The 285225-nt window shown below is 45.9% G+C and overlaps 8 protein-coding genes, 1 long non-coding RNA gene and 1 pseudogene across 18 annotated transcripts; 2 read left to right on the top strand and 8 right to left on the bottom strand.

Moving 5' to 3' along the window:
• The first annotated feature begins 1694 nt into the window (after positions 1-1694).
• On the top strand, positions 1695-17677 carry NEK8 (NIMA related kinase 8). Of its 2 annotated transcripts, XM_055001992.1 has the most exons (15): positions 1695-1765; positions 4101-4306; positions 7426-7658; positions 8927-9058; positions 10207-10415; positions 10525-10601; positions 10786-10967; positions 11298-11448; positions 12775-12851; positions 13599-13716; positions 13909-14059; positions 14859-15022; positions 16055-16213; positions 16305-16463; positions 17560-17677. In XM_055001992.1, exons 1-15 carry the CDS (start codon positions 1719-1721, stop codon positions 17586-17588), a joined length of 2094 nt encoding a protein of 697 aa, XP_054857967.1. In that variant the 5' UTR covers positions 1695-1718; the 3' UTR covers positions 17589-17677. The 2 variants fall into 2 exon arrangements, with proteins under 2 accessions (XP_054857967.1, XP_054857965.1); XM_055001990.1 differs by lacking the exon at positions 17560-17677 and having other exon boundaries at positions 16305-16839.
• A 5996-nt stretch (positions 17678-23673) lies between these two features.
• Positions 23674-42189, top strand: TRAF4 (TNF receptor associated factor 4). 3 transcript variants are annotated; one of them, XR_008598400.1, is made up of 8 exons: positions 28694-30216; positions 31487-31538; positions 31790-31894; positions 32106-32267; positions 33283-33444; positions 34872-35027; positions 35941-36624; positions 40860-42189. XR_008598400.1 is itself a non-coding variant. In XM_055001199.1 (7 exons), exons 1-7 carry the CDS (start codon positions 23760-23762, stop codon positions 36571-36573), a joined length of 1413 nt encoding a protein of 470 aa, XP_054857174.1. In that variant the 5' UTR covers positions 23674-23759; the 3' UTR covers positions 36574-37620. The 3 variants fall into 3 exon arrangements, 2 of the variants coding, with proteins under 2 accessions (XP_054857174.1, XP_054857173.1); XM_055001199.1 differs by lacking the exons at positions 28694-30216; positions 40860-42189 and adding an exon at positions 23674-23902 and having other exon boundaries at positions 35941-37620; XM_055001198.1 differs by lacking the exon at positions 40860-42189 and having other exon boundaries at positions 35941-37620.
• Positions 42190-45474: 3285 nt separating this feature from the next.
• Positions 45475-69955, bottom strand: FAM222B (family with sequence similarity 222 member B). 3 transcript variants are annotated; one of them, XM_055001794.1, is made up of 3 exons: positions 69906-69955; positions 51348-51472; positions 45475-50147 (listed from the first exon to the last, which is right to left on the bottom strand). In XM_055001794.1, exons 2-3 carry the CDS (start codon positions 51427-51429, stop codon positions 48631-48633), a joined length of 1599 nt encoding a protein of 532 aa, XP_054857769.1. In that variant the 5' UTR covers positions 51430-51472; positions 69906-69955; the 3' UTR covers positions 45475-48630. The 3 variants fall into 3 exon arrangements, with proteins under 3 accessions (XP_054857769.1, XP_054857768.1, XP_054857770.1); XM_055001793.1 differs by lacking the exon at positions 69906-69955 and adding an exon at positions 69617-69704; XM_055001795.1 differs by lacking the exon at positions 69906-69955 and having other exon boundaries at positions 45475-50035; positions 51348-51367.
• Positions 69956-71730: 1775 nt separating this feature from the next.
• Positions 71731-85200, bottom strand: ERAL1 (Era like 12S mitochondrial rRNA chaperone 1). Of its 2 annotated transcripts, XM_055001569.1 has the most exons (11): positions 85026-85200; positions 84344-84502; positions 81571-81698; positions 81402-81479; positions 80584-80630; positions 80427-80488; positions 80102-80214; positions 79420-79800; positions 77004-77153; positions 76829-76909; positions 71731-75205 (listed from the first exon to the last, which is right to left on the bottom strand). In XM_055001569.1, exons 1-11 carry the CDS (start codon positions 85087-85089, stop codon positions 75083-75085), a joined length of 1386 nt encoding a protein of 461 aa, XP_054857544.1. In that variant the 5' UTR covers positions 85090-85200; the 3' UTR covers positions 71731-75082. The 2 variants fall into 2 exon arrangements, with proteins under 2 accessions (XP_054857544.1, XP_054857546.1); XM_055001571.1 differs by lacking the exon at positions 76829-76909.
• A 1249-nt stretch (positions 85201-86449) lies between these two features.
• Positions 86450-89327, bottom strand: LOC129344722 (uncharacterized). Its single transcript, XR_008598409.1, has 2 exons — positions 89290-89327; positions 86450-87125 (listed from the first exon to the last, which is right to left on the bottom strand). It is a non-coding gene; the product is annotated as an uncharacterized LOC129344722 (long non-coding RNA).
• Positions 89328-93509: 4182 nt separating this feature from the next.
• Positions 93510-126128, bottom strand: FLOT2 (flotillin 2). 4 transcript variants are annotated; one of them, XM_055002077.1, is made up of 11 exons: positions 125999-126128; positions 115289-115370; positions 103201-103291; positions 100251-100374; positions 99610-99728; positions 98058-98171; positions 97855-97974; positions 97130-97344; positions 96228-96411; positions 95977-96126; positions 93510-95550 (listed from the first exon to the last, which is right to left on the bottom strand). In XM_055002077.1, exons 1-11 carry the CDS (start codon positions 126045-126047, stop codon positions 95512-95514), a joined length of 1287 nt encoding a protein of 428 aa, XP_054858052.1. In that variant the 5' UTR covers positions 126048-126128; the 3' UTR covers positions 93510-95511. The 4 variants fall into 4 exon arrangements, with proteins under 4 accessions (XP_054858052.1, XP_054858053.1, XP_054858054.1 ...); XM_055002078.1 differs by lacking the exon at positions 103201-103291 and adding an exon at positions 112273-112363; XM_055002079.1 differs by lacking the exons at positions 103201-103291; positions 125999-126128 and having other exon boundaries at positions 115289-115363.
• An 11265-nt stretch (positions 126129-137393) lies between these two features.
• Positions 137394-159115, bottom strand: LOC129344928 (dehydrogenase/reductase SDR family member 13-like; annotated as a pseudogene).
• A 32287-nt stretch (positions 159116-191402) lies between these two features.
• On the bottom strand, positions 191403-194199 carry LOC129344930 (dehydrogenase/reductase SDR family member 13-like). The gene is made up of 4 exons (XM_055001845.1): positions 194092-194199; positions 193079-193202; positions 192550-192861; positions 191403-191665 (listed from the first exon to the last, which is right to left on the bottom strand). Exons 2-4 carry the CDS (start codon positions 193173-193175, stop codon positions 191403-191405), a joined length of 672 nt encoding a protein of 223 aa, XP_054857820.1. The 5' UTR covers positions 193176-193202; positions 194092-194199.
• A 13293-nt stretch (positions 194200-207492) lies between these two features.
• LOC129344931 (dehydrogenase/reductase SDR family member 13-like) lies at positions 207493-234648 on the bottom strand. The gene is made up of 5 exons (XM_055001846.1): positions 234516-234648; positions 214887-215005; positions 210502-210625; positions 209984-210295; positions 207493-208090 (listed from the first exon to the last, which is right to left on the bottom strand). The coding sequence occupies exons 1-5, from the start codon at positions 234646-234648 to the stop codon at positions 207828-207830; spliced, it is 951 nt and encodes a 316-aa protein (XP_054857821.1). The 3' UTR covers positions 207493-207827.
• A 33438-nt stretch (positions 234649-268086) lies between these two features.
• On the bottom strand, positions 268087-274287 carry LOC129344933 (dehydrogenase/reductase SDR family member 13-like). Its single transcript, XM_055001849.1, has 5 exons — positions 273714-274287; positions 271490-271608; positions 269924-270047; positions 269397-269708; positions 268087-268458 (listed from the first exon to the last, which is right to left on the bottom strand). Exons 1-5 carry the CDS (start codon positions 274285-274287, stop codon positions 268196-268198), a joined length of 1392 nt encoding a protein of 463 aa, XP_054857824.1. The 3' UTR covers positions 268087-268195.
• Positions 274288-285225: the final 10938 nt, after the last annotated feature.

Genomic DNA, 285225 nt, shown 5'->3' on the forward strand with positions numbered 1-285225 from the left:
TGCTTGCTCTTGTCATTAACCCGCAATTGTCTTTTACCTGCTATTATCATTCAGCATCTGAAATCACTCCATTCTCAAAGGTACAAGGACAGATGCACTCACATTCTAGCTGCATTTGAAGAAGTGAGCTGTGACTCATGAAAGCTCATACTCTACCACAAATTTTGTTAGTATTATAGGTGCTACTGGACTTTTGCTCTTTTCTATATGTATACACAGATACACTACAGCAATTTACAGTGCATATACATATACACACTATATGCAATATATATACACAGATACACAAACGTTAAAAACACACTAGTTTCAGATAAATGACAACAAATCACCTTATGCCCCGCTTTCTTTATACGCTCCACAACAACCCTCCCTGTTACACACTCTGCCTTGTTTGCATCGAAGTCACAACCAAAAAGCTGAACGCCACTTTCACAACCCAGCCCCAAGTGCAGCCAGGCACACTTCATCTCCTCTACCCTCCTTCACCAAGTTAACGAAGCGCCCAACTTCTCCAACCTGCTGACAGCCATAGCCGCGCCTCTAGCTGAGCTAGGCCTTTCATAGCAACTGGACTCAGAACCTTAGCAACGCCGACCCGGAAGTGCGAAGGCTCGCGATACAACTTGGGGGGGGGGAGAGAAGAGGGATTGTAAAAGGGTTACAGTCAATATTAGTTCCCTAGAAAGACTTTCGGTTCCGTATTGCAGTAGCTACCACTCCTCCGTTGTACCAGATAAAAGTGGAAATGCATGGAAATGAATTTTTCATTAGTTATCAATTTTATTTATAGTTATATATTATTTTACTTTATTTAATTTTAATTTATTTGGGGCCTCATTGGAAAGAGCCAGGATATATATATAGTTATATAAAAAGTATATATGTATATAAAAAGTATATAAAATATATATAAAATTTCAAAATATTATCTATTGACTTAATTTTTTTTACTTTATATATATCCTGGTTCTGTCCAACGCGGACCCAAAGCAACTTTCATCTTTGTCCTTTCCTCTATTTTGATCCTCACAGCAACAACCCTGTGAGGCAGGTTAGGCTGAGAGAGGGCAACTGGCCCAAGGTTACTCAGCAAGCTTCCACGGCAGAGTGGGGATTTGAACTCGGAGCCCCAGATGTTCGTCCAACACAATCACCAAATGTGAACGCCGTTCGCGCCCGCGCCTTCAGCATTGTTATTAGCCCACAGTAGACCTTTAGGTATGTTTTAGTGATCTCTATGTTTTCTTTCTTTTTTGTATACATACTGCTGTTTTGTTGTTTATTGTTACCATCTTTGTTTAATAATACGTTTATCGTTTCAACATATTATTTTAATCAGCTAATTTCCTCGTTCCCCTGCCTTTTCGACGAATGAGAGCAACAGGGCTTGCAATCGGTAAATCGCCTCGACCGCCAGACTGCGGTGGGCATAAAACTATCTTTAAATTAAACTCGCTCTTTGGCACCCTCACTTTTCCCCTTCTTATTTTATTAACGATTTATAGGTATTCTGTTGGTTTTTTATAATGATGTTTTAAGTCACCTCCGGAAACTGAAAATCAAAATAGAAACGCATTAGGAAGAACACTATCTAAAATGCACCTGGGTTCGCGCGAAGAATGACACTTGCCGGCAGCCGTAGCTGGTACCGGAAGCATCTCCATGGCGACGCGAGACAGCGGTGGCCGCGGCCTAGTCGAGGGAAAGCAAGCCTAATGGAGAAATACGAGCGTATCCGGGTGGTGGGGAGAGGGGCGTTCGGGTGAGCGTTACCTTCTATGTTGCCTCCATCTCTTAAACCGGGTTGGGGGGGGGGGTTGAAAATTGTACACAGAAATATTTGCATATAATTTGAATATGTAACACCCCATAATTAAGTAGCCGAAAGGCCGGGTTGGGGGGAAGTACTTCCAAGTAATTCAATGGAATGGCCGTCCGTTCTTTGCACAACATCCTTGGAAAAGAGCTCCACAGAGTTCAGAGGGGCTTTCCTCCCACGTGGAGATTTTTGTGCAACTTTCCTTAGCTATAAACTCTTGAACATAGTGGGGCTTTCTCTCGAGTAGGTTTTTATAGGATTACCCTGTAATGCTATTTCTTCAAGGCATACTTAAGGTTGATATGGAAGAGCAGTGGTGGAGAGTGCCCTGAAGTCATAGCTGACTTATGGCGACCCCTGGTGGAGTTTCATGGCAAGAGATTTACAGAGGTGGTTTGCCATTGCCTGCCTTTGCAAGCCTGGTCTTCTTTGGAGGTCTCCCATCCAATTACTAACCAAGACCAACCCAGCTTAAGGACAGGGGCACTTCCAATTTAAAACTGACTTTTGATTTCCTCCCACTTGTATGTGCAGCAGAAAACATATTGTTGGGAAATTTCTGGTGCTTTATTTTTCTTGTATTTCTAAAGATTGTTTCATAAAAATTAGTAACAATGAATGGGTGTCATTGCCGATACAATATCAGCCAAACTTGGCAGTTTATGTTTTTCAGGTGATTATCCCTTAGAATTGTGTGAAAGCAAGTGTATGCCCAGGATTTATTTTATTTGAAAATGAGGAGGGGGTGTAAAACCACTAATTCGAATAAAAGATCAAGTTATGAATTCATCTGATTAACTGTGCAGATCCCATAAAAAACAAAGTTAAAATTCTTAGTTTCCTCTCACATGGTAGAAGGGATGTTGTAATCCCGAGTCTGATATGGAACTAACAAATGATGCAAGTGATGAGATGGCCCACAGTGAATTCTGTGGAAGAGAGTTAAATTCTGCTGAACTAGATGGAAGACACCCATGCTCGTAGCATATGATGCACAGTTTTCTTGGTGTGCTACAACTAGCCTGTCCACAGTTTTTGGTGCTTTGGTTTTTTCCTTACATTTAATCAGTTAAGGGAAGTACATGCTATATATTGTCGAAGGCTTTCACGGCCGGAGAACGATGGTTGTTGGGGGTTTTCCGGGCTGTATTGCCGTGGTCTTGGCATTGTAGTTCCTGACGTTTCGCCAGCAGCTGTGGCTGGCATCTTCAGAGGTGTAGCACCAAAAGACAGAGATCTCTCAGTGTAGGAATAATGGTTCCAAGATGGAACAATTCCAAGATGGTTGTTGGGGGTTTTCCGGGCTGTATTGCCGTGGTCTTGGCATTGTAGTTCCTGACGTTTCGCCAGCAGCTGTGGCTGGCATCTTCAGAGGTGTAGCACCAAAAGACAGAGATCTCTCAGAGATCTCACTGAGAGATCTCTGTCTTTTGGTGCTACACCTCTGAAGATGCCAGCCACAGCTGCTGGCGAAACGTCAGGAACTACAATGCCAAGACCACGGCAATACAGCCCGGAAAACCCCCAACAACCATACATGCTATATAGTTTACATTTTACAGGTATTATTCCAATAACAATAATTTCCACATAAAGTTTGGCATTTATTTGAATGTAACAATTTTGTGCTTGATTTGATTTTCCTTCTAATCAAATATTTCAGTGCAAGTATTTTTCTCTTGGGATATAAAATTAACGGGGTACTTTTAACAAATTATTTCTTACTAAATATGTCAAAATAAATATGCTATACCAGATCCTGCTTTGTTTAGGGTATCAGAAAATGTTCCAGCTCAGTTTTCTCAAAAGCACATCAGTAAGTATAAGTAAATTTCTCAAATTCCAAACTGGAGTCTTGTGGCACCTGAAAGGTTACCACATTTTAAAAATTCTAGCGTAAGGATTTTCTTTAAGGTGCTGCTTAACTCCAGTTTGTTTTTTGCTGTAACAGACTCGCAAGAAGATACTCTGGAATTTCACACAAGTTACACTTCCCTGACAGTCAGGCGTCCTTAACATCTCTTTGTAAGCTTTGTTTGCCCTCTGAGGGAAGTCATCTTTACACAAGTGGGGAAACAGGGCTAAAGGGCAGTGATTTGCTCACCGTGTCCTTGGTATAGGTTTGGGAGGGCTCCTGTAAGCTGAGTTGTAAAATATCTCAAATTCTGTCTCCAGTTAAAGGATCTCGGATAGGGAGAAAGACCAATGGTCCGACTCTTTATAAGGCAGGCTTGTGAGCTCAGGTGCTATTGATCTGCTTTCTCTGTCCATCCCACAGGATTGTACACCTCTGCCTGCGCAAAATGGACCAGAAGCTGGTGATCTTGAAGCAGATCCCTGTGGAGCAGATGACCAAGGATGAGCGGCTGGCAGCACAGAATGAATGCCAGGTGCTGAAACTGCTCAACCACCCACATGTCATCGAGTACTACGAGAACTTCCTGGAGGACAAAGCCCTCATGATCGCCATGGAGTATGCCCCAGGTAAGGCGGTTTGCCCTCAGTGGAGGAAACCTAGTGTGTGTTAATGACTGCTAATGTGTTTCCTCAAGAGTGACAGGAAGGCACCTTTTGCTCATCTTGTGCAATTCCCACAATGAATTGTGTATTCTGAAGATCATAATCATGTTTAATATTTAATCTCCTAGCCTACAGGCTCTGTGCATAGACCAAGTAGTAAGATATGGTTCCTTACCTTCAGGTATTGACAATCAAAAATCAGTGTAAGAGAGGACACAGGGAATACAAAGGAGGGAGATGAGGCCAGGATGCTAGAATACTGTGACCTGCATAAAAGATGTATGTGGAAGAAGTCTGTATAGATTGCTTGCTAGTATTCAAGGGCTAGGGCAAGGGAATTATGGCAGGCCTTTGGCAACACTGAAAGCCCCTCTGTGGCTGCTGACATTTCACAGACTTGGTCTGCTTTCTCTCTTTTTTTTGCTTTTATTCAGTCAAAAAACACACTGTTTTGATAGGAGCATTTCCTTATAATAAGCAACAAAAGAAGCTTTTAGTGTGACCTTGAGGACAAGAAACATTTTTTTTGCTGAGCAATGATGATTATCACACATCAGCACTCTGTCAAAAAGCCAGGGAAGCAAGACAGTAGCACAGATCTTTTTGCTTGGCAGGATACCAGAAGCAGTTTGTTGAGCTGCTGTAGCATCTTGGGAGATACTGTAGCATAGTGGTTAAGTGGTTGGACTGTGAATCAGCACTCTGTTTGAATCCCACTACTGCCATGAGTTCAGCAGGTGGCCTTGGGTCAGGCACTCCTCTCAGCTCCCCAGTTGTACTGTGAGGATAATAACACTGTCTTTGTTCACCATTCTAAGTGGGGCACTAATCTGTCTAGAAGAGTGGTATATAAACAGTTGTTGTTGTTATTATTTATCATGTTTTAACAAGTGGTCTCTTGGTCAGCAGTTGTCTGAATTCACCTGCGATCATAATGCTGCGAGCTGCTTGGGTTCTTTTTTGTGATCTTTATCACCTTCCTCTATGGACTGCCCAGAGGGCTGTCTGTACATGCAGGCATGAATAGTAACTTTTCCTGAACTGTGCTAACCAGTTCCCCATCCCTTGACCACAAGGCCTGTGTTTATCAAGAGCTGCTACCTGCTGCCTCTCCTACTTCCTGCTCTGTGCCCTACACCCCCCTTCACATCAAAAGGCCTTCCCAGTCTGTGCTGCTTCCTAGCAACACCTGAGCTCCTTGTGATGGGAAAGAATGCCATTGTTCACAGGGCCTTGTGGGTGCAGCTGGGTCACTTCCAGGTTGGGCTAGTTTCTCTTTCCTTCACAGCAGTTTCCCATCTGCCCTTGATTGCAGCTGCAAAGGGGTTCTGGATTTTATTGCTAAGCAAGGAAGGAGTTGCTGATTAGAACTTGCTGACCTCTAGGTGGTTTGGAAACACACGCATGTTTGGGGGTGCTGAGTTGAAAGAGTTTCCCCAGACCACCAAGGCCTTAAGGCAGACTCCCCCTATCCCTGCAGAACAGGTTTGGCTTGTTTGCGTTGGAGCAAGCTGCCTCTTTTCCAGCAACCGAGAGTGTTAACCCCTTTATGGCCAACTGCTCTCCACCTGCGTGGGAAGTGTCAATATATACAACCTTTGGAAATTTTGTAGCTATGGGAATTTTTTCCTATTTAAAAACAAACACATTTTGAAATACTTACTTTCCTTGTAAATCTAAACTTATTTTATTGCTGTAAGAACATAAACAGTGCAATCCTAGGCAGAGTTACACCAGTCTAAGCCCATTGAAATCAGTGGGCTTAGACTGGAGTAACTCTGCATAGGATTGCACTGAAAATGCATAATTTATGACTTAGTGCATAAAATTGTACCATTTGGCATATTTATGAAATTTGAAACTATAAATGTTTTAGTTTACTACCAGTAAAATTGCAAATCTACCCCATACTTGAGAGACAGCCAGTACAGGTATCTTAATTTTTGCCATCTGAGAGGCAGGGGAAAAATAAAAAGTTGAAGGTAGAAAACAAAGTCTATAGTTAAAAAAGAGAAGGTTTATTATTTGGACAGAAACACTTAAATAGTCACATTAGGTAGGACTACCTGCATATTCGGATATCAAGTTAAAGTGTATAACACTGAAAACACTGAACTATACTATAATTAAATACACAGCAGCTTATTAATTATTGCCAAAATTATTCACATTTAAACAATAAACATACCCTTGAAAATATGTTGTATATTCTACAGTTTTCATGGAATTATCATTATCTAATGTTGTTGATTGTTTTCCATACAGATTTTTATACTACACGTTTTGTGAGTGTTCCCCTGAGTCCTCTGAAAAGAATTGCTCCTTTCCCCCCCAGTATATCACATCTGTAGGGGTATGTGGGTGCTGTGACTCCACAAAAGATTAGTTGCTCTCAAAATGAGGCCCTATTTGACCAGTTGCCGTACTGGAGGTCTGGAAGGGATTCCTCTCTCTCTCTTGGTCACATTGGTGTTTGCTTATAGTGGTATAATCCTGTCTTGCAGAATGGGTGCGATGAGTGGTTTATAAAGCTACAAAAGGTGTGAAGGACAGTGAAGGGAGAGAAATTATTCCCTGTCTTCCTCCAAAAGGTCTCAGATTTAGTGTTGTCCAGTTAAACTGACTATCACAGGTTTAGGGTGGATAACTGAAAGTATTGCAGTATGACACATAACTGATCAACAGAATTATTTGCAATGGGATGTCATGATGGTCTCTAAAATTGGGGTGGCTTTCAAAGTACCCTTTTAAAAGGACCTCTTACCTTGGTGGCTTTTAGTAAATGTTCTGAGTTGGGGTGCAGATAATGGCCACTGCAGTCATGGCTAACTTGTGGGGATTCCCAGAGGCATTTGGCTATCTAGTGTAGGGACACAGCGATGGGCCTGGAGCCGATCCTGCAAGGCTCCTCTTAGGTTCTTACAACCAGCTGGCCTTTTGTCTGCTGGGGCACTCTGCTGTGAGGCATCTGGAGTTTTTTTTTAAACATTCTTTGTTGCTCATTCCATTGCCACTTCGATGCAAGACAAATCAGGGTCAGCCTGCTTTGCTCTCCCAACCTTTCCCCTTCTTCTTGTCCCCAGGAGGAACCTTGGCAGAGTTTATCCACAAACGTGGCAACTCCCTCCTGGATGAGGAGACCATCCTACACTTCTTTGTGCAGATCCTGCTGGCCCTTCATCACGTCCACACGAAGCAGATCCTCCACCGGGACCTCAAAACTCAGAACATCCTGCTGGACAAGCACCACATGATCGTCAAGATTGGCGACTTCGGCATTTCCAAGATTCTCTGCAGCAAGAGCAAGGCCTATACGGTGGGCATTTCCCACTGCTTGAAGGGGTTGTGATGCAAGGGCCTTGTTGTCTTTTCTACACAATTGGCTGCCCACAAAGAGGAGAGAAAGACCCAAGCAAGATGGGTGGTTCGCTTAGACTTGTGCTTGTGGGGCGGCTCTGTTAGGCTGAGGTTGCCAAAATAACTAGGATTGCGATGCCTTAAAGGCTAAGTTCATTGTGCCCTAAACTTCCATGAGCCAGAGCCCACTTCATTGGATGCTCTGGGAAGACATTTGAAGGGCACCTGGGAGGTCTTTCTCAGGGGATTAGATCAAGTTTGTCAACTGCAATAGCTAAATGGAGACTTTGTGATGGTCGGATGCAGTAGAACTCTGATTACCATTTGCTAAAGTGGACGGTTGGGCTTAATGATGTAAAATTTCCAGACATTTTTACCTGTGTGTGTAAAACTAAATGTTGGAGGAAATTGAAGGATATGCAATAGTTACTTAACTAATCTAAAATTATCCTACTGCTTTAACAACAAAACATGCATAGTTTATGATGGGGTTAAATAAGACTGCACTACTTTTTACATTTTAGGAATTTAAAAGCATAAATGGAGTGCTGGTATAGTAATAGCAGCTTGCAACAAAGGAATGCTCTTGCCCCTTTTAGGGTGTCCCTGACTTAAGAGTGCTTCTGTTGGAGTACAGGTTGTGATCAGCCAGCCACTGCTTAGCTCACCTTTTCAGAGAGTTCATGGAAACCTGAGTCTTTTTCGTATGTGGTACAACTGCTGCTGCCCAGGCTAGCCCAATCTTATCATATCTCAGAAGCTAAGCAGGATTGGCCCTGGTTAGAACTTGGATGGGAGACCACCAGGATCACTATGCAGAAGTAGGCAATGGCAAAGCACTTGCCTTGAAAGCCTATGGGATTGTTACAAGTCGGCTGCAACTTGACTGCACTTTACACACACACACATCTGCTGCTAGGGTTGTGATCTTTCAAGGCAATAGGTTTCATGAGCAACTTACTTGAGTGATCTGGAGCTCTTGGGTCCAGAACTCCTTTCTACCGTATGATTGCTTCTCTGCTGGTAGATCCTGAATCTGGATTATGCTGGTAGAACATGCCATCAAGTTGCAGGCGACTTATGGAGGGGTCGGTAGTCTGTGGGGAGAGCCAGCCTTGCCTTTGGATAGTGGCTTTGCCTTGAGTGTCCTTTGCTACTTTCCACAGTGTTTTATACCCACCCCTTAATTTGCCCTGTGTTCTAATACCCCTTTACCTGTTGTCCTAGGTCGTGGGCACCCCATGCTACATCTCTCCGGAGCTGTGTGAGGGCAAACCATACAACCAGAAGAGTGACATCTGGGCCTTGGGCTGTGTGCTGTATGAACTTGCAAGTTTGAAGAGGGCATTTGAAGCCGCTGTAAGGAACAGGGCTGTGGGACGGGTTCGCCCAAGCATGCTGTCTGCAGTGCAATCCATAAGAATCCTATTTGCTGGCTCAGGCTCAGACCACGCAGTCTGGCCTTGACCCTGGCTACCTAGATGACCAGCTGAGGATTGTCAGGAAGCCTCTAACAGTAATGATTTTTTTGACAACTTCTAATTTTTAGGAGCCCCGTGGCGCAGAGTGGTAAGCTGCAGTACTGCAGCCCAAGCTCTGCTCACGACCTGAGTTCGATCCTGGCGGAAGCTGGGTTCAGGTAGCTGGCTCAAGGTTGACTCAGCCTTCCATCCTTCCAAGGTTGGTAAAATGAGTACCCAGTTTCCAGTAGGTAAAGTGTAGGTGACTGGGGAAGGCAATGACAAACCACCCCATAACAAAAAGTCTGCCAAGAAAACATTGTGATGCAACATCCCCCCATGGGTTAGTAATGACTTGGTGCTTGCACCTTTACCTTTATATGTACTTGAGCTCTCTGAATTCTGGCTTTTAGGATCTGGGTTGAGAAATGGGCCTTTGGTGTATGCTGACAAATAGTAAGTTTTGAGTCCAATAGCACCTTAAAAACCAACACGCTTTCCAGGGTATAAGCTTTCAAGAGTCAAGCTTCCTTTGTCAGATTCAAAATAGTATACATTAGTATCTGACGAAGGGAGCTTTGTCTCTTGAAAGCTTATAGTCTTGAAATCTCATTGACCTTTATGGTGCTACCGGACTCGAATCTTGCTCTTCTACTGCAGACCAACATGGCTGCCAACCTGAAACTACTGACAAATAGTGATATTGTTGCAATCATTTTAATCTCTGTTTTTGTAATGATAACATTGAGATGTTTTTGGCAAGAAATGGGCAAAAAAGAAATAAATACTGGAGGGTAGGGAATGATGGAAAATGGCAATTTGACTGCACGAGCTGGTCCTGACTGAATCTTTTCTCACTACAGGCCCTCCTCAGTGGCTTTGCTCATTTCTTTTCCTCCTTTTTTTTTAATAAGCTAAAAAGCATCCTCTTGTTCAGCTTCCCTGGCCCTTACAGGTCTCGTGGCTCCACTCTGTCAGAAGGGGGGTTTGGCAGTGGGGATTCTGCCCCATCTCCCTCTGTCCTGATTCTGCCTGGCTCTTGCCCAGAACCTGCCAGCCTTAGTGCTGAAGATCATGAGCGGGACCTTTGCCCCCATCTCAGACCGCTACAGCCCCGAGTTGCGGCAGCTCATCCTCGGCATGCTCAACCTGGACCCTTCCAAGCGCCCCCAGCTGAATGAGATCATGACGGAGGCCATCTGTGTCCGGCCCCTGCTGAACCTCTACACGGACGTGGGCAGTGTCAGGATGCGAAGGCAAGTGCCGTGGCTCTGTCTAGCCCCGCCCAGGGCCTGCCCTTTTGCTTTCTCTTGCTTCTCTCAACCTGCTCCACGGTCAGAGATCCTATATTATGTCTTTTCACAGGCCTGAGAAGCCGTTAGCAGTGCCGCCAGTGGCTCATGGCAGGGCTGGAGGGAGAGCTGCCAGCGCGAGAGTCAGGGGTAAGGCTGCGGGGGCTTGATAGGAGAGTGTGGCTGGGACCCTTGCCCTGGTTGTTCCAGCTGACCTGGCTTGGTGCGGGGGCCCCTGCCAGAGCTCAGAGGTCCTCCGCTTCCCACAAGGTGATTCTTTGTACATTTTTGGCACAGCTGACCTCCCATTAACAGCGCTTTCTCTTTGATTCAGGATCCCGGGCCAGGTCAGCCAGGCCCAGCATCCCTCCTGCCCCATCTTCAGTCTATACATGGGGGGGTGGGATCACCGCTCCTCTCCTCCTGCCTCTGCTGAACACGGAGGTGGTACAGGTGGCCACAGGCAGGACCCAGAAGGCAGGCGTGACCAAATCCGGGCGGCTTATCATGTGGGAGGTGAGAGGGCACCGAGGTCCCCTGTGCATGGAGTGGGGGTCCATTTGCTTCCCAGCTGGCAAGGTGTAGAAAGGGAAATGGCAGTTAACTCAATAGATCAGTGCTCAGGATCACAGCTTGCTGCCTGTGAGTCCTTCCTATTCTCTGGCATGTGGGAGCAGCCCGTGTGTAGCAAGATGATGTGCTTTCTGTGCATGCTTTCTCGTGCCGTCAGATATTTCACAGCTACGCCCTGGCTCTGAGGCCAGATCTGGCTCAAACTCAGTGCTCCTCACACTCTGGAAATCTGTCACGTGTGGCCCTGCTAGGAATGTCTCCCCCCTCTTTCAGCCTCCCCCACTTGGTGCTGCTCCAGGGCCCTCACTCCCTGGAGCCACAGAGCAGCTGCAACCCCAGCTTGTGTGCCGGTTCCTGGAGGGCCAGTCAGGAGTGACCATCAAACATGTGGCCTGCGGGGACCTTTTCACAGCGTGCTTGACAGGTATGACTGTGGTGAGGGGCAATTTGCTGCCGCTTGTCCACTCAGAGGGGTTTTCCGTGGGGGAGGGTTGAATGGAACCCCTGCTGGGTGTAGTCCCAGCATAGGTTGGGTTGGGTTGTGCATTTGCGTTCCCTTTGGGCACTGGGAGGGGTGTGTGTATCCCCACACTGTCCAAGCACTACACACAAAATGTGCTTTTTTAATGGGCATTTTGGCATCCTGAAAACAATACAGCTTTCCTTGCTTAAAAAGAGCGCAAGGTTTTAGTTCTCATTGCAAGGAAACTGAAAGTGCACCTTTTCCCTAGGACAGAATTTTTTGCTCCTGTTTTTAAATGAAAGGTATACGTAAGTCCAATTCTTTGAATTTGCCGTATTTGAGACTGAGCTTGGGATAGGTGGCTGCAGAATAAGGTTTCGTGTGGGAGAATACACCGAGCCTTGGGGTATTGCGAAGGACAGGAGGTGTCTCTGTGGAACCTGCTCCTGCGGTGGAAGAATGCTCTCTTGTGCGTTCCGAAGCAAGTGGCTTGTTTGTTGGTCTGGTGTTCCTGGAGCTATTCCTTTCCTTTCCTTTTCAAGCTCCTTTGATCCAATAATTTTGAGCAGCAGATAAGGAGACTTTTTTCCTTAAGGAAAATATGGTGGAGAGATACTTGGCCAAAGCCAGCGTGATCCTTGGGCCTCTATCCACCAGCAAATAAGGATCTATATTGCATTTTGATACGGTTGGAGATAGTGTAGTTAAAACAGAAGCAATCCACAGTTCATGATAAAAATTGTAATGAGAGCATTCCAATATCATATTGGACAAAGAGTCGACCTTTTCCGAGTCATATTAACAAAGTCTATCTGAGTAAGGTATATTGCAGTATCTCCCATGTAAAACTCCTGAAGGAGCAGCGTTCAGACGTGTGAGCATCAATACTCTGCAATAGTGAGGAACTGTTAAGAGTTTAATGTCGGCTGGGATTATTGGAGATGAAAAGATGCCAGAGAACTGGGTGGAGCATACTCTCTGAGCGCATATAACTAAGCTAACCTAGGTCTTTTATACATTTCTTTATAATTAATAAAACTTCACTTTCCCCAAGTCTCAGTATATCATCCTGGAGTTATACGTACCTGGCTGCGGCTTTTCCACCTCCCACAAAGTGCTTCCTTGTACCCCGAGCTCTGGGTTGTCAGCCCAACGGCTCCGTTGGGTGCTCAGGCTGCAGGTCTTTTGAATGCTGTGCTGTGTAGATCTCGGGGTGCGCACAGGAAGATGGCAGTCAGTAAACGGAGCTTGCCGAGAAGCCCCAGCTGCTCTCTTTTGTGCTCACAGACAGAGGGATTGTCCTGACCTTCGGCAGCGGTAGCAGCGGCTGTTTGGGGCATGAGACTTTTGTGGACGTGAGCCAGGTTTGTAGGGCCTGGAGGCCAGGCTTTGTGGGGTTTCTTCAAATGGAGAGAGGGTCTAACCTGCATGTGGTCTAGGAGAGAGCAGAGAGGGGCCCATAGCAAGGAGGAGGAAAGAGGGCCTGAGTTGTGCACTGAAAGCCAAGAGTCCAGATTCTGATGCCGCTGTTGCCTGGCACAGTTCTACCAGCTCTGCCAGCGGCTTCTTTCAGCAGTTTGGTGAAAGGGGCAGGGAGTGCTGGGCTTGGGCTGCTTTGTGGCTTCCTTTTGGCCACGGTTCAGGTCCTGCTGCTGCTTTGCTGGCAGTCCTAGCCTTGCAGCGGCTTCCATGCTTCACTGAGGAACGGGTTTCTGTTTCAAGAGGGTTGCCAACAACACCTTGCTAGCCAGCGGGACGTTGTACTCTGTTATGAGCCCTGAATATGCTGAAAGGGGACCTCAGCATGGGCCTCTGGGGTGGCAGCTTAGAACTCTCTGCTTGGCCCAGAACTGGTGTAGAGAAGGTGGGAGCTCTGCATCCATTGGAGGCAACGTCAGGGACCAGCTGGCTGCCCACACAAACCTGCGCGAGTTAATTTTAGGCTGCAAAAGTGTTTGTGGCCAGAGGAGCTCCATGCTCTCCGCTGGCCAGCTGGCCATCTAGTGACTGGGTCAGACTTGGATAATGGAAGCGGAGAAGGGGTCTTTTTTGTGTTATAAAGAATGAGCACAGCTGGAAAAGCATAGTAGCTGTTCCTGTTCTCTCTATAGCCCAAGATTGTGGAGGCCCTGCTGGGCTATGAGATCACACAGATTGCCTGTGGTGCATCACATGTCCTAGCCGTTTCCAATGAAGGGGAAGTCTTTGCCTGGGGCAGAGGGGAGAACGGTGAGTGACCCATTTCATGTGCAAGGAGGGTGGGTTTTATCCTCTCCACAAACATCTCTGGTGGGCTGTGGGCTGGACACTTCCTGCCTCATGCTCTGTGGCTATTTGGAGATTTCCAGGGTCTCTTTCTGCATGCGAAAGACCTGGGCTCTCTTCAGCTTGCTAAGGCCTCCTTTCCCTTCCCTCTTCCAGGACGCCTGGGGCTGGGGACACAGGAGTCCCACAATTCCCCACAACAGGTGTCCATCCCCACGGAGCACGAGGCACAGAAGGTCTTTTGTGGCATTGATTCCTCGATGATCCTGACGGCAAAGAACCAAATTCTCGCCTGTGGAAGCAATAGGTCAGGCACAAGAGTCATGGCTCCCTGTTGTGCCAAACGAGACACACAGCCAAGTCTCCTGCTAGGCTGTTAGGGACTTTTGACCTGAGCATTGCTGTAGGGATCTGAATTTTCCTAAGGGACAGGGGAGCTGCAGCTCAGGATTCCGGAGTTATGTCTGCAGTCTGGTGATGTCACAGCCTGAATTACAACAGGCAGCAGATCCTGTTCTGTTGACCGAGCAAGGGTAGAAAAGCCAGCCTTCTGATATTTACATCAGGGCCCAATGTGACCCATTTCTTGTTCCCTTGCATGGCTGGAAATCACTTGAAGCAAGCAGTCCCAAGTGACAGCCACCCAGATGGAACAGGCCATGAGGTTCCTGGTACAACTGTCCAAATTCCTGACAAAGGCCAGGCCTGTTCCCTCAACAGAGGCAGGGATAGGGTGGGCTTGGGGCTTGGTAGCGGCAGCAGCGTCCATGACCAAGCTTAAGGCAAGCATGGGGAGTTTCCCAAGTGATGCCTAGGGGAGTGAAGGCTTGGGCAGAGGCTGATTGAAACCAGGGTGGAGGGAGGCAGGGGAAACAGGAACAGTGGCCCTGTCTTGGGTTCTTACCCAAAAAACCAAGACAGGAGTCTGATGGGAGAGTGGATGGGGAGCCATTTGAGACTTGGCTGGTCCTATCAAAGGGCTGAAGTACTTTGAGCCCTTCACTTCTTTGCCTCTCCAGGCTGGCCCAAGTCTCTAAAGCTGTGACTCTGCCTTAGGGCTGTTGGCACTGTTAGCCCCTGAAATGTGCTCTCCCTTCCACCCCCAGGTACAACAAGCTGGCCTTGGACAGGATCTCATCTCAGAAGGAGTCCCTTGTGGAGGACCAGGTGGAGGAAGTCCATGTTTTCAGCTGTGCCCAGTCGGCCCCCTTGTGCGAAGAGGCCATTGTGTGGGCTGACATTGGAACGGCCCATTCCTCAGCTGTCACAGGTGTGACTGGGGAGCTAAACTTCTGAAGTCCACTGTGGCTGTGTTGACTCAAGGCCTTGTTTTGAGCAAAGATCCAGAATTGTAAAGGGAAGGGGTGGGTGAGGGGGGAGTTAAAAAGAGTGCTTCTGAGGATGTGCAAAGAGTTGTTCACTCACCACTGAGCAATCACAGCTTCCAGGCAAGCATCTAGTCTGCTGCACCCTAAAAGGTTAGGATAACTGTGAATATGCCACAAATATTCATTAAGCACCTTAAACATGCCACTAGAAAAACCCAGATCAAAATACATCACTTCCCTTCCCTCCCCAAACTCTCATCCAGCTTGACTATTACATGCTCCCCAAAACAATTAACAGGTCTTCTTTTCCTATATCTCTTTTTGTACCTCAAGTAGTTGCACCAGTTAATCAGCAAAAACCTTCAGTTGACTGACCTACCAATTTGAAAGTATACACATTTTTCACAGAACACATAATTAACTTGTGGAACTCACTGCCACACGATGTACTGATGACTACTATCTTAGCTGGCTTTGAAATGGGATTAGACAAAACCGTGAGGGAGGAGGGGTCCATCAGTGGCTATTAGTCACAGTGGCTAGATAAGACTTCCATGTTCAGAGGCAACGTACCTCTAAATAACTGCTGCTAATAGGTATCGATGGAAATGCTTGCCCATGGTGTCCCCTCGTGTGGCCTTCTAGGACACCTGCTCAGCCACTGTGAAAAGCCAAATGCTGGAATGGATGAACTTTTGGTCTGATCCAGCAGGGTTTTTCTGATGTTCTTATACTAAAACTTGATAAAATCTGCGGCTTGGCTTGAAAGATTTGCAGAAGATGTTTAGGATTGGGCATTGAGTACCCAAAGAGTAGAGTCCTGTACTGTCAGGACAGGTACCTGGCATCCATCTCCTGGTTGTTGGCATGGATGCTGGGGATACTCTTGGTAGAGCTGAGAAATGGCGACGGGGCAGGTGGTCCTCTCCCAGAGCAGCAGGGCTAACCCGCCTCTTCACCTGTCTCATCGGCAGCCTCTGGCCAGTGCTACACCATCGGCAGCAACCAGCATGGCCAGCTGGGCCCCATCCCCTGCCGGGCCAGCCGTGTGCCCTACCTGGTTGAGGGGCTCCAGGCCATTAAAGTCACTATGGTGGGCTGTGGCGATGCCTTCACTGTCATTGTGGGAGCAGGTGAGTGGAGGAGGGGGACTGAGGTGGGGCTCTTGGGCGACCCTCTCAAGGCTGCCAGCTGGAGTCATGCACGGCTGCCTCCCTCATGTAGATGGTGAGGTATGCACCTGGGGGAAGAGTGCAAGAGGGCGCCTAGGAAGGAAGGATGAAGAGACGCGGAACCCTGGTCCTGTGCAGCTGGAAGAGACCCATCCGTATATGGTGACGTCCGTCTCCTGCTGCCATGGAAACACTCTGCTGGCTGTAAAGCGTAAGTCAGTGGGATCCTGGAAGTGGGTTTTGGCAACCGGGGCGCGTGTGTTGAGGTGGCTCCCCATTCACTTGCAGGATTTGCTTGCCACCAATTGGCAAGTTGATGCAAAGCACTAATTCCATCCATCTTGCCATCCTCTTGCCCACATATAGGTGCCAGCTAACTGGCACTGGAGTTGGTGAGTGGAGGCAGGAATGTGATTCATAAGGCACTTGGTGGCATATCCCAGCCTACTTCCTCTGCTTGGAGTCAGCTTTCTTCAATAGCTGTGGGTCTGAGATGCCTCGTGTGTATCTATGGCCAAACAGCACATTGCCAGGAGGCCAAACCCTCTGCTGAGCTGTTGTCTGAAATGCGAGTGTAGCAGTGTGCAACAGGGCCTCTACAATGGCAAGCGACTTCTTCTGGCTTGAGGCAAGAAATACTGCAGCCAGCTTGAGTCAAGCTCATGGTGATGTGGATGGGACGGCTTCTTTGAAACCAGGTGGTTGCTTCCAGGCTCTTGGGTGCAGAACAGCCTGTATAATTTGGGGACTTTTCTGACTGGATGATGGTCTTCCTCTGCCGTCTGTGGCCTCCAAGCGCTTAGAAAAAAACGAGCAGCAGTTTCTCATTGCCTCCAAAGCCAATGTATTTCTCAGGTCACTTGCTCTTACATTTTCTTGTATCCTCCCCGCTTCCAGCTGTCTCCTCTTCCCCTAAATCTGGCCCCAAACTGGCTGGCAGTGCCCAAGGTAAGCCTCAGCCCAAGGCACTTCCACTGTGGAATCTTGCTTCTTGTTTTCTGGGTGATTAATGGAGAGTGAGAAGGCTGGAACCTGCCCAGTAACTTGGGGTGGTGGGGAGAGGGGAAGAAAGGGAGGAAAAAGCAACAAGCCCCTGAGAGCCTCCTCTTTCCAGCCCAAAGACAAAACCCTTCTGTGTTCATCCCCCCACTGCTCATGCCAACCACTGTGCTCGTGCCAGTCCCATTTCCGCTGTCCTGGGTCCCAATGAAGTATTTGTAAAAGAGGGATGGAACCCAGCAACAACAACTGCCCCTTTTGTCAGAATGTTCCCCCATGACTCCTGACCTCCGTCCTTTGTGTTTTAGCCGCAGTGGAGGAGCCCTGCCCGCCATAAAGGGAAGAAGCTGGGATGGGAAGCAGAGGCAGGAGGGCCACTGTGACTTCCCCAGCCCACAGCACAGTTTCTTCTCCATGAGGCCATTTCTTCCCTATTGCATGGATCCCTGGACACTACAGGAGCCTGGTGCCATTGCCCCAGGGGAAGGACCAAGCCCCCGTTTTCTGCCTTCCTTGCTTGGAGTGAAGCGGAAGAGGCCTTCTCGGGTCGTTGATGAGAGGAAAGTCTGCTGAGTGCCCTAGGAGAACAGTGCACCCTGGGAGACCGACCATCCCTGCCAATCATCCCACAACTTCCTCTCCTGCGTGACTTCAAGAGGGGAGCAACCAGTTCAGGTTTTATCTTTATGGCCTCCTCCCACTGACTCAGCCTCTGCTGTGTGGGCCTTCGCATGACTCCAGCAGAGGGTGTGGAGTGCCTTTTCTTACAGCCCCAGGCACTGCCAGGAGTGATTCAATGCCAAGCTTTGCTGAATGCCAGTTTTCCTGGCGTTTCTGATTTCACATTGCCAAATCCTCCCCAATTGGCAGAAATATCATCCTTGGCCCCTTGGGGTCTTTACTCCTTTCTTAAGAGTTTTCCAGACTGACAGGACTGCTGGGATGAATCCTGGCACTTTTCTCACTAATGTCTCTCCCCAGCAAAGGAAGAGGTGGGGTGCAAGGGACCCCTGACCCACAATCTCCAGTTCCCCAAGCCCATGCTTCTAGAGCACCTGTCTGCAGCTGACACCCGCACACAGCCACCCATTCGCAGAGCAGTATTGAGGTAGGGGGGAGGAAATGGATAGGATCCAACCAAGTTCACATGCTGCTTTTTTGCATAAATCAGTCTTAAAATGACAAAAAGAGCATTTGCCAGCTCTTTTCTTGCTTTTAATACCTCATCCTAACAGCTGCAGTATTATTGCTGCAGAACAAGTGCCTGCTTTTCTAACTAAAGTGAAAGAATCTGTGCCTTTGACATGAATCCTTTGCACATGGCTCCACTTAACTATTTATATCACAGCTGCTGAGAGGGTCCCCCCCCCCCGCAAGCTACCTTGTGTAGTGTCAGAGTATTGGTTTGCCCAGTATTGACGGGATGTAACTGGAGTGGACCTGGGGTGGTCTTCCTTGCAGATCAGGGGTGTCATGTTAGAGAGAGTGGCTTGCCCTCATGCTGAGAAGGCGCAGTTCCCAGCCCAATATGGGGAGGGATCATAGCTCAGTAGCTGAGCATCTGCTTGGTATGCAGAAGGTCTCTAGTTCAATCCCCAGCATCTCCAGGGAAGGACAAGGCAGTAGGTGATGTGAAAGATCTCTTCCCGAGACCTTAGAGAAGCTGTCTGAGTAGACAGTACTGACTTTTATATTCCATGTAGTAAGGAACAATGGGGAGAAGTCCCAGCCATGAGAAGTAAGATAACACTGAACATCATTTAGCATAAGTTCCAAGTTTAGGAAAAGGGGGACTGTGTGTTTCCACCTTTTCTTTGTTCCCTTGCTCAACCTGAATGCTTGAGCAGACCACGTGTATTCTTTTTACTCTTTTATTAAACTTTCTTACATTTTGAATGCTCTGGAAACACACCATGCCTATTCAGTCTTGCTATCTGAATTGTATTAATGGGGAAGGATGGCAGGTAAGCTTGCCCTTCTTGGAGCGCAATAGCTCGAAGCTGAAATAGATTGCCTCTGTGCTAGCTTTTAGGAGCGAAGTGGGAGGCATAGCAACTAGGCAGAGCCTCTAAACGTCAACACAGGTACAGACACACGGGCCCTTTCGCAGGAAATGCTCTGAGTCACTGGTGTAGGTGATTGTTACCTGGTTTGTTTTTAGTAACCCTGGGAGCGAAACGTTGCATTGCCACTTGGGACAACTGCAGGGTTTTCCAGCCTCCCACAGACCAATCCAAAGGAAGAGGAGGGGTTTGTGAGTCTGTTCTTTCGCAGCATGCATATATAGTAGCCTAGATGGGGTCGGTCTTATTGCCCCAACACTGCAGGTGACTGGAGAGGAAGGGCATTGGCCTCCAGTGAGGGCAGGCTGAAGCAGGTCTCTGGCCCCCACTAGAGTAGAACCTCTTTTCCTTTGCTCTCTAACATTCCACATATATTTGCCTTGTTCTGTAGCAAACAAGAATGATGGTGTTGTCTCAGATGACAAATGGTGAAGGAAGCATGGAGGAGAGAGGATATTCCCTGTGTTTCAGAACACCAGATCTGCCGGGGTGGGGTGGGGGTGTCATTCATTCCAATTGACAGGTAGGTTTGGGATGCATTAAAAGACGCATTTTATTAATGCAACAGGTAGTTGGTTTGTAGAGCTCATGACCACAAGAAATGCTGCTAAGCATCAGATCTTTTCCAAAGCAAGCTTTAGAATTTATTGAGGGGTGCAGGAATTAAAAAGGTACTCGAGCATAAGAACAGTGCAATTGCTGCGTTCAGAGGGACAAACATACGGAGAATTGTATGAAAGAAGAGAAAGTAAGAGGAAAACCAAGCCTCTGGCTGAGAGGGAATTCTGCTCCTGGGAATGGTCACAAGAGAGGAGGAGGAGAGAGGAGATTTTTCAAAGGAAAGGAGTGAACAGAGAAAGAGTTTACCTATCCTCAGTCTGCTGAGTTGTGCAGAGTATGTTGTCTGCTTTGATGGTCCAGAGGTGGAGAGAAGAGAACCTCAGGCCGGCTTCTGGAGGTCCCAAGGAAAAGGACAGCTAGTTCCGGAGCCAGCAGAGGCATTAGGCTGCCTGCCTTTGGCTAGCCAAACAGCAAGAGTCATAGGAGCCTGTACAGAAGAATATGAAAGAAATAATTGTCCAGGAATCCAAAGTGAGCCCTGGGTGCAAATCTATGTATTTCCTGCACTTGAATCAGCTAGGAAGGAGGTTTTCCCGAAAAATAACAAAAGGTGATTGCTTCTAGGTAAAGCAGATAAAAAGGATGCAAAAAGGGCTGGCAGGGTGGAGGCTTTGCTCAGGTCTGTAATAGGTTGATAGAAGACATAAAGGCAAGTAATCAAGCCCACTCAGATGGGCTTGATAATAATCAGATTTTGTGCTCAGGAAGACTTGTCCTTGCAGAGGCGATTACATTGATAGATCTAGGTGGGTGCAAGCCCCTGTGGCAATGGATAGGCATGCTGTCCCATCAGTGAATCTGTCTCCCACCCAATGTTATGGCCACTTATTAGCATAGCCTGAGGAGAGACTTGGCCTTTCCTTCTCCAAAGCATGGCATTGCTAGCTCTTGAAATGGCTGCCACAATGAAACTACCCAAGATGGAGTCAGACAGCACACATCTGAGAATGGGGTGCCTGATAACAAGACATCAGGGCTGTCCTGAGAGAAAAAGACGGTTGCTGTGTCAGAGGCAAGGCCTGGATTTAGGCCAGGGGTCCCCAGCCTTTCTGAGGGCGTGGGTACTTACGGAATTTTGACATAGGGTAGTGGGTGCAACCACAAAATGGCTGTTGCATAACTCTGATCATAGCTTTTCAGCATTTCATGCAGAAGCTCTGTTGAATGGTACGCCTTTTAACATAGTGTTTAAAAATATTTTTGAAGAGTAAAATTTGATGTATTTATTTTATTTATACCCAACCATTCTTTCCATTAGGGACCCAAAGTGTCTTACAGGGCAATCTCCTTGGTTTTATCCTCTCAAGAACCCTGTGGTTGAGTGTATGTGACTAGCCCAAGGTCTCCCAGTGAACTTCCATGGCAGAGTGAGGATTCGAACCTGGGGCTCTCAGATCTTAGTCTGACACTCTGCTACACAATTGTCAACTTCCACCTGAATTATAAAAATGTATTAAAACTGGGACGATCAGATGGTGTCAATAGAAATGTCAGTTAGGTGCACTGAGCATTTTAAACGTGCAATCCAATTATGTTTAGTCAGAATCAAGTTCTGCTGTGTTTTTAGAATAACTGTCTGCTATTTGACCAGGAAAGGCATCTGAGAGCCAAGCTACAAGTGACGCCTTACACAGGTTGGACACTTGTCAGCTTCCCTCAAGTTTTGATGGGAAATGTAGGCGTCCTGGTTTTACAGCTTGGCTCTCCATTACAGCTGCAAGACCAGGATGCCTACATTTCCCATCAAAACTTGAGGGAAGCTAAGTGTCCAACCTGAGTCAGGCGTCTCTTGTAGCTTAACTCTGAGAGAGGCCCACACGGTCCTGTTCACTTTCTAAAAACACTTGGTGGGCAGCAGGAAAAGTGTGATGTGGGTGCCACGGCACTCATGGGCACCACGTTGGGGACCTCTGGTTTAGGTTGACCATGTTCATTGAGCTGCACTAGCTCACTGAATCTTTTGGGGCAACCCCAAACTGATGCCATGTTGGCTCTCCCAGTGTGTGTCCTATCATAGACATCTTTGTAGTAAGGCCCTGGAGGGAAAGGTCCAGGGGCTTTAATCCCCACCCCCCAGGAGCAGCAGGGGCCTTTCCTGGAGGCAGTTGCTCTGCTCTAGGGCTGCCAGTTGGACCTGTCAATCAAGTTGCTTGAAAAAAAAAGGACTTCCACCTATCAGCTCCTCTAAAAGGAGGTGCTGCGCCTGGCATTTTGCACTTCAAAATCTGGAGGCGTTTTGACCTGAGGAAGTCATATTTCCCCATAACACGCTTTTGCAGTTCGCAAGCAGCCCTGTTTTTTCTCTGCTTGCCCTTTGTTGAGGCTCCAGTTTCTTTCTGATAACTTGGGCTGCCCTTATTACCTAATTGGAGAAAATGGGGGTTGTGTAGTTTGGCACACTCTGAAGCAATGGTTTGTGTGTGTGTGTGCTTGTGTGGAGATTGAAGCATCCTGCTATGCTTCTCTTTTGCCTGTGTCTTGGGGAGAAGTCCTGCTCATGAAGGCCAGGAATATACTATGAAAGGGGACATACAGCCCAAGTGAGGCACAAAACACCCAAGCAAGGGAGGTCAGGTTGGAGCTGCTGCCTCCTAAGCTGTGCTAAGCTGGGACCTGCTGAAGAAAAACACTGATCATGCTCAGATCAAGTTCTGGTTCCCAAATGGAATCTTTGGCAACATCTGTGAAAAATGAGGCATGTCCCAGAGGTTTGTTCTGCTGTACCAGTTGCACTGGAAAACTGCATATCCTTATGAACTTCTTGGTGGTCTCCTCTGGCCCTGGGGTGGGAGGAATGATGATCTAGTGGTTAGAGACTCACGTACAGCTGCAGAATCCACCTATGAAAACCACCCTGATGCAGAACGCACAGACTTCACCCCCTCCAAGGAGCCCGGGGTGGGAAGGCTGCAAAAAAGTCTTAAAATTCAAACTGAGTGGGAAACAGCTGGTCTCTCCCAAGTGGTGGAAACCCCACCTTGTTCTGCAGTGTGTGGTCATGAGAGGGGAAAGGTCTGGGTCCAGGGCAAATTGTCTTTGGGAAAGCTTGTGCATGTGGGGTGGAATTCTGGTGCCAATTTTTTCCAATTATTTCACAGCTTTCTCTCCTAGTAGCAGCACTTCTGCCTTTCTCTGGCTCCATTTGCCAATCCAGCCCCGAGTTGGGGGATCCACGGTTGTGATCGGGGGTGAGGTTGGCAGGCCACTTAGAAGGGCGGGGCTGCTTGAGGCGCCTGCCTCCACTCGCTCCCCTTTGCACTGGTGTCCAGCTATCCTCAGATGTATATTGTGAAGGTTAGATTCACACGATCAGCAGTTGCAGTTGGGGGTATGCTGGTGGAGGAAGGGGTGGACTCCTGCATGTGCGGTGCAGTGGTTGGACCACAACTCTGGAAACTCACCTAGTCAAGAAGTATAGGAGCCTACATGTTTGGTGGACAACGTTAGCGCCAGAACATCAGCGCCCCCAACTACACGCCTGAATGCGCCGGGTTCCCCTTTTTGAGAGCGGAGGAGCAAGTCGGGGGTGGTTTTTTCGCTCTCCTGCGCCCAGCGCGGCTGCTGGCAGCGCTGCTCTTAAAGGCACATGAGCACAACCGCCAAGGGTAGCAAGCACCGTTGGCAACCTTGCACTGGCTCTCCGCAGAAGGCCACGCACAAAGGGAAGGCGGAGCCGGAGGAGCGCTAGGACCTGGCGAGGCCGCCTTCGGGGTGGGGGAGGCGGAACGGAGGCGAGCGGCGCGCAGAGCCCGGGCACCAGCAGGAGCAGGCGGCGGGGCTGGAGCGCGAGCCCCGCGCCCGTCCCCGCGCCCTCGGGCTGGAAGATGCCGGGCTTCGACTACAAGTTCCTGGAGAAGCCCAAGCGGCGCCTGCTGTGCCCGCTGTGCGCCAAGGCCATGCGGGAGCCGGTGCGCGTCTCGACCTGCGGCCACCGCTTCTGCGACACCTGCCTCCAGGAATTCCTCAGGTCGGTGCCCGCCAGGAGGGCGCCGCGGCCCTTACCTTGCGGCGGCCGAAACTGGCGCAGCCCCGGTGGGGGTGGTGCAGCGGCCGCCTCTGAGCGCGTGCAGAGCGGTGCTGCGTGCGGATCGGGGCTGAGGGCGGGCCGGGTCGGGTCAGTGGAGGCTCCCGAGGGGAGCTGCTTCTCCCCAGCGCCTGCTGCAGCGCTTCGGCTCCTTCGCGGCTGGCCACCTGGGGGTGGGGCTGCTGCTTCCTGGGCGAGGGGGGTGCACGGATCTCCCCGGCGGTGCGGACTGGGAGTCGGGCTGGGGAGGGCAGGCGCCGCCTGGAGATCCATCCTCCTCTGGGCTGCCGAAGGGCATCTCCCTTCCCCCCCCCCGGGACTCTCGGGCAAAGTGTGGAGCGGAGGCTGGGGCCGTCTAGCCCACAAGCATGGGCAGAGCGGTTAGGGCTGGATGGTGGCTGCCGCCGTGATCGCCATGCAGGGCCCAGCCGGCTACTGGAAGGGGATCGTGGCGTCCGGGAAAGAAAGCCTCTTCCCAGCCCGGCCTCCCGAAAAGGCCTCGCTGGCTGCCGTTGCAAGTGGGAGCGATCGGTGGAACAATAGCCGGCAGCGAGGGGCGGGGGCTGGACGGCCCTCGCCGACGAGCTCTGCCTCGGGGCTGCGGTCTCGCATTCTCTAGGCGCCGCTTCGCTTCTGTGCGCCCTCCCCAAATAAGCACTGCCGAGAGGCGAGTGTGGGGATCGCCCTTGGGCGAACTTTGGCTTGCCGGCGACGAAGAGTCCTGGGCGAGCCGAGTTATGTGTACGCTGGAATGGGCAAACTGCAGGCAGAGCGAGCTGGGGGTGGGGAGTAGTAGCCTGTAGCGACTGGAATAACTGGCCTGGTAGATTGGGGATTCGAACTCAGGTTTCTTCCTAACCGATTTGCTAACCATTTGGTAACACTGCCTCTCTCGCAGTCGCGGACGCCATCAGAACGGCAGCTTCGCCAGTGTCTCCAGCCAAACCACCCATCCCACACCTTTGCTTTTGCTCCGGCCGCTGTGGCCCTTCATTGCTGTTCTCTTCCTCACCGTTCTTTCCTCGAACCTCCCCCCGTGAATGCATTGTGGGGCCTGATCCCCACCTTTAGTGCTGGGGGGCTTTTCTTGTTGGGTTGTGCTGCGGGTGTGTGCAGGGAGGTGGGGGGAGGCAAGAGGCCAAACACGTCCCGGCTTGCCCCAGCCAGAGGAACATAAAGCGTGCTTGTGTCTTTAGGAATGCAGGAAGAGGTATTTTTCGTTGCTGCCACTTCCTTCATTCCATGGGTGGGGGGCACAGACACAGGTGTTCAGGGCCAGTGTGGTGTAGTGGTTGGATTAGGGCTGAGGAGAGCAGGATCAAAGCCCCATTGTTCCTTGAAGCTTTGCTAAGTGAGCTTAGGGCCAGGCTGACGCTCAGCCTAGCCTACCTTACAGGGCTGCTAAGAGGGTAAAATGGAGGAGGGGAGAACCATACGCCACATACAAATACCCTAAATGTGTGTGGGGGGGAGAATGGGGCTGGAAGCTCAGCTGCTGCAGGGCTCCCAGAGCAAGTTGTATAGTCTCTGCTTAGCTAGAGTCCAGGGTTGCTTTGGGGGGCTGTTAACTGGGAATTGGACATGCACAAGGGGGGCACTTCCCATGCAGAATGGTGAGTTTTGGCCTCCACCTGGAGCCTGATTCTTATTTGACTGACAACCAGTTGAGGCATGACCCTGCTGAAGTTTGCCAGGACTGAAGCCCGGAGTCTTGTCTTTTTAGTGCAGAATGTGGTGAAGTTGCCGCAGAAGGTCTCTCTGGGCATGCATAGAGTGCCTTTCCCATTGCTCCGAGTTGCCATGACCAGCTCCCACCCCTGCTGAGACTCACTGTTCGTTTCCAGATGGACTTTGAGCCCCACCATGTGTTCGAAATGGATCCATTGCTACCGCTGGGCTTTGTGACCTTCGGGTTGTTGCTCTGTGCAGAAGGTTAAAGGCAGGGGCTGATTCTCCCCCCCCCCTCCCCCATGCACGCTGCTGCCTCAGCACATTCTCTGCCCAGCCAAGCATGATGGGTTGATCAGTCTTTAGTGGGAATTAATCCTGTGCATGCACCCCCAACCCAGACTTCTCAGCCTGTTTCATGCTCGCTCTCTAGCTTTTACCGCTTGGGGTCCAGAGAGACCCTGCTGCTCCAAGAATGCAATGCCTGTTTAATGCTGTGTGGATTAAACCACATTCAAAACATTTCACCACTTGGCTGGCCACAGTGGGAAATGGAGTGCTAGGCTGGACACACCCCTTGGTCTGATCCGATGGGGCTCTGCCTATATTTTTACTTGTGAAAGTTGGCTTGTCTTTCTGGAGCTACTGTACGGAGTTGAGAGAAGTTACCTAGGCCAAATTACCCCTTTTGAAAAAATACTCTGAAATACGGATGGTTTTATAGCTGCTTACGTACTTAAAGGCTCCAGTAAGGGGGTGAGGAGAAGACAAAAACTTTTTGGGAAAAGTTTTCCCCCAAAGATTTCTCCCCCCAGTTTTTCACAGTTGAAAAACTGGAAAATTTGGGGGGATACTGAAATAAATGCCTTGCAGTTGTTTTTCTTTTGGAATGAATGAAATTCTTTTTAAGATGAGATTTTAATCAATGTAGAGTGTGAAAAAATATGTTAAACAATCTAGCACGTTTAATAATGACAATTCCGATGCATATTTGTAGACATATAAATTAAGATTTTCAAAGATAAGTTTATTTAAATGTTTTGATAGCAATATGCTGGTATGTTCTATAATAGAGTTCCATGTTTTCAGTGTTATAAAATGTAGCTTGATAGCAAAACATGTTAGTAGTCCTACATATTGCAACTGCTTAAGATTGTTTCTGTCAAAATGCAGGGGTTTTTTATTACTACAACATTTGTTTTCTAATTTCGACTTTCCTTTTTTCCTATCTCTTACATGGCAAAAATTAAAATACATGTGATAGCATATCATAAGGTTCAGCATTTTGCAACTGTATATTGGCAGTTTTGCTTGAAGAAAACGAAAGCAGCTTACACTTATAAGAGTGCAATTCTAAGGAGAGTTACTCCAGTCTAAGCCCATGGAAACCAATGGGCTTAAACTGGAGTAACATTTCTCAGGATTGCACTGAAAATTCTATAAATATGCTATTTACTGACTTTTATATGTGATGCAAGTTACAAATGGTGCATTTTATGTTGTTAAAGCAGCAAAATAAATTCTGTTTTGATAGGAAGGTAAGCATTGCATCTTTTTCAGCCCCCCCCCCTAAATTCTGGGAGGGGGGGGCTTTTTTTAAAAAAAATCTGGCTACCAATTTTTTTTATGCCTGAAAGCTTGCTGCTTTCTTGCTGGGGAGGGGAGGGGAGGCAAAAGGAGCAGTAATTGAGAATCCCTTCCACGCACGCTCTTACTGGGCTGTGTTGCTCTGCGACTCTTCCACTGTCCCTTGGACAGCCTGCCTCTTGTATCCAGTACTCATAGGCCAGGGGTCCTGCTCTCTGCATGCGCTCAAGAAACACTCTTAATTCTGAAATCTCTTGGCATAGGAAGCAAGTTCTGCAGCTTATCTGGGGACTCTTCTGGTGCAAAGATCTCAGAGGTGCTGGTTGTTCCCAGGCAGACTTGTGCCCGGATCCTGTTTACATTGGCCTGAACAGATAAGCCTTTCTCCTCCCCCTCCTCTTCCCCGAGACAAAAGGAGGGCAGCAGTCCAAAGGAGAATCCCTCTGCCTCCTTCCCTTGCTACTGAGTAGAGGGAAGGTTTCCTTACCTTACCTTGCCGCTGAATAGAAGAGGACTGTCTCTGCAGTGGACAACCTGCTTACATTCTTGGCATGAGAACCATTAGGCATGCACGATAGCAAACAGCATCCCCAGGGCAAAGGCAGAATCTCCCACTGCTGCTGCCAGTCCCTGGGTTCTGCAGATCAGCTTGCCCAGTAGCAAACTGATGCCTACCCCTTTATGGCCAGAAGAGAGCCGAGGGGCACCGGCTTTTTCTCTAGGTTGCCTCATTTTACCCCAGCCCATGATCGTTCAGTAGGGCTGCCAATGCAGGCTTGGGAAATTCCTGGAGATTTGAGTGTAGTGCCTGGGGAGGGGCGGGAGTTCAGCGGGGATGTGATGCCTTAGAGTCCACCCTCTAAAGTTCCTCCAGGGGAGCTGATCTCTGGGAGAACTCCAGGCCCCAGCTGGAGGCTGGCAACCCTACCCTTCAATGGGGCAGCTGCTTGGAGCTCTTGAACACCTACTTGGTACCTAGGAGCAATGCCAGTTCACTGATCCTCAGCCCACACAAATGGGTTTTTTGCCTCCTGTGGGACTACACTTATGTGGGGACCTACAGCCCCCTCCCCATTGCTAACAGTTCCTGCCTTTGCCTTGGAGAGTCCTATGCAACCCCCGTGCCATGCCAATTCCTGCACCGTGTTTATGCCAACCTGCCAGTCCTCCCTTTGCACTTGAAGAACAAGCACCAGTTAGCAGGAAAGAGGAGAACATCTGTATGTGTTTTGTTCCTGGGTCATACTATGCCCGTGCGTTCCAGGCCCCAGTGCTGCTTTTTCTCCCCAGGGATCACAGCAGTTTGGCACAGGACTTTGGGCAGGCATGCCAAGAAAGGTCTATAGGTGGCAAGGGGATCACTTTCGCTGTGCTTTCTGGTGGGCATTGGGAGCCTTTAATGAGCTGCTCTTTAAATGAGAGCTTCTGGGCCTCACTAGTGACACCCCCCCCCCCCCGCCCGCCCAAAGAAGTTGTCTCCCTTTGGTCTGGAGTCCTAGGATATATACTGCAAGCGTCAAAGATGTCGGTGGCTGAGATCCAACTTCAACTTGATGCTGGCAGGCAAGAAGAGCTGCCCTTGGGTGCTCTGTGCCTGTTTCTGCACCGGAGGCATGTGAACAAAGCTGGCTCTGTGCTGCTGTGCATAGCAGCGTTGCATGTCTGAGATGCTGGCTGCAGCAGCATGGCATTTGAATTGCGCCCGAGTCAACTTTGTCTCATGGTGCTGGTGATGGAGGAGGGCCTTTGCATGGCTGCCTGCATGCTGATTTTGAGGTGAGGCTGCAGGAAGGGAGGGTGGATAGGGGAAGATTTGTCCTTTGCCATATTGCACAGGATGCGGGGGGGGGACACATGGATTTTCTGGGTTCTCCCACTCACAGGGCTGGCATCTGACTGTTCAGGGGACGCCCTCCACAAATACGCACTGTCTTGTGATGCAAATGGGCACCTGGCTGAGTCCTCGAAGAGGGGTATGTCATGCAGTGGTTGGGAGCTACACTGAAGGTGTCTTGCCTGGAGTCAGCTGGGAGTGCACATCTGTCTGTGAATGGAGAGCAGGGAGTTTTGTAGCTCCCTTTCCAACGGGAAAGTTGAAAGGCCATGACCCATTTGGAGGGCTAGCTTGGGAACTTCCAGGGCAGCCCCCTCTTTGGCCTCCTGCAGGCATCATCACCAGATGCCGGCAGAGCTGACCTCAAAGCCTCCCTGGACACCAAGTGCTCTTGGTGGCTTTGGGAGAAGAGATCTGCTTGTTTGGGATTTCCCCCTTCCCAGGCGTGGCCTCCTGGGCTGCTGTTTACCATTTAAAATTGGAGGCCTCTGGTCCAAGGTGGCTGTCTGGACAGAAGCAGGTCCCAAGCTGACCTTGGTCAGGGAAGGGGGGGTAGCTTGAGTGGGACTGCCTGGGCTGCCTTGCATTGGGGGAGCGGGGCGTTGTGCAGAATTTTTCAAGCTTGCTCAATGCTCACTGGAGGACACTTGACCTCTGCTTTGAAGAACAGGAAAATTGCTGGAAGAATAATGCTCTGCTTATTAAGGGGGCTAGTCCTAGCTTTCGGGGGGGGGGCACATCTTGAACAATTGCAGGTGGGAGGAAGCAGCAGTATAGCTGGTGAGGCACAAAAGGGAGGGGGCATGTGTACCCAAATCTACTTTCCCGCACATACAGATGACGGAGTAATCCTGTGTCTAGACTTGGCCACTTCAGATTGTGAGGGGCGGGGAGGGAGGGCGTGTTATGCTGTTGTATGCTCCTTCCTGCAAATAAAGGGGAACGCCCCTGCTCATTGGGAAAAAATGGCATGTTGGGGCAAGGGAGTCTGGCCGAGGTGGCTCTCTCGCCTACTTGTTTTCCATTTGTGCTTTCAGTGGCAGACATATCAGCCACATGGTCCCCACCTGTCATTGGCTTGGATGGTTAATGAGAGCTTTCTTGGTTTGGGGCTGGGACAGACTGCAGACAGGGGCTTCCAGCTGGGCCGCTGCACCAAGAGAGCCAGGTTGGTGGGCTTGGCTGTTGGATGATGGGCCCCTGAACAGCTCCTGAGCCTTGGCAGCTGGTGGCCTTGCCAGTGTTTTGGCTGTTCCTGCTTTCTTGTCAACCAGCAGAGTCTGTGAAAAGGACCAATGCATACAAGGAGTGCGTCCCATGAAGGAGGCTGGACCCCGGTTGGATCAGGCCCAAGGGCACCTTCTAATGAAGCTGAGTTTGGACCAGCTATGGCCACCTCCTTGGTATCCTGCCAGTGCCCAGCAGGCCTTGTGTGGCTTTGATGGGCACCCACTTGGAGGGAGGGAGGGAGGGAGGAGAGACTGCCAGGACAAGGAGATCTTGGCCCCTTTCCCAGCTGGGGCATGGGCTCTGCAGGAGGTTGCTGGGGAGTGAGGGTTGAGGCAGATGGAGGGGATTAAAGGGGGAGGTGGCTCCAAACTCTCCCAGATGGATGCCTGGGTTACGAGGCTGCCACAAGTCTATGGGAAGGGCATGGTGCTTCCGGAGCATCCTCTGGCTATGCTGGGGAAGGGGCTCCACTGGCTGCCATCCCTTCTGAGTTGGGGAGGGGGTTGTTGAATGGGCCCTGGCCCACCTGCTGTGTTTGCATTGGTCCTTATTCCTCATGGCTGGTGGGCAAGAGTCTTCTGCAATAATAGCTGATGACTGTGTAATTGTGGTGTGTGTGTGTATATGCCCTTGTCCGCTCAGCCAGGCAGGGCCCAGAGAAGCACTGCCAGCCACTGCTAGACCTACAGAGGTTGCAAATCCAAGCTTTTGGCTTATCTGGTAGCCTGGGGGGGGGGTAGCCTGCCTCAGTTCTCATTCTGTACAATGGAGATTACTGTGGTGTTTGTGGAGGCAAACATAGGACCAAAGCCCATGTGGCAAGGCAGAGGTGTTGCACACTTGACTGCAAAGAGCCAGGAAGGTTTCGTTTTGCAATTCCGCAGAGGCCTGGGAATAAATGTTGGTTGCAGAACTAAAGACGTGGCTGCCCTGGGGGTCTCTTTTTAAGGCAAGCTGTGTTGATGTCCAAGGCAGGTTTGGAAGTGTGTGGCTCCTGGCTTCTTAGCACCCAGAGGAGAGGCGGGGTTTCGAGCAGTGGTAGAAATGCTGCAAAAGGGGTGGGAAAGAAGCAGAAACGTGCTGAACAGGTGTCTGTTCTCAGTGCAGATTTTGTTGGCGGCAGCAGTGAGTTTAGTGCTGAGTACTGTCTTGTAGGGTGGGCTAGATGGATTTGTCTGGATTCTCACCCTTCTTATTGCTCTTTGCAGTGAAGGGGTCTTCAAGTGTCCAGAAGATCAGCTGCCCCTTGACTATGCCAAGGTGAGCCCCGGTTGATGTGGATGGCCGGGCTGTGATCGTGCTCCTCCGGTCCGGGTTATTCATCCCTGGGTTGAAAGTCCAGCTGCAAGCTCCTTGGGGCAGGGTGCTTGTCTCGGCACATCCCTCTGCAAAGCGGTTTGTGTGTTGGTGGCAGCCGTAGAACTGGGGGAGGGGATCTTATTGGTATTTGGTGATGTTTTGGTTCCGAGTCCCTACAGATCTAATCTCTTTTCCTCCTCCTCCCCTTCCAGATCTATCCAGACCCTGATCTGGAGGCTCAGGTGCTAAACCTGACCATTCGGTGCATACACAGTGAGGAGGGGTGTCGTTGGAGTGGCACGATCCGGCACTTGCAGGTGAGAGGCAAGATTGCATGTGCTTCATGCAGCGCCCTGATATTGCGCATGTTGAACTAGAGGAGGGTAGTTGGGCACTGCATCTGGTAACCGGGAAGAGAGGGGTGGGCTTGTCTGTTTTAACACCTAGGAGCAGGGGGAGGCTGGAGTGTCACAGCAGCCACTGAGGCCTTGCTCCTTTCTGTTCCCTGTCTTCTCCTGCCCTGCTCAGGCACACCTTGGCACATGCAGCTACAACGTGGTTCCATGCCCCAATCGCTGTGGTGTCAAGCTGAGCCGCCGTGACCTGCCGCCCCACTTACAGCATGACTGCCCACAGCGCCACCTCAAGTGCGAGTTCTGTGGCACCGACTTCACGGGGGAAGCCTATGAGGTGAGGCTGTGGGGTCAGATCCAGCCGCCTGAGGGAGGACTTGTTGGGGAAGACGATTGCTCCTGGGTTTATGAGGCTGGTCCCTCGTCCCCATTTGCCGCTGAACCAGGCCTCTATGCTTCTCAATTTAAAGCAGGCCTCGCCTCCAGGAAGCGGCCTCCTTATCAGGCCATAGTCCGAGGTTGGGCTTCTGAAATCTTCCGGTTTCTTGCTAGCTTGTGCAGCTCTTGTTTTGCTTAGAGAGACTTTGTCTCTCTCTATAGCTCTTGTCTGAGCTCCCATGCTGTCGTGCACGGTTCAGGAAGGGGGTAACTCTTCAGGAGGGAAGCTGTCACTGATCAAACGCGAGTAGGCAGTTTGGAGACTTCTTGCCAAAGAAGCAGGAGGTCGGTTTGGCTTGGAAAAAAATCTGCAGATGGGGCCTGAGGTTGGGAGGAGCTGTATGAAGGTGGTGGAAAGGGAGATGGCAGGGAAGAAGCAATGAAGGGTGGCTGGATCAAAGTGCCTGGTGTAGCACAAGGCGTGCTGTGTGTCAGGCTGGGGGCATTCTTCTCTGTTCTTTGGAATGCTGCCTTGGGCAGTTTGGGAAGGTGCATCTAAATAATGGAACACGAGAGGATTTTAAAAAAATGAATAAATAGGGTGAGGGGAGATGTTGAATTTTGGCTTCATCATTTGAAAGACCTTGCACAATTTTTTGGCTGTTGCATAGCATCTCTCCTGCCAGTTAAGCTTGAAGGAAGCAAGAGAGAATTCTGTGTACCGTCTACTGGATGTCAGGCCCTTTCTGAGGATGTGACCTTCGGGGGAAGGATGTGTGGGGAGCAGGTTGGATGAATTCATGCTGTTACTAGCTGTCTGGGAAAGGAAGGTGTATTTCCCTGGAGAGGTAGAGCAGATGTAGAATTTTGGAGGAAAGGGTTCCAGGCAGGTGTGACTTCAGGTAGCAGTCTGCTCATTCCTTTTGCGAATGAACCACTGATTTCCCCATCTGGTTTGTTGATTCTCTTCCCAGAACCACGAGGGCATCTGCCCCCAGGAGAGTGTTTACTGTGAGAACAAATGTGGGGCACGCATGATGCGCCGGCTGCTGTCACAGCACATGCTTGTGGAGTGCCCCAAGCGCACGCAGCCCTGCAGCTACTGTTCAAAGGACTTCCTGTATGATACCATCCAGGTGAGATGTGAGTTTGAGAAAAGAGACCTTGGGGCAGGGGGAGAGGTTTGGACATGCAAATTAGCTGAGGAGTGTAACGACCACTGGTGGACGAAAGGTTGAAGAAAGGAATTATGGGCTACTCCTTGGGGAGAAATTTTGAGGGGTGTATCAGGCTGGATTCCTATCCCTGGTACTAGCTTTTAAAATTTGTCATTTATATTCCACCTTTCTCGCTGAGACTCAAGGCGGATTACATAGTGTGAGATTAGTACAATCAGTAGCAAGGACAAGGGCAGGCATTAAAAGACAAAGGGAGACATATGTTGTGTTCTTGCTAGATTTTTCTTGCTCTGTCATATTAGTGCTCTGGGACACCCAATGAAACTGAGGGGTAAGAGGTTGAGGACCAAAAGAAACAGATGATGCATAACTTAATTAATGGTCATAGATGCAGAGGAGTTAGCCGTGTTAGTCTGTGGTAGCAAAATCAAAAAGAGTCCAGTAGCACCTTTAAGACTAACCAATTTTATTGTAGCATAAGCTTTCGAGAATCAAGTTCTCTTCGTCAGATGCATGGTACAGAAACTGGTCAAATATAGAAGAGGAGGGGAGGAGAGATCTGGTTGTTTTGCTGCTACAAACCAACACGACAGACTCCTTTGAAGCCTCACACAAGCCAATTAATCTCCATACCAAGAAGAGATGTTTACATTTACTAGCAAAGGAATGTTTTGGTTACATCCCTCTCCCCCCCCCTAATTGCATCTTCTCTCTCCTCCCCCCCTCCCCCCTCCTCTTCTATATTTGACCAATTTCTGTACCATGCATCTGACGAAGAGAACTTGGGAATAATAGTAACACTGTTCACCTCTCTGAGTGGGCACTGATCTGTCTAGAAGAGCGGCATATAAGCACACTGTTGTTATGATTATTATATGTGTGAAATTTGACTCTGCTTTGGGTTTCCTGAAATTATCTGGCTGCCACTATGAGAAGGATAACGTTAGGCAAAATAAGATGGCATGATCCGGCGCACAGACACCATCAATGAAGGTTACCTTAGCCCTGTTTCCTTCCTCACCCAGCAGGCTGAACGTCCCCTTCTGGTCAGGGAAGGGAAATGTCGGCAGGCCAGGCAAGCTCCAGGTCACGGCACTTAGTACACTGCTGTGGCTCCTGGGAAATTATTTTATTCCTAGACTTCATGGTTGTAAGCAAATGTCTTTGGAAATGTATGAAATCCCTAGATGTTTTGGCTGAAACTTTGAGTCTAATAGCAGATTATGTGCCCTGCAAATTCTGTGTCCCTTTGTACTATTCCAGGCTCACTGGTAGAAATAACTTCACATTCTGCAGAAATTGGGAGCTGTACGTTTAGAATACCTGTGGGGTATTATTTAAAAAATTGTGTCTTGGTGTTCCAGCAATGTTTCCTTTACCCCTAGAGTCATGAGTACCAGTGTCCACGGTACCCTGTCCCTTGCCCCAACCAGTGTGGGGTGCCCAATATTGCCAGAGAAGACCTGAGTGGGCACTTGAAAGAAAACTGCACGACTGCCTTGGCGCTCTGCCCCTTCAAGGAGGCTGGCTGCAAACACCGGGTAAGCCCCCAGGCCTCTGTTTCCCTCCCCTCTCTCTGAGCAGAGTTCCGGGGTGGTGCATCCAGCAGCCAGAGTGCTCCGATTACAGCTATTTAACCTCTTGCCAACTTCCTGCTGGCACTCCTTTGTTGGGTCGCTTGCTTCATCTTCATTCCCTTTGTGAATGGATGAGCAGTTGTCAATTTGCCCAGTTTATGGGTGACAATAAAACGGGAGGAGCTGCAAATGTTTAGGAAGACAAGCTAAAGAATTCTAGCTTGGAATTTGGAGAATTGTTTTCTGTCCTCGGAATCACATTCCAACAACACATTTTCTAGCTTTCAGCTGCTGCTCTTTGCTACACCTTTATCATTGGTGAGTAGTAATGCGGCAGCAGGAGCAGTTGTTCATTAATAAATATTGGATTTTGATAACTGTGTTAATGATTACATTGTTGCAAGGTCAGAATAGGCAGATGAAAATGCTGCTTCATACAACAGGCTCATGGAATTTACCCCCTCGAGATGTAGCAATGGCTTTTTAAATTAGATGATAAATTCATGGAGGATGATGGAGAAATAGAGGCAGTCTTGGAATGTTAGATGCTAGAGGTTTTTTGCCATCTGGGCATGGAGCAGGGGTCACTGGGGGTGTGGGGGGAGGTAGCTGTGAATTTCATGCACTTTGCAAGGGGTTGAACTAAATGACCTTAGAGGTCCCTTCCAACCCTATGATTCTATGCAGGGATGAACACCAGAAGGTTGCCTCATGCCCTGAAGCATGTAGCTGCTGACTCTTGGAGAGAGAACGCTGGGCTGGCTGGATCCGATCAAGCAGTATGGCTCTTGTGAGCCACCTGTAGTGGTGTTTTCTTCCAAATCACTGGATTTTTGACCAGGGGATCCTTATCACTGGATCTGTAATCTCTCCTCAGTGCCCAAAGCTGGCTATGAGCCGCCACCTGGATGAGAACACCAAGCTGCACCTGGGCCTGATGGGTGCGCTGGTGGCCCGGCAGCGGCAGGAACTGGTGGAGCTGCGCCGAGAGGTGGAGGAGCTGGCTGTGGGCAGTGATGGCGTGCTGATCTGGAAGATCTCCGACTACAGCCGCAAGCTGCAGGAGGCCAAGCTGCGCACCAACTACGAGTCCTTCAGCCCCCCGTTCTACACCCACCGGTACGGGTACAAGCTGCAGGTCTCGGCCTTCCTCAATGGGAACGGGAGCGGCGAGGGCAGCTTCCTCTCAGTCTACATCCGGGTGCTTCCTGGCCAGTACGACAACCTCTTGGAGTGGCCCTTCTCGTATCGGGTCACCTTCTCCCTGCTGGACCAAAGTGACCCTTCTCTCTCCAAGCCACAGCACATTACGGAGACCTTCCTTCCCGACCCCAACTGGAAGAACTTCCAGAAGCCTGGTCTGGGCCGTGCCTCCCTGGACGAGAGCTTGCTGGGGTTCGGCTACCCCAAATTCATCTCTCACGAGGACATCAAAAAGCGCAACTACGTGAAAGACAATGCGGTCTTCATCAAGGCCTCGGTGGAGATCCCACAGAAAATCATGCCCTGAGCAGCCCCCCTTGACTCCCTGGGGTTGGGCGGGGCCAAGGTCTCGCAGCAGGCAAGTGCATCACAAAGGCCACGCCTCTGGGTTAGTCGAGGGCTGGATTTGGGTATGCAGTGCCGCCCCTCCCTCAAAGCTGCTCCTGCCCAATTCCCAACCTTAGGCCTCAGCTGTGAACAGATTTTATTCCTCCCCTCTCATCCTGCCCATGGTGCTAAATGTTTCAGCCCAGCCTAGTTGGGGATCCCCCCCCCACTTTACCAAGAGCAGCTGGGCTGCCTCTGCTCCCCCTTCTCCATTTTTAGCCTTCCTTTGTGGGCATCCAGGCCTGGCCTTGCGCCATAACCCTTGTGAGCATGCCCGGTTTGGCAAAAGGCAGATCCAGGCCCCTGGTGCTGTGCCTTGAGCCCTTCTTTTCTTCCAGCAAGAGGCCAGGATTCCTGTGTGTAAGGGAGAATTCCCCCCCTTTTTTTTTCAAGGCCTGACAATCCCTCAAAGCTGGCTGGCTGGCATCTTTAGACCTCTGCTTCCCACTCTCCCGCTGGCTCTTGCAAATAATTCATCCAGTGCCTCAAGATCTCTCCAGCCTGAGCTGCCAGTGTCTCCTGGGATCAAGCACCACTTTCCCGGGGGGGGGGGCCTATTCTCCCTGCTCCAAAGAGCCATATTTTCTATTCGGAGTTCAGCTCCCCCTTCCCAAGTGTGGAGTGGGGCTAGTTCTTTCTCACTTACTTCCTGGAAGGGGGACACCGTCTTGATTTGGTTCTGTACTGAATCCCAGATCAGCTCTGACCTTCTCTCCCCCCCTCCTTGGTGTGTTTCTTCCTTTTATCTCTTTTTCTGTCTCTGTGTGTGTGTATTTTTTAAATAAATGATTTCTTGTATTTATTAACTGGGCTTGGTTGCTGCTGAAGGTGTTGGATGAGTACCTGACTTTCCGGCTGGTGAAAGTGGGTGGGCATTTGGCTAGTTGGTTCTTAAGCCCCCTCCTCAAGCTGTGCTGGTCTAAAGGGCCTCTGGGCACACCCCTTCTACTATGGGCACAGATGATCCCCCCTGATCCTGGCAAAGAACTGTGCCTCGCTTTGTGTCTTCGAGATGTGTGTGGGGGGGTGGGGGGGGGATGATATTGCGCAGCCTCTGCCAATCACAAGTTGCCAGGCCTAGCAGCTTGGGTGTTGCGATTTTGAAGTTGGAACAAGGTACAGAAAAGCCAAATCTCCTCTTGGTCCTCCCCGCACCCCCCTCCAGCCCCAAGTTCAGTTCCAGGACCTACTTTTTCATCAGAACATTAGCAAACTTCGGAGCCTGGGCCGTGTGCCTTCCTTTTGCTAGTGAGAAGCTGGTGAGGTCCACTGCATAGGAACTACAGAGTCCCAAATTGGCCCCTCTCACTCAAGACTGTCTCATCTGACTGACTGGCAGAGAAGGGTCTTTTTCAGCCCCTTTGTCTGAAGATATTGGGGGAATGGCCATGGGACCCTCCCTGTACCAAGGATGTGCTCCCTGAGTATCACATGGGTGGGGGGGAGATAGGGCAAGGCAGTCTTTACCTTCTAGTAACAATGCCTTGGGAGTGTTAGCTGAGGACCCCTTAGGCTTATGCTAGGGGAGGAATTGGGGGAGGGAAACCCCTACCCCCTTCCTAGACCCAGTTGGGTGTCATGGTTAAAAGTTAGCAGGACTCTAATCTGGAGAGCCAGGTTTTATTCCCCACTCCTCTGCCTGAAGCCAGCTGGGTGACCTTGGGTCCGTCACAGCTCTCAGCCCCACCCACCTCACAGGGGGATTGTCCTGAGGATAACAACATATTTTATAAACTGCTCTGAGTGGGTATTAAGTTGTCCTGAAGGGCGGTATATAAATCAAATGGTGCTACTAGTGTTATTTGAAAAATATTGGCTTGTTTGGTGGAGAGAACTTGCTTAAGTGACCTTGCGGCCACCGCTGCCTCCTGAAGCCCCAGTTTGTGATGGCCTGGTGTTGGGCAGAGTGAAAGATGATCCCAAGGCCATCTTCCTGTGGTTGGGCTGGTTACTCCTGCTGTGTCCAGAAATTTAAAAATAGCTGGTGCTGAACCTCCAGGGTTGCAATTTGCCTTCCCCCCATGGCCATGAAAAGGGTGTGCATGCAGGGCTGTAGTCATGAATGCCTTTGATCTGACAATAATTTCTTCTTTCCAAATATACATTCTGTTGTGTGACCGCAGTGAAAGCCACCAGTGTGACTTGGTAGCATGGATCTGTGGCAGTCAGCTTTGATTCTTTGTTCCTCGGCAAGCATGCATGCGCACACAGAAGTTTTTGGCTTTCCGTATTGTTTTGAGATTCTGTTTTCTAAATATTTTCTTGTTTTGCTCATCTTTGGCACTGGCTCCGGTAAATCTGTTTGGCACTGAATGCGAGTCTAACATGCCAGTGGAGACGTCAAATCTAACCTTTTCCAAGAACCCTAGAAGGTGGCTTTGGCAGCCCAGTCTCTCAACTATCAGTTACTCCATTAAAGGTGCATTGCTACTGACCCTACTCTATAGGGCTTTTGTGAGGATTACTGAGATACGGTATATCAAATGCTTTTAAGGCTGGGGGACAGTGCTTCCTAAATATAAAAGGCTATAATACTGTCCCTCTCTTCATATGCCAACTGAATCTTGAGTCTGGCATTTGTTCACTTGGTTCAAGAACCCCTTCCCAAATTAACACATTTTGGAAAATGTAATGGGAGTGTTCCTTCCAGGAGCGCTCTCTTTGAATGTTCTTGCTGCCGCCGTCCTGTTTTGGATGTCCGGTTATCCCCATCTTCTGATTCCTTAGCCACCAAGTGCCCTTACTGGTGATGAAAGATTTTAATTGCTTCATTCACAGACGTTGGAGTTTTCCTGTAACTTCATAATGATGTAAGCTACAAGGGTCCTCTTCCCCCTTTCACAAGCAGAAGGGGAAGGGGATTGGTGAAGGCTATTGGGGGCTTGAGAAGCCACTGGTGGCGTGTAGCATGAATAGCTTGTGAAAAGAATCGTGCAGAATTTCAGCCGCTAACCTCCACTATAGATTCATTCCTTCTGACTTGAGGCCAGCTCCTTGTGTGTGGAGTGTGTTTTAATCTCTATTTACTGGTGCTAAACAAGGGAGGATCTAGGAACTCTAGCCAGCTTGGGGGCTCTGCCTGTTTCTGTTGCCCAAGGTTGCCCCGCTGTTTTGGGCCCAGACTTCCCAAATACCAAATGCTTAATGTGAATCATGTGGAAAGCTGCCTTGAGGTCTGTTCCAAAAGGATGGGGCTTCGTTGGTGCCACTCCTGGTTTCCTATTTGGGCTCGCCTAACACATGACCTGGTGGGTCACTCTGGCCGTGTGCTTTAAAATGAAAATCGAGAAAAGCAGGATTCGTCTAAACAACCAAACTAAATTCTTTTCCAAACTGATTGTACTTCCTAGACTGAACAAATGATCCGGGTGTCCCTAGAGAGGCAAAAGTAGTTATCAAGGGAGATTTGAAACGTCTGTCAAAGAAAATAAGGGCAGCTGTTTCTTCAGAAGACAATATTAATATCCTTTAATGAGGATTCTGTACAAAGCATCTCCAATCCAGCTGCTATCAAAACCTTGAAGGCTTTCAAACATTTCCTTCTAACTCGTTTTTCTTGACGTTGGATTTGTGCACAGCACCGAATGGTAGAAAAACGGGGGGCAGGGGGGGGATTTGTCATAATACTTGGGATGGAGCATCTGGGCAAAAGGCAATGGATTTTGATAGCTGCTGAAATCTTCCCACCTGAATTTGGTATGGCTCCTGATAGCGCAAAAGAACAGCATGGGAACCTTTGTCCCCCCAGGAGGGTCTTGGGTGAGCTAACCGTTTAGCTTTGTTGCAACTGCAGATTCTTGGCTGAATAGCTGTCAGGACTAGTTGTCATTTTGTTTTCATGTTACTGAAATCATCCTGTAGACCATTTTATGGAAAAGACAAGTAGTTAAGGGTGTGATGCAGTCAAAACATTTAGTCTAGAATGATGGTATCAGATTTCTCCTTGAAAGCAAGGGTACTCCCAAGAGAGTTTGAGCCCTGTCTAAACAAAGGGGTAGGGTGAAGCTTGGGGGCGTGGGAGAGGATTGTGTAAAACAGGCATATTTTTGTCTCTCTTCTCCCCTTTCCCTCCTGAAGCCTAGACTCAGGGCAGGAACTGTGTGCCTTAATTGGTGACCCACATTTGGGCCTAGACGGACTTAGAGAAGGAGGCTGGTAATTCAATCGTTGCCTGAGGCTCAGTGTCTCTCTCTCTTCCCCTTCCAGGACTGGGGAAATTGTTCTTTGGAGACTTGGACAATCATTCAGCTGGGAAAGGAGGACAACAATCCCACACTTGAAAGATGAAATCGATTGGTCTTATTCCACAGAAAGTGAGGGGGTGTGAGCAATGTGAATTTTTATAGCATGTGCAGAATAATCCCAAACGTTCCTCCTAATGACAGAGCCTAGACACATTTGACATCTATCTGCACGCTAATTTGCCATAAACTGTTTTTTCTTCCTAAGCCATGCAAAAGCCACTTGTCCAGAAAACTTTGTACTAGCGGTCCCTGGGTTGTTGTTTTGTGTTGTTCTTAAGGGGAACAGGAAGCCACAACCATCCCCAAAGAGAGTTAGTAGTGTTTGTAGGTGCCAGAAAATGATATCCCAATGTTCTGCTGAAGCTGAGACTAGTGAGCAGCTGTTGGAAATCCTGATACCTAATTTGCTTGATCTGTAATTAAGGTGTGTTTTGCTTGTGGTTGGGGTGCCAATTCATGGGCGAGGAAGCGTGGGAGGGGGAATTGTCGGAAGAGTTCAGGTAGGGGAGGGCAGCATGGGAAGAGAAAACTGCAATTCTGCTCATAGCTTATCTAGATAAGGACAGGTGCTGCTTTGCCTGCCCACGAGATCAGCTGCTCCTGCCCTAACAAAGAGCAGGAGCCCCCTCCTGTTTACTCCCCCCCCACCATTTGTTTAAACAACTCAGCTTTTTGCTTCCCCCCAATTCCCTGCCCCCCCCATTGTTTTAGAGCTGTTCTAACCTAGAGTGATGATGCCTTTATTCTAGGGTCAAGGCTGTTTTGCTCAGCCCACCTCTCATCTTCAGGGCAAAGTGGCTGATCGGAGAAACTGCCCCAGTGAAGCCACACCTGAGCTCCAACCTCTAGTTGCTAGCCTAAGGGCTACTATTTCTGGGTGAGGTTACAGGGCTCAGCACCAGTGCCAACCTCCTTTACTACCTGCACAGCCAGCTGTTGCGTAGGGAAGGCAGCATCTCATTCTGTTAAGAAGGGGGGGGCTGTGGATTCAAACCCCCCCCCATTTGTTCCCTACCCCAGCCTACAGCAATAACGAGCTGCAGCCAAGTAGAATGAAGGATGCAGTTAAGGTCTCATGAACAGGGACATGCCCCACAGGGGGTGGTGTGAAGTGCAAAGCTAACCTGGGTGATTCTGTCCTGCGTATATTAAGCAGAGATCCTTCCACAGGGCCACCTTGCATGGTGTGTGTCTGTGTACACCCATTGGAGCTGAGTACAGCAAGTGTTCAGCATCTGCTGCTCTCAGAAATACCCCCAAATCCAACTTCCAAGTAAAGCCCCATTTGTGTTTCTGTTGTGGCTCATTGTGTTCTGCTTCTTCTAAGGAGGGTGGGGTGACACACAGGCTACTGAAGTCCCAGGTGGTTGAACACCCCGCTTGCAACAACTGCCACACTCATGCTACTGTCTCTTGTGCTTGAGACCAATGACTGCTGCTTTTCAGAAGACAACTTTCACAGATGCAAGGACTAGAATCTTGATTTCTTTGAAAATGAAGCTGCAATTGAGATTCTTGGTAGTTCTTTGCTCAGTACCGAACGCTTGAGTGCACAGTGTCATGAGCTGCATACAATGTTCCACTTAATCAGTGTTCTGCTAGCCTTGAAGTGGAAATGGAAATTGCATTTGATGAGACCGGTGCTAGATAATTGTGGTGACCTTGGGAAAGCTGTGCTAAGCAAGCCTCCCTTTTCATATATTTGGTGTCTTCCACACTTACAGATGTTGATACAGCTGCAGAACCCAACTGCTCCTGCCAGCTCCTCTTGCCTTGAGGCCCTCTGGGGGGGCCCTGCATCTTTTAACCGGTGATACTTGAAACTTGCAGAATTTCATCTCTGTTTCAGACTTCCATGCAGCAGCCTGTGGATTTTCATAGGGCAAATTCATTGGTTCCATCAGGGAGCACAGCTAGGCTTGTGTGTTCAGCACCTTGCACAGGCACATGAAAATCAAAGAATTCTGCTGGGGGGGGGGGCATTAAAATTTACACAATCATGCGCCCAACCCCTTGAAGCCTGCTGCTGCGACTCAGTCAGGCTTGGGTCCTGTTGGCTAGGGGCTCCCTCTTGTTACTGCTCAAATAGACATGGCTGCTGTGAAGGGTCTCTCTAGCAGGGGAGGGGTGGAGGGGTGCACCTATTCAACCCAATGCAGTAGAGAAGGGCTTGGGCTTTAATTGTAAAATCCATTCGGGTTTTATAAGCAAAAGGGGGGCTGCTGGGCAGCATCACAAGAGTAAAAAAAAAAAAGTCTCCATTAAATGAGCCTACCCTGCATCCCCTTAAGAGTTACTGATCGCGGAAGGTGCCATTTTTGCTTTATAATAGTCCCTTGGATGAGATCACAGGTGACACCACAAAAGGGTGTATTTTTGTTAGCGGTGCTCCAATTAGAAAAACCAAGTGTGAACACAGATGCCAAAATTACTTGTTCCAAAGGACTTTTTCCTATGCTACAGGAAGGGAGCAGGTGCCAGTTCTCCTCAGGTGCTAGGGGAAGTGTTGCCTCCTACAAAGGAAGAGAAGTGCTGCCTCCACTCTGCGCTACCAACAAGCAAATGTGTCCCTTTGCTTCCCACAGTGCCTGCTTCAGAGAGAAAACAGTAGTGACAGGGCATGAGTAGCTAGATAGCTGGCTTTAAGTGCACCATCAAACTCTGGTCAAGCCTAAAGCCAAGTCCACCTGCTGCTTTCTTTCATTCTTGAGGCTTCATTGTACAGATAAGGCTACCTAAGGCGGCCAGAGGATCCCTTCCCCACAGGAGGGGCAAAGAAACACAGCAAGCTCTGCTGTCAAGTTACCTATGAGCTCCATGGAAAACTGGACCAGCAAGGTCCCGGTCTGGGCACTTGCACTTGGGGCCAGAGCTCTGAGGCAAAGCAGCCAGGAAAACTGGACACTCCCCTTCCTTTGTGGCACAAAGGTTTGGGCAGACTTAAGATCAAAGCAAGCTGGCTGGCTCGAGGCTTGTCTAATCCCTGCCTGGAATCTTATTAGGCAGCAATTAGATTCTTACTACTTTAAGAAGCTCATATTAGCCCTTGTGTGTCTGGATAGGGCACACTCCTCACCCCCGCCCCCCCATTTCCAGTGTGTTTTCTTGCCACTCCCTTTCTGTGCTCCCAGTTGGCTTTCCCTGTGCCTTGCTTCCTCAACAGCCTGTGCTGGGAAAGAGAGGCCCTGGCTTGCAACCTGGGGGTGTTGCTTCTGGGAATTGATGAGCATCCTTCTTTGCAGAAAAGACATAGCACAGGAGCCTGGCAGGTGGAGTTGGTAGCATTGAATGTTCCCCCACAGCAGGAGCAGGAGGCAGGCGATGGTGGCAGCAACAGCCAGGGGCCTGGTGGAGGAGCTGGCAGAGATGAACTCTGAGCATTCCAGGGAAGGTGACCACATCTAGCCAAGGCTCTGCAGCTCTTGCCCGAGAGCACTGCTCTGCTAGAGTGGAGTGCCCTCTAGTGGGTAAGCTAAACCATCACAGGGCATGCCACGTACCAGCTTGACCTGCCTCAAGCCTGCCACCTAAGAGTCTCTCTACACAAGACATCTGACACGTGAAGAACACGTCAGGAAATGCAATGCGAGCCAGGAAGGGTAGTTTAAAAAGACAGAGCTGGTGGCAGAGCAAAGGGTTTGCTATACACTGGGGCTGTGAAATGCCAGAAGGGAAACTTCCGCCCATTATAACCTCTCCAGGTCTAAGCCCAGCTCTGGAAGGCAGCTCCAGCTCATTTCCATTCCTCGCTGCCCTCTGGTTGCGATCCCACATAGATTTAGACTGGAGAGGTAAAACTGACACAGCCTTCTGGAGGCGAAGATTAAACGAACACACCCCGAGGCATCTCGTGTAGAGTCTTCCTTGGAGTCTTTTTCTTCAAGATGCCTGCGGCCATCCACTAGATTTGTTAAGCTACAGCCTCCTCTTCTGGACTTCTCTGTTAGCCCCTGCTAAACAGCCTCATTGACCAAGGTGCCAAAGAACAACAATTCTACCCTATTCTGGAGATTAACTGCACAACACTCAGGCCGTGCTCGTAAGATGACAGACACCACAATAGTGCCAGAATTATGGGGACCAAGGTGCCAAGGAACAGGAAGAAGCTCTTGCCCCTTTCAGCAGTAGTGTGTGTGTGGTGAGGGGGAGGAGGCTGAGCTGCCTCTCGCCTGCTCTGCGAGTGTGTATGTGTAGGAGAGGGTAGGGGTGGGATTCCTAGTAATCAAGGACCAGCCACGCATGCACAGCAGGGTGGGGGGAAGAGGGTGCTCAGCTGTGCCCTCGTGGCCTCTATCCTACGCTCTGTTTAAAAAAGACTGAGGACAAAAGTCTCTGCTCCCCACAAGTAGGGGACCAAGTAGGAACAGTAAACTAACAATGGAACTTATCGCACTGATGCTTGCCCCTCCTCGTTCCCACCCCCCACCCCCTTTGGGCTGATTCACACAGACTGCATAAAAATAGAAGGGGGGAAAGAGAGCAGGGGTGGGAAATGGGGGTGTGTTTTTTTTTTGGCTTCACTTTTTATTGTTTTGATCCTGCAGACAAAAGAAAATTCTAGTTGGATACCCGTAGCACATGAGCAGCAGTGTGTATTAATAACAATAATAATTAGTGAGTGGTTTTAAGGAAAACACAGCAGCAAGTCAACCCCCACATGCAGCAATTCTTCTCTGCTCTTTCTTGTAAGGGAGGTCACTCTCCCACCCCACAGGAGGAGGACAGGAGAGAGAAACCAAGCTCACATCTTATGCTTCTGTTATGTCTGCTGGCTTGAGGCTTAAAAAGTGGCTCTTCCCCCCGCCCACCCTCTCCATTAAACTGTTTCTGGGCCCTACCGCCATTTTTACAGAATTTCTGCCCACATCTTGGATGGGGGGGCAGTTAGATACAGCCTAGATTCTGATTAGCATTTTCTTAAAAGAAAGCTTAAAAAGAGCACTCGAGAAGAAAAAAAATTAAGGAAACCAACCAGCTGTAGTAGGAAGCTGAACTACTCCTGAAACAGCACTGCCTCCGATGGCTCAGTCACTGCGAGCCAGACTGGGGTGGGTGAGTGTGGGAGGGAATCAAGGAGAAGTGCTAAGCTGCTGCAGGCCAGACCCCAAGCCTTCCTCCAGCCCCTGCCCTTTTCACTGGTGGAAAATCAGACCCACCCCTACACAGGTCTATGGTTAACTGCAAAGGAAATAGACCAGGCGAGACCAGCCTTGTAAAAAAAACAGCAGGTGCAAAAGAAAAGCATGGGGGGGAGTGGAAATCCATGACAGGGCTGGGGGGGGCGGTCTGTGCCTTCTTGCCCCTCCTTCCTCCCTCGCAAACTGGCTCCAAGCCAGTAACGTGGGTGAGGAAAAGGATCCTTTGCTGGGGAGAAGGGAGAGAGTCTTTCCTCCCCAAGAAAACTGTAAACAGCAAAATTCCTGTTGCACTGCCTCTCCCACGAAAAGGAAAATACAGCAACGCTCCCAAGCAGCGGTTACTTCCCCCTTCCGCGAGACAAACAGCAGGGGGTGGGCCAGAAGGTGCAACAGACTCTGGCACTGTTTGGGAATCAAAAGGGGAGGAGTCAATTGAGCATCCACTCAAGAACCTTGCTTGGTATGCACAGCAGGTGAGACAGGAAGGGGGTGGCAGCAAAGGTTTTATTGAGTCAACAGGTCCAACTATTGTACTATCTTACAGGTAATTTAAAGGCAAGAGCTTCTTTCCAGACCAAGAGATGGGGTTGGGCTTGCAGTGTTGCATGGGAAATATGTTGCAGAAAGGTAAATCACTGGGGTGGGGGGGGGGGAGAGACTACCTTTTTCTCATCAGCAGGAGTTGCCCCCTTTCCTCCAAAAGGGCTCAAGGTCCAGGTTTCTAAAACAATAAATTAGGACTTGTGTGAACCTAGAATTTGGTGTAACCGGCCAGGCATTAGCATGAGGCCACACAAGCAAATATATAATTTAAGCCTAGATTTGAAAAAAAATAAAATAAAACTCAAATCACTGGATTTAAAAAGAATTGGGGTGGTGGAAAGCATCCTACCCTGAGGGGAAGGGAGCCTGACGGCGCAGCAGCTAAGCCCTGCCTCCTCAGTATCTTTCCCACAGCCCAGAACTCTTTACCTAAAACCGAGAGAGAAAAAACCGTTTCTAGTGTGGATATCCCTTTCCCCGCTCCCACATTTATCGACATTTTCTAAGAACCACTAGCCAACAATGATGCTGCTTAATGCTTGTTAAAAGTTTCGGCGCTTGGTAAAAATTTAACCCCTGTTTGTTTGGGAGAGTCGGGGAAACAACAGCTTAAGGCTTTGATGGGGGGGGGGGTTTCCTCCCCCACTTTTTCCAGCTGCAGGGAGGAGCGGGTGGGCAGCGGCTTCACCCCCCACCACCACCCAGTGCTACTCAGACCCACGCTACCAGGTAACATTCACAAAGAAACATGACACGTCTGAGCTTACAGTGTACAGCAACCGTTTTAGCCAGTGTACAGAGGAAAAAAAAAAAGACAGTTGCTTTTTTCTCTTTTTAAAATTCCAAACTTGGCAGTGATCATTATATGCTCACGTTCACTCCCTGCTTCCTCACTGGTTACAGAGGGCAAACACCTGCGCTGAAATGAAGGGAGATTGGGAAACTGTGTGTCAATTTCGTTGCTGCCCTCTTCCCAAAAGCCCCCCCCCCCACCTCCTTCCCTCTTTTTCCATAGGGAACCCAGGGATACTGGCTAGCTGCAGCAGAAACAGGCAATTGGGGGGGGGGAGAACTGCCACAACTGGAAGAGGAAAAATTGGGAAGTTTCTGCCACAGCTTGCGCTAACTTGGTATAGCCAGCTCCACCCCTGCTAAGCCTCTCTGGGGCCCTGATCTGTAATTAGGGGCTTTCTTCTCTAGGGCAGGGAGCACAAGTAAGGCCAGGTGGGTGCAAGAAAGAATGTGTCTGGGAAGGGGGAGGGCTGAGCCTATTTACACTTTCAATCACTAGCAGTCATACATCCATGGGGGACGGGTGGGAGGGGGTGCACGTTTCTGGGACTAAGTGTTGGGCAGGCCAGACTGCTTGCAGCGGTCACAAGAGGCAGTTTCTACAGGACAACAGAGGGAAGTGGGCAAGAGGGTAAAAGCTTCACTTTCTGTGCTTCACAAAACTTGGCAGCCCTGGGCTGGTAGGGGTGGTGGTCCCCAAGATAAAATGGCAACAGTGTAAGCAGCAGCAAAGGCACCATTCACAACCCACCACTGCATAGCAGCATCGAAGCCCAGAACCTCCCATCGAGCCTTCTGCAAACATTAGAGGGAGGGAGCAGAAAAGGGGCTGTGGTGTATCTATCTATGGGGGCTTTGGAGCGGAAAAGCGGCACTCTTGCTGGCCGTGGCTCTCTCCTATTCCTTCGTGAAAGGGAGCATGACGTAAGTGGTTTGAGCGTCCTGCGGAAAAGCTGACGCCTGCAGCAACTTAACAGCAGCCCCTGCCAGTTGAAGAAAGCTCTGCTCAGGAAACAGCTGGAGGACTGGAGGGGGGCCAAACTAAGAGGGACACGTTATAGAACTAAGCAAGCCAGCAGCTCAGGGCAGCAGACAGACAGGAGATATTACACGCATACATGAATCTCTCGATAATCAACCTCCAGTCCAGCAATTCACAATAATGATCACCAAAGTTTGCAAGTTAAAAAGATGCCCCCCTTATTAATTCAAATTAAGACTAACCCTCTCACTTGGCCAGTGATATTAACCACCGTGGCCTTATCTATAGCCTGGGAGCTGAAGGCTTCGGCTATCGGTGGGCTCGGGAGCTCGGTTCATGGGAGCGCGGGAGGCTTTACCAAGCACAACCCCACTCTGCTCTCGAAGGCAGGAGTGCTGGAAGTCCCCGCTTAGGTATTCCATCGTCTGCATCATGGTACTCTGGCTAGGGGCGCCGGCCCCAGCTCTGTAATGAGGTCCAGCCGCGCACTCCAGGGCGGCCCCCATAGGCTGCCCCCCACCGTGGAAAGGCATGGCCAGGTCCTGGGAGCCTGAGCTGTCGCTGTTGGGGGTGGGCAGAAGGTTATTCCACAAGGGCTGGAAATAATGGCCGTTGGCATAGGGCATGGGACCGGGCAGGCCGTTGACAGGAGGTGAGGGGGTAGGCTTCTCCAGGGGGGGCTTCACGTTGAACGGCTGGCCCATGCACAGTTCCAGGGCGTAGCCTGGTGCTTTGCCAGGGAAACCTTGCCCGCCTAGCTCTCGGGCAGGGGGCTTGCCCATCAGCCCGGAGGGGCCAACTGCTTCACCGCACATCTGCTGCAGGTGAGCCAGCTGGTGCTGGTTCCACGCCGCCACCTGCTTCATTTCACTTTGGTACGCAGAAGAGCCCCTGCTCACGCTCCCCAGGGGGGCACCCATGGTGGCAGCAGCGGGTGGAATTGTGGCAGCGTGGGGGGCATGCTCACCGGGGTTCACCACGCAGGAAGGCAGGGGCGTGGGAACGTTGTGAGCAGACACCCTGGTGCTCGCGCTGATCAGGAGGTTGCGGCTGATGGGGCTGGGGTTGGCGATCTGTCCCTCGCACACTGAGGTAGCACTGATGCCCGCTCGTGCCTGGCAGAACTGGTTGATCTGGTGCACTATGCTGCTCAAGTCCGGGGGCTGGTTCTGCTGCAGTGTGGCAGCCATGGAGAGGGGGATGGTTGAGGTAGACACAGTCACATTCGGGGGGGCATCAGCATCTGGAACCTTCCTGCCCCCGTGCAAGCCTGCTGTTGGCGGGGGCTGCTGCTGCGGCGGCAGCAAGTGGTTGGCGGGGTGCTGCTGCAGGGCTGGGTGGGCCAGAGACTGCGGGTGCTGGATGGCTGTAGGGATCCCCTGAGGGTGCTGAGCCATGCTCTGGGCGTGCTGCAGAGCCTGCTGGCGTGCCAACACCTGTGGGTGGCTTAAAGTGCTTGGTGCCGCATAGGGGGTGGAAGGGGGGTTCATCATGGCTTCCGGCAGCAGGCGTGCACGAGTCCCGTCAAAGTCCTTGACCACACCTTTGGCCGGGGACCTGACTATGGCCAGCAGACCAGTTTTCACAGCAGCCTGAGAGGGTGGGTAAGGACTGTACCTCTGCCCAGAAGTGTCCAGTCCGTTCACAGTACGACGAATGTGTTTCCGTTGAGGAACCTTGACGCTGTTGGGGAAAATTTTGATAGTCAGAGGATGATTGGCCACCTTCTTAGCATACGCGTCCAACTCTGCTGGAGTAGGGTGCTGTGCGGCTCTCATTTTCTGTGTAGTGTCCCCTGGTGGGGAGAGGAAGTGGGGGGGGGAACAGAGTTAGAGAGAGAACCTATCAAGTGCCGACTTGACAGACCCACTGGTGCTGTGTTTTCAGAACACAAGAACTGCCCCGCTGGGCTACACCAAGGGGAGCCCATAAAGCCCAAGCTCCCATTTCCAGCAGCAGCCATCCAGGAACCTCTGGGACACTGACAAACGGGGCAAGAAGTCCATCTTGTCTTGCCTATTGCTCATCCCCAGACAACTGGCCGCCAAGCCTAGCCAGCACTGTAGCAGGTAAGTTCCAACTGCTTAGCATACTTGTTGATAATCCCCAATTTTATTCATTTGCCAGTTTCTTTTTCCCCCCCCAAAAGGTCATTTAATGAAGTGGTCATCAAAATAAAATTATTTAAACTTTCAATGGTTTTATCTTGTTTTATTCTGTGAACTTCCTTGACTAAGTCTCTGGAGAGGGGTTGCAGACGTTTTCTAAAGGAAATCTGTTTTGTGGTTGGGATTATCTGATCTCATGAAGTCAGCAGCCCCTTATGGGAGTGATGCTTTGGGAGAAACAGAGCTGCACGTCCGTGACTGACTGTCCTGTGGTGCTTCATAGAGCAACGCCAGGCCCCTGAACTGTTCCTGGAAGGCAGCACTGAGGCTTGGGCACAAGGGGCACTTGCTCTGCATCAGATTTGCCTCCCACCTGCCTGGGCCCTGCATTGGGAGGGGCACTACCCTGCAGCCAGATGCCTGGCTACTCAAAGGCTACTCAAAGGCATATTCTATGCTGCTATGGCAGACAAGCCAGCTGGCTGGCCGCCCAGGGCACCAGCAGCAGCAGCATCCATGGCAGGCAAGTCTGCTCTTCTTCCCTTCCCCCCTCTGTTGGAGGCAAGGGGTGCTACTCCCATCTCCCCTCTGCTGGGATCAGGGGGAGGGGTGCTACCACCATCTCCAACAGTGCCGATGCAAAAATGCAACCCAAGCCGAGGATGCGGAGAGCAGAGTCACAGCAAGAGCTCACCCCACCCATACAGAGCTGCGGCACTGGCCGAGGGGCCTGGAGGGGAAAGGAAGCAGCAGCTCTAGAGCACAGTCCCTCCCTTGTGAGCAGCAGCTTTACCTATGCAGGTGGGGAGGCATGCCTCCGAGTAATCCCGGGGTCCCGTTCTTGAATTTTGTCTAGACTGCCCCTGGCCAAGGGGAGAGCAACTCACATTTCTGAAGTCCAGCATTCATCTGCGGGAAGGAAAGAAGCTGGAAGGAGAGATCCCCTGGTCCCGACAGGCAGGCCAGCATGACAGACAGCCGTCAGCAGTTGGGGTCTTCAGACCTCTGCACGCTGCAATCACAGAGAAAGCTCGTCACTGAGATAGCCCATCAATCACTCGATTTTATGTTTAAGCTTCTTGAAAGATTTTACAATACATTCTCTGTTTTTCAACTAACATACATTACTTTTCAATAAATACACGTATTACCAAAGCCCCCAGAAGTCAGATACTGGAGGGAGTGCAATCCACAATTTAAATAAGCAAAGCTACCATTCACTGTTCAAATTTGACTATTTTTTCCATTCCATATTACTGCAACATACTAAATTCAAAGGAGCCTTACATTTTTTAAAGAGCTTGTTTTTCAACTACTGCCTTACTAATTAGTCAACTAAAACTTTAGCACAACCACAGAGAGCATTGCGAAGTTCCCTTAACACACTTTTCACCATACCTCAGAGCGGGACCACAAGTGACGCCTGACACAGGTTGGACACTTGCCAGCTTCCCTCAAGTTTTGATGGGAAATGTAGGCAGCTTGGTGGAATGTTGGACAAGTGACAGTTGAAAAGTCCATTGGACAGCAGTCAGAGAGTCAAGCTGCAAGACCAGGATGCCTACATTTCCCATCAAAACTTGAGGGAAGCTGACTAGTGTCCAACCTGTGTCAGGCGTCACTTGTGGTCCCGCTCTCAGATGTGCATTTTGAGCTACTAAAGATGGTAATCCACAATTTAGCATCCCATTTCAAAACCAGTAGCTATAAGAGGAAGAATCATGCCCAACTACATCTACAAAATGGAGCCAATGTACTGTGCGTGGTCCATGGCACCCTGTACCTTTCTGACAAAGGGGCTGAACTCTCTGCCCAGAGCATTTTTGCATGTTGCCATGTGTTCATTCTGCCCCTACTGTTTTCTTGTTTCTTAAAAGGGATGCACAAACCACTCTAATCGCAGGCCATTTGAACTCACAATCCACTGGAAGAAACGTGCTTGTTTAAATCTTAGCAGCCGAGACGCAAGACACCGTAAGGGCAGAAATGTTGCACATAAGGCTCAGAACAGTCAGGCTGTAAAATTTTGGTAGCCAATGTTTTTCCAATGGGCCATGACATGAGCCTGGGTTGAAATCCTATCTTCCCCACGATCAAGTCACTAACTTCCAGCCTGAGTTTCAGGTGAACCACAGGTACCTGCCTAACAGGGTTGTTGCAGAAATACATATTAGAGTGCACTTTGCAAATTAAAAGTGTTAAAAGCAGGGGACCTGCAAGGACTTGAGGGGGGCATCTCATTTCTCTCTCTCCCGCTATTTCCTCTTTCCTTTCCCCACAGCCTCCCCCCTTTTCCTACTTCCTTCTCTCCTTTCCAACCACCTTTATGTGCCCTCCTGTCTTCAGTTCTCCCTCCTTCCCACCCCCTGGCAACCTCTCCCCAGAAAAATGTTGGCCAAGTTGCACAATGCCAGCTGAGCCTGACCCAGCTGCATACTGGGAAACATGCAAAGACTTGTGGAGGGGGCCTCACTTTCTCCCATAATCCCTCCCTGCACTATATCCTCTTCACCTCTTCTTGGCAGCCCCCATACCTCCTCACCTTTCTCTGTACCCACCAACCAATCAACTATTTTATTCCTCCCCCTCTCTCGCCTATATTCTGGGCTTTTTTTCAGGGGGAACGCGGGGGAATGGAGTTCTGGCACCTCTTGAAAATACTCGGCAATAGTGCTTGAAAATAATATGATTTCAAAGAATCCCGTGTGTTTCTTCCTCATTTCCCTCTTGAGAGTTCCACCACCTCTTTTCCCAGAAAAAAACCCTGCCTATATTTATATTCCACTTTTCTCTACAGTGGGACCCAAAGCAGTTTACAGCATCCTCCTCTTCTTCACTTCATCCTCACAACAACAGATGGAGCACCAAGCCATCTTGCATAGTGAGAGCCACAATAGAGGAGGTTCAGGTATAGGCCGCTGTCCATCTTATTCCTTTGCAGGGTGGCACCTTCAGCAGGCTTTGCTCAGATGAGTAGAGCTGCTGGAGTAGAACATACTGGGAAGGGCAGTCTTGCAGATATGTGGGGCCCAGGCCATTAGGAGCTTCATTAGTAAGAACTAGAACCTTGAACTGAACCTGGGAACTAACTGGTAACCAATGAAGGGACTACAGGACAGGTATAATATATATACTCTCACTAGCTACCTATAGTAATCGAGTTGCAATATTTTGTATCAGGTGAAGTTACCTTCAAGGGCAGACCCATGTAGAAAGCAATATAACAGCCTAGCCTCAAGGTTACCATGGCATGAATTAATGTAACCAGATCGGCTGGGTCAAGGTAGAAGCTATCCTCCAGGCTAAATGAACATGGAAGAAAACTTTTTTTCAGCCGAAATAATGAGCTTTGCCAGCAATATTGATGGGTGTGGTATAAAGCCCAAGTTCTTAACTGAGTCAGCAAGGGTCCGTTGAAACCCAGCAAATATGGGAAGAATGATATCCTCTAAGACCTCAGCCTTCCTGACTAGCATCTCCTCTGGCATGTCAGAATTCAGTTTCAGCTTCTTCACCTTTAGCCATTTAGCCACAGAAACCAGGCACTGGCTCAGGGTTGCTACAGCAGTGCCAGGTGGCCTAGGCAAAGGTGTTGTTGGCATGCTGAAGACACCCAACTTCAAAAGCACAAATCATTTCTCCCAAGGGCTTTACTTGGAACCTGATGGCTCATTCCTATTGTCCTCCCCCAAATTTCTGCCAGTTATGAGTTTGCAGCCTCGTCTAACTTACACACAGAGAGAGCAGCCACAATGACTGAAACACTGGGGTGAATGGCATTTCTCCATACAGTGCAGCAATCTGCAACTTCCTCTTTCTCTAGTATTGGGCACATTACAATTTTATTGTTAAAAACAAGTTCAGGTTCGATAAGGAAGTTTTGTGTTAGTTTCCCCAAGTTTACACCAGACCTTGTGCCAGATTTACAGACAAAAGAATCTACCACATCTGTGCATCGAAAATGCTTTTATGATCTCAAATGACTACATGTGAGAAGAATCTGCTGTTAAACTGACTCTGACCACAGAAAAAAGTGGCGGGGGAGGAAACAGGGGAGTAGAAAGCTGACAAGATCCTTCTTTGAGCTCCAGGAAAATGAACTCTCAATTTTAAACACCAAAGATTAATTAGCAACAGACTACCAAAGCCTCATTTGTCCTGAAAACAGCAGCCTCCAGGCTCCCCAATCCCACCAGCTGTTTGACATTTCATTGGTCATGAAAGTAGGCACATTCTTTCATTCAGCATCTCTCTGCAGCTCCATCACTGTTAATTCTTTAATATAAAACCAAGTGCAGAAGCAGCTCACCCCAGCCTCTGTGATGACCTGGCCCTGCCAGCCAGCCCCCAACAACTGACTCAGTAGACTTCTTTTTCAGCCCTAACAATATGAAAGTCATTTGTGGCACTTTTGAGCATCTGAAAAGAAAGCTTCCATCTCCAGTTGCCTGGTGGCCCTTAGCCCCAAACAACACAGTTCCTTAACTACCAACAGCCCAGCAGCATGCCAGTCAGTTCCCATGCCCAGCAGTGCACTAACTAGCCCATAGAGGGGGTGTGCACATAGATTCATGTGCACAAGGGCACATGAATCTATACAGTCAAACCCACTTGCTCCAGAGTTTCCTGGATCCAGCAGACCACCAGTCGAATCTATTTGATGATAACCTCCAGAAGGAGTCGCAAGAATTTTAAAATTTACGAAGTGCCATGCTTCAGACCCTGGAACAACCACAGCCATAAAGTGCAAGAATGACTTGCATGTAATTACAATGCCTCTCAACGACAAGAGTTAACTGGATATAACTGAACTGATGCAAGTGATGTTTTGGCTGGCAGAGTGCCAGCATTCAAGCACAAAAAGCTTTCGGAAAGTGAGCATAGTCAAGTTTAAGACTCTGAGCAAAACAGCTTATTTTTCTATATACACATAAGTAATTTGTTTTCTACACAGCACCACTGAACATGCCGTTTTACAGAGCAGCATAAGCAAGAGCGAGATTCCCTGCTTCGTGGAGTGTATCATCTACACTCAGTGTCGGGGTGACAACTGTAGTTGCATACAGCACAGGGGTTTTAAAAGCCTCGAACGCAGTAAGAGTGAAAATGCTAAACCAAAGACTTCCTTATAACCCACCTCTCCCAGGAGGGATTGAGAAGGGGTTGGAGGGAGGCAGCCCTGCACAGGTGCTTTGGGGTGGAGTCTTAAGACCTGCGAGCACCTGAGGATGCTACAGCTGGATAAACAAAGATTACACTGGCACGAATATTATGGGAAGTGAGGTCCAAGACAGTACTGTGGGGAGGGGGGGGGGGCTTAAGAACAATGAGTGGGCACTGAAAGCAGAAGTGAGTGGGAAATCCAGGTAGGGATCTAAGTCCGGGTAGGGATCTAAGTCCAGGTAGGGATCTAACAACGGGAGTGTTCCAGAGGCCACCTACCAAGCCCACTCCCTTTCTTCCATCACTTGCAACAGGCTGCCACATGCCCTTACAATACTGCACATTGAATTCTGAATGGAATGCCACCCCAAGTACACAGGAGAGGTGAAAGCAGGGCAGAAGAGTGGTGTGTTTTAATACTGTTTCTGGTGAGTTGTTGTGTTGGTCTGTAGTAGAAGAACAAGATTCGGGTCCAGTGACACCTTAGATACCCACTAGATTTTCAGGTTATGAACTTCTAAGAGTCAAAGCACCCTTCATTAGATACATGGAGTGGAAAAAGGTGGGAGTCTTTGCAATCCAAGCAGAGGGTGAGCAGCGCTATTCAAACCCACCAGGCCCATCACTGCCCCATGTGAATGGAGGGTGGCAGCCTATAAGACGGCCAGCCACCCTGCCTGCAACTCTAGGGGCAAATGAGATGAAGGCGTGTGATCCTTCACACAGTGCACAATTTGCTTGTGGAACTCAACTACCACAGGCTCTAGAGATGACTTAGCCTGGATTGCTTTAAAAGGGGGAGTAGACCAACTCATGAAGGAGAGGTCTGTCAATGGCTATTAGCCTGGACAGCTGCCTCTGAATCTTTGAGGACAGTTGATGAGGGGTGGGAGAGGTGGTTTTTGTCCTTTAGGCCCCTGCTGTCAGCCCACTTGGGAAACGGGATGTGAGACCATGGTTTAGAGGCAGCAGGGCTCTCCTGACATTCTGCGCATGGGGCACGGACCTGCCTTTGTGTCATTACAGATCTTTAAGGAACCGCTCTTGAAGAACCTTCAGGATTCCCCAGAACAGTGTTCAAAAACCACTGGAAGGGGCACCAAAAATCCAGCCTTATCTCAAGGGGCAGGTCATAATCCAGTCAACAGCCATCTTGGCACTTTGCCCATCCGTCTCAAAAGGTCAAAGCGTGCTTACGGTGGACAGAAAGCTAAAAATAATGTTACCTGCCAGGAAGAAGTCTTGATCGCTTCCCCTTTCCCAGATGACACACTCTGATCTCCACAGAGCAGAGGCTGCTCATGCTTATTCTATCCAGGTGGCTTGGAAAGGGAACTTTCTGGCCCAATCCCTGCCGGCCGGCCTGCCTACAGCTTTGCTAATTAATGGACCAGAAAATGGTCTTTGATTTTTAATTAACACACAGTCCTTTCCACAGAGTTTCTCACACTAACATTTCAAAGCACACTGCAATCAGTCGGAATTCAAACCTGCTCCACAAAAGGGGGGTGGGGAAGAAATTGCAACGATTCCCCAAGAGCATAAAAGGAAAAGAATAAAACCAGAATGGCTGGGCCTCAGAATCCAAGCACTGGGACAGGAAAGGGCCCTTCAGATATCAACAGGGCTGCCTGCCCAGTCTTCAGCCTTGAACACGAGATAGCTGGCTTCTCTGCCTATCAGCTGGCAAACGTGATTTTGCAATATGGACTATGTCCACATAAAAGAGTGGCTCATTTTGTGTAATTTCACTTGCTTCTCCTAGCTGGCAGGGGAGGGGGAAAAGAAATGAGCTAACTGGAGCCCTGATCACCCCCCACTACTTGCCCCAGGTACTTATCACCAAAGCAGTCTGCAAATATAAATCTATCAAAGTTACAAGCCCGCAGGTGTTTTCCCTAGCCTGCCTGGCGACACACCACTGTAGACAATCATTTCTGGCACAATGGTGGCCAGTTTACACATGCACCACAAACCAAACAGGACAATGGCTATTTACGAGTTTGTATTAAAGAGCTGGAAGTGCATTGGTTAGTAATGCTGAAGGCAGAGTCTGCATGGGGAATCTGGATTTTACCCCAGCCTGCTAATTGGCAGTAGGCGCCCACTTGACTCTGCAAATGAGCTGGGCTTGAAGACATGCAATGAATGAGCCTCCTGGTAGGTTTCCATTCAGGTGCCTGCTTTCCTGTACAGTCCCAAAGAAAATGGAGTGTGTGTATGTGTGATAAAGTGCTTGCAGACACCACAAAGCCAACATATGCAAAATGCTCTTGAAGCCATGGAGGAAAATGTATTTTTATTTTAAATATTGGCATTCTCCAACTCTTTCAAGTCAGCACAATTGAAAGCTTAAACTCTCCTTGCCACAATGCAGAAAACTTCAGAAAACTTAAGAAGAACCTGGTCTCTGATTTGCAGGAAGACTTGAAATGATAAGAGTTCAAAATAACATCCCTAGAAGTTGTCAAGCAGGACAGGCAACCACTGCCTTCTAAACAGCTGACCCAGGTGACAAAGCTATATACAGTAGGTATCCTCTTCCCTGTGCAGACTGCCCCTCCCTCCCTCCCTCAAACTCAAGATTCTGGGGGCAACTGTTGAGAGTCAGGAGGCACTTACGTCTCAGCGCTTCTGGTTTGCAAGTGTGTCACCTCTTAACCTGGGCCCTAAGCTAATTTGGCCAATACCTTCCTCACGGAAGGTTGTAAAAATGTATATTTCCTTTAGCCTCATTATAAGCTGCTGTCCAAGAGAACAACTGCCTGTTCTGTCGATCCTGGGAGGAAAAAAGAAAGCCTAGTGAGCAAGGGCTATCTACTTGCCTAACCCCTGAAATGTCAGGAAGATGCTGACATGAGGATTCTGAAACTGGGACGCTCTGCATGCTAAACCCCGTCCTGCAGCTGCTTTGCTAGCAAAAGAACTGACCAGCAACCTTCAAGAAAGAGCCCATGCTCCCACACTTCCCTGCAGTAGGCAGATGTGTAAGTGACATCTCAAGGATTGAACTGATAGTTATGCAATTTGCCTAGCAACCTTTATAACAGTCCAGCATTCAGAAATCAGCCAGCAATCTATTCCAGCTCCTCTTTATTAGAGCAATGAACCATCTCTGCTGCTTTCTTGGCTTGGGCCTCTTCACAGGTTCTGGGACCTTCAGTTAATTTCCCTGAACAGCTTGATACACAGGCCATTTAATCTTCCTCAGCAGCAAGCTTTTCACTCAGCCAGTTAAGATTCTCCCCTCTGAATCCATTTCAAAAGATCACATCCCTTGTATCCTATGGCGATCAGTCTTAGCAACCCACTTACAACCTTCTGATGCTGATCTAAATCCCCACTTAACCCATAAGCATGCTTAGCAAAGCTCAGCAGCACGCTCAACACAGAAGAAGAGACCCCCCCCCCCATTCCAGCAACTCCAAGAAATAAATTCCAGGTAACCAAGCTAGGACTGACCTCTCAGTGGCCAAGACTCTGGGAGTCTGTGCCAGACAGCGTAGACAACCTGAATTACAGGGACGAACAGATGAGTAAGGTAGATTCATACATTCACTCTTCCGCATCTGATGGAGAGCATGACAGCGGTCAAACAAGGTAAAATTCATGTATATGAAAGAAATCTGATAAAAGACTGGACGGCATCTGACTTTTTAATGTTTCTATCCTGTACTTCTTCCATGGAAAGCAAGGTGCATAAGGCTCCAGATGGTCTCCCATCTCAGCACAAAACTCCAGAGAAGAGCCAGATTTGGTAGCAATTAAGGCAGCTGTCTCTGACACAGTGAGAGATTCTATTCAAAGCTTGTTCTCCGAGCTACCTGAGCAATCTCAGCTTCCTGGAGACAAAAGCAAAGAAACCTGGATCAACTTGCAGCAGAAGTTTGTGATACTATAATCTCACGTGTCAAAAAGTGATATGAATTTACTAAACATCTAGTAAGTGCAATATTGGTACAGAGCAGTTTGTTTGAAGCACATCAGATTCCCAGAACAAGCCCTAAGGAAGCAGCAAAGACCTACCCAATACTACAGAAAGACAAGCTGGAGACTTTCAAGAGCGCCAACACATCAGCGATGCTTCTATGCTACTGAACACACTTCTGGACAAGACCCTGGAAATGTGTTTTGCAGAAAAAGTCAAGTTACTAAGAATCATAGTGACCACTCAAATTTTCCTCCTAAAATTCTCTGTTTCTGCTTACCTCGTTTATTTGTTTGTAGAGGCAAAGAGATATTACCAAATCCCTCTGTGGCAATAATTCCCAAACTGTGTACAATAAGCAACATATTAAATAAAAAGCCCTTGTGAGTTCAAAGGCTTCCTGCTGAATAGGAATGAGATCTGACTCTGGCCCACACCTCTTCAGTCAGCCTTCGCTGATTCCAAAGCCGCAAAAAGAATCCAGACCCATTTCACAATCTGCCTTCCAATCTATTCAAAGGACTGAAGCCGTCTTTGGATAACTGGCACCAGCAGAGAGACCGGGGAATATGACCCTGCTGATTTGTCTGGACAGACCTCTCAGGTAATCTCAGACCACAGTATTCTTGTGAGTCACCTGTCTGCATTGGGGAGCTGGAGACACTATGGTCCCATTCACAAATGGCAGGAGAGGTCAATTCCAGAATGAAGTGCAAATTTGCACAGTGCGCCATGGCATTTATGTTACATAATCTTATTTGTCCCCTATTCTAAGAAACACTGGGAGACATTGTTCTGAAATTTAGGGGAAGACAACATTAATATCTGGATGACTTGTAGCTTTATTTCTCCTTTTCATCTAATCTAGCTAAGGTAGGAGAAGTTCTGAATAAGTGGCTTGTATCAGCAATGAGGTGGATAAGGTTTAATAAAATGAAGACAAACCCAGACAAGATGGAGGTGCTGTCGATGTGTAATTTACCTGATCATGGAGTGATGTTTAACTGATGGAGTTGCAGTCCCTTTTCAGGCTCCCTGGCTGGAGCTGTCACTGGATCCCACATGTGACCTAGAGCATGAAGCATCTTCCACAAATGTCACCACAAAGGGCCGTGGCACATTGATGGAGTGGGTGTGCTAGCCACAGCCTTCCTAAGAAAGGATAATTTTGCTACACTCATCCATGCTTTAGTAAGATCCGGGGTAGATGACTAATGCTTTACGCATGGGGCTGCCTTGAAAAGTCTTTTCTTTGCCATGTTCTAAACCATATGCAATCCCAAAGAGCTTCTTAACACACCTTTCTCTAGAGTTCAAAGATCTTCAGTGGCACTCAATTTGTTTCTGGTAGTACACATGTTGACGATAAAGCTGAAAGGCTCTGGGGACCAGGGTCTACCTGACGCCAAGGGAAAGAAAGGTGGCACAGGTTTTTTTAAAAAGATAAAACAAGCAGCCAGGCCCCAGAAGAAGTCTCTTGAATGACAACAGGCCACATGAGAAGACCCGAGCCCTACAGAAGTTTCCAGGCCAGGCTACTTTATGGTCTGAGCAATTAGGAGATTGGCTCTTGCTGCCTCTAGATCATTTTCCCTTTAGGCATGCTTACACAGAAGTCAGATCAAGTGTGAACTCCATGGTAACAGAGCAGAGGTTTTTGCCTCTGTAAACCCACTCGGTTTCAAGCTACAAAAAAAAAAGTGTGCACCTGGCCTCGCTTTAGCTTCTATGTGCCAGGAGTTCCAAGATGTACAGAACTCCCATCTGCACTGCAAATTAACCCACAACAACTTAGCACAATCCTGCTTTGAATCCTCTGCAGGTGTGTTTCACCTACATCAGAGTTCAGGAAAGTAAAGAAAAATCTTACAAAAAAGACCACCTCAGCAGCAGAAACAGAGCAAGTTTAGCAAAAGTATTATCAGCGATAAGTTGCTGAGTTAAACACAGCTTTAAGAATGTGCAAAAACAGCAAATAATAAAATTGTATTTAAACACACGTTATATGGCTTTCATAGCTGGGCTCACACCTCCCCTTCTCTGGGTTAATGCATTCCATTAATACACTGCGAGGCAGCTACTGCCATTTTACAGTCTACAAAGCAGCTCCACGTCAGAAGAACACTGACTTCGAGCGCTCTAAGCCCAAATGGTCCGTTCAAGAGATATTATTTCACTGCTCTGTGCTTTTGCATTCTGCGACCATCACAATTAGCAAAGCAGATGAGGCATTGCAGATTCTTCATTCTCCCCTCTGATCATTTCCCACTTAAAATAATCTCCCTCCAAGTCGTTTTTCAGCCAAAAGAAATATTCAAATTATTCACATAAACACCTCCCAACCTATCTGAAAATTCCTTTGTACTATTTTTGGGACTCCCTGTGAACATATAAAACTGTCTCATACAGAGGACGATGATTGGTCCATTCAAGCTCAGTAATGTCTACTCTGACTGGCAGTAGATTTCCAGGGTCTCAGCAGAGAAGGGCCTTTCCCGACACCTGAGGTGTCACTCATTGAACTTGGGACCTGTTTCATACAAAGCAGCTGCTTGCCAGTGAGCCGTGGCCCCTCCCTCAATAAGGACAAGAATTTGCATAGCACTTACAAGAATTCAAACAGCTTCACATACATTATCCTGTTGCAACTGTTATGTCCACATTTCAAGAGTGCAATGCCCAGGAGAGCAACGATTCCTTCCCTTTGTTTGTTTATTTAAAACATTTATAATCTGCCTTATCTGCTTAGACACAACACCACTAACCAAGCAGTAAGTTGCAAGCAAAGTTAAGGCCAACGTAACAGGCAAACCACAAGAAAAACAGCACTGCCAGACATTCTACCAAATGCCCTTTGAAATAACACCGTTACATGCGTCCTCGGCACCCAAGCTGGTAAACAATTCCAAAGGACAGGTCCTACCACAGAAAAAGCCAGACCCAATTGGCTAAACAGCCCTGAAAGGAGGCGTCTCAAGCAGAAGGCGGTCTGAGGAGCACAGCTGGTGCATGAGTGTAGGTGGATTTTAAATCCTGGAGGTAGATTTAAAGATAGGAACTGGGACTTTAAAAGGGGCAGGGAAGCAAACAGGTAACTGGTGTAAGTTGATGAAGAACTACATGTGGAGCTGACCACATCTGGTGCCAATGGAAGTCTCCAAGCCCCACATATGGTGTGTTACTGTAGTCCAATCTGGAGGTTGTAGTAGTACGGATAGGTCAGCAGGGACCAAAGGGGCCAACATGTAAGCTAGCTAAGCAAAACCTACCTGTTTGCTTAGCCACCAATAAGGCCAGTTTGGCCTTTTAATCTCAGTTTGTTCTTGTCCAAATCACGTGACGGTCTCACTTCTGACTCACAAGCCAGACAGTCACCAGTACTGATTAATTAGTGCACACTATTATGACTTCATCGAACTTTCCCAAATGTTCGTTTCTCTCTTTCTAAAGAAGGACTCACCTTATTACGTCATGGCAGCAAGAGTACAGGATACAGATTCAGAACCTAGATACTGATATTCAGCAAGCTTGAGGGTGGGGGGAAGACATCTGTACCCAATCTACCGAACATAAGCAAGCTGGGTATTGACAAGCAAAACTACTTATGATCTCCACGGCCTTCCTGTACACATAACTGATTCAGCTCCTTGCGAAAAGGAGGGATTGCACGGCAGAACGTAACATACAGTGCAGACTGGCACCACCCTAGGAATTTCCACTACCATTAAAGCTTCCAGCCCTGATGGGTTGGAAAGTAGGCTTCAAGATGTGCACAATCTCATGGAAGCCAAGACTTATACAGGTCAATGGGTGGACCACCAAAAGCCTATCTCCTTTGCCCGCTCACACACACTATGGGAAAAAATGTTTGCAAAAAATAAGCAATAAGCTAGGCAGAGAGCAAGCCCATGGCCCACTTCTGCTTCTTTAGCAAGGGGTCAAGTGAACAACCGTGTCACTAGCTGCCACTCCAGTACAATCTACATCAGATAGAAAATATTTGGTAAAGAGATTTAGAACAGGAACACTCAGGCCCAAGTAGAGGAGAAGCGAGGGCTCATCTGTACCCACCCCACACACCAAGACAGCAAATGTGGCCTGGAAGCAGAGCATGGTTATAGCATTTGCTATACATGCCCACTGTCTCAGGAAGACACATAACTTGACAGAAAAGAAAATATTTCTGAAGTCTCCATTCACTGGAACTTTTGCAAATCACATGATAGACACACACAGAAAGACTTTTTCTACTGGAGCCCCAGGCAGAGATCACAAGTTCTTTCATCCAAGAGAACAGTGTTTAAGTAATGCTGCATGTGGCTTAACATTTTGCCTTCCCGAGTCAAAATAAACTGGTATCAACTGATCTGCTTTGAACAACAGCTTCGAGAGGCAATAAGTTATTCCTTGTCAAAAACACCATTTGGTCAGTTCCCCAGATTATACTTCTTCAGATAGAAGACGGCACATTGATGCTAGTGATCCAGAATCCAACTGAGGCTGCACCTTCAAGCACTGCCTTTCCATTCTTTGTGAGAAGTCTGGGTTGTGAGCTTAGCAGGAATATCTCAATGGAAATGAAATTGTGGGAGGCAAGCCTGCTTCCCCAGAAGTCATGGGTTTTGCCCTCCCAGATGCAGCTTCCAAAGCACGTTGGGGTGTACACACACAGGTCCACACAGGGTTGAATGAGTTCCCTGGGCAATTCAGGTGCGATCCCTAGAATGCTACCGGAATCTTCTGTCAACATAAAAAGCACTCTTTGAAGGCAAGGTGTTTAAAAAACACTACTATTAACAGACCAACTTTTATTGATGCACAAGTAGGCAGACTTTAAAAGCCATGCAGAGTCTTTATCAGGAGGATGAAAGACTAGACTTCAGAAAAGCTTAGCAGATAGCACTGAAAAAAAATTATTTCTAGACTGCTCTTCAGTCAAACCAGTTCTCCAAGATTCCAAAATATTAAATGAATTGTGCAGTTAAAGCCATAAAGCAAACTAACTGACCAAAGAGACGTGCAGAGGTCTCACTAAAAGGGCTCACAGTCAGGCACCTGGTTACACTCACAGGGCCTGACATTTTCCCCTGGTCCCAACACCACAATGCTGGTACCTAGATTTTCTTCCGCATCTCTTGTTGCCAACTTGCTTTGCTTGCTACCTAACACAGACTTGATTCTCCCAAAATGAGTGTGACCAAGTACTGCAACTGCAACTGGAACAGAGAGGCACCCTTTCCCAATTCATCCTTTGTTCTGGAAAGGATGGTGCAAGTCCACATGTTACGATTACCTATCTACACTACCGCCAATCATACCTAAAAGAAACCATTTCCGTTTTCACAGATACCTTGCAGACAGAATTCCAGCAGCGCCTTTATGAGGCTCATAGAGGTTCACTGTGCTGTTAGATCCCAAAGCAAATAGTGCATTAATCAAAACCCCAATATCTCAACCAATGCTGTCAACACAGAATTCTAGCCTGCTGAATGCTACAGAAATCAGAATGGCAAAATTAGGTGGGGAGGGCAAAGGTGGGATGTGATGTGCTTCAAGCTTCACATAACCCCTGACAAGGCTTCTGAGCCAAGACCAACTAGGCCTTAGCAAATACCACATTCAACATAACTGAAATCGAGAGTCTTCCACTCCCACTAAAGAGGAAACAGGGCCCTACTAAAGAATCAACCTTCCGGATCAGATCAGTAGCCCAGCATCCCATGTCGCAAAGTGGCTCAATCAAATGCCTCTTGAAGTTCACAGCACTCTTTTTGATTCAAGAGAAGCACAATGATCACAGGGAGAGGGGGGGAAAAAACCTGGGGCACAGTTTTAATCCAAAATATTATTCCACAACACTGACACACTAATAAAGCAAACACATTTTAAAGAAATTAAATCAATATACTCTCCCACACAAGTAGGCAACTTACATCTATTCTAGCAATAAAGGACTAAATCCAGCACAAGCTCACCATGCTGTGCCAGCATCTCTTGCTAGCAGAACTTTATGTGAGTGGATTTATTGTGTTGAACTTAACAAAACATCACAGTGACAAGAAGCAACATACAAGCTTTGTGGACTCAGATTATTATTCACTATGAACACGTGAACCTGCCATCAATTCAGACCACTGGTCTGCAATGGTCCAGTACTGTCTGCTTTGGCTTGCAATGCCTCTCCAGGGTTTCAGGAAGAGAAAAGCTTTGTCAATGCCTGTTACTTGGAGAGAGATTTTTACAATGAACGCTGGGGATAGAACCGGAGTGGGTACTGCAGTCCAAGTATCTGTTCTGCCACTGAGCCACAGCCTCTCCTCACATTTAAAATTAAGTTTAAATGTTAGTCAGTCAGATTTGCCAATGAATACACAACTTCCTCAATTGCAAATTCTGACCAAATTTATTGGAATCAGATTTTCTCAGATGAAATGCAGCCTGACCCCATATTTATTCGGAAATAAATTCTACTGACTTCGACAGTGATTACTTGGCAAGGCTACACTCTGATGAACGCTCCCCATAGGAACAAGCCCCATAGAACTAAGTGAGATCTGCTTCCAAGCAAATAGGCAGAGGATTACGCTGTAGGGGTGCTTAGACCTGCAGTCTCCTAGAACCATTTTATATATGCTTTACATGGTCAAACGTTGTGCTTAATGATATGACCTCTTTAGTGAGCATGATTCAATAACTTGCACAACAGAGTAAGAACCGACTTCAAGCTCCTCACCTGGGACCATCCACAAAGTGTATCATGCATCAAAGAATGAAGAACAGAGAAGGAAAGCTGTGATAAAGGAAAGATGATATACTGAACTGAAATGGTGCGTGGGGGGAGGAACAGACAAGAAAACTCTTTGGAAATGTGACATACTTTCTAGACATTCCCCAGAGGTGACCTATTCTTGTTAAACCACCATTTCAGCTTTCAAAAACTGCAGGGTCTGTAATCTTAGGCTCAAGTATATTAAACAAAATTCCACTACCCAAAGTGTCATTTATTTCTGAGTTTTTATTAAGATATTTATGCTCAGCTTTTCTCTTACAGCATTGCTCTTTCCTGCTCCATTTTATCTTAACAACCCTGTGAGGTGGAGTAGGTTGAGACAGTGACTGGCCCAAGGTCACCCAATCAGCTTCCATAGCAGAGTGGGGATTCGAACCAGGATTTTCAAGATCATAGTCTCCAAGACCCTATCTACTACTCCATGCTATGTAAACATACACAGGATTGAAATGCAAAACGGAAAGGAGAGGAATGAATTCTCAGCGAAGTTAATCAGGCTTGTTAAATAAACCAGACTCAAGAGAGAGAAAATACACGTTTGTTGTTTTTGCAAGGGGAAGGGAGGGAGGGAACCAGATCATTTAGCTTGGATCCTACATTTTTTTCCTGTGATATTTACTGAAGCCAATTTCACCATTTATTATTTGCTTAAAACGAATGGTCATTTGATATTTATTATTTGCCTATCTCAGCCTACAGCCTCAAATGACGCCCTCACTTCAGAAGCATTCGGCCACAGTAGAAGCAACTCAGGCAAAGCCCAGGCAAGCCAAACAGTGTTCACCTTACAAATCGAAAACCTAGACATAGTGTTCTGGACTACTACCCACCGCAATCCCATGTACAATCCAAGTTTACATAGCCAATTGTCCCCACCCCGCAAAAAACGCATAGGTGCTTGACAAACCTTACAAAGCTGTTGTAATTTCTGCAAGATATTGCAGGCCTTTGCAACCCACCCCTGCTCTAAAACACACTGCTGCACAGAGTCAGGCAGTCGTCATACTCAACACAAAACTTTCTGAAAGTTATACTTCGGCCAAAGACCAGAAGAGAATCACGATTACCCAAAGCTTCTAAAATGCTGACAATGGAATGTAAAAATATTTTTCCTGGTGGATCATTGGGTAGATACCAGGCAGTATCCAAAGCGTTCACCTATATTCACAAGACATTGTAGCTACATGCACATTGTTAGGAAAGTAAGTTTACACCAAGGCACGCTTCCAGCAAATATGATCAAAAGAACTCCAGAGAGAATTGCAGTCATATGATGTGGGCTGGGGAGAGGGGGAGAATATCAGTTTCAAAGTGTGTCATGGATGCCCAAATGTGTGGACATCTTTCAGCACAGACGATCCTAAAAACGATTATGCTGTCTAAAAACTAGCCCTATGCACAATAATGCCAGACATGCCATGCAACTGATTGCTTGCCAGCTTGTAGTCTAGAAATTATCATGCAACCAACTGCGAACTCTGGGGTCTCACAGACAGTCTTTCAATGCAATCCTAAGAGTTACTCCAGTCTAAGCTCACTGATTTCAATACATTAGAATGGACTATTCTTAAGATTTCACTGTTTGTAATATATTTATCCAAGAAGGTCATGCTTAAGGTCCAGATTTCATTAGTAAAGACCACTAGACTGATATTTAACTTACTAATGACAGCTTTCAGATCCTTACTGCTCATGTTAAATGCCAATTACCAAGGACTCAACCTTCCAGTATCAAGAAAGGACTGGTGACTTTCTGTGACATTCTATGTCTTCCCAGCAATGCTCAATGGAGCATGTCCTCTGGCACTGAGCACCATGATAGTCCCTCCACCAATAAACCTGGAAAGCATCTGAAAGCCATCAAAAAACCACACATGCAGGGATAACTGTTACCCTTGGAAGGACTCATCCCACACACCTGGCTTAGAAGCATCTTGATTTGTCTACCCCATATTTTTAAGTGCTCAGAAAGTATTAGAATGACTGTGTAATAGAATGCAATGTCCAAGTGCCCAAGAGACCCAATTCTGAAAGTTTTCCAAGCCCTGGTGGAATACATGTAGTCTGAGACTTGGTGCAGAAAATAAGAGAATCTGAACGGGCTTTCCACAACAAAGGCAAAAAGACCAGCCAGCAAGGCCAAGAATGGAAGCAGCAGTTTGATTAGATCCCCCCTCAGGCAAGCAGCCATGGAATTCCACATGTTTCTATCTTAAAGAGTCTCCCTCCCTCTCTTAAACTTGTAGGTGGATAATTTGAACAGGAAAAAAGTATATTTTGGCCCTGCTGACTGAAGTGTAATCTCAGCCTCTTATCTGTGTTAGCTAAATTAGCCTTATGAAGAGTCATCAAGCCAGAAACAGGGTCATCAGATCATCCACTGAAATCTAGGGAAAGCAAAGCGGGAACGCATTTTTGCAAAATCAGCCATGGCTACTTTCTCAAGTTCAGGAAAGATACAGACCCTGTGGTCTTCGCAGCAAGTGGGCTTCTGCCCTGGAGAGCTTATACTAGAATAAGTCTGTTCGCATTTCAGGACACACCAGACTGTCTTCAGCTTCACAAGAGCCTCTGCAAAGTTCTCTTTTCAGCTCCAACCCAAACTCACAGCCCCAGGAACCCATCTTTGTGCTCAAAGGGACAAGCCAAGAGGAGTGTGCCAACTCAGGTAGACAAAGATGGGCGCCCTACCCAGGTGCATCGAATTCCAGCTTCCAGGCACGACCGGGGGCGGGGGGGGGGGCGTCGCTGAGAAAGCAGAGCAGGCTGGAAATGTTAGCACCTTCCTGAAAGTGCATTAAAGGAGATTTGGGGAGAGCATCTCTCACTCCTAGGAGGCTGGGGGTGGCCCACAGAGCTGAAATGTGGGGCGGAAGCGTCTTCCCTGGGTACACCCCAACACCCACAGATAAGAAACCCTGCAAGTTTCTTATCGGGGGTGGGCTCCAGTACCTAGCCGCATGGCCCGCTCCCCGACAACTGTCATCCTTCCAGGCTCCCCTCAGGAGCACTTTCGAGGGCGGGGGAGGGAACAGAGACAGCCCAGGCCCCACCAAAGGGGGCCAAGAATGGGGCCCCCAGGCTGGAGAGGGTGGAGGGAAAGGCCGCCCTCGCCGAGGCCTTTTGTGCCCCCCTCACGGTCCCCAGAAGCCCCTTCGCGGAGGCCCCCGGCCTTTCCTCTGACGCCCTGGATGCCCTGGGGCGTTTCCAGGCCCCTGTGTGGGGGCCCGCGGCTGCCCCCTCGCCTAGGATTAGGCGGTCCTGCGCTCGCTCACCGTGAGAGCCCCCGCCCGGCCCTCATGGCGCCGCCGCCGCCGCTCCGATTCCTTCCCTCTCCTCCGCCTTCCTTCAGAGCCGGCTGGACCGCTCCCCACCTCTGCGCATGCGCGGCGACGTTCCTCCCCTCTCTCGGCATAGCCCAGACTCTTCACAGGCACTTCCGGCTCCCTGTGGAAGAGCGCCAGGCGGAGGACAGCCTTATGCGGAAAAAGAAGAGCAGCGCGGGGAAGGGGAGGGAAAATCCCAAACGGGGGAGAAGATGCCAAAAGTGATGTTTGTACCTACCCGCCTTCGTGCTGTATTCTCCCCCCGTCCCCCATGTTGCAGCGACCCTACGGAGACCGGAAGTGGAGATTGTTTGCGACGTTCTCTTATCTCTTGCCTCTTTTGGCCTCGCCGGAGTTCCGAACGCCGCTGTGGATGACTCGTACTGCGCACGCGTGGTTCTTCGCCCCCCCCCCGCGCCGTTTCCAAACCATAGAACTGAGGCATTGCTAGAGTGGCCACTCCTTTGTCTGCAGCCCGGATTTCCTGTTTCCTCTCTTTCAACTTGGATGAACGGTGACGGTTCGCAGCCTGCAGAAATGCGAGCTCGTTACTGCAGTTACTGGGCAGAAGTCCTTCTTTTTAAAAAGGTAGATCCCCCAAACAAAAAGTTCGTAGTCAGGGCGTCTTAGCTTAATTTTCTTCTTAAATTTCGTCTTTGCAAACCCTGCCTACACTAGAGAGGTGAAAATAATGCCCGATATTACACCCCTCACGTAATGCAAAGGAGGAAAAGACTGAAGTGGGGTTGCACCATTCCCGCAGCCTTGTGCAATATCATTGTCCCCATGCCGCACGCTGGGCTGGGCCTCTTAGAACCACTTTAAAACTTCCACCTTTGAGCCGTAAGAGGGGGTGGCCAGGGCCGTTTGTTGCAACAAACGCAAACAGGAGCCCTATTGCACCTTCCAATAGGATTCATTTTAGTCTAGCACAAGTTCTTCTGAATCAGAGACAGTTAGCAGATCTATATTCAAACCCTTCCTCGAACTAGAATTGGTGGTGGAGAGTGCCCTCAAGTCATATCTGAGTTATGGCGACCCCTGGTGGGGATTTCATGGCAAGAGACTAACAGGTGGTTTGCCATTGCCTGCCTCTGCAACCCTGGTCTTTGTTGGAGGTCTCTCATCCAATTACTAACCAAGGCGGACATTGCTTAGCTTCTGAGATCTGACACCATCAGGCTCACTTGGGCTATCCAGGTCACAGCACTACTAGAATTAGCCACATTTAAATACGGCAAAGGAAACTGTACCACAATGCTCTAGAGCAGAAGCACAAATTATGCAGAAGAGTACTAGCTATTCCAGGTTTTCCTTGAAGCCTGCTGATTGAGATCAGTTAAACTGTTTAAACTCTTTATCTTGTTTGTAACCAGGCTAGTCAGAAATACTAGGTTTTCAATCACTGCTGAGGAGTGATGCAGATGATAAGCAGGTACGGGAGCAGCAGAAGCCTCTCTAAGTGAATGCAGAGATTAAGTTGGCCAGAATTGCAATCTTGAACCTGCAGCAAACACTACTCTTATTATCGTTGAAGTGACTCTCCTACCTATTCTTAAAATGAAACAGCCAGATAGGTTAGGCTGAATCCTGAAAAAATGTCATAAACAAGTCTGTCTATATAAGTAATCTCCACAAACTAGCCAATCTATCCTGAAATAACCTATTTCAGGGCCAGTTAACAAAAACAACTCTGCTGGGTCACCTGGAATAGTATTTGCATCTGTGTGGTGCTTTACAGTCTTCAAAGCACTTCACATACACTTTTACAATGACCTTAAAAGGTAGACCAGTGCTATTTTGCCCATATTTAAGATGGAGAGCTGGGGCTTGCCCAAGTCTACTTATGGACCCCCTCTAGGATGCCCTTCAGCTTGGGGATCACCTGGCACCTAGCTTACTCTCCTTTAGGTGCTAAGGCAAAACATATTTTTACCCAGACTTTTAACTAAGGTTTGGATCTTTTAAAATTGCTTTTAAAGCCTGCTTTGAGCCAGAGGGCTGTTTCATGAATATCATTTTAAACTGCTAAATTGTGCTTGATGCTGTTTTTATGTTCTGGCTTCTTACGATTTTATTGCACTGTTTTTATCTTGTGAAACACCTTGAGCAAGTCTTTACAAAGGTGGCACATACATTTCTTAAATAAGAGCAAAAATCAAGCCAGTAGCACCCCAAATAAATATATGAATTGGATAAGTTCTTCGCTCATGGCTACTATGCTACATAAAAGACTGCCATAAAAACAGGTAACTTACTACAAAGAAAGGAGTTGGCGGACTTATTTCCTGCTATGAGCTTTATCCCACCTCTATTCCATGAGCATCCTCAAAAGAACTGTTGATTTCATCTTCCCCTTCCCCTTTCCTAATGATTCAGGCAGGATGTAACCCCTGCCCCATCCTCCACACAAGTACTTTCCAAATTTATTCAATTAACATTTATTTTTTAAAAAATCAGTTTTATTCCACTTGAAAAACTACTCCCAGTTAGGGAAGGTGACTACTGTGATGTCATAAGGGATAGTCAATTAATACTGTGCAGAGTTAACTATCACTGCAAGTTAGAAGAACTCTCTGCTGAGGTCAGTCTTCCAAGGGCTGCACACAGAGCCAGCACAATTCTACAACTGCCTGCCTGCTCTAATTACATATGCCATTATCTAATCAGATAGATGCCTGTGCAGCAGGGGCAAAGGTCAGTGAGGACAAAGTGGAACCCCGGTGATAACAGCAAAGTACATCCACTGCACACTTCCACTCCAGCTGTGGCAGAATGGGCCAAAGCTTCTCAGGCACCAGTCCTCTCCTCCCTCCCTCCACAAGACCTTTCAGAGGCTCAAATCAGAAGCAGTTAAGATGAGCTCACTGGAAAGATGCAAGGAGGAAAGAGCACGTCAGGCAGAGTCAATGAGCAGTATGCAAAGCAGGGCTTCAGTCAAGAAATGGGAGTTCCTCCTGCTCTGCTAGCTGCTGTGTAGGATGCTAGAGCTTCCATTTCCCAACAAAACTGAACATTGGCACAAAGCACAGCAGTAGGTAGAGGAGCGTGGTTCGAACCAAAATTATACATGTTGACTAGATGTGCGTAAGTTCTCTTTGCATAACTCACCTCAGTTTTTCTATACTGGGGAAAGCAGTCAGCTACTAAGGACTCTGAAGTTTTCACACACACCCAGCTTGAAATTCTTATTCAACCACTTTGCTGGCATGTAAAGGCACTGCCTACATGCTTTCAAGACAACCATCAGGACTAGAAGTTTGATCTGCTTTTTCATGACTGATTTTGCCTCGGGAACAGGCTAGGCTGAAACAGCCCTGGCTAGGACAGAGGTACGCTAGGGCCGTATCTGAAGTACCAGCCTGAGACGATTGTCTGGATTTTGTCCTTTTAAACTGGTCTCAAACCAATTCTTTTGTCATGGCTTTTCTCCCACCCACCCCGGTAATTGTGTAAGCCAGTTCTTTGCTAGAGTCCACTGAGATGAGCTGTGGCCAGGCCAAGAGCCCAGACTAAGAACCTGCCTGAAGAGGAGAAAAACCTCAGCTGAAGCTACCTGGGCTTGCTGCCAGCAGACCAGCAGGATCTGCCTCACTTCCCCTCCTACACGAGGGCCACTCCTGTGTTCTCATTAAATTCAGTGGGAGGAGAAGGCAGCTCAGGAAACCTTCCAGCCCATAACAATTATTAGTAAGATGCTCATCAGGGGAGGGGCCACAGCTGCTTGGCATGCAAAGGTCCTGGGTTCAATCCCCGGCATGTCGAGTTTTAAAAGGAAAGATCTTGACTTGAGACCCCAGGGAAGCCACTATCTAAAAAGACAATGCTGATTCAGTATAAGACAGCTTTATGAGTATTCCTATCTGGAATTGTTCCTTGAATGACAGTCTCAAACTTAAACTGGACTGGCAGAATGCAGAAGTCTTCACTGCCTACTCAGAAGAATCTGGTGCTGTCAGGACCCTAACTGTCAAATTAAGGGATCAGCCCAGCAGCCCTCTAAAATACAGGCTCTAAAATAAAATAAATGCTGGTAATGCACTCTCCAACCACAGGCCTTGGCTAGCTTGAGCAGCTGGACAAACTGGCAGAGGGACTGGTTTACCAGAAGTGCCCATTCCCTCCCTCCCTCCCTGGACCACGGGCTCCAACATGCAACATTCATAGGGAGAGGTAAGCACTCTCTCCCAATTCCACCCCCAAAGTGCCGTGTGTATTGGACTGCCTCCAACATTCAGCAGATTTCAGCCTATAGGCCTTCATCTCCACAAAGGTGAGAAGAGGCCAGCGCTAAAGAAGCATCATGTCATTTTAAATAGTTTCAAGGCATCCATGAGTGATTGCGCCCTATTCATTCTCCAACAAGTTTAATTTTGTTTGTTTCTAGGACAGATAGAGTGGTATAGCAGTTAGTGTCAGGCTAGGATATGGGAGACCCAGCTTCAAATCACCACTCTATGTAACTCTCAGCCTAATCTACCTCATAGGGCTGTTGTGAGGATAAATTGGAAGAGAGGAGAATGACGCAAGCCACTTTGAGCCCCCTTTGGAGAAAAGACAGAATATAAATGAAATAAATAAGAAGCAAATAAACATGAACCCAGCCAACCTGAAAGCAAGAGAGGCAGGTATGAAAAGGGTGAAATAGAACATGGTAGCAAAATCCAGGTGGCAGAGAAAGGGGCAGGGAAGGGACTGCCTGAAATGCATCCTCACTCTGTGCACAGAAAGCCATGGAGGGACCAGGATACTTCATTTGATAAGAACAAATCAGTCCATCACTTTCAGACACTTCGATCAATGGCTCCCAAGCAGAAAACGCTGCCCTCGGGCATCTCCTTTCTTTTCACAACCCCCCAACAGAAATATCATGTGTCCTCGTGGCCTCCAGCGTTCTTTCATGATGGCTTCTTCTGGATATATAGCTCCCTGTGGAAGAAGCTGTAAAGCAGATACAACTGTTCCCTGTATAGAGAACTTGCTTATGTATCAATACTGCATCATACAAATGGGGAAGATGGAATGAGCTCACTGCACTAGCCACCGTCATATGATACCTGAGAAAACTATGGAGGACACAAAAACGTCCATCATTTCCCCCTCGTTTTAGCAGAAAGATACAGAAATTACATTGTCCTTTGAAGAACCACTATAATTTTGAGCCTGGCAGTAGCCTGAGAGGACCACTTCATGTCATAACTAGGGAGGGAAGACCAGGCCCCCCCCCCCCCCCGCATCTGCTACAATCTTTGTGGGAACAGAGATGCATCCAGAGAACCTTGCAGCACTACGGTTACTTCACAGTCTCCTGGCATGAAGAGGCCAGCTCCAGAGGGGGGGGGGGGGGAGGCTGATGGCAGTCCCCTCTGCATCTGCATGTTCAGTTCCTGCAGGAGTACCCGAAGTCCAAAGGACTCATTTCTTCAGCTTCACGTAGAGCTTCAAGTGGACATCACACAGGAAAGCATCCATCAGGTCACGACCGGCCTCGTTGGTAATCGTACTGATCACCTGGCCTTGTGGGCCAATCAGCATCTTCTGCAGGGGGGAACAAGGAGAAGGCATGTAAGCCAAGGGTTCTCTTCTGCTTAATCTGCATATTGACATCATGACTGTTCTGTAGCCTGATATCCCCAGCTGAAAACATGAGGGTGGATCAGTAGTAAGATAACCACATTCTTGGCCAACCGCCGGCACTGCATACAACAAAGAGCTCCCGGGGAGTCCCGTGGCCTCTGCAAGACAGGCAGGAACACTTAAATCGAAAAGGTGGTCATTCAAAGATGCCCAGGCTATTCTCCAATTTATTTTTCCAGTTGAAATGTATAGATAACCAAGAGCAGCCCAGCATGTAATTCACGCCAGACATTCATCCAGTTTTGACCTCCACATTCAGAGGCAGAAAACCTCTGAATATCAGTGCCAGGAGGCAACTTCAGAGGAAGGCATCAGCCTCTATGCCGTTGTTGGCTCTCCAGAGTTGGCCATTGTGTGAGACAGGATGCCAGACTAGATGGATCCAGCAGGGCTCTCATATGATGCTGTGCAAGATAGATGGGGTAGAAAGCTTCAAGACTGTGAAATGTCCAAACCACTCACTTCCAAATTATTTTAGGCTTCCAGTTTTGAATATTCTTTTTCCTGCTTTTGAATAAACTACAGCCCCCACCCTGTGTGCTCAACTCATTTTTAATCTTCAGCATGATTTGCAATTTCTAGCTATAACTATCTTGATGTTCATAATTAAGTCAGATAGAAATCTGTCTGACTTAAAGTGTCCCCCCCCCTGAAGTTCCAAGATGGGCGTGATGTTTATTTGGGGGTTTTCATCGTCACCTGCAGCTGTGCATTTTGAAAGTGCCTTTCTACAGGGCAGCTGCTTGTGGCACTCAGTGGTTTTGGAAGACCCTAACTTTGGGCCACACAGATTGGACCAATGCTCTTGCCATGGCAGCTTTGCTAATTCAAACCAGGCCTTCTGCCAATACCACCCTGCAGTTGGGCAAAACCAACAGCTGCCCATACATGTTCTTTCTCTGTGGTAGCCTCCACCTTATGGAATGTCCTCCCTGAGGAGGTCAGGAAAGCTCCCATTCCTTGCTTTCTACAAACTATGCAAAACTGAATTATTAAGAGGGCTTTTTTTTACTCGGGTAATAGGGATGTGCTGTAAGAAATGGCTCAGAAAGATGCCTTGGGACAGGGACTATATTCTGTTCTACTATGTAGATATGCTCCTACTGGGTAGTTTCCATATTGTTAAAGAAATCATGCTTAATTACTTAGGCTTTGTTTCAGCACTGTTTCATATCTGTGTTCGGATTTATGCTTGTTTTCACTTTTCTGCGACCCATACCCAATTGTATTTGTTCATTGAATGTCCAAGCTATTGTTCATACTAACTTGCGTTGCATAAACTGACAGGTTTGTTAGAAAGGCTGACAATCAATCAATCAATCCTGCCATCTTCAAGATGCTCTAGAATTTTGTGCTTAAGCTAAAGAGGCCCCCGTAATCTGCTTTAGAGGCTTCTGGGTCATACTACAGCATTGGTTGCCAATGGGCTATCTTAGCCCATGCTTCATTAGCAGCTTAATAGAACATAACAACATTCCAGGGTTCCCCCACTAGAGAAAAATACCCTTTGACCCCAGTATTCACCAAATGGGTCTCCTTCTGGACCACCAAGTTCTGCAGAATGACCAGCTCCCCGCTGGGTCCCTCCTCCCAAAGCTCTGTGCACTGCAAGGAAAACAGAGCCAAGAAGACCATAGTGAGCGACTGTGTGGCTTTACACATGGAAGTAACGCCCAGACCCTCCCACATCCACACACACCTGTTGCACAGTGTAGGGCACTTCCTCAGGCAAATACTCAAGGAGCTTCTCACGGATGATGTTGTCACAAATCTCTTGAGGCGACTGGCTAGTCAGAACCTCGCTATGAAACTCCCAGGGGCCTGGCTTGGCTTGCATCAGAAGGTACTTCTGTTGGCATAGAGAATCCAGATTGTGTCAGGAGGTACCCACCCAAGAGTTGCCCCATCCCAAAGGCAAGGAGAAAGGAACTGCAGGCAAGTCATACAGCCAAGGTGGCCGTATCTGCGATTAACCCCTTGCCTTCATACCAAATTTGGCCCAGATGCCTTTGCAGTATCCCACTTCCCTAAAATACCTTCTTTTTTTGACATCTACAGAATCGTCGCCCAAAGTAGATGAATCTTTACATGCCTATTTAAAACGTGATCACAAACCTGTAAGTGAGGAACTGCTGCAGAACTGGAATGTGCAATGCAATATCCAGATTCAGAAAACAATATGGCAAGAAATAACCATTAATTTAGACCTTAAAAGTTAAAACAAAACAAAGAAATCTTCTCTGAAATTATTGGACACCCAGTAGATCCCTGAAATTGGGATTATCAGACTCAAGACAGGTGTTGGAGATATAAGCAGCTAAAAGTAAATAAGGCACATATGTCATGGGTATATCCAATTATCAGGCCATTTTGGTTAAAAATTAATAGATTAATTTTACACTCAAAGGTTCACTGTATCTTAATCCACTTAATGCAGTATGAGGGTACATTCCTTCTTCCTGGAACTTTTCAAAAAAACAAAGGCTCTAGATCTTGTGAGCCTGGCAATAGCTATACAAATAGTTCTTTAAAAGTGGAAAGCAACAGCTACAGCACATATTGACATACAGACTGAAACAATGTTAGACCTTGCAGTCAAAGTAAGAGTTGCCTTTAAAAGACAAAATCAATTGGTTTGAATGTGTGGATTTATTCAGACTTTAACATGTGTGTGTATTAGGTTGCATACAGTATGTGATTAGCTGGTCACTTTAGAGCCAAGCAGGAATTATTTGGTGCTATCTCTAAATTGCTATGAAAAAGCCCTTCATACTGTATCAGGGTCCTTAAATAAGGTCTTAACTAAGAGGGCAGGTGTGAAGCCAGCAGCAGCGATGGCCAAGTACGGAGCCAGGATGGACCCACCCCAAGTTTTCGTAAGCCACTTCCTAGTAGCAACTTACAATCGAGTTAGAATGCTTCATTTGAACACAAAGCAAGTAAGTAAAGCCTGCATCTTTGATTACTTCTTCAAAAGTTTTTTAAAAATTAACGAGATGGGCAGGAAAACTTGGTGAGCACCCTGAGAATCTATTGATGAAAGGAGGTCACCTAAGCTTATTGGCAGTCCAGCCTGAGGGTGAGCAAAAATTAAAGACACATCCAAGACACATTTCCCACCACATCCAATTGTTCTGGCACAGGCTGGTTCTTGTCTCCTAAAAGGGAGCGGTACATTCCAGACAGGAGGTGCCCCAATGCTATCTCAACCTTCCCCTCCTCATTTCTACCACGCAGCTTCCCTGTACAGTGGCCTCCAGCAGCCCAATTCCAAAGACAGGCTTACTGGATCAGACCAACAGCCACTTAATCAAGCGTTCTGCTTCCACCCTTGTGGAACTGCTTGCCTGAGACCAGGAAGGCTTCCCCACTTGTATTATTCTGCGGACGGGGTAAAGCAGAATGGTTCATTTTAATAAATGGAATAAGGGCTGCTTTATAAAAGGAATAAGACAGTCTATTTCAAGGTTTATTACGTGTTGATGCTGCTTTTACTGCATTGTCTTCTACTTTTCATCACTGTTTATCATATATCTTGTCTAATACCTTTTCTTTTTCCATTGTGTTTCTAACTTTTTGTCATCCTAGTCCTGTTGTATTGTTTACAGAGTGTTTTGCAGTCTGATTATATTGTTTTATGTCGTGATCCGCCTTGCATTTCACTGAGAAAAATGCACAAACAAACAACAAAAACAAACAAGCAAAGCAATGAGAGATGATTACTTCCCTGTAGATTCTCTCCAGCATCTGGAATTCAGAGCCACACTGCTTCTGTGCCCAGAGGTTCTATCCAGCAATCACAGTAACCATCACTGCCTGCCCTTGAGGAATGTGTCTAATTATTTTTGAAAGCCATCTAGGCACTCCACTCACCAGTTCTGCTTTATGAAGGATTCTGAACATACAGTGCCAAGTTTTATGAGATGAAACAAAATGTCCTCATACCCCAAATCACTCATATTATGCAATCAGCTAAACTATAAAGCCCCATTTTCGTGGCCATGCTTACAAGATTCCACTTGGAATCAGGCCCTCTAATAAGGCATCCTTTGATCAGCTGAGTAATTTCCCTGGGAGGGCTGCTGAAGCTTACTTAAGCAGGACTTATGACTTGCCTTCAGTGTTTCCACCTCCTCTCTGTTAACTGCAGCCAGCATGAAGACATCCTGAAAGTGAGGCCAACCGTTCTTGGACACCTTCCTTTGTTTCTTCATGCTCTCTCCTGCAGAAGCCACCTCTTCCATAATGTTGTTGGCTTTGGGGCCTGAATCAGAGCCTGCTTGGGGACTGCTTGGTTCCACTGAGTCCCCAGACTTTATAGTTGTAACCTCACAGGTCACAGAATCCTGGGTGCTCTCATGAGAATTGCTATGAGTGGCAGTAGGGGAAAGTCTCTTTGACACAGATGTAGCTTGAACCTTCTTCCCATTGACAACTCCCTCAGTGAGTTCCATAACTATGTCCAGAAGAAGAAGTTTCTTCTTCAGCAAATCCACCTGAAACAGAGCAGCATGTTCAGAGGCTGTTCAGAGCAGGATTAAATGCAGCAGCAACCTTCCCATTAACAAGATCAGCAAAACTGGGGTTGGGTCATATTTCTATTATAGATCCACCTCCCCTTCGGACTGGAAGCTGCTTTGAGCCTTTTGAGCTTCTCCACCCCTGCTTTTAAAAAAAATTCAGCAAAATTTATTGAGAATTTGAAAATATTTACAAGAGCAGCATCTTGACTATATTTACTACTGATGGCCTTTGGGATTTTTTGTTTATATCGGTCAGTCTGGGGCCGCTGCTTACCTTGTTCAAGACAAGGATGCTGGGAACCTGTGAGAACTGGAAGAGGCACTTGCGCACCTGGGGGTGGAGCTGGTTCCGGGTAAAGTGATCTGCGACATCCACAAGTACCAGCACTTCAAAACAAAGAGGACACACATTCAGCTGGGGACAACCTCTGGCTCCCTAGCTCTGCATAAAGGACAGCAGGCAGAGCAGCAGCTCAAGGAAGAATGGCCATCTGAGCTGGCAGAGCATGCAGCTCACCCACCCATCTCTCCCTGCAACCAGGATGCCAGAGACACACAAGGGGAAGGGGAAGAAATGAGGAAACTATCAAGGCCTCCACCTAAGTCTGCAGTCTTCAAGCTCTTCCAAGGGTCCTGCAGTAGAGACTTTTCCAAATTGTGCCTGAAAGAGAAAATGCAAGGCACAGTAACACCTCCCATGCTCGTAGTCTGGCCCCTCTCCAACAAAGCCACGCTTCTCCCCAACTAGAACTGTACCTTTTGGCTTTGGCTAAAGTGGTGAGTCCAGGCGTATCTAACAGAACCTAGAGGAGAAAGAGCAAGACACCCCAATGAAAATCTGAAAACCAGAGACTGAACCCTGAAGAAGTAGTCTGTAAGAAGATAGTAATTTTGTTTTTGCCATAAATTCTTTACGTTTATTTATTCATTACAAACTTATTTGGAAAAAAATAGGAACCTGCTATAATAGAACAGAACAGAATATAGAGCCAGTGTGAACTGTGCTAATGTTTCAGCTGCCTGGACTATCATGTAAAAGTGTTACTGGTTATGTCATCGTAATTCCAGTGTGATAGCTGTGTTAGTCTGTTGTAGTCTACCATAGGAAAACAAATAGAAGTCCAGTGGCACCTTAAAGACTAACAACACTTATTCCAGTATGACTTTTGTGACAGAGATTACGTATCTAAAGACGTGAGCTCTGGGTCATGAAACGTCATACTGCAATAAATGTTATTCGTCTTTTAAGATGCCGCTGGACTTTTATTTTGTTTCTCTGCCATGGGCCATTTCATCTGCTATCCTTTTAGAATGCTAAAGAATTCTACATGAATGGACAGGCAGGCACAGATAGAAAATGAGCGCATATTCATGGATGAAGAATCCATCACCAGCTACTAGCCACAAAAACTAGGCATGGGAGTTCTATGTTCAGAGAGTCTATCGTCAACTGCCAGAGACTTGGAAACCCATAAGGAAAGGCTGCCTCTATTATGCCCTGGAAGCTTCTCAGGAAAAACTCCTCAAAGTAATCTGTGGACAGAGTGCTTTGGTCAGTTCTCATCAATACCCACCAGCTGGGTGTCCTCCTCTGTGATGATGGCCTGGGCACTACACCTCGTTGTGTGTACCTTCTTTGACACTGGCAAGACCTGCAAATACACACAAACACAAACACCTGAAGTTTTATTACAAAGAAGTTTTGAAGGCTCTCCTGCATTCATAGGAAATCTGAAATATTACCTTCCGGCCCAAGAGTTGATTTGACAGGGTTGATTTCCCAGCATTTGGAGCTCCAATAACGGCAACTCTCAGGACTTTGGGATTCTCTGGCTGATCTGGCTGGTGGCCCAGCAAATCATCTTGCTCAGCTGCAGAGAGAACACATTAATTTCCAGTATGATCTCAGGCCAAGTGTCAAGATGTCCTTCTTTTCCAAGCAAAATGCATTCAATAATTGAAGATGCCAGAGAGCCAGAAGTGCATTCAGGACAAATTGCAGTACCTGCTGTATTTCTGCATGAGTCACTGGTCTGGCCTGCCTCCTTCCCATCTGCTTCCAGCAAGGCTCAAATAATTTGGCATCAGATGTGACTGGAGCATTTCATCACTCTTAGTAGAGACGGGCAGCAGAATTTCCTGGCCTGAGGGGAGGCTGCCTGTTGCACCCCTTCATTTTTTATTTGCATAGAGCCACCACTACACAGAAGACTTTTACAGAGTAGAAAATGACAAGCAAATAATGAAAAGTTCTCCAAAGCAAGGTGGATAAAAATCAGTGATTTTTAAAAACTTGAATCAGAATGTTTTTGATTTAAATCTGATTTTGATAGAATGCTTTTTGAGGGAAAAAAATCTATCTAAAGATCGTTTTCTATTTAAGATACATTATAGCCCAAAGATTTCTCATCATGCAATAAGGATTAATTTTTAATTATGCAGTATGACTATATACTCTGTATATTAAAAAACAAAGTTGGGAAAGAGAACTCAGTCCGATGGTTGTTGGGGGTTTTCCGGGCTGTATTGCCGTGGTCTTGGCATTGTAGTTCCTGACGTTTCGCCAGCAGCTGTGGCTGGCATCTTCAGAGGTGTAGCACCAAAAGACAGAGATCTCTCAGTGTCACAGTGTGGAAAAGATGTAGGTCATTTGTATCTACTCAGGAGGGGTGGGGTTGAGCTGAGTCATTCTGTAAGAGTTTCCCAGGGTGTGGAATGCTAATGGCGGGAGGCTTCACTGTATCCTGAGGAGGTTCTTTTGCATATGGATTTCCGGCCGTGAAAGCCTTCGACAATACATAGAACTCAGTCCTATTGTTCCTCTGCAATCTATGGACACAGAATCAACCCCTTACCTCTTAAGTTTCAAGAAGTTAAATGAACAGAAGATTGTTTAGGGCAGAATAGGTCTGGATAAGGAGGAGATGTTAAGAACTAAGTGTGAGAAAGGAAGAGTAAGCAGTACAAATGAAAGTGAAACTTTTTGAGCAGAATACTGCAGAAGTCTTGAGATCTTTGTGAGTGTAGCCTAAGATTTATCATATTATTCTCTCTCTTGAAAAGAAAACCTCTAATGGCAGCAGGCAATAAAATAGTCCCAGTTCAGGAATATTTTTGTTTAACCACATTAGTTACAAATACAGATGTTTACGCAAATACAAGAATAGACATGCTATTTAATGTTATTGTTTTAGTTAAATAAAACAATTTAAATTGTTAATTATTATTTCTCCTTCCAATAAAGTACAGCAGAAAAGTTGTCCAATTATTAATGACTAACCTATTAAACTGCAGATAGTTCACTTCACAATGTTTTCTCAATTATCTATTTCAAATGGTAGATAACTAAACAATCTTTAGTTATCTGATGCAAGTGTAAAACTAATCTGAGAATTTATTTTACTAAAAATGAAACTTCATCTGGGTTGCAAACATTAAGGTTATATCATCCAGCAAGAATGAGCCTTTATGCAGAAAACCATGATTTAAATCAAGTTTTACTGATGACTGATCTAAATCAAATCCACCTTGCTCCAAAGATGTTACAACCCCAAACTGAAGATAAAGATGACAAAGTGAGAAGAAGAAGTTGGAGACGGGAACAATTGAGGGAAGGCTATGCATTCATTTCAGTTGCAGGTGTTATTGTTTCTCCAATTACAAGGAACAGTCACTCATGCAGAAGCAGAGTGGAAAAGCAACTTGGAGTTTATGTAATTTTACTCTTTTCCACTCCAACAGCAAACTGTGAGTCTTGAAATGTTAAGAATAAAGAATGTCTAGGATACACCCCTGCCCTGTTCTCACTGCAAAAAAGCAAAGTAGGAGTATGGGGTTCTTTTTAAAGAGTTCCCACTCTTGTCCTCCTGTGCAAGTCATCATTGCCTGAGTAAGGCCCACTAAAAACACTTCCATTTGATGCCTCCTGAGAAAGAAGAACACCAGCATAGCTTCACCTCCCCACCCCACAAAGGTCTGGAGGAATGCAACAGGAGGAAAGCAACAGGTTTTCTGATAATTAGGAAGAGCTCCAAGGAAATACTATTTTGCAAAATAATATAAAACCAGAAAAAATCTCGTATTAACTGAACATTTTCTAAATAAAACCTACCCGTCACTACTGTACAAAGTAAAAATAGTACACAGAGGCGAGTCCTCTTGAATGATCATACCAGAGAATGGTGAGTTACATGCTGCTGTTACCCCTCTCACACACAAAACCTAAGCAGGTCTGTCTCCACATACTCTGTATAAACTGCTTTGGGTTAAATCAGGTATTGGGGGGTTCAAAGACCTCTCTGAATATAACAGGAGGGGGAGACAGATTATTGAAGCTGTACATTTTAATCTTCTATGTGCATTCAGAGAGATCTCTACCCTCCCACAATTTTCTTTCCGCAAATTGCAACAAGCACTTCATCTGCCCCACTTGCTAGATACCTAGAGGAAGTTGCAAACTTTCCCTTTCAGCCTTTACTTCAGTAACCTTTTTACTAAAACAACTGATGTACCTCACCTTGAAAGGCATTCACAGGTGGAGGATGCTGGCCCACCAAACATTTTGCATCCTCTTTAGAAATCCCAAGGATGTGATCCAGGGCAGAACATCCATACAAGCAAACAGGGAAAATCCTGACCTGCTGAGCTCTGTTCTTCAGGAAAGAGATACTTGTTCCTAGCCGGAAGAGAGGGAAAACAGCAGTTCTGAAGAAATCCCACATGGCAGCGCTGCAGGAAAACCTCTGCTTTACAGGTGCACTTAACATCAAAGATCTCCAACTGCACTGTGCCTCACTAGAATCTAAAACCTGCTAAGCCCTGTATAACATAAAATACATTTTTGAAATCAATCCCACAGAATATCAGGAGCAGTATAAAACCGGTGGAAGCCTAAAAATGGGACACACATAACCATTCCGCTGAAATCAGCAACAATATTATGTGTAACTGTACAGTGTGTTTTAAATGCTGTTAAATCACCTCGCATTTTTTGTGCGGTGAAAAAAGCGGTATGTTTTTTTCCAAAATGCAAATAAACACATGAAACAGAACTAGACGTAACATCTTGTAGAAGCGAGTTCCACAAGCTAAGCTACACACCATACTGCCAACGAAGGCTCGCAGCTGAACTTTCCCAATAACGCCAGCCTAACTAAGGAACGACCCCGCCTGACCCTCCCACGGCCCGGAGACGCCACCTGAGACGGAGCCGCGAAGCGCATGCCAACCCTGACGGCCAACCAGGCCCAAGGTTCCTGCCATGGTAATCACAACCAGCTCTCAGAGGGTATCACGCACCGCGAGCGCCGCCATTTTGGGCTCGCTGCCTCGCGCAAGGCATTGTGGGGGGAGACAAGGGAACGGCATCTCCCATTGGCCAGCGGAGACCATAGAGATTTAAGGGACAGAGCGCCCAGCCGTCGTGGTGGCCTGTGGGGCTTTGTAGATACGGGCATAAAAAAAAGCTCCTGCTCTGAGTATACGCAGAGTGCCTTTTCATAGGGAAGACAAATACTATTTAAAAGCGGTGGAAATTATGAAACGGCAAAGAGCGGGAATAGAGTTTCCCTCCCTCTTTCTTTGGTTGCCAACCTCCAGGTGGTGGCTGGAAATACCCAGAATTGTAAGTGCTCTCCAGGCCTTAGATATCACTTCCCCTGGAGAAAATGGCTGCTTTGGAAGGCGGACTCTATGGCATTGTACACTGTTGAGGTTTCTCCCCTCCCCAAACCCTGGCCTCCCCAGCTTTCAGCTCCAAAGTCTCTGGGAATTTCCTAACCTAGAGTTGGCAACCTTATATCACTGGAGCTTGTGGTTGCTTAATACATTTTGATGAGGATTATGGTAAGGCCATTTACACGAGGTGTTCATGAAGCCTATAATGGGCTTATGATCCTCATTGCCACAAGATGCGTCATTAGCTTAGAGGATTTTAAAAAATGTATTAGTCAAATCCATGGAATAGTAACCTCCATGTTCAGAGGCAAGGGACGTGAGGAACAACCCTTGCTTTCATCATGCCCCTACATGGGAGTATCTAGCTGGCCATTATTGGATGCTAGATACTGGACTGCTGGGACCCTAGTTTGATCCAGCCAGGCTCTTCTGATGTTCTTTCTGCAAATCTGTCACGTTTAGAGACAGGCAAGTGTGTCTAAGCCCCATTTCAATCTGCCATTCAAATAGACATGTTTTAGGATTGCATCACTTTCTCTACTGCCTAGGGGCATTAAAATACGTATTCTTGCTACTCAGCCAACCGATCTACCCTGCTTGCTCTCTCCAGAGCTGTAGATACATTTTGGTTTACCAGTATTGAGGTGGGGCCTAAGTTCTCCAAGAATTGGTGATCTCCAGACTATGGCTATCAGTTCCCCCTAGGCTGCTTTGGACAGTGAACTGTATGACAGTATACCCCGCTGAGGCCCCCCCCTAAACCCCACCTACAAATGTCCAGGAATTTCCCAACCCAGAGCCAGCAACCCTAAATAACATCACCCCCACTGAGCTCCCTCCCATCCCCAAATTCTGCACCTCCAGACACCACCCCCAAATTTCCAAAGCCAGAGTTAGCAAGTGTAATCACACTTCACAAAGTAAATGGAAAACAGATACACAGAAGGTTCTGGAGCTATTTTTTATTTTTGACAGCCGCATAGGAGAGATATCTTCTGGAAAGGAGATGTCAAACTGGAGGATGGTGCTCCCCAACTTCTGGATGTGGGCTGGGGTGGCAGAATAACCATTACCATTACTAAACTCAGTAATGGTAACGGTTTTACCGACACACCACAAAGTTTGTCTCAAAGCAGGCTTGCCAGGTGGGGGTGGTTTGGTGTTTCATCTCAGCTGTTTTGACACTCTTCTAAGCCTTCTGTAGGCTACCCTGTTGCACAGAAATGCAGGGTTTACAGTAGGTGGGTGATCACCCAGGCTTAGCTTCTGAGCATCTTGGGAGTGCCAGAACTCAGCCCTGGAATCACTGCAGAATAAAGATGTTGCTGCTGAGTATGTATGCAGAGTTCCTTTGCACTTTCACCATCGCTGAGTAATCACAGACAGTTCTCACCTCTCTAGAACTAGATAGGATAGGCACTTTAAGATTAAGAAATGAACCTGTTCTCTATCTCCTACCCAATACTGCATCTGAGGGCTTTAAGATCTTGGTGGTCAGGTGGACAAGGAAATCAAGGTAGTACATCATCTATACTGTAGTGTCTGATTCCAACTTACAGTATACGATGATATCCAACCTGGAACCTTTGAAAGTCTTGGCAGCCGGTTCTGGAACTGGAAAGCTGGAGGAACAAGAAAGAGCCTAGTTAGGAGGATAATCTGTGCTTTTAAACTCATCTGAAATAAATGAGGGCAAAAATCACTCTTGAGCAAGTGCAAAGTGTGCTTTTCTTCAACACAACCCAAACCAGCAACACACCTGGAATTAGAAAACAAGAAGGCCTCAGCATTCTCCTCTCTTTTTCAGAAATTAACCACTGAGTAAGACAACCCTCTGGAAGTGGAGCTGAACTTAATTGGGGGAGGGGAGCAGTTAGATGCCTGCAGAGGCTGCACTTCTAGACTTGGGGTATGATGCATTTCACTGGCAATGTTCCTTTTGTCCCCCATCCCCTCCTTAGAGGATGCTGAGAAGCCTCCAGAAGAGCCCTTTCATCCTTCTTCACACTCTGAAGGTACCCAGGGAATGAGCGAGGTCCAAAAGCTGCAGCATCTTCGTGGCCTTAGACAGGAAAGGGGCTTCAGCTGACCAGCTTAATGCTTTTCAAACTACAGTAGGGTAAGCATATGGCAGACATTTCACTCCAGTGCAAATTTAAACCAGTTTTAAATCTGTTTAATAGCAATGATGCCCAGATTCAGGGAATGAAGTACTCTGCAGGGCTGAGTGCTCTCCAAAGGGGCGTTTGCATCCGGGCAGTGCTGCTTCCCAGCCATAGACTCAGCAACAAAATACTTCTGTGCTGACCGCACTGCCACTTTAAGGTGTGCTGACTGTGCAGACAATCCCGAAGGATGTTAAGGAAATGCCTGCTGAGCTAGGACATAGGTAAGAAGTCCCTTTCACAAAGAATTCCCACCCTCTTCTCAAAAGGTTATTTCCTTAGAGCCCATTGGAAGGAAACCACGACACCAGCAGTGCAATCCTAAAAAGAGTTACTCCAGTTGAAGCCCATTGATTTCAGTGGGCTTAGATTGGAGTATCTCTTCTTAGGATTGCACTGTTAAAGCGCTTTCAACCTGCCTCAGATGTGTGTTGTGGAGGGCCACCACATCCGTCATGACCGGATCAGCTGTTCAAATAATACAGCAGGGCAAACGCCATTGGTATAAACAAAGGAACAGGAATTTTACTCTTACCACCCCTTCTTTTCTAAGATTTTCTGTGTAAAAGGTGTAAAAGTCAATGTCGAAAGACATTGGGGTAGTTGCCAGGAAGTCTGCTCTGTGCTAGGATGAGCTCTGGTTTCCCAAGCTGAGCAACAGATAGGGTTGCCAGCCTCCAGGTGGTAGCTGGAGATCTCCCGGAATTATAATTGATCTCCGGGCCATAGAGCTCAGTTGCCCTGGAGAAAATGGCTGCTTTGGAGGGTGGGCGGTATGACACTATACCCTGCTGAGGTCCCTCCCCTCCCAATCCCCTGCCTTCTCCAGGCTCCACTCCCAAAATCTCCAGGAATTTCCCAACCTGGACCTGGCAACCCTAGCAACAGAACAAGAAAATCATGTATTGCATGATAAAAGCTAGGAAATCCACACATAGAGCCATAGAGCTCAGTTGCCCTGGAGAAAATGGCTGCTTTGGAGGGTGGGCGGTATGACACTATACCCTGCTGAGGTCCCTCCCCTCCCAATCCCCTGCCTTCTCCAGGAATCTCCAGGAATCTCCAGGAATTTCCCAACCTGGACCTGGCAACCCTAGCAACAGAACAAGAAAATCATGTATTGCATGATAAAAGCTAGGAAATCCACACAGAGGCAGACTCCTCTTGGAATTGCACATTTTAGATAATTGTGATCCCCCAATGTTTAACCATCAGTATTAAGGTTTATTCTATGTCAGGGGTATAGGAATAATGTTTTGATATGCTTTTTTATTTTAAAAAGCCTGTTAATGAAGATACAGGAAGAATGCATGAGAAACAATTTAGTTCTTCCCTCTGCCATCCCCCATGCCTCCCCCCAGCCTGGCTTCTCTTTATTGGGCCTTAGAAATAAGCAAAAAACAAATAGAAACAACCCTAACTGCTTTTACTCCAGAAGTTTCACTTTTGTCCCCACCTGAAGATTCTCATGTCTTTACATCTACTCCAGAGTATTGGGGAGGGGGAAGCAGCATCAAGGCACTCCCCACCCATAACTATTATACAAAGATAAAGAAGACAGCCTCAGCAATTGAGCAAGTCGATACCTGGGTTTTCACTTTACCCCGCCACAAATACTTACAGTTTCAGCCATGCTGGCTTCCTTAAAAATGGCATCATCTAGAGATGGGAAGTTCCAAAGGTGCTCTTTATATATCCTTGGCCTTATTAGCATACTGCATTTCTGCCACCCCCCTTTTAACTCTTCCTTGCCTGAACTTGGGGCTCAGCCAAAAGTCAGCAGTCCCCTCCCAGTATCAGAGACTTGCAAGAAATGGAAGTTCTCTGAGGATGACAAAATGGGATTCAGATTAGGTGGGAGATATTCCTTCTGCCCTCTCAAGCTGGAATTCATTTTTAAAAATTAAAAGTATCAGCAACTCGCCCTTGGGCTGGACGTGTTTGCAGAAAAGTCTCTGTGGACAATCACGGGTGCTTTTGTCTTGATTTAACAAAATCTAAGGTTGAGCTTTGCCGAGTCCTTCAAAATATGTTCTGGAGATCACAAGCCGTAGGGGATATCAGTGTGGAAGATCACAATCACAGGGTAGAAGATCACAATTAAGGATTCAGAAAAGAGGGACCTCAGCAGGAGGTGGGGTGTTGTCCAGCTACTTGCTCAGCAAAATGAAAATGCCATTCAGGGCAGATGTAAGAACTTGGTCTGACTGAGCCAAGCTCAAGCCGTCAGCATCTGGATCGGCCCCAGTGACTGTGCCTCTGATCTCAGGCAAAGAGAGTTGCCTTTGCTACAGCCAAACCTGATGCACCTGGAGTCAGTGGCTGGCCCTTCCTGCCCAGACGAACCAGGAAGCTACGAGCCCCGAGGAAAACAAGAGCACGTTTCAGCTTACGAAAAGGGGACCTAGCATGTGAACTTCAAGTTCTAGATGGGTGTAAGTCCCAGTATCTCTCATGTTTGAAATTAAAGGCTGCTCCCTATGCAATCGTTGCAAAGGTGTGCTATAACAGAAATGGCACTCTGTACACACATTTGTTCACACACACACAGGGCTGAGTAGAGGCATATGAAATACATCTCAGGGTATGAAACTGATCTCAAGGCAGAGGCCCCATTTTAAACACAAGCCATTGCCAGGAAATAATTCTGCATTCCTAGTTGCAGTACCTGGCTTCGCTGTTGCAATCCACACCTATGAAGGCTAAAGGTTTTCTGGAGCTTCGAGATAGGACATTTTGGGTTTCCTCCCCAGACTTGGGTAGCGTGTTTATCTGCAGCTTGTTTATCTGCAGAACTGTACTTCTAGGAAGCCCTTGTCTGTCAGATGCTGATAAGGGGGCTCCTTTCTGATATGCCTTATCAGGTGCCCAGCCCTGGCAGGAGAAGCTGGATGGGCCCTTCTGATCGGCCTTGTAGCTAGCATTGGGAGCCCGGGCAGAGGAGATTCTCCTTCTCTTTTTGTGTTACCTTCGAGATGCTCAGAGCAACAGATGATGGGGTGGGGGAGGAGAATCTGTGTTTTAGGGCAGGCTAAGGGATGGTACACAGGCTTCCTCTGTGGGTGCCCTTACCCTGTGTAACGGCCTGCCTGAGGAAGTCAGGAGAGGCCCCACTCTCCTGGCTTTCTGCAAACGATGCAGAATTATTCAAAAAGGCTTTTTACTCAGATAGGAGGGCTGTATTGTAGGGAGGGGGGTCTCAGATGCTTTGCTGAGTTAGGGACCATAGACTTCACCACTATGTTGCCTTACGTATTATCTGTTGCTTTAAATATGTACTCCTATTTACTATCTGTGCTTCATGTTGTCTAACGTCAGTCCTACAACTGAGTATGTTCTGTTTCAGCATTTATTCAACTCTGCATTGGATCCTTGCTAATGCTATGCCTTTGTAAACTTGTTTTTATTTAACCTATGTCACTGTTTATGGAAATATCTTTGATACCGATTGTACTAATCTCACACTATGTAATCCACCTTGAGACTCAGCAAGAAAGGCAGACTATAAATAAATAAATAAATCTCAACCATGAACAGGGTAAGGGCATGCCCCCCCCCCACCCAATCCAAGTCTGATGCCCAATTTACACAACCCCTTTCTTTAAACAGGTCTGGCAAAGTATTGGACTGGGCATTTGCAACGCACATCTTGACTTAAATTCTGCCCTGGTGAGAGCTTTTGGTCTGATAATGAAATACAGGCACTAATTTTCCTATCTCGTTTCGCACAGAATTACAGAGTTGGAAGGGGCCAAACAGACCTTCTAGTCCAACCCCCTGCCCAATGCAGGATGAGCCTAAAGCATCCCTGACTAATATTAATCCAGCCTCTTCTTGAAAACTGCTGGTGAAGGGGAGCTCACCACCTCCCTAGGCAGCTGATGAGAATACATTGCAGCCTTCCTCCTTTCAGTGATGGCTGTTCTATTGCTCCCCAAACTTCAATCCTTCGTGTTTTTTTAAAAAGCAAGTACTACCAATGCAGGCATAGTCACCCTTTCCTCTTGAATTTGCAGCTGGATATCTAGTTGCTTGCAAACATCTTTAATTTTTCCCATCTTAGGTTTTAGGGTGGAGGTTTGTAGGGATTCACTACACTAAGCAGTGCTGAAATTTCAGGTTTGCAGCCATAGCAGAGGGCTGCAGTAAAGGCAGAATAGGTAGGCACAACTCTTTATTTCCAGGACCACAGACAGATCCCCTTGCTAAATGTGTCCTTTCAAGTGCAATTTGCAACATCTTTTGATTCCTAAGGCCATCAATGCATGTCAGCTTCTCCGATCTCCACACCAGATTCCATGTTCTTAAAGTTATAAATCGGGCTACGTATCTATGCACTTCCATGGAGAAGTGCTCAGCCTAACCTGCCTTGCAGAGTTGTTGTGGGGATAAATGGCGAGAACAATGTAAACTGCTTCGGGAGGACCACTGGGGAGAAAGGTGGGGTATAAATGAAATTAAAAAAATAAAAATATACACCTGCCAAGTTGAATACAGAGACCAAACCCTTTTGGCTTTCAAAGGGAAGCATCAGGAATTGTACCTGGAAACAATTGTTTTTTGGGGAGGCTGTGGAATATCCCAGCAATAAAACACGAGGAAAAAAGGGTCTCTCAAGTCACACATCTGTGGCCAAATTCGGTGACTGAGAAAGCATCTCGCTTCAGATGGCTCTGCTGCACCATGCCTCCAGGAGAGAAGCCTGGTCCAGGTGCAGCTCTGTAGATACAAGTTCTCCTTTCTCTGCCTGCAAACCAGGAGGAGCCACACCCAGGCTTATCTTGAGCCCCACAGTTGCATCTGGGTCTCCAAGCGGTCTCCTCCCTCTCACAAACAAACAGTTCCAGCCTGTATCTGCTTCAAGCTAGAGCCGCACCTCATCATAATTATAGTACTCACGTTGAAAATACAGGAGAGCAGCAAGACCCACAACCCACAACCCCCGGGTGCCTGTTGGTCCAACCCCGCCCAGACTGATTCCTGCAGGATGCCCCTGCCATCCCCAGCCCCTGGCCCACCACTCCTGTATAGAGCCCAGCCTGTGCCCTTTTGCCCTATTCTGGGAGAAAAGCACCAGACAACCTACTATCCTTTATGTGCCCATACAGACTTCTTTCATGTCATGCCCCCTCCCCATTTTTTTTCTGGAGCTAAATGGATCTGTCTTCTTGAAGTTGGTCTTTGCATGCTTCACCTTCCAAGTTCCCCTTGGGGACTCTGTCCAGGGAGCAGCAACATTCAAACAAGCTCTCCTTCCTCTCCTCCTCCAGTTAGTCTACAGCCGTCTCAATCTTTAGTGCTAAATGTCAACAGCGGCCCCCCCCCAAGAACTATTGTACAAATTATTCATGGCCAAAGTCTCAGCTAGGGTTCATTAAAGGAAGGCAGGGCATGTCCAATGGGCTGCTAAAGGTTCAAGTCCACCCCATCCTCATCCCCTGACTTTGGGACAGCAATGGGGGGACGGGGACGGGACTAGTTTACATATCTCAAGCCTTTTCAAAAATGATTACGGTGGACTTCCCCGTAGTGAAGAGGTAAAGGGAAGTCTGGCAATAGAGACCAAGACAGGCCTTGGTCACATGGGAAAGAGCAGAAGACTGGAGGCTCCTGGGCCTCTCACAGCACACAAGCCACTCTGGCGCACTCCAGGAAGAAGAGCAGGCCGCTCTCTCCTCATGCTCTAGTCCTAGCCCAAGAAAGGAATCTGCAAGAGCAGCGATGTAGCCCACAGACCCTGGTTGGGGTAGTCAGCTTTTCCACCTCCTGCAGTTAAGCACCCACCCACCACACATGCAGCCTCCCCTTCTGGGATCAGCAGCAAAGACCAGAGGCAGCACAGCAAGGTCACCACAATTTTATTGTACATTGTTTCACACTTGGATAAACAACAGGTCCCTGGTGACCCATGGCACAGGCTGTCATGCACCATGTACATGCAGAGATATGTATGGCGGCCGTGGCAGGAGAACAATTGGGGGGAGAGGTAGAGGAAGAGGAGATGCAGGACTTGGCCCGAGAGGAGGGCAGACATCTCCCTCTCAGGCACCAGGTTTAATGCTACCCCTTTGAGCATGGAATGAAGGGGGGGGGGCTTCAGCCAAGCCCTCCAATGTCCCCGCAAACCCCTCAAGGAAAGTCACAGCTAATAATTCCTCCCCCACCCCACCAAAAGACCCTTCCACACAAGTGCCATAGAACTTTGCATGCCACCATTCTCCCCCCTTTGACCTTCACATTATTCATGGAGGGGGGACCAAGGACACTCCAAAAGCAGCCTGAGAAGGTGAACAGAATCCAATATATAACGCAGGACAACGTCCTTAGGATCCCATGCGCCACAAAGGGGTCGCAAGCAACTTTGGACAAAGCATGCATTTGCATGGCCGTGTTTAACAGGGGAAGAGGCACCGTGGGAGCTGCCTGGACCTCCTGGGGGAATCAGCACCCCTTCCCCCAGGTAAAAATCCTAGATGGCTCCACTGAACCACTTTTATATCTGAGGCAGATACAAGTGGCATGGAGGTGCTCAGCACAGAATAGGGGGGGAAAGGTCTACACCCCATGGCACAGAGCAGCAGGAAGGAAAAGATGGTTGCTTGTGGCAACTAGGCCAGGCACAGAGGAGGGGAGAGAAAAAACAGCCGCCTTCAACCTGGGCTGGCTCAGGCCGCTTAGCTTGGCTGCTGCCGTTTCCCACTCTGCCACCCTTCACACATGCTCATGCGTTAGCATGCCTTTAATGAAAGCAGGTATTCAGGGGCCAGGAGAACATGTGGGGAAACTCTCAGCTTAGGCAGGACCAAGACAGTAAGACTAGCCCTGGCAGTGGCCACCTCTTGTGCTGGCTCAGAGACACTTAAGCTGAGGATAGGAAAAGAGCTGGCTCCAGCACATGGACTGAACAGAGCCGGGGTGGGGTGGGGGGAGTTGCATCTTCAGCTCGTTGGTAGCACAGGGAAGCAGAATGCAGAAACACCAAGAGCCTCTGAGGAGTTTTCAGCTTCTGCCGTGGTGACATTGCAGATTAGACAATGTGGTAAGAACTTAGCATCAAAAAGGAGGCACAATCTGTATACTGATTAAACACCAAACATCAGGGAAGTAATACAAGTGTGTGTGTACACGTGGGGAGTGCAAGTGCAGATACAGAACGTGGCCTTGATTCAACTGAGCTCTTTGATCCCCACAGGTCATTTGGTGGGAGGCGCCACAAGGCTTACGAACAGGCTTACTGAGGCTGTGGCTACATACAGCAGCCTTCAAGGCTCAACTGGGTCCAACCCTGTCACCTCTCCTTCAGAGAACCAATGTCTGGACAGCACAGGACATTTGGCCTGATATGGCTCAAAAAGACCCAGCATACAGGTGGCACCTCTTTGCCTCTTCTCCCCTTCCTTAGAGGGGTGGCAGCAGCTGAGGCAAAATTATCTCAAACGTGTCCTTCACCACCAAGAGTGGAAGGCAACAACCCCAAATAGCGGATCCCATTTCTCTGTTCCAGGGGAGCTGTTCCAGTCCTTTCCATTTTGGGTCCATCCGTGCCCCAACAGCAGCAGCTGGGGGGGCAGTGGTTGGTCAAGGCACAGACTTTGTGAGACAGCAGACAAGAGAGGGGTTTGGCTAGCATGACACAGAACAGGAATTTTACAGAAGAGAAGCCTCTCTTTGAAATGAAGGACCAGTGGACCTGCTCCACTCTGGTCCTAAAAGGTATAAGGCACCCGAGCAAAGCCCCCACTATCTCCACTGATGAAAAGAGGAGGAGCCCCCCAATGTTCAAGGCAGTTGTTGGGGAGTGCATAAACGGGGTGAGGGGTGCTCTTCACCGACTCGCCTCATCTCAGGCCTGGGCTCCGGTTGCTTTCTGGATTAGGGGGATCTATGGGGGAGAAAAAAAGCAGCAGAATGCTGTTATTAAATGACACTTTGACAACAGGCTGTATAGGCAAAAACTCACTCATTTTTACCCTTAAAGATTACAGGTGCTTAGGAGTGTGTGGGGGAGGGGGGGAGGAAAGGTCTCCAGCCCCGGCCTAGCTTGATGTGCCTATTCTACAAAGGGTCACAACATCATCCTTGCAGCACGAGGACTGGTCTTGCCGACACTGCTGGCAAAAGCACCAACCTCTAGGCAAGCCATGCATCCCCAGACATATCAGCCACAATATCGGGTACCACAGCTGGACATTTCTAAATGCTCTGGGGTCCTAGGATCAGGATAATGGTCATGCATTCTAGAGAGCTGTTGCTGCCCACCCACCCCAGGACTGGTGAGCAGGCTAAGATTCTCCCCTGCACCCCTCACCTTGGATAGGTCCACCCCAGTGAGGGCGTGTACAGATGCAGGAATCTCAGCCAGCAATCGGGTCACATCTGATGTCAGTTTGTTGTTGTCCCCGCTGAGAATCACAATTTCATCTACTTTGGCCAATGGGGCAGATACCTTGGCAGCAATCTGAGGGCAAGACAGCAACTTATCAAGGCACAAGCCCCACAGAGAAACCCAGGAGAGCAGCCCCTGCTCCCCACCCCCACCAGACTTGCTCCAACTCTCACCTGGGGCAGCGCATCAAGCACCAAGGCCAACTTGGCTGCCTCCCCATACTGCTGGTAGGCCTCCGCCTTGAGCTTCATCTTCTCAGCCTCTGCTTTGCCGATGGCCTCGATGACAGAAGCCTCAGCCTCTCCAATTTTGCGGATCTTCTCAGCTTCGGCCTGAGCAATCAAGACTTGCTTCACCCTTTGAAGAAAAGGGAAACAGGCTCTCAGAAAGATCCTAGCAGTGAAAAAGTCCAACCCACCACCCTCAACAGGAACAGCACCATGTTAATGTAGCATCTGATGGAAAATTTCTGAGAGCACACTCCATTTTGTGTCTTTGCATCCCTTCATAGACCAAGGCATGGATTACTGCATGGAGCACTTCAAACTATGGTCAGAAATTACAGGGTGCTCTTTCAAGTCACTCTGACTTTCATACTTATTTACAGGTTTGTGCTTGTTTTTTGGGCATTAGCAACAATGGAAAGATGGCAGGGGGTGTGGGGCCTGTGACAACTGGAAGACTGACACATTCACTGTGGCAGAAGCTTTCAGGGGACACAGCCCTCTTCAGCAGATGCAACTAAATAAATACATTTTTTAAGTCCAAAGACGGTGGTGATGAAGCTGGGTAAACGATCAAGACAACTAGAGCCTGACACATAATAGAGGAAGTCAGGAGCCAGAGCGAAACAATCCCAGTGACGAAGTGAGAAGGGAACCACAAGGCTGAGGGTACATCTGGGAAAGCAGACCTCCACAAATCAAGCAGAGACTCAAGCCAGTCAGCCAAGCCACAGACTGCTACAGGTAAATGCCCATCATTGCTTTCCACCACCACCCCACACTCATTGCAGCAGTTTCTGATGCCCAAGAGGGAACGGGAATCTTCTCCCTCGCCAGATGGCAACACCCACTTCTCTCCTTCTGCAATCTCCTGCATGCGGTGTGCCTCAGCCTCTGCTGGCCTTCTGACGGTGCCAATGAGCTCCTTGTCCATACGAATGATCTCTTTCTCCTCAACATCAATCTGCTTTCGGCGCTGCACAACCTCAATCTCTATTTCCTCTTGGCGGATCTTTTGCTGCTCTTTTGCTCCTTGCAGTTCATATGCTAGCTGAGCTTCCGCTGTCTGCAGAAAGGAGGGGAGGAGGGAGAGGGGAAGTCACAACTTTTGGGCAAAAAGGGCTCTACATCCTCAGCCCCCTTACTAGTCACTCGGAATTTGCATAGCTGAGTTACGGAAGAGCCAAATATTTCCCACAACCCTTCCTACTTCACAACCCTGTATGAACTCTCCCCCCTTTTCATCACTCTCCTTCATCCCCCACTGCCCACTTTCTTCACTTTCTTTCCTCATTCTGCATTCTTCCCCTCACCAGAATGCAACCCCTTTGATACTTAAGCAAAATCTTTCCCAGCCAAAAAATAATGATGCCACCTTCCCCACATACACACCGCATTTCAGGTCCTCTCACTTGCTAACAACGCTCCCCGCCCCCGAGTAGCCAGAACATTCAAAAGATCATGACCAGGGCCTAAACATGCCAGACCAAGGTACCGGAAACACTGTGATGCAAGAGTACTCCTGCCAGCCCACACTCGTACTGAAGCTCAGTCCCCAGTGAATAAGGCCACACACCTTGACGTTAATCTCTTGGCTGAAAGCAGCTTTCTGCATTTCGAAGGCACGCTTGGAGTCAGCCACCTTTGTGTCCGCCATAAACTTGACATCCAGTGTTTCCTTTTTGCACTCGGCTTCCTGCCGGAGCAAATGGAGAGGCTCAGTTCAACTCAGCAACCAGTACAAGATTAGAGCACCAGAGGGGCCTCCAGCACACCTACCCGGATGCCAGCATCACGCTCAGCTTCAGCCACTCCAATATCTGCATCTCGCTGCACAGCTGCCGTCTGGGTCTTCCCCAGGGAACTCAGGTAGCTGACTTTGTCATAGACATCCTGCAAGGAGAGTGCAGGGAGTCACTTTTAGGGCATTAGGTGATCCAGGAAGTGAAAACAGTCCATGCATGCCAAGTTTCAGCTAGGCGTTCTCCGAATCACAACTTAGAACCCTTTAGAAACAGGGTCTTTCAGATAGTGGCACCTATGCTTTGGACCACCACCACCACACAGCCACCACCCCAGCCTGCACAGTTCGTAGAAAATTAGCAAAAGCATTATTTGGAAGGATTCTTACCTCCACTGCACAATGGGTTCATTCAAAAATGTGTTAGTACTACTGTAAGTGGCATTCAAGAGCTATGTGGGTGGAGGGGTGGGGTAATTGCATTGGTAAAAGGATAGGGACAGTACTACTGTGCATTTTCTGTTGCTGTAGTTAGGGTCCTACTGGGTGGTTTCTGCATTGTTTAATATGTCAGGTATGGAATTGCTTATGCTGTTTCAGCTCTCTTACCGATTTCTGCTTGCTTTCAAATCTCTACAAATGTGTATTTGCATACTCTATGGTATTGTTTATTGAATGTCCTTGCTGTTGATTGTATTGACTTATGCTGTGCCATCTGCCTTGAGTCTCAGTGAGACTATAAATAACAAATAAAAAGAAGGCACACAAGGACCAGATGGAAGCCAGGGCATGTAGGAAAGCAATGGAGGGTCCTCTATGGTCTCATTTGCCTGGCAGCATCTGCTCCCTTCCCCTATTGCCTTTAACATCAGGAACAGCCTGTTCTAAGGCTGCTTCCACATGGTTTTACACCAGTTTTGTGTCGAAGTTGCAGTGGATTATTTGGAAGCATTCACAACATGTCATCCCTCATGATGCACCTTCCATGTTTTCCTCTGCTTTGATGTGATCTTGCCTAAACCTGCTTCAGTACCTTTGCAGTCACAGTGCGATTGCATGCGGCATAGACAGGTAGCTGCTTATTTTTGTAGGCCCCACCCACAGCAGCACTATTTTCCTTGTCCCATGGCTGCCGTTCCCCACCCCCACATGCCACCAGAAAGCTTTAAAAAAAAATTCGATATTATGATGTAGCTTAAAACTATAGGGGCAATGGAAAATGATTGCCATTTTGATACAGCTTGAGATAACTCTGCAATGCTCTTTCCAGCAAAAGAATGTAGTCAATTGCATTGGTCAAAAAAAAATTCTAATAAAAGTCGTGTCATATTTCTGTGAGATTCTGCAAGCTGCAACATCTCTTTATTATGCACTACCCCTCCCCAATCTGGAGAGCTTGAAAGCTTGCTTGTTTTATGTGATTTAGGTAGGTCCTAATAAAAAACTATTGCACACATTTTTTGGAATGTTTCTTTCAAAACTGCCCTACTTTTCTGCTGCCTATATAACTAGTAACAATGGCTTTAGCACTCACAGGCCATTTTTGCCTAACTAGGACAGATGATATTCCCAGTGTGGCCCTGCCTGTACCTTGATAGTAAAGCTCAGGATTTCAATGCCCATCCGGCCCACGTCTGGGGCTGCCACCTCCCGCACCAACTTGGCAAACTGATCCCTGTCCTGGTAGATCTGCTCAACTGTCAAGGTCCCTGCAGAAGGGAAACAAAGGCAAAGGGTGGTTGGCATGTCCAAAAGGAAACTTCTGGAGATTAGTAAGTCCTGAGGCCTTTGGGAAAGAGAGAGGTGGGATGCCAGACAGAAGATCAACAGGTTTGCTTCTATAGCAGAGCATCACGTGGTCCAGCAATGCGAAGGCACTGCTCTTTAGACATTCTGTATCCTGAGTAAGTCCTGCAAGTTAAGAAAACTTGCCTATATTTGCAGATGTTCATTTCTGCTTCTGTGAGCCAAGGAACTATGCAGAACTTGGCTAGATGGAAGCCCTGTTGAGTCCATCAACACTGCAGCAGGTGTAGCTCATGCAGGTTTAAGTTTCTCTGCCGCTTCAATGGGTGGTGTGGCGGGTGAAGACCAAAAGTGTGTCTTGCTACAACCAAGGACTGAAACTTGCTTTCTCTGCTTTGGCCAAGGCTGCTTCAAGAGGGGGAAGGTCTATCTACAGGGTCCAAGGAGACACATTCCCATCAAGGGATCCCGCTACTCCCTCACACCTAAGATGGAGCGCAGATGCCCCTCCAGCGTCTGGAGGACCACGTTCTTAATATCATGGACATTCTTTCCCAGGAACTGTTCACAAGCCACTGCAAGAAGCTCCTTTTCAGTCATTATTTTCACCTGTGGACAAAAATGTAGAAGTTCCAGTGAGAAAAGGGACAGCTCAATAGGAGATGCTATTATCCATGACAGAAGCAGAGTACGTGCCACCTCTGGGCACGGGTTTTGCAAGCCACCCAACTCTCAGGAACAGTTCCAGCCTGCTTACACTCTCTGTTCTTCTGCCATAGCAAGAAAAGTCACCGGGGGACGATCTGGATGTATCCGAGGCAGACCCGTTTCTGACAAACATCCAAATCAATGCAGAAGAGCAAAAGAACAGAAAGTCACACAGGGAAAGACAGCTCCCATCAACCCAAGTCACACACAACAGGGATTTGGGGGACAGGATCCTGTCCCAGACACCCCCATGAACTGAGCACATATAGGCAGAGAACACTGATCCTTCATTTTGCTGAGAGGCAGTTTCCGGGGCAGGACAATGTAAAATGGAAATCCACCTACTGACACATGGAACAGGTTCTTGGGCTCTCCCCAGCCAGCCACATTTCAAATCCATCCAAGCGCACAAGTCATTTCACTTATAACTGACTGTTCTCATCTCTCTCAAACACAGACCAACAGCCCACATCTTGTGCTTTCCCATGTTTCCCCTTGCCAGAGCAATTAGGAGATGGAGTAGCTGGCATGGAACAGAAGAGCCTCCACCAAGCCCAGCTCCATTTCCACTGATTAAGCAGCTGGGGATGCAAAGGCTGCTTAGCATCAGCAGAAGAGAGAGCTGCTTCTTCCAAGCAGTGTCGGCCCAGCTGGTCCTGGACCCACAAGACACAGGAAGAACAAGAGGGGCTTGGGGGGTGTCACTGAGCAGTAGAAATGGTCTCTGGGGAAAGGCTACTCCTGTTCTTCTCAGGTCCCACGCCCCAATCTTGGAGCTGCCAGAGTTCAGCCTTTACAGTAAAGTCATCTTTCAAAAATATTAAAGAGTCCAGTAGCACCTTTAAGACTAACCAACTTTATTGTAGCATAAGCTTTCAAGAACCACAGCTCTCGAAAGCTTATGCTACAATAAAGTTGGTTAGTCTTAAAGGTGCTACTGGACTCTTTACTATTTTGCTACTACAGGCTACACAAAAAGACTACGCCTTCAGTTAATCTCCTGAACAACCCTGAAGCAAAAAACTGGATGGAACAGTCACCTTTGCAGACTCTCCTTGGATACAATCCACAAGGAACTTTTCCTGAACAAACCCTGCTGAAACTCATGGGCTGTGTTTCCAGCCTTTAGACACTTGTCTGCAGGAAAAATTCTAAACAGCATAGAGTTAAATAATGCGATGACGTATTTAGAGCTAAGAAGAAGTATTCGCACAACCCCCCAAATGCACATTGGCGCCACCTCATGCCCGACTGGTCCATGATTGAGGTGAGCAATTAAGACAAACTCTGCTCCTTCAGCTGGCACTGGAAAACCTCCTGTGTCTGGATTCCCCTCTGATCATTAAACAAATGAGAGGTCAGTTAGCAATTTATTAACCCACATACCAGAACTTGCAACAAAACTGGTAAAAATACAGGCTTGCCTGGCTGGCACCAGCCAGTGAAATTACCTCCACAGAAGTTTGAGCAGGATGAAATTTATTTATATTACCCTGCCCTTCCTCCAAGGAGCTCGTGGCAAGGGACATCAATCTCTCTGCTTCCATTTTATCATCACAAAAACCTTGTAAGGTAGGCTTGCCCCAAGTCACCCAGCAAATTTAATGCAGAGCAGAGACTGGGACCTAGGTCTCCCAAAACCTAGCTCAATGCTCTTACCTCTGCTCTGCACTGGATATAAGAATTGACCCATTCTGTCAAAGCGGCACAAGTGATTAATGCAGATATGCAAGAGGCTAAGAAAACTGGTGTGCTTATTTGGCAAGACTGTGTTAATGTCTCTTCTCTTTAAGAAGCTCTCCTCTGAAACTAACCTTTTAAATAAAAAGCCTCATTAAACCCTTGGTGGGGGGGCACATAGGAAGTTATCATGAAACAGAAATGGTCATTTCACATACCTGGAATTTCAGTTCAGAGTTGGGAAAGCCATCCATCCACTCACCAGCTCCCCTACACACCTAACCATGCAACACCCAGACCCCAAAAAGAGAGCAGGTGCCCCAGAACAGCTGCTGATTACTTGAACATATCCTGTTGAAGCGAAATAGGACTTTTTGTTTGTTTGTGTGGACTAGAGATCAGTCAAATCTAGACCACTTGGTCAACCCAATTGCCAACCCAGCTTCTGCAAACATTTCACGGAGAAAACAGCAGATATGATTATGAGACTTGCCAGCAACTCTCTCACTCTGAAGAGCGGCAGCAGCAATGGCTGGCACACCACTCCAAAGAGGCCTTTTCAGTCAAGTAACTTGCTCATCACCATTTTAGAGCAAAGTGGCTCCCACTGCAATCATGACTTTATATGAATACTAAAAGCCACACTACTGAACTCATTTGACAGCCAAAGTGCGCTCAAGACAAAAAAAGCTGTGTACAAATCAAAGCAGAGATGCAGATCGTTGTGTTGGAGTGGTGCTGGGTCTGGCTGTTAATAAGGTCAAAGTAGCAACAGCACCCTCTGCTGCCCAGGCAGGAGAGAAGCAACAACCTAGCAATGAAAAAGGGGGATGTGCCCTGCTTCTCTCCCAACACAGGTATTTGGTGTTATGTGAATCCAGGGTGGGATGCAGATTTTTAAAAAGCAGCTTTTTTGAACAAGGACAGTGTTTCTAGAGCAGCCAATGCCTTTCCCCTGGGCTAAGCAGCCTCCGGGGAGGGAGGAGAGGCCAGGAAGAAGGGTTAGAGGCATGCATTCCTGAAAGGAGGCATTTGGAGTTACTGTACCTGGGCCACACCTGTGACAGTTAAAGCTACCCCCTCCGCCGTCTCTACGTCCTCGCACCTGGGCTGTAACGTCATTATCTCTAGGGAAATCCTGCCAAAAAACGTAAAACATTGGCACGTTTCCAGGTAAAGGCTCAGCTCTTCCCCTTGGCTGAGGACCACCTGCTGCACATACTCCAGGTAATGCAGATACATTGCTTCTGCCAGTTGATCAAACATACAAAAATAAATGCTGGGTTGTTTTTGAAGCCACATGGATCGGGATCACAAAGTGCCATCAGTTAATTTCAGGATCTCAGAACTGGAAGGTTCATCATGAGGTCTTGCCTGATTTGCAGGCTTCAGAAGTACAGCCCTGACTGAGAGATAATCAGAGGTCACGTGCCATAAGCTTAGAGATGTAAAAGTCTGGCGAAAAGCCAGGAAAAAAAATCCATACACGCAAACCTGAACTTGGTGCTAGAAAAAAACCTATGAAATATTTTTACTTTGGGGATGAGCGAAATACTTTGCAAGACAAGGGTTACTCACTCAAAACGTGTTGTACCTCTTTTATGTAATGAAGAATCATGTGTATACTGTAGCCATGTGTAATGTTTTCAAGAACATGTTTGTTTAAACTGACTAATTTTGTCCACATTTACTATGTTGCACATATACACTATCAGAGGTCATTGTCAAAGCTTTTTGATAATCAAACGAGACTTTCTGTCCTAATAATTCAAAAGGTTTAGTAAGCGAAATAAAATGTGTTTCTCATTTTAAATATCTCTGACAAGAAGAACTAACGTGCATGTGTTATAGTTGCACAGGATGCAGCAGTCTTTGTCTCCGATATTGGGTATATTCATGTTGCTTGTAAAAATCGAAAACATTTATACTTTTAATTTCAATAACTTGCTACATTCTATGTTGTTAACACAGGAAAATAAATTTAAAGTTTGATAAGGAAGTACAGTATCTCTCTCAATCCCCCTCCCCGATTTTTTTTTCTTAACAAAACATCGGGTGTATAACTTTTTTCCTGGCTTCATATTCTAGAAATTTTACACCTCTACACTAGTTTGACATTAGAAGAGATCTTTGACAAACACAGTTCTGTTTAAAAGCACCTGGCCTTATAGACATCTTGTGACTCTGAGCCTTAAGGGCAAGGAGAAGACATTTACTGCCGATGATGATGACAACCAAGGCTAGAGTACTGCTGCATAGTATGCGGGTGGTACCCTTGGGAACTGTTCACAAATCATTGTTGCTTCTGCCCATCTGCCCCCTGATAAGAGAAGGAAGCATACAGCACAATGCTACTGCTTATTTTTATCGATTGTCTGTTTATACTCAAACTACCCTTGTTACCTTTATATTTGTGTACTGTAATGATAACTTGAGATATGCCAATAAAGGCTTTGTTGTTGTTGTTGCTTATTTTTATCATTCACTGTCATTTTGCAAAAGTGCTCTACATTGTTTCCACAACAACTCCATGAGATAGGGTCACTATTCCTCCCCGCACTCCCTGGCCCATTTAACAGATGGCTTTGAATCTGCTTAAATTTAAAGCAAAAGTAACCGCTATGGCTTCCCCCGGAAAATACTAGCAGACTAAGGAGCGAGAAGCAAAGTCCCGCCCGGGAGAAAACAATTAACATGGGTAGTCAAATAATCCACAAAGTTATATAATTGTAAAAATTATACACTAACATAAAACAATTTTCAATGTATAGGCTGCAAAATTGTTTTATGTTAGTGTATAATTTTTACAATTATATAACTTTGTGGATTATTTGACTACCCATGTTAATTGTTTTCTCCCGGGCGGGACTTTGCTTCCCGCTCCTTAGTCTGCTAAATTTAAAGCAAGGCTGCCCAGATGCAAGTTTAACTTCTTAGGTGACACCAGAACACTTGTGATGTATCATTCCATGGAGGACCTGCTGATTTGATACAGGGCAAAACAGGGTTAACATACCTGTAACTTATGTTCATCGAGTTCTTCTGTGCTGACACACATGGGACTGCGCAGGCGCAGGCCAGCCGCCGGAGAATTTTCTAGAGCTTCCATGGCTCCGAAGGGGCCGTTTGTCGCGCGCCTCAGCGACCGTTTTCCCGCCCAAACGGTCACGTGATCCTCCAGCGACCAACGGCCCCTTCCCTCAGTTCTCCCTTGCCGCCGCTTGACCAACACACTTCAGCCGTAACACCTTAAAAACACCAATATCCGTTACAGCCATCACAATACCGTGCATTGGAGTTCACAGCGGGGTAGGAGGGAGGGTTGTGTGTCAGCACAGAAGAACTCGATGAACATAAGTTACAGGTATGTTAACCCTGTTTTCATCTTCGTTCTTCTGTGCCTCCACACATGGGAGTGTACCAAGCTTCACACAATAAGGAAGGCGGGGGTGAAGTCCAACACAATTTTATTAAGCAAACAAGATCAACAATAAATAGATATGCATATATACATCTATGTAAAAATACTGTGTAAGGACACATAAATATTCAATATTTACATATATACACACCCCCAGGTACATATATACACACTTTCACTCAAGGGTACCCAACAGGTACGCCAAGAAAGTCATTCCAAAACTCCCTCAGGAAAAAAGGGAGTGTAAGACAGCCTTGGCCACAGATACATCCTGCTCCGCATTGACATCAACGGCGTAATGCCTGACAAAGGTGTCTGCAGAGGACCATGTGGCTGCTTTACAAATGTTAACCAGGGGCACCCCCCTGAGGAGTGCCGAAGAGGATGCTTGGGACCGCGTGGAGTGGGCTCTGACATGAAGCGGGCAAGCCACCCCTGCTAGGGAATAGGCCTTGCCAATGGCCGTCACAATCCACCTAGACAGGGTCTGTGAGGAAGCCCTGTTACCCTTGTCCTTGGCCCCAAAACATACAAACAGGTGAGGACAGGTGCGGAATCCCTTCGTCCTATCCAGGTAATAGGCTAGGGCCCTCTTCAAGTCTAGGGTATGGAGGGCCTTTTCCCCCTTAGAGGAGGGTTGAGGAAAGAATGCAGGCAGTGAGATATCCTGCGAGAGGTGGAAGGCGGACACCACCTTAGGCAGGAACCCAAGGCAGGGACGCAGGACCACCTTGTTGGGGTGAAACACAAGAAAGGGAGGGTCAGACCTCAGTGCAGACAGCTCACTGACCCTTCTGGCCGATGTGACGGCCACCAAGAATGCTACCTTATAGGATAGCATATCCAAGGGGCATGTAGCCATCGGTTCAAATGGAGGCAACATGAGACGTGAGAGCACCAAGGACAGCGACCACTGAGGCACTGGCGCTGACACAGGTGGGTAAAGATTGTACATGCCCTTAAGGAACTGGCGGGATTGTGGGTGAGAAAACACCGTAGCACCCTCAACTCGGGTGTGAGCAGCTGATATCGCTGCCAGGTGGACCTTGAGGGAGGAAGCCTTCAAGCCCAGGCCACGCAAGTGGCACAAATACTCGAACACAACCCCCAAGGGACTGTTGTCAGGCACCACCCCTCTGGCAAGTGCCCAGAGCTCAAACCTGCGCCACTTGGCCGCATAAGCGCGCCTAGTGGATGGTCGACGAGCATTCAGGAGGACCCTCTGCACCTCGTCAGTAAAGCCTACCGGGGAGGAATGATCCGCCACGCCGTTAGGTGCAGCTTCCTGGGATCGTGGTGGACTAGGCTCCCGTTTAGGAGAAGGTCTTGCCGAGGGGGCAGACTCACATATGTCCGTTGGGACATTCGCAGGAGCTTCGGGAACCAAACCTGCCGTGGCCAGAAGGGGGCCACCAGGATGCAGTCCGTCCCGTCCTCCTCTATCTTGCACAGGACCCTGGGAATCAAGGGGAACGGAGGAAACATGTAGTGCAAGCCCTGCGTCCACGTAAACTGGAAGGCATCCCCAATAGAGAGGGGGTCGCTCCCTGCCCTGGAACAGAACGTGTGGGCCTTGGTGGTCGCCGCAGTGGCGAACACATCTATCACTGGATGACCCCACATCTGGAAGATCGGCCCAACGCACTCTACGTTCAGTTCCCACTCGTGTTCCAGTAAAGGGACCCTGCTGAGGGCATCTGCCCGGGCATTGTCCGACCCAGCCACGTGTATAGCACGGAGCGACACGCCGTTCTTGATAGCCCACTGCCAAGTGAGTGTGGCTTCCCGGCACAGGGCCATGGACACTGTGCCCCCCTGCTGATTCACGTAGTACATGGCAGTCGTGTTGTCCGTCTGCACCAAGACATGACGATTTCTCAGCAGTGCTGTAAGAGACACAAGTGCGAAACGAATGGCCCTTAGTTCAAGCACATTGATATGGAGGGTCTTTTCCCTGTCAGACCAGACATCTTGCACCGACACATCACCACAGTAAGCCCCCCATCCCAACAGAGAGGCATCAGTGGTAACCGTGATGTCATGGTGTTGATACCCGAAAGGGGTCCCTCTAAACAAGTTGTCGTCAGACAGCCACCAGTCCAAGGAGGAGAGGATGACCCTCGGGATAGAGAATTTGAGGGACGGAGGGTGCAATAGAGCATCATACCTCCGCACAAACCAGTTCTGTAGAGGGCGCATACGCAGCCTAGCGAAAGGCACCACAGAGGTGGCCGCTGCCATATGCCCTAGTAAGCACTGGATAGTGCGCACAGACTGGAACCGGTTCTTTTTAAACATGGACACTAGACCCCTTAGGGACCGAGCCCTCTCCAAGGGGAGCAGGGCCTTACCCTCCACAGAGTCTAAAAGTGCACCAATGTAGGACACCTTGCAGCTGGGCACCAGCTTGGATTTCTCCAAGTTCACCAGGAGCCCCAGGCGTTGGCAAGTGCTAAGTACCAAGCCAATGTCCTGCACCAGCCTAGACTCTGATTCAGCCACGATGAGCCAGTCATCGAGGTACGGAAAGATGGTACAGCCTTCTTCCCGTAGGAAGGAAACCACAGGGGCCACACATTTAGTGAACACTCGTGGGGCAGTGGACAGGCCAAAGGGGAGCACCTTATACCGGAAAACCCGTTGCCGGTAAACAAAGCTCAGGTACTTCCTGTGCTCCTTCCGTATGCCCACGTGAAAGTATGCGTCTTTTAAGTCAAGAACCGCAAACCAATCCCCCTGTTTCAGCAAGGCGATCACAGCCGCCAACGTTACCATTTTGAATTTGGTCACCTTGAGGAAGGCATTAAGGCCCCTCAGATCCAAGATGGGACGTAAGCCCCCATCCTTCTTAGGGACCAGGAAGAACCTAGAGAAGAATCCCTTTACAGAGTCCTCATAGGGCAATTCCTCCACAGCACCTTTGGCCAAGAGCGACACGATCTCCGCATCCAGCTCGGCCATAGTGTTATTGACAGCTGTCAGGGGTGAACTGCATCTAGGCAGCTCAACGAACTCCAGCCCGTATCCCAGTTCAACAATAGTTAAGACCCATGAGTCAGATGTTATTGACTCCCACTCAGAGAGGAGTGGACTAAGTCTGTCCGAAAAGTTCGGGGATACGGCTGGCGTGACCCGTCAGTACTGCCTCCCGGTGCCCTGCTGATCCTTCTGCTGGGCCGGTTGTTGTGCCGGACGAGGCTTGAAGGGCCGACGCCTCCTCTGCTGTTGTGCGGGAGGGTAAGGCCGCTGTTGGTAGGCAGGATACTGCTGGTAGCCTGGCCGCTGTTGATGGTATCTGCCTTGGTAATGGTAAGGACCAGATCGGGGAGCGTACCGTGACCTGGAGGAGGGCTTGTCCGCTGGAGCCAGGCCCAAAGACCGCGCCGTCTGCCGGTCCTCTTTCTTTTTCTTCAGGGTCTCGTCGGTCGCTTTGGAAAAGAGCGAGTCCCCCTCAAATGGCATGCTCTCCACTCTGGAACGCACCTCTTGGGACAGGGCCGTAGACCGCAACCAGGAGTGGCGCCTGAGGACCACCGCCGAAGCCATTCCTCTAGCAGCAGTGTCAGCAGCGTGGCTTCCAGCGTTCATCTGCTGCTTAGACAGCCTCACAGCCTCTGTCTGCAGCAGGGACACCACAGCCTTCTGCTCAGGAGGGAGGTCTCGCGTATAGGATGCCAACTTCTCCCAGAGGTACAGCTGGTACCCTGCCATGATGGTCTGATAGTTGGCAATCCTCAGACCTAGGGAAGAAACAATGTATTGGCGCCTGCCCATGGCATGCAGTTTCTTGCCCTCCTTATCAGCAGGTACCGAGGAGTGACCCGATCGCCTGGGGTTGAACTCCTCTGTGACCAAGGAGGAAGGTGGAGGGTGTTTCACCAGCGCCGGCCAGGTACCCTGCTTGATCTTATAGAGCTGCTCAATCCTCTTGGATGTTGGAGGTTGATCGCAGGGCACCTGCCACACCTTCTCCACGATTTCCTCAAGACCCTCGAGCATGGGGAAGCCAACATATGCCGGGTTGTCTCCATAAATGCGCTTGAGGAGCTTGTCCTTGGTCTGGGGAACCGCCGAGGAGATGTCCATCTCGAGAGCCTTGGCCATCCTCGCCATCTGGTCGGCGTAGATGCGGAGGTCCTCGAATGGCGAGTCCGCAGATGGTACAAGCTCTTCAGCTGGCGATGGTTCGGACCAGGACTCCGACTGGTAGCCAAAGCTCTCCACATCCTCCTCATCGGAACCGAGCTGGGATTCCGGAACCTGGTGCGGAGGGGGAGCCCACGTCGACCTCGATGTCGAAGGCCTCGGTTCCGACACGGAGAAACCTGCAGGTGCCCCTTCCCACTGGCAATGGTATGGCGAGGGGAGGTAGGAGGCCTGTCGATGTCGGGACGCGGTGGACCGGACCGATCGGACACTGTCCCCAGACCGACGTCGCTCACGACCGGCAGCTGGTGGAGACGGACGGGCAGGCGACGGACGGCTCCGACGAGGAGACGGGCTCGGTTCCAGCCTCGGCGACCGAAGAGCAGGCGATGTTCGGATCCGACGGCGCGGGCTCGGCTCCGGTCCCGAAGAGAATTCTGCAGGCACCGTCTCGAAGGCCATCGGATCCGGCACCGGCACGGAGATGTCCTCTGGCTCCGGGGAATCCAGATGAGGGGAAGGCGTGTGAGGAAGCACGATGACCTCTTCCTGGGGAGCGGGATGTGGCGACCGGTGATGTTTGGTCTTCTTCTTCTTCTTCGCCGGTTCCGAAGAAGACCTCGGAACCGACGCGCTCCTCGCCTTCGAAGGGGACCTCTGCCTCGATCTCTTAGATTTTACCGGAATCGACCCGGTCGTCGGTTCCGATCGGGGACTCGGTAGACGGATCCTCGGTTCCGATGTCGGTCTCGGATCCGACCTGGTGGAAGATGCGCTACGGGGCGGCCGCACCGGTCCCTGCGCTGGAGAGGCCGTTCTCGACGCCGAGGCACTCGGGGGACGCGGTTTCGACCCCGACCTCGCGGAGGCCACTGAGCCAGCTCCGGAATGCCGTTCGGCAGAGGGGCTAGGGCCGGCCTTGGAGGAGGGCAACGGGGCGCCTCCGGACATGACCTTCTGCCACAGGGAGGAGTTAAGACGGGCCTTGCGCTCCTGTCGGGCCTTGCTGGTGAAGCCCTGGCAAATCTTACAGGCCGTTACATTATGGGTCTCCCCCAAACAGAACAGGCACAGTTCATGGCCATCGGTCTTGGCCATTTTAGTGTGGCATTGGAGGCAATGCTTGAAGAGAGCCTTTGAGGCCATCTTCAGGGGCACGCAAAAGGAAGGTCAACAAACAGTCCGAGTCAAATTACCGAGTCCACAACAAAGTCCAAACGAGATCCGAAGAATAGTCGAGGTCACGAAGTCCGAAGTCAAAAGCCAAGCAATCAGTCAGAATAAAGCACGAAGCACAAAAGCACAGAGCAACGAAGCTCACGTTCTCTCCAAGCGGCGGCAAGAAGAGAACTGAGGGAAGGGGCCGTTGGTCGCTGGAGGATCACGTGACCGTTTGGGCGGGAAAACGGTCGCTGAGGCGCGCGACAAACGGCCCCTTCGGAGCCATGGAAGCTCTAGAAAATTCTCCGGCGGCTGGCCTGCGCCTGCGCAGTCCCATGTGTGGAGGCACAGAAGAACGAAGATGAACAACGTCTTTTAATAGGACTGGCCCTCGAGAGCACCTGTTTTACCTATCCCTACTGGCATCTCTAAAAGAAACAAAGATGCGTCTTGGAGGAGCTGCCTCCAGAACTTAACAGATACATATATGAGCATCTTCTTGTTTGGCCTGACTTACACTGCTAGGGATTAAACTGGAAGAGAGGAAGAGATTTTAAGCATAAGTTTTACGTTAATATAATTTGAATGAGATGTTTTGTACTGTAAGGACATTTACTGAAATGCCCTAACCCTCCGATGCAGCAGCACGGAGAAAAGTTCCATGGTATGAGGGTGGTACCCATGGGTACCTGCAGCATCCAAGCAGGACTTGTACATTCTGAGAACAAGGGGAAGGCATGGACTAGATGAACCTTGATTTTATCCAGCAAGGCTATGTAAATAAACAGATCTGAGCTTGGCAGAAGCATATGCACCTGGAGGCTTCCATTGTGGCATGAACTTTCATGAACAGATGATCACTGGATGGAGCAGACTCTAGCCTATGAAAGAGCATGCCACAAGAAGCTTAAAGGGCCACAGGACTTTGCTCTTTTCAAAAGTAGCACACAGTTGTCAGGATTTGCCCTACAGTTCACCTGCACCCACAGACAACTACCCTGAAATGTTACCTTGTGCGGCCTTCCCTCCCCCACCCCCCTGAGTGAATGCACATAATAGCCTTCCTGGTTTCTGTGTGACACTTGTGAAGCAGGCTGAAGTGGCAATTGGGAAAGAGCGGGTGCCAGCAACGTTCCCACAGGGTCCAGAAGGGGGATCCTGAATTTGGAGTAGCTCAGCATGCGTCATTCTACATTACCGTGGAGTGCAACAGCAGGTAGCAAGAGCCAAACAAGGGGGCAAAGGAGAGAAAGTGCAGGTGCCAAGAATGGCCCACTAGAGAAAAAGGAGAATGCTTAAGTCCTCTTGCTGCCACTGTTGCTGCTGTGTGGGACAGAAGGGAGAGAAGGAGAAGGTTAGAGACAACACATTAGAAGTGGGTGAATCATTACCTGTGCGACCCCCGTTACGTACAGTGGGACCCCCTCCGACGTCTCAATATTCTCACAGCGACAAAGGATGGTCATAACCTCCAAAGACAGTCTGAGCAGCAATAAACAAGGGTAGGACAGCAAACACACAAGGTGGTTACCAGAGAGTAGCAGAACCCAGTTGCCAAGGGGAAGACGGGACTTTTTGGGTTTCCAAGCCACTCTGGGGTCCAAGTGATGCATGATGGGTTTGAAAGAAGAACATCAACCCAGGGCTTCTAACCAGAACTGTACTGTCACATACGAATCTGCTCTGCTCTGGACGGACACCAGGGACAGAATGCTACTTTTGGCATTCCTTGCCCAAACATGTTCCCTAGGTGCCAACTCAATGACGCTTTCTGTACTAGGTTAAACTTATCTGGATTCCCCAAGATCTTGATGGAATGTAATATGCAAACTATTATACCATTTTTAGCTGCTATCATACTTGCCATTGTGTCTGTATCTGGCTTACTTGTTTTTTTAAATTTCATTTTTAGTCTGTTTTTCTATTTTATCCTGGTCTTGTTTTTTAACATTTGTATATAAGACTCCTTGAACGCCAATTGTCAGAATGGCAGAGTAGACGCCTTCCGGAAGCCCCAGTCAGCAAAGCCACGCCCCCTACTTCTGACTTCCCCAAGAACTGCCTGCTGCAAATTCGCACACTTCATTGCTGCACAAATCTGTGCTTGAAAATTGCACAGGGACCCTGAGGATGCTGAATCCTGTGTCTTCAAGGGCAAGCCCATGGAAGCATGGAATGCATCAACCCAGCCTCCTTGCACATCTGGCCTTGTCAAACCAACCCTGCTTCTATTTTCACAGAATTTACCAACTGTTTTCCCCCTGTTTGTAAACTCTACTTCTACATTCACTTCAAATTAAACAGCTCATACTGGAACACTAGAATTCCTTCTGTGAGCTCCCTGCCAAAATAAATGCTAATAGCAGAGACCGCTCCCCCACCAGCAAAACCCCTTTCCCATGCAACCAGGGCCAATGCATGCAAACAGGAAAGCATGCCCACCCAAAAAAGACTTACTCCAAGCTCCTTATTTGTAAAATGAGGACAACCACTTCACAGGGATGTTTTCAGTTCTAATGGGTTGTAAAGGAATTTATAGAGCTGGCAGCTGGTGTAACATAGCAGCTGAGTGTATGAAATCCCCAGTTCAAATCTTGCCTGTCACAGACTCACTAGGTGACCCTAAGTTAAGTTTCAATCCCAGCCTCACAACATTCTGTAAAACTGGGGGGAGGTGGGGGTGTTTCTGCAACCACCAGTAAACTAATTAGGACTTGGGGGGGTACCCAATGATGTTGATACTTTTCATCTTTATACACTTTGGTAAAAAAGCTGGGGGGGGGGGGAGTCAGCAACTCACACTTTTTCTTCTGTCCCCTTTGACTGCCATAAGAGGGTGTTAGGCTCACCCATACATGGCCAGAGCTTGGGGTGCACGAAAGACAGCTGGAAAAGTGAAGGGCTCATAGCACAGACCTGGAATGTGGAGCATGCATAAATATTGTAATTTCCATACTAGAGGAAGTCTGGTGGCAGTTCCATTGCTAAAGACCCGACTAGCCAAACTGATCCAGTTAGCCAAGCACCCATTCAACTACCTCCTCTCTTCTACAGTTCCAGAGCTGGCAGAGCAAGTGGCACACATCACAGGCAGCAGTGTGGCAACTGGGGGAGAAGCCTTCAACCCGCCCCTCCACAAGGAGGCCAGGGAGAGGCACCGGCCTCTGTTCTCCACTTCTCCTGCTGCAAACCCAGAGAGTCTCGTCTTTCTCCTTTCCTTGTTAGTGCATCAGGAGGTGGAGGTACCTCCCACAGGGGGGTCATGACATGCTGTGAATCACACAGGAACCCTGTAGTTACACACTGGGCTTTAGGATAGCAACAGCAGCAGCACCATCACGCAAATGAGTTAGTCAAAGGATGCAAAGGAGAAGACACATAGCAAGCAACAGTCTGTTATGGCAGAAGAAGAAAGAAGTGGGGACTGAAAGGATGACAGAGGAATTTATTCCACCTCTAGGAATCTGAGCAACCCAGATGCAGAAGGCTGCTATGCCTATGATCATTGCTGTCCCACAACTATTCTCCTCTCAGCATCATTTGCTGGTCACAAAGCATGCTGCCCCCATAATGGCTAATCAGAGAGCAGGGCTGCTCTCCTGTCGGATTGTGGGTAAAAATAACGAGTTAAAGAATCACGTGTGTTATTTCCTAGTACATTGTCTCCCATACCTCCAATAACAGAGGGATACTTGCCTTTAGAATTAAAACAGAAGGCACACACCTCTCTTTATTTCAAAAAGAGCTTTCCTTCTGAATAAGAAAGGAAAGTCCACCTCCCATTCTCTGCATTTCTGCATGAATCACTGTTCTATACATGTGTCCAATTTGCAGGCAGCCTCTTCTGAAGACCGGAATTATTTGCTCTGGAAGGGACTGAGCAATCTAAACATCCCAGCAGAGGTTGATCCAAAGGAGGTAAAGCCCGATCAGTGATACATGCAGAGATGCAGCAGGCAACTTCCTCCATAGTTTGGTCTGTGGACCCACAGGACTCTAATTCATTTCTTGTAGGACCCAGCTCAGGTCTCCCCACCCCTGCCTTTTGATATAGCTAAGCTACAAAGTTAAAACACATATGAAATTACAGTTCCTAGGATTCTCTTTATGGGGAGAAAGGGAAGAGAGAGTTAAGGCAGCTCTCAAACTAGTTCACACTGTACATATGTTAACCTCTAATTTGAAACCCTAAAAAGAATGCTACTGCATCAGTGTGAGTTGATGGAGAAAGGGGGAGAGGGCGTCTCTATTTCATTCCCCTGATGACTGATGGAGGTAGGGCACTGACTTTGACATCCTTGTCTCTGCAGCACTAGTAGCATTTCTGGCAGCCGGATCAGAATCAGAGCAACATCTTAGCCACCCAAAGATGAGATCACATGCACATCAAAGGGCTTCCCTTCTTACCTCTGTGTGTCGGAAATACACCACCAGGCCCAAGCCCAGCCTCCGTCGACATACTGCTTACGGTCAGAGCCACAGCATCCACCTGTGGAGCAAATAGAGGCAGCTGGTATGATAGCTCCTGAGTTCAGTTCTCCAGCTTCCTCACTCTCCCCAACAGAAAAACAAGATTTTAAGAGCAGGGAGGGCAAAATGTAGCAAAGACCCCCCCTTTTCTGTCCTGTGTGTTCTTCTACATGATGCAATAAATAAACGTTGCAGGTTGTGGGATGGAAAAACAATACCATATGGATAAACCAGAAAAACAAACATTCATTTAAACTGCCAAGTCAGACCAAGTCTTTGTAGCCCAGTACTGTATCCTCTGACTAGAAGTGGCAGTCCAAGGTCTCTCAGAGAAAGAAGGCCTTTCATTTGAGGTCCTGCTCAAAAACAAAAATTTGGCGATGCCAAGAAATGAACCTGGGATTTTCCATGGAGCCATTCATAATAATGCTCAGCTTTTAGGTTCTGCATTCCACTGTTCAAAGCACTTTGCCAAGTATTATTCTCCCCACAGAGAGAAATGGCAACTTGCCTTACAGAATTTTGAACCGGGGATGAAAACTCATTATGCAATCACAGGCAAGTTAACTCAGAATAAAGTCTCACTGAATCCCATAGGACTGGGATTCATGTGCACTCTCAAGTAAGAGTGCACAGCATTTACGTTACACTAGCTAAACACTGCATTAAAGAACTCCCTCCTTACTCATTAGTCTGGGTTTGGGCTGACCAATTCGGAAGCATAAGGACTGTCAGACGATAATGTTCAAGTAACTGATAGTGGGTGCAGAAGGAAGTAGCTCCTGACAAACCATGCACATTCCCACAGGAATGAGATCAACCTGGGACCTAGCATGGCTCTTCTTGCCTTCATAATACTTATCAAGGAGGAACACAGTAATGGCTAAAATATAGCAGAAAATTATCTAACAGCAGCCTGTGATGAGTTCTAAAAAGATCTCTGCAAATCACACTAGCAGATTAGCAGAAGGAAGCACAATGAAAGTGAGGGCTCTCTAGGCACTGTTTCAGGATATACTACCAAAAAAATGTATAAACACAACACAAACTGAAGGTTCTCTAGGATGTACTTTCAGGATGTATATTTCAAAAATGTACATGTAAAATTCCTTTGCAAGGACCAAAGCTAGCATAATTGACTTTGCCTTAAAAAAATCAAATAAAGTTCTGGACCAAGATAATCCAAACTCCGTAACTAAAATTATGTATATTATTAGCTTATTTTGTGATGGTGTCAGCTTTTGCTGGTCACAAGAGGAGACAGGAGATTTGCAAGACATTACAACACACGTCTATGCAGCCACACTCCAATTGCCCTTAATTTGTTGCCTTCTGAGTCACAAAATTGATTCTCACTATAAAAGAATCTGTGCGCCAATACAAAATCCCAGAAGAATAGAATACACATCAAATTGGGCATTAGCTATTAACAGGCTGCTGGCAAGATTCCCTGCCATAGTGGTAGCATGCTCAATTAAGTTACAGTCACATAACTTTGGTGCTACCAGACTCAAGGTACACTGACACATGATATTAGAGAAGGGTAACCCAAATTTGCTAAGCCCATGAACATGTTTGGAATTTTGAGAAAGTACAGTGGGTGCCACCACAAAATGGTTGCCTTAGGGGAGGAAGTGGAAGATTATCTCTTTGTTTTAATGGAAAGAGATGCTGTTTGATTTCAGCTTTCCAAGAAAGGGGAGGGGGTTTGTCCCCTGCATGGCAATATGGAGAAGCTGCCAAGCCCAGAGAAATAAAGATACCATGGCTGTGACACACAAACAGGATGAATTCAGCACTTTACTGGTTAAAGCTGACAGGAAGTAAAATGAACCTTCCCCCCTGGCCTTCTGAGAACTCAAATGGGGTTGTCTGCAGGAGCTGCACTGGGGACTGCCACACTGAGGACGGGAAATGGCTCAATGTTACATTGTTTACAAATTGCTCAGCTTGGATGGGTTATCTCCCATTTTCAGACAGGATAAAGGAGGGCTGCTGGCTTAAAACTGTATGGTGACCATCACACTTAACTTCCAGCTCTAAGGCAGCTTCCTGTTGGTACTGTATATCTGAGGCTTTCCCCTCAGCTACGAGGGAGCAAGAGATCTCCGGTGACGAACTGATTTGGAGCAGTGCCATTCAGAGACACTTTTGAGAGTCAGGTAGTTCGGCCAGCTCCATGTTTGTGTGTGCAATCCATGTCTGTAACTCCCAACAGAAACATGCAACAATTGTGGCATACTACCCTAAGCAGACTGCTTCAAAGAACATGAGGTGCCATGCTGGATCAGACCACTGGTCCACCTAGACCAGCATCCTGTTTCACACACAATGGCCAACAAACAGGGTATAGAGGCCTTCTTCTCATGTTGTTTCCTAGCACAGGTATCGAAAGGTTTACTGCCTCTGAATATGGAGGTTTCCTTTAGTCACTACAGCTGGTAACCATTGATTGATCTTTCCCCCAGGACTCTGTCCAATCCCCTTTGAAAGCCATCCATAGTAGCTAGATTCTCTGGCAGTGAATTCCACAATTTATTAACTGAATAGAGAAGCACTTCCCTTTTGTCTGTCTTGAATCTATTGCCCATCAACTTCACTGAATACCTCCAAGTTCTAGTATTTTGGGAGAGGGAGAAGAAGTTTTCTACATCCACTTTCTCTGCCCCGTGTACAATTTTATAAACCTCTATCATGTCTCCCCATTAGTGATACCTGACTCTTCATCCTTTCCTCATAGGAAAAGTGCTCCAGCTTTTAATCAGCTTGGCTGCCCTCTTCTGCACTTTTTCCAGCATTGTGGTATCTTTTTTTTTTTGAGATACTGTGTACAGTTCCAGTTGCCATATTCCAAATGAAGCTACACTGTACAGCTACATGGGGTCATTACATTATTGGCCTTTTTATTTTCAATCCTTCCCAGAGTATAACTAGGATGCAGCATTTCAGAGCAAAATAAACTAGCAGCGCTTGCTAACTGTTGAATTCCTACTGGAGGTTCCAAACTTGCAGAGCTGTTTATAGCTTCTGTGGACAGGGAGGGTATCAGAGAAGATGGGAAACATATCAGCTTCTGCAAAGATTCAGTCCGATAGTACTTGTGGAGCTGACTCATGGGAATCACACACCTGAAGCTGCTATACCCTGCCATGGTAACAAGATGATTCAAAAGTGCCCACTGCTTCACTGCAGTAACTTCCAGGGACTGAAGGATCAAGAATACAGACACGAACACTGATCCTTAGGGATCAGCCAGAAACTACACAACATGCCTGCAAGCTCAGTTCTACTGCTCCTTTAATACTCACCCTACCTCTTTACAACTCCGAGGACTGCTAATTCACTAAACAGCTGCAGCCTCTTCCCAGAAACAGGAGCTCTGTTGCCAAATGCAGGCCAGCCGCACAGAGTTTTGCCTCCAAAGAAAATCGAGCTTACGCATGAAAAGTGACACAAACAAACACAAATCAGGAAACCCCATAAGACAAAAAGATGGTGGGTCGACTGAAAATTCAGCTGTGGTTGCTCAAAGAGAAAAGGAGGATAGTCAGGTCTGCTGATGCCATCTCTCTGCTGTTTTCTACATGCTCCCTATAGATATGCTTGGAGAAAGAGAAGACCTCCAGTATATAGACTCCACTAGAGCGCACACAGTAGGCCCCTGGCCTCGAGCACGAAGTTTTTGGGGTGGGGGGGGGGGGTGGTTAAAGGAAAAATTATTTAGTTTATTCTGATGTGTGTGTGTGTGTAATTTTGGAAGTAAAATTAAATGTGTCACTTATGTTAAGCTTAAAATATTTCCCAAACAGAACACAAAATACTTATACTAGTGTTTATTAGTTGAACCAGGAGCACTGTAGCACAGAGTGGTAAACTGCATTACTGCAGCCCAAGCTCTGCACACAACCTGAGTTCAATCCTGGCAGAAGCCGGCTAAAAACTGATTCAGCCTTCCATTCTTCCGAGGTAGGTAAAATGAGTACCCAGTTTCCTGGGGGTAAAGTGTACATGACTGGGAAAGGCAATGGCAAACCACCCCGTAAAAAGTCTGCCAAGAAAACATCGTGATGTGACGTCCCCCCCTGGGTCAGTAATGACTCGGTGCTTGCACAGGGGACTACCTTTACCTTATTAGTTGAACTCCTAGTAACTGAGCATGGGGGAAAACATCTAAAGACAGTCAAAAGTAGGCTGCTCTGCTTAAGAGCTACTAGAGGCATTTGGCTCACCACAACTGGAAATGGACTGGACAGACCTCCAGTTAGCAAGGTAATTCTAATCCTAACCCTGTTCTTATCTGAGGTTTTTTTTTATATATATATATATCCACTTATATATCCACTTTCCTAAAGTACCTTAAGTCTTGCAATCAAAGAAGAGGAAACAGAGTGTGATCTGCCCAGCAGACCCTTCCAATCTAATTCAAAGTTACAAAAGCATGGCCAAAGAAAAAAGCATATGCAGGGAAAAGGCTGCCCTTCCCTGCTTGTGACTCTTGGCAAAGGATTCCTCCAATTATTGAAATAATGATAGCAACTGTTGAGAAAAACAATGTCTCTGAAGGACCATTACACAACTCTCTCCACCACAACAGGCTGCCGCATTCCAGCAACACAACTGTTTCACATGACAGTTAGGATTAGGGGAGAAGCCCAACTGCAACAGTTGAACACACTAGTAACATCCACAGTGTTACTAGCCTGGAAAATGGCTTCTTATCTCGACATGGCTGACCTGGCCACCTGGATCCATGCTACGGTAACATCAAAACTTGACTATTGTGATGCATTATACATTGGTCTCCCATCTATGTTAACTAGGAGGCTCCAATTGGTGCAAAATGCTGCGGCTTGACTATTATCAGAAGCGAGCAGGAGCTTGAACATCACTCCCATCCTACAGTCACTCCACTGGCTACCTATCAGTTACCGAGCTCAGTTCAAGGTATTGGTTATTACATACAAAGCCCTTCACGGCATACCTATGGGACCGCCTCTCTCCCTATGTCCCTCCACAGCAGCTTCGCTCATCTGAACAGGGTCTCTTGCAGGTGCCAGCCTATAAATGGGCTAAATCAACAGCCGCCCATACACGGGCTTTCTCTGTGCTGGCCCCTACCCAATGGAATGGCCGGCCTGAGGAAGTCAGGAGAGCCCCCACCTTCCTGGCTTTCCACAAACAATGCAAAACTAAATTATTCAAAAAGGCCTTTTTCTCAGCTAAGAGGGCGGTATTGTAGGAAAGTGATCCCAGATGTTTCGCTAATGAGGTAGAAACCATAGATTTCACCATTATGTTGCCTTACATATTATCTGTTGCTTTAAATATGTACTCCTATATACTACCTGTGCTTTATGTTGTTCAATGTAAGTCCTAGAACTGATTATGTTCTCTTTCAGCAATTCCTCAACCTCATACTGGATCCTTGCTAATACTATATCTGTAAACTTATATTCTTTTACCCCATGACATTGTTTATGGAAATGTTCTTGACAGTGTATGGAAATGCCTGCCCTTGTCCTTGCCACTGATTGTACTAATCTCACACTATGTAATCCACCTTGAGTCTCAGTGAGAAAGGCGGAATATAAATGACATAAAACAAACAAGCAAGCAAGCAAGCAGTGTTTTATGGAAGGTGGCTGCTTGCATGCTGCTGTCAGTGCTAGCCGACGTTGGCAAAACAGCCATCCAAGGGCCTGGCAAAGATGTATGCGGAAACAGATCAGCAAAGTAAGAGCAGATTGCTTGTTTTGGCATCAATACAGAACAGGCCAGCACAACCCCCTCTGTTTACTACTGAGGCAGGTAGCTCAAGCTAGAAATGTACTCAGTCTCTGCTGGGCAGCTAAGCAGGGCTGGAGGGAAGGGTTCAGGTTATGCAGACTGTTCTGAAATGAACAGTCCTACTAATCATCTGAAAGACCACTGACCAGCTACAGCAAGGATCTGGTTTCACTATGGGCAGAGTCAGAGGACATTAACCACTGGACCTTAATCAAATTAAATTCATCATGTGGAAAATGGCACCAGAGGCCATTTCCTCTGTTGATGCCAACCATACATATGAAAACCTTTTTTAGATTTCTGTGCTATACCTGCAAGACTAAATTCAATGTTTTTTAAAAAAATAACTGAAAGATTAGATTTATGAATATAAAATGAATTATTTTTTAAAAGTGTTAATTGTAGTGTGTGTCTTAAAAATAGCTTGTTTTAAAATAACACTGAATTGTAATATCTATAAGACTAAAAGAATTTGTGGTAGGGTATAAGCTTTTGTGAGCCACAGATACTTCAGATGCAGAAGTGAGCTGTGGCTCATGAAAGGTCATACCCTACCACAAATTTTGTTAGTCTTATAGGTGCTACTGGACTCTTGCTTTTTTCTACTGAATTGTAACACAAACATATTAAACTTGACACTGGGCCTCTTCAAACAAAATCTTCCATCAAACACCGTAAGTTGAAGTCTGCTTGTCGATGGAACCAGGGACAAAAATGCAGCTTTTGAGATCAGGCATTGCAAATACACGTCAATATGCTAAGTACTGCATATTGTATTCTTTGTATTAAGAACAGTTTAGCAGTAGTCCATCTAGTCCAGTATCCTATTTCACACAGAGGCCAATCAATTACCCTGGTGGGCAAACAAACAGGGCACAGAGGTGAAAGCCCTCCTCATTATTAGAGAGGCTCCATTTAGTTGTAAATTGATACATTATAATTGGAGTAGTAACCAATTATATGCAAGCTTCTCCAGGAATGATGTCCCTTTTACCTGATGATTTAAATCAGTGGTTTAAGGCATCTTGATTTATAAATAATCCATGCTGGGCAATGCAACTACCTCCATGTACTGCAGAGACCTGAGCTATAAGGAAATTGCCAGTGTAGAGTGTTTAAAAGGGAGGGATTTGTTCCTCCTAGTTTAGAACAAAGCATTCTTTCCCAAGGTGCAGTTTCTATATATCTTCAGACAATGCCAATAACATGCTACATTAAAGTTCTTTGGAGTTCCTAGTCATTCCTATTAGTAGGATTTGGCAAAACCATGGTGTCTATAAATTTCATTGAGGTGAATAGTATTTTCAGCAATTATTTTGTTTAGCATCTCCTCAGCACTCCTTAGTGGATGTATGAAATCTATTTATCATTTCACATCAGAGTATGTATTTTTGTAGGACATAAAAATGCACAGGCATGTTCTTGTCATTGCTTGTTTGTATGTAAACTAAATGTTACACCATGAGGAATTCATTTCTTAAGCAGCTGTTTTATGTGCTGGATTCAATATCCAACAAAATGGAGCTTTATAGAGCAATAATGAAATTATTGGGAAGAAGTTAGGCCCTTGTTAGAGGGTAGGCTTTTGTTGTGATGACAACTAGGGTTACCCCCATAGCTTGAATAATATTATGAGAAACTGCAATTAGGTTTTGTGGCAGTATGCATTTTTTAAAATATGATTATTAAAATACAAAATGCTCAAAGCTGAAAAATTAGTCTGATGCCTACATTTGGGGGCTGGATTCCACAGCCCAAAAAAGCCTCACCAGGGGAAATCTGTAGAAAATAGAGCAGAAGGGCAGAATGACGTGTGTATGTTTATAAAATGGATGTTCTAGATATGTACTACTGACTGGAGTAAACAAACCAAATCCTGCTAAGGAGCCAGGACTGAGGCCTGGCTGCAAGCCACAGACTTCCACACATGAGCCACAGGTTCATCTGGAATCCATTAGCCCTGTGCTCACTAGACCCGGGCCTCCAAGCACCCTGGAATGCAATCTGCTTGGGCAACTCTTAAGGTACCAGGAGCTTTGCAAGTTCAGTCTCTAAGCAGACCAGAAAGTACGCTAGTTTCCCTTCACTAATGTTTTCTTTCCTTCCTTTTTCTAGGGTGGGCCTGCAACACCACTAACGATCCATCAAATTGAACACAGCCTGCAGACTTCATTAACTTTCTTCCTCCCTGCCTGAGATTACAGAAATGAAGACAGAGGCAGAGGGAAGAATGTTGATCAAGCACCTGCAGTCACAACTGGCTCAGGTCTTTGCCATAATGAGTAATTAAATTATGGAATTCACTGCCAATGGGCATAGTGATGGTCACGAGCATGGATGGCTTTAAAAGGGGATTAGGCAGATTCTCAGATGATAGCCCCATCAGTGACTACTAGCCATAATGACTAAAAAAACCCTTCATATTCAGAGGCAGTAAACCTTTCAATACCTGTGCTAGTAGGCAACATCAGGGGAAGGCCTCTGTGCCATACAGATCAACTGCCCGGTCACTGTGCGAAGTAGGATGCTGGACTAAATGGACCACTGATCTGATGCAACAGGGTACTTCTTATGTTCTTAAAAAACAGGTTTAATTACTTCTCCAGCAAACACATTAAGAATGTGGGTAAAAATAGTTACCATGGGATAAAAGCTTGCCCAAGAATGATACAAATTAGATTTTGATTTTTAGACATACTGGAAGACACAGGCCCACTCCTTTTTGTATACTGCAGCTGCCGCATAATTTTATGAGAACATTCCTAGGGCATGGTTCTTCCATTTTTTAAAAAAGATCACTTGAAGTACTGTCCTTCCCAATATAAATGAGTGGGCATTAATCATTTGTTTTAATACTGTGTTTTAATAATTTTTATCAACGATGATTGATTATTTAACCAATGTATTTATTGATGTTACCAGATCTGGGTCCTGAGTCTATCCGGTCAATAGCAGGGTATATACATTCCTCTAAATTATATTTTTATCATGCCTGGCTGAGGATCAAACATACAGCTTGTTGCTTGGTTTCACTTCTTTAAGTTAAAATCACATACATGCAAATTGCTACCCCCCACCCTGGGAAAAGGGAAAGAAAAGTAAACTGGTTTAAGATAACGTGTTATCCAGGCCCTGCCCCAAATTACATTTTTAGGGAAGTAGTTATTCATACAAATAGGGGTAGGACAGTGAGAAGCAGGGAAGAGCCCAAATCTCAACTCAACCAAAATGGTCTGTCTGGCCATTCTTAGCCCTCACAGAAATGTTCAGAAGGGCACATTTATAAAGAGACTAGGGCTGAAGTATAATGGAATAGTTCAGGAGGGTGCTTTTATAAGGGAAAAGATTTGTAGTCTATCATTATTGTATCATCATCTTGCTTTTACTGCACTGGTATGTCATATAAACTTATCCTTTGTTTGCATTGTTTTCTAATTGCATAATCCTGGTACTATAGCAATGTTTGCTGGATGTCTTATGCTGTTCAACTGATTTGTTTTTAGATTTTGTAATCCGCCTTGAGTCTCAGCAAGAAAGGGAAGCCATAAAATAAAATGTATGCTATGAGGATAATTATTCTGGTCTACCAATTTACAAAGTAGACAAACCATTTAGAACACTTGATACAGAATATAAATGCTAAAAGTCAATGCTGTTGATTCTCAGAGATTTTAGACGGAAAAATGGGAGGGGTATCAGGACATTAATGCAGATAAATCCCAGACCCAATCCCTGGCAGGTCCCATTTAAAAGATCACAGACTTAGATTTGTCATTAATGTACTTGTTATATATTACTATATATGCCAATCTGAACTTTAATCTTGGATTGTAATAATAAAACTGAACTGAAAGATCACAGACAATAAATAAACTGCGAAAAGCCATATAGAAGAGACCACAGAGAACTGCAGCCCATCAAGGAAGGCACTTTTTGACTAGATGGACTAGTGATCTGATCCAGTATAAGGTATAGGGCCATAAGTGGGTTACCATCTATGGTAACAGTAAAAGTTAAAATCTATAGGAGCCCAAAGCCCAGATATCTTGCCCACTATCAGAAATCACCCTCTCACAGCACACATTTTTGCAGGGAAGTATTAGATCAGCAGCCCAGCAGCTGCTTATTCTTTTCTAGCAAAGCCACAGCTAAAAGGCTAGCTCATTACCAAACAGAAGGCTACAGGGTGTGGCATTGGCATAGCACTACCATTTCCCTAGCGTTTCCTTCTAGATTCTGCAGTTAGCTGTAGCTACAAATAAGAATTGCCAAGGCCGCCTGCTTTTAAGAATGCCAATCAGCTCCTTGCCACTGTGGTGAAGGCAACCTGCATCTGTGCTTGTCTTTCTTCGGTAGTCCTCCCACCCAAACCTCAGCTATGGGGCTAAGATTGCTTGTTAGAGGCTTCAGCACCTTGCACATGCTCAGAGGCACGCTGCTTTATTACTGGGGCTCTACTCTGAATCCTGGTACTGAAAAATTCAAAGGGACTTCAGGTCCCGACAGAAAGACCTTTTAGGGGGCACTGATTTGTTACCCCCCTTCCTGATTCTCTCCTCATTGACCAAAAAGGGGGGAGGGGTTATAAATAGGCCCTGAAGGCTCAACCAACAGTTTGCAGGATCCTTATTACCATCTGGGGCCCACAAGGAATGGGAGATCAAAATAATAATTTAGCCACTCCTTGTCCGCGGTCGCACAAGAGCCGACCCTCCCTGAGGAAAAGGGCGTGCTCCCCCCGCAACCCCTCAGGAGGAAGTCAGCCCAGAAGGGAGGCGGCCTGCCGGCCCTGCCCCGCTATGTCTTCAGGGAAGGGAGCGGACGGGAGTCTGGTCTGGCCTGCGCCCCCTCCTCGCTTACCTGACACGACCAGCGCCTCGTTTGGGCCCACCGTGTGGCAGTTGCCCATGGCGAAGCCCTCCCAGCGCCGCGCCGCTTCGCCTCACTCCGGATCCGGATCGCGCTTCGGGCGAGGCGGCGGCGGCTCTTCCTCCCGCCCCTCCCTGGCCCTGCCTACCAGAAGCGCGTCAGAGGGCTGAGAGCGAAAGGGCGGGAAAAGGGTCGCCTCAGCAAGCCGCCATTTTAGGGGAGGGGGGAGGGGGGGATAAGGTGTGAGACGGTTGGGCAGGCCGAGAGAGGGGGCGGCTTTGTGGCGGACAGGCAGGGGGTGGGGGAGATAATTCGGTCTGGAGAGGCTTTCTGAGGAAACCGTTCGCGTCCCTCACAGATGGAGCGTCTAAGACCAGTTTTCCCATCCTCTTTTGAAAACACGAAAGGGTACGTTAAAATCTAAACACAGTTAAACGCACACCAAGAATGTGGGAGGCCCTAACATAATATACCCAAACCTATGTAAGTGCTGCATCCGCAGTGTTCTGAGGAATGCAGATTTTGCATGGGGGCTTGGGGACAGACTCGGTTGGAAGGGACCTCTAGAGTCATTTAGTCCAGCCCCCTGCACAAGGCAGGGAATTCACAACTACCCCCGCAGTTAAACGCACACCAAGAATATGGGAAGCCCTAACGTGTGTGTGTGGTTCGTGCCGTCAAGTCGCCTCCGATCTATGGCGACTCTGAAGGAAAGGCCTCCGAAACGTCCTAACATTAACAGACTTGCTCAGATCCTGCAAACAGGAGGACGTGGCTTCTTTTATGGAGTCTCATTTTCGGTCTTCCTCTTTTCCTACTACCTTCCACTTTCCCTAAATTATTGACTTTTCCAGAGAATCATGTCTTCTCATGATGTGACCAAAATAGGATAGCCTTTGTCTTGTCATTTTAGCTTCTAGGGAGAATTCAGGCTTGATTTGATCTAGTACCCACTTATTTGTCTTTTTGCCTGTTTATGGTAGCCGCAAAACATTACATACCCAACCCTATGTGTTGTGAGGAGTGCAGATTTTGCATGTGCACTTGGGGAAAGAATCCTAGGGCTGGAAGGGACCTCCAGGATTATGTAGTCCAACCCCTTGCACAGTGCAGGAAATTCACAACTACCTTCCCCCACCCACCCACCGTGACCCTTACTCCTTGCCCAGAAGATGGCAAAACACCGTCAGGATCCCTAGCTAAACTGGCTTGAGGAAAATTGCTACCTGACCCCAAGGTGCCGATCGGCCTTACTGTGGGCATGTAAGAAAAGGGGCCACGAGAACTAAGCACTGAGGTGCACATGAGCATAAATAGCAGATTAATTTTACCTTTAAAAAAAATTGAGCTCTTTTCCACTCCTGAAAGACAGTCTATTCTTTTAAAAAGAAAACATTTTAAACAGGTCAAATGAAGCTGGGAGGCCCAGACAATGCCCTCCCCTTCTATGCTGCAGTTGCTCTGCATGGTGAAGGGGGGCCAACTTGGAAAGGTGGGGCCATGCCAGTCCAAGCCAGAAGAAATAGTCCCTCACCAGGTACTGCCCCCATATCTCCAGGAATTTCCCAGACTAGAGTTGGCAACCCTATGTTTGGTGAGTTCCACGGCCTCTTCCTTTCTGCTCCTCAGGTCTTGCAAGTGCTTAGAAGTCTCCTTGACTGAAATTAGGTATCCTTGAAGTAAACATGTACGGTCATACTCAATCCCTTCTCTGGGGATGCCTCTGGGTTCACTCTGCAGACCAATTTTATGAACACTACCAGACTTTTGAATTGTGTATTGTGTGTGGAGGGGCTGTGTATACTCAACAACTGCGTGGCATCTCAAAGTCCTTCATTCAGCCATTTCCATGCCTCAGATGGTGTTTTCCATACAGGTAACATTCAGTTAACCATGTGCAGTGTTAGGACTGAAGAATGACAAAAGAGGTGCCAGACATCCTGGGACAACGACTGTTCCTACAGGTGCATGGAGAGGTGCTACTGGCTGCTGCACGAGATCCCAAAGGCAGCAGCCACCTTACAAAGGATTCAGCATTTCTCAGGTGTCCCTTTGTAACGAGCTTTTGCCCATGTCTGAAACTAAGCTTCTACTAGCCAAAAGAAAGATGTATCTTTCTCCTGGAAAGCTTTCAGCAATTAGTTCTCAGACCTGTCAAACAGATAAGTTCTTTGAACCACCTGTTTATCAGTACATTTATTTATATAGGGTTCAGTATTGCTTTGCAACTCTTCATCAAACACACAGACACCTGTCTAGAGTTTATTTCACTTTATTGAAAATACACCCTAGTTTTTTAATGAAGCAAGTAATCAAAATATAAATGGTTATTAATATAAATCCTATAAAACAGAACACAGAAAGGCAGTAAGAAATAAGTTTGCTAACATTTCTTAATAAATTCCAAGTTTAACATAATCAAAGTTTCTATGAAATGCATAGGTAAAAATAAGTTCTCAGCTAAATTCTCTCAAGAGATTTCTTCCATCAGAGCTCTGCCATTCTATCTGAGTTTGCAATTTTATAAGTCATCATATGCAAATATTTAAGGTCTATTCACATGATAGCACAAACAAACAATGATTGGTCTGATGCTTCACTGAATATTGATAGTTTCTATTGTATAACCTTCCAATTAGTAAAAAATTATGTTATACTCAAACTTACAAAACTGTAAATCTCTGAGAAGTGTCAGGAAAAGTTAAGTTGAGAGATCACCACTGGTTGAATCTCTGATAGAGGAACATTAATCTCGATAGAGTCCACTATTTTAATTAACTGTCAAAAGATTAAAGCACACCTGTTAGAATTACCTAACACATAGAAAAAAAAACACAGTTCATGCAAAGTCTGAAAATTCATCTAGAATACAAGTGCTTGGCCTAGTATTGCTCAGTATTGATTATTGTCATATGCTTTTATCTATATTGGAGCAACACCCTCCCTTGGTCGAGAAACTTAACTATTTCAGTAAATATAAAAGTGGTGCAAAAATATAAATGCTTAGCATAATGTGTGAATATACATTTGTAAGCCACATAAAACTTTATTGGGCTACAAAATTTCAAAGCATGAGTACTGAAAAAATCTTCTTTCACTGTGAGCGAAGCTTCATCTTCTTCTGTGAGGCCGTAGTAAGAAAACAAAACTGCATGCTGCTGCTTGGTAGAGATGTCATAAATCAGACAGAGTGTGGGTTCCCTCGAGGTTCAATTCCACTTTGGCCGGCTGGCTCTAGAATGACACGAGGTTGAACCACAGCTTCTCTCAAATCTGGTTAAGGCTCTGCATGAGGATTCAGAGCAAGTAGCGCTTCCAGGAGATGCCGCCCAGGCTGCAAACACATAGGCTCCTCAAAGGTGATGCTTTCCAACCAAGGCAGGAAATGAAGCGAACAGCAGACATCGAGGTGAGCCCTGATTAACGATGCACAGGCAGACCGCATCTGGGATCCAATGGCATCTCCGGATAAAGAGACATCTGAGAAAAATTCTTTCACTGCAGGAAAAGCATTTATAGACAGGTATAACTCTTCCATGATCTTGTAGAAAGAAAAAACGACCGAATGGATGAAGTTTTGTAAGGTTGTCACATCCCAAGAGACAAGCAAGATTAGCTCTGTATCTGGAAAGACTCCATCTTTCACGTAGCATCAGGGAGGACATCTTCTACAGACACAGATCAAAATTAATACAGCAGCCAGAAGGAGAAACGGCCAAAAATGACGCAGAGTTCCAGTAAAAAAGCCAAAAATTCCAGTTCCCAAATTCAGGATCTGTGAGGCTAAATGTGCTGGAAGAGAGAAAGTTGCCCAAAACTGTTCCAAAAGCAGCAAAATTACTGTGTTGGAATATAGAGTTCAACAGGTTAAATTCAGTAGTCACTGCTGCAGACAGGAACTGTGAAAGCCAATGAGCTGCAGAGTCAAAGCTTTCTGAAGGCTGTAACAAAATCACCTTTATATCTTTCAAGACAGAAATGATTGCACCTAAAAGTGGATATTTCAATTTTAATGAGTGCAGAAATGCATAATGGTTGTTTACTGAGAAAGAGGAGGATAAAAGACAAGATCATGACATATTGCCTTTACAGGTGTAGTTAAAATTAAAGTTCTGCCTTTTGGCATTGAACAAAAACTATCAGTGGATAACAAAGCATAAGATCCTGTAGGTAAACGTAACAAATTAGTAACTTTGTTGGAAACCTTAACTGCTTTGACACCAAAGTCAGTAAAATTTACAAGGTTAGAATAAGAAGAGTGGTAGACTTCCTCACAAAAAACAATTGGATGCTGAGTGCATTTTGCAGCTTGAATAAGTTCAAACTGATAAGCTTCATTCATACACAGGTGTGTGTATTTCAAATCTAGAGAGATATGTAGGGTTACATTATCATGGGTTTGAAAATGTCCCCAATTTAAAATCTCTTGACAAGATGTATATATCTTCCCATAAATTGGAACTTTGTAAAGAGTCTTAACAATCCATTTATTTCTTGGATAGACCCAAGGAAAATAATTAGCCTTTTTGCCATTTAGATCATAAACAGCTATAATACTCACTTGAGTATTCTGCTTTAAAGCAATCCTTTGCAATTGGGTTAAGTTCAATAACTTAAAAATCTCATTCCAATTAATATGTTCCCATACAGGTTTATTGAGTGGTAAAAATGTCAATTTCTCTTTGCACAGATTGGATCACTTCATCTGCAAAGAATTCAGTCTGAATCTCAGACAGATCATTTGTGATTATTTGCAAAGTGGCTATTAGCTGATCTCTGAGCTGATAAATAGCTTGCTTTGTGACCTGAAAATTACGCTGAGTAAATTCAAAACCAGTATTTACCTCTAGTAAGAACCATAAAACTTCAGACCATGTAAGCATGAAAGCATTTGCTTGCCTAGTTTTTCTGACCTTTTTGACAGGGAACAAATTCAAAAGGTCTATAACATTGGCATTATAAGTTTGATACCAATTACTGACAGGAATCCATTTATATAAATGATCCTGTACTTGCTTAAATGAATAACCATTTCTTAACCAATTGATACAATGTTTTCCCAGAGAATATATAACATTTTTCTTAGCAGTATACTTGGTATACAATTTAAGTGGTCCAGTGGATGAACCAAAAAAACTTTTATTACACAGATTTCTCTGAGTATCCCATTGAATTCTTTCACCTGTCTTATATCCAGGTCTTAAAGTACCATTAGCTAAGAGTTCCTTTTCCAAGGTTTCATTAACCTGCATTACATTTGCATGTAAAGATTTCCAAGGTTCACCAAATTCTTCATAATTTGAACCAAAACATGTAACTTCCCATATAGTTTCATTCAAAAATAAAAGTATTTCAGGATACCAGAATGCTAACTGCATGGAATCCTTGTTTCCAACTTTCCATATTTTATTTCCAGTTCCCATTCCCCCCCATGGAACAGAGATAGGAATTGCTCTGTTCCATGCCTGAAAACCTGCATCCCCTTTTGAAAAAGCTTGATTCCACCACTGAGGATTATAGAGGGATGTGCCCTCAAAAATCAAAAGATTCCTTGGGTTAATAGTGGAAAAATCACATGCCCCGGGATACTCGAGGATTCTGAAGGACCAGATGGGAAAACTCTGTTGCCTAGAAACAGAATCTTCAGGAAAGGGTACTGACCAATGTTCCCAATGAACATAGCTCAGGTAGGAATGAACTGGATCAAGGCTCACCGCATAAAGGTGACCAAAATGCAAAAAACATGTCTGTTCCTGCCACAAAGGTGAAGGGACAGGAGCATCTGACAAGACTGAGAAAGAAGTTAGTGGCAGAGGAGTTGAAAAAATTGTAGCTAGAGTCTTAACAGCTGACTGCATAGCTGGAATGTTGTTATAAAAAACATCATGAGGAAACAAAGTTTGTGTGTCATACACAAAAGTAACAGGAATTTCCAAAAAAGTGGCATTAGCAACAAAAATGTATGGTCTATTTAACAGTAAGAAACCACTAGGAATAACTGTGTAGTTAAGGCTAATTGCCTGCGGAATTTCTCTCCTATCTCGGCTGAGAGAGCGGCGTGACAAATTTACAACCTGAGTGTCAGGGTTGATGTGAGCAGGAGGGAGAAAACTGCCTTTGAAGACAAAAAACAGAAAAATGCTGAAAAAAATGAAAAACAAAAAGGTCAAAGCCAGAATGAAGAAAAAAATCTTTTTGTCAAGCGAAGTGATAGGAAAGGAAAAACAATTTTTTAGCCTGGTACCCCAAACAGAAACAGAAAAAGGGAGTTTGGAGCCCTGTGCTGCAGAACTTTGCAGATCAGAAGCAGGCTGAGGGTCAGCATTTTGACAAAACCTGGTTTCATGTACTGCTGTCTCCTGTGAAAAAGGAGAGGTCAGCATTCCTAGTCTGAAGGAACATTGAAAAAACGTGAAACAGGCTTTACATTGTCCACTGAAATAAATCTGGAGGACTGATTAGTTCCCAAGCCAGGAACTTCAATTACTCTGGAGGAAGGCACAGATAAAATTGGGACAGGAGGTCGAAACCTGGGTCCTAAAGAAGCAGAGTCAGGAATGCGTTCCAAAACGTAGTCCCCTGCTTGTGGCTGCCATCCAGAGGAGAGTTCTGTGGAAGGAATCTCAATGAGAGTTTGTAATTGTAGGCACATAGATTGTAATTCAGCTAAAATGTCTTCACGTGTATGTTCATTAGGACATACAGTCAAATCAGTGTGCATCGGAATACCAAACAGCATTTCATAGGAACTTTTCTGCAAAGGAGCCTTTAACATATTATTGATACCTCTCTGAACTATAGGAAGGACCTTGAACCAAGAGAGGGTTGTGGACAGCAAGAGCTTAGAGATACCCGACTTTATCACTTGAATGCACCTCTCAACGCAACCATTTGACGTGGGAGCGTTGGGGCAAGAGTGTGTGACCTGGAAGCGTAACTGATCAGCTAAGCTCCGAAATTCTGCTGAGGCAAAAGTTGGGCCGTGATCTGTATAGACGATCACAGGAGCATACGTTGAAGCAAATGGAGTAAACGTGGTAACCAAAGCACATGCTGTCAACTCCCGCTGAGGGTAGATGCATGTAAATTTAGTTAGAGAGTCCACAATGACTAAAGCACATTTAAAGCCATGTGATGGGGTTAAAGGACCTATGTGATCCAAATAGAGGATCTCAAAAGGCTGTGTGCCTCTTGGAATGGGTCTTTGTGAAGGTTTGGAAATGTTAGATGGATTAACAAGCAAGGCTTACAATTTGCTACTTAGTGAATAACTGTCACAGAATTAGTAGGATTGGCATTAAAAAGAGGACGTAAAGTCTCATTTAGAATCGTTTGCTGAGCTCCCGAATCCAGGAGAGCTTTCAGCCAAGTATTCTTGGACAGAATCCTGATTTGTGGCAGTGTCATGGTGCTTCACATTGGAATGCACCACAGCCTTTTTAAACTTAGAAAAAACTTTTTTCTGACCTTCACGGGGAGGTAAAGGCTGAATAGATGAAACAGGGCTGCGTTCTGCTGGCGGAAGAGAAGGGGCCCTATCTTTAGGCTGAAGCGAGTCTCTGGAAGAGTGTTTGTCCCTAAAGTAAGAGGGAGAGGGAACTTCAGAACGAGTAAAAGCTTTAGGATAGGAATCCTGCTTTGGAGTTTTATCTGAACTCACAAAAAACTGTTTGGATTTCTCTCTCTGAGAGGAAAAATCTTTAGATTTCTTCCTGCTCTGGGAGTTTTGCTTATCAGAATTATCTTTGGAAGATTTCTGACCCAATTTCTGCCCTAGGTAGAGACTTGACACATCCTTTACAGTGACAGAGAAGTGGGCTGCTCGTTCAGCATCAGATTGTAAGGCATCTAGCCGAGTCTGAATAGCAAATTTAGAAGTGTCTCCTTTAATATAAGACTTAAGAATCTCCCAAACAACAGGAAAATTATTCAAGATTCTCAGGCCCAAAGCCATTGCTGGGGCTGGACCCTGATCTCTAGAGATCTTCTGAAGAGTATAATTTAAAGAGGCTATAGAAGGAGTGCCAAAGACTGCACTATAGAGGTATGCAAAAATTGCATCCCGACTAGAACACTCATGCTGAGGAGGGATAAGCCCTTCAGGCAACAAGAGAGCTAAGATCCTGTGCCTCTGAGCATCATCAGAGTCAGGAAGAAAAGCCTGGAATGCTTGGATGTTAGAGGCTAACCAAAATGGAATTTTTCCCTTATCTATGGGAATTGGTCCTGCCACTGCTTTAATGTTCTGGGGTGTAGATACCACAGATGTGGAAGTTGAAGCTGTTAGAGTAGTGGAGCCAGTCATTGCTGCAAACATGATGGCATGACTACGAAGTCTGAGATAATGACTTCTAAGAATCCTCATCTCGACTCTAATGTCTGCTGAGGGAAAGGCAGCAATCTGAGTCCCAGTTAGAGGAAAATATGAAAGCCCTTGTGGCCATGAGAACGTTTCTGGGGCACCAAAAGGGCCAAGCCTAGAGACACCTGTAGGAATATGAATATTCCCCTCCCAGCCAAATTTGAATCTGGGCTTGGGTGAGTGGAATCTCTGTTTCTCTAAAGGCTTTATAATGAACGTTCGGACAAGAGGTCATACTCTCGATCTGTCCTTGAGCATTTAAAGCATCCAAGGTATAAAAAGAGTAGTGGACGCCACTGGCATCGTCTGCAACATTAATTACAAAGGTCACATTTGTGCCTGCTTGGCTTCCATAACGGGTGATATGATCTAAAAAGGCTTGTCTGGTGGGCCCTAAAATAGCTGTCTGCTGAGCCATAATTTAGCCAACTACGAGTGGGAACTTAAATCTCTTTTAAACTGAAGGCCTTCAAGAACTTTTGACTCAGGGTCAAAAGAGAGAAATGAATTAGGAGTCCGATAAGTTGAAAAGGAGTGTAAGCAAAAGGAACATGTTGGGCGCCAATTGTAACGAGCTTTTGCCCGTGTCTGAAACTAAGCTTCTACTAGCCAAAAGAAAGATGTATCTTTCTCCTGGAAAGCTTTCAGCAATTAGTTCTCAGACCTGTCAAACAGATAAGTTCTTTGAACCACCTGTTTATCAGTACATTTATTTATATAGGGTTCAATATTGCTTTGCAACTCTTCATCAAACACACAGACACCTGTCTAGAGTTTATTTCACTTTATTGAAAATACATCCTAGTTTTTTAATGAAGCAAGTAATCAAAATATAAATGGTTATTAATATAAATCCTATAAAACAGAACACAGAAAGGCAGTAAGAAATAAGTTTGCTAACATTTCTTAATAAATTCCAAGTTTAACATAATCAAAGTTTCTATGAAATGCATAGGTAAAAATAAGTTCTCAGCTAAATTCTCTCAAGAGATTTCTTCCATCAGAGCTCTGCCATTCTATCTGAGTTTGCAATTTTATAAGTCATCATATGCAAATATTTAAGGTCTGTTCACATGATAGCACAAACAAACAATGATTGGTCTGATGCTTCACTGAATATTGATAATTACTATTGCATAACCTTCCAATTAGTAAAAAATTATGTTATACTCAAACTTACAAAACTGTAAATCTCTGAGAAGTGTCAGGAAAAGTTAAGTTGAGAGATCACCATTGGTTGAATCTCTGATAGAGGAACATTAATCTCAATATTGTCCACTATTTTAATTAACTGTCAAAAGATTAAAGCACACCTGTTAGAATTACCTAACACAGAGAAAAAAACACACAGACGGTTCATGCAAAGTCTGAAAATTCATCTAGAATACAAGTGCTTGGCCTAGTATTGCTCAGTATTGATTATTGTCATGTGCTTTTATCTATATTGGTGCAACACTTTGGCAACATCAGATGGGATTCCTACAATGCCAAGAAGTCTGGAGCCAACCTCAGTATCAGAAAACGGTCCTTGAACTCTCTCTTTATGAACATGATGGCGACTGCACCATCAAACACTGAAGGCTCTTTCAAAACTCATGTTTCATTTGACCATCATGTTACATTTGATCGTTCCAATTCTGTTGAACTGGGTTGAGACATGGACAACTCTAAAACTTATTCCTATTCCTGTTATCCTGTCTTCTCCTGTCTAATCCCTTGGGAGTCTTACTGACAGAGAGAATATGATCTTTTTTTTTCCTTTTTTTTTGCAGCTGGTGGTTTTGGCATCTTTGCGACAAAACAAAAATTGGTAGTTTTACCAAATAACAACTCTAGATGAAATGTAGGACAAGCTACAGTTTCCCGCAAGGAACCAGTTTCCCGCAAGGAACACAATGAGCCAAACAAAAGTGCCAATTTTACCGACTTGAGAGTGGCCTCAAGTCACAATTGATTTGTGGCGATCCATGGTGGGGATTTCGTGGCAAGAGACTAACAGAGGTGGTTTGCCATTGCCTGCCTCTGCAACCCTGATCTTTTTTGGAGATCTCCCATCCAATTATTAACCAAGGCCAACCCTGCTTAGCTTCTGAGTTCTGATGAGAACAGGCTTACCTGGGTTATTCAGGTCAGGGTGGGCCCTATAGTACACTGAGGAAAAAGAACATTGATGGATAAGAATAAGATGGATAAAGACACAATTAGCAGGAAACTGTGTGAGAACTACTTGCTCTAATGTATCTTCTTCAGTGATAGTAAACTTTGACCAAGCATATATAATTAAAGACAAACAGCAATGGGATCATTGAACCTGTGGCTAAATTTCTTTGTTGTGCAATGAAGAGGAGAAGAATGGTTTAAGAGATGGGGCAAGGGATTTTTTGTTCTTCTTGTCTCCTCGCTGACTGTGCATATGTATGTCCTGTTATGCCAATAAAGGTATCCGATTCGACAAATGGCAATAAGCATACAAGCAGCATTTATTGCAGAGGGTGTCTCTCACTTGGGCACTGTTCTACACTCTGCCAAGGGTTCAGGAGTTGAGCCAGGCACCTCCAAACCCAGAGCAGGCTACCTCAGCAAAGGAAGACTCCTCTCAAGCAAAGGAAAACTAAGTAATCAACCTTAGATCCTCTGGATTGGCCAAGAAACATAGAGAGCCCCTCAGCTCTTGGTCAGCTGATATAGTAGCACCCTCTGCAAATTGCAGGTCAGGCCCACATCCTAGCATGGGAGCAAAACAGAAATTCCAATCAGGAATGTGTTGGAAAAGCAGAGAGAAACAGAGAACCCACCCCACCCCCCTTGGCTCTGGTAAATTTTATTAGGAAATGTATTCACTGCTGTTATTGCCAACTCGACATTTCACAGATTTTCAAGACTTCATAACCAATAAAATAGGGAGAATAGGTAGTGAGACCCCAGAGAAAGCAGCATGTGCCAAGAGGGAACTATCAGGATTTCAGGCCCAGCTCCAAAAGTGCTGAATATTTTGCCTCTGTTGGTCCAGTGCCATTTTCTCTTTCACAACCTCTTATCAATGTTCCACACATATCATAAAGTTCCCCTTCCCCAGTCCCTCCGATCCTATGGCAGATACACCTTCCAAGCACAAACAACTTTACTCAGCGATTCCCAGCATGCTCTCGGTGAACTCCCAAAGCTTCTTGGCAATGGTATCATCACAGGCTTTCGGAAAGGGCTTTTGTAACTTGCAGTCAGCAAAGTAGTGGCCACTAAACATCTCGATCCCCTTCTGAGTTACGCAGTAGATAGAAGTCTGAGCTCCATTCACAGGATTGCGTAAGAAGAGCCAGTGGATAGTGTCTATTACCAGCCTCAACCCAGTGGGAAACTGGCGAAAGACATCTGTCATAACGAACCCTGAAAGTCAAAGGAAGCCATAGTTTTGTTAAACCCAGATGGGCCAGGGAGGAGACCTGCCCCTGGGGAGGTGGAGTATCTCCCAACTGCTGCTAGTGCTCAGAAAGTGAAATGCAAGAGCAAGGGCGGGCCATTTCAGGAGATTGCTTTGAAAAGCATGCACCGTGGCCCTTAGCACGAGCAATGCTTCAAACTGAAGGCATGGGCTTCAAAGTTTGCTTACTCTCACCGAATTTCTTAATTGGTTCCAAGAAAGGTATTAGCTGCTTCTAGTAGGACTTTAGGCTGACCCCCTGGATAGTCCAGGTAAGCCCGATGCAATCAGATCTAGGAAGTTAAGCAGGGTTGGCCCTGGTTAGTACTTTGATGAGAGACAACCAAGGAAGTCCATGGTTGCTATGCTCAGGCAGCCAATGGCAAACCCCCTCAGAACGTCCCTTTCCTGGAAAGCCCTTCAAGGCAGCTTCATGTGTTCAAGTGCTCGAGAGAAACTTCCTATCAAGATGAAAGAAATTGTTCGATTACCCCGCCCCCCATATTTTACCTGCTTGTTTACAATACAGAGAAATATGTATTAACACTTGTGGTATCCCAAACCTTTTCCCATAACAAGGGCTCAGTTTAATTTCATACTTCCCATACCCTGATTTTAAATCGTGTTGATCGATGACAAGCAGTATGCAATCTCTGCTGACAGAAGGTACAAAATCACTGTACTCTGTATGCCGCTTCCAATGCAGTGTAGTCCCAACCCCCAGTCACCTTCACAGATGAACAGGAAGGTCACCAGAATGGGGCTCAGTCTCACATTTAGAAGCAAGATGAGACACCCACAGGCAGGAATCACAATTGAGATGTATTTGTGATCAATCTGCAAAAAGAATGCAATTTGCATTGCAAGGTGGTGAGAAAGAGGCCACACTGTGTGGACCTCTAGGGTTCCAGATCATTTCCCTCTTCACTTTGCAAGAGACAAGTTTACCCACCTGGGTGAACTGCATAGCAGGTAACGCTGGTCCCTTCCAGTCTCTTAGCCAGCTCTCGAGTATACAGGATATTGGCCAATTTGCTGTTGCAGTAGGCCTGGAAAGATTTCAGCAGCCCATCTACTGGCTTTTGAATGTTCTTGAAGTCGATCCTTCCAATAATATATCCTATGGATGCCAGCACCACCACACGGTAGGGGCACAATGCTTCAGCCGATCCAAGAGGAGGTGAGTCAGCAGGAAGTGACTCAGGTAGTTAACTTGGAAAGCCAAATTGAAGCCTTCGCCGCTTTTGCCCCCATACAAAACACCTGTTAGAGAATTCAGCAGCATTAAATAATTGCAACTGTCCTTTCCACCTCCCAAGCAACAAGCAGGGAACTGCTGTCCCACTTCAACAACCTGGTGGCTCTCCATCACTGTTGATCTGTTTTGGGCACTGAGCAAGAAGCTGCACCTCCCTGTTACCTCTGTCTCTACCTGGAGTCTCTGTACTCACCTGCATTGTTGATCAGAATGTCGAGGCGAGGCTCGGATCTCAAGAATGCATCTGCAAATGATCGCACTGAATTCAGGTTGGCCAGATCCAAACTCATGAAGAGAACCTCATTGTTTCCGCTTTCCTGACGGCAAAGAAGAGCGGGAGGAGAGCTCACTTTATTTGATTCTTCTGAATGTATCTGAAGAAGGGAGCTTTGACTCTCGAAACTCCATACCTGGAAATCTAGTTGATCTTTAAGGTGCTACTTGACCTGAATCTTCCACTTCTACTGCAGACCCAACATGGCCACCCACCTGAAACTATCTTTGTGGATTTGATGCCATAGAAACTGTAATTGAATAGCCCCACTGAGCCATGAGCACTTCCCCTTCCTGCCCTCTGGAGTGCCTGGGGATCACCAATGGCACTCCAAGTTTCTGCCTGGCACTTGCAAACCACAAGGTTCCCTCCCCCCCATTAGAGGGTCTTTTGCTCCTTTTCTCTTGCACCTGCTGCCACCTCCTGGCCTTTGAGGGAATTGCCTATGGGGAGGCCAAGACTCCCAACTCCCCTGGGCAGGCTTACCACTCTGAGACCTGCCTTGTGCCCAGTCTCCTGCTGCTCAGGACCTGGCTACCCCAGGGACTGCCTACTGCACCTGTGCACCACTGGTGGATCAGCCATTGCCCACAGACCACCCCCTTCCCGTGGCATCTAAAATAAGGTTGTGTGGTTGAGCAGTAAGAGTCTATGTGACACAGAGAACAACTACCAGCATTTATTAAAGAAAAGAAAAAAATCACACACATTTAAACACAGTTCAGAAGCGAACGAGGGAACTCAAACAGAAATGGGTAAAATGTACTTCCTCTGTCTCTTCTTCTGTACATGCCTAACATAGATCTTCTGTTTAGGCAGGCTCTCAGAAAGTTCCAGCTTATTGAGATATCCTCATACCTTTCATGTATCAGACTCCCAGCCCTGACATGATCAACAGCCACCACACTTGCAAGGAACTAGGTCTCAGCTCCTTTAGCGCTCAGCACAAATAGTCAAAGAGAGACCCTCCTTATGCAATGAGGTTTTATTCTCTCCCTTTGCCCACCCTCTGGGCAGGTCAAAGGTGCAGGTCAGAGAAGCTTTCCTGGAGGTGCCAGTAAAAAAATCTTTTTGGCATTTTAGCCCTCTGCCCCTCCATACACACATCTGGATGGGTAAACTAGCAGAAAGCCTTCTAGTCACATCTATATAACAAAAGTCTGAGGCTGGGTGTGGCTTAGAAAGCATCTGGTTTTCCTTCCCCATCTAACTTGTTCTCAAGAGACACTTTTTAAACAGGGTGGGAGGTGGTTGTGAAGGTTTTGACCAGTTGAAACCTACACATTAAAGAATTTCTCCCCTGAAACCACAGCAGATAAGTTTCTCTATACCCGGAACAGCAGTTGGAACTGGAATAAGGTTAAAATGGAAGCGAGAAGAAAACAGGAGGGCTGCACCAATCACAGAAGAATGAAAACAAGCAAAAGCCAATGATGCAAATTAAGAATATTTATTACCAAAGTAAAAAATTGCTACGCATTTCTATACAAAGGTACTTTTGGGAAATCTGAGAATCTTTTTTTCTTGCATCACAGTACTGTTTTGTGGAGTAAGAAAAAGACTCACAGATTCCCCACATGAAGCTTTCTAGTTAAATACATAGAGAATTTTTGCTTGAACAATAAATACCTTCCTTTATTTGCACCATTGGCTTTTACTGATTTTCATTCTACTAAAACTGAAACAACAAGGAGAACAGGTAGGTGTATGGAAGAGCTGCTCCCTGACAACCAGAGATAACTGCTGCTGCCATTTTCAGGGTAAATGCCTTAGTATGAACCTAGATTGGGGGAAAAGGCAGATGTATGAATTCATGTATCATGTTGCCATCCACAAAGCAGTTCTGCAGATGTGGAAAAGTATCTTCCTGGCTGCCTCCTAGTAATGTTTCCATCATGGAGTAACCTTCATACCCTAACCTGCCACCTGACAGGGATTGAAGATTCAAGGTGTGACACAGTGCCCTTTTGAGAAAGGCAGGAAGAGACCAGGGTGTACACATTTAGGAGACCAGAGTACACATTTAAGTAGCATCTTGACTTTAAAAAATTTAGCTCCTTTCAGCCAGGAAAATATTTCATAGGGGGGTTGTTTAGTGGTCCCCCAAAATTTCCATTTTTTTCCTGTTGGAAAAATTGAACAAAAAGTTGAAAAAAATTGCAGCATCTGAGGTGTAGGTTCTAATTTTTTCTGATTGGGGAGGGGGGGGGGTCACATTCCAGAAGCCACCCAGGACAAATAGTTGGGGGGTGATGATAGTATGCACTTGGAAGTAATCATGTAAACATCTCCTTTTGGTGTGGAGTCAGTTTGCCGCAGTGAAGGTATACAATTCCTATGTAGTATAAGCCCTCGATAACCACAGCTCTCCCTGCCAGCTGCATCTGACAAAGAGAACTGTGGTCCCCGAAAGCCCACACGCACTCAGGCTCACGCACAGGTACCAGGCCCTGCAACAGACCCAGATGCCAGCTCTGCCCCTATATCTACCCAGGGAATACAATTACAGGACCCAATGGCATCAACTACACTGTCTCTGGCTCTTACAGCTGCTCATCCTCCAATCTGATATATGCCCTCATGTGCCAACAATGTCCTTCTGCTCTGTACATTGGACAAACCAGCCAACCTCTATGCAAAAGAATAAATGGACACAAATCTGACATTAGAAATGGAAACGTCCAAAAACCAGTGGGAGAACACTTCAATCTACCAGGACATTCCACCAAAGACTTAAAAGTCGCTGTGGTTCAACAGAAACCCTTCAAAAACAAAATCCAACGGGAGGCTGCTGAATTGGAATTCATATGCAAATTTGACTCTGTCAAGCTGGGACTGAATAGAGACTATGAATGGTTATCACATTATCACAGGTAACAGATTTCCTTTACAGAGGCGTGGTCTGGGGGAGCCCAGAGACGCCTGGTGTGGGCTTTGTTTGTCAATTATCTCAGCCTGAGTGCGTGTGGGCTTTCGGGGACCACAGTTCTCTTTGTCAGATGCAGTTGGCAGGGAGAGCTGTGGTTATCGAGGGCTTATACTACATAGGAATTGTATACCTTCACTGCGGCAAACTGACTCCACACCAAAAGGAGATGTTTACATTTACAAGCAAAGGAATGTTTTGATTGCCTTCACACTAATTGCATCCTGTCTTCTTGTGATATATGTCCTGTTCTTTCCCCTCCCCTCCTCTTCTGTATTTGACCAGTTCGGATCAGGCATCTGATGAAGAGAACTTGATTCTCGAAAGCTTATGCTACAATAAAATAAAATTGGTTAGTCTTAAAGGTGCTACTGGACTCTTTTTGATTTTACAAATCCTGGATTGAATCCAAAATTGCTTCCCTCCAGACTGGGGTGGGGGGGGTAAGGAGGAGAACCCTCTAGCAAAGAAGTCAAGGCTTCAGAGATTCTTGCCAACCTTCTCAGTCCTATGTGTTCCCGCACCTTCAGCCCCACCTCTACCAACTGCTTCCAGCTTCTATCCAGTCCTCTGAGATGATCGGGATTGAAGTGGCCCTTCTCCTTCTCCTAACTTGGTTCCCTGACCAGATTGGAAAGACAAGGGTGGACCCATCTCCAGTTTTATCAATTGAAAGGATGCTGTCACTGGTCTAGCTCTTTTTGACCAAGGGTTCTAAAATTCTTTGCCTAAAACATCTAGTTTGACAGAAGTAAATAAATAAATTTGGTAGTTGGAGAAACAGTGAGGCTGAGAGTTCCTATCCCAAGGACAAAGATACATTTATTATTCTAACCCCATTTTTCTCTGGCTCAAGATGAATAATGAGATTTATAAAAATTTCTGCAAGTTTAGTCAACAGGGTGAATCACAACACATATCCAATCTGTAAACAAAGAATAAGAGACCAAAAGATGTAACTCTGTTTCAAGTATTAATTTTATTTTGCATTTTTTTCTTATTCTAGTTGCTTATCGTAAAAAGAAAAAGAAAATAATTGCATCATAATATCAAATACACTAACCTTTGTGTCTTTGAGTTTATCCTTTTTGTGTGGGAATAGGATCACCTCAAAGTTCTGCACACAGAGATGATCCAGTGTGAAAAATTTATACCTGAGTAGTAGAACTTGTGTCACATTGAGGCCAAGAGAATGGCAGCAATATAAGGCTGGAGGGATGGGTGAAACAGAGATAAGCCAGATGATACCAAAGGTATCAAAGGAGAATACTACTTCTTGTATATCTGCAAAAGAAGTGACGTGATTTTAAACGCTCCTGTTGGGGTCAATATTGGGTTTTATTTTTTTTTTTTGTAAAATTTTTATTGGGTTAGAACATTAATATTTTTACATTACATTGCATTCAATTATCCCCTAATTTTTCGTTTCTAACCCCCTCCCTTTCCCCCCCTTTTGTTGACTTCCAACAGCTTTCCCACCCTCTGTCCCTTTTCCCTTACTTCTATTAATTTCCTCTATCTAAAACAAATATATATTCTCCATTATATTAAGCAGTACATCTTTAACTCTTTTACTTACTAAACATCCAAACTATACTTCTTTAGATAAACAATTTATCCCATTTTCCAGTTTTGAATATTTCTGTATGTCATAAACCATAAAAATTTCCCACATTTAAATCAAACAATTTGATTTGTTCTCTCTATATTAATCATTTCTTCTTTTTATAGTATTTCTATATAACTCATCACATAGTCAGTCATTTTAACTCTTCTATACATTCAGTTTGGTGCATATAAGTCTTATCAAGTAAAAAAAAAATATTGTTAATTACTCAATCCTCATGTTTAAACCGTTAATTATTCTCTATCAATATTCTATCAATTAACCTTTACATATCTATATATATCTCAATCAATTAATTAATCTAACTGCTTATAAATTCACATTTCTCTTCCTCCCCCGGTAAAGTCACCCCTCTCTTTTATACTTTTATTGTACTTCAGTAGTTCTCAAACTGCCACAGTTTTCCTCCCACCTCCCACTTCTTCTCCAGATATTGTTTCAGCTTCTCCCAGTCTGTGTTAAACTGCCCTGAGTCCAGATCTCTCAGTTTTCTTGTCATCTTGTCCATTTCAGCCATATACAGCAATTTGTAGATCCAATCTTCAATAGTTGGCACTTCTTGTACTTTCCATTTCTGCGCATACAAAAGTCTAGCTGCTGCAGTCATATAAAATATCAACGTCCTATGGTGGGCTGGGATTCCCTCCATTCCCAAGTTTAGCAGCAGGAGTTCTGGGTTCTTATTTATTTGAAACTGTAAAATTTCACTCATTTCTCTTATTATTTCCCCCCAGAACTGCCTAGCTACCTCACACGACCACCACATATGATAGAGGGAGCCCTCATGCTTTCTACATTTCCAGCATTTATTAGAAGTGTTCAAGTTTCCTAGCGCAATCTTCTTTGGTGTCATGTACCAACGATAGATCATTTTGAAAATGTTCTCTTTAATATTAATACATGTCGTTGTCGACTTCCGGTTTGGGATTCATGGAGGTCTAACGCAGCTCCATTTGTGGAGCTGACCGGATTGCCGTTTTAACCGGCCGGAGGGGTGAAAATAACCCGCGGCCGACTGCTCTCAGGCGGGGAGCAGGCAAAGAACGCTCAAGACCCTAGGGTGAGTTAGATCTCGGACGAGGGGGGGCTCTACACAAGGAGTCTCCCCCCCGATCCTTGAGGTCCCACCTTGCGACGGGTCGGCTATAATCTCTGCGGCAATTGTGGGGCCAATTCGGCTGGCATAAGACCTACATACCCAAGCTTCGATCGGGGAGGGAAGTCGAGAGGAGAATTTAAGATCGAAACAGCGATTACAACCCGAGAAAGCTGGAGAGAAGGTAAAGATCGCTATCTCTTGAAACGGGACAGATTGACAAAAACAGAGAGGAAAGAAAGTAGACTTTTAAACTGCAACAGACTAGCGAAAAGGAGGTGAAGACTCGGCAGGAGTTGTATTTTAAAAGAGACTAAGTTTAAAGAAGTTATTACAAAAATCGGACTATTGTTTTGAATACCTGTGGTTTTGGAGCTGTGGGAAAAAGACACCATCGCGAGACCTGCTGTGGGAAGACGGGAGACAGGAAGTGCGTAACAACAATAGAGTGGCTGGAGGAAAGCGGCCCTTGCCAAAGGACAGGAAGTGGGGAATCGCCATCTTTGAAAGTGGAAGGGTCGTGGCTTCAGCGGAAGAGGAAGTAGGCCATCTTGGATTATAATAACATAGAGAAACCATAGAGAAAAGACGCCCGACATTTTGGATATAAAAAATTAATTTTGGCAAAGATTGGGACATTTAAAAAAAAGGAAAACGTTTAATTATACGCCACGGAGCTGAGGAAGAGAGCAGATTCGTGGGAGCGAGCTAAAGCAAGCCCCACGATGTCGAAAAAAGAGTGGCAATCGGCAATAGAAAACTTGGACAAAAAACTTATAGACATGATGAAAGAACTTAAGGACACGAAATTGGAGCTTATTAAAGAGGTCAAGGAAGTTACACAGACAGTAAAGTCGGAGCTGTCAGAAGTGAAAAAAGGTGTGGAAACGATTAGCAGTGAATTACAAGGAACGCAGCAGAGAGTTAAAACAGTAGAAGACGCGATGGAGAATTTAATAGACACGCAACAAACAGAGATGAGGCTTTTGAAGGGGAGGATGTCAGTTGCAGAAACTAAACACATGGAGAAGCAGCTTCGTTTTCGCGGTCTGCCAGAAGTGGAAGGGAAGTCAGCGCAAGAACAGATGACTGAGGTGTTGGCTGATTACCTGGGGAAGGAGGAGGAGGAAATTGTGGCTATCCTAGATGTGGCGTATCGTGTGAACTCGAGAATTGCAACCCAGAGGAAACTACCAAGGGATGTGATTGTGCAGTTTACAACTAGAAATATGAAAGAGAGGATTGTGACCAAACAATTTCAAGATCCATTGGAGATTGATGGCAAGACGATTATTATAATGAAGGAACTGCCCAGATCAGTGTTATTGGACAGGAAAAAATATAGAGTGCTAATTCAGACTTTGAAGGACATGAATATCAGATACAGATGGGAGTTACCGGAAGGAGTGTCCTTTGAGTTTGGAGGGGCAAAAAAACGCATCAGATCTGAGCGGGAGATGGAGAGATTTATCAAGGACAATGAAAAAGACTTACCAACAAAACCATGAATATGGAGTGTAAAGTATTATCTTGGAATGTAAATGGACTAAACTCACCGAATAAGAGAAAAAATATTTTTCATTGGCTACTAAAACAAAAATGTGATATTGTTTGTTTGCAGGAGACCCACATTAGAAAACAGGATGTAAAATATTTAAAATCTGGAAAATTGGGCAAAGAATTTGTAGCGGCTTCCAACAAGAAAAAAAGAGGAGTGGTGTTGTATATAAAAGAGGAGCTGCAGCCAAAATTTGTTATGAGAGATGTGGAAGCTAGATTTGTAGCAGTGGAATGTAATTGGAACTTAAAGAGAGTGTTGGTAGTCGGACTTTATGCACCTAACGGTGCAAAGGAAAGCTTCTTTGAGGACTTAAGGAAGCACCTAGACGATCTTGTATATGACCAGATAATTCTTGCTGGAGATTTCAATGGAGTGACAGATTTGGAATTAGACAAAAAGACTACAAAAGCACAAAAGAAAAGAGGACTATTGCCAAAGCTTTTTTTTGAGTTGATTCAACAAGAGACTCTCGAAGACGTATGGAGGAGAGAATATCCTAAAACCAAACAGTTTACTTTTTATTCTGCAAGGCATCTTACATTATCAAGAATTGATATGATCTGGGCCTCAAAGGACTTAGCGCTATGGACTAAGGAGGTAGAAATAATGCCGATGGTAGGCTCAGATCACAACCCAATTATGTGGAAATTTGGAAAAAGGAGAAAAAGGAAAGCCTGGAGAATAAATGAGGACCTGTTACAGGAAAGTGAGAATATGGAAACACTGAGAAGAGAGACTAAGTTTTTTATACAATACAACGTGAATAAAGAAGTACCAACCAGTAAAGTTTGGGACGCGTACAAGGCGGTTGTAAGGGGCATACTAATGGACTTAAATGGTAGAGCAAGGAAAAAGAAAGAGGAGAAAAGACAAGAGATTGAGGAGAAAATAAAGGCCAAAGAAGTACAGTTAAAAAAGAGACCAGGGAAAAAGAAAATACATCAGGAAATCAAAATTCTTCAAGAACAGTTAACAGCAATGAGTAACAAAGAATTGGAGTGGAACCTTAAAAGACTGAATCAAAAAGCTTTTGAGGGTGCTAATAAACCTGGGAAATATTTGGCATGGCAATTAAAGAAGAAAAGGGAAAAGAAAATAATAAATAAAATTTGTGAAGAAAACAAAACGTATTTGGAGCAGACTACCATTAGTAGAGCCTTTTATAAATTTTACGCTAAGCTGTATAATAAAAAAGAAGTAAACAAAGAATCAATAGCATCATATTTGGAGAAAACCAAACTTCCAGGGATCTCGGAAGCTTGGAGAAATAAGTTGAACAGTGAAGTAACTGATGAGGAAATAAATATGGCAATACAATCCGCAAATCTAGGAAAGGCGCCAGGGCCAGATGGACTTACGGCTAAATTTTATAAGATAATGGCCAATGAACTGGCACCATTCCTAAAAGAGGTGATGAACGGAGTTTTTAGGGATCAAAGAATTCCAGACACTTGGAGCGAAGCGAATATATCATTGATCCCAAAAGAGGGCCAAGATCTGACTAGCGTGAAAAATTATAGGCCTATATCACTACTCAATAATGACTATAAAATTTTTGCGAAGATATTGGCGGAGAGATTGAAGGGGTGGCTCTCGGAAGTCATAGAGGAGGAACAAGCAGGCTTTTTGCCAGACAGACAAATAAGAGACAACTTAAGGACAGTGATCAATGCTATTGAATACTACGACAAGCGTTGTGACAAAGAGGTTGGTTTCTTCTTTGTAGACGCTGAAAAAGCGTTTGACAATTTAAACTGGGACTTTATGTTTGCCACTATGGAAAAGCTACAACTGGGAGAAAGATTCGTCAGAGCAATCAAGGAAATCTATAGAGACCAGACTGCAGCAATTGTAGTGAATGATGAATTGACCAAAAAATTGACGATTAGTAAAGGAACAAGACAAGGTTGCCCGTTATCTCCATTGTTGTTCATTTTAGTATTGGAGATTCTGATGATACAAATTCGACAAGATGAGGAAATACGAGGAATAAAAATAAAGGACTATTCATATAAGGTCAGAGCATTTGCAGACGACATAATGTTAATTGTAGAAGACCCACTGGAGAACATGCCAAAAGTGATAGACAAGATCAAGGAGTTTGGAGATTTGGCAGGTTTCTTCATTAACAAAAAGAAGTCAAAGATATTATGCAAAAACATGACTAAGCAGAAACAACAATTGTTAATGGAAACAACGGATTGTGAAGTAACTAGTAAGGTGAAATACTTGGGAGTTGAGCTGACTGCAAAAAATATAGATTTGTTCAAGAATAATTATGAAAAATTATGGACTCAGATAGAGAGAGACTTGATCAAATGGAATAGATTGAACCTGTCATGGTTGGGCAGGATTGCAGCAGTTAAGATGAATGTGTTACCAAGAGTAATGTTTTTGTTACAGACAATACCAATCATCAGAGACTCTAAACAATTTGAAAAATGGCAGAGGAAAATATCAGATTTTGTTTGGGCAGGCAAGAAGCCTCGAGTGAAAGTAAAAGTTTTACAAGATGCAAAGGAGAGAGGCGGAATGCAACTGCCCAATCTGAGACTTTACCATGATGCAATCTGCCTAGTTTGGCTAAAAGAGTGGATGACATTAAAGAATAAGAAACTATTAGCCCTAGAGGGATATAAAAAAATTTTTGGATGGCACGCATACCTATGGCATGACAAAGTAAAGGTCAACTCGATGTTCCTGCATCATTTTGTAAGGAGAAGTCTATTTACAATCTGGAAGAAGTATAGAACTTACCTACAAGAAGGAACCCCCTTGTGGGTGGTTCCATATGAGGTGATAGATCCGAGAGCTGTGGATAATGAACAACAATGTTTAACGTACAAAGAAATAACTAAGATTGAAGTATCCAAACTTAGAATAAAGACGCAAGAGGAACTATCACCTAACTATGATTGGTTTCAGTATAGACAGATTAGAGACTTATACAACTCAGACTTTGCAAAAGGGGGCATACGAACAGAGAACTCGGAACTAGAGCAGACCCTTCTTAAAGAAGACAAGAAAAGAATATCCAAGGTATACCAAGTATTGCTGAAATGGTATACTGAGGATGAGATAGTTAAAACACAGATGGTGAAATGGGCTATAAATTTCAATAAAGAAATAACAATGGAGGCATGGGAATACTTGTGGAAAACTACAATGAAGACAACGACATGTATCAATATTAAAGAGAACATTTTCAAAATGATCTATCGTTGGTACATGACACCAAAGAAGATTGCGCTAGGGAATTTGAATACTTCTAATAAATGCTGGAAATGTAAGAAACATGAGGGCTCCCTCTATCATATGTGGTGGTCGTGTGAGGTAGCTAGGCAGTTCTGGGGGGAAATAATAAGAGAAATGAGTGAAATTTTACAGTTTCAAATAAATAAGAACCCAGAACTCCTGCTGCTAAACTTGGGAATGGAGGGAATTCCAGCCCATCATAGGACGTTGATTTTTTATATGACTGCAGCAGCTAGACTTTTGTATGCGCAGAAATGGAAAGTACAAGAAGTACCAACTATTGAAGATTGGATCTACAAATTGCTGTATATGGCTGAAATGGACAAGATGACAAGAAAACTGAGAGATCTGGACTCAGGGCAGTTCAACACAGACTGGGAGAAGCTGAAACAATACCTGGAGAAGAAATGGGAGGTGGGAGGAAAACTGTGGCAGTTTGAGAACTACTGAAATATAATAAAAGTATAAAAAAGAGGGGTGACTTTACCGGGGGAGGAAGAGAAATGTGAATTTATAAGCAGTTAGATTAATTGATTGAGATATATATAGATATGTATAGGTCAACTGATAGAGAATAATTAATGATAAGGTTTAAACATGAGGATTGACTAACTAACAATATTTTCTTTCTTTGACAAGATTTATATGCACCAAACTGAATGTATAGAAGAGTTAAATTGGTTGAGTATCTGAGGAGTTATATAGAATTACCATAAAAAGTTGAAATGAGTAATATATAGAGAATAAATCAAATTGTTTGATTTAAATGTGGGGAATTTTTATGGTTTATATATTTTTATAGGTTTATATAGAATTATTCAAAACTGGAAAATGGGATAAATTGTTTATCTAAAGACGTATAGTTTGGGTGTATAATAATTAAAGGAGTTAATGATGCACTGCTTAATATAATGGAGAATGTATATCTGTTTTAGACAGAGGAATTTAATAGAAGTAAGGGAAAAGGGACAGAGGGTGGGAAAGCTGTTGGAAGTCAACAAAAGGGGGGGAAAGGGAGGGGGTTAGAAACGAAAAATTAGGGGAAAATTGATTGTAATGTAAAAATAAAAATGTTCTAACCCAATAAAAAAATTTTCAAAAAAAAAAAATACATGTCGTTGTCTTCATTGTAGTTTTCCACAAGTATTCCCATGCCTTCATTGTTATTTCTTTATTAAAATTTATAGCCCATTTCACCATTTGTGTTTTAACTGTCTCATCCTCGGTATACCATTTCAACAGTACTTGGTATACCTTGGATATTCTTTTCTTGTCCTCTTTAAAAAGGGTCTGCTCTAGTTCTGAATTCTCTGTTCGTATACCTCCCTTTACAGAGTCCGAGTTATACAAATCTCTGATCTGTCTATACTGGAACCAATCGTAGTTCGGTGATAGTTCCTCTTGCGTCTTTATTCTAAGTTTAGACACTTCCGTTTTAGTTATTTCTTTGTACGTTAAACATTGTTGTTCATTATCAACAGCTCTCGGATCTATCACCTCGTATGGAACCACCCACAAAGGGGTTCCTTCTTGTAGGTAAATTCTGTACTTCTTCCAGATTGTATATAAACTTCTCCTTACAAAATGATGCAGGAACATCGAGTTGACCTTTACTTTGTCATGCCATAGGTATGCGTGCCATCCAAAAACTTTTTATATCCCTCTAGGGCTAATAGTTTCTTATTCTTTAATGTCATCCACTCTTTTAACCAAACTAGGCAGATTGCATCATGGTAAAGTCTCAGGTTGGGCAGTTGCATTCCGCCTCTTTCCTTTGCATCTTGTAGAACTTTTACTTTCACTCGAGGCTTCTTGCCTGCCCAAACAAAATCTGATATTTTCCTCTGCCATTTTTCAAATTGTTTAGAGTCTCTGATGATTGGTATTGTCTGTAGCAAAAACATTACTCTTGGTAACACATTCATCTTAACTGCTGCAATCCTGCCCAACCATGACAAATTCAGTCTATTCCATTTGATCAAGTCTCTCTCTATCTGAGTCCATAATTTTTCATAATTATTCTTAAACAAATCTATATTTTTTGCAGTCAGCTCAACTCCCAAATATTTCACCTTACTAGTTACTTCACAGTCCGTTGTTTCCATTAACAATTGTTGTTTCTGCTTAGTCATGTTTTTACATAATATCTTTGACTTCTTTTTGTTAATGAAGAAACCTGCCAAGTCACCAAACTCCTTGATCTTGTCTATCACTTTTGGCATGTTCTCCAATGGATCTTCTACAATTAACATTATGTCATCTGCAAATGCTCTAACCTTGTATGAATAGTCCTTTATTTTTATTCCTCGTATTTCCTCGTCTTGTCGTATTTGTATCATCAGAATCTCCAATACTAAAATGAACAACAATGGAGATAACGGGCAACCTTGTCTTGTTCCTTTACTAATCGTCAATTTCTTGGTCAGTTCATCATTCACTACAATTGCTGCAGTCTGGTCTCTATAAATTTCTTTAATTGCTCTGATGAATCTTTCTCCCAATTGTAGCTTTTCCATAGTGGCAAACAAAAAATCCCAGTTTAAATTGTCAAACGCTTTTTCAGCGTCTACAAAGAAGAAACCAACCTCTTTGTCACAACGCTTATCATAATATTCAATAGCATTGATCACTGTCCTTAAATTGTCTCTTATTTGTCTGTCTGGCAAAAAGCCTGCTTGTTCCTCCTCTATGACTTCCGAGAGCCACCCCTTCAGTCTCTCCGCCAATATCTTCGTAAAAATTTTATAATCATTGTTAAGTAGTGATATAGGTCTGTAATTTTTCACGTTAGTCAAATCTTGGCCCTCTTTTGGGATCAATGATATATTCGCTTCGCTCCAAGTGTCTGGAATTCTTTGATCCCTAAAAACTCCGTTCATCACCTCTTTTAGGAATGGTGCCAGTTCGTTGGCCATTGTCTTATAAAATTTAGCCGTAAGTCCATCTGGCCCTGGCGCCTTTCCTAGATTTGCAGATTGTATTGCCTTACTTATTTCCTCATCAGTTACTTCACTATTCAACTTATTTCTCCAAGCTTCCGAGATCTCTGGAAGTTTGGTTTTCTCCAAATATGATGCTATTGATTCTTTGGTTACTTCTTTTTTATTATACAGCTTAGCATAAAATTTATAAAAGGCTCTACTAATGGTAGTCTGCTCCAGGTACGTTTTATTTTCTTCACAGATTTTATTTATTATTTTCTTTTCCCTTTTCTTCTTCAATTGCCATGCCAAATATTTCCCAGGTTTATTAGCACCCTCAAAAGCTTTTTGATTCAGTCTTTTAAGGTTCCACTCCAATTCTTTATTACTCATTGCTGTTAACTGTTCTTGAAGAATTTTAATTTCCTGATGTATTTTCTTTTTCCCTGGTCTCTTTTTTAACTGTATTTCTTTGGCCTTTATTTTCTCCTCAATCTCTTGTCTTTTCTCCTCTTTCTTTTTCCTTGCTCTGCCATTTAAGTCCATTAGTATGCCCCTTACAACCGCCTTGTACGCGTCCCAAACTTTACTGGTTGGTACTTCTTTATTCACGTTATATTGTATAAAAAACTTTGTCTCTCTTCTCAATATTTCCATATTTTCACTTTCCTGTAGCAAGTCCTCATTTATTCTCCAGGCTTTCCTTTTTCTCCTTTTTCCAAATTTCCACATAATTGGATTGTGATCTGAGCCTACCATCGGCATTATTTCTACCTCCTTAGTCCATAACGCTAAGTCCTTTGAGGCCCAGATCATATCAATTCTTGATAATGTAAGATGCCTTGCAGAATAAAAAGTAAACTGTTTGGTTTTAGGATATTCTCTCCTCCATACATCTTCGAGAGTCTCTTGTTGAATCAACTCAAAAAAAAGCTTTGGCAATAGTCCTCTTTTCTTTTGTGCTGTTGTAGTCTTTTTATCTAGTTCCAAATCTGTCACTCCATTAAAATCTCCAGCAAGAATTATCTGGTCATATACAAGATCGTCTAAATGCTTCCTTAAATCCTCAAAGAAGCTTTCCTTTGCACCGTTAGGTGCATAAAGTCCGACTACCAACACTCTCTTTAAATTCCAATTACATTCCACCGCTACAAATCTAGCTTCCACATCTCTCATAACAAATTTTGGCTGCAGCTCCTCTTTTATGTACAACACCACTCCTCTTTTTTTCTTGTTAGAGGCCGCTACAAATTCTTTGCCCAATTTTCCAGATTTTAAATATTTTACATCCTGTTTTCTAATATGGGTCTCCTGCAAACAAACAATATCACATTTTTGTTTTAGTAGCCAATGAAAAATATTTTTCCTCTTATTCGGTGAGTTTAGTCCATTTACATTCCAAGATAATACATTACACTCCATATTCATGGTTTTGTTGGTAAGTCTTTTTCATTGTCCTTGATAAATCTCTCCATCTCCCGCTCAGATCTGATGCGTTTTTTTGCCCCTCCAAACTCAAAGGACACTCCTTCCGGTAACTCCCATCTGTATCTGATATTCATGTCCTTCAAAGTTTGAATTAGCACTCTATATTTTTTCCTATCCAGTAACACTGATCTGGGCAGTTCCTTCATTATGATAATCGTCTTGCCATCAATCTCCAATGGATCTTGAAATTGTTTTGTCACAATCCTCTCTTTCATGTTTCTAGTTGTAAACTGCACAATCACATCCCTTGGTAGTTTCCTCTGGGTTGCAATTCTCGAGTTCACACGGTACGCCACATCTAGGATAGCCACAATTTCCTCCTCCTCCTTCCCCAGGTAATCAGCCAACACCTCAGTCATCTGTTCTTGCGCTGACTTCCCTTCCACTTCTGGCAGACCACGAAAACGAAGCTGCTTCTCCATGTGTTTAGTTTCTGCAACTGACATCCTCCCCTTCACCAGTCTCATCTCTGTTTGTTGCGTTTCTATTAAATTCTCCATCGCGTCTTCTACTGTTTTAACTCTCTGCTGCGTTCCTTGTAATTCACTACTAATCGTTTCCACGCCTTTTTTCACTTCTGACAGCTCCGACTTTACTGTCTGTGTAACTTCTTTGACCTCTTTAATAAGCTCCAATTTCGTGTCCTTAAGTTCTTTCATCATGTCTATAAGCTTTTTGTCCAAATTTTCTATTGCCGATTGCCACTCTTTTTTCGACATCGTGGGGCTTGCTTTAGCTCGCTCCCACGAATCTGCTCTCTTCCTTAGCTCCGTGGCGTATGTTTAAACGTTTTCCTTTTTTTCAAATGTCCCAATCTTTGCCAAAATTAATTTTTTGTATCCAAAATGTCGGGCGTCTTTTCTCTATGGTTTCTCTATGTTATTGTAATCCAAGATGGCCTACTTCCTCTTCCGCTGAAGCCGCGACCCTTCCCTTTTCAAAAATGGCGATTCCCTACTTCCTGTCCGTCGGCAAGGGCCGCTTCCCTCCAGCCACTCTATTGTTGTTACGCACTTCCTGTCTCCCGTCTTCCCACAGCAGGTCTCGCGATGGTGTCTTTTTCCCACAGCTCCAAAACCACAGGTATTCAAAACAATAGTCCGATTTTTGCAATAACTTCTTTAAATTTAGTCTCTTTTAAAATACAACTCCTGCCGAGTCTTCACCTCCTTTTCACTAGTCTGTTGCAGTTTAAAAATCTACTTTCTTTCCTCTCTGTTTTTATCAATCTGTCCCGTTTCAAGAGATAGCGATCTTTACCTTCTCTTCAACTTTCTCGGGTTGTAATCGCTGTTTCGATCTTAAATTCTCCTCTCGACTTCCCTCCCCGATCGAAGCTTGGGTATGTAGGTCTTATGCCAGCCGAATTGGCCCCAGAACTGCCGCAGAGATTATAGCCGACCCGTCGCAAGGTGGGACCTCAAGGATTGGGGGGGAGACTCCTTGAGTAGAGCCCCCCCTCATCCGAGATCTAGCTCACCCTAGGGTCTTGAGCGTTCTTTGCCTGCTCCCCGCCTGAGAGCAGTCGGCCGCGGGTTATTTTCACCCCTCCGGCCGGTTAAAACGGCAGTCCGGTCAGCTCCGCAAATGGAGCTGCGTTAGACCTCCATGAATCCCAAACCGGAAGTCCCCGGGGTCAATATTGGGTTTTAGTTAAAGTACGTTAACTAAACAAACCACGCAGGAACTCTCATCCCAGTTAGAGAACCAATAACTATTTATCTAAAGAAATATATTTACATAATTTTAGTGGAGAGAAAAAACTAGTAACTGATCTAACTAGCTAGGATGGCTTTAATTGAAAGTAGGCCATCTCTCAGGAGGAGACACCATGCTGCCTCTCCTGGTGCATGCAGGGAAAAAAAGAGAAGGGAGAGAAGGGAAGGAAGGCCCTGGCAGGAAGGTGACTGATAGCAGCCTATCTATCTAACTGACTCTATGGTTGTTGCCTTCCTTCTTTGCTGACAGTCCTAAAGGACTGAGCAAGAGACATTGCCAGCCCCTTCTTCTAACGCCCCTTCTAGATGGATATTGGCTCAGTGTACCAGGCCCATCTTCATTTGGAGAGCTTTAAAACTTTCTCTCTGGAGAGGTTTAGTTAAAACATCAGCAATCATTTTGTTACTAGGACAGTAGACTAATTTAATAGTTCCATCTTTGTACAGATGCGTAACTATGTGGTACTTCAGGTCAATGTGTTTCGAAGATGTTTTGACGTCTTTGGTTTGTGGCATACGAATGCGTGTTTCATTGTCCTCGTACATGATGTCAGGTGTAGGTATTATTTAGGCCTAGAACTTCAGTTATTTTGAGTAGCCACTGGATTTCTCTGCATCCTAATGCTGCTGAAACATATTCAGCTTCTGCAGTAGATCCAGCAGTGATGGTCTGTTTCTTACTTGCCCAGCTTATGGCTCCACCACCATAGAAGATTATGTTGCCGCTTGTGGGCTTCCTGTCAGATTTGTCTCCAGTATGATCTGCATCCACATAAAGTGTCAATTTAGGCATATTGTCTGCTGGTAGCCAGTTTGCTTTAAATATCTTACTAAAGTCATTAGGGCTTTCCAGTCTTTCTTTGTGGGCTTGGTAAACTTTCTGCACAATAGTCTTACTGCTGAACTAATGTCTGGTCGTGTCAGGGTTGAAATGTATAAGATCTTACCCAAGATTTCATGATACCTGTTCTCTTTGGGTAGCTCTTCAGGCGCTTCATTTTGTTTGTTATAGTTAGGCTCCATTGGAATGTATTTGGGAGCACTGTCTTCCAATTTCAGGTCTTTCAATAAATCTGATCTTTTGTTCTTGTCTGAGAAGGAATCTTCCATTAGCTTCTCTCTGTATTTGAATGCCTAAATAGTTAGTCATGTTCCCCAGTTGTTTGATTATGACTTCTTTACTCAGATGATCTACAACTTCTTTGCCATCATTTGAGTCCTCATAGGCCAAAATTAGATCAACATAAACTAGAATGTAAGTCCATTGTTTATTTTTACATTGTGTGTATAGGCATGGGTTAGACTCACTTCTTTGGAAGCCTGCCTTTAGAAGGATGTCATTTAGTTTGTCATTCCAGCATTTTGCACTTTGTTTTAGGCTGTAGATTGGTTTCTGAAGTTTGCACACAAGATCTTCCTTGCCTTTTTTGATGAAACCTGGCAGTTGCTTCATATAAACTTCTTCTGTTAGATCACCGTGTAAGAAAGCAGTCTCAACATCTAGGTGCTTTACTTGCATCCTCTTGCATGCTGCAACACTAAGGAGCGTTCATCTCATAGTGTTTTACAACAGGTGAAAACGTCTCATTGTAATCCTTACCAAACCTTTGTGAGTAGCCTTTGGCAACAAGTCTGGCTTTGTAATGTTGGATTTTCCCTTATTGTCACATTTCAGTTTGAAAATCCACTTGCTCCCCAAAGCTTTCTTATTTCTAAGGAGTTCAATTAGTGTCCTTGTGTTGTTCTTGTACGTGGCATTTAACTCTGTTCTTGCAGCTTGCTTCCATTCCTGTGCTTGAGCAGGTGGCAAGCTTGAGATGTCTGTCCAGGATCTGGGCTCTAGTTCCTCCTCAGCCCTAATCATCAGGTTTAACTTTGGGGCCAGGATACCTTTGTTGGAGCGTTCTAACTGTCTCAGCATCTGTTGTGTGGCTTTTTCAGGTTCTCTCTGCTCTTCAGGTACTGTTTGTATATTTGGTAGAATGTCTTCACTTTCCCCCTCTGGTTCAGGCACTGCTTCTTGGGCAGCTTCATCTGTCAGGATTACATCCGGATTATCTGATTCCCTCTCGTCTCTTGTGTCTTGACCATTGGGAATGGCAGGATATTGGAGCTGCGTCTTGGCTTCTGTTGGGAATGGCAGGATATTGGAGCTGCATCTTGGCTTCCTCTGGAGTTGCCCCCCCTGAACCGGGAGGTTCTGTGTTCTCTTCTAAATGAACTGATCTGCTTACTATCACTTCCTTGGTTTGAAGATTCAGGATTTTGTAACCCTTGCAGCTGGTAGCATAACCTATGAATATGCCAGCCACTGCCCTATCATCTGGCTTGTGCCTATTTTTTTTGGAACGTGCATAAGCTCTACATCCAAAGACTCTTAAGTGCTCAACTGATGGCTTGTAGCCAAACCAAAGTTGTACGGTGTAACACCTGTGGCCTTAGTAGGTAGCCTATTTTGTGTGTAATTAGCTGTAAGGGCAGCCTGCCCCCAAAAGGTGTGTGGTAGGTATGAACTTTTAATCATGCATCTCACTGCATCCAGTAGATAGTGATTCTTCCTTTCAGCTATGCCATTTTGTTCTGGACATCTGGGGACGGTCCTTTGGTGAACAATGCCTTGGTCTTTCAGGAACTGTTGGAGCTCATTGGACATGTATTCTCTTCCGTTGTCTGAGCGTAGGACCTCGGGCTTTTTTCTAAATCTGTTGGACACCATCGCTATGTATTCTTTGAGCCTGCAAAACATTTGAGACTTTTCCTTTAAGATATAGCAAACATTATACCTGCTAAAATCATCTATAAAATTCAGAATGTATCTGTTTCCTCCCACTGTGGTTGGGACTGGTCCATATAAGTCTGTGTGAACCAGCTGGATTGGGGCATTTGTCTTCTCCTGGCTTCCATTTGGGAAAGGCTGCCGCACTGCCTTGCATTCTAAACAAGAAATACAGCTTTGGTTAATTTTGCAATCATTAATACACATATTTCTGACAAGCCCCTTTGTATGCATTTCCTTTATAGTTTCTAAGCTCCTGTGACAAAATCTTAGGTGACACAGGGTGGTACATTCTTTATGGTCGCAGGTTGTAGTAAAACTTACATGCTCTTCTCTATTTTTACAGAGAACTCTAGCTGCAACATATCAGCAATGTCTTTCTCTTCATCATCTTCCTCTATGTCTGATTCTTCTTGATATTTGTCCATGTAAAAATTATTTTGGACAGTCTCTGATATTTTGTCCAGTATATAAAGTCCACTTTTGGTACTGCCTGAGAGATACACCTTTCCATTCTTTGCAAATACAATGTTCTCTTTATCAAAGTGTCCCTCCAGGTTATGTTGTTCACAGATTTGCTTTATAGAAAGCACATTGCTTTGGAATTCAGCAGCATACTAAACATGTTGTATTTCTAGCTGTTCTTTGGAAGTGTCTCATGGAAGAGGAATGCTGATAGTTCCACATCTGATGGCAAGGATTTCATGTGAGTCAGCCGGTTTTAACTTGATGGGCTGTTCTAAGTCCTTTAATTCTTTGAAGAACTCTTTAGAGTGAAAGACTTATACAGATGCTCCACAATCTAATACTATGGTATTTGTTTTTGTAAGGCTGGTGCTGACTGAATTCAGACTAAACTTCTTTTACTGATCTGTCTTGTGTTTAAAATTACTTGCTTTCATGTTAGTAGAGGGAGGAGGAGCTCCCATTGCTCTGGGGGAAGAGCAGTCAATTTGCTTATGGCCTATACCCCCACAATTGTAACTTGTTAATTGTTTTGCCTTTGGAGTGGTTGCAAATGAGTTTTGCCGTTTCATACTGTGTTGCTGTAGTGAACTTTTGTTTGCTTAAGGATACTCTCTTTCTGGCCAACGTAGTCTCCTTAGGATGCTTGCCAATTTGATAGTTTGAGAAATGTCTTTCTCCAGGGCTGGAGGTGGCAACTTGCGTTTTTGCTCTTAGGGAGACATTATGAACAAACTGGTCAGGCAATTCTCATAAATTTAAGTTTAAAGCTTTACGTCTTGCAACTTCCTTTTCAATTTGTATGACTGCTTCTCGAAAATTTAATTTTCCCTTTATTTCAAGTTGGGAGATTACTGGCAGAAACGTGTGGTCTAGAGATTTAAACAAAGCTACAACCTTGGCAGAACCATCTTTTTCTTTCCCAGCTTGGGCATACTGAAAGAACAGGTCCTGTATTTTTCTCACGTGACTTTTAAAGCATTTTTTGTCTGAATATCTTAATGCTTGCAATTGATCTTGCAAAAGTGACCTGGTTGCCCAGTCATCTGTCACATGCTCTTTTAAGTATAAGGTCATACATCTGCTTAGCTGTTTCACAGTCCTGAATCAATTCTAGATAATTGGTAGAGACAGAACTTACAATGACTGCTTGTGCTATATCGTCTTCCTGATTCCACTTCACTCTCTCGTCGCCCTCAGCTGGTGGGCCTTCTGTGACATGTTTCTGCATGTGCTTTTTCTTGAGATTAAACTTCAGCCTTATTTTCCATTCAGCAAAGTTATCATCCTCAAGAACAAATACGTGTGTCTTGATCCTTTATAGTAGCAGCCATTATGCCTTATACTTTCCTTTTCTCTCTCCACAGTTTTGAGGTTCTACTTGGTTAATCAGAACTCAAATAGTATGTTCTGATAATTAACTTGGTGAGGCTGGGCCCATAACCAATATTAAGTTTCAGTTAAAGCATGATAACTAAACAAACTGCATGCAGAAAGCTCTCATCAAGTTAGAGAACCAATAACTGTTTATTTATCTAAAGAAATATATTTACATAAGTTTAGTGGAGAGAAAGAACTAGTAACTGATCTAACTAGCTAGGATGGCTTTACATAGAAAGTAGGCCATCTCTCAGGAGGAAATACCATGTTGCCTCTCCTGGTGCATGCAGGGGAGAGAGAGGAGGGGGTAGGGTTGCCAGGTGCCCTCAACCTCCCAGCGGGGGGATAGGGCCTGATACTTACCTTGGGGGAGGGGGGGTTGCACGCACACAAAGCGCGCACACTCCCCCTCCCACAAGCATGACGATGTCACTTTGGGAGTGATGTCATTGTGTGGCTCCTGGAAGAACGCCCATGCTCCTCAGGGGCTCAAAACAGGCCCAATCTGCGCCAAAACCAGCCCATTTTGAGGCACTGCGGAGCGCTCTTGTGCTCTGCAGCGCCCAAAAACCTGCCTGTTTTTCCACGGATTGGGCCCATTATGAGACACTGAGGAGTGCAGGAGCGCTCCTGTGCTCCACAGCACCTGAAAACGGGCCTGATTTGCCATGGATAAGGCCTGTTTTTAGGTGCTGTGGAGCACTGGAATGCTCCCACGCTCCGCAGCAGCTCCAATCTGGGCCAAAACGGGCCGATCGTGGTGGCTACTGTGCATGGGAGCGTGCCGTCCCATGGGGGAGCACACAGAGAAGGTGCGCCCCCCCCGCTGGTTAGGTAAGTGGGAGCAGAGTGTGGGGGTCTGGCATCCCTAGGAGGGGGAGAGAAGGGAAGGAAGTTCCTCTGGCAGGAAGGAGACTGGTAGCAGCCTATCTATCAAACTGACTCTATGGTTGTTGCCTTCCTTCTTCTCTGCTGGCAGTACTAAAGGCCTGAGCAAGAGACATCACCAGTTCCTTCTTCTAACAGTCAAGAGCCCTAGATGACGTCTCCTTTCTTCCCAGCACATAGGAGCATTAGCTTCTGAGTAACCCTGCAAGCAATCATGGCAGCACATCTAGGAATACATGTGGCCCTAAAGCTACAACGCTGGGGCCGATGTTTAGAGAACGAAGAGCACACAATAAGAACTTTGGTGATGACATATTTAGGGCAGCCACCAAACAAAGGAAAGATTAATACTGTGCTCAGAAACTCTTACAGGCTTGAGACCCAAACACCCTGCAGGAATTTCCACTAAATAAGGCATCTCATATTTATAATAAGGCATATTAAGAATTTATAATTTAAAAAATTATTTTTAAAAATTATAATTTAAAAAAGTAATTGTGGTTTATACAAACAATTTACAAATAATTGTTACAGAAGAATTAAAAGACTCTGACAGAAGATATATGATTTTGAAAATCAGGCTCCTGAAAGGTAAGATTTTACACTCTAGCAACAATATAGGCACCAAACAATGCAAGAGAAAATTTTTATGAAAATGTTTTCCAATCAATTTTTGATTTTCAAGATGATAATGATCTTTGGAGACCTGAATGGGGTTATGGATCTAAAAAAAAAAGATGTTTAAAAAAACAAAGGCAAACTTCCCAAAAATGTGTTTAATTATATGGAAATATTACAATTGGAAGATGCTTGGTGGATCAAAAATCTGACTACTATCCCACAGGATATGATGATAGAAATACAGAACAATTTGCAATCTATGCTACAAGCATCCATGGGTCAAATACAAAACACTCTAGGTCAAGTGGTGGACCAAATTAAGAATTTGAATACAGAAGTAGTGGAACTGGAAGGTAAAATGAATGATGTATTGTCGAAGGCTTTCACGGCCGGAGAACGATGGTTGTTGTGGGTTTTCCGGGCTGTATTGCCGTGGTCTTGGCATTGTAGTTCCTGACGTTTCGCCAGCAGCTGTGGCTGGCATCTTCAGAGGTGTAGCACCAAAAGACAGAGATCTCTCAGTGTCACAGTGTAGAAAAGATGTAGGTCATTTGTATCTACTCAGGAGGGGTGGGGTTGAGCTGAGTCATCCTGTAAGAGTTTCCCAGGGTGTGGAATGCTAATGGCGGGAGGCTTCACTGTATCCTGAGGAGGTTCTTTTGCATATGGATTGGTACTTGATGTGCTAATCTTCTCTGCAGGGCTATTGTCGGGGATAGAATGTTTTGTTAGCCTGGTGTTTTTCAGAACTGGAAACCATGCTCTGTTCATTCTTAAGGTTTCTTCTTTCCTGTTGAAGTTTTGCTTATGTTTGTGAATTTCAATGGCTTCCCTGTGCAGTCTGACAAAGTAGTTGGAAGTGTTGTCCAGTATTTTGGTGTCCTGGAATAAGATACTGTGCCCTGTTTGCGTTAGGCTATGTTCAGCCACTGCTGATTTTTCAGGTTGTCCAAGTCTGCAGTGTCTTTCATGTTCTTTTATTCTTGTTTGAATGCTACGCTTTGTGGTCCCGATGTAAACTTGTCCACAGCTGCAGGGTATACAGTATACTCCTGCAGAGGTGAGTGGGTCTGTACTGTCTTTTGCTGATCGTAGCATCTGTTGTATTTTTCGGGTGGGTCTGAATACTGCTTGAAGGTTATGCTTTTTCATAAGCTTTCCCATCTGATCAGTAATTCCTTTGATATATGGCAAAAACACTTTTCCTGTAGGAGACTGTTTTTCCTTGGTTGTTTGATTCATCCTGGGTTTGATTGCTCTTTGGATTTCATTTCTGGAGTAGCCATTTGCCTGAAGTGCGTGGTTTAGATGATTAATTTCCTCATTGAGAAAGTGCGGCTAACATATCCGTCTTGCACGATCCACTAATGTTTTCATTATGCCTCTTTTCTGTCGGGGGTGGTGATTGGAGTTTTTGTGTAAGTACCGATCAGTGTGAGTTGGTTTCCTGTAGACCTTGTGACCTAACTGAAAGTTTGCTTTGCGGATGACCAAGGTATCCAGGAATGGGAGTTTTCCCTCGATTTCTTTCTCCATTGTGAATTGTATGTTCAGATTGGATATGTGTTGTGATTCACCCTGTTGACTAAACTTGCAGAAATTTTTATAAATCTCATTATTCATCTTGAGCCAGAGAAAAATGGGGTTAGAATAATAAATGTATCTTTGTCCTTGGGATAGGAACTCTCAGCCTCACTGTTTCTCCAACTACCAAATTTATTTATTTACTTCTGTCAAACTAGATGTTTTAGGCAAAGAATTTTAGAACCCTTGGTCAAAAAGAGCTAGACCAGTGACAGCATCCTTTCAATTGATAAAACTGGAGATGGGTCCACCCTTGTCTTTCCAATCTGGTCAGGGAACCAAGTTAGGAGAAGGAGAAGGGCCACTTCAATCCCGATCATCTCAGAGGACTGGATAGAAGCTGGAAGCAGTTGGTAGAGGTGGGGCTGAAGGTGCGGGAACACATAGGACTGAGAAGGTTGGCAAGAATCTCTGAAGCCTTGACTTCTTTGCTAGAGGGTTCCCCTCCTTACCCCCCTACCCCAGTCTGGAGGGAAGCAATTTTGGATTCAATCCAGGATTTGGCAACTCATACCAGGAAAAACAGAGATCTTTCTGCTTTAGGTATCCAAAGGGGCTTGGATCCAGAGGAGTTAGCCATCTTAGTCTGTAGTAGCAAAATAAAAAAGAGTTCAGTAGCACCTTTAAGACTAACTAATTTTATTGTAGCATAAGCTTTCCGACGTTCACTTCGTCAGATGCATGGAGGGCAGAAGGAAACTCAGGATACAGTGAAGCCTCCCGCCATTAGCATTCCACACCCTGGGAAACTTTTACAGGATGACTCAGCTCAACCCCACCCCTCCTGAGTAGATACAAATGACCTACATCTTTTCCACACTGTAACACTGAGAGATCTCTGTCTTTTGGTGTTACACCTCTGAAGATGCCAGCCACAGCTGCTGGCGAAACGTCAGGAACTACAATGCCAAGACCACGGCAATACAGCCCGGAAAACCCACAACAACCATCATAAAATGAATGACTTTCAATCACAGTTGGTGGAAAGTAAGAAAGCAACACAAGATATGGTTGAACAAATAAAAGCTGCAGACTTAAAGGCAGAAGCTGCCACCCCAAAAATAGATATAATAGATCAACAACAAAGAGCTACTTGGAATTCATTAAGCATACTTGAGATGGAAAGATCAACTTATATTTTAAGATTTCAAAATGTGCAAGAAGAAAGAGGAGAAGATTTGAACAGGGTGATGTCAGAGCTCTTGGCAGAAGTGATGGAAGAAGGTGTTGATGAAATTATGAAAGAAATTAATTTGATATAGAGAGTCAACTCAGAATATGCAAAGAGGAATAACTTACCAAGGGAAGTTCACATTAAATTCACAAAACATTCAATTAGAGACCATCAAGGCTCATTTGGAGGCGGAATGCGCCAGAACAGTATTCTGGTAGCTCTGAAAAGACGTCATGTGGGTTTTGGCCCTGCCCACGTAATTCCTTTTCCTCCTCACTGTCCTTGCCTTTAGCAGCAGGCTCTACTGCTTTATTTTCATTTGTGACTCGAGGGAGAGAGAGAGAGAGAGAGAGAAAGAAAATGAGTGAATGAGTGCAAGCCGAGTGGGGCTGGGCTCCAAAGGAATGTAAGCTGCTTAGAATTCATTCTGCTCTGCTGCTTGCTTTATTTTTATTTGTGACTCATGGGGGGGGGAGATAGAGAATGAGTGCAAGCCAAGTGGGGCTGGGCTCCAAAGGAACGTAAGCTGCTTAGAATTCATTCTGCAATGCTGCTTGCTTTATTTTCATTTGTGACTCGTGAGGGGGGGGGAGAGAAAATGGGTGAATGAATCCAAACCAAGTGGGGCTGGACTCCAAAGGAACGTAAGCTGCTTAGAATTCATTCTGCAATGCTGCTTGCTTTATTTTCATTTGTGACTCGTGAGTGGGGGGAGAGAGAAAATGAGTGAATGAATCCAAGCCAAGTGGGGCTGGGCTCCAAAGGAATGTAAGCTGCTTAGAATTCATTCTGCTCTGCTGTTTGCTTTATTTTCATTTGTGACTCGTGAGTGGGGGGAGAGAGAAAATGAGTGAATGAATCCAAGCCAAGTGGGGCTGGGCTTCAAAGGAACGTAAGCTGCTTAGAATTCATTGTGTGCTACTGCTTGCTTTATTTTCAATTGTGACTCATGAGGTGGGGGGGAGAAAGAAAAAATGGGTGAATGAGTGCAAGCCGAGTGGGGCTGGGCTCGAAAGGAATGTAAGCTGCTTAGAATTCATTCTGCTCTGCTGCTTGCTTTATTTTCATTTGTGACTTGTGAGGGGTGGGGGGAGAAAATGAGTGAATGAGTGCAAGGCAAGTGGGGCTGGGCTTCAAAGGAACGTAAGCTGCTTTGAATTCATTCTGCTCTGCTGCTTGCTTTATTTTCATTTTGGACTCGTGAGTGGGGGGGGGGAGAGAAAATGAGTGAATGAGTGCAAGATGAGTGTGGCTGGGCTTCAAAGGAACGTAAGCTGCTTAGAATTCATTGTGTGCTACTGCTTGCTTTATTTTCATTTTGACTCATGAGGTGGGGGGGAGAGAGAAAAAATGGGTGAATGAGTGCAAGCCGAGTGGGGCTGGGCTCGAAAGGAATGTAAGCTGCTTAGAATTCATTCTGCTCTGCTGCATGCTTTATTTTCATTTGTGACTCGTGAGGGGGGGCAGAGAGAGAGAGAAAATATGTGAATGAGTGCAAGCCGAGAGGGGCTGGGCTCCAAAGGAATGTAAGCTGCTTAGAATTCATTCTGCTCTGCTGCTTGCTTTATTTTCATTTGTGACTCGTGAGGGGCGGGGGGAGAAAATGAGTGAATGAGTGCAAGCCAAGTGGGGCTAGGCTCCAAAGGAACGTAAGCTGCTTAGAATTCATTCTGCTCTGCTGCTTCCTATATTTTCATTTGTGACTCGTGAGGGGGGGGGGGAGAGAAAATGAGTGAATGAGTGCAAGCCGAGTGGGGCTGGGCTTCAAAGGAATGTAAGCTGCTTAGAATTCATTCTGCTCTGCTGCTTGCTTTATTTTCATTCGGGACTCCTGAGCGGAGTGGAGAGAGTGAATGAGCGCAAGCCAAGTGGGGCTGGGCTCCAAAGGAACGTAAGCTGCTTAGAATTCATTCTGCTCTGCTGCTTGCTTTATTTTCATTTGTGACTCGTGGGAGAGAGGGAGAGAAAATGAGTGAGTGAGTGCAAGCCGAGTGGGGCTAGACTCCAAAGGAGGGTAAGCTGCTTTGAATTCATTCTGCTGCTTTATTTTCATTTGTGACTTGCGAGAGAGCGAGTGAGTGTGTGCCTGCGTGCTAGCAAGCAGGGCTGGCTCTACAGAGGAGGGTAAGCTGCTTTGAGTTCATTCTGCTTTAAGGAAATACCTGGAGATTTTTGGGGAAAGGGGCTTGAGGGGTGGATGGTGCCTTCTGACACACTTCCGGTGATGTCAGGTGGTGTGGCATATGCTAATGAGATATGCTAATGAGTTCCTGCAGTTCTTTTTCTAGGAAATGACCCCTGGAAACCATATTTTAAAAAAGACAAGAGAAAACCCACCTAAGATGCAAGGAAGAGAGATTAGAATATTGAAAGATATTCCGTGGAAGGTAAGACAAAGAAGGAGAGAGTATGCATCCTTATCTCAAAGTCTTAAGCAGAATTCAGTCCCTTTTAGATAGTTAATTCCAGAAGGTGTCCTCTTTACCTTTGAAGGCCAGAGATATAAGATTGCTTCAGTTTTTAAAGCAGAAGAATTCATGGCAAGACATGGATCGAAACTGAGTGGGCAGGCTTGTAAGAAAAAGAAAGCCAAAACAGGTACCAGATTGGCTATAACAAGAGAATCTATTAGAAATTGAACAGGCAGGCTTTTCCCAAGGCCGTTCAACCATGGATCACTGCTTGGTACTGGATTACCTCATCCACAAACATGCAGTGTCTCCCAAGAGAAATTTATATGCAGCATTTATAGACCTTAAGGCTGCTTTTGATACCGTCTCTCGAGAAAGACTATGGGCTAAATTGGGAGATTCATCCCTTGATAAAAGATCGTTACACCTGATGATTAAGCTTCATGAGAGTAATGAACTCCAGATAAGGTACACACAAGATGGCAAACTATCTAAGAAAATCCCAGTCCAGAAGGGCATTAAATAAGGTTGCTTATTAGCACCCTTTTTATTCAACATCTATGTAAACACACTGATTCAATGTTTACATGAGACAGATGTCCATGCCCCCAGTCTTGCAGGAAGAAAGATACCAATTCTCATGTATGCTGACGATGCGGTCCTCCTGTCCCAAACAAAAATTGGTCTAACGTATGCCATGAAAAAATTTAGTGATCAATGCGATACTGAGCTTCTGACAATTAATTACTCGAAATCTAAAATTATGTGTTTTAGTAGACACTTAAAAAAACTAACTGGGAAATAAATGGGAATACTATAGATCAGGTTAAAAATTTTCAATATCTAGGAGTCATCTTTACATTCAATGCTAACTTTAAAGCCCACACAATTTCATCAGCAAATGCTGCAGAAAAGAGTGCTAATGCCATCCTTAGATTCTTCAGAAGAGAATAATAATAATAAGAAGAAGAATAACATTCAATTTATATACCGCCCTTCAGGACAACTTAATGCCCACTCAGAGTGGTTTACAAAGTATGCCATTATTATCCCCACAACAAAACACCCTGTGAGGTGGGTGGAGAAGGAGCAGGCTTTATACTCGCAGCCCTGAAACTGTTCCAAACAAAATCATTAGCGCATCTCTTATATGGATCACAAATGGGACTAACTGCTAATGTTAAGATCTTAGAGACGGTCCAATCTAAATTTCTTAGATCGCTATTTAATGTACCTAGATGTACTCATGTCATTCTTAGGCAAGAAGCTGGCTTGCCCAGAGTCGAATTAAAAATCTGGGAACATGCCATCTATTATTGGCTAAGAATTCATTTTGAGCCAAATGGCTTAATTCCCTTGTTGCTAGCTTCTGAACCTTACCCTTCATGATGCTCAAAGATATATGATAAAATTAAACTGATTGGCTTGGACCCGGTAGCCCTGTTTGATATGGGACTCAACAAAGCAAAAGCTTTAATAACCCAAAGATTAATTAATATAGGGTTCCAAAATGATGAGGCAATACTCCCTCTAAGTTATAAGAGCCTAAAAAAAGGACTGAGTTACACCACATCCCCATATCTTTCGGATTTTACAAATGAAAGATGTAGATGGGCCTTCTCTAGAGCCTGATTTGATGGTACTGCTCTCACCTGCCTTTGCAACAGTGTTGTTGTCCCTGTTAGCATAAAATAGTTGAAAATATCACACACATACTTTTGCACTGTGAATTCTATCAAGAAGATAGGATACAATGATTCAGTTTCGCTTTCTCAGCCATGCCGGACGCTCCTCTCGGCGGGTCCGGGAGGAAGCGACCGGGCACCCTGACCGGGCGGCTGATCTGCAAGGATTAGCCCCCAGGACTCCCAGGCAGGGAGGCAGGGTCCGGGACGCTGCGGGAAGAACCCCCCGAAATCAATGCGGGGGGGAATTGCCCGTTTGTCCCTATGGAGGCCGGCAGATGTGCGCGGCGCCTTGAGTGCCGCCGGGCAACGAGAAACGGCAAATGAAAGAAACAGGCGGAAGCCTGTAAACAAGCGAATCCCTTCTGTTTTACAAGCGTATGTGAAGGAGTGAAGGAGTGGAGGATCTGAAGAAGGCTCGCTCTTCCCCTTCGGTGAGTTCCAGAATTTGGTTGGCGCCCCCCCTCCCCCCTAAAATGGCAGCAAAGAAGCAAAGTCCCGCTCTTGGTAAGTCGATCTCGGCTACCTTGCAGAGGGGAGAGTCGCTCGAAGAACTGGTGCGCAGGGCGGTGGTGGAAGCCATAAAACCCTTTGTTGACAAGCTGAACGAAACTGATCAAAGGGTGGGCTCAATTGAAAGCGAAGTGAAAACCATTAAGGAAGCAGCGGGGGGGGGCAGAGAAGTCTGCTTTGGAAAGTGCGTCACTCGTGAAGGCTACGAAAAAAGAGCTGAAGTTGGTGGAGAACCAGCTGATCGGGCTACAGGTGGAACGAACGCAGAAAATTTTGCGTCTCCAAAACGTGAAAGAGGAGGAAAATGAGGATCTGTGGGATTTGGTCTCGGAACTACTGGCGATACCCGCGAGGACAACTAAAGAAGAGGTTAAAAGCGCCATTTTGGAGGTCCGTCGGGCTTCTTCAAAATATGCAACAAAGCGACAGCTGCCTCGCGAGATCATTATTGACTTTTCATTTAAAAAGATTCGGGACACTATCCTATATAACTCATACAAGGCGGATTTGGACTTTATGGGTTTGAAAGTCAAGATTTTGAAGGACGTTCCATTTCTAGTCCGGAAAAGACGTTTTAAGTATAAAAAGTTCGCAGCTCTTCTGAGGGACCATGGAATAAAGTATAAATAGTTACTTCCGGAAGGAATATGGTTTAGACATAAAGATCAAGCCTATAAGATACTATCAGAAGATCAACTAAAGGATTTTGAGGATAAAAACCCGGAATTCCAGTGCACCATGAATGAAGAAAAGGAGAAGCCTGGGGGGGGGGGGAGACGAGCACCGCAGCGGCGGCTGCTCAGAGAGAACTGCGTCCGGGACCCAGAAGGGGGAGGAAAGTTTAATTTGAATTTGAAATGTGTATTCTGTATGATTAACCACTCCATCATTATCCTATTGAGCTATTTTTGTATTATGGCAGTATGAAGGGAAAACGTTGAAGTGTAGTGTTTAGTGTTTGTAGGTTACCCCCCCCTTTTCTTTTCCCATTCCCTCCGCCCCTTCTCTTTTCCCCTTTCCTTGTGATAGTCTTGTGTAGTGTTGTGTAGTGTTTTTGTAGTTTGAAAAAAAAATTATAAAAAAAAAAAGAAGATAGGATACAATTAATCAGGGCTCATTTTGAGGGGGAACGCTCAGGAATGCAGTCCCGGTAGTTCTCCAAAGAGGTCACATGTCAGGTGGCCCCACCCATCTGATTTTTGGCCATTTTGGACCCATTTTGGCCTGGATTGGGCCCAAAATGGCCAGGATAAGGCCTAAAACAGCCAGGATTGGTCCCAAAACAGCCAGGATCGGGCCTCTGACAGGTGATGGATCACTCTTCCGTTCAGCAGCTGCCCAATTCTGACCATTTTGGGCCCCTTTTCAGCCATTTTCAGCCCCTTTTTGCCATTTTGAGCCCAATTTTGGCCCTGAATGGCCAGGATTGGGTCCAAAACAGCCAGGATAGGTGAGGTCAGGGGGTGTGGAATATGCAAATCAGTTATGCTAATGACACACTTCCAGTGCTGGCAAGGGGCATGACATATGCTAATGAGTTATGCTAATGAGTTGTGCTAATGAGTTCCTGCAGCTCTTTTTCTACGAAATAACCCCTGCAATTAATTATCCCACTACTTTATAGATTCAAATCATTACAGTATTATATGGATTTTAGTCCTGAAACCCTTTGGGTATATCTTTTAGAGGGTAGTCACAGAACTGTATCTTATGCAGTTGCAAAATTCTGTGTGACAGTACTCAGGAAGCGGAATCACTTAACGAAGGAAATGTCAATTGCTGGGAAGTGAATTAATGAAGTGAGTTTTATAGTTAGATGTATATATATTATCATCTTTTATGTATTAGTCCATTTTAAGTATTTAAAAACCATTTTTTTATCTGTACTTAACTTGGATGGTCTTGCAACCGTAATAAATGATTGATAGATTGGTACCAGATTGGAAAAAGAAACCTCTACTCAAGATTACTCCATGGCATCAGAAGAAGAACTGGAAAGTGAACCAACAAAAGCATCAACAAGTGGACTGAAGACATTGAAAATGCCGAGAAAGGATAAAGAAGGTAGTAAGAAGGGACGTCCATAATGGAGGGAAAGACTATACAATTTTTCTCAACTAATATCAATGTTTTAAATTCGGCTGAGAAGAGGAGGAAAACTTTTAAACAATTAAAAATCTTAAACGCAGTTGTTATTTGTCTACAAGAAACACATATAAGGAGGAAGGACCAGCATTATTTGATATGTAAAAAATTAGATCAGATGTTTGCATCAATGGACTTGGTTAAGAAAAGAGGTATCGTGGCTTACATAAGAACAGAATTGGAACCCAATTTAGTTCATTCAGCTGATGATGGCAGATACTTATTGACTGTGATTTCTATAGGAGGAAAGTAGAAAAGAGTCCAGTAGCACCTTTAAGACTAACCTACTTGACTAAAGCATAAGCTTTCGAGAATCACAGTTCTCTTCTTCAGATGCATGGAGGGTAAGAAGAAACTGGCCAGATATAAGGTGGAGAGGGGAGTGGGGAGGAGATGCAATCAGTAGCTTCTGATAATGGGATCAGTTTGCTTCTGATAATGAAATCAGTTACTTCTGATAATGAGATAACCATTCATAGTCCCTATTCAAGCCAAGCCTGACTGAGTCAAATTTACATATGAATTCCAATTCAGCAGCTTCCCGTTGGATTCTGTTTTTGAAAGGTTTCTGTTGAACTACAGTGACCTTTAAGTCCTTGATGAAATGTCCTGATTGAAGTGTTCTCCCACTGGTTTCTGGATGTTGCCATTTTTAATGTCAGATTTGTGTCCATTCTTTTGTGCAGAGGTTGGCTGGTTTGCCCAATGTACGGAGCAGATGGACATAGTTGGCACATGAGGGCATATATCACGTTGGAGGATGAGCAGCTGTAAGAGCCAGAGATAGTATAGTTGGTGCCATTGGGTCCTGTAATTGTATTTCCTGGGTAGATATGAGGGCAGAGCTGACACCTGGGTTTGTTGCAGGGTCCGGTACCTGTGTAGGTGACTCTGCTAGCCAATTCATGGTTGTAAGTGAGAAATCGTTTAAGATTGGGGGGGGTGTCTGTAGGCAAGAAGAGGTCTTCCCCCCCAGGGCTTGTGAGAGAGAGGCATCATTTTCCAGGATGGGTTGTAGATCACTGATGATACGTTGGATGGGCTTGAGCTGGGAACTATAGGTGACAACCAGTGGTGTTCTGTTGTTAGTTCCTTTAGGTTTGTCCTGAAGCAGGCTGTTTCTGGGTACTAGTCCGAACCTGTTGATTTGTTTCCTTACTTCATTTGGTGGGTACTGTAGCCCCCAAAATGCTTGTTGTATATCTCTTAAATGGGAGTCCAGATCAAGAGCCATTGGAGCAGATACGATTGTAACGTAAGGCTTGGCTGTAGACAATCGACCGAGTGGTATGTTTAGGGTGGTAGCTGGAGGCATGTAGATATGAGTATCGGTTGGTGGGTTTCCGGTATAAGGTGGTATTTATCTGTCCATTATGTAGTTGTACAGTGGTGTCCAGGAAGCGTTCCTGTTGTATAGAGTGGTTCAGGCTCAGGTTGATAGTAGAGTGAAAGTTGTTGAAGTCCTGATGCAATCTCTCAAGGGCTTCCTTCCCATGGGTCCAAATGATGAAGATGTCATCGAAGAACGATGGTTGTTGTGGGTTTTCCGGGCTGTATTGCCGTGGTCTTGGCATTGTAGTTCCTGACGTTTCGCCAGCAGCTGTGGCTGGCATCTTCAGAGGTGTAGCACCAAAAGACAGAGATCTCTCAGTGTCACAGTGTGTCTCAGTGTGACACTGGGAGATCTCTGTCTTTTGGTGCTACACCTCTGAAGATGCCAGCCACAGCTGCTGGCGAAACGTCAGGAACTACAATGCCAAGACCACGGCAATACAGCCCGGAAAACCCACAACAACCATCATTCTCCGGCCGTGAAAGCCTTCGACAATACATCATCGAAGAACCTTAAGTACAGGAGCGGTTTCAGCAGATGGGAACTGAGGAAGCATTGCTCCAAGCCCGCCATGAATATGTTAGCATATTGTGGTGCCATGTGTGTGCCCATGGGTGTGCCATTAACCTGTAGATATAAGCTGTCACCAAATTTGAAGCAATTGTGAGTGAGTATGAAGTGGCAAAGTTCAGTGGTGAGGTGTGCTATGGTTTTGTCTGGGATAATATTCCTGATGGCTTGCAGTCCATCTGCATGTGGGATATTGGATATTGCAACCATGGATGTGGAGGCTCTGTACACCAAGAAACAAAAATATCAAGAAATTATAGATAACCTGGAGAAAAATGAGAAAGGCTTGAAAAGTGTGGAGGCTCTGTACACCAAGAAACAAAAATATCAAGAAATTATAGATAACCTGGAGAAAAATGAGGAAGGCTTGAAAAGTGATCCCTCAAATTTGAATTTAAAATCTAATATGATATTACAAAATCAAATAAATCTGTTACTAACTGAAGAAATAGCCAAAAATGTTAAATTTGCCAAAGAAAATTATTTTGAATATGCAAATAAACCAGGAAGATGGCTTGCCTATAAACTTAGAAAGGAAAGAGGAAAGAGATTAATATATGGACTATATGATGATAAGAAGGTAGAGAAGACACAAAAGGAAGACTTGAAAAAAATAGTGGAGCTTTTCTATAGACATTTATATGGAAAAGTGGAGATACCCATAGAAGATCAAAAACATTTTATATACAAGCAAGACCTCCCTAAACTTTCAGAGGAAAATAAGAGAATTCTTAATGATCCTATAACAGTGATGGAAGTAACAGAGGCTGTACATAAGCAGAATATGGGGAAAGCTCCTGGACCAGATGGATTACCAGCAGAATACTAAAAAGAGGTGGAAGATGTTATTTTATTACCTTATAAGAATACAATTGTTACTGTGATTGAAGAAGGGATTATACCGAAATCATGGATGGATGCCACTATTTTGTTGATTCATAAAGAAAGAACAGATGCAAAATAAATTAAGAATTATCGTCCTATATCTCTACTGAACTGTGACTATAAAATATTTTCTTCAATATTAGCTATGAGGCTCAAAAAAATACTACAGGAAATAATACATCAAGACCAAGCTTGATTTCTTCCTAAAAGACAACTGAGGAACAACATCAGAAGTACTTTAAATGTATTGGAATACTATGAAGCACATCCGGAAAAAGCGATAGCCATGATATTTTTGGATGCCGAAGAAGCCTTTGATAAAGTTAGTTGGCAATTCTTCATAGAGCAAATGAAAGAGATGGACTTTGGAGTAAATTTTATAAGAGCAATAGAGAAGCTATATATAAAAAACAAAAGGCTAAAATAATTATCAATAATGATTTCATGGATACAGGGACAAGACAGAGGTGTCCACTTTCAACTTTGATTTTTATACTGACTTTGGAAGTATTGATGAGCTATCAGTAAAGATCCTACAGTTCAGGGAGCAACAGTTAAGGGACATAAATATAAACTACAGGCATTTGCTGATGATTTAATGTTCATATTAGAAGACCCATTGGAATCTATAAAACAACTAATGCATCATACTAAAGAGTACGGTGCAATGGCAGGACTGAAGGTGAACTATCAAAAGACAAAAGTTATTACAAAAAATATGATTCCAACACAAGAAGTGGAACTAATTAACCTGACAGGATTCCAGCTAGAAAAGAAAGTAAAATACTTAGGAGTATATATGTCTGCAAAGTGTAGTTCCCTGATGAAAGTCAATTATGTGAAATTACAACAAGAGATCAAGGAAGATTTAGAGAGATGGGAACATTTTCAGTTATCGTTTATGGGAAGAATTGCAGCTATTAAAATGAATATTTTGCCACCCCTTATGTTCTTATTCCAAACTATTCCCATTTATATTAACCAATCCTTTTTTAAGGAGTTGAACAAGTTAATCTCAAAATTTATATGGCAAGGGAAAAAACCTAGAATTAAATTGAAAGCGCTTCAAGAGTGTAAAGAAAATGCAGGTTTTTCACTTCCAGATTGGCAAATGTATTATACAGCATGTTGTTTAGTTTGGATGAGAAACTGGATTATGTTTGATAACCCAAGGATGTTGGCAACGATCTAAAGTTGGGTTGGCATGCTTTTGTCTGATATGGTAAAGCTACTGTTCATAAATATTTCAAGAATCAAATGATAAGAAAATTGATTCTTTTGATATGGGGAAAAGTTATACCATTAATATACGTTAAAACTCCACAATGGATTTCACCTTTGGAAGCTTTTACACAACCGAATGTATTTTTGATAGATAAGATAGTTAGATATAAAGAACTATTGGACGAGAAAGGGGTTTTAAAAACAAAAGAAGAGCTATTAAAGCAAAATATTAATTTAGATTGGTGGTCAAGGACACAGATTGAGTCTAGTACCATAAAGACAAAAAGCTGGGAGGGTTCTACAAAGAACAAACTAAATTTAAAAAACTGCTATGTGACTGATGAAAAATTGATTTAAAAAAAAGATTCAGCATTTATAAATGGTTATTTATTTTGCCGTTGTTACCCTTTTAATTGTCTTTGTACTAATGTACAGAAGCTATCAGTCAATTAGAAATAGACTTTGTTGGAAAAGAAACAACTTGCTAGTAAAGTTGCTGAACTGATTGAAGACAAATGTAAAGTACTAGAAAAGCTCAGCATGTGCAAAAAAGAGTATAAAGAGTTAGGAAACTCCTTGAAGGATGCTAGCCTTCTAAATGAGTCAACCGGTGCATCAAACATGAAGACAGTGTGTAAATAACTGAGCAGCTCAAATTCTGTTCTCAAGAAGGAAATAGACTGTTTAGAAAATAACAGAATATTGATAGAGAAATGACCAGAAGAAGCAAACAACAACCCAGTAGAGAAGGCCAAAGCCAAGATGACCTCAGCCCAGCAGTGGAACATCCCAGAGAGAGAGATGACCTCAGCCCAGCAGTGGAACATCCCAGAGAGTAAGATGACACCCCAGCAGAGGAGGAATGCAGGTTAAAGAAACCCAAGACTTTAAAACAAAAACCACAGAAGAGTGAAAAATGGACTTAACAGGAACTGCAGAGACAATAAAACACTTAGTCAGACGAAGCTGCACACAACTTTTCTGAAAAAGGTGTGTTCTGCTTAAGGACAAGGGGGGTGGGATTTGTAATGATTTCAAGTAAATGTGTGCATGTTTTTTTAAATAATTGGTGTGCTATAGGTGAAGAGTGGGGGTGAAAGAGAGGGATGAGTGAGTGATATGATTGGTTGATGACTGAGAGTGTGGGCGGAGTGAATTCAGTTCAGACTGAGTGGTGGAGAGAAAAGAGGGAGTCAGAAGAAAGCAGGCAAGCTGTGTGCTGCCTGAGCAATTTAAGCATTTCTGTGAAAAACATTCCTGTGAGGAAAAGAGGCTAGCTGTGTGCTGCCTGAGTAACTTTAAGCACGTCTGTGGGAAATATTGAGTCAGAGAAAGAGGCTAACTGTGTGTGAAGCCTTAGAAGAGACCTGTGTGAATGAGTTTAAATGAAGTAACTTTAAGAACTGAGAACTACTTTTATGAAACCAATACGTTTCTTGAAAAAATAAAAGTTTATTTTGTTTTTGTTTTAAAAAATTGATTAAAAAGATGTATGTATTTTTAATGCAAATGGAGAAGGAAAATGAAGTGGTAAAAATTGTAAGATTAAATGGTCACAAAATTTGGAACAGGAAATTGAAGTAAAACACTGGAATAAAATATGGAAGGTTAACATGAAAATAACTAAATCAATTAATTCTAAAGAAAATTTGTATAAAATGTTTTATAGATGGTACTTAACTCCGGATAGACTGGCCAAAATGTATAAGAATACACCAGATAGATGCTGGAAATGCAAAGAATGTACAGGAACTTTTAATCACATGTGGTAGACCTACAAAGTCGTACGTAGATTTTGGATAAGGACACATACACTACTTCATACAATCTTACAAATACCAATACCTTTCAAGTCAGAACTGTTTCTACGGAACTACATTCCACATGAATTTAATAAGGATCAAAAACACTTTATAATACATGCAGTGACAGCAGCCGGAATTTTATTAGCATTTTATTGGAAACAACAAACAACACCAACCCAAGAAGAACTTGTGGGAAAGATTATGAAAACAGCGGAAATGGACAAACTGACAATGACATTAAAAGGGAAAATGGAAGAAGAATTTGCCGGACCTTGGACACCATTTTGTAATTGGATTACAAATAAGCATAAAGACTTGAACTTGCCAAGAATATAAAAGGACTTAAACATGTTCTTCAAAGCTATAGTGTTGTAAGTGGACCATAATAGATATGTTTACTTTTCTTTGCTCTGTTGCTTTCCTTAGCTTTTTTTCTTTTCCCCTTGTTCCCTTGTCCTTTTCATTTCTTTTCAATTAGTTATCTAAGTGAAAAAGCCTAATAAAAAATAAATTTTAAAAAGATCTGACTACTGGAGACTATACTTTCTTTTCTGACAGATACACAAGGATTGATATGTGCTGGATATAAAAAAAAAACCCTGAGTTATTGTTTATTATATTATGTTTACTTTTTCTTTTCTTTTGATGTAATTATAACTGTGCTATTGTTTTTATTTTCTTTTTTCTATTCTGCTTATAATTATAAAAATAAATTTTAAATAAATTAAATAAATAAATTTTAAAGATTTTATACTTCCTTAAAATACCTATGGCTATGGCCCACACTAAGTAGCTTAGTCGTTAATCCTGTCTGGCTCCACCCACTTTCAATGTAGCAACATTAGTGACCATTAGTTTGTTCTATACACATGGTATGTATATCTGTAGATCTTAAAGTGACTATCCTAACAGTGAATTTCAAAAACAGGACACAGCAGGAGACGGATGAGATAGCACTATAACCACTGGCCAATTCCCACCTTTTCCTAGGTTTAGCCCAGCCCAGGAGCATTGTTAGGGGAGTCCCCATGGATGCCTGGGTTCTCCTAAATTTGTGGGGAGCCCCTCCCTAAATCCCCCATGGCCCCACCTCCATATATGGGTGGGAATAGAAACCCCTCCCTGTGATGTCATTGGCTTCTCCCTATGATGTCACTGGGGCCCGGTTCTTTTAAGGACCTGATATAGCAATGCCTCTGACCCAGCCCTGCTCACCCCCACCCCCGGGAAATTGGAAAGTCTATGCCCCTGCCTCTGGGTTCACTGTGCAGGCCAATATTGTGATAACTACTTGACTTTTGAATTGTGCATTGTGTGTGGAGGGGTTGTATATACTCAACTGGGTGGCAAAGTCCTGCATTTAGCCATTCCCAAGCCTTGGCTGGTGTCTCCTATACAGGAAATATTCAGGTAACTGTGGGTAGTCTTGGGACTGAAGAATGATACAAGAACTGCCAGAGATCTTGGGACAAAGAAAAGTAAGGGGCACCGCAGAACTCACAAAACAAGGGAAGATCAACGACCTTCCACGGGGGAAATTGACAAGTAATAAATGTTTAGCAATTAAAGTGTACCGTGCAAAATTCTACTACATGACAGTAAATTCAAGTAATCAGACAAAGTGCATGGTGCTCAATTATCAATAAATAGAACAATAAATAGACAATAAATAGAATAATTTACACAAAATCAGTAGCTATACAAAGTCAATTCCACATCAATATGTATCAGAGACTGACCCAACTCATCAGTCACACCACTGGAGAAGAGCCTCCTGAAGCTGTTTGCCAAGCCTCTAAATACTGTCCATAGTCCAAAAAAGCTCAACAGGTTGCTAGGTATGTTCCTGTTTTAAGAGGATGTTTTTCAAGAGAGTAAATAAACAGTGATTGTCTCCGATTCGGCAATCATATTTTCACTCATTCCCAGTATTCTCTTAGATGGATACCCAAATGCACAGCAAAGGTGCATTTTACGCTCTTGAAAAAGATCACCACAAAACAGGAACATAGCTAGCCATCTGTTGAGTGTTTTTTGGACTATGGGGACAGTATTTAGAGGCTCGTCAAACAGCTTTAGGAGGCTTCTTTCCAGTAGAGTGACTGACGAGTTGGGTCTTCCTTTGAACAAAGGTTTTTACCTTGGGAAAGAGTGAGAACAAAGATCAGTATAAGAAACTCACTCACAAGCATCTTGCTTTGATAAGACTTACCTTGCATTCCAGAGACTCCTGCAAAAAGCTGTAAATGCCTCCAGCATTTACATAAGGTTCATAAATGTAGTGAAAGCGGGAAACAGAGAAGCATCCCCTGAAAAGCATGTCCTCTTATGTACTTTTAAATTTGATGACCAATTGTTTTGGATCCAAACTATGTATGTCTACTGACTGGATACTTTGATAATGATGTAGAATTGACTTTGTATTGCTACTGATTTTGTGTAAATTATTCTATTTATTGTTCTATTTATTGATAATTGAGCACCATGCACTTTGTCTGATTACTTGAATTTACTATCAGGCACTTGTGCCTCTGAATATTGTGCCTCTGTTCAGGACCAGCTGCAAAAGTACCTGAATATTGTGCCTCTGTTGAGATCCAGCTGCAAAAGTACCTGAATATTGTGCCTCTGTTGAGGTCCAGCTGCAAGAGTGCCTGAATATTAGGCCTCTGTTGAGGACCAGCTGCAAAAGTACCTGAATATTGCGCCTCAGAATATTGGGCCTCTGTTGAGGACCAGCTGCAAAAGTACCTGAATATTGTGCCTCTGTTGAGGTCCAGCTCCAAGAGTGCCTGAATATTGGTCCTCTGAATATTGGGCCTCTGTTGAGGACCAGCTGCAAACGTACCTGAATATTGGGCCTCTGTTGAGGTCCAGCTCCAAGAGTGCCTGAATATTGGGCCTCTGTTGAGGACCAGCTGCAAAAGTACCTGAATTTTGTGCCTCTGAATATTGGGCCTTTGTTCAGGTCCAGCTGCAAAAGTACCTGAATATTGTGCCTCAGAATATTGTGCCTCTGTTGAGGTCCAGCTGCAAAAGTACATGAATGTTGTGCCTCTGAATATTGTGCCTCTGTTGAGGTCCAGCTGCAAAAGTACCTGAATATTGTGCCTCAGAATATTGTGCCTCTGTTGAGGACCAGCTGCAAAAGTACCTGAATATTGTGCCTCAGAATATTGGGCCTCTGTTGAGGACCAGTTGCAAAAGTACCTGAATATTGGGCCTCTGAATATTGGGCCTCTGTTGAGGTCCAGCTGCAAAAGTACATGAATTTTGTGCCTCTGAATATTGGGCGTCTGTTGAGGATTAGCTGCAAAAGTACCTGAATATTGTGGCTCTGAATATTGGGCCTCTGTTCAGGTCTAGCTGCAAAAGTACCTGAATTTTGTGCCTCTGAATATTGGGCCTTTGTTCAGGTCCAGCTGCAAAAGTACCTGAATATTGGGCCTCTTTTGTGGACCAGCTGCAAAAGTACCTGAATTTTGGGCCTCTGAATATTGGGTGTCTGTTGATTAGCTGCAAAAGTACTTGAATATTGTGGCTCTGAATATTGGGCCTCTGTTCAGGTCTAGCTGCAAAAGTACCTGAATTTTGTGCCTCTGAATATTGGGCCTCTGTTGAGGAGCAGCTATACTTCACAGGGTGTTTTGTTGTGGGGATAGTAATAACATACTCTGTGAACTGCTCTGAGTGGGTGTTAAGTCATCTTGAAGGTAAGTATATAAATCTAATATTATTATATGTTATTAAAAGTACCTGAATATTGCGCCATTTTCTCTTTCCCAATACCTTATTGCAATTCCATACATACCATAAAGCTCCCCCACCCCAGTCCCTCTGATGGAATTCCAGATACACCTTTCAAGCATAAACAAGTTTACTCCGCAAGTCCCACCATTCTCTCAGTGAGCTCTTAAAGATTCTTGGCGACATCATCATCAGGGGCGTTGCAATAGGGCTCTTGCAGCTTGCAGTTGGCAAAATCATGACCACTAAACATTTCTATCCTCTTCTGAGTGGAACAATAGGCAGAAGACTGAGCTGCAGTCACAGGATCTTATAGGAACAACCAGGCTCACCCAGATGGGAAACTGGCAAAAGACGTCTGTCTTAAAGAGTCCTGAAAGTCAAAGGAGACCATTGTTGGGCAAGTGCTTGGGAAACCCCAATGGTCCAGGGAGGAGACCTGCCCCTGGGAGGTGGAATATCTCCCAACTGCTGCTAGTGCTCATGAAGTGAAATGTAAGAACAAGGGCAGGCCATTTCAAGAGATTGCTTTGAGAAGCATCCATCACAGCCCTTAGCCCAGGCAATGGTTTGGACTGAAGGCATGGGCTTCAAAGCCTGCTTACTTTCACAGAATTTCTTAGTTGGTCCCAAGAAAGCTATTAGCTGCTCCAAGTAGGACCTGGGTAGTCCAGGCAAGCCCAATGCAATCAGATCTAGGAAGTTAAGCAGGGTTGGCTCTGATTAGTACTTTGATGAGAGACCATCAAGGAAGTCCATGGTCACTATGGAGGAGCAGACAATGGCAAATCCCCTCTGAACATCTCTTGCCTTGAAAACCCTTTGGACTCCCCATAAATCAGCTCTGATGGCTCTCTACACATACGCACACTGGGACCTCAGAAGACCCAGAAGGTTTAACTGCCAGCAGATGGCACAATCATTATCTGCCTATTGGGATGGGAAGAGTCAGAGAGAGATGTTAGAGAAATTAGAGAACAGCACACCATGTATTGCAGAGGAAAACCCACAGAAACACCCACACGGAAGTGCATAATGCTGTTATGTAATATAATGCATGTAATGAGTTGTTCTAATGTTAAATTGCAGGGTGAGAGGGATGGCCACTGATGAAAGCCTACCACAGCCTACACCTCAAGGTCCTGAGCCAATGAGGGTAGCTGCAGAGAGTGGTTTTCCTAAAAGTACACTTCACTCTCACTTTCTGCTTAAGGCCAAGTGGGACCCATCTTATGCAGCTGTGCTTGCTTGCTGTTGCTTTGTGCATGTGGCTGTGTACTGCTTGGATCTCTTCTGTGGTGTTCTTCCACTGGCTGAACTCAGTGCCTGGCTCATGTGAACGATGCTGGTTCTGTTGAGCTAACTTGCAACAGTGTCCCTTGCTTCAGTTTGGTTTGGATGGAATAGATGTGATTCTCTGGTGTGATGTTAGTCCTCTTGCTTCACTTTGGTTCTGAGGGATTCCATCCCCGTGCTTCAGTTTGCTTCTAGTTGCAAAACTGTCCCTTGCTTCATTTTGTTTTGGGTGGAATAGTTGTGACTCTCTGGTGTGAAGTTGGTCATCTTAGGGAACAATGGAGAGTAGCTGGGCATCCTGCTCAAGAGGCACACGAGTATTTTTTTTAGGGGGCATCTGTTTGGTTCTATTGGGTTTCCCCAGGGATGAGCTTGCATTTGGGAGTGTGCCTTGGCTGTGGCATTCTTGCCTTGGGTCTATGTGCTCCAAGACCCAGCTAGGAAAATTTATCATCATTGGGAAGAATGGAGAGTGGTGGAGAGCTTGTTCAGGGATACGGGTAGGGGGCTTCATTTTGGTTCTGTTGGACTTTCTGTGTATGGAGTTTGCAGTTGGGAGTGTGTCTTTGGCCATGGCAATCTTGGTCCATGTGTTTATGCTGTGGGACTTTCCCCCCACAATAGGAACCAATGGAGTATCTGGAGGTACCTTGTTCACGGGCCGACAAAACTGGACCACGAGGTCCAGTCATCCAGAAACTTGGGGGGAGGGGTCTTTAGAGGACAGTCAGTAATTTTCATAAAAATTTATTGGATTTTGCTTGCAAAATGCCACCCCTGCTCCCTGGATAGCCCCCGGATAGTTTTCCCCATAGGGAATAATGGAAAGTGGCTGGGGGCACCTTGTTCAGGGGCCCTCAGAAATGGACCCCGGGGTTCCTATTCCCTGTAACTTAACAGCCTACAAGCCATACATTGGAGTATTTTATGAGTGATTTATAACTGCACAAATAAATATGGCTAAATCTCATGTGCAGGTTTTTTTTATCTTGGCTGTCAGTAGGCTCTTTAGTTTTTGCTGTTCTGAAATGTTCTGTAGCTAGTCAGTCCAGGGAGTAATCTATTTGTAACAAAGTAAAATATAACGGGGGCAAATAAAAAGGATATGGGCAGTTGAGTCAACTTGATCTTTACAATAAGTACACTAGCATTTTTCAAGGGGGGGGGGTGTTCTCCTAAACTGACTATCTCAGCAGAAGGTAACGCATTACATCTGAGTAACAGGAAAGAGTGATGATACTTTGTAACTGTTTGATAAAATGGTATCTAGACAGCTCAAACATTTTCTGATAAGATAAATGCAAGTAAATAGGGGAACATTTCTGATCTGCTTAAAGTTTTAACAAAGCCTAATCTTTTTAAAGTAATCAATTTGTGCAGTTAACAGGATTTTTTCCCGTGAGCCCCTGAAATTCAACATTAGAGTTAGTGTAGCAAGCTTTGAATCAATTGGGCTGGTCCAAGGTTCCAGCTATGAGTCAGCTGTTACTAATTGCAGCAAGGATGGTAGAGCATTGGATTCACAAAGTGATAATCTGATCCAAAGGAGACCCAATCCCCCCAAGAGCACCTGAGCACATTTTCTGTATTTTAAGAAAGGGCCCCAGAGCTGCCATTTCATGGACAAATGGAACCACCAGACAAAGATCTCAAATCCTAGTGACCTCTTATGAGTATTGGGATGCTAATCATGTTTGCCATTTCAAAGAGTTTCGGCAGAACCGTAAGACCAATGTACCTAAAGCAGAATGACATCATTTTTTTTCTGGTATGAGTTGCCAAATTGTAGACGGAATCCAAAATTTCTTCCCTCGGGACTCGGGGGGGAAACCCCCCCCCCAAACCCTCATTTTAAAATTTCAAGGCCTCAGAGATTCTTGCCAGCCTTTTCAGTCCTATATGCTTCCTTCAACTTCACCTCCACCTCTACCGACTGCTTCCAGCTTCTGTCCAGTCCTCTGAGATGATCCGGATCAAAGCCGCTCTCCTCCTTATCCCAACTTGGTTTCCCAACCAGATTGGAAGGACGAGGGTGGACCCCTCTCCAGGTTTGTCAATAAAAAGGATGCTGTCATTGGTCTAGCTCTTTTTGACCAGGGGTTCCAAAATTCTTTGCCTAAAACATCTAGTTTGTCAGAAGTAAATAAATAAATTTGGCAGCGCTTGCAGCAGCAAAAGCATCCCCTGGGCTGGAGTTACCTACAAGAGAAGGGTTAACAGCATGAAAATTTCCCCATAAACTCCAACACTTAACCAGCTTGACGCTGGACTCTGCCACTGGCATTCCTTGGTTGATGTATAACAGACAGAACGTTGCTTGAAGTCTCTAAAGGCAGAACTGCATACGGATATTGGATTCCATGTGGTTGTGATACTGACTGGAAATTACTTATTGTAGTTTTTATTGTACCATTTATATAATTTATGCTTGAGGTTGCACTTTTCTATGCACTTGTATGAATATAGGAATTCTGTATAAGGACTGGTTGTATTTGTTGACTGCATTCCTTTGTGGGGGGGCGGTTGTTGGTCAGGCTTTATCGAGATAGCTTGTGACATTATAAATGCATGGTTAATCAACAGGGTAAACCGCAACACACATCCAAGTTGTAAACAAAGAATAAGAGACCAAAAGATGTAACTCTGTTCCATGTATGAATTTTATTTTGCCGTATTTCTTATTTCTTCTAGTTACTTATTATAAAAAGAAAATAATTGCATAATAATATCAAATAGACTAACCCTGTCTTTAACTTATTCTCTTTGTGTGGGAATAGGATCACATCAAAGTTCTACTGCACACAGAGATGTCCCAGTGTGAAAAAATTTATTCCAGAGTAGTAGTACTTGTGCCATTTTGAGGCCAGTGTTGGTGGAGCACCTATGCCAAGAGAGTGGCAGCACTGAAAGGCAGAAGGGGGTGGAGGGGTGGGTGAAACAGCTAAGCCAGGATGCTATCCTTGATCAGAGGAGGCTCCTTCTTCCTGCATAGAATATCTGCAAAAGAAGTAATGTGATTTTAAATGCTCCTGTTGGGGTCAAGAGCCCTAGATCAGGGCCGTATTAACCCATGGCTGGGCCCCTAGGCTTTCAGGTATTTGGGGCCCGCTCTAGCACTTTGATCTTTCACCCCACTGCAGCTGACAGCCTGACCCTGGTACGGTAGATACTAGACCGCAGTACATAGCCCTATATCCATTTTGAGGGTCTCCTGAAGAATTCTGTTCACATTTTTTAAAAATTTTTATTGCGCGAGTCGAACTCTTCAGGAAAGCACATTTTGGGGGTATAATTGTTCAATACTGTAATATTTTGAAATGAATATAATTCTTATTATCTATAAAAATATGTATAGTTTATGGGTAATTGTTTTAATATAAGAGAATTTGTTTCACTTCAATAAGGACGCTCCTTGACCTGGATAGCCCTGGTGAGCCTGATCTCATCAGATCTCAGGGTCTTGGTTAATAATTGGATGGGAGACATCCAAGGAAGACCAGGGCTACAGAGGCAGGCAATGGCAAACCACCTCTGTTAGCCTCTTGCCACAAAACCCCCACCAGGGGTCGCCATAAGTCAGATGTGACTTGAGGGTACTCTTCACTGTCACCAATAAGGAAGCAGTTAATTATCTTATTAATAGAGGTTATTTAAGAGAATCAATTAATTGTAATTTATGTGGGGGTGTAAAAATGGATGGGCCCCTAGTTCCTGCAGGGCCCCTAGGCCTCAGCCTAGTTAGCCTTATGGATAATATGGCTCTGCCCTAGATGACGTCTCTCTTCCTAGCACATAGGAGCATAAGCTTCTTTTTTTTTATATATATATAAATTTTTTATTTTTCATAACTACAAAACACTACACAAGACTATCACAAGGAAAGGGGAGAGGGAAGGGACAAAGGGGGGTGGAAAAAGAAAAGGGGAGGGAATGAACTACAAACACTAAACACTACACTTCAATGTTTCCCTTCATACTGTCATAATACAAAAATAGCTCCATAGGATAATGATGGAGTGGTTAATCATACAGAGAATAAACATTTCAAATTCTGATTAAACTTTCCTCCCCCTTCTAGGTCCCGGACTCAGTTCTCTCTGTGCAACTGCTGTTGCAGTGCTCTCCTCCTCCTCCCCCCCCTCCGGCTCCTCCTTTTCTTCGTTCTCGGTGCAGCAGAGTTCTGGGTTTTTATTCTCAAAATCCTTTAGTTGATCTTCTGATAATATCTTATAGGCCTGATCTTTATATCTGAACCATATTCCTTCCGGGAATAACCATTTGTACTTTATTCCATGGTCCCTCAGAAGAGCTGCAAACTTTTTATATTTAAAACGCCGTTTCCGGACTAGAAATGGAACGTCCTTCAAAATCTTGACTTTCAAACCCATAAAGTCCAAATCCGCATTGTATGAGTTATATAGGATGGTGTCCCGAATCTTTTTAGATGAAAAGTCAATAATGATCTCACGAGGCAACTGTCGCTTTGTTGCATATTTTGAAGAAGCCTGACGGACCTCCAAAATGGCGCTTTTAACCTCTTCTTTAGTCGTCCTCGCGGGTATCGCCAATAGTTCCGAGACCACCTCCCACAGATCCTCTTTTTCCTCCTCTTTCACGTTTTGGAGACGCAAAATTGTCTGCGTTCGTTCCACCTGTAGCCCGATCAGCTGGTTCTCCACCAACTTCAGCTCCTTTTTTGTAGCCTTCACAAGTGACGCACTTTCCAGAGCAGACTTTTCTGCCCCCCCCCGCTGCTGCCTTAATGGTTTTCACCTCGCTTTCAATTAAGCCCACCCTTTGATCAGTTTCGTTCAGCTTGTCAACAAAGGGTTTTATAGCTTCCACCACCGCCCTGCGCACCAACTCTTCGAGCGACTCCCCCTTCTGCAAGGTAGCCGAGATTGACTTACCGAGAGCGGGACTTTGCTTCTTTGCTGCCATTTTGGGGGGGGGGGGCGCACCAACAAAATTCTGGAACTCAACGAAGGGGAAGAGCGAGTCTTCTTCAGATCAACCTCTCCTTCACAAACGCTTGTAGAACAGAAGGGATTCGCTTGTTTACAGGCTTCCGCCTGTTTCTTTTACTTGCCGTTTCTCGTTGCCCGGCGGCACTCGAGGCGCCGCGCACGTCTGCCGGCCTCCATAGGGACAAACGGGCAATTCCCCCCCCCCCGCATTGATTTCGGGGAGTTCTTCCCGCCGCGTCCCGGACCCTGGCTCCCTCCCTGGGAGTCCTGGGGGCTAATCCTTGCGGATCAGCCGCCCGGTCAGGGTGCCCGGTCGTTTCCTCCCGGACCAGCCGAGAGGAGCGTCCGGCATGGCTGAGAAAACGAAAACGAATCCAGGAGCATAAGCTTCTGAGTAACCCTGCAACCAATCCCAGCAGCACATCTAGGAATACATGTGGCCATGAGGCTACATTGCTGGGCTCCATGTCTAGAGAACTAGGAGCACACAAAAAGGACTTTGGTGATGGCATATTTAGGGCAGCCACCAGACAGCAAAAGCAACGGTCAAGGGCAGATGAACACTGTGCTCAGAAACCTTTCCAGAGCTTGAGACAGAAAAGCCCTGCAGGAATTTCCACTGAATAAGGCACCTCATACTCATAAGCAACAGGCAGCAGACTGTCTCATGATTGAGACCTCCAGCACCACCTCCCTTCCTCCCCCCAGGAACAGAGAATTATACAGAGCACACAAAGATCTATAGCCATACTCTCTCTCCCACCCAGCGCTATAGTCAGAGGACCCAAGGTAGTGGTGGTGGTGGTAGTAGTAGTAGTAGTAGTAGTAGTAGTAGTAGTAGTAGTAGTAGTAGTAGTAGTAGTAGTAACAACAACAACAACAACAACAACAACAACAACAACAACAACATTTGATTTATGTACTGCCCTTCAGGATGACTTAACACCCACTCAGAGCAGTTTACAAAGTACGTCATTATTATTATCCCCACAACAAAACACCCTGTGAGGTAGGTGAGGCTGAGAGAGCTCCAAGAAGCTGTGACTGACCCAAGGTCACCCAGCTGGTTTCAAGTGGAGGAGTGGGGAATCAAACCCAGTTCTCCAGATTAGAGTCCCACACTCTTATCCACTACACCAAACTGGGTCTCCAGTTTGATAGGCATGCAGTTTTAATGAAGTGCCCCCGGTGGCTTACACGTTCCCCCATGTATGGAAATTCCCACCATGTAGACAGAAACGATCTGTATAGAAGTAGTAGACCATACTAAGATATAGTAGTTAGAATGTATAGGGAGACCACTTGTTTTGACCTTTAGTTGATCTAAAATTGAATATTGTGTAGGTAAAAGATCATATTTCGTTTGAGAAAACACACAGGAGTTGGAATAGGAGATATGTAGTAACGACATGAGACCGAGATCTGGATGCAAAGTCTGTCCCTCCAAGATGGAGGCGAGAGTTTTATTGAGAAAGCTTTTCAGGAACCCGGAAAAGAGCAATGCCCATATATGTCTATAGCAACAGTTACAACAATAGTAGCGCGTTCTAAACTAGTTCTGAACCAGTTACAGGCCACTGGACAGATATGCTGTGATCAGCCTTCTGTCTTATCTATCAGGCATAGCGAAAGGTACAAAGTGAGCCATGAAGTGTGTGAGAATATTACTTAGAGTGTATGGGAGTATTATGCTCTGTGAAGGATGAGAGAACAAGATAAAACATGTTACAACTACTCCCTGATTCCTGTTGTGGTGTGCCAACTGACCAGAAATTAGGAATGTAAAGAGTTGCCAAGGCAAACTGGGTGGTGTGCCAACTCCAGCTAACCTACAGAGATATAATATTGATGAACTCTGATTAAGGTATGTTCTGTGTACTCTGTATTTTATTATTACAACTCTTGTAGTGCAAAATCTTAATGTTCCTCTGATCCTGTTATTCCCTTTTCTTCTTTTGTACCCCTCTTTGTTCTGAAAATAAAACAAAATTTAAAAAAGAAATTCACACCATGCACCAACAGAAGTAATGGGGGACTCAATCCCTTTTCTAGAGATCCCTATATTCACTGTGCAGGCCAATATTTGGATAACTACTGGACTTTTGAATTGTGTATTGTGTGTGGAGAGGTTGTGTATACTCAACTGGGTGGCATCTCAAAGTCCTGCATTCAGCCGTTTCTGAGCCTTGGGTGGTGTTGATGACACACACATCTAGAAATGTTGGACACTTTATACCAGGTTTGTTTATAGGTTTGAATGTTCTTAGGTTTAAATGTTCATTTATATAAAATTTAGTTCATAATATAAAATTTAGTTCATATATAATTTTTGCTTTATAGATTGGTTTGCCTGCTCGTTTGTGGAGGTGCCCGGGTTTTGCTAGCGTTATAGATTATAACATCAATGAAGAGTTTTGTGTGAGTGCAGTTACCCTGTGAAGGGATCCACGGCCTGCTTTATAAATGTACATCATACAACACAATATATGAGGTAAAAATGGTTCTGTATTTGTCTGCAAAAAAAAAAATTAAAAAATTAATTCTTATAACGATTAGTTTTTCCTTCTTTTTTCCATTTATATCACCAGAGAACAACATTTGGTCAGAATTGATATATATTAGTTTCTGGTATGTGGGTTTGTTTTTTGTAAAGTAGTGTATTGTGGACCACTGTGGAAGACCCCTGAGGCTGAAACACGTATGGTCTTGTCTTGGTCATTTGACATGTTCATCCTGGGACAACAGCTATTGCTAGGAGTTGTGGTGGTGTTACTGGCTGCTGCATCAGATCCCGAAGGTAGCTGCCACCTTGCTTAGGATCCAGCATTTCTCAGAAGGTGCTTTCTGGCAAAACTGGATGGGTTTCCCACAGAACCAAGAAGTTTGGAGCCAACTTCAGTATCAGAAAATGGTCCTTGAACTCTCACTTTATGAACATGATGGAGAATACAACACCAGACAACGAAGGCCATTTCAAAACTCATGTTTCATTTGACCATTTCAATTTTGTTGAACTGGACTGAGACACGGACATCTCTGAAACCTATTCCTATTATCCTGTCTTCTACTCTCTAATCCTTTGGGAGCTTTTTCAACAGAGACAACTTGATTATTCCTGTGACTGGCAGTTTGGGAAATCTTGCTACAGAAAACAAAAATTGGCAGTTTTACCACATACCAACTCCAGGTGAAATGCAAGACAAGCTAACCAGTTTTGAGCACGGAACACAACGAGCCAAACTAAGTGCCAGTTTGGTCTCTATAGTACACTGTGGGATAAGAATAAGATGGATAAAGACACAATTAGCAGGAAACGTTGTGGAAGACTTACTCTAACGTGTATCTTCTTCAGTGGTAGTAAACTTTGACCGAGCATATATAATTAAAGACAAACAGTAAGAAGCGTACATGCAGCATTTATTGGAGAGGGTGTGTCTCACTTGGGCACTGTCCTACACTCTGCCAGGGATTCCAGGAGTCGAGCCAGGCATCTCCTAATCCAGACGTGACTACCTGAGATCTGAGAGTCCACTCAAGCAAAGGGAAATGAAGTAATCAACCTCAGATCCTCCGGATTGGCCAAGAAACATGTAGAGCCCTTCAGCTCTTGGCCAGCCAACATGGTAACACACATGGCAAATTGTAACCCTTGAGCAAAACACAAAAGAAATTCCACTCAAGAGTGTTTTTGAAAAGCAGAGAGAAAGAGAGAACAAGAGTAAATTTTATTAGAAAATGTATTCATTGCTGTTATTGCCAGCTCACATTCCACAGAATTCCAAGGCCTTGGAACCGATAAATCAGAGGAAGCAGTAGTGAGACCCCAGAAAAAAGCATGTACCAAGAGGGAACTGTCAGGACTTCAGGTCCAACTCCAAAAGAGCATGAATATTGTGCCTCTGTTGGTCCAATGCCATTTTCTCTTTCACAACCCCTTATTGGTGTTACACACATATCATAAACCTCCACCTGCCCAGTCACTCCGATCCTATGGCAGAGACGCCTTCCAAGAACCAACAAGTTTACTCCGTGAGTCCCAACATTTTCTCCGTGAACTCCCAAAGCCTCTTGGCAAGGGCATCATCACGGGCATTGGGATAGGGTTCTTGAAGCTGGCAGTTGGCAAAATAGTGGCCAGTAAACACCTCAATCCCCTCCTGAGTGGCACAATAGACAGAAGTCTGAGCTCCATTCATAGGATCACGGAAGAAGAGCGAGCTTCCAGCCTGCAGTACTAGCCTCAGCCAGATGGGACTGTGGTGAATGATATATGTGTGAACAAACCCTGAAAGTGGAAGGAAGCCATATTTCTTGTTAGATGCAGATGAGCCAGGGAAGAGGAGAGGAGCCCTGCCCCTGGGAGGTGGAATATCACTCAACTTTTGCTATTAGTCTGAAAACAAATTGCAAGAGCATGGGTGGGCCATTTCAGGAGTTTGCCTTTAGAAGCATCCACCATGGCTCAGTGGAAGAGCCTCTGCAATGTATGCAAAGGGTCCCAGGTTCAGTCCCTGGCATCTCCACATGAAAAGACCACCTAGTAGGTGATGTGAAAGACCTCAGCTTGAGACCCTGGAGAGCTGCTGCCAATATTGATCTTGATGGACTGATGGTCTGAGTCAGTATAAAGAAGCTTCATTTGTTCATATGCTCTAGAGAAACTTCTTATGAACATGAAACAAGTTGTTTGATTACCCCCCCCCCAATATTTTACCTGCCATGTTTACAATATGGAGGAAAATCCATCATTTTCATCTCAAACTTTTCTCCATAACAAGAGAGGCATCTCAAACTTTTCTCCATAACAAGAGCTTTATTTCTTTTCTTAGTTTCCTCAAACTGATTTTAAATAGTGTTGATTGATGACAAGCAGTATGCAGTCTCTGCTGACAGAAGGTACAGAATCACCGTACTCTGTGTGCCCCTTCCAATGCAACCCCTGTCACCTTCAGAGATGAACAGGAAGTTTACCAGAATGGGGCTCAGCCTCACATTTAGAAGCAAGACTAGACACCCACGGGCAGGAATCAGAATAGAGATGCCTTTGTGACCAATCTGCAAAAGGATGCACTTTGCATTGCAGGGTGGTAAGAAAGAAGCCACACTCTATGGACCTCTAGGGTTCCAGATCAATCCCCTCTTCCATTTTCAAGAGCCAAGTTTACCCACCTGGGTGAACTGCATAGCAGGTAACGCTGGTCCCTTCCAGTCTCTTAGCCAACTCTCGAGTGTACAAAAAATTGGCCAATTTGCTGTTGCAGTAGGCCTGGAAAAACTTCCACTGCCCATCTACCGGCTTGTGAATGTTCTGGAAGTCAATCTTTCCCATTCTGTGTACTATAGATGCCAGCACCACCACACGGCTAGGAGCACAGCGCTTCAACCGATCCAAGAGGAGGTGAGTGAGCAGGAAGTGACTTAGGTGGTTAACCTGGAAAGCCAAATTGAAGCCTTCGGCGCTTGTGCCCCCATACTCAACACCTGTTAGGGAATTCAGCAGCATTAAACAACTGCAGCTGAACACTTTTCTAGTTCCCACACCACAAGCAGGGAGCAATAGAGGAATCTCTTGGGAACGGTTGTCCCACTTCAACAACCTGGTGGCTCTCATGCCATCACTGTTGATCTGTTTTGTGCATTGAGCAGAAAGCTGCACCTCCCTGTTACCTCTGTCTCTACCTGGAGGCTCTGTACTTACCCGCATTGTTGATCAGAATGTCGAGGCGCGGCTCAGATCTCAAGAATGCATCTGCAAATGATCGCACTGAACTCAGGTTGGCCAGATCCAGCCTCATGAAGAGGACCTCCTTGTTTCCACTTTCCTGAGGGCAGAGAAAAGCAGGAGGAGAGCTCACTGGATTTGATTTTTCTAAATATATCTGAAGACAGGAGCTTTGACTATTAAAACCTCATGCCTGGAAATCTAGTTGGTCTTTAAGGTGCTACTGGAACCGAATATTGCTCTTCTATTGCAGATTAACATAGTCTATTCTCCTGAATAACTTAGTAGATTTGATGGCACAGAAACCACAGCAGATGTTTCCCTATACTTGGAACAGCAGTTGGTAGTAGAATGAGACTAAAATGGAAGCAAGAAGAAAACAGGAGAACCAAACCAGTCACAGAAGAATGAAAATAGCTTAAAGCCAACAGTGCAAATGAAGGGTATTTGTTATCCAAGCAGAAATTCACTATGCATTTTGGTACAAAGGTACGTCTGGGGTGCTGTTTTCTGGTGTAAGAAAAAAGAATGACTTGCAGATTCTCCTGACAAAGCTTTGTAGTGAAATTCATAGAGAATTTTTACTTGAATAATACTTTCTTAATTTGCACCATTGGCTTTTGCCAATTTTCATTCTACTAAAAAAGAGCAAAGAAGAGCAAGGTGCACGGGGGAGCTTCTCTTTGACTGTCGGAGTTAATGGTTGCTTCCATTTGCAGGTTTTCACAGTATTTTCTAGCCCAAAGCCAGGGTACTCTAAATTGTGCCAGTAAATGCCTTAGTATGAACCTAGATTGAAAAAAAAGGCTGATCTCCTATGAATTAGTGTGTCATGTTGCCATTCACAAAGCCCTTCTGCAGATGTGGAAAAGTATCTTCCTGGCTGCCTCCTAGTAACCTTCCAATCCCAAAATAACCTCCCACCTGCCAGGGACTGGAGATTCAAGGTGTGACACAACCCCCTTTTGAGGAAGGCAGAGAGTTCTCACCCTCTGGATGTCATAGACAGCTGATTCTGCTCGTTCTTTGTTGCGGCACGCCAGAATAACACGAGCTCCTCTCCGGGCCAACTCCAGCGCTGTCGCTTTCCCAATTCCTGTGTTTCCACCTGGAAAAGCCCAGCAGAGAGATCAAGTTGAGGGACAGGACCTAATGCAGCCCAGCCTCTGCAATGGGAGCAAGCACAAGTCTCCCTTATTTCCCAGTGTCCTTCTATAGCCTGTGTGTGAAAACAAGATCAAGTGAGCAGGAATGAATTGCCAGGGTGATGAAGAACAATATTCCTTTTTTACAATTTACTACACACTTATTAAGAAGCAGCTGAAAACTGATAAGGAATCTAAATTAGGAAAGCACACTGGATACATATCAATACGACTGTTGAGTGCAAGAAAAGTTATTAAGAATCTCCCACCTATACACCTCTCTAGGAAGGCCTGGAAGAGGAAAAGTAACCATTTCTCCCCCAGTTCTTTTTAGTTAAATTTCCCCTTCCCAGTCACCTGGAAGCAATTCCTGGGGATGGGCACAAGAGACCAGTTACTTCCAAGTCCATACTATCATCATCACCCCCCAACTATTTGTCCTGAGTGGCTTCTAGAGATGTGACCCCCCACACAAACACACACCAGAAAAATTTAAAACCTACAACCCAGGTTTTCCCGTTTTTTCAATGAATACTTTTTGTTCAAGTTTTCCAACAGAAAAAGTGGAAATTTTGGAGATCACTAAACTAATCTATGAAATATTTTCCTGTTTGAATGCTTTTTAAGACAAGGTGCTACTCTGGAGATCTTTTGTGTATGACAGGCTACAGCATTAGGGAACCAGGATTCCATTGTATACTGTATACATATATGTAGATTTCAATGAGTTACATATAACTTAAAAGTGACAAATTTTTCCAACAATTAATATGCAATAATTGTGTATGATAATACATTATTAAAATGTTCAGAGTTTTCAAACTTATAAAGTTTCTCAGTGCTCAAATACATTAGGAAGACTGGATGAGATGGTTTCTATTCAAAGAACACACTTTCTTTTCTACTTTACTAAATCTGTATTTTCTATTTTCAACTTTAGTATTTTTCTTACCTCACAGATAGCAAAAGCTAAGATTCATCTGCTAAAGTAGCAGCAGTTTACAGCTCACTCACTCTCTGTGTATTGGGCATAGCCAGAAGGTTGCTTGGAGAAAACTAAGGCATTTATCATGCATTATATCAGATTCTCAGCATGGCCCTAGATATGGATACTTAAATACATTGATTAGGATCATGAAGAGACAAGACAGATCATTCTACAAATCTGAAAAAAGCTCAGGGTTTGAAGCAAAATCTGAAGTCTGAAAAAACCAAAAGAAACACTGGGGATGTTGATCCTCCTTAAATACTAGGAAGTACCACTTGCAATTTTAAGAAATGAATGCCCTCTGAGATCTCTGTGGCCACATTTGTGTTGCTAGGCAACCACAAGAATATTGCCAGCTTGCTCTTGCTTTCTGTCAGTAAAAGGCAGTGGGAGGGCCCTCTCCAAGGCTATTTTGGCTTGTCCGTACACCCTTCCTCCTTTCCCTCTGTCCTTGTAGGACACTGGGCCAAGCCCAGCAACAACCACAGGGGACTTGCTACCACAGAACCTGCATGACTTACCTAGATCTAGCAGTGACCACGTGGTGACCTGCTACTATGTAACAGCAGCCAGCAGACAACTCTCCTGGACAATGTGCTACTGTGAAATTTGCGTAACTTGCCCAGGTCTGGCAGTAGCTACTGGATGACTTGAAAACATACAACTTGCCTGTCAACAACTGCACAGTTCACATGATTTGGCCATGCCTGGTGATGTTCACTCCGCAACTCAACTGAGTGCCTTCCTATTATCCAGTTTTTGAAACTTGTCTGGACCTTTCCCAGGGAAGGGCTGCTAGATGGAGGCAAGGAGGGAAAGATGAAATCCAGTGTGGTGTCATGGTTACAGTATAGGATTAACGTCAGGGAGACCCAGGTATGAATTCCCACTCTGCCATGGAAGTTTTCTGGCTGACTTTATCCAGTCACTCTCTCTCCATCTAACCTACCTCACAGAGTAGTTGTGAAGACAAAATGGAGGAGAGGAGAACAACGTCAGGTGCTTTGGGTGCCCAATAGAAAGAACAGGCAAGGTATGAATGCAGCAAATAATAAAGCTGAAGGCTGGGAGACAGATAAAAGGTAGGGCTGGTGGGTGGCAAGAAGAGAAAGAAGCAGGGAAAGGAGAGGATATGATATGGGGTGGCAGGAGGAGGAAAAGAACAGTGTTGGGGGAGAGGTAAACAAGCTGCTTGTCATGCATCTAGTTCTGAAAAATGGCCGAGAACATAGACAGAAAAATATGCCAAATAAGGCCATGTTTTGATAGATGGGATATTTCTGCAAACCTGGGAGAAACCACAAGTTTGCAAAATTATCTAAGAGCCAAAACACACGTTTAGAAAAACCTAGGTTCAGCACGTGTTCTCTTACCTCAAGGTTTGCTGGGATCTGTAGGCGTCCTGGAAGCTTAAAGTTTAGCATTTACAGAGCAGCAAAAAGGGAAAGGGAAATACAGGTGCCTGTATTTTAAGCTTTAAGCTTCCAGGACGCCTTTAAGCTTCCAGGACGCTTACAGATCCTTTAAGCTTCCAGGACTTTAAGCTTCCAGGACCCCTACAGATCTTTAAGCTTCCAGGACTCCTACAGATCCCGGCAAACCTTGAGGTAAGAGAACACGTGCTGAACCTAGGTTTTTCTTAACGTGTGTTTTGGCTCTAAGAACTAGAAAAAATTGATGACAAAAATCTTGCAACAGTAAAATCACAGGTGTCATTTTGGGAATTGCCAAGCAATCCCCAAGATGCTTTGGCATGGGGGATGGGAGGGAGAGGGAAGATCGCCAGAAAGGAAAAAAATAAAGATGGCAGATGCTGAGTGTGGGCAGCTTTTGGGCTACCCTCTGTCCTATCTTTCCCATATCTCCTGCCCCTCCTTCCTGCCTCTATGAAGGAAAGAGGAGAGTGGCCAGGGAAGGTGGGAGTTGGGCACCTAAGGTGCATGGACTTCTGCTGCCCTCCTCTTCCTCTGCCCCTTCCTTCTAGTTGCTAGGAAGAAAAGAAGGTGGCCAGAGAGATGCTGTTCAGCAATGATGCCTGGAGTCTGGGAGTCTTGGCCACCTAGCTCCCACTCAGTTCCAGCATTGCCAGCGCTCAGCACCTACCTCTGCCCCCTTTTTATCTCCTGGCAGAAGGGAGGAACTTCTGTGCAAGAGTCTTTCAGGTCTCCACTTGTATTTTTAAATTTCATACAAATGCCAAATAGCACAATTTAATATGCTAAGTTATTAAATTATTAAAAGGTATATTTTAAGTTATTAAAGAAGTAAAATAAGTGAAGGCTTTAAAAGGAAGTAAACACTGCATGTATTTTAATTCCCTAAGAAATTTCTATTTTTTTGCTTGGGGGAAACATTTTACTCCCTCTCCATCCATGCAACTTGTATATCTCTTGCTTCTTCATGATAGCACGTTTAAGAAATGGGGCTCTTTGTGATTTGAGGGATGAGAAGAGCTCTCCATAGTCAAAATAGGTATTTGGATGCAAAATCATAATGGCTTTACCTTTGCTTTGATAACTGTTAATCCACTTTGGCTGATTAAAAACCAACAAAGAAGAATACCCTATTTCTCTTTCCTCTGAAAATTGCATTCCTAAAATCCCAAGGAGAATCCTGCCCCTCTCCAGGACAGAACTAATTATGAGGCTTTCCATGGGTCAAACAAGCAAAAGTCACTAGACAAAATCCCCGTGAATGAACAGTCAAATTATCAATGTCTCCTACAATTTATCAGTTTTAAAGTGCACAGTGCATGTTACAGTGAAACACAATATCAATGTTAATATCAATACTGTAACTCAGAAACCACCAACACACAATTCAACATTCTTTCTCAGTACATCAATAAATCCAGAGTTCTAATACAATATTCTATAAATATCGCAATAAATATTCCAATAATCAATAAATACCAAATTAAATTTTTCCATCAATAAATAGTATACCAAGCTTATACTACAGGTCCTTGGGCAGAAATAATATGCAACCTCCATCCATCCATTCCCACGCTGTAATGGGATGCTGATTTGTCTCCACCGTTGTTGCAAAGTGGGTGGACAAGTCCACATCTGTTGCAAAGAGATTCAAGTTTATTCCTGTTGTGATCCTTCTGTTATTTTCTTTATTTCAGGCTTGTATAGAAATTCCACTTCTTAGCTTTGCTGTTGTCGTCCCCCACAGGGGTAATGGAACAGGGTGCCGTATGTTGTTCCCAAAAAATGTCCCAACAGGGTGCTAGCTTAGCTTCTGTTCCATATAAACTTTTTCAAGGCGCTATTATAGTTCCTGAAGTAAATGAGTAATTTACTATCAACATATATTATGTACTAATACAGTAATATGTTAAAATAGAATTATTTACTCACAAGTCATAGGTCTGCTTTTTTCTCCAGTATTACCTCCTCCTTGTTCAAAGGCACAATGGCCAGCATCCACTGCCAATTGTTTAAAACTAACTGTTTTAAACAACAGGCTAACAGTCCTTTAAACATGGGTCAAACAAGCAAAACTGCCCTTTCTACTACTACCAATTAAAGGTACATGCTTCCTTGAATCTTCCATCTGCTAACCATCCTCATAAATAACATGAATAATCGATTGTTTCGTTCAGCCCCTGTGATGAAATGCTGTTCAACGTGTATCCAAAAGGCTTCTCTTTTTAGTAACTCTCTCTGAATATCCTTGAATCTGTCCCCCTTAATAACCTGCAATACAGAGAATCTAAACTGCCTTGCATTCCCATGGTGTTCCAAAAAAATGTTGTGTTAGGGGTGCCTCCAGCACTTTGTTATTGATTCTGGAGATGTGTTCCTGTATACGGACCCTGTATTACGGATCCTTTGAGTGCTGCCGACATAAATTAAAGGGCACGTACACTCAATAATATAAATAACTCCCATGGTACTGCATGTAGAAAAATGTCTCAATTTGATAAATCTGCCTGTATTGGTAATTTTAAATTCTTTCCCACTAGCCACCAAATCACAGATGTTTCACGTCCTGCATCTATAATGACCCAAAGGGCCAGTTGCTTCAGCTATCGTTGTACAAAGATCAGAATGCATCAACATGTCTTTAAAAGTGCAGGTGCAGCAAAACCCTATAGCTGGTGTGTGTGTGTGTGTGCAGCCTGGGATATGTTAGACAAAGTGCCAGTGTTTCTTAATAATTTTACTTATCCTAGTGGCCAATCCCATTGTTATGATGACCTTTACTTTCTTTGGGGTAGATTTTGCCTTTAATCTTTCCCTTACACCCTCTGGGTAGTTTGCTGCCACCAGGAATATATTATTCCAAGATATTTTATTTAAATTTTCCCTTTTGGTAACGTTCCTAAGCGTCAGGCTCCTTCATGGTTCTATGTGGCCCTGAGGATAGGAATGGGATATAGCAATGACAGCTACTCTGGGATATAACAAAACAAAATGAACTTTTATTTAGTCAAGAAGCGTATCGGTTTCATAAACGTAGTTCTCGGTTCTTAAAGTTACTTCCTATAAATTCATTCACACAGATCTCTTCTAAGGCTTCACACTCAGTCAGTCTCTTTCACTAGACTCAATATTTATCTCACAAATACTTCAATATACCCAGGCAGCACACAGCCAGCCTGCTTTCTTCTCACTCCTATTCACAGAAATATTAAAGCTGCTCAGGCAGCACACAGCTGGCCTCTCTTTCCCTGACTGAGTGTCCTTTCACAAACATGCTCAGTTCAGGTTCCACACAGGTTATATTTCTCTCATAAATACTTCAATATACTCAGGCAGCACACAGCTAGCCTGCTTTCTTCTGACTGAACCTTTGCTCTCTCCCCTGTCAGTCTCAAACTGCATTCACTCCGCCCACACTCTCAGTCATCAACCAATCATATCACTCACTCATCCCTCTCTTTCACCCCCACTCTTCGCCTATCTCACCAAGCACTTAATAATAATAATAATAATAATAATAATAATAATAACAACAACAACAACAACAACATTCGATTTATATACCACCCTTCAGGACAACTTAATGCCCACTCAGAGCGGTTTACAAAGTGTTATTATTACCCCACAACAATCACCCTGTGAGGTGGGTGGGGCTAAGAGAGCTCAAGAGAACTGTGACTCGCCCAAGGTCACCCAGCTGGCTTTGTGGAGGAGTGGGGAATCAAACCCAGCTCTCCAGATTAGAGTCCCGTGCTCTTAACCACTACACCAAACTGGCTCTTAAAGACACATGCACACATTTACTTGAAATCATTACACCCATATAATCTATTGCCCATCTAAGAGTGTTTGTCTCACTCTGTTTTCTCCTCTTCTTAGCTGCTCTGTCAACTGCATTCTCAATCACCTTGTGTGGGTAACCCCTATGATGAAATTTTTTAGTCAACTGATCCCTTTCTCTGTTATAAATCCCCTTCTATTGCTGAATTACGTTTCAAACATAAATATTGTCCATATGGTATATTTCTCCTAAGGTGATGTGGATGGTGGAAAGAAAAATGTAAGTAAGAGTTTCTATTGGTTGTTTTTTTAAAATAGTCTAATACCTACTGTGTTGCTCACAGTTCTAAAGGTGACCACATCTAAAGAAGCTAACTGTTCCTACTATATTGCCAAGTGAAAGAAATATGGGGGTCAAGGGAATTCATCCAGTTGATGAATCTGTCTGCCGATTCTACCTCATCATAAATTAAATAAGCGTCATCTATGAATCATGGTTGTTGTGGATTTTCTGGGCTGTATTGCCGTGGTCTTGGCATTGTAGTTCCTGACGTTTCGCCAGCAGCTGTGACTGGCATCTTCAGAGGTGTAGCACCGAAAGACAGAGTGTCAAACACTGAGAGATCTCTATCTTTTGGTGCTACACCTCTGAAGATGCCAGTCACAGCTGCTGGCGAAACGTCAGGAACTACAATGCCAAGACCACGCCGATACAGCCCGGAAAATCCACAACAACCATCATTCTCCGGCCGTGAAAACCTTCGACAATACATCTATGAATCTTCTGAAAAAAACAGCATGAGAATGAAAAGGATTCACCACTGGATCCCATATAGCTCGTTCCTCCATCCTAGACATATATAGATTGGCAGTCTATATATAAATATATAGACAGATATATAGGCAGTCTTTATATAGATATATAGACTGGATGCCATCTGGGTGGCCCAGATGGCACCCAGTCTTTCTGCCTCATGTGCTTCCCCTGCAAAGCCAGAGGGACCTTGGCTCTCACGACAGCCCCCCTTTCCTTGTGGCTGTGCCCGTTCTCCCTTGGAAGAGAGGAAAGCATTAAAACTCCTGAGCTGAGAGAACAGCACAACGGACACCAAATGCATTGAACTCTGAAACAGTTCCTAACCAAGCAGGAAACATTCGACAGCATCTAGACAAAGCTCGCCTGGATGCTGTCGAGATGCAAACGGGCCACGTTTGAGGCTTTGCTCCACTCCAGAGGGTCCCGGGAAATTGACTGAATATCTGGGAGCCAAGTCAATGTTACAAACTGTTGAGAAAGGAGCAAAAGCCAGATCAGCTGGAAGGGAAAGTGCTCCAGGGAAGAGGCTTTCAAGCAACACTACCCGAGAGAAGAAATTGTCATTATTAGCAAAGTTCTTAATGGGCCGGTTCTTGTTAATGTTCACTGAAGTCCCATAACTCCGTTGGCGAAGAAGCCAGCCAGAGCCGTTGTATAACTCTGGATAAGCAGGTGCTACTTTCTCTCCCTCTTTTCCGAGCCTACCCTCCAGGGTTGTTGTGAACAGTCCAGTACAATGACATGGCGTGCATAGAGCAGAGCTGCGTGGAAAAAAACCGCTTTCCCTTTCTAGCCCCGCTCACTTCTTTTTTCTGTGAACCGGACACCACGCAACGTTCCTTGTTACTATGTACACGCAGCCTGAACTCGCTCCGTGTTACCTTACTGGCCCACCCAAAGGTTCCCACCAGCCTGGGAGAAAATGTTACGGGAAGCTTTAAGTCAGGTCCACAAAGCTGAAGATAGAATAAAGGCGTGTTAGAGCCTCAAGAGTCGGGCAAGTCCTGTTCATTTCTGCCCGCCTGCAACAGACGAGCAACTTTAGCAGTGGATGCCCGCAGGGCGGCCGGGCTCCCGAGCAGGAGAGCTCTCACAGCCGGAGGCGACGGGGCCTTCTCCGCAGCGGCCCCGGCACCGCCGCAGGGGCTCATTTCCGCTCCTCTCGCGCGCACCCCTGCCCTGCCCTGCCCTGCCCTGCCCGCGCTCACCCGTGAGCACCACCGTCTTGCCGCGCAGGCTCGTCTCGTTGGGGCACTTGGGGCCGCGCAAGCACCAGCGCAGCCACACGCAGAGCCCCGCCAGTAGCGCCAGTCCGAGCAGTAGCGCCGCCACAGCCATGCCTGACTCGCTTGCTGTCCGCGCCGTCTACGCCTCCGCGTACTCGCCCCGGGCCAGCAATATGCAGGCTGCGCCGCCCCCGCCCAGCCTCGCCCTCCGCTCCCGGGCGCGGGACAGTCCGAGGGGCGCTCGAAAACGGGACCTCTCCAAAGCCCCGTCGCTCAGCAAAGGCGCATCGAAGCCACTTGGGGAGCCCGGAGGAGCAGAGCAGGGGAAAGCCCGGAGGGCGCCAGAAGTGCAATGATGCCATCGAGGAAACCCAAAGCTCAATCGCCGCGCCTGGTGGGAGAGCCGCGAAGCAAGCCCGGGACCCTCGTCTCTTCCTGCCTTGGGGGCTGCGGGCTTAAGAGGAGCCCGAGAAAGAGCTGCAAGGGACGCCCGAGCTGACTTGTGGGGTCTTAAGGAAGCCCTAACGGAGGAAATGTCCCACTCTTGGATCCCCCCTCCCAACTGTGGGTAAACTGTGCGTAAAAGGGAGCCAACTGTGGGAGCCAGCCCTTACCCAACTCTGCGTAAAAGGCCAACAGTTACCCAACTGTGGGTAAAAAAGGGAGTCCCCTCCTGGGCAGAGGCAGGAAGGCCCTGAGCATCAAATGCTGCAGGCCCCTTTGGATATCTCCTGCCTACTTGACTGAAGAGTGCAAATGGGGAAAAAATATCGCTGACAAGAATGGGAAACTATTACTGCTGACTGGGATGCGAAAGTGTTCTGCCTGTATGTCTCCGAAGTAAAGTGGACTCTGTACGCTTTCTCTGCAACAATGTTTAGATAAGTGCCCTCAAGCAGCTCTCTAAAGATTCATGGGTCTCTTCCCTCCGGAGAGCTAGCTTCTTGCTACCCTCAGTGTGCCCTTAAGAAACTGAACTGGGTGTTCTGAATTTCTTTGCCTGCAAAGTTTACTTTAACTGTTGAGACATTCCTGACTGAGATCCCTAGAAGGGCCCCCTTACCCACCAGCAGGGCTTTTTTTCAGGGGGAACGCGGGGGAATGGAGTTCCGGAACCTCTTGAAAATGGTCACATGCCCAGAATTGTTGCTACTGAACTTGGGGATGGAAGATGTTCCAGTGCAGTATAGAACATTGCTATTTTACATGACTGCTGCGGCAAGACTTTTGTACGCGCAGAAGTGGAAAGTACAAGAAATACCAACCGTAGAAGACTGGATTTATAAATTTCTGTACATGGCAGAAATGGACAAAATGGCAAGGAAACTTAAAGATCTTGACCTAGGACAATATATTGCTGATTGGGGGAAACTGAAACAATATTTTGAGAAAAAATGGGATGTGAAAGGAGAACTGTGGCAGTTTGAGAATTTTTAAAGGGCGGTGTTGTAAATGGAGGAGAGAAGTGACTTTACCATTAAGGGGGAAATTTAACTATAATAATCTAAGCTAATTTTATGGATATATTAGAAAAGTTATACTATACACCATAGATAATATACTAGGGTGTATGGCGCTAGTATACTATACTACATACTATATTGGGATGTTATGATAAATTTTATTATAATGCATGCTACGTTATATTGTACGAAATAGTATATAACAAATACTATATTGATAGTATATTTGATAGAGAATATGTATAAAAGAACTAGAATATGTTTAGAGTAAGAGATAGTATGATCTATGTGTTGCAGATAAATATATGTTATGTTATATTACAATGCATGCTATGCCATATTGTATGGTATAGTATATAATAGATACTATATTGATAGTATATTCAATAGAGTATATGTTTAAAAGAATTAGAATATGCTTAGAGTAAGAGATATTATGATCTATGTGTTGTAGAAAAACATAAGCGAAATAGAATTAAGTAAAAATAGGGGGTAAGGGTTGGAAAGCTGTTGGAAGTCAATAGGGAGGGGGGAGGAAAAGGGTGGGGAACAGAACTAATTAGATCTGAAGGGAATGTATGTATTAAATTTGGGTATTTAAACTCACCAATAAAAATTTTTAAAAAAAGAAAGATTTTTTAAAAAATTTTTAAAAAAAGATTGCCATGAGGGCAATCTAAACTCCCCTCTGTCTGGAGATCAGGGGGTGGGGCCACAAGCCATGTGACCATTTTCTCTGAGGGCAACTCACTGAGTTCCACCACCTCTTTTCCCAGAAAAAAAGCCCTGCCCACCAGCATGGCAAGGTGAGGTCAGGAATGCTGTTGTGCAGGCATGGTAAGGCCCTTGACCTTCCCAGGAGTTACCTAAGGGATTGAACTTGTTGGTTCACACTCCGTTCCACGTCTGGTAAGCAATTGCTCTAATTTTCATTTGGCGTAGTGGTTAAGAGCAGCGGGACTCTAATCTGGCGAGTCAGGTTTGTTTCCCCACTCCTCCGCTTGAAGCCAGCTGGGTGACTGTGGGTCAGTCACAGCTCTCTCAGAGCTCTCTCCCCCACCCACCTCACAGGATGATTGTTGTGAGGATAATAATAACACACTTTGTAAATTGCTCTGTGTGTGGCATTAAGTTCTCCTGTAGGGGAGTATATAAATTGAATGTTGTTGTTGTTGTTGTTATGGTCTGGCTGAGGATTGTCTTGTGTATCTGTCCTGTCTGTGATGTGAATGGGAGACATCCCTGCAGAGGGACTGGCCGACCGAGGAGCTCCAAATCCCCAGTATCTGTGCAAGGAATCTGCAATGATTACAGCCACACCACCTCTCAGGACATGAACACAAGGGTGATTATGACCAATGGGCAGTGGCCCTCTTTTCTGTGTTTCCCCAGGCATCACCCTGATGAATTCATTTCCTCTTGTGTGACTGTGTGGAGAGAAGCCCTGCAGGATGGGCAAGATGTCATCCAAAGGAGACCCGATTCTCCTAAGAGCACCTGAGCACATTTCCTGAATTTTAAGAAAGGGCCCCAGACCTGCAGTTTCATGGACAAATGGAACCACCAGACAAAGAACGTCTCACATCCCAGTGGCCTCTTATGGGTTCTTGGGGTGCTAATCATCTTAGCCATTTCAAAGAGTATCTGCAGAACTGTAAGAACACGGTACTGAAAGCGGAATGATGTGTATTTTTCCTGGGGAAAAACCTCACTCAAAAATGTCAGGTCTCAGAGATTCTTGGCAATGTTCTCAGTCCTATATGCTCCACACACCTTCAGCTCCACCTCTACCAACTGCTTCCAGCTTCTATCCAGTCCTCTGAAATGATCTGGATCGAAGCAGCCCTTCTCCTTATCCCAACTTAGTTCCCTGACCAGATTGGAAGGACAATGGAGGACCCCTCTACAGTTTTGTCAATTGAAAGGATGCTGTCACTGGTCTAGCTCTTTCTGACCAAGGGTTCTAAAATTTTTTGCCTAAAACATCTACTTTGACAGAAGTAAATAAATGAATTTGGCAGATGGAGAAACACTGAGGCTGAGAGTTCCTATCCAAAGGGCAAAGATATATTAATTTACTTTTCTAACCCTATTTATCTCCAGCTCAGGATGGATATTGACATTTATAAAAAATGTCTGCAAGGTCAGTCAACAGGGTGAATTGCAACACACATCCAATACGATACAATACTGACGCAGAGGACCCAGGGTAGGTAAGCAGTTTTAAGGAAGCCCCCCCCCCCCCGTGGCTTCCCAGCAACCCCATGCATGAAAGGTCCCACCATGCACCAACAGAGGTACAATAAGAGTCTCAATCCCTTCTCCAGGGATGTCTCTGAGTTCACTCTGCACGGCAACTTTGGGAACACTAGCAGACGTTTGAATTGTGCATTGTGTATGGAGGGGCTGCGTATACGCAACTGTGTGGCATCACAAAGTCCTGCATTCAGCCATTTTCAAGCCTTGGCTGGTGTCTTCCTGTACAGGTAACGTTCAGGTAACCACGTGCAGTGCTGGGACTGAAGAATGACGCAAAAGCTGCCAGAGCTCCTGGGACGACAGCTGTTGCTAAGAGTTGTGATGATGCTACTGGCTGCTATATCAGCTCCCAAAGGCAGCAGCCACCTTGCATAGGATTCAGCATTTCTCAGAAAGTGCCTTTTGGCAAAACTAGATGGATTTCCCACGCAACCAGGAAGTCTGAATCGAGCCTCAGCATCAGAACATGGTGTTGGAACTCCATTTATGAACATGAGAGAGACCACACCATCGGACAATGAAGGCCCTTTCAAAACTCATGTTTCATTTGACCATTTCAGTTTTGTTGAACTGGACTGAGACATGTACATCTCTGAAACCTATTCCTATTATCCTGTCTTCTGCTGGGAGCCTTTTCAACAGAGACTTGATTATTCCTGTGACTGGCGGTTTTGGCAATCTTGCTATAGAAAACAAAAATTGGCAGTTTTACCACATACCAACTCTAGATGAAACTCAGGACAAGCTAATCAGTTTCTAGTGAGGAACATGATGAGCCAAACAAAGTGCCCGTTTTTACTCACTACTGGTCTCTATAGTACACTGTTGGATAAGATCACTGATGGATAAGAATAAGATGGATAATTAAAGACACAATTAGCAAGAAACTTTGTGGAAGACTTACTTGCTTTAACTTGTATCTTCTTCAGTGGTAGTAAACTTTGACCGAGCATATAGAATTGAAGACAAACCATAAGAAGTGTACATCCAGCATTTATTGCAGGGGGTGTGATTCACTTGGGCACTGTCCTACACTCTGCCAGGGATTCCAGGAGTTGAGCCAGGCACCTCCTAACCCTGACTCAACTGCTCAGATATCAGAGTCCACTCAAGAAAAGGAAAACTAAGTAATCAACCTCAGATCCTCCAGGATGGCCAGGAAACATGCAGATCTCCTCACCTCTTGGCCAGCCAATATAGTACCACCCTCTGCAAATCACAGGTCATCCTAGCACGGGAGCAAATCACAAAAGAAAGTCCACTCAGGAACGTGTTTCAAAAGCAGGAAAAAAGAGCGAATTCTCCCCAGTACATTTTATTATAAAATATGTTCATTGCTTTTCTTGCCAGCTTGACATTCCACAGAATTCCAAGGCCTCGTAACCGATAAAGCAGGGAAAATAGTAGAGGGACCCCCAGAAAAAAGCATGTGCCAAGAGGGAACTGTCAGGACTTCAGGTCCAACTCCAAAAGAACCTGAATATTGTGTCTCTGTTAGTCCAATGCCTTTTTCTCTTTTACAACCCCTTATTGCTGTTACACACATATCATAAACCTCCACCTGCCCAGTCACTCTGATCCTATTCTAGAGACACCTTCCAAGCACAAACAAGTTTACTCCGTGAGTCCCAACATTCTCTCGGTGAACTCCCAAAGCTTCTTGGCAAGGGCATCATCACAGGCTTTCGGAAAGGGTTGTCGTAGCTTGCAGTCGGCAAAATAGTGGCCACTAAACCTCTCGATCCCCTTCTGAGTGGCGCAATAGATAGAAGTCTGAGCTGCAGTCATAGGATCGCGTAAGACGAGCCAACCGATATTGTCCGTTACCAGCCTCATCCACATGGGAAATTGGCGAATGACGTTTGTCTTAACAAACCCTGCAAGTCAAAGGAGGCCACAGTACTTGTTAAACCCAGATGGGCCAGGGAGGAGACCTTAGCACTGAGAGCCAAGCTACAAGTGACGAATGACACTTGAATGGCAAGTGAACAGACTCACGTATATTCCTCCCTGTTCACTTGCCCTCCACTTGCTCTCCACTCGATCACGTGTGATTGAGTGGAGGGCAAGTGAACAGGGAGGAATAACCGTGAGTCTGTTCACTTGCCATTCAAGTGTCATTTGTCACTTATAGCTTGCCTCTCAGTATCTCCCAATTGCTGCTACAGCCCAGATAGTGAAATGCAAGAGGCAATTTCAGAGGATTGCTTTGAGAAGCATCCACCACAGCCCTTAGCACAAGCAACGTTTTGGACTGAAGGCATGGGCTTCAAAGCTTGCTTACTGTCTCAGAATTTCTTAGTTGGTTCCAAGAATTGTATTAGCTGGTTTGGTCCTGGCTCCCACCTGGTGGAACGCTCTGTCTGCTGAGATCAGGGCCCAGCAGGACCTACTATCTTTCTGCCGGGCCTGCAAGACAGAGTTGTTCTGCCAGGCACATGGCTGAGGCTGGGCCTCCACCGACCTGAAAAAGGGGTGTATAAAATTCTAACCCTCCCCGTGAAGGCTGTCCACCATCCTGTTTTTAAATTTGTAAGTCTGCTTGCTGCCGCTGTATGAATAGAAATATGCAGCTGTTTTAATGTGGATGGAATTTTTAGTGTGTTTTAATAGATTGTTATCTGCTCCGAGCCTGCCCATGGGGAGGGCGGAATAGAAATGTGAAATAAATAAAATAAAAACAAATAAATAGTAGGACTTCAGGCTGACCTAGATAATGCAGACAAGCCCAGTGCAATCAGATATCCTCTAGGATATTAAGCAGGATGTTGGCCCTGGTTAGTACTGGGATGAGAGACCACCATGGAAGTCCATGGTCACTCCTAACCCCACCCGACTGCTCAGATATCAGAGTCCACTCAAGCAAAGGAAATTAATACATTTCCTTTAATATTTAAATACATTATTTAAATTAATGAATAATTAATAAATAGTTTAATAAATGAACACTATGCAGGGCCCGGCAATGGAAAACTCCTCTCTGAACGTCTCTTACCTTGAAAACCCTTTGGACTCACCATAAATCAGATCTGACAACTCTCTACGAGCGGAACTACAAGTGACAAAAGGCACAGATTGGACACTTGTCAGCTTCCCTCAAGTTTTGATGGGAAATGTAGGCATCCTGGTCTTGCAGCTCGGCTCTTTCTGCTGTTCAATTGACTTTTCAACTGTCACCTGTCCAACATTCCGCCATGCTGCCTACATTTCCCATCAAAACTTGAGGGAAGCTGACAAGTGTCTAATCTGTGCCTTTTGTCACTTGTAGTTCCGCTATACACACACTGGGACCTCAGAAGGCCCAGAAGGTTCAACTGTCAGCAGATGGCACTATCAACATCACCATCCTATTCTTATCATGATACCTTGAACTGCCAGAGCTCCACCCAATCTCAGCTCTAGGTCCAAGTCCACTGGACCTGAGGTGGTGCCATGGATCAGTGGAGAAGAGCCTCTGCTATGCATGCAGAAGGTCCCCGGTTCAATTCCCAGTATCTCTAGATGCCCCCAACTCTTGCAATGCAATGCAGTCCCAACCCCCAGTCACTTTCACAGATGAACAGGAACGTCACCAGAATGGGGCTCAGCCTCATATTTAGAAGCAAGATGAGACACCCACAGGCAGGAATCAGAATAGAGATGCATGTGTGACCAATCTGCAAAAAGATGCAGTTTGCATTCCTGGGTAGTGGAAGAGAGGCCACACTGTATGGAATTCTAGAGTTTCCGATCAATTCCCTCTTCACTTTGCAAGAGCCAAGTTCACTCACCTGGGTGAACTGCATAGCAGGTAACGCTGGTCCCTTCCAGTCTCTTAGCCAGCTCTCGAGTATACAGGACATTGGCCAATTTGCTGTTGCAGTAGGCCTGGAAAGATTTCAGCACCCCATCTACTGGCTTTTGAATGTTCTGGAGGTCGATTCTTCCCATGATATATACTATAGACCCCAGCACCACCACACGGGTAGGGGCACAATGCTTCAGCCGATCCAAGAGGAGGTGAGTCAGCAGGAAGTGACTCAGGTAGTTAACTTGGAAAGCCAAATTGAAGCCTTCGCCGCTTTTGCCCCCATACAAAACACCTGTTAGAGAATTCAGCAGCATTAAACAATTTCAACTGTCCACCAAGGCCTTTCCATTTCCCAAACCAGAAGCAGGGAACAGTAAAGGAATCCCTTGGGAACGGTCCTCCAACAACCTGTCCATCACTGTTGACCTGTTTTGTGCATTGAGCAAGAAGCTGCACCTCCCTGTTACCTCTGTCTCTACCTGGAGTCTCTGTACTCACCTGCATTGTTGATCAGAATGTCGAGGCGCGGCTCGGATCTCAAGAATGCATCTGCAAATGATCGCACTGAATTCAGGTTGGCCAGATCCAAACTCATGAAGAGAACCTCATTGTTTCCGCTTTCCTGAGGGCAAAGAAGAGCAGGAGGAGAGCCCACTGGATTTGATTCTTCTGAATGTATCTGAAGAAGGGAGTTTTGACTCTCGAAACTCCATACCTGGAAATCTAGTTGGTCTTTAAGGTGCTACTTGACCTGAATCTTCCACTTCTACTGCAGACCAACATGGCCACCCAGTTGAAACTATCTTTGTGGATTTGAAGCCATAGAAACTGTAATTGAACAGCCCCACTGACCTGTGAGCACTTCCTGCCCTCTGCGGTGCCCATGGATCACCAGTGGCACTCCAAGTTTCTGCCTGGCACTTGCAAACCACAAGGTCCCCCCCCCAACCATCAGAGGGTCTTTTGCTCCTTTTCTCTTGCACCTGCTGCCACCACCTGGCCTTTGAGGGAATTGCCTATGGGGGACCCAGGACTCTCATCTCCCCTGGGCAGGCTTACCACTCTGAGACCTGCCTTGTGCCCAGTCTCCTGCTACTCAGGACCTGGCTACCCCAGGGACTGCCTACTGCACCTGTGCACCACTGGTGGATCAGCCATTGCCCACAGACCACCCCCTTCCCGTGGCATCTAAAATAAGGTTGTGTGGTTGAGCAGTAAGAGTCTATGCGGTACAGAGAACAACTACCAGCATTTAAGAATTTAGAAAGCATTTATTAAAGGAAAGATTAAAAAAATCTTCACACACTTTTAAACAGAGTTCAAAAGGAAACGAGGGAACTCAAAAAGAAATGGGTGAAATGCACTTCCTCTGTCCCTCCTTCCATACATGTCTAACATAGATCTTATGTTTAAGCAGGCTCTCTGTATTAGAAAGTTCCAGTTTATTGAGATATCCTCATACTTTTCTCATACATCAGGCATTTCTCATACTTTTCTCATACATCATACATTTCTCATATATACTTTTCTCATACATGCTTTTCTCATACATCAGGCTCTCAGTCCCGACATGATCAACAGCTATCACACTTGCAAGGAACTAGGTCTCAGCTCCTTTAGCGCTCAGCACAAATAGTCAAAGAGAGACCCTCCTTGTGCCATAAGGTTTTATTCTCTCCTTTTGCCCACCCTCTGGGCAGGTCAAAGGTGCAGGTCAGAGAAGCTTTCCTGGAAGTTCCAGCAAAAAATCTTTTTGGCATCTCAGCCCTCCAAGCCTCTGACCCACCCACCCCCATACACACACCTGGACAGGTAAGCTTCTAGCAGAAAGCCTTCTGGCCACATCAGCTGAACTAAAGCCTGACTAGAAAACAAATTATACTGTGATAATCTAACTACACTGATTGAGTCCTAAGTCAGTTATATAAACGTATAATTCAATATTTGAAATTAATGTTATCAGCATACCTTTCTTAAACTGCACAGTGCTCCAAGTATACAGTTATTAATTGCAGAAAAGTCCAAGGTTAGTCATTCCAAAGTTTTGCTAAACATGTCCTTTGTTGCACTGTGCAGTTTCAGAAAGGTATACTGTACTAGAGCACTGTGAACTTTAAAAACTGTATGCTGATAACTGATTTTTGATGTACCACCTGATTACATTACTGTGATAAGATTCTTTGATGGTACATTTGGTACTTACCTGCTTGATATTTGATTTTCTGATGGTAGTTAGATAACTATGGTTCAATTTGCTTTCTAGTTAGGATTGTGTTCCATGTTTCTCCTTAGTACTTGCTAGGGCCCTTTCACACTTGGTCTTTTAATCGTCTCAGTACCTGTTTCACGTCCCATGTTTGCAGGGGTTTCACACTAGCAATGTAGTCACGGGACGCAGCTCCGTTCTTTGTCCATGGCATCCTCAATTTTTCTCTCTGTGCACATACCGCAACTTTTTTTTTTAATCAGCTGCCAAGTTGTGCTTGGCCCAATTAATATCAGTATGAATGCTTCTTTTTCCTTTTTGCTTCTCTTCTCCCCCCTCTTCCTCGGTTGTTTATTGGTCAGTGCAGATCTGGCACCCTGCACACATTTCCTGCAATTGTGTGGGACTGGGTGATTACATTTGGGCTGCTTGCTTCTCAGCATCCCGCTCTCCTTTTATTGGAGCTGATTAGTCTGTGGATCTAATAACAGCCACGCTCCTCACCACCCCATATGCTTTTCCTGTAAAAAATTTTTGGGGGGTTCTCTATAGAACAGTAACATTTCGGCATAGTGAATCTTTGCATAACTGCAACAGAAGGTACTGTTAATAGTAATCCGTTTGCTTCACCTCACCACACACTCCTCAGATTTCTTTTCCACTATTTTTTTCAGTAAAGTGAGGTAAAGTTCACAAGGCTGCTTCTCTGTTGGCTTCCTTCCTCCTGGTATGCACGCACCCTCTTATTCCCCCCTCCAAGTCAGTAATAATACCTATCCTTGCTGCTCATTCTCTGTTGGCTTTAAAAGCCAGGAAAGGGTTAAATGGATGCTTCCCCCCCCCCTTTTTTTAAAGCCAGGAATGATTTGTAAAGTTGCTGTGTTGAAACGATACTCTGTATTCCCTCTTGGCTTTAAAAGGCAGGGAAGGGTTAAATGGTTGCTTCCCCCTTCCTTCCTCAGTGGTATGAGAACACTCTTTTTTTTCAAAGCCAAAAAAGTATTGTAATGTTTCTCCTAATTTCTGCTGGCTTTGAAAGCCAGGTAAGGGTTAAATGGCTGTTTTTCTCTCTCCCTGTATCTTTTGCTAATGTTGCAAATCAAAACAGCAGTGAGGTAAAGCAGCAGCATTTTAAACCTTTCCTGGTTTGGCTTTTAAAAAAATAAATGAGAGTGGTACATGTTTTCCCCCAGAACTCTGTCACCAATTGCCTCTCCAGTGGGCAGGGGACAGCCCAATCAGCAAAAGGTGTGTGTGTGGGGGGGAATGGGTTCCAACATTGCAACACTACGCATGCTCAAAGTTTTTTTTTTAAAGAAGTGTGATGTGGCCGAAGCCATTGCGATTGTGGCGACTGCTCAGAAATGGTGCTTTAATGGTGCAAAAGGGGTCCTACTTTCTGGTAGGGTAACTAAGCCTGAGGCTGGGTGTGGCTTAGAAAGCATCTTTCTTTCCTTTCCCCCAGGGTTGCCAGCCTCCAGGTGGTAGCTGGAGATCTCCCAGAATTACAACTGACCTCCAGGCCACAGAGACCAGTTCACCTGGAGAAAACGGCTGCTTTGAAGGGTGAACTCTCTGGCATTATAGCCCACTGAGGCCTCTCCCCTCCTCAAACCCCACCCTTTCCAGGCTCCGCCTCCAAAATCTCCAAGAATTTCCCAACCTGGACCTGGTAATCCTATTCCCCCCTCCTACCTGTTCTCAACTAAGAGACACTTTTAAAACTGGTTGTGAAGGTGTTGACCCTGTCCAAACCTACAAATAAAAGCATTTCTCCCCAGAAACCACAGCAGATAAGTTTCTCTATACCTGGAACAGCAGTTGGACTGGAATAAGGTTAAAATGGAAGCACAAAAAAAACCAGGAGGGCCACACAAATCACAGAAAGATGAAATTAGGCAAAAGCCAATGGGGAAAATGAAGAAGAGTATTTATTGTCCAAGTAAAAAATTCCTACACATTTTTCTAGAAAGCTACCTCAGAGAACTCTGAGGATTTTTCTTTTTTTTCTTACAGCACAATGCTGTTTTTTGGTGTAAGAAAAAAGAAAGGCTCGCAGATTCTCCTGATGAAACTCCGTAGCGAAATGCACAGAGAATTTTTACTTGGACAATACATAACAACAGCAGCAATCAATTTATATACCGCAACTTAACACTCCTTCAGGACAACTTAACACCCCTCCAAGTGGTAAAGGAAATACCTTCCTTTATTTGCACTGTTGGCTGTTGCAGAATTTCATTTGTTTATTTTATTTATTTAATTCGATTTCTATTCCGCCCTCCCTGCAATAGCAGGCTCATTCTACTAAACTGGAAGCACAAAGAATAGCAAGGCACATGGGAGAGCTTCCTCTTGACCGCCAGAGTTAACGGTTGCTGCCATGTGTAGGGTCTCAACAGTATTTTCCAGCCCAAAGCCATGGTACTCCCAGTTATGCCAGTAAATGACCTGATAGGAATGTAGACTGAAAAAAGAAGGGAAGTTTTTTGTGCATTCATGTGTCATATTGCTACTCACAGAACCCTTCTGCAGATGTGGAAAAGTATCCTCCTGGCTGCCTCCTAGTAATGTTTCCATCATGGAGTAACCTTGATACCCTAACCTGCCACCTGACAGGGATTGAAGATTCAAGGTGTGACACAGTGCCCTTTTGAGAAAGGCAGGGAGCTCTCACCCTCCGGATGTCATAGACAGCTGATTCTGCTTGTTCTTTGTTGCGGCACGCCAGAATAACACGAGCTCCTCTCCGGGCCAACTCCAGCGCTGTCGCTTTTCCAATTCCCGAGTTTCCCCCTGGAAAAGCCCAGCAGAGAGATTAAGTTGAGGAACAGTGTCAGACTGTGGCTTGCTAAAAATTGCAACTCAGCCTGCCTCTTGCAAGAAGACAAAAGTCCTTTGGTTTCAAAAGGCTTTACTGGAGATAAACAACCATTAGAGTACACATTCCAAGATACACGGATCTTAGCTGAACTAGGAAATTATTACGAATGCCAAGCAAAGGATGAGGTACAGAATAAGCAGTTCCCTGCAGGCCCCATCCTCCCCCACAGTTCTCAAAACAACCGGCCCGAGGGTGAAAAAGTGAAAGTTTCTCAAGGGTGTCAGGAAGGCAAATGTATGTAGACACAACAATCCTCCTCTCTCTGTAAAGCTTCCAGCCGTAGGCTTTCCACCTGCAAAAGAAACACTTAATACACTGACAAGATTAAAATGGAGTCTCTTTGGCTTAACACAATCAGAACCTGACATTCTGCCCCGTCTAAAATGCTCCTCGCCGAGGTTTATGAGGATATTGAGTATGGAAAGCTTTCATTAATTTGGGGGCACGGATATGGATAGATTCTACCCATTCGTTATGCCCAGGTTCAAAGTCCTTCCATCTGATAAGGTAAAACACTTTATTGTGCCGGATCTTGGAATCCAGAATTTCTTCCACTTCATAATGAATCTGGTCATCAATTAGAGTAGGTATTGGTGGATTTGTGGCATGCCATTGATTTGGAGGGGGAACCTTTTTTAATAAGCTAATGTGGAATGTAGGATGGACTTGACGTAAATTCTTTGGTAAGTCAAGTGCTACAGTCACTTTATTGATTACTTTACAGACAGGAAAAGGTCCCAGAAATTTGAGAGCTAGTTTACAGCTTGTTTAAGCAAATCTCAAGTTTTTTGTTGAAAGATAAACAAGATAGCTGCCGGAAATTAGTAACATAGTCTCTGGCCGACAGATTGCCTTGCCTAATTGTTTGCAATTCCGTTTGGGCTCTATCTTCTTCTAACGGGTCCTCATATTGCACTCGGAGAGCCGCTCCCAAGCCTTGCAAGGTATCTAACTCCGGGGCCCCCAATTCATACGAAGTTACATACCATTCTGCCGCTTTTCCTTGCAGTCGGGATCCTAGGTGCTCGATTTGACTAGCTTCGTCTTTGAACAAGTGTCCCCAACGGTTGAAAAACTGAAGAGCTTGTACTAAGAAGAATCCTAGTTTTGAAGGATCTCCGTCGAACGTAGCTTCCAACTTTACCCACCCCATCGGTAACTCGTGAGGTCTAGCAACTGGGGCTGGTGCTGGTAATGGGTAGTACTGTAAGGGCACTGGCCTCGGTCTGGGCTGTGCATCCTGTTGCCTCGGGATAGGTTGTGCTGGCGGTTGTTGGGGTCTCGGCTGCGGAGGACATAGTGGACCCGGAGGTACTTGACGTGGACGGAATGGTTGTGGTGCTGGACCTCTTGGGAGGGGATGACAAGGCTGTTGCTCTCGCGGTGGCGGGAGTCTCAGAGGTTGCTCTTGTGGTTGAGGTTGTAAGGGAGGAGGCTGCTCTCGAGGCCTCTCCTGGTCCCTGTCTCCCGGGGGTCCTGGCGGGTGACGATTATCATCTTGAGGAGGTGGAGGAGGCCCCTGTGGGAGGTCATCTGGCAATATGTCCGGTGGTCCTTGTGGAGGGTCAAGCGGCGTTGCCGCTGGTCTTTGTTGATCATCCTCCGGTGCTATCGGTAGTTCTATGATTTGTGGGGGAACCTGACCCTGTGCCGGCGTTATAACTGGGAGATCCCTCTGGACGGGCACCGACTGTTGTTGCATTAACTGCTGTAGGGCTGCTACACCTCGGCTCATTGAAGCTCTAGGATGCTCCCCAGCCCCTTGTTGCGGCCCCTCACCTCTCCTTTCCATAACTAGCACCGATAGCAGATGCACTGCGTGGGCCAAGCTCTCCTCCATGGTACCAATCTTATCCTCCAGTCTCTGTACGTGAATTGGCACCGAGGTATCGACATCCTCATATGGCATTTCCTGGGGCATTTCAGTCGGGAATTGTACTGTATCCACATAGTCCTCAGAGGAGGTGGTAGCACGGGACCAAGGTAAAATTTCACCCATTCCGGTGGCTCCGGTTGTCTCACCTTCCTCCGATATTCCAGCAAGGATTCCTTTTGCTAGTCCCATTACTGCTGAAATTCCTGCATCTACAGCTTGAGTTCGGCCCTGTAGTTGCTGCCAGCTTTGATTAGTTGGCTTGCGCTGCCCCATCCACATAGCCACTTTGGCGTAATCCCAGCTCATTAAGTCATGACGGGTGGTCTCCCAGTCCTGGGTATTCTCAGTACCCCTAGGATCCCATTCCTCCAGTTGATCGGATTCTTTATTCCACATAAACCATGGTTGGTTACTAGTCCGCGCCTCGATCAGCGTTCAGGATTGTTTGGGTAGCTCCCAAATGATGCTAGGTCCTTCTTCCATTGACAAACCGACCGTCCATCTCACGTCGATGAGCGACCTGGAGAACATCGTGCTTGCTCTCCTCTCCCTTGTTTCTCTAGGCCTGGAGCCCCACTGCCTCAGTGTAGGCAGAGATATCAGGGGTTCCGCCGCCGCCCGCGGTCGAGCTCCCAAGTCCCTCTGGACGTCCTGGGTGCCAGCTCTCTCGGGTACGAGGGGATACACTGTAGCAGGACCGGACTCCGTTCCCCCCGGAACAGGTTGATTTGTTGTAGTAGGTTCCACTCCTTCCGTACTGGAGACATATGGATCAAACAAAGGGTCCCTGTCGGGCTCGGCCTTGGTATCCGTCTCCTCCGGCCAAAGCATTGGAATAGAGGTGATTCGTAACAAAATGTCAGACTGTGGCTTGCTAAAAGTTGCAACTCAGCCTGCCTCTTGCAATAAGACAAAAGTCCTTTGGTTTCAAAAGGCTTAACTGATAAACAACCATTAGAGTACACATTCCAAGATACACGGATCTTAGCTGAACTAGGAAATTGTTACGAATGCCAAGCAAAGGATGAGGTACAGAATAAGCAGTTCCCTGCAGGCCCCATCCTCCCCCACAGTTCTCAAAACAACCGGCCCGAGGGTGAGAAAGTGAAAGTTTCTCAAGGGTGTCAGGAAGGCAAATGTATGTAGACACAACAATCCTCCTCTCTCTGTAAAGCTTCCAGCCGTAGTCTTCCCACCTGCAAAAGAAACACTTAATACACTGACAAGATTAAAATGGAGTCTCTTTGGCTTAAACACAATCAGAACCTGACCTAGCTCAGCCTCTGCAACAGGAGCAAGCACAAGTTCATCTTCGTTCTTCTGTGCCTCCACACATGGGGACTGCGTAGGCGCAGGCCAGCCGCCGGAGAATTTTCTAGAGCTTCCATGGCTCCGAAGGGGCCGTTTGTCGCGCGCCTCAGCGACCGTTTTCCCGCCCAAACGGTCACGTGATCCTCCAGCGACCAACGGCCCCTTCCCTCAGTTCTCTTCTTGCCGCCGCTTGGAGAGAACGTGAGCTTTGTGCTCTGTGCTTTTTGTGCTTCGTGCTTCTACTGACTGATCTTTGGACTCTTGACTTCGGACTTCGGACCTCGACCATTCTTCGGATCTTGACTTGGACTTGACGTGGACTCGGTATTTACGACTCGGACTGTTTTTGACCCTTCTCTCGCGTGCCCCTGAAGATGGCCTCTACGGCTCTCTTCAAGCATTGCCTGCAATGCCACACTAAAATGGCCAAATCCGATGGCCATGATCTGTGCCTTTTTTGCTTGGGGGAGACCCACAATGTCTCGGCCTGTAGGATCTGCCAGGGTTTCACCAGCAAGGCCCGGCAGGATCGCAAGGCCCGACTAAATTCCTCGCTGTGGCAGAAGGTCATGTCTGAGGGAACCCCGTTACCTCCGTCCAAGGCCGGCCCTAGCCCCTCTGCCGAACGGCAATCAAGAGCTGGCTCAGTGGCCTCCGCGAGGTCGGGGTTGAAACCGCGTCCCCCGAGTGCCTCGGCGTCGAGAGCGGCCTCTCCAGCGCAGGGTTCGGCACGGCCGCCCCGGAGCGCGTCATCTACCAGGTCGGATCCGAGACCAGCGTCGGAACCGAGAATCCTGGTACCGAGTCCCCGGTCGGAACCGACGGCCGGTTCGATCCCGATCAAGGTGAAGCGGCCGAAACCGAGGTCCCCTTCGAAATCGAGGAGCGCGTCGGCTCCGGAGTCTTCTTCTTTGGAACCAGCCAAAAAGAAAAAGAAGACCAAGCATCGCCGATCGCCGCGTCCCTCTCCGCAGGAGGAGGTCATCGTGCTCCCACACACGCCCTCTCCTCATCTGGGTTCCCCCGAACCAGGGGAGGTGTCCGAACCGGTGCCGGATCTGACGGCCTTCGAGACTGTACAGGCAGAATTCTCCTCTGGCCCGGAGCCGAGCCCGAGGTCCCGTCGGAGTCGACCATCGCCTGCCCGTCGGTCGCCAGGGTCGGAACCGAGCCCGTCTCCTCGTCGGAGCCGTCCATCTCCTACGCCTCCTGTCAGTCGCGAGAGGCATCGGTCCGAAGACAGTGTCCGTTCCGTCCGGTCCACCGCATCCCGACATCGCCAGGCCTCCTACCTTCCCCCGTCGTACCACTGTCAGTGGGAAGGAGCGCCTACGGCTTTCTCCGCATCGGAACCGAGGCCTTCAACATCACGGCAAGCTTGGTTTCCGCCTCCGGTCCACGGTGAGGGGTCCCAGCTCGGTTCCGAGGAGGGCGATGTGGAGAGCCTCGGCGACTACCAGTCGGAGTCCTGGTCCGAGCCGTCGCCGGCTGAGGATCTAGTGCCATCTACGGGCTCACCATTCGAGGACCTCCGCATCTACTCCGACCAGATGGCAAGGATGGCTCAGGCTCTCGAGATGGATATCTCTTCGGCAGTCCCCCAGACCAAGGACAAGCTCCTCAAGCGGATCTACGGGGATAATCCGGCGTCCGTTGGCTTCCCCATGCTCGAGGGTATTGAGGAGATCGTGGAGAAGGTGTGGAAGGTGCCCTGTGACCAGCCTCCAACATCTAAGAGGATTGAGCAGCTTTACAAAATCAAGCAGGGCACCTGGCCGGCGTTGGTGAAGCACCCTCCACCTTCCTCCTTGGTCACGGAGGAATTTAACCCCCGGCGGTCGGGTCACTCCTCGGTGCCTGCCGATAAAGAGGGCAAGAAGCTTGATGCCATGGGCAGGCGCCAGTACATTGTCGCTTCGCTGGGTCTGAGGATCGCCAACTACCAGACCATCATGGCTGGGTACCAGCTGTACCTCTGGGAGAAGTTGGCATCCTATACTCGAGACCTCCCACCTGAGCAAAAGGCTGTGGTGTCTTTGCTGCAAACCGAGGCTGTCAGGCTGTCCAAACAGCAAATGAATGCTGGGAGCCACGCTGCCGACACTGCTGCTAGAGGGATGGCTTCAGCGGTAGTTCTCCGGCGCCACTCCTGGTTGCGGTCTACAGCCCTGTCCCAAGAGGTGCGTTCCAGGGTGGAGAGCATGCCCTTTGAGGGGGACTCGTTGTTCTCCAAGTCCACCGACGAGACCCTGAAGAAAAAGAAGGAGGACCGGCAGACGGCGCGGTCCTTGGGTCTGGCTCCAGCGGACAAGCCCGCCTCCAGGCCACGGTACGCTTCCCGGTCCGGCCCTTACCACTACCAGGGCAGATACCAGCAGCAGCGGCCGGGCTACCAGCAGTATCCTGCCTACCAGCAGCGGCCTTACCCTCCCGCGCAACAGCAAAGGAGGCGTCGGCCCTTCAAGCCTCGTCCGGCACAACAACCGGCCCAGCAGAGAGATCAGCAGGGCGCCGGGAGGCAGTACTGACGGGTCACGCCAGCCGTATCCCCGAACTTCTCGGACAGACTGAGTCCACTCCTCTCTGAGCGGGAGTCAATAACATCTGACTCATGGGTCTTAACAATTGTTGAAATGGGATACAGGCTGGAGTTCGTTGAGTTGCCTAAGTGCAGTTCACCCCTGACAGCTGTCAATAACACTATGGCCGAGCTGGATGCGGAGATCGTGTCGCTCTTGGCCAAGGGTGCTGTGGAAGAATTGCCCTATGAGGACTCTGTAAAGGGGTTCTTCTCTAGGTTCTTCCTGGTCCCCAAGAAGGATGGGGGCTTACGTCCCATTTTAGATCTGAGGGGCCTTAATGCCTTCCTCAAGGTGACCAAATTCAAAATGGTTACATTGGCGGCTGTGATCGCCTTGCTGAAACAAGGGGATTGGTTTGCGGTTCTTGACTTAAAGGACGCATATTTTCACGTGGGAATACGGGAGCAGCACAGGAAATACCTGAGCTTCGTTTACCGGCAACGGGTTTTCCGGTATAAGGTGCTCCCCTTTGGCCTGTCCACTGCCCCACGAGTGTTCACGAAATGTGTGGCCCCTGTGGTTTCCTTCCTGCGGGAAGAAGGCTGTACCATTTTTCCGTACCTCGATGACTGGCTCGTCGTGGCTGAATCAGAGTCTAGGCTGGTGCAGGACATTGGCTTGGTACTTAGCACTTGCCAACGCCTGGGGCTCCTGGTGAACTTTGAGAAATCCAAACTGGTGCCCAGCTGCAAGGTGTCCTACATTGGTGCACTGTTAGACTCTGTGGAGGGTAAGGCTCTGCTCCCCTTGGAGAGAGCTAGGTCCCTGAGGGGTCTGGTGTCCATGTTTAAAAGGAACAGATTCCAGTCCGTGCGCACTATCCAGTGCTTATTAGGGCATATGGCAGCGGCCACCTCTGTGGTGCCCTTTGCTAGGCTGCGTATGCGCCCTCTCCAGAACTGGTTTGTGCGGAGGTACGATGCTCTGCTGCACCCTCCGTCCCTCAAATTCTCTATCCCGAGGGTCATCCTCTCCTCCTTGGACTGGTGGCTGTCTGATGACAACTTGTTTAAAGGGACCCCCTTTGGGTATCAGCACCATGACGTCACGGTTACCACTGATGCCTCTCTGTTGGGGTGGGGGGCTTACTGTGGTGACGTGTCTGTGCAAGATGTCTGGTCTGAGAGGGAAAAGACCCTCCATATCAATGTGCTTGAACTAAGGGCCATTCGTTTCGCACTTGTGTCTCTTACAGCACTGCTGAGAAATCGTCAGGTGTTGGTGCAGACGGACAACACGACTGCCATGTACTACGTGAATCAGCAGGGGGGCACAGTGTCCATGGCCCTGTGCCGGGAAGCCACGCTCACTTGGCAGTGGGCTATCAGGAACGGCGTGTCGCTCCGTGCTATACACGTGGCTGGGTCAGACAATGCCCGGGCAGATGCCCTCAGCAGGGTCCCTTTGCTGGACCACGAGTGGGAACTGAACGTAGAGTGCATTGGGCCGATCTTTCAGATGTGGGGTCATCCAGTGATAGACGTGTTCACCACTGCGGCAACCACCAAGGCCCACACGTTCTGTTCCAGGGCAGGGAGCGACCCCCTCTCTATTGGGGATGCCTTCCAGTTTACGTGGACGCAGGGCTTGCACTACATGTTTCCTCCGTTCCCCTTGATCCCCAGGGTCCTGTGCAAGATAGAGGAAGACAGGACGGACTGCATCCTGGTGGCCCCCTTTTGGCCACGGCAGGTTTGGTTCCCAAAGCTCCTACAGATGTCCCAACGGACATATGTGAGTCTGCCCCCTCGGCAGGACCTTCTCCTGAACGGGAGCCTAGTCCACCACGATCCCGGGAAGCTGCACCTGACGGCTTGGCGGATCGTTCCTCCCCTGTAGGCTTTACTGACGAGGTACAAAGGGTCCTCCTGAACGCTCGTCGGCCATCCACTAGGCGCGCTTATGCGGCCAAGTGGCGCAGATTTGAACTTTGGGCACTTGCCAAAGGAGTGGTGCCCGAAGGCAGTCCCTTGGGGGTTGTGTTCGAGTATTTGTGCCACTTGCGTGGCCTGGGCTTGAAGGTTTCCTCCCTCAAGGTCCACCTGGCAGCGATATCAGCTGCTCACACCCGAATTGAGGGTGCTACGGTGTTTTCTCACCCACAATCCCGCCAGTTCCTTAAGGGCATGTATAATCTTTACCCACCTGTGTCGGCACCAGTGCCTCAGTGGTCGCTGTCCTTGGTACTCTCACGTCTCATGTTGCCTCCTTTTGAACCTATGGCTACCTGCCCCGTGGATATGCTATCCTACAAGGTAGCATTCTTGGTGGCCGTGACGTCAGCCAGAAGGGTCAGTGAGCTGTCTGCGCTGCGGTCTGACCCTCCCTTTCTTGTGTTTCATCCCAACAAGGTGGTCCTGCGTCCCTGCCTCGGGTTCCTGCCCAAGGTGGTGTCCGCCTTCCACCTCTCGCAGGATATCTCACTGCCTGCGTTCTTTCCTCAACCTTCCTCTAAGGGGGAGAAGGCCCTTCATTCCCTAGACTTGAAGAGGGCCCTAGCCTATTACCTGGATAGGACGAAGGGATTCCGCTCCAGTCCTCACCTTTTTGTATGTTTTGGGGCCAAGGACAAGGGTAATGGGGCTTCCTCACAGACCCTGTCTAGGTGGATTGTGACGGCCATTAGCAAGGCCTATTCCCTGGCAGGGGTGGCTTGCCCGCTTCATGTCAGAGCCCACTCCACGCGGTCCCAAGCATCCTCTTCGGCACTCCTCAGGGGGGTGCCCCTGGTTAACATTTGTAAAGCAGCCACATGGTCCTCTGCAGACACTTTTGTCAGGCATTACGCCGTTGATGTCAATGCAGAGCAGGATGTATCTGTGGCTAAGGCTGTCCTACACTCCCTTTTTTCCTGAGGGAGTCTTGGGAAGACTTTCTTGGCGTACCTGTTAGGTACCCTTGAGTGAAAGAGTGTATATATGTACCTTGGGGTGTATACATGTGTAAATATTGAGTATTTGTGTGTCCTTACACAGTGTTTTTACATAGATGTATATATACATATCTATTTGTTGTTGTTCTTGTTTGTTCAATAAAATTGTGTTGGACTTCACCCCCGCCTTCCTTATTGTGTGAAGCTTGGTACACTCCCATGTGTGGAGGCACAGAAGAACGAAGATGAAAACAGGGTTAACATACCTGTAACTTATGTTCATCGAGTTCTTCTGTGCTGACACACAACCCTCCCTCCTACCCCGCTGTGAACTCCAATGCACAATAATGTGATGGCTGTAACGGAAATTGGTGTTTTTAAGGTGTTATGGCTGAAGTGTGTTGGTCAAGCGGCGGCAAGGGAGAACTGAGGGAAGGGGCCGTTGGTCGCTGGAGGATCACGTGACCGTTTGGGCGGGAAAACGGTCGCTGAGGCGCGCGACAAACGGCCCCTTCGGAGCCATGGAAGCTCTAGAAAATTCTCCGGCGGCTGGCCTGCGCCTGCGCAGTCCCCATGTGTGTCAGCACAGAAGAACTCGATGAACATAAGTTACAGGTATGTTAACCCTGTTTTGTCCTTGTTTCCCAATGTGCTTCTCCAAGTTGTGAGTGAAAACTTCTTTGCACATCACATCAGAGCAGGGGTCATTTCCTAGAAAAAGAACTGCAGGAACTCATTAGCATAACTTATTAGAATATGCCACACACCCTGACATCACCGGAAGTGTGTCAGAAGGCAACATCCACCCCTCAGGCCCCTTTCAGCAAAAGTCTCCAGGTATTTCTTTAAAGGAAAATTAACTCAAAGCAGCCTACCCTCCTCTGGAGAGCCAGCCCTGCTTGCAGCCACTCACTCACTCTCTCAAGTCACAAATGAAAATAAAGCAGCATGAATTCCAACCAGCTTGCGTTAGTTTGGAGCTCAGCACCACTTGGCTTGCACTCACTCACTCATTTTCTCTCCCCGCCCCAGTCACAAATGAAACTAAAGGAGCAGAGCAGAATGAATGCAAGCACCTTGCCTTCCTTTAGAGCTCAGCACCACTCAGCATTCATGCTTTTTCTCTCTCCACCCCCCCACCCCTGCCCAGTCAGAAATGAACGTAAAAGAGCAGAGCAGAATGAATGCAAGCACCTTGCCCTCCTTTGCAGCCCAGCAGCACTCAGCATTCATGCTTTTTCTCTCTTCCCCACCCCCCAACAAATGAAAGTAAAAGGGCAGAGCAGAATGAATGAAAGCACCCTTGCAGCCCAGCAGCACTCGGCTCCCAGGAAAGAGAATCACGTGGGCGGGGCCAAAACCCATGTGACCTCTTTTTAGAGCTACCGGAACGCCGTTCCTGTGCGTTCCGGCTCCAAATGAGCCCTGCATCAGAGTATTCAACCAGCTGAGCTGGTACAGAGGGGGATGGAAGACTAAGTAAGCAGGAGTGATATGCTGGGCTGATCGAGAACAATCTTCCTTTCTTACGACTATTATTAAGAATTAGCCACAAACTGATAAGGAACCTAAATTAGGAAAGCACACGGAGAACATATCAGCAAGGCTGTTGCGTGCAAGAAAAGTTATTAATTGCTCAATCCCGGGGAGGGGGGTGCAGAAAACACTCAAGGAGCAGACTAAGGGTTATTCTGGCATATCCTGTACTTACACCAGCGTAACTCCCCCCCAACAGCACTCAGCCATAGTGCCATTCCGCCATTACTTCCCGCTGGCGTGCAGGTAGAAGTGTGGCGTGCAGGTAGAAGCTCCCACACCAGCATTTGGGGGGCAGAGCATGAGGCAGTTGCTCCCTAAACTGCTCTAGGCCTTGGAACGCTGACCCCTGCAGCAGCAGAAAGTTACTCTACAAAAAATGGTGGTGGAGCTCATTGGTGCCAGGACAGGAAAAACCTGAATGCCCCACCAACACTTGGCTCTGTCCAAGCAGCTTAGCACCGCAGGATGCTGACCACCACGGAGACCAACCCACTAGTGCGCCTGCAGCAGCCAAGCCACCTCCCCAGCAGCCAATTAGTCCCCCCCACACCCTACATAACCCCTGGCTGGGTCGGCCGTGTCCTCAGGTAAATGGGGGTGTGGCCAGAGACCCTGCCCAAGGGCACCCTGCCATGGGGACTTTGTGCATGAGCAGAGGGCACACAAAGTGGTGGGGCGGGGGTGTGCACTGTTGGGGGGGGACCTTGTGAAATTTGAGGCTTGCATCACACACAAAAATGGGAGAAGAGCCATGTCCAGTGTCCCTGAGTACCTGATACACCCCCATGGGTTCCCCAAACCCTGTCTGGGAGAGGGGTGAGGGTGCCCTGAAGGGTAAAATGGAGCTGGGGAGGTAGCTTGCCCTGCTCACTAATGCTTGCCAGCCCCTTCTCCGCTGGGCTATCTGCCCCTGCAGACTATGCCATGGATGACATGGGCCCAGGACATGGGTGTGGGATGTGCCAGTGAGGAATATGGATTTGAAGAAAGGGATTTTATATACCACTTCTGTGCCTTTCAGTATTCTGTGCCTTTCAGTGTTACATGCCTTGCACTTTTTCTATGCTCAGGAGCCAATGTAGTATTTGTAATGCAACCTGTAAGAATATGACACTTGAAATAAGAAGACCAAAAAAGAATGTATGCTGAAACTCTGTAAGAACTGAGGACTAAACAATATACTGCTTATAGAGATGCACCTATAAAAATATTACACATATGTTATATTATCCTATATTCCAATAGGATTCCAATAGGAATCAATACAAGAGAGCCTTTTGTAGAAACTGATTTATGCAGCAAGCTGGGTTGGCCACCTGTGGCATTATCTCCCTCAAGGCTGCAAAAAAGGGAGAGAGTGCAGAAGTGGGGGAACATTCCTTTCTGCCCACAGACCTCAGTTATCTGAAGGCCCCAAGGCTGCCAAGATGAGACTCCATGGCGCCGTTGAAGGTAACAGTAGCAAAAGGGAAGTGGGCAAAGTGGAGGCAGAAGATGTCCTTCCAAGGGGAACAAGCGCAAGGACGAGATAAGGGGCTGCAAAATTTGGAATTCCCCCAAGTAGGTAGCCGACCCAGAATTGCGTCTTCCAATCAAACTAACCCTAGACACCTGTGTCAAAGACTACGAGCCAATAAGATAACAAATATTAGAATATTGTAATATTATTATAATTAACCTGAGGATATTAATTGCTTTGCACTTCTATTGTAGCTTTGATGAGCACTGGGCACGAGGGAATCCCTTTACTTCCCGTGTAAGGGGGAGCTCATCCATTGTTTAATTAAACAATCTATTTTGCTTCAATTCAACAGGACTCCGGGAGTATTTAATTTTACTGTGATTGGCTAAGAGAGAGAGAAAGATACCACAAAGGCACAGTTTGTGCATAACACCAGCAGTCTCCCAACCCTGCGGGGAGGCGTCTCAGGTCACTTCTGGTGGCTGACCGCTGCTGGCTCACTCTCACCTCCACAGGCCCAGCAGGTGAGCATGGAGGAGGACAGCTAGTGCCAGAATTGGGCTGCCCAGCACCTGGTCATGAACGGGTTGGTGAGCACCCTGGAGCTTGAGGCAGTGGCAGCAGCATAGCTGCCGCTACCACTGGAGGAGCTGTACTCAGGCTGGGTGGAGAAGGCCTGGCGATTCCAGGCATGGCTGGACTGCATCGCCAGGGAGGTGGGGGAGATCATGGAAGGCCTGGCTGGCAGTAAGGGAGATGGCAACAGGGTGGGGGGTCACGACAAGGGGGAGTAGGTCTGTGAGGGCAGCTCCCCATGCCACACCTGGAGCGCCACCCACTTCACCTGGAGTACTGCCCCATCCGCAAACCCCACCTACAACCCTCATGTGCCTTCTGCCGCCTCACAGCCCCATGCACCCTCGGTGGTCAATGTGTCTTCTCCACCAGGAGGGCCTTTGGAATACTAGAGCCTTGTGCTGGAGAGGGTCCATGACCAGGTGATGGTGGCATGTGAGGTTCAGTGGGGTGTGTCCTTCTGATGTATGGCCAGAGCAGGCCAGGTCACTCTGCAGGGAGTCAGCCATTCCTTCCGTGACTGGCTCCTCACTGGGTCCTTGGGGGGGGGGGGTCCCCTGCAGCCTGCCCTCCCTGGCCGCATACACAGGGGCAGTGATAAGATTGGCTTTCCAGCCAGTGATAAGATTGGCTTTCCAATGATACAGAGGGTGGCGACCTCCCGGACAGCAGCTTCATGTCTCCAGGAAAGTAATGAAGGCTGTTGATGGGGCCAACCTTCCAGGAGTTCCTGAGCAGTGTTAGCGGCTCTGTGCCATCCCCCAACACCATCATGAAGGGCAAGGATGTACCACCAATTTGGGGGATCGGACCAGCGGGAGACATCTCTCAGGGAGCCACGGCTGAGGACTCCACTCCATGAGTGCCTCCAACCCTCTCCCCCATCCCCAATAAATCCGCTTTAATTGTCTCTGTGTATCACATGTTGCCATGTGTGTGTAACCTCCTCACACATGGGGCAACCCAGGTGAGTCCTGCACCATCATGGTGTCCCAAGGTACCTCCATAGCCCATACCCCCTGGGTGTATTTCCGTGCTGTGTGGCCACACCTGCACTGCCAGCTGCCTGGAACTTGGCAGGGGATGTGCCCTCTCAAGGTTGCCCAAACCCGGCGGGGTGGGGGTTGGTCCGGGGCAAGGCCCAGCAGGACCACCGAGGGGGCGGAGGTATGGCAAAAGGGTGCCCCAACCAGGCTGTTGGAGGGGAACACGGCGGAATCAGTCTCCTGGCATGCAGTCCGCAGTCCGGGCCAAATCAGGGTCTGGGCCTTTGCCACAGTCTGGAACACGGATCCCTGCTCAGTGGCCCTTATAGCATAGACACTTATGCACCCACTCACGAGCCTCCATGGCTGTGTCCTCCCGTGCCCCTGCTGGCTTGGCGATGTCAAGACTGGCCACTCCTTCCCAGGAGTCCTTGGCCAGGTTCTCCATCGAGAACATGGGGAGCTGCTGGTGAGTGGCCGTCATTTGGGCAATTGTGCCCCTCGCCATCATGGGGGGCCTTGGCATTGAGGTCCTTGCCAATGGTTCCAGGGCTGGGGCTAGTTGTGCAGCCCCCAGGAAGCAGAGCATTTGGAGCCAGCCCCAAGTCCCCCGCCAGCTGCTGTTGTGGCCACTTCTGTGTTTCAGGTGGACCCAATGGGGCCGATGCTGCTCCTGAGGAAATGGTTGGCACAGGTGAGGGCACTGCTGGCCGTGAAGCCACCCCACCGTTGGAACCTGTCCCCCCCATTTGTCAAGGGCTGCCATGCTCACCCACCTCCTCTCCCTCAGGGGCCTGCATGGTGGCATTCTCCACAGAGACGCTGGCAGAACCATGGGCGATGACCTCAACGCGCCAGGCTGCAGCAGCAGGGATGGCCATCCCCAGACACTCGGTCTTGGCTGGTCCCTGGACCCAGCAAACAAGAGGGGCCCAACTCCACAGGCGGACTACACACTCTCTGAGGGAATGGGGGGGGGGGGCACCAGAGAGGTAGTTGGTGTTGATCTGCAGACTGGCAGGGCAGGAGGGGTGGGAGAGCCACCTCGGACTCGGAGGTGGGCAGGGAAGATGAGGGAGCTGTCCTGAGGGGCATGAGCATGAGGCCCACAGGTGGGCTACACATTTCCTCCACCCAGGCCACCATGTGGGTGACAATCAAGAGGGACTGGCAGGAGGCTGTAGACTAGTGCCATGCCCACCTGGCTGGCAGCAGCAACTTCAAACAAAAACTCCCTCTGAGATCAGAGCAAGCATTTGGCCTACGTGGAGGGCCTGCTGGGGGAGTTTGTAATAGCGGCCCGCCCACCCCATTCAGTCCCCCCTCCCTCCCATGGGAACGGCCTGGGACACAGTGAGGGCCCCAGTGAGGTGCCTGGTGGTCCACAAGGCCTCCCCACCGGTGAGGGCTGCTGTGGCCTCAGCTAGCCGAGGACCGGACCTTGGTCCTGGGAGGAGAGGTTGCTGCCATGCCCGGGAGATCATTGCCTCCATGCCAACAGTCATCTGGGTGACCTGTATGTGCCCTGTGGATGAATAAAGTTTGTTTTGAACAAGTGCCTCCCAGCATGCTTCCTCACCTGCCAATACGAGCTGTCTCTCATCACTCCCCCAGGGAGCTACCCCATGAGATGTCTTATGGCTGGCCTCAGTCCAGCCCTGAGGAGTGGGCGTGACCCATGGCGGAACAGGATGCCAGTGGGTGGGTCCTGCCTGGTGCTGCCTGGGCTACTGGGATGCACCCTGTCATTGGGGTGCCTCACTAGCCCTACCCCATGCCCTGCCCCATGCCCCATGCCCGGCTGCACCTCCAACCCTGTAGCTTCTAGAAATGTGACCCTCCCAATCAGAAAAATTTAGAACCTACACCCCAGATTTTCCTATTTTTTCAATGAACACCTTTTGTTAATTTTTTCCTAACAGAAAAAATTGGCATTTTTGGATCACTAAAGAAACCTATGAAATATTTTCTTGTTTGTATGCTTTTTAAGACAAGGGGCTACTTAAAATTAAATTAGGACCATGAAAAGACAAGACAGATATTTCTACAAATCTGAGAAAAGTTCAAGGTTTGAAGCAAAATCTGGAGTCTAAAAAAACCAAAAGAAACATTGGGGAGGTTGACCCCCCCTCAAATACTAGAAAACAGCTCCTGTAACTTTAAGAAATGAATGCCCTCTGAGTTCTCAGTGGCCACTATATGGGTTGCTAGGTAACCACAAGAATATTTCCAGCTTTCAACCCTTACATTCGGACAGTTGAAACGCAGTGGGAGGGCCATCTCCAAGGCTTTTTTGGCCTGTTCATCCACCTCTCCTCCTTTTCTCCCCTGCCCTGGAAGGACGACTCATTGGGCCAAGCCCAGCAGCAACCACAAGGAATGTACTACCGCAGAACTTGTGAAACTCACCCAGGCCCAGTCACAACTATCTGGCTACTTGCTACTATGTGACAACAGCCACTGCACAATTCTCCTAGATAATTTTCATGATTTACCCAGGAAGCTACTGGATGACTGGATGCCACACAAGTTGCCTGTCAACCACTGCACAACTCACATGACTTGGTAATGCCTGGTGGTGTTCACTACACAACTCAGCTGAGTGACTTTCTAGAACCTAATTTTTGCAACTTGCCTGGACTTTTCCCAGAGAGAGGCTGCCAGATGGAGGCAAGTAGGGAAAGCTGAGAGCCAGTGTGGTGTAGTGGTTACAGTGTTGGATCAAGAAGATCCAGGTGATCCGGGTGATTTTATCCAGTCACTCTCTCTCCACCTAACCTACCTCACAGAGTCGTTGTAAAGACAAAATGGAGGAGGGGAGAACAAAGTCAGCTGTGTTGGGTGCTCTATGGGAAGACTGGCAGGGTATGAATACAGCAAATAATAAAGCTGAAGACTGGGAGACAGATAAAAGGCAGGGTGAATGGTGGGTGGCAAGGAGAGAATGAAGTAGGGAAAGGGGAGAGGATATGATATGGGGTGGCAGGAGGAGGAAAAGAGCAGTATTGAGGAGGGGTAAATAAGCTGCTTGTCATGCATCTAATTCTGAACAATGGCTGAGAACATAGACAGAAAAATATGCCAAATAAGACCATGTTTTGATAGTGTAGATGACTGGGGAAGGCAATGGCAAACCACTCTGTAAGAAAAAGTCTGCCAAGAAAACAATGTGATGCAACGTTCCCCACCCCCTCCCCGGATCAGTAATGACTCGGTGCTTGCACAGGGAACTACCTTTACCTTTTTGATAGGCAAGGCACATTTTGAGCAGGAACGTGCCGTAATGTCATTCCGGCAGTTCTCCAAAGAAGTTACATGTCTGGTGGCCACGCCCAACAGATTTTCGGCCATTCTGGGCCAGTTTCGACCTGGATTGGGGCCGAAATGGCCTGGATGGGAGCCAAAACAGCCCAGATTGGGTCGGTGCTGGGCGAGGGAACCCTCCCATCATCCTGGTCCGAGCTGTTTCGGTCCCAATCTGTGCCTAAAATGGGTATTTTTGGCCATTTGGGGCTGAAATGGCCTGGATCGGGTTGGTGCTGGGAAAGGGAGGGTTCTCCTGCCCAGCACCAACCTGATCCCGGCCATTTTGGCCCTGATCCTGGTGGAAATGTGCCCCAAATGGCTGAAAGTGGCCATTTTGGGTCCTTTTGGGCCTGGATTGGGTCAGTACCGGGTGGAGGAAGCCTCCTTTGCCCAGCACCGACCCAATCCTGGTCGTTTCAGCCCTGATCCCAGCAGAAATGGGCCCAAAATGGCTGAAAGTGGTCATTTTGGGTTCTTTCGGGCCTGGATCGTGGCTGAAATAGCCCAGATCGGGTCGGTGCCAGGTGGAGGAAGCCTCCTTTGCCCAGCACCAACCTGATCCTGGCTGTTTTGGCCCTGATCTGGGTCAAAACGGGCCCAAAATTGCCATTTTGGGCCCATTTCCGCCTGGATAAGGGCCAAAACTGCCTGGACTGGGTTGGTGCTGGTTGGGGGACCCCTTCCCCTCCTGGCACCAACCTTATCTGGGCCTTTTTGGGCACGATCCAGGCCAAAACATGACCAAAATGGCCATTTTGAACCATTTTGGGCCCATTTTGGCCTGGATCAGGCAGTTTCATCCCGAATTGGTGCCAAAACGGCCCTGATCAGGCCACTGCCAGGTGGGGGAACACTCCCTCGTCTGGCAGCAGCCAAATCCTGGCCCTTTTTGGGCCTGATCCTGGCCATTTTGGGCCCCTTTCAGCTATTTTGGGCCCAATTCGGGCCCCAAATGGCCAGGATCATACCCAAAACAGCCAGGATTGGTCCCGAAATGGCCAGGATCAGGCCTCTGATGGGTGGTGGATCACTCTCCTGCTCAGCAGCAGCCCAATCCTTTTGGGCCCCTTTTTGCCATTTTGGGCCCAATTTTGGCCCTGAATGGCCAGGATTGGGTCCAAAACAGCCAGGGTAGGTGATGTAAGGGGATGTGGCATATGCAAATTAGTTATGCTAATGACACACTTCCGGGGATGGCAAGGGGTGCGGCATATGCTAATGAGCTATGCTAATGCGTTCCTGCAGCTCTTTTTCTACAAAATGACCCCTGTTGATAGGTGGGATATTTTTGCAAACCTGGGAGAAACCAGAAGTTTGCAGAATTGTTTAAGTGCTGGAAAAAAAATTGATGAGCATTTAATGGTCCCGATACTTTAAACAAAGATCTTGCAACAGTAAAATCAGAGGTGTCATTTTGGGAGTTCCCAAGCAATCCCCAAGATGTTTTGGTGTAGTGGGGGAGGGGAGAAAGAAGGAAGATTGCCAGAGAGGAAAAAATAAAGGAGGCAGGTGCTGTGTGCTGGCAGCATGTGGGTGGCCCTCTGTAATCTCCTTCCAATATCTCCTCCCCCTCCTTCCTGCCTCTATGAAGGAAAGAGGAGGGTGGCCAGGTAAGGTGGGAGTTGGGCACCTAAGGCGCATGGGCTTCTGCTGCCCTCCCCTTCCTCTGCCCCTTCCTTCTCCTAGCTGCCAGGAAGAAAAGAAGGTGGCCAGAGATGGTGCCCAGCATCCATCCATCCAACTTTTGCATCTTTTGTTTCTACATGATAGCAAGTCTAAAGATGAGGGATCTTTTGTGATTCTGAGGTATGGGGAGAAGAGCTCTCTATAGTCAAAATAAGTATTTGGATACAAAATCATAATGGCTTGATAACTATTAATCCAATTTGTCTGTTTAAAAACAAAGACGAAAACCCCACTAATCTTTCCTCTGGAAACACATTCCTAAATTCCCAAGGAGAACTCTGCTCCTCTCCAGGACAGAGCAAAGAACAAAATTAAAGCAGTTCTCCTTGAGAGGTCTCCTTAAGACTGGCCAAGTTACCCTCTAGAACGATTTTTAGTGTTTCATCTTTGCCTAGGGATGAGGTAGACCTTTCCTGTTCACGGGCACGGTCAGTCCACAAGTCTTGGCGCACTCTTAGGAGCCCAGCAAACTGGCTGAACTGGAATGCAGCACGTCTGTGGGCTGCCTGTCAGTGTTACAAGCTGGTGTAAAAGTAGCAACAGCCAGATCAGCTGGAAGGCAAGATGCTGCAATGGTCCAGGGGAAATGCCTGGACTGGACTGAATGAATGCTCATTGTTAGTGAGTCTTTAATGAGCCGGTTCTTGGAAGTGCTCACTGAAGCGCCACAATTGTGCTGGTGGAGTACATTACTTCTTTGCATTACTCTCTGGATAAACTGGTTCTACTCTCTCTCTCTCTGTCTTTCCTAGCCTACCTTCCAGGCTTGTTGTAAACAGTCCAGTACAATAAGATGACGTGAACAGAGCAGGGCTGCGTGAAAAAACGCTTTCTGTTTCTGGCCTCACTCGCTTCTCTTCTTTTTCTCTGAATCTTTCAACACACACGGCAAGTCTAAACCCGCTCCGTGTTATCTTACTGGTCTACCCAAAGGTTTCCGCCAGCCTGGGAGAAAATGTGAGGGGAAGCTTTAAGACAAGTCCACAAAGCTGGGGTTAGAATAAAAGCAGGTTAGTGTCTGAAGAGCCGAGCAAGTGCAGCTCAGTTCTGCCCGCCTGCAACAGACTAGTAATTTCGGCGGTGGATGCCCGCCGGTCGGCCGGACTCCCGTCCTGGGATGATCTCGCAGCCGGAGGCGACGGGGCCTTCTCCGCAGCGGCCCCGGCACCGCCGCAGGGGCTCATTTCCGCTCCTCGCGCGCGCACCCCAGCCCTCCCCGCGCTCACCCGTGAGCACCACCGTCTTGCCGCGCAGGCTCCTCTCGTTGGGGCACTTGGGGCCGCGCACGAAGTTGTAGTAGTACCACAGGTAGAGCCCCGCCAGTAGCGCCAGCCCGACCAGCGCCGCCGCCGCTGCCATGCCTGCCTGCCTGGCTCGCTGTCCGTGCCGTCTCCGGGCCAGCAATATGCAGGCTGCGCCGCCCCCGCCCGGCCTCGCCCTCGCTCCCGGGCGCGGGACAGGCCGAGAGACGCCCGGAAACGGGGGACGTCTCCAAAGCCCCGTCGCCCAGCAAAGGGCGCAGCGAAGCCGCTTGGAGCTGAGCAAGGGAAAGCCCGGAGGGCGCCAGAAGTGCGATGATGCCATCGAGGAAGCCCAAAGCCCAATCGCCGTGCCTGGTGGGAGAGCCGCGGAGCAAGCCCGGGACTCTCGTCTCTTCCTGCCTTGGGGGCTGCGGGTGTTAAGAGGAGCCTGAGAAAGAGTTGCAAGGGACGCCCGAGCTGGCGCTCTGCTTGTGGGGTCTTAAGGGAGAAAATGTCCCACTCTGGGATCCCCCCTCCCCACGGGAGGTTCAGACAGGAAAACTCTTCCTGGCCTTTTTGAGAGCGCAGCCAAAAGAGCATTCGATGAATGAGAGTTGCCACCTGTGGGTAAAAGGGAGCCCCCTCCTGGGCAGAGGTGGGCAGATTCTGAGCATCAAATGCTGCAAGCCCCGTTGGGTATCTCCTGCTCCACCCTTCATCCCTCTTCTTTTCAGAGATTCCCCCAATGTCTGGGGGAACTGATGGCACAACACATCTTCTAGGTACAAATACGGGAATTCCAAACGATGCATGATACACACAAGTTTATTCCTTGGCACTTTTAGGAACGTGAAAATCAGAAGTAGGTTACTTTGGCTTCGGGCCAGAAGCATGACCCCCCCCACCCCCCCACCCCCAATACCCTAACATAGGGCTGACAGAGAAAAGCCAGGAAACACCGTCTTTCTATCAGGTTTCTGCTTAAGTGTGACTATTGCAGCTCACAGGTCCAGGACACTTGTGCAAATTGCAGGGGACCAAGGCAGCTTCAGGCAGCTTCCTGACTGTCATGTTTCTTCTCCCTTTGGGCTACACACTGAGGGCCAAGCTACAAGTGACGAATGACACTTGCCTGGCAATTGGAGTGCAAGTGAATGGCAAGTGAACAGGGAGGAATACACATGAGTCTGTTCACTTGCCAGGCAAGTGTCATTTGTCACTTGTAGCTTGGCCCTGAGTGACAGACTGTCCACATGCCTGGGGGAGGAAACCTATGCAAAAATCTCAACATAACTGCTAGCAAAAAAAAAAAACTTATAGTGCAATGCTAAGCAAAGTTGTTCCAGTCTAAGCCCATTCATTGCAAGTTCTTTATGACAGAGACCTGTCACTCTTTGGTACTTTACTCCATCAATCGACCTGGGCACTGCCACCGCAGCAGATGAATGCCCTTACCCGAACCAGCCCTCTTGTGACATGGATGGAAGTCTTCTGTTTCACCGTGTCCGGAGGGACAACTCAGTAGGGCAGGAAATGGTACTTTCTCTGCAGCAGGAGCACAGACGAGGGAGGGCCAGTTGTTGAAGCAGATTTACCCAGATTCACAGCAATGGGTCTGCCCCATTTCCATTGGCTGGCAGCGGCCCTAGCAGAATTCTGGCTAAGTCCTGCATCCCTGTTGACCTAGAGATGCCCAGGGATGCCTGCAGACAAAGCAGACGCTCGGCCTCCAGGCACCTCTGGGGTGACGTCACAGGAGAGGAGGGGCTGAGGAGAGCAAAATAAACGAATGGTGCAGGCCTAGCCCAGCGGCGTGATTTTTAAATCGTAGCGTGTGAGTTTATTAATACAGACTTAATGCCACTGGAACAGTCATCAAAGCTGAAAGGTTTCATACAAAAAAGGAAGTTAAGAACGTCCAGATCAGAAATGTGTATTAGGACCATTTAAAACTCAGCCGCCCTCACCTCCAGGGTCGAGTGAGTGGTGGCAGTAAGAGGCAGGCCGCCTGTGCCTGCGGGGGCAGGGCTGCTGGCCAGTTCTCCTCCACAGCGCAAGGGCGGGAAGGGGCAGCCTCTCTCGGCCCCCCGGAAACCCACTCCTCACCTGGTGAAGGAGAAGCGGCTGGCCCCAGTCCACTCCGAGTCACACAGAAGGAGCAGCAGCTCTGGAGGGCGGAGGCAGCCTGCCTCCAGGCACCCCAGCCGGCGGGGCTTTTCACAGCCAAGGCAGGGCCAGCCCAAGGTCTGGACAGACAGGCAGAAACCAGCGAGTGACAGATTTTGTTGTTTTATATACAGAATACACATGAAGAGAGAAAGTATAAGCTGACAGCAGCCCTTTTCTATTAATGGGAAAGTGTGCTGTCTGACTACTTGAAGAGTGTAAGTGGGACAATAATACTGCTGACTGGGATGAGAAAGTGTTCTTCCGGTTAAGTCATGTCAACTATGTGTGCCTTCGGTACAACAGTTCCTAACCGAGATCCCTCAGGAGATTCATGGGTCTCTTTCCTCAGGAGAGCTAGCGTCTTGCCACTATCTTATGTGCACTTAAGAAACCGAACTGAGTGTTCAAAAGTTCCTTGTCTGAAAAGTCTACTTTGACGTTTGAGAACTTCCTGACCGAGATTCCTAGAGGGGCCCCCTCGCCCGCCAGCATGGTGAGGCCCTTGACCTTCCCAGCCTCCTACTGACCACCATGCTTGCAGATGAGCTCAGGGGCTGAACTTGCTGGTTCCCATTCAGTTCCTGGTCTGGTCCAGTAAGCAATTGCTCTGGTTTTAATTTCTGGTCTGGTCTGGTCTGAGGGCTGCCTTGTGTCTGTGCCTATCTGTCCTCCCTGTGATGTGAGTGTGCGAGGGAGCCATCCCTGCAGAAGGACTGGCCAACCAAGGGCTTCTAAATCCCCATGGTCTGTGCAAGGAATCTGCAATGATTGTGGCCACACCATCTCCCAGGAGGGGAACTAATGGACCATTATTAGCAGTGGGAAGTGGCCCTCTTTTTCGTGTTTCCCCAAGCATTGCTCTGATGACCTCATTTCCTCTTGCTTGACTGTGTGGAGAGAAGCCCTGCAGGATGGGCAGGCGATCATCCAAAGAAGACCCAATTTCCCCTAGAGCACCCACCCACATTTCCTGAATTTTAAGAAAGGGCCCCAGACCTCCAGTTTCATGGACAAATGGAACCACCAGACAAAGAAGATCTCACATCCCAGTGGCTTTTTATGGGTTCTTAGGATGCTAATCATCGTAGTCATTTCAAAGAGTGTCAGCAGAACTGTAAGACCAAGGTACTGAAAGCAGAATGATGTCTATTTTTCCTGGTATGAGGAGTTGCCAAACCCTGGACTGAATCCAAAATTGCTTCCCTCAAGTCTTGGGGGGGAAAACCCCTCTTGCAAATATGTCAAGGCCTCAGAGATTCTTGCCAATTTTCTCAGTCCTAGATGCTTCCACCACTTTTAGTTCCACCTCTGCCAACTGCTGCCAGCCTCTATCCAGTCCTCTGAGATGATCTGGATCAAAGCGCCCCTTCTCCTTATCCGAACCTGGTTCCCCGACCAAATTGGAAGGATGAGGGTGGACCTCTCTCCAGGTTTGTCAATAAAAAGGATGCTGTCATTGGTCTAGCTCTTTTTGACCAAGGGTTCCAAAATTCTTTGCTTAAAACGTCTACTTTGACAGAAGTAAATATATAAATTTCACAGATGGAGAAACACTGAGTTTCTATTCAAAGGGTAAGGACACCAATTACATTTTCTAACCCAATTTCTCTCTGGCTCAGAATGGATAGACCAATAATAATCACACCAGAGAAGGTCGTTTGAAAACTTGTTTACTACAAGGATTTAGATACTGGCCGGAAGAAGATTGCTGTCGAAACAAGCTGAAAGAGATGGGGCCGGCAAAGCTCATAGCCAACTTCTTGAAAATGCTGCCTTTACTTTAACACACTGGAACAAGTGACTGTGAGCCTCGCTACAAGTGACATCTTCCACGCGAAGGGCACTTGATCATTTTCGCAAGTCTTTCTGGGTACTGAAGTCCCTCTCCCACACCCCTTTTCCTTCTGTTCCTTCCCGTCTCCGTTAGCACGGCTGCCTGAAGAGACGGAGAAAGCCTACGAGAGCAGCTTTTGCAAATTGTCTTGCTGGGGGGTGGGGAATGCTCTAGAGAAAGCTGACATGTGAAGTCCTCCCCTCTCTGTTAGAACTGTTAGGATCGCTGCCTTAAAAGTCAGAGAAAGCCTGCGTTTGCAAATAGTTTCTCTAGTCGCAAGCCTGCTCTCAATGATCTTTGGGGGCGGGCAGCTGCAACTTTCTAAGCTTTCTCTAGAGTATTCCCCCCCTCCCCGAGCTGCCCGCTGCAACTTTGCTAATCGTCTTGCTCGGGGAGGGGAGGAAATACTCTAGAGAAAGCTTAGAAAGTTGCAGCCTTTACTTTAACACACTGGAACAAGTGACTGTGTCAGACGGTGTGCTGCAGGGTTTGCTTTGCTCTCTACAAAGCATCCGGGACAACAGGAGCATTAACAGAATTAAATCTGTGAATCAAATTTATGAATGGACTGTTGTAAAAATTCCTTGTGAATGGGACTTTTTATGCTATTGGCACTGGATATGTGTTGGTAATAAATTGGATAAATAATTGAAATAGTATACCATTGTGAGGATAATACGTGCTTTATTGTAACCTTATACATGCCTCCTTGAGCTTAGGCTCTATACATTGGTCTCAGAATGGATAGTGACATTTATAAAAATTTCTGCATGGTTAAGCAACAGGGTAAACCCACAACACATTTCCAATCTGTAAACAAGGAATAGGAGACCAAAGGATGTAACTCTGTTCCATGTATTAATTTTATTTTGGTGTTTTTCTTATTTCTTCTAGTTACTTACTGTAAAAAGAAAAGAAAATAATTTCTTAATAATATCAAATACACTAACATTCTGGTCTTTGAGTTATCCTTTTGAGATCAGTGTTGGTGGAACACCTATGCCAAGGGGATGGTAGCAATGTAAGGCAGAAGGGGGTGGAGTAGTGGGTGAAACAGAGCTAAGCCAGGATGCTATGCTTGCTCAAAGGAGGATCCTGCCTCTTGCATAGTATATCTGCAAAAGAAGTGACATGTTTTTAAATGCTCCTGTTGGGGTCAAGAGCCCTAGATGACATCCCCTCTCTTCCCAGCACATGGGAGCATAAGCTTCTGAGTAACCCTGCAACCTATCACGGCAGCACATCCAGGAATACATGTGGCAATGAAGCTATATTGCTGGGCCCCATGTCTAGAGAACTAAGAACACATAATAAGGACTTTGGTGATGGCATATTTAGGGCAGCCACCAGACAGCAAAAACAGTGGTCAAGGGCAGATGAACAGTGTGCCCAGAAACCCTTCCTGGTCTTGAGACACAAATGCCCTCTAGGATTTTCCACCCCATACTCATAAGCAAAGGCAGCAGACTGTCCCACGAGACCTCCAGCACCACCTCCCTTCCTCCCCCCAGGAACAGAGAAGAGTGCAGAGCATGCAAAGATCCATAGCCATACTGTGTCTCCCATCCAGCACTATAGTCAAAAGGAAGGGACTATACAGTTTTCACACAGCGGGCCTGGGGTAAGTATGCAGTTTTAATAAAGGGGCTCCCGGTGGCTTACAAGCTCCCCCATGTATGAAAATTCCCACCATGCATCAACAGAAGTAATAGGGGACTCGATGCCTTCTCCAGAGATCCTTCTAGGTTCGCTCTGCAGGCCAATATTGTGATCACTACTGGACTTTTGAATTGTGCATTGTGTGTGGAGGGGCTGTGTATATTCAACTGGGTAGCCTCACAAAGTTGTGTATTTAGCCATCCCAGAACCTTGGCTGGAATCTCCTGTACAGGTAACATTCAGGTAACCATGGGCAGAGTTGGGACTGTAGAATGACACGAGAACTTCCAGAGATTCTGGGATAACAGCTGTTGGTACCGATGTGATGATGATGTGGTCAACAACATTTGATTTATATATCGACCTTCAGGACAACTTACTGCCCACTCAGAGCGATTTACAAAGTATGTTATTATTATCCCCACAACAATAATCACCCTGCAAGGTGGGTGGGGCTGAGAGAGCTCCTAGATGCTGTCACTGATCCAAGGTCACCCAGCTGACTTCAAATGGAGGAGTGGGGAATCAAACTCAGTTCTCCAGATTAGAGTCCCACCACTCTTATCCACTACACCAAACTGGTACTGTTGTCTGTGGCATCAGATCCCAAAAGTAGCAGCCACCTTACAAAGGATCCAGCATTTCTCAGAAGGCGCCCTTTGAAAAATCTCAACAGAGACCACCTGATCTTTTTTTGTGACTGGTGGTTTTGACACCCTTGCACGAGGAAAGAAAAATTGACAGTTTTACCACATACCAACCCTAGATGAAATGCAAGAGAAGGTACACAGTTTCTAGCAAGGAACATGATGAGTCAAACAAATGTGTCAGTTTTTACCAACTACGGATCTCTATAGTTCACTGATAAGAACACTGAAGGCATGTCTCACTTACACTGTCCTTCACTCTGCCCAGGATTCCAGGAGTTGAGCCAGGCATCTTCTAGCGCAGGCCTGACCACCTCAGGTCTCAGAGCCAAGCTACAAGTGATGCCTGACACAGGTTGGACACTTGTCAGCTTCCCTCAAGTTTTGATGGGAAATGCACGCATCCTGGTCTTGCAGCTGTAATGGAGAGCCAAGCTGTAAAACCAGGACGCCTACATTTCCCATCAAAACTTGAGGGAAGCTGACAAGTGTCCAACCTGTGTCAGGCGTCACTTGTAGCTTGGCTCTCAGATTCCTCTCAAGCAAAGTAGTGAGACCCCACAGAAAGCAGCATGTGCCAAGAGGGAACTGTCAGGACTTCAGGTCCAACTCCAAAAGTGCCTGAATGTTGTGTTTCTGTTGACCCAATGCCATTTTCACAACCCCTTATTGTTTTCCCACACATATCATAAAACTCCCCCTCTCAGTGAACACCCAAAGTTTCTTGTCAACAGCATCATCCCAGGCATTGGGAAACAGCTCTTGTAGCTGGCTGTTTCCAAATAGTAGCCACAAAACATCTCAACCCTCTCCTGAGTGGCAGACTCACCTGTACTGTTGATCAGAATGTCAAGGCAAGGCTCGGAACTCAAGAATGCATCTGCAAAGGACCGCACTGAATTCAGGCTGGCCAGATCCAAGCTCATGAAGAGGACCTCCTTGTTTCCGCTTTCCTGAGGGCAGAGGAGAGCGAGAGGAGAGCTCACTGGATTTGAATCTTCTGAATGTATCCGAAGAGGCGAGCTTTGACTCTCGAAACTTTATACCTGAAAATCTAGCTGGTCTTTAAGGTGTTACTGGACCTGAATCTTCCAGTCTACTGCAGACCAACATGGCCACCCACTTGAAACTATCTTAGTGGATTTGATGCCATAGAAATTGTGGGTGAACATCTAGTGTGACCTGTGAGCACTTCCTGCCCTCTGCAGTGCCCATGGATCACCAGTGGCACTCCAAGTCTCTGCCTGGCACTTGCCACACACATGGTGCCCCCCTCCTCAACCATCAGGGTCTTATATTCCTTCTCTCTTGCACCCTCTGCTACCACTTGGCCTTTGAGGGAATTGCCTATGGGGATGGCCAAGATATCCCTCTTTCCTGAGCAGGCTTACCCAGCACCTAGCTACCACAGAGACTACTTACTGCACCTGGCACCACTGGGGGATCAGCCAATTGCCAACAGCCCCCCCCTCCTGTGGCACCTTTTTTAGGTAGCGCAGTTGAGCGGTGGGAGTCTATGAATTATAGAGGACAGCTACTCGAATTTTAGAATTTAAAAAGCATTTATTAAAGAAAAGAGAAAAATTTTCACACACTTAAATACAACTCAAAAGCAAGGGGCATTTTTAAAAATCGGTAAAATGCACTTCCTGTGTCTCTCCTTCTGTACATGCCTCAGGGTGAAAATACATGCTACTAAGTACCGAGGGATGCTGAAGTGAACCTAATTGCACACAGGGCTGGTGCCAAGGTTTCTGGCGCTTGAGGCGGGATGCCAACTCCCCCTCCCATCCCCGCTAACCAATTATAAAAAACAGAAGAAGTGTGGGAAAAATGAAAAGCACAAAACAAGAAACTTTTTACATTTTTAATTTAAATTTTATTTCTTAATTTAAATATTTTTTTTAATAAGTGTGAGAATAAATAACAATCTTTGTTTTTCTAATTGTGAGCCCAAAATCTATTTTGTGAGCAGAAACAGTGACTTGCATTAAAGTTTTGAGCACACGTCCTTTTGTGTGTGTGTAAAAAAGTTTCCCCCTCTCTTTCTTCCCGCCTGTCTCTGAACCCAGAGACTCTTAGCAGTAGAAGGAGGGCTTCTCTTACAGGGCCCGCTTGATCACCTTTGTCAGAGATCCTTTTCGGGAACTACCCTCCATGCTCATCCTTCTCCCCACCCCTTGTGTTCGAAGTGAGCAGCAGCTGACAGCTAAGCATGTGGTGTATAGATATTGAAATAAACTATTGGGGGAGAGGGGGAAGGTGGGGGTGATATATGTAAACTAGGGGGTGAGAGAAGGGAGGTGATAAAGAGGGGGGCGCAGTGTGGGGCGCTGCTCTGCTGGAGTGAAGAGGGAGCAGCATTGAGATCGGAGAATAGGAAGGGGGAGGGAGAACAAAAGGGAGAAGGAGGAAGGAAAGTAATAGAATTTAAAACAACAACTTTAAACCCAACAACAGTGATTTGCTCCTACCTGTCACGCAGGGACTGAAAGGGAATTGTGTGTGTCTCACCTCACTTCCTCCTTCCTCTGAGATGGTGCACACACAACCAGCTACTTTCCCCGCCAAAAGTAGCCCCCTCCCCCCCAAAAAAGCCTGAAGAAAAGTGAAAAGTAGAATTGATGCCAGCCGGGGAGGGGGAAAGAGATGTACTAAAAGGAATGGCAGGATTGCCCACTGGAAATAATGGGAGAGGCTTGAAGGCCCATTGGAGAAAATGGGAGCCAGGAATGCCAATTTACTTGCCAGGGCTCCACTGAAATGCATTACAGCACAAAAAAAGAGCAAGAGACCAGTAGTGAAGAAGTGAGCTGTGGCTCTTGAAAACTCATACCCTACCACAAATTTTGTTAATCTTACAGGTGCTACTGAACTCCTGCTTTTTTCTACTGCTACAGACAAACACAGCTACCCATCTTAATCCATCAACACAGGCCCCAGAGTGGAATGACAGCCCCTGGGAGAAGAATCAGTGGTCTGGGACTGGAATGGCAGTGGGTGTGGAATGACAGGGGGTGTCATTCCAGTCCCAGAACCCTGACCCTATTCCCAGGAGCAGTCGTTCCACTCTTTGACCTGTCATTCCAGTCCCTGAGCACATGTTCTGTTCCTAGGGGCTGTCATTCCAGTCCAAGAACACTTCTGCTACTCCCAGGGTCTGTCATTCCACTGTGCAACCTGTCATTCCTTCCCAGAGCACAGATTCTGCTCCGAGGGGCTGTCATTGCACTCTGGGAGTTGTCATTCCAGTCCCAGAACACTTCTGCTCCTCCCAGGGTCTGTCATTCCAGCCTGGTGCCTGTCATTCCAGTCCGAGAATGCTGCTTCTACTCCCAGGGGCTGTAATTGCACTGCACTCTGGGGGCTGTCCTTCCAGTCCCAGACCACTGAGCCTATGCCAAGGACTGTCATTCCACTCTGAAACCTGTCCTTCTGGTCCTGGAGCACAAACTCTATAGCTAGGGGCTGTCATTGCACTCTGGGGGCTGTCATTCCACTCCCCGAGTATTCTATCTGAAATCCATTCCACATTTTCTTTGCAACTTTGTTTGTGTTGTGATGCATTTCAATGGAGCCCAGGCAAGTAAATTGGCATCCCTGGCTCCCATTATCTCCAATGGGCCTTCAAGCCTCTCCTATTATTTCCAGTGGGCAATCTTCCTGTCATTCCTTTTAGTACATGGAGGGGTGGGTGGGTAGGGGAAGCAAGAAAGAAAGGAGGGAGCAAGAGGGAGAAAAGGTCAGACAGGAGCTCGCTGCTCCCCAGGCAGCTAGAGTGTCTCTTGCTTGCTCCAGCACGGAAGCTTTGCCCAAGGCTTATATTGGGGGGAGGGGAGAGAGAGAGAAGGCTGGAGAGGCAGGCAGGTGCTGCCTTCTATTGTCTCCCTCCTCTCCTCAGGCGCTGGCTGAGCGGGAAGGCAGGGCTGCCCTTCTGTGCTCCAGAAGAAATGCCTTGCACCAAAAGAGGAGAATTCCTGTGCGAGCACATGGGAGCGCACAGGGAATTCTGGTCGTTGGGGGCCGGCACGGCACCTCCTTCAGAGTTCAGCGCTTGAACCAGCTGCCGGCACCGCCTCAATGGACGCACCAGCCCTGATTGCCCATATCTCCCCTCCAGCTTTTCATACACTCATTCACACAGTCACACTTCAATTTGCTCCCCATGAATACATTCACGTCATTGATATCTGTTCCTCCGTAATTCCTAAAAGCATTCCCATTTCCTCCACCTCCCCCTTCAATTCATCAAAATGCAGACACTTTTTCAGACCTTAAAGAAATGCAAATCTGCGAGTCAAAGGAGCCAACAGTACTTGTTCTTACCCTGATCTGCCTCCAGACACACTTGCAGACACAATAAAAAAGGGAGCTCTCGAGAAAGCAGAATGTACATCCTGTACATGAATTGAGGACCACATATATAATCCTGCAGTTGAAAGCACACTGAAAAGAAATCAGCAACTCTGTTGCACACAAGAAAATTTAATAATAAACTCCCATGTACAGACCTCTCTAGGAAGGCTTGGGAGAGGAAAAGTGAGCTTTTCTCCCCCAGTTCGTTTTATTAAAATTTCCCCTTCCCAGTCAACTGAAAGCAAGTAATGGGGATGGAGCATATCCACTATCTGTAAATACTCAGCATGGCCAGTAGATGTGGATCCTTAAATTCATAGATTAGGGCCATGAAGATACAAGACAGACCATTTTACTAACCTGAGAAAAGCCCAAGGAGAAATTTAGGGATACTGAATTTGGTTTAATTTGTTAAACTTCGGTAACCATCACTGGGATGTTCCTTTGCTGATCCTTTGGTAAGGAGCATCAAAGAATCAGTGTTTCCTGCCCTTTTTCCCAGATGGGAGAGGGGAATGAGGCACAGGCAGAAGGGAGGGGGAATGAGGAATGGAGGGGAGGGGGAGTGATTGGCCAATCCATGCATGAACTCTTGTTCTCTGGCCAATGAGATTCTCTAGAAGGACAGTGCCTTTTTAAAACTGCCATGCTGACAGCAGCCTCCATTTTGCGTGGTGTATTTGGTCTGGCTTTGGTGTTTGAGTCACTGCCTGCTGCTGGCTGTTGACTCTCTCTGACCACTCTGGAGTGTATTCCTGATTTTGCTGCCCAGTGGATTCTTGCCTGCTGCCTGCCCCGTGCATGCTGAGGAAGAAGAGAGGGAGAGATTCCTGCACCTCGAGGACTTCTGCCATCTTCCTGGTGTGAGCATCATAGACGTACAGGTTTTTTTCTGTCTTTCATGGGAGGGGGAGGGTTGGCTTAGTGTCTGGGAGGGTTTTTTTTCCTGCCTGTGTATGTGTGGGTGCTTTGGTTTGGCTTTTATTTCTTATATTTAGTGTTTATTTGGGGGGTTGTTCTTTGGGGGGCAGCGTTCTTATACTTTCTCCTGTTGGAGTACTTTGTTTTTGGTGTTTTGTTGTTCCTCTTAATTCACTTGTTCTTTGGGGGAGGGTTCTGTGTTTTCCCCTGTTGTGGGTGCTTTCTTTTCATTAGTTGCTCTAAACGTTTGCTCGTTGTTTTTTGGGGGAGGAGGGCTGTTATTTTCCCTTGTTGCTGGGGCTTTATAGAAGTTTGGTTGGTTGGTCACTGCAGATGGGCAACCTTTTTCCTTAGCTGAAGATTTCAGTTTCTGATGGCTGCCGCAAGCAGAAGTGAGACCCCACAGAAAGCAGCATGTGCAAGAGGGAAGTGCCTGAATATTGTGCCTCTGATAGCCCAATGCCATTTTTTCTTTTACAACCCTTTATTACTGTTGCACACATATCATAAAACTCCCCCTCAGTGAACACCCAAAGTTTCTTGTCAACAGTATCATCATGGGCATTGGGAAACAGCTCTTGTAGCTGGCCAAATAGTGGCCACTAAAGATCTCGATAACCTCCTGAGTGGCACAATAGACAGAAGTCTGAGCTGCTGTCACAGGATCTCGTAAGAAGAGCCAGCTGATATTGTCCGTTACCAGCTTAACCCAGATGGGAAATTGGTGAAAGACATCTGTTTAAAGAGCCCAGAAAATGAAAGGAGGCTATAGTGCTTGTGAAAACTAGATGGGCTAGGGAGGAGACCTGCCCCTGCGAGGTGGAGTATCTCCTAACTGCTGCTAGTGCTCAGAAAGTGAAATGCAAGAGCAAGGGTAGGCAATTTCAGGGGTTTGCTTTAAGAAGCATCCACCAGAGCCCTTAGCACAGGCAATGCTCTGGATTGAAGACATGGACTTCAAAGCTTGCTCACTCTCACAGAATTTCTTAGTTGTTTCCAAGAAAAGTATTAGCTGCTCCTAGTAAGACTTTGGGCTGACCTGGATAGACCAGGCAAGCCCAATGCAATCAGATCTAGGAAGTTAAGCAGGGTTGACCCTGGTTAGTATTGGGATGAGAGACCACCAAGGAAGTCCATGGTCACTATGCAGTGGCAGGCAATGGCAAACCCCCTCTGAACATCTCTTGCCTTGAAAACCCTTTGGACTCCCCATAAATCAGCTCTGATGGCTCTCTACACATACACACTGGGACCTCAGAAGGCCCAGAAGGTTCAACTGCCAGCAGATGGCACTATTATCATCATCATCCTATTCTTATCATGATACCTTGAACTGCCAGAGCTCCACCCAATCTCAACTCTAGGTCCAAGTCCACTGGACCTGAGGTGGTGCCATGGCTCAGTGGAGAAGAGCCTCTGCTATGCATGCAGAAGGTCCGCGGTTCAATCCCCAGCATCTCTAGATGAAAGGACCAGCTAGCAGGTGATGTGAAAGACCTCAGCTTGAGACCCTGGAGAGCTGCTGCCAGTCAGAGTAAACAATACTAACCTTGACAAAACAATTGTCCGATGCAATCTCTGCTGAGAGAAGGTACAGAATCGTGGTGCTCTATATGCCCCTAACTCTTGCAATGCAATGCAGTCTCTAACCCCCAGTCACCTTCACAGATGAACAGGAAGGTCACCAGAATGGGGCTCAGCCTCTCATTTAGGAGCAAGATCAGACACCCACAGGCAGAAATCATAATTGAGATGCGTTTGTTTTGTGCATTTGTGACCAATCTGCAAAAAGATGCAATTTGCATTCCTGGGTAGTGAAAGAGAGGCCACATTGTATGGACCTCTAGGGTTCCCGATCGAGTCCCTCTTCACTTTGCAAGAGCCAAGTTCACCCACCTGGGTGAACTGCATAGCAGGTAATGCTGGTCCCTTCCAGTCTCTTAGCCAGCTCTCGAGTATAAAGGATATTGGCCAATTTGCTGTTCCAGTAAGCCTGGAAAGATTTCAGCAGCCCAATTACAGGCTTGTGAATGTTCTGGAAGTCCATCCTTCCCACTCTGTGTGCTCTAGGTGCCACCCACCATTATACAGCTAGGAGCACAGCACTTCTAGTTACCAAATCACACTGCTGACTCATATTCAGTATATGGTCTACTAAGACTCCTAGATCCTTTTCATATATGCTACTGCCAAGACAAGTTTTCCCCATCCTATAATTATGCATTTGATTTTTCGTACGTAAATGCAGAACTTTACATTTATCTCTGTTGAAATTCATTTTATTTCTTTTAACCCACTTTTCCAGCCTGTCAAGATCATTCTGTACCCTGATTCTTTCTATTATATTTGCTACCCCTTTAGCAATTTAGTATCATCTGCAAATTTAAATTTTGTATCATCTGCAAATTCCCTCCATTCTTTCGTCCAAATCATTTCTAAAAATGTTGAACAGAACAGGTCCCAGGACCAATCCCTGAGCCACTCCACTTGTCAGTTTTCTCCAAGAAGATGAGGAACCATTACGAAGAACTCTTTGGGTGCATTCTGTCAACCAGTTACAGATCCACCTAACACCAATTGGATCCAAACCAACTTTAACCAATTTATCAACAACAAAATTATGTGGAACCTTATCAAAAGCTTCACTGAAATTGAGATAAACTATGTCTACAGCATTCCCCTGATCCAGAAAGGTAGTAACTTTCTCAAAAAAAAGAGATAAGGTTAGTCTGACATGACTTGTTCTTGAGGAACCTATGCTAGCTTTTAGTAATCACAGCCATCCTTTCTAAATGCTCAAGGACTGGCTGTTTGATGATTTGTTCTTAGACTTTTCCAGGTATAGGTGTCAAGCTGACGGGCTCATAGTTACCCGGATCCTCCTTTTCCCCCTTCTTGAAGATGGGGACAACATTTGCCTGCCTCTAATCTTCTGGCACCTCACCTGTTCTCCAAGAATTCTCAAAAATAATCGACAGAGGCTCAGAAATTACATCTGCAATTTCTTTTAGTACCCTTGGATGCAATTCATCTGGCCCCGAGAACTTAATTCCATTTAAAGAAACTAGGTGGGTATATACTACCCCATGCCGATCCTAGGCTGTAACTCCCTTCCATCATCACGTATTGTTATTGCCATGTCGCACACCATTTCCCTCACAGGAGAAGACTGACGAAAATTAGGAATTGAGAAGTTCTGCCCTTTCTTCATTGCCTCTTACAATTTCACTTTCCTGTCCCTGCAATGGGCCTATCATGTCCTTGTTCTTTTTCTTACTTTGAACATAAGCAAAGAAGCCTTTTTGCTGTTTTTAGCGTCTCTTGATAGCCTAAGCTCAGGGCTTTTTTTCTGGGAAAAGAGGTGGTGGAACTCCGTGGGTTGCCCTCGGAGAAAATGGTCACATGGCTGGTGGCCCCGCCCCCTGATCTCCAGACAGAGGGGAGTTGAGATTGGCGGAGGGCAATCTAAACTCCCCTCTGTCTGGAGATCAGGGGGCGGGGCCACCAGCCATGTGACCATTTTCCAGAGGTTCCGGAACTCCGCTCCCCTGCGCTCCTGCTGAAAAAAAGCCCTGCCTAAGCTCATACTGAGCTTTAGCTTTTCTAACACTCACCTTACAAGCACTGGTTATTTGTTTATATTCATCCTGGTTATAAGGCCATCCTTCCCTTTCCTAAATGAGTCTTTTTTATTTCTCAGCTCTTTAGAAAGCTGCTTTTGGAGCCACCTTGGCTTCTTTAGGCTCCTCTAATTTTTCCTTCTCATAAGAATCGTTTGTGATTGTGTCTTCAGTATTTGCCTTTAAGAAACTCTCACCCCTCTTGAACTTCCTTCTCCTTAAGTATTTCTGACCATGAGATTCTTCCCAGCATAGCTTCCAGTTTGTTAAAATTTGCTTTCCTGAAGTCCAACCTATATGTCTGACTATGTACAGTTTTTCTCTTCCCCAAGAATGTAAATTACAAAATTACATGGTCACTACTACCCAGGGTGCCAACTACTTTCACCTCCTCAACCAGTTCTTCTCTGTTGGTGAGAGTCAAGTCCAAGATAGCAGAACCCCTTGTTTCCCTCTCCACTTCCTAAAAAATGAAGTTGTCAGCAAGATAAGTCAGAAATTTATTTGACCTTTCATTTTTAGCAGAGTTAGACTTCCAGCAGATATCCGAGTAACTTAAATCTCCCATGACCACCATGTCCCATTTCTTTGTAATTTGTTCTAGGAGTGTCATCCAAGTCCTCTGTCTGGCTTGGTGGTCTATAGCAGACCCCTACTATAATATCACTTATTTCTTACTCCTTTCATTTTTACCCATAGACTCTCAACTGAACTTCCATGCTCAGATACATGTAATTTCTTCACTAGTATATACCTCCTTTACATATAATGCTCCTCCTCCCCCCTTCCTTATTTGTCTATCCCTTTTTTAACAAGTTGCATCCCTCAATCCTAGTATTCTAATTGTGAGTGCCATTCCACCAAGTTTCAGTAATGCCTATTATGTCATGCCCCCCTTCTTGTATTAGGACTTCAAGTTCCTCCTGCTTGTATTCCATATCGACACATTGGAATCCATGAGTGATATGCCCCAAGGTTTTTGTTTCTGTACTTACCTGTGAGTTAATGTTTCCTAGCATATGTGCCACTCTCTGCAAATCTTTAGTGCGCTCATCTCCAGTTATAGGCTTTGAATTTTTGTCTCTCTCCCCCATAGGATTTAGTTTAAAGCCCTCCTTATCAAGTTTGCAAGGCTCTTAACAAACACATTTTTTCCTACCTCGTGAGATGCAAACCATCTCTTGATAGAAGGGCTTCATCCCCAAAGTGTAAGCCATGGTCCAAAAAACCAAACCTTTCCTGATGACACCATCTACTTAGCCAGCCATTTATTTGCAGTATTCTTCTTTCCCTTCCTAAACCATGGCCTTTGACCGGAAGAACTGATGAAAACACAACCTGTGCTCCCAGGTCTTAGAGTCACATAGTCTCTTTTAATGTGTTCTGGGCTGTGCCAGGCAATGTCATTGGTTACCACATGGATCATCAAGAAAGGATAATAATCTGTGGGCGTGATGAGTCTTCTTACCCTTTCTGTCACATCCTGGATGTGTGCACCTGTTAGACAGCATACCTCTCGAGACCACAAGTCTGGTTGGCACACTTTACCCTCTACCCCTCTCAGCAGGGAATCCCCAATTACCAGCACATGCCTTCTCCTATACTGGGGAGAAGAAGCTCGAGTCCTCTCATCCACGGGGCCTGAGAAATTTTGTTCAAGATTCAAGGAGTCTGGGGAATAGCTCTTGATCCAGTGGTCGAGAATCAATATCTATGGGGAGATCCTGGAACCGACTGCTTAGCATCAGAGGCTCAGAATGTCTCCTGATTTTCCTGCTCCTGTGGGTTACTTTCTTCCATGTGCCTGCCTCCTGTGTTGGGTACTCCTCCTCCAAATCCGATATCTTTTCCTCCTCCTCTTTTTGCCCCCTCAAGAGTGTTTCATGTGTTCTGTCCATGAACTTTTCACATTCCCTTATAAAATGGAGTGTGGACAAGCGTGCCTCAAGTCCTTGTATCTTCTCCTCCAGTAGGGCTACCAACTTGCACTTGCTGCAAGTATAATAAATGTTACCCTCAGGTAAGAAGAGGGCTCATTTCGAGGGGGGATGCGCAGGAACGCAGTTCCAGTAGTTCCCCCAAGAGGTCACATCAGGTGGCCCCACCCACCTGACTCTCAGCCATTTTGGGTCCGTTTCAGCCTGGATTGGGGACAAAACGGCACAGATCGGGCCTCTGATGGATGATGGATTACTCTCCCACTCAGCAGCGGCCTTATCCTAACCATTTTGGGCCCTCTTTCGGCCATTTCCAGCCCCTTTTTGCCATATTGGGCCCAATTTCGGCCGGGAATGGCCAGGATTGGGTCCAAAACAGCCAGGATAGGTGATGTCAGGAGGTGTGGCATATGCAAATCAGTTATGCCAATGACACACTTCCAGTGATGGCAAGGGGCATGGCATATGCTAATGAGTTATGCTAATGAGCTATGCTAATTAGTTCCTCCAGATCTTTTTCTATGAAATGACCCCTGCGTAAGAATACAAACATGCCATAGACTGTACACATCACTTCCTCACCTCTCTCACCAGCCATGCTGCTGCAATCCATTTCAGGAGTAGTTCAGTTTTTATTGTACTTACCTGATAACTTTTTGGCAGAAGCCAAAAAGCTTAACACCTATAGGATGTAAGAACTACTCAGATTCTAACAGGGTCCCCAGGCTAGACCCACAGGCTGAGAGCCCCAGGGCAAGAGCCTCTGGTGAGGAGGAACCTAATACAATTCAAGGCTCACCCAGCAGAGGGAGGGGCCAGCACCCGGCCTCAGGCAAAACAGACCCTCTCCAATTGACAGTTTCAATTCTGTTTAACTGGACTGAGACATGGATATCTCTAAAACTTATTGTTGTTAAGGAATATGAATTTGGGGGACAAATTCTTAAGGGCAATTCGAACGTTATATGATAACCCCACCACCCAAATTAAAATTAACGGATACAAATCAGAGAAAATCAATTTACTTAGAGGCACAAGACAGGGATGCCCGCTTTCCCCACTCCTTTTCGCATTGGCAATAGAACCATTTGCAAATCATATCCAAAAATCTTCTAATATAAAAGGCATCAACATTGATAATAAAGAAACTCTCATTGTTTGCCGATGACATGGCACTATATCTTTCTGATCCTATATCTTCGATTACTGAATTAGAGATAGGAAGGAATTTGCAAATGCTTCAGGCCTCTCTATTAATGGTAATAAGAGCGAAATCTACCCAATACATTTGCAACCGGATCTAATTAAACTACTTAGAAGTAATTATAATTATAAATGCGTTAATAAATGCTGGAAATATTTAGGAATCAAGATACCCACCAATTTAAATGATTTACTGTCCACTAATTCCTCTGAAGCCAATCAGTCCATTAATTCCTTATTGGGGGAATGGGAGAAATCTGGTCTCTCTCTTATTGAAAGGATTAATGTAATTAAATCCTTTATTTCCCCAAAATTTCTTTTTATGTTCAGAGCAACCCCCATTACAATACCAGAAAAAAATCTTTGATCAATGGCAATCCAAGATTAGCAAATTCATATGGAACAATAAAAAGGCTAGAATACCCATGGAAACATTAAAAAGGGCAGTCAGCAGAGGCAGATTAAATTTACTGGATCTAAAAACATATTATGAGGCTTCTCATCTTAAAAACCTTGTAGTGATAGCTAATAATAGGTCAGAACCCGATTGGAAAATCATAGAACAAAACTACCTACAAGGAAGAGCCATAAATGAGTGTATATGGAATAAGAATACTGAGCGCCCACCTACTATAAGAAACAACCCTTTCTTACTGAGCGATATAAAAATCTGGGATAAACTAAGAGCGGAACTACAAGTGACAAAAGGCACAGATTGGACACTTGTCAGCTTCCCTCAAGTTTTGATGGGAAATGTAGGCAGCTTGGCGGAATGTTGGACAAGTGACAGTTGAAAAGTCCATTGGACAGCAGTCAGAGAGCCAAGCTGCAAGACTAGGATGCCTACATTTCCCATCAAAACTTGAGGGAAGCTGACTAGTGTCCAATCTGTGCCTTTTGTCACTTGTAGTTCCGCTCTTAGAAGCAAGATAACGCAGACACACTCCTTAGTATCACCCTATGTAGGGCAACACGGGTTTTTACCAGCTTTTAATGCTCAATCATACAACTGGTGGAGGCTCAATAATAAAGCTCGAATAATAGATATCCTTGACAAAGGCAAACTTCACACACTTTATTATGAATTCCTTGTGAGGGTGATGGGCTGATGTGAATGGTAAATTGTCATCCTATTATAAGCAGAGTAAGGATTGCGTCAGCTTTTGTTTGACAACCTGCCATCTTTGAAAAAGATCCGAAATGGTCCTATGCCCAGGAACCGGTCCAACCGTCACATGGCACGTCCTTGACTGGACTTCTTCTTCCCCTTCACTTATATCCATGAGCTGTCTGCTTGCAGAATTTCTATGCAATGTTATGACTGTGGGGTGGCACATTGTGCTCTATGAATCATAATCATTGTAGCATTTGCACTTTAATTATGCAATGAGTGTTGTATAAATATTGGAATTGGCACTAGCACTTTATGTTTAAAAAAAACCTGTATGAACTCAACTTATTGTACTGCATTTTGCAGCTGCCATGGCAAGCTTTTGTGTGTGTGTGTGTGTGCAATTGGTTATCTTGAATACTGTTTATAAAATGCATGCTGAAATACTGTAATAATTGGTTTGTGGGAGTAATTATCATTGTACTTGTTAGTTAGGTCGTCACGATTTTTTGTTTTGGCTACAACTTCAAGATAAGGCAAATCTGGAAAGTAATACCACGTCATGTCTGCCGTGGTTTGAATACTCAAATATAAGGCACAATGAAAAGCCAAAATCAATTTTCTTGCTTTCAGAACACAATTGTAAGGCACATAATAAGTCAAAATCAACCGAGGAGTTATGAAGAATTCCCAAACTCCCGGCTGGAGGTGGCAACGGGTTTGCCGGCTTGGAAATTAGGCCCCGTTTCGCACAATATGCTTTGTCATAAGCCACATGTAAATCTAAAATGAACAAAAGAATACATCATTTGAAATAGCCAGTGTGCCAAACAGTCTTACATAGTTACAAGGTCTCTCACTTACAAAGAGAGAAAAACTCACCAATTATAGTCTGCTACTGCTACTTTTCTCTTTTGCATAGATGCAAAGAATCCCATTTCCCAAAAACCAGGTTACTTTAACAGCACATGTGAATTACATTTAAACAGACCTTGCAGATACAAACATTACAGAAAAAAACTCACCAATTATAGTCTGCTACTGCTACTTTTCTCTTAGAAGCTTCTGTTCCCAAATGATTTTACTTCATGGGGTGGGGTAGTGCTGACTACTTCCACTATTTAAAGTTATATTCATTATTAAAGATAAAAACCCAGTGCCTTCAATTTAAATTGAAGGCACTGGGTTTTTATCTTTAATAGTGGATGTAGTCAGTACTACCCCACCCCATGAATCATTCGGGAACAGAAGCTTCTAAGAGAAAAGTAGCAGTAGCAGACTATAATTGGTGAGCTTTTCTCTCTGTAAAAACATTTGCTATGATTTCTGCATGGCTGTATATACCAGCAAGGGCAGTTTGAATGTAATTTACATGTGTGGTTAAAGTAACTTTGGCTTCTGTAAATGAGACACTTTGTAACTGTCAGGTTCAGAATGCTTCCCTATGTATTGTAACCAAAGAGAGTCCATTTTAATTATTTTAGTGTTCTGAGTGCTTTCTTCACAGGTGCCAAGATGTTCCCTAGCAGCTATCTCTCAGAAGAGGAATGTTTTGGCTACAGCTTTTCCAGCTTTTCCATTGATGGTGCATACTGTCTGTCCTTTCTTTGGCCCCATCATGCTTGCTTTCATTATTCTGGTGTGGATCTGCTATGTTTTCACTTCCGCTGATGGCTTTTGCAGTTTTGGTCAGCTTCTTTTCCTGCACTACAGCAGTAGTCTAATTTTAACCAAAGAGAGTCCATTTTAATTATTTTAGTGTTCTGAGTGCTTCCTATGTATACTTCCTATACTTCCTATGTAGTATAAGCCTTCGATAACCACAGCTCTCCCTGCCAGATGCATCTGACAAAGAGTCCACCCTTGGAGGCAGCCATTTTCTCCAAGGGAACTGAACTCTGTGGCATGGAGATCAGTCATGATGCACTGTCTCAGCTTCAAAGGGATTGTTTTGAGAACTGTGGGGGGAGGCTGGGCCTACTGAGTCTTGATACTTTGTACTGTATTCTTTGCCTCTCATTCGTAACAATACACGTGTACCAACCCAGATATTGCATCTGGGCCCGTGGACTATAATGGTTGCATTTTTCAGTAAATCTTTTGAAAACAACGGACTCTTGTCTGATTGCAGAAGGTAGTCTGGATACAACTATTATTTAGCCACAGATCTGACATTTTGTTACGAATGAGAGGCAAAGAATACAGTACAAAGTATCAAGACCCAGCCCAGCCTCCCCCCACAGTTCTCAAAACAATCCCTTTGAAGCTGAGACAGTGAAAGTTTCCCAGGGCTGGAAAAGCTGTAGCCAAAACATTCCTCTTCTGAGAGATAGCTGCTAGGGAACATCTTGGCACCTGTGAAGAAAGCACTCAGAGCACTAAAAGAATTAAAATGAAAAAGAGTCCAGTAGCACCTTTAAGACTAACCAATTTTATTGTAGCATAAGCTTTCGAGAATCAAGTTCTCTTCGTCAGATGCATGATACAAACTGGGCAAATACAGAAGAGGAGGAGGGAGAGGGGAGAGAAGAGGACATATATCAGAAGGGGACAAGATGCAATTAGCGGGGAGGCAACCAAAACATTCCTTTGCTAGTAAATGTAAACATCTCCTTTTGGTGTGGAGTCAGTTTGCCGTGTTAGTTTGTAGCAGTATAAGCATCCAATTCCTATGTAGTATAAGCCTTCGATAACCACAGCTCTCCCTGCCAGATGCATCTGACAAAGAGAACTGTGGTCCCCAAAAGCCCATACCAGGCACCACTGGGCTCCCCCAGACCACGCCGCTGTAAAGGAAATCTGTTACCTGTGATAATGTGATAACCATTCATAGTCTCTATTCAGTCCCAGCTTGACAGAGTCAAATTTGCATATGAATTCCAATTCAGCAGCCTCCCGTTGGATTTTGTTTTTGAAAGGTTTCTGTTGAACCACAGCGACCTTTAAGTCTTTGATGGAATGTCCTGGTAGATTGAAGTGTTCTCCCACTGGTTTTTGGAAGTTGGCATTTCTACAACATTTTTTATTTTTCAACAATTTTTTGATTTAACAAATTTATCAACAGTAAACAAAAGTAAACAAGTTTTAACAGTACAGGTAAATTTGTAAAACAAAAACAGAGAGAGAGAGAGAGAGAGAGAGAGAGAGAGAGAGAGAGAGAGAGAGAGAGAGAGAGAGATTTGAAGTGCCTACATGTAGCCTACAATAAAACGTACATATTTGGAGAACCAAAAGTTTCACACTATTAAGGTTACAATAAGAAAGGGTCTATTGGATATTTTTTGCTGGGACCAATGTCTTCTGTAATCAAATGATCTAGTACTGGAAGCCAGTCTTCCCAAAAGTCTGATTGTATCATTGGCGATTCAGAACAACAGATTTGATATGTTACCTTCTCCATGTAATACTGGTTCCAAACTTTGTTAAACCACAGGGGTAGTGTAGGGGGTCTAGGGTCCTTCCACCTCAAAGCGATGGCTGTTTTAGCTGCAGCTAAAAGCATAGCCACCCTTTTCCTTATAATAGTGGGTATATCATAGCTTGACCATAAGTTAAGTAAAATTGTTTCAGGTTTAAAAGGAACTATAATACCCAACATTTGTTTGATAACAGTTGTTACATCGGACCAAAATTTGCTTATCAAAGGACATGTCCACCAACAGTGAATAAAGAACCCCACCTCACCACATCCTTTCCAACATTTGGGCGATATTATTTTATTGGCATAGTTAAGCTTCTGAGGAGTGATATACCAACGTGTCAAAAGTTTTTGAGATTGTGACTTTACAGAAATTAAATTAGTCTTAAATATCGGGGAGTTCCAAATGCTTGACCACTGTGCCTCAGAAAATTTAATACCGCAGTATGTTTCCCAAGCCAGTTGGTATGAATAAGGCTTGCTTTTTTGGGCTTTCAACATTATTTTGTAAATCGTTGATAGAAGACCCTTACTTCCACTGCCACCTGATTTCAGTATTTCTTCAAATTCAGTTATCTCACGCTTTAGGGAGCTTTGTATCTCAGGAGCAGCTACAAGGTGTTGAACCTGCAGGTATTGGAGCCAAGAAATCTTGGCTTGCAACCGTGCTTCAATCAGTTGTTTAGATAAGAGCTGCCCTCTTGAGGTTATATCGACAAACGTCGTAAGCTGTTTAGATTTCCATTCTGCAAAGGAGTCTTTACTGAGGGCAGGTATAAACCACTTTTGTCTTGTAAAACATGAAAAAGGAGAAAAGGACGGTGCTACTGAAGCCCTATTTTTGTCCCAAATCCCTAGTGCCGGAGCTAAAAGTAAGTGGTTTTTAATTGCCTTGGGACGTTCAGGTGCTGAGTTCCAAATAGTTTCCTGCATTGTTTTGGGTAGTGTGTAGTGCTGTTCAATAGCTTTCCAGTCAGCCTTAAAGTCAGACTGCAACATAAGGACCAGGAAAGTAAGTTGGGTAGCCTCAAAATACAATCTAATATCAGGCATTCCTAACCCACCCTGTTTGGTGTGACTTCTCAGGGTAACAAAACTAATCCTAGGCTTTTTTCCTGCCCAAATAAATTTATTCAGCAGTTTCTGCCATCTTTCTAAGGTGTGTGGTTTAATAAAGATGGGTAGTGCTCGAAAATAAAATAGTATCTGTGGGAGTATTAAAGTTTTTATTAAGTTGATTTTTTCTAGCCAAGTTAGTTGTAGCCTTTTCCAGCTACTTAATGTTCTAGATAAAGAAATATAGAGCTCATTGAAATTCAAGTCCCATATTTCATTCAAATTTAATGGTATTTTTACACCAAGATAGGACCAATTGGATTTAATCCACTTATATTTGTAGTTTGTTTTAATGAACTGGGTAGTGTCTTGCTGTAAATTCATGGGGTATAGTTCAGACTTTAGGTGATTAATGGCCAAACCGGAGACCAATTTGAAGTCTGTTAAGCATTTTTCCACAGCTGGTAATGAGCTACTAGGGTCTGTTAAATACAATACTAGATCGTCTGCAAAGAGGCTAGTCTTATAGGTTTGTTTTCCAATCGCGATTCCTTTTATGTTGGGGTGTAATCTTATTGATGTTGCTAAGGGTTCTATGGCTAAGGCAAATAAAATAGGGGAAAGGGGGCAACCTTGTCTGGTACCTCTTCTAATTTGAAATTCTGATGAATAAGTACCATTGGCTCTTACTATGGCTTTAGGAGAGTCGTAAAGTGCTCTGATAGCTTGTAAAAAATATCTGCCAAATCCCATGTGCTCAAGTAAGCCTAATAAGTAAGGGACCTCCACCCTATCAAACGCTTTCTCCACGTCCAACGATAGTAGAAAAGCTGGTAGCTTTTTTAGGGTGCAATGGTTAATTAAATCTATGGTTTTTCTTATATTGTCAAAGAGATTTCTCATGGGCATAAAGCCGGCCTGATCCAGATGTATATAATTAGTGATAAAGGAGGTTAGTCTTTTTGCTAGTATAGAAGTGAAAATTTTTTGGTCTTGGTTTAAAAGGGAAATTGGCCTATATGATTTGGGGTCAGTAGTGTCCTTGCCTTTTTTAGGTATCACAGTAATTTCTGCCTCCTTCCAGGATGGGGGGATCTTGCCTGACTTCAGTACAAAGTTGCAAGTATCTGTCAATGGGGTTAGAATCAGATCTATATATTTTTTGTAGAATTCTGGAGGGTAACTGTCCCTTCCAGGGGCTTTGTTATTTTTGAGCGATTTAATTGCCAATTTAACTTCTGATTCTGATATTGGTTGTTCCATGATTGATTTGTGTTCATCTGAAATGCTACTAACTAGGTTTCTATTAGATATATAATCTATTAACCTAGCAGGCTCTGGCGAGTCTGAGGTATATAAAGTCTGATAAAAATCTGCAAAAATATTTACTATTTCTTCAGATTTTGAATGCATTTGTCCTGCTTTATCTTTGATAGCCTTTATGGCGTATGTCATGGTTTTCTCTTTAACTTTTTTAATAAGGAGTTTAGTGGATTTAGGTGACCTGACCCAATATTTTTGCTTAACATAAAGTAATTTTTTCTGAATCTGAGCAGTTTCTAAGCTTTCTAGGGCTTTCCTTTCTAACGTTAACTGTTTATAAATCAGTTTGCTACAAGATTTCTTATGTTCCTGCTCCAAGCTTTTAATTTTGGCAACTATCTCGTTTCTAGTTTTCTCTCTTTGTTTTTTGTGATAGGAGGCTGCTGATATAATTTGCCCCCGAAGAACAGCTTTCATAGCGTCCCACACCAGTTCTTGGGAGACACCGCAAGCTGCATTTAGTTCAAAATATTGCTTTATATCTGAGGATATTTTTGAATAGATTTGTTTGTTGAATAAAAGTGAAGTATTTAATTTCCAATTTGTTTTCCTTTGCATTTTACACCCTAAACTGAAAACACATTCCGTCCAAGCATGATCAGACCATAGTTTCTCACCTATATCAGTTGAACAAACTAGATCACAGAGTTTAGGTGTCAAAAAAATATAATCTATTCGTGTATATACGTTATGAACAGATGAGTAGTAAGTATAATCCCTTGTGCTTGGGTGTTGGATACGCCAAATGTCTTGTAAGCCTGCCTTATTTATTATACCTGATAGTTCAGAGATACCTGTCCTCCTAACTTGATGGCAGTGGTGTTTTCGGGTTTTGTCCAAATCATAATTCATAATAAAGTTGAAGTCCCCAGCAAGAACTATTTCTCCTTCTGCAAAAGAGTTTAAAAGTGTTAGGGTGTTGTCTATAAAGCTTATTTGGTCTTGATTTGGTGCATAAATTACAGCCAATGTTAGCAGCATATGATCTAAACTGCCCTTTAAAAATAAAAATCTGCCTTGTGGATCTATTTTTGATTCCTTTAAAGAAAAATTAGTTTCTTTTGAGAATAGTATAGCCACCCCTCTGGATTTTGATGACCCAGGGGATTGAAACTGCTGGTTAAACCAGCAAGTCTTAAAAACTGGCAGGTTAGAGGTTTTCAGATGTGTTTCTTGAAGAAATAATATTGAAGGTTTCTGTCTTGTAAGGGCAGTTGATATTCTTTTAAGTTTGATTTTATTGTTTAGACCCCTACAATTCACCGAAATAATTTTATATTTCTGGTCACCCATTATCTATGTAAGAAGTCTAGCGATAGATCAATATTATTTTGGCTAGGGTGAAAATATAACAAAGTTCTTTTAGACCCTCTTAATTTTGGCCCCATCATCTTATAGTGCATAGCAAAAAATGTAGCTAAATCTGCCATCAGATCTCCCTGTGCTTTTGTTAGTCTAAACAAAGAGAACACCACTTGTATGTTCAATGGCCAGTTTTGAACTATGATTTCATAAATCAAATCCATTAACACACCAATACATCCCAACCAAGTCAAAACCTCAAATCCCCAGGACAATTTTCCAATTCCTTCCACCCCCTCCCTAATTCCATTCCCTCCCTCTGTTAATTCCCCCCCTCTCTCCCCTTTTCTATCCTTTACAGCAACAATTTTTACTAGATTGAAAATGAAAAAGATAAGACAAAAGAAAAAAGAAAAGTCAGCAACGGCTGACTGAAATAACATATGCCACCCTGATTTCCACCTTACAACAAGGTGAAAACAAAAGAGCTTTACAGCCCTAAACCAGGAGACAAAAAAGGAAAATAGGGGGGAGATTGCCTAGAGTCTGAATCCCAGCCTCCACTCCAACCTCTTTGTGATCATAAAGTTTGTCTTGTAACAAAGGCACCCTGGGTCTGCTGACTGCATGCGATTAGTTTTCAACGTTTGTCTTGCAAAGCAGAGCTGACTCTCTTCCAACTCTCAGTCTTTCTTGGTATCTTGGATTCTTCCTGTAGATCTTTCAAAGGTGGGTTATGCTCAGCAGTGAGGTTCAAAGTATTTAATAGAGCATGTCCTTCTTCCAAATCCTTAGCAACAATCAGATTTCCATCATGAAGCACTGAGAGCTTGGAAGTCGATCCAATCCACCTGTATTTCAAGTTAGCTTTTGCAAGTGCATTGGTAATTGGCTTTAGGTCTCTGCGCATTTTTAATATTTCTGATGGCAGATCAGGGAACACTTGAATTTCTTTGTTCTTGTAGAGCAAATATCCACGTCTGCGCGCCTCTCTTAGAATCTTTTCTTTTGATCGTAGGTCTCTAAAGATTACCAAAATATCTCTTGGCAGGCGTGATTTATTTGCTGCCCTAGATCCTAATCTAAAAGCAGCTTCAATGTTGGGAGCAACCCCTTCTTCCAGTTGGAGTACTTCTGCAAGCCAGGACATTATAAAAATAGGAAGCTCTGTATGTTCTTCCTCATTTTCAGGGAGACCCCTCATCTTCAGATTTCTAGCTTTAATTTTCATCTCCAAGTCGATTATTTTCACTGATAGTGCTTCTTCTATTTGCTGGGTTTGATTTAAATCTTTTTGCAGATTAATCCCTAGTTCAAGGGCTTTTTCAGCTGTTTGAGTAACAGCAGCTATAGTTTCACTAATGTCCTTGAGTTGCTTTGTAATGGGCTCTAGGCTGCTGTTTATCTTTTCATCTATTTTTTCAGAAATGGTGGCAATAATATTGCTTTCCAATATTTGGATAGCTTTTGAGAACTCTTGTTTTGTTAACCCCACCACACTGCTTTCCCCGTCGGCCATTTTAGCTCCGTTTTCTGCTGAAGATTTATTGCAGTTTTTGGCTTCTTCAGGGGCAAAAAAAGCTTTAACTGTGGCTGACTGCGCGTGGGGAGGCTTTGGCTTACCTGCCCCTGTCTTTCCCATCGTATCAGGATGCTTTTATGGCTTTGTTTTGAGGCTGGAAGCAGGCCGGGCCCAGAGCTCTAGAAAGGAGCAGCCACCATTTCCAAGCGTTGCTCCGCCCCCAAGTTGGCATTTCTAATGTCAGATTTGTGTCCATTTATTCTTTTGCGTAGAGGTTGGCTGGTTTGTCCAATGTACAGAGCAGAAGGACATTGTTGGCACACGAGGGCATATATCAGATTGGAGGATGAGCAGCTGTAAGAGCCAGAGACAGTGTAGTTGATGCCATTGGGTCCTGTAATTGTATTCCCTGGGTAGATATAGGGGCAGAGCTGGCATCTGGGTCTGTTGCAGGGCCTGGTACCTGTGCTGGTGACTCTGCTGGCCGATTCATGATTGTAAGTGAGAAGTCGTTTAAGGTTGGGGGGCTGTCTGTAAGCAAGGAAAGGTCTTCCACCCAGGGCTTCTGAGAGAGAGGTATCATTTTCCAGGATGGGTTGTAGCTTACTGATGATACGTTGGATGGGTTTGGGCTGGGAGCTATAGGTGACAACCAGTGGTGTTCTGTTGTTAGTTCCTTTAGGTTTGTCCTGGAGCAGACTGTTTCTGGGTACTAGTCTGGCCCTGTTGATTTGTTTCTTCACTTCATTTGGTGGGTACTGTAGTCTCAAAAATGCTTGTTGTAAATCTCTTAAGTGTGAGTCTCGGTCGAGAGCATTGGAGCAGATACCTCATCGATTCGCCAAACATTAAAGAATCATTGGCTAAGCCATTAACACAATTTGAAAGGATTCTGAAAGGAAGCCCAGAGAGACAGAGGGGTATTTTGTCTAAAATTTACTCAATTTTGCTAGAAAGTAAGCAGAAGCATAACATTTTGTCCTATCAAAAATTCTGGCTTAAAGAATGTAACTTTGACCCTTCAGACAACAGGTGGAACAGGATTTGGAAATCACATACTTTTCGGACAAATATTGTAAACATAAAGATGCAAACCGTGAAATTGATCTTCAACTGGTATATGACCCCAGTAAAGCTACACCACATTAATCAAACCCTGTCGGCTAACTGTCGGAAGCAATGTGGCGAACTGGGAACTTATTTACATTGCTGGTGGGGATGCAAGTATATTAGCTCATTTTGGGACAAAATAATTAAAGAAATCAAGGTTATAACAGGGTATTCAATTCCAAAATCTCCTGAAATAATACTATTAAACTATTGGGAGGACTCAGGGATCCCAACCAACAGTCTAAACCTTATATTTTCACTTTTGGCATTGGCTAAACTAACAATTGCATCGCAGTGGAAGCAAAAATCTGCCCTAACAGTAGATAGCTGGAAATCTCGAATCTGGGATCACTTCGTCATGCAGAAGATCACTGATCAATTGACACTGAGAGAAAACCCAAATTACAAATCTTATTTTCTAGAACAGTGGCTCCCGCTTTTGGACCATTTGACTAAAGAGGAAAAATGGACAAACAATAAGGTGAAACAAGACCTCTACTTTTCTATGGCCTATCTCTAATTACGTAATAACTCATTCTACAACTAAGTGGTTGGCCTGTGTTACTTTTTGAATTTTCTGTTTTTTAACTCTAAACATAATGAAACCCAACTACTGGAAACAGGAGATGTGAGGATTTGTCTTCCTTCCCATCCGTTATAGCATCCAGGCTAGGATGTCTGTAACTGTTGGTTGTGTGTTGACTACTCTATAGTTGTATTGTCGAAGGCTTTCACGGCCAGAGAACGATGGTTGTTGTGGGTTTTCCGGGCTGTATTGCCATGGTCTTGGCATTGTAGTTCCTGACGTTTCGCCAGCAGCTGTGGCTGGCATCTTCAGAGGTGTAGCACCAAAAGACAGAGATCTCTGAGAGACAATGCAGGGAAAGTAATGGTGAGACCCCAGAGAAAGTGGCAAATGCCAAGAGGGAACTATCAGGATTTCAGATCCAAAAGTACCTGAATATATCTAAAGCAGAGACACTCTGAAGCTGCAAATAAACCTGGAAGATATTTGGCGTATTGTCTGAGAAAAGAGAGAGAGAAAAGAAGGATACCAAGAATCCGGGAAGGCAATCAAGTAACCTATAGAGAGCAAGAAATGAAAGATCAAATTAGAGCCTTTTTCTCCAATCTTTACAAAGAAGAAACAACAAAAGAAGAAGAGATGGAGAAATATTTACAAGAGACACCAATTAAAGAATTCATGACTGAGCACAGAAATATCCTAAACCAAGCAATAACAATAGAAGAGAGAAACTCTGTAATGAAAAAGCTGAAGGCTAAAAAGTCTCCAGATCTGGATGGATTCATGTCTGCTTATTACAAATCTTTTGAGGATATATTGGCTATACCTTTGCAAAAAGTGATAAATAAGATACAAACTAAGAAGATCCTACCATGGACACGGCAAGAAGCTAATATAACTCTAACACATAAAGTGGGAACCTAATACTACAGTCTTATAGGCCTCTCTCTTTATTGAATGTGGATTACAAGATATTTACAACAATAATGGCTAAAAGATTAAGAAGATGCATTTCAGAAGTAATTCATGAAGATCAAACAGGCTTTGTCCCAAGGAGGTATATGAAAACGTTAGATATCTCAATGAATCAAATATTCAAGAAGAAAAAGTGAAAAAAACTGCATTTATGTTTCTGGATGTTAAAAAATGGTTGATAACGTTTCTTAGAAGTTTCTTATGAAAGCATTGCAAAGAATGAATTGTGAGAATGAGTTTTTTAATTGGATCCAAAGTATTTATACCAATCAGCAAGCTGCAATTTTAGTGAATGGTTTGTTTACGAAGAAAATTGAAATAACAAAAGGAACACGTCAGGGATGTCCAATATAACCATTATTGTTTATTATTGTGTTGGAAATTTTGGCAGTGAGAATTAGACAAGACAGTAGAATTGTCAAAATAAAGGAGGGAAAAAAGATATATAAGATGAAAAGCTATGCAGATGATATGGTCATATCAGTGACGAATCCACACATTTCCCTGACTTATGTAATGGAACAAGTATCAAGATTTGGACAGTACTCTAGATACAAGTTGAATAAGAAGAAAACAAAGAATTTTACTTTTGACAATGACAAAGGAACAAAAAAAGTTTGGAAAGATAACGGACTGTGCCATTACTACAAAACTGATAAAATATTTAGGGATAAATGTATCATCACGAAATGAGAATCTCTATAAAGATAATTACCAAAAAGTTTGGACAAGAATTATTGAAGATTTGCGGAGATGGGAAAAATTAAATATTTCATGGGTTAAATATTTTATGGGAAGGAAGAATTTCAGCTGTTAAAATGAATACCTTACCCAATTGAACTTTTTATTTCAAATTATTCCAATTTATATAGAACAAAAGACTTTCTCGGAAGTGGCAGAAAGTAATAAATGAATTCAAATGGAAAGAGAAGAAACCAAGGACAAAGTGCTACAGGACAATAAAAAACGAGGAGGACTGGCAGTACCGAATATCAACTTGTATCATCAAGCAGCAGCGTTCATTTGGATAATAGATTGGATTATAAATCCAAGTAGTAGATATATCAAATTGGAGACAGTGGACACCAAAGAAGGCATCCATAATTACTTATGGATCAAGAAATCATGGGAAACCATTCAGAAACAGGATGGGGCCCATATTATAAGGGATGGATTGCTTAAAATATGGTTTCAATGCAGAAATAGATTGAGTCCACTAATCTCCCCACTGATAATAACTGATGTTCCCAAATAATACTCACTATGATGCAGCCACGAGAAATAGAACTGATCAGCTCAACTATTTATGATTGATATGAAAGGAAATGTAAAAACCTGGCAAGAAATCCAAGCTCAAGGTAAAAATATCATCAAACAGTATCAAGATTAAAGGAACAAACTCTCTAAGAAGGCGGTATTTGAACTATTAATATCTAGAGATTTGAAGCATCTCTTGGGGAAGATCTACAATATCTTACTGCAATAACACACAGAAATGGAGCAAGTAAAAATTTGTATGATAAAATGGATGGAAAACTTTGGAGAAACTATTTCAATGAACTCATGGGAAAATTTATGGATTAAGGGCATACAATTTACAGACTGTCATTTACTGAGAGAGAATTGATATAAAATGTTCTTCAGATGGTACACTACCCCCAAAGACATTGCAAGAATTAGTAAGGGTTACCGTGGACGCTGTTGGAAATGTCAAAGCCTGAAAACAATATTTTACCATATATGGTGGACCGGTAAAAAAACACAAAAATATTGGATAAAGATAAATGAAGAGATGCAGAAGATTCTCAAATTCAGATCTGAATTAAATCTGAAAAATATGCTCCTAAACATCCTACCAACTAATGTTAGAAAAGAACAGGGAGATCTTTTCAGTTACATGGTGACAGCAGCAAGAGTATTACATGCAGCAAAATGGAACAGATATTTGTCCTCATGTGTCAGAGTGGAGAGATAACCTTTATGAATATGCATACTTATCTACATAATGTACTGATAGCTGAATTTTAGGGGAAATGGAAGGGTTTTTTGACTACTTAGGTAGAAGTTAACATTAGTTAAAGTGACTTAGTATAAAGACAAGAATTAAAAGAAAAAAGCTGATATTATAGTTCATATAAATAAAAGTAACTAAGGAGATGGAAGGAGAACTATTACACAATTATGTTTAGGTATAGCAAATTTTGAATGTATTCCTTTATTAGTTCAATAAATAGTAAAGAGTCCAGTAGCACCTTTAAAACTAACCAACTTTATGGTAGCATAAGCTTTCAAGAACCACAGTTCTCTTCGTCAGATGCATGGAGGACATGAAAAAACTGGCCAGAGATATATAGGTGGTGAAGGGAGGGGGGAGTGGATGTAAATCAGTTGCAAAAGTCATGAAAGAGGTGGAGTGTACAATCCAGACTGGGTGTGACCCCTCCCCTCCATAGGTGAATCTTAATGGAATGCCTGAAAGGCAGTTACTTCTGATAATGAGATAACCATCCAGAGTCTCTATTCAATCCAAGTCTAACTGAGTCAAATTTACATATGAATTCCAAATCAGCAGGTTCCTGTTGGATTCTGCTTTTTAAATGTTTTTGTTGAACTATGATCCCTTTACTATTTTACAACTACAGACTAACATGGCTAACTCCTCTGTATCCTTATTAGTTCAATGTAATTTTAATTGTAGTGCTTGTATAAGTCTCAAATCAATTCCAATTGTACTGTTTATATAAGATTGTACAAGTCTCAACTCAATTTCCAATGCAGTGTTTCTATAATCTTTTATTATGCACTTATTATTTTCAAAGCTTTTCTTTTTAAATAAAATCTTAATTTTTTTTTAATATTGTGCCTCCGTTGGTCCAATTCGATTTTCTCCTTCACAGCCCCTTATTGCTGTTCCACACATATCATAAAGCTATCCCTCGCCAGTCACTCCAATGCACCTTCCAAGCACAAACAAGTTTACTCCACGATTCCCAGCATTCTCTCGGTGAACTCCCAAAGCTTCTTGGCAACAGCATCATCACGGGCTTTTGGAAAGGGCTCTTGTACCTTGCAGTTGGCAAAATAGTGGCCACTAAACCTCTCAATCCCCTTCTGAGTGGCGCAATAGATAGAAGTCTGAGCTCCGTTCACAGGATCGCGGAAGAAGAGCCAGCTGATAGTGTCCAATAGCAGCTTTGCCCAGATGGGATGTTGGCGAAAGATACCTGTCTTAACGAGCCCTGAAAGTCAAAGGAGGCCACAGTTCTTGTTAAACTCAGCTGGTCCAGGGAGGAGACCTGTCCCAGGGAGGTGGAATATCTCTGCTGCTATTGGTCAGAAAGTGAAATGCAAGAGCAAGGGCGGGCCATGTTAGGAGTTTGCTTTGAGAAGCATGCACCGTGGCCCTTAGCATGAGCAATGCTTCAAACTGAAGGCATGGGCTTCAAAGCTTGCTTACTCTCACTGGATTTCTTAGTTGGTTCCAAGAAAGGTATTAGCTACTCCTTGTAGGACTTTGGGCTGATCTGGATAGTCCAGGCAAGCCCAATCCTATCACATCTCTGAAGTTAAGCAGGGTCCGCCTTGGTTAGTACTTGGATAAGAGACCACCAAGGAAGTCCAGGGTTCCAACGCAGGGACAGGCAATGGCAAACCCTCTCTGAATGTCTCTTGCCTTGAAAATGCTTCAAGGCAGCTTTATGGGTTCAAGTGCCCTGGAGAAACTCCCTATGAAGTTTTACCTACCATGTTTACAATACAGGGAAAAATACATTACTAGCTGTGGTATCCCTACTACTTCCCCATAACAAAGGCTCCATTTCATTTCATAGTTTCCTCAAACTGATTTTAAATAATGTTGTTTGATGACAAGCAGCATGGAATCTCTGTGGACAGAAGGTACAGAATCATGGTGCTCTGTATGCGCAGTGCAATGCAGTCCCAACCCCCAGTCATCTTCACAGATGAACAGGAAAGCCACAAGAATAGGGCTCAGCCTCACATTTAGAAGCAAGAGGAGACACCCACAGGCAGGAATCAGCATTGAGATGCATTGGTGACCAATCTGCAAAAGGATGGAGTTTGCACTGCAGGGTGGTAAAAGAGAGACCACACTGTATGGACCTCTAGGGTTCCAGATTGATTCCCTCTTCACTTTGCAAGAGCCACGTTTACCTACCTGGATCAACTGCATAGCAGGTAATGCCGGTCCCTTCCAGTCTCTTAGCCAGCTCTCGAGTATACAGGATATTGGCCAATTTGCTGTTGCAGTAGGCCTGGAAAGATTTCAGCAGCCCATCTACTGGCTTTTGAATGTTCTGGAGGTCAATTCTTCCCATGATATATACTATAGACCCCAGCACCACCACACGAGTAGGGGCGCAGTGCTTCAGCCGATCCAAGAGGAGGTGAGTCAGCAGAAAGTGACTCAGGTAGTTAACCTGGAAAGCCAAATTGAAGCCTTCGGGGCTTGTGCCTCCATTCTCAACACCTGTTAGGGAATTCAGCAGCATTAAATTATTGCAACTGTCTACTTTCAATTTCCCAAACCACAAGCAGGGACCAGTAAAGGAATTCCTTGGCAACGGTTGGCCCACTTCATCAACCAGGTGGTTCTCACTCCATCACTATTCATCTGTTTTGTGCATTGAGTAGGAAGCTGCACCTCCCTGCACCTCTATCTGTACCTGGAGTCTCTGTACTCACCTGCATTGTTGATCAGAATGTCGAGGCGAGGCTCAGATTTCAAGAATGCATCTACAAATGATTGGACTGAACTCAGGTTGGCCAGATCCAAGCTCATAGAGACAACCTCATTGTTTCCACTTTCCTGAGGGCAGAGAAGAGCAAGATGAGAGCTCACTGGATTTGATTCTTCTGAATGTATCTGAAGAAGGGAGCTTTGACACTTGAAACCTCATACCTGGAAATCTAGTTGGTCTTTAAGGTGCTAATGGACCTGAATCTTCCTCTTCTTCTGCAGAACAACTTGACTTCCCATCTTAGTGGACTTGATGCCATAGAAACTGTAATTGAACAGCCCCACTGACCCACAAGCACTGCCTATTCCTGCCCTCTGCAGCGCTCGGGGATCACCAGGGGCACTCCAAGCCTCTGTCTGGTACTTGCCACCCGCATGGTCCCCCCCAACCATCAGAGGGTCTTTTGCACCTTCTCTCTTGTGCCTGATGCCACCTCTTGGCTTTTGAGGGAATTGCCTATGTGGAGGGCCAAGACTCCCCACTCCCCTGGGCAGGCTTACCACTCTTGAGACCTGCCTTGTGCCCAGTCTCCTGCTACCCAGCACCTGGCTACCTCAGGGACTGCCTTCTACACCTGCCCACCACTGCTGGATCAGACATTGCCTACAGACATCCCCTTCCGGTGGCACCTGTTTTAGGTACCGTGGTTGAGCAGTGGAAGTCTAAGTGGTACTGAGAAAACCTACCAGCATTTAAAAATTTAAAAAGCATTTTTCAAAGAAAAGATTAAAAAAATCTTCACACACTTTTAAACATAGTTCAAAAGCAAATGAGGGAACTTAAAAAGAAATGGGTAAAATGCACTTCCTCTGTCCCTCCTTCTGTACATGCCTAACATAGGTCTCCTGTTTAGGCAGGCTCTCCGTCTTAGAAAGTTCCAGCTTATTGAGAAGTCCTCATACCATTCATGGATCAGGCTCCCAGCCCTGACAAAATCAACAGCCACCATGCCTGCAAGGAACTAGGTCTCAGCTCCTTCAGCTGTCAGCACAAATAGTCGAAGAGAGACCCTCCTTGTGCCATGAGGTTTCATTCTCTCCCTTTGCCCACCCTCTGGGCAGGTCAAAGGTGCAGGTCAGAGAAGCTTTCCTGGAGGTTCCAGCAAAAAAACTTTTTGGCATTTTAGCCCTCCGAGTCTCTGCCACCCCCCCATACACACACCTGCATAGGTAAGCTTCTAGCAGAAAGCCTTCTGGCCACATCTGCATAACTAAAGCCTGAGGCTGGGTGTGGCTTGGAAAGCATCTTCTTTTCCTTCCCCCCTCCTACCTGTTCTCAACTATGAGACACTTTTTAAACGGGTGTGTGTGTGCTTGTGAAGGTTTTGACCAGATGCATCTGATGAAGAGAGCTGTGGTTCTCAAAAGCTTATGCTACAGTAAAGTTGGTTAGTCTTAAAGTGCTACTGGACTCTATTATTTTGCGACTACAGACTAACACGTCTAACTCCTCTGGATCTAAGATTCAAGGTGTGACACAGCACCCTTTTGAGAAGGAAGGAAGCTCTCACCCTCCGGATGTCATGGACAGCTGATTCTGCTCGTTCTTTGTTGCGGCACGCCAGAATAACACGAGCTCCTCTCCGGGCCAACTCCAGCGCTGTCGCTTTCCCAATTCCCGAGTTTCCCCCTGGAAAAGCCCAGCAGAGAGATTAAGTTGAGGAACAGGACCTAGCGCAGCCCAGCCTCTGCAACGGGAGCAAGCACAAGTCTCCCTCATTTCCCAATGTGCTTCTCCAAGTTGTGAGTGAAAAGGAAGGAACTTCTGTGTAAGAGTCTTTCATGTCTTCACTTGTATGTTTAAGTTTCATACAAAGATCAAATAGTACCATTTAATATGCTAAGTTACTAAATTATTTAAAAGGTACATTTTATGTTGTTAAAACAGTAAAATAAGTGCAGGCTTGAAAAGGAAGTATATATATTTCAATACCCCAAGAAATTTCTACTTTTTTCCCCTAGGGGAAAACATTTAACTGTATCTCCATCCATGCAACTTTTACATCTCTTGCTTCTACATGATAGCATGTCTAAGGGTGTGTGTGTGTGTGGGGGTCTCTTTACGATTCTGAGGGATGAGGAGAAGAGCTCTCTATAGTCAAAATAAAATATGATTTTGGATACAAAATCATAATGGTTTCACCATGACCATGATAACTATTAATCCACTTTGGCTGATTAAAAACAAAAGAACAAACAACCCTCACTACTCTTTCCTCTTGAAATCAGACTCCTAAAATCCTGAGAAATCTGCCCCTCTCAACATCACAGCAAATAACAAGATTAAGGCGATTCTTTTTTAGAGTTCTCTTTAGAACTGGCCAAGTTTCTATCTAGAACAATTTTTAGGATTTAGTGGTTAAGAGTGCAGGACTCTAATCTGGAGAGCCGGGTTTGATTCCCCGCTCTTCCGCTTGAAGCCAGCTGGGTGACCTTGGGCTAGTCACAGTTCTCTGGAGCTCTCTCTGCCCCACCCACCTCACAGGGTGTTTTGTTGTGGGGATAATAATGGCATACTTTGTAAACTGCTCTGAGTGAGTGTTAAGTCATTCTGAAGGGTGGTATATAAATTGAATGTTGTTGTTGTTGTTATAAAAGCCCCACCCATCTCTCTCCAGAGGACCAGACATATTTAGTTCCCGGATGGACTGAGTCTCCAGTGCAGCTCAGGATAGGCACTACAGATGGCACCCAGTCTTTCTGCCCCATGTACTTCCCCTGCAGGGCCTGAGGGGCCTTGGCTCCCATGACAGCCCCCCTTTCTTTGTAGCTGTGCCCCTTCTCCCTCGGAAGCCAGAGGAAGGCATTAAAACTCCTGAGCTGAGAGAACAGCAAAACCGACACTAAATGCATTGAACTCTGAAACAGTTCCTAATCCTAACCAAGCAGGAAACGTTCGACAGCATCCAGGCAAAGCTTAGCTTGTGCGAAGAGACAAACTGGCCGGGCGTGGGACTCGGCATACTCTCTGGATCCCAGCCAGCTGGCTCCGCTGGAATGCAGCATGTCTGGGGGGCGGTCAGTGTTACAATCTACTGTAAAAGCAGCAAGCGTCAGACCAGCAGGACGGAAAGGTGCTGCTATAGTCCAGGGGAAATGCCTTTCAAGCAACAGCACCGGATAGAATGAACTCCGGTGATGAGCCCAGTCCTCAAGGAGCCGGTTCGCCAAGCGCATTAAGTCTGCTGCTGGAGAATGTTACTCTATGCATTGCTCTCTGGATAAGCTGGCGATACTTTCTCTCTCACTCTCTTGGTAACCTACCTTCCACGGTTGTTGTAAGCAGTCCAGTACAATGACTTGACATGCATAGAGCAGGAGAGCGTTTTCAAAAAGCAGTCTCCCTTTTTGGCCCCACTCCTCTTCTTTTTCTGTGAATCTTGCAACACACAACATTCCTTGTTACCGTGTAACCAGCTACGTGTTACCTTACTGGTCCATCCAAACCAGACTAGGATAAAACGTTACGGGAAGCTTTAAAACAAGTCCACAAAGCTCGGGATAGAATAAACGCGCGTTACTGTTGGGAAAGCCGGCAAGCCCAGCTCATTTCCGCCCGCCTGCAACAGACTAGCAACCTCGGCGGTGGATCCCCACAGGGCGGCCGGGCTCCCGATTCGGGGAGCTCTCGCAGCCGGAGGCGACGGGGCCTTCTCCGCAGCGGCCCCGGCCCCGCCGCAGGGGCTCATTTCCGCTCCTCGCGCGCGCGCGCGCCCCTGCCCTGCCCGCGCTCACCCGTGAGCAGCACCGTCTTGCCGCGCAGCCTCGTCTCGTTGGGGCACTTGGGGCCGCGCACGACTTTATAGTAGTACCACAGGTAGAGCCCCGCCAGTAGCGCCAGCCCGGCCAGCACCGCCGCCGCTGCCATGCCTGCCTGCCTGGCTCGCTGTCCGTGCCGTCTCCGGGCCAGCAATATGAAGGCTGCACCACCCCCGCCCGGCCTCGCCCTTGCTTCGGGGGGCTGGACAGGCCGAAGGACGCCCGGAAACGGGACCTCTCCAAAAACGGGACCTTTCCTGAGCGACCTCCCGTCGCTCAGCAAAGGGCGCAGCGAAGCCGCTTGGGGCTGAGCAGGGGAAAGCCCGGAGGGCGCCAGGAGCGCGATGATGCCGTCGAGGAAGCCCAAAGCCCAATCGCCGCGCCTGGTGGGAGAGCCGCGGAGCAAGCCCGGGACTCTCGTCTCTTCCTGCCTTGGGGGAGCAGCAGGGCTGAAGAGGAGCCTGAGAAAGAGTTGCAAGGAACGCCCGAGCGGGCTCTCTGCTTGCGGGGTCTTAAGGGAGGAAATGTCCCCCTCTGGAATCCCCCCCATCCCACCGCCCCAAGGTCACCCAGCTGGCTTAAAGCGGAGGAGTGGGGAATCAAACCCAGCTCTCCAGATTAGTCCCACGCTCTTAACCACTACACCAAACTGGCTAAGAGCTGTGGTGGTGCTACTGGCTGCTGCATCAGATCCCAAAGGTAGCCACCAACATGAAAAAGGATTCAGGATTTCTCAGAAGGTGTCCTTTGAAAAATCAGATGGGATTCCCACAATGTGAAGACCCAGCCTCAGCATCAGAAAATGGTGCTGCAACTCCATTTATGAACATGAGAGAGACCACACCATCAAACAATGAAGGCCCTTTGAAAACTCATGTTTTACTTGACCATTTCAATACTGTTGGAATTGGCTTGAGACAGGTCATCTCTGGAACCTATTGCTGTTATTTTGTCTTCTGCTCTCTGATTCCTTCTGCTCTCTAATTCCTCTAATTCTGCTCTCTAATTCCTGCCAATTATATTGGCAGAGACCACCTGATTTATTTATTTTTTGTGACTGGTGGTTTTGCACCTTGCAAGAGAAAAGAAAAATTGACAGTTCTACCACATACCAACTCTAGATGAAATGCAGGACAAGCTAATCAGTTTCTAGCAAGGAACACGATAAGCCAAACAAATGTGTCAGTTTTTACCAACTACTGATCTCTATAACACACGGATAAGAACACTGATGGAAAAGAATGATAGATAAGAGCACAGCTTGCAAATATGCTTGCAGCATTTATTGCAGAGGGCGCATCTCACTTTGCACTGTCCTACACTCTGCCAGAGATTCCAGGAGTTGAGCCAGGCACCTCTTAGCCCAGGCGCGACTACTTCAGATCTTAGAGTCCTCTCAATCAAAGTAGTGAGACCCCACAGTAAGCAGCATGTTCCAGGAGGGAACTGTCAAGACTTCAGGTCCAAAAGTGCCTGAATATTGTGTTTCTGTTGGCCCAATGCCATTTTCTCTTATACAACTCATTATTGCTGTTCCACACATATCATGAAACTCCCCCTCTCAGTGAACACCTGAAGTTTCTTGTCAACAGCATCATCACAGGCATTGGGAAATGGCTCTTCTAGCTGGCCGTTGCCCAAATAGTGGCCACTAAACATTTTGACCCCCTCTTGCGATAAATAAATTGTTATATAGGCCCCAGAAACCTACTTAAAGGATTCCATGCTTGGGACATTAGCACAGTCTATCATTTGGCATAGGAAGCTTGATTATAGGCGGTTGTGAGCTCGTTCGGCTGGCTGGCTGGTGTGTGTGTGCGTGTGTGCGCGCGTGCGCGCGCAGGAGAGAAAATAACAAAAGCATACACTTGCTTTATATTTAGAAAGGAAATAAGAGTTCTTTATTGTAGGAACTCCATACTCTGATAGGAAAGGAGGAGAGAGAGACCCTAACTACCTATCTAGTCTAAAGATGGACATGGTTGCTAGGACAAGGCCTACATCCATGCTGCCAAGATGGAGGGAGGAGAGGGAGAGAGGTGTTGCTTGGGACAATGCCAGGAAGAGAAAAAGTGAGAGGGAGGAAGTCAGGAAGAGGAAATCCTGAGAATAGCAATCTACAGATAAAAGGACTGTCAGAGCAGTAAACAATAGTAAACAGTAAACAGAGTGCCCTGACCTCTCTATCTTTCTAACTCTTTGGTTTGTCCCCCTCTGAAACCTGAGGAAAGGGACAGTGCTGGATGCTCCTCTTTCAACAACCCTTCTTGCTGTCACTTAGATCAGTCTATGAAATTCATCTAGTCTCATAGATTCTGAAAGCGAAGACTTGGTAGCGGCTTGGATAGGGCATCGGCAATCATCTCCCCGGATGGACAGTAGTTCATCTTCACGATGCCTTTCTGTTGTAGTTCTTTCATGAGGTGATACTTCATGCCAACACTCTTGGGCCATTTCCAGATGGCTTACCTGAAGCCGCTCCATGCCACAATGTTGTGGATCGTGCCTGGGAAAACGCGAAATATCACGTTTTCTCGCATGAAGTCACGCAAAACTCGCGTGAGAAAACAGTATTTCACGTTTTCCCAGGCACGATCCACAACATTGCAGCATGGAGCGGCTTCAGGTAAGTCATCTGGAAATGGCCTTGGTTTGCATGTGGACGTCATCTCTCTGTAGGAGCTTGATGCAAGTTTGATTGTCTTCAAAGATTGTTACAGGTTGTGAGCAGGGCCAGATCTAGGGTTGCCGGCACCCAGGGCAACCCAAGTCTGGCTCTTTGCGTGAACGCTGTGCGCGCGCGCGCTCCCAGCACTCCACAAGTGATGTCATCATGCAGGGAGGAGCGTGCCGCCCGCCATGGCTCGCTGGCTGCCCCGGTGTGCCACAGAGTTGGTGGAGGCAGCACAGGTGGCTGGGAAGCCTCCGCGCCATTCGCCTGCCCCGCAGGACGGGACAGACAGCCACCCATGTTCATCATGCTTGACTTTGAAAACCCATTTGCAGCCCACTGCTTTCCTCATCCAAGGTAGTGATGTGAGTGTCCATGTCTTGTTCTTGTGTAGGGCTTCAAGTTCTTCTTGTGCGGCTCTTCTCCATTTCTCAGCTTCCTCTGGTGGTAACTGGGATAATTCATCCCATGAAGTAGGTTCAGATATTTTTGCTATTCTTGCAAGGTAGAACAGTCCTGGGGCTGCAATAGCTTTAGTTGAATGTGTTGATCGTCTTGGTTCCACCTCTGCGCTCTGTTCCTCTGGTTGGTCAGATGTCTCTGGACACTGTTCCTCTCGTGGGCCAGGTGTCTCCGGTGGTGAATCATCTGGTACTATAGTTGCACTTGGTGTGCAAGTGATGTGTATCATAGAGTCTCCTGGTTCTTCATCTGAATCAGGATATGTGATTTGGCTGTTCTCTTCAGTGGTGGCCCCCTCTCCAGGTGTAGCCTTCTCACTTTCATTGAAGTATACAGCTCTGCTCACAATGGTTCCTCTGGTTTGTGGATCATAGATCCTGTATCCTGGGGACTTCCTGCTTGGGATCATGGAGATCTGAAGTGTCTCAGGGAGCTGAGTCATTCAGGTTGCTGTTTTTGGGCTAGTGGGGTGCTTTGATCACCCACAGCCCCCCAATTTCAGGTAGAAATTGGGCAAGGACACTCGATAGCCCTAAGAGGGTGTGATCTCGGCAGAGGGGGGGTTCTGAATCAAAGATTCTCCATCTGCTTTGAAGATCCCCTCCCAGAGGGGTGGCTAATATCTCTGCAGCAACCTTTGGAATCATTTAATTGGCATAGGATCTTCGTACCCAAGCTTCAGAAACAGATTTTAACCAGAAGGGAGCCAAAGAGGCAGTGAGTACAACCCTATGAGAGTGAGAGAGAGTAAAAGAGCACTATCTCCCCTAACGGACGTAATTTCGGTTCAAGGACTGAAACGTTTTAAAGTAAAGAGACAAATTCCTAAAGCAAAAGGCATTAAAAAGTGGCCGGGAGTGAAGAAAGTGATTTTAATGACTTAATGAGCTTAAAAAGAGCAAAAAGAACTTTTGTTTTGCATACCTGTGGTTTGGGAGATAACGACATGAGGGGGGAGTCTGGGAAGAGGCTGGAGGCTGGAACATCGTGAGAAGTGAACTGCCTATAACTGCCTGTAGTACAAGTGAGTGGTGGCTAGAAGGGCAGGAAGACGGCAGGAACAGAGGAAGAAAAACAAAGCAGAACAAGAGACCAAAGAGGAAGTGGAAGTTAGCCATTTTGAGTGTGGGAAGGGCAGAAGGCTTCAGAAGGCTTCAGTAAAGAGAAAGTGTACCTGACATTTTAAAGAAGAAGCGGAGTACGCCATTTTGGACAAGGGAAAAATTGAGGGCAACCATAGAGAGTACCATTGAGAAAAAAGGCCCAACATTTTTAAGGTTTGCAGAAGATTAAATGATTTTTCCTCTTTCCCATTTGTATTATTGGACTTAACTAATTAAGTAAAATAAAATAGAAAAGACGGAGCTGAGAAAGAGAGCCGATTCGTGGGGTCCCAAGGCAAGTCCAATGGTGGGGGAAAAGGACAAAGAGTGGCAGGCAGTGATTGAAATTTTAGACAAAAAAATAACAGAAGGCAATAAGGAAACAAATGAGACTATACAAAAAACACAAGAAATGGTCCAGGAATTACAGAAGCAAGTGAAAGACTCGCAATTGAATTTAGTTAAAGAGATCAAAGAGGCAATAAAATCAGAGGTTGCAGAATTGGCAAAGAGTACTGATGAAATAAGAACAGAGCTCCAAAGTACGAAACAAAAAGTGCAAGAGGTGGAGGAGAAAACGGAGAGTATAAGAGCAGAGGCAGCGGGAGTGAGTGATAGAGTTGTTGTAATGGAATGCAAAGCTATGGAAAAACAGCTTTGTTTTTGAGGTATTCCAGAGGTAATGGCGGGATCTGCATTGAAACAAGTCACTGAAATAATTGCGGAATTTTTAAGTAAAGAGCAGGAAGAAGTGGCTGCCAACCTAGACATTGCCTACCGAGTTAATTCCATGTATGCAGAGCAAAAAAACTTGCCAAGAGATGTTATTGTCCAGAAAACCACCAAGAGAATGAGGGAGGAGATTATCAGAAAGCATTATGAATCCCCATTAGTACTTGAAGGGAAGCGTGTTCGAATTATGAAGGAGTTACCGAGATCGGTCTTGCAAGACCGAAAAAAATACAGAGACCTGACTCAAAAATTAAAAACAATGAACATAAGACACAGATGGGAAATTCCAGAAGGGTTGAGATTTGAGTTTCAATCAGTGATGCGAGTCATCAAATCAAGTCATGCAATGGATGTGTTTTTGGCAGAATTTGAAAAGGACTTACCCAAATCAACTAGACTGTAATTATGGAATACAAATTAATATCATGGAATGTAAATGGACTTAATTCACCTTCAAAGAGAAAAGCAATATTTCATTGGTTGGCCAAACAAAAATGTAATGTGATTTGTCTACAAGAAACCCATATAAGAGAACAGGATGTAAAATACTTACAAAATAAAAAATTAGGGAAGCAATTTGTGGCAACAACTAAGCAAAAGAAAAGAGGGATTGTGTTATATATTAAAGAAGAATTGCAACCGAAATTGATTTTTAATGACAAGGAGGGGAGATATTTGGCTGTGGAATTTGATTGTAATGCCAAAAAAGCCCTGATTGTGGGAATATATGCGCCAAACGAGGCGAAAGAACAATTTTTTGATGAAATTAAGGATCGACTTGGACAGATGACATATGATCAAGTGATTGTGATGGGGGACTTTAATGGAGTGGTAGATCCACAAGTTGATAAAACATCAAATTTGATAAGAAACAAAGGAGGTAAGCTCCCAAAATGCTGTTTTGAATTTCAAAGACAGGAAGGTTTAGAGGATGTATGGAGGAAACAGAATCCGGGTGCTAAGCAATATACTTTTTTTTCAGCAAGACATCAATCTTTTTCAAGAATTGACATGATTTGGGTATCAAAAGAGCTTGCTGTATGTACAAAAGAAATGGATATTTTGCCAAAAATTAGTTCAGACCATAATCCTGTGTTCTGGAAATTTGGAACGAAAGCGAAAAAAAGGAGATGGAGAATAAATGAGGATTTGTTAAGTAGTCATGTTAATGTGGATGTTCTTAAGAAAGAGACTAAAAGCTTTATACAATACAATGTGGATCAAGGAGTGGTAATTTATAAAGTATGGGATGCGTATAAAGCTGTGATTCGGGGAGTTCTTATGGACTTAAATGCCAAAGATAAGAAAAACAAAGAGTCGAGGTTGAAAGAAATTCAAGAAAAAATCAATTTTAAAGAGCAGCAATTAAAGAAAAGACCGGGTAAAAAGAAAATACAACAGGAAATTAAAATACTGCAGGAACAAATAAGAGCAATGGAAAATAAGGAGGTGGAATGGGAGTTGAAAAGGCTGAAACAAAAATCATTTGAAGGAGCTAACAAACCAGGGAAATATTTAGCGTGGCACTTAAAGAAGAAAAGAGAGAAACAAATAATTAGTAAGATCGTGGAAGACGGGAAAGAACTGTTTGATCAAAATTCAATAGAGAGGGCTTTTTTTAAGTATTATGCAAAGTTGTATCAGAAGAAACTAATTGATAAGAATTCAATAGAGGATTATTTTCAAAAGTTGATTTTACCAACGGTGCCCAAAAAATTGAGAGATAAATTAAATGCTGAAATAACAACGTTAGAAATTGTGGAAGCGATACAAGCTACAAAGATGGGAAAGGCGCCAGGACCAGATGGCCTTACAGCTAAATTTTATAAAGTAATGGCAGAAGATTTGAAAGAGTTTCTGCAAAAAGTGATGAATGCAATTTTAAAAGGTGATGATCTGTCGGAAACGTGGAATGAAGCTAATATTACATTAATACCAAAAGAAACACAAGATTAAACCAATGTAAAAAATTATAGACCAATATCTTTAACAAACAATGACTACAAGATTTTTGTGAAAATATTGGCTGAAAGGCTGAAGGCCTGGCTGGTGGAGTTTGTAGGGGAGGAGCAGGCAGGCTTTCTACCAGATAGGCAGATAAAAGACAACCTGAGGACGGTATTGAATGCGATAGAATATTATGATAAAAATCCAGGAAAACAAGTTGGTTTCTTCTTTGTGGATGCTGAAAAAGCGTTTGACAATTTGAACTGGGATTTTATGTTTGCAATGATGGAAAAAGTACAGATGGGTAAGATGTTTATTCAAGCAGTTAAGGCGATATATAAGAATCAATCTGCTGCCATAGTTGTCAACCGAGAAATGACAAAAAAGCTGGACATAAGAAAGGGAACGAGACAAGGATATCCACTCTCTCCACTGTTATTCGTGATGGTGTTGGAAATTTTGCTTAGACAAATACGAGAAGACGATGAAATTAAAGGTCTGAAGATTAAAGGATATACATACAAGGTGAGGGCCTTTGCAGACGATGTGATGGTGATAGTGGAGGACCCTCTACAAAATATGCCAAGGTTAATGGAGAAGATAAAAGAGTTTGGAGATTTGGCAGGATTTTATATAAATTGGAAGAAATCTAAACTGCTTTGTAAGAATATGTCTAAGCAAGAACAACAAGAGTTAATGAAGATAACGGATTGCGAAGTGGTTCATAAAATAAGATATTTAGGTATTGAGTTGACTGCAAAAAATATTGATCTATTTAAAAACAATTATGATAAGCTTTGGCACCAAATAGACAGAGACATGGTGGTGTGGAATAAGTTAAATCTATCGTGGTTGGGTCGTATTGCTGCAATTAAGATGAATGTGTTACCAAAAATAAAGTTTTTAATGCAGACAATTCCAATTGTGATAGATAATAAGCAATTTGAAAAATGGCAAAGAAAAATTTTAACCTTTGTGTGGGCAGGAAAAAAGCCTAGAGTGAAGATGAAGGTGTTATATGATGCAAAGGAAAGAGGAGATCATAGATCCAGAGGAGTTAGCCGTGTTAGTCTGTAGTAGCAAAATCAAAAAGAGTCCAGTAGCACCTTTAAGACTAACCAATTTTATTATAGCATAAGCTTTCGAGAATCAAGTTCTCTTCGTCAGATGCCTGATCAGGCATCTTTTTGAAAGGAAAGAGGAGGACTCCAATTACCAAATCTGAAACTATATCATGAAGCCATATGCTTAGTTTGGGTGAGGGATTGGATGTTGTTAGAAAATCATAAATTATTGATATTGGAAGGGTACAATAAAACGTTTGGATGGCATGCATATTTATGGTATGGAAAGAATAAGGCTGATGTGATGTTTTTGCATCACTTTGTGAGGCGGAGTCTATTTGCAGTATGGACTAAATACAAGCGATATTTGAATGAAAGAACATCAATGTGGATTGTACCTGCAGAGGTTGTGAATCCAAAAGGATGAAGGAGCGGAGTGGATGACATATCAGAACATTCTTAGAGTGGATCAGAATTTATACAATATTAAAAATAATGATGAATTGCCATTTCGATATGGGTGGTTTCAATATATGCAGATAAAAGATTTGTATGACACTGATCGGAGGAAAGTAGGATGGGCAGCCCAATCCTAAGAAGGGCACGGAAAGTGAACAGGAACCGAACTAAGGCTTGCGAGGGCGCATCTAGCCCGTACGCCCGCGTAAGTGGCCTTCCGCCCGCGCTGGGACGCGGCGCTGGCCCGCCGGCGGGCCAGCACCAGTGCAAGCCACAGGCGCCCGGGCGGCGGCGCAGGAGTGGCGTAGAGCCCTACGCCGACGCAGGGGGGGGCGGGGAGCAAGGCGGGGTCGGAGTTAGTCCGCTCCCTAAGCTCCTCCAGAAGCGGGAACGCCCACAGTGGCGCAAAAAAGCTACGCCACGGAAAAAGAAGGCGTAGCCCATAGGCGTCCATGGAACGGCGAAAAATCAGCCCCCTCTCTGAGCGCCCCGCCCCGCCCCTATGGCCCGAAGGAGCATAGGATGAGAACTATCCCGGGGACCAATCAGCGTGCGCGCCCGGCGTGGACGAGTCCCCCTCTCTGCACCCAATCACCTGCGACCGCGCCCTACAAAACGTCCGGCCAGCGCCGCCCAAACCCCCAGGTAAGTGAGCACTCGGCCGGAGGCTCTGCCCGTCTGCTGAGTGGCATTGCCCCTTTGAAAACCGAAACGGGCTGAGGGCATTCACATTGGCAGGCGCAGAATGCACTCAGGGGACTTTGCGAAAAACTGGGGGAACTTCGCATAAAGGGGAAGAGGTGCAAATGTCTGCCTAACTCTCTTTCTACCGTGATAGAAAGAATGACTCCACAGCTAACTGATGCATGCTAGTTGCTTCTAACTAAGCACAAACAAACTAACCCTTCCGTGGCAGAAGGGAATGACACTTTGCAAATTAACTGCATGCTCTCCCGTTTCCTTGCAGGTGCCCTGACTCTGGCGCTCCCACCTGGTGATGACCGACGGAGCGCTGACAGGTAAGGAGGAGGTGGGGGGGCATTCCGCAGATTAGTGCAAACCGCCCATTCACCTGAACCCACCCGCTCACTTGCCGCTTTGGGTGAGGCCCAGCAGGGGTGGGGGGCAACCATGCCCGCCCCTGGCTGCCTCAGAGGCAGGCGCCTCGAAAACCACATGTGGCCAGGTGTTTGTTGTGACCAGCTCATTCCCTCCCATAAAGGTAAAGGCTTCCCAAGGCTGAGTGCATCCTCGCCAGACCGTCAGGCATCAGCTGCTGCCCTCGACCATGTGCAACCCCCCCCCGGATGGCGGAGTGTGGGGCTTGCCTTGCCAGTGGAACGAGGCAAAGCCCACACGTGTCTTTTTCCCCCACAGGCACGTCCAGGGCATGGCTGCTCCCCCGCGCCCCGCCCTCCCCAAACATCTCTGACGGACGCTTGGCTGCAGCCCAGGAAGCACCGTCGCGCCGCGGCCTCCCTCGCCAGCCTAAACGCAAGCCCGCTCTTTCCAGTGCAATAAAACGAGATGTACAACAACTGTCTTCTGTGTCTGCGAGTCTGACTTCGTCCTCCGCCCCTCCCCCAACACTCCCGTCACATCTCCCCACCTGCACATTGCCACAAATGTATCCGACACACCCCGTCTTGCCTCCCCGCCCCCTCCCTCCCCTCACAGTAACACCCCCTCCCTCCCTCCTCCTCCCCCCTCCTCCTCTGTATTTGACCAGTGTCTGTACAACCCATCTGCCGAAGAGAACTTGATTCTCAGAAGCCTATGCCACAATAAAATTGGATAGTTTTAAAGGTGCTACGGGACCCTTTTTGAATTCGCTACCACAGGCTAACACGGCTAACCCCCCTGTATCTATGGCCAGGTAGAGGGTTGGGGCGGGGCATGTGAGCGGGGAGGGGGATCAATCCCCGGTGGGGAGAGTAGCTGGCACCCGATAAGCCAGGGAGAGGGTGGTGCGAGCTGCCGCTGCAAGGGGGTGGGAGATGGCAGGGGAAATGGTCCGCTCGCGGGAACCCTAGCCCCCACCAATGGAGAATCCAGGGTGGTGGCAGGCGGATGCCATATCCCGGGCAGGAGGTCTCGCGCGCCTGGGGAGGGTCGCCCCCATCGCAGCCGCAGCCCCAGCAACACAGTCCCATGAGCGGCCGCCTCCCAGAGTGGGTCCAGCCCCTCGGGCGTCTGCAGCAGCCCCATTGGTCATTCCAACACCTTCCACCCCAGGGCGTCCTGCCTCGCATCCAATCCTGTGGAGCAGTTGCCAGCCTCCCACGCCAACAGGCCATGGTTGTTGGGAGGGGTGGGGTGTGCCTCTCAAGTCCGTGCCGAAGCCCTGCTCGGGCAGCTCGTCGCCATCCTCGACCCTCCGGCCCCACCCGCTGCAGCAGCTCCACCCGCCCCAGAGGCACCCCTCCCTCGGGCCCAGTTGCGTGCGAGAGGCCGGGCCCGTGGACGGCCAAGGGGGTCCGGCCGCCGGCCTCGCCGGTGACCGCCGCTGCCGCCTTGGGGGTGGGGTGGGGTGTTTTGCTGCACAGGCGGCTCTCCTACACGCCTCCCCTTCCTCACGTCTGCTGGGGGAGGTGGGATGATATAATAATAAAGGCTGATTTCTGTGCAATGGGTGTCTGTGTTCTTTGCCTTGGGATGGGGACGAGGGGGCAGGCCCGCTGTGTTTGCCTCTTGGTGGCGGCCTCAGGCCAGCCCTCCCCTTCGGCTCCACTTGGGGGCTGTCCCCTGCTGCCAGAGACTGGCTGCTGCCCTGGATTCCTCATGGCAGGGCGCCTGCCAGTCCCATGCCAACCTCTCTGGACGCGGCCGCCACGGACTTGGTGCTACATTGGGCAAACGGGGGAAAGGCTTCTCAGACTACGCCCACCCCTCTCCTTCCCGACTGCGAGCCCCGCCTGACACACGAGCCGAGGCAGTCTGCCAGCATGGGTGCGGTTTGCCTGCTGCTCTGGGGCCTGGCCGGGATCGCGTGCTGCCCATAGGCTGCGCCTTTCCTGGCCCCTCCCCCTGACGCTTGTCAGGAACAGCGC

Source organism: Eublepharis macularius, chromosome 17, assembly GCF_028583425.1.
Source record: "Eublepharis macularius isolate TG4126 chromosome 17, MPM_Emac_v1.0, whole genome shotgun sequence".
In the NCBI taxonomy this organism is placed as follows: domain Eukaryota; kingdom Metazoa; phylum Chordata; class Lepidosauria; order Squamata; family Eublepharidae; genus Eublepharis; species Eublepharis macularius.

Coding starts and splice junctions, on each gene's coding strand:
- ERAL1 (XM_055001569.1), bottom strand. CDS start 85,089: ATGGCAGGAACCTTGGGCCTGGTTGGCCGTCAGGGTTGGCATGCGCTT. Junction 81,480..81,570: donor ATCAACTCTTGGGCCGGAAG/GTAATATTTCAG, acceptor GTGTATTTGCAG/GTCTTGCCAGTGTCAAAGAA. Junction 80,489..80,583: donor ACTTTAGCCAAAGCCAAAAG/GTACAGTTCTAG, acceptor TTTCTCTTTCAG/GCACAATTTGGAAAAGTCTC.
- NEK8 (XM_055001990.1), top strand. CDS start 1,719: ATGGAGAAATACGAGCGTATCCGGGTGGTGGGGAGAGGGGCGTTCGG. Junction 12,852..13,598: donor CTTTTGTGGACGTGAGCCAG/GTTTGTAGGGCC, acceptor TTCTCTCTATAG/CCCAAGATTGTGGAGGCCCT. Junction 16,214..16,304: donor CACTGTCATTGTGGGAGCAG/GTGAGTGGAGGA, acceptor TCCCTCATGTAG/ATGGTGAGGTATGCACCTGG.
- TRAF4 (XM_055001198.1), top strand. CDS start 29,678: ATGCTCACTGGAGGACACTTGACCTCTGCTTTGAAGAACAGGAAAATT. Junction 30,217..31,486: donor CGCTGCACCAAGAGAGCCAG/GTTGGTGGGCTT, acceptor TGCTCTTTGCAG/TGAAGGGGTCTTCAAGTGTC. Junction 32,268..33,282: donor TCACGGGGGAAGCCTATGAG/GTGAGGCTGTGG, acceptor TTCTCTTCCCAG/AACCACGAGGGCATCTGCCC.
- FLOT2 (XM_055002076.1), bottom strand. CDS start 100,873: ATGGATTTGAAATGTGGCTGGCTGGGGAGAGCCCAAGAACCTGTTCCA. Junction 100,375..100,522: donor ATGGCAGAAGAACAGAGAGT/GTAAGCAGGCTG, acceptor TTTTGTCCACAG/GTGAAAATAATGACTGAAAA. Junction 98,172..99,609: donor TCCTGAGCTTTACTATCAAG/GTACAGGCAGGG, acceptor CTCTCCTTGCAG/GATGTCTATGACAAAGTCAG.
- LOC129344930 (XM_055001845.1), bottom strand. CDS start 193,175: ATGAGGCTGGATCTGGCCAACCTGAGTTCAGTGCGATCATTTGCAGAT. Junction 192,862..193,078: donor CATTCTGATCAACAATGCGG/GTAAGTACAGAG, acceptor ATTCCCTAACAG/GTGTTGAGTATGGGGGCACA. Junction 191,666..192,549: donor CTGCTATGCAGTTCACCCAG/GTGGGTAAACTT, acceptor TTCCACTTTCAG/GGTTTGTTCACACATATATC.
- LOC129344931 (XM_055001846.1), bottom strand. CDS start 234,648: ATGGCAGCGGCGGCGGCGCTGGTCGGGCTGGCGCTACTGGCGGGGCTC. Junction 210,626..214,886: donor CTGTCTATGACATCCGGAGG/GTGAGAGCTCCC, acceptor CTTTGCCCTCAG/GAAAGCGGAAACAATGAGGT. Junction 208,091..209,983: donor CTGCTATGCAGTTCACCCAG/GTGAGTGAACTT, acceptor TTTGACTTGCAG/GGTTTGTTAAGACAAACGTC.
- FAM222B (XM_055001794.1), bottom strand. CDS start 51,429: ATGCTGGCCTGCCTGTCGGGACCAGGGGATCTCTCCTTCCAGCTTCTT. Junction 50,148..51,347: donor GAATGCTGGACTTCAGAAAT/GTGAGTTGCTCT, acceptor TCTCCCCACCAG/GGGACACTACACAGAAAATG.
- LOC129344933 (XM_055001849.1), bottom strand. CDS start 274,287: ATGGGGGGGATTCCAGAGGGGGACATTTCCTCCCTTAAGACCCCGCAA. Junction 271,609..273,713: donor CAAGACGGTGCTGCTCACGG/GTGAGCGCGGGC, acceptor GGGCTTTTCCAG/GGGGAAACTCGGGAATTGGG. Junction 269,709..269,923: donor CATTCTGATCAACAATGCAG/GTGAGTACAGAG, acceptor ATTCCCTAACAG/GTGTTGAGAATGGAGGCACA.